At 42.8% G+C, this 288,358-nt stretch overlaps 7 protein-coding genes, 3 long non-coding RNA genes and 1 other non-coding gene across 14 annotated transcripts; 4 read left to right on the forward strand and 7 right to left on the reverse strand.

The window, feature by feature from the left end:
• Nucleotides 1–12,019: 12,019 nt before the first annotated feature.
• Nucleotides 12,020–82,283, reverse strand: Cpe (carboxypeptidase E). The gene is made up of 9 exons (XM_070016522.1): nucleotides 81,874–82,283; nucleotides 30,319–30,515; nucleotides 27,880–28,047; nucleotides 24,757–24,874; nucleotides 22,524–22,706; nucleotides 19,911–20,050; nucleotides 16,989–17,088; nucleotides 13,996–14,114; nucleotides 12,020–12,806 (listed from the first exon to the last, which is right to left on the reverse strand). Exons 1-9 carry the CDS (start codon nucleotides 82,175–82,177, stop codon nucleotides 12,708–12,710), a joined length of 1,428 nt encoding a protein of 475 aa, XP_069872623.1. The 5' UTR covers nucleotides 82,178–82,283; the 3' UTR covers nucleotides 12,020–12,707.
• Nucleotides 82,284–91,249: 8,966 nt separating this feature from the next.
• Nucleotides 91,250–104,491, reverse strand: Msmo1 (methylsterol monooxygenase 1). The gene is made up of 6 exons (XM_070016524.1): nucleotides 104,407–104,491; nucleotides 98,958–99,242; nucleotides 97,302–97,450; nucleotides 95,952–96,078; nucleotides 94,059–94,213; nucleotides 91,250–92,331 (listed from the first exon to the last, which is right to left on the reverse strand). The coding sequence occupies exons 2-6, from the start codon at nucleotides 99,210–99,212 to the stop codon at nucleotides 92,139–92,141; spliced, it is 879 nt and encodes a 292-aa protein (XP_069872625.1). The 5' UTR covers nucleotides 99,213–99,242; nucleotides 104,407–104,491; the 3' UTR covers nucleotides 91,250–92,138.
• Nucleotides 104,492–104,712: 221 nt separating this feature from the next.
• Nucleotides 104,713–119,221, forward strand: LOC138823309 (uncharacterized). The gene is made up of 3 exons (XR_011370782.1): nucleotides 104,713–104,789; nucleotides 105,073–105,311; nucleotides 119,135–119,221. It is a non-coding gene; the product is annotated as an uncharacterized lncRNA (long non-coding RNA).
• Klhl2 (kelch like family member 2) lies at nucleotides 108,469–187,787 on the reverse strand. 2 transcript variants are annotated; one of them, XM_070016525.1, is made up of 15 exons: nucleotides 187,770–187,787; nucleotides 172,730–172,855; nucleotides 163,835–163,941; nucleotides 159,477–159,598; nucleotides 139,999–140,161; nucleotides 132,871–132,980; nucleotides 129,939–130,055; nucleotides 128,616–128,765; nucleotides 122,727–122,844; nucleotides 119,742–119,939; nucleotides 119,205–119,306; nucleotides 117,896–118,024; nucleotides 117,133–117,273; nucleotides 111,200–111,343; nucleotides 108,469–109,593 (listed from the first exon to the last, which is right to left on the reverse strand). In XM_070016525.1, the coding sequence occupies exons 2-15, from the start codon at nucleotides 172,765–172,767 to the stop codon at nucleotides 109,565–109,567; spliced, it is 1,668 nt and encodes a 555-aa protein (XP_069872626.1). In that variant the 5' UTR covers nucleotides 172,768–172,855; nucleotides 187,770–187,787; the 3' UTR covers nucleotides 108,469–109,564. The 2 variants fall into 2 exon arrangements, with proteins under 2 accessions (XP_069872626.1, XP_069872627.1); XM_070016526.1 differs by lacking the exon at nucleotides 187,770–187,787 and adding an exon at nucleotides 187,148–187,460.
• On the reverse strand, nucleotides 111,642–114,867 carry LOC138823311 (uncharacterized). The gene is made up of 2 exons (XR_011370785.1): nucleotides 112,610–114,867; nucleotides 111,642–111,675 (listed from the first exon to the last, which is right to left on the reverse strand). It is a non-coding gene; the product is annotated as an uncharacterized lncRNA (long non-coding RNA).
• On the forward strand, nucleotides 186,424–225,193 carry LOC138823310 (uncharacterized). 2 transcript variants are annotated; one of them, XR_011370784.1, is made up of 5 exons: nucleotides 186,424–186,777; nucleotides 207,522–207,637; nucleotides 217,550–217,660; nucleotides 222,811–222,884; nucleotides 223,602–225,193. It is a non-coding gene; the product is annotated as an uncharacterized lncRNA (long non-coding RNA). The 2 variants fall into 2 exon arrangements; XR_011370783.1 differs by lacking the exon at nucleotides 207,522–207,637.
• Nucleotides 221,237–221,345, reverse strand: LOC138823455 (U6 spliceosomal RNA). Its single transcript, XR_011370814.1, has one exon. It is a non-coding gene; the product is annotated as a U6 spliceosomal RNA (small nuclear RNA).
• A 17,182-nt stretch (nucleotides 225,194–242,375) lies between the features above and the next one.
• Nucleotides 242,376–257,792, forward strand: Tmem192 (transmembrane protein 192). 2 transcript variants are annotated; one of them, XM_070016527.1, is made up of 6 exons: nucleotides 242,376–242,503; nucleotides 244,754–244,900; nucleotides 247,240–247,507; nucleotides 254,532–254,666; nucleotides 256,555–256,657; nucleotides 257,517–257,792. In XM_070016527.1, the coding sequence occupies exons 1-6, from the start codon at nucleotides 242,477–242,479 to the stop codon at nucleotides 257,644–257,646; spliced, it is 810 nt and encodes a 269-aa protein (XP_069872628.1). In that variant the 5' UTR covers nucleotides 242,376–242,476; the 3' UTR covers nucleotides 257,647–257,792. The 2 variants fall into 2 exon arrangements, with proteins under 2 accessions (XP_069872628.1, XP_069872629.1); XM_070016528.1 differs by lacking the exon at nucleotides 244,754–244,900.
• Nucleotides 257,793–262,301: 4,509 nt separating this feature from the next.
• Nucleotides 262,302–263,708, reverse strand: LOC138822969 (tripartite motif-containing protein 75-like). The gene has a single exon (XM_070015917.1). It carries the CDS (start codon nucleotides 263,706–263,708, stop codon nucleotides 262,302–262,304), a length of 1,407 nt encoding a protein of 468 aa, XP_069872018.1.
• Nucleotides 263,709–271,956: 8,248 nt separating this feature from the next.
• On the reverse strand, nucleotides 271,957–273,345 carry LOC138822970 (tripartite motif-containing protein 75-like). The gene has a single exon (XM_070015918.1). The coding sequence runs from the start codon at nucleotides 273,343–273,345 to the stop codon at nucleotides 271,957–271,959; it is 1,389 nt and encodes a 462-aa protein (XP_069872019.1).
• A 9,898-nt stretch (nucleotides 273,346–283,243) lies between these two features.
• LOC138823052 (tripartite motif-containing protein 60-like) lies at nucleotides 283,244–286,446 on the forward strand. The gene is made up of 2 exons (XM_070015995.1): nucleotides 283,244–283,320; nucleotides 284,090–286,446. Exon 2 carries the CDS (start codon nucleotides 284,268–284,270, stop codon nucleotides 285,678–285,680), a length of 1,413 nt encoding a protein of 470 aa, XP_069872096.1. The 5' UTR covers nucleotides 283,244–283,320; nucleotides 284,090–284,267; the 3' UTR covers nucleotides 285,681–286,446.
• Nucleotides 286,447–288,358: the final 1,912 nt, after the last annotated feature.

Genomic DNA, 288,358 nt, shown 5'->3' on the forward strand with positions numbered 1-288,358 from the left:
GTCAACCTGTCGGAAATTTCATCTGCTCACTGAAGAGCCGGGGAGGAAAAATGGGGATTTGAAACAGAGCTTTTTGTCTGTCACTGAAAGAGGCAGGCCCAGACTTTATTTCTAAACAAACTGCTGCTGTGTTTGGAGTTTTATCTGCGCAGGGTCTGGGGAAAAACAGAGAACTGGGTGAGGAAATAGTTAAAAAAAAAAAAAAAAAAAAAAAAGGTTTAGGTTCAGGTGGGCTTGATGGAAACCAGTCAGTGGAGCTAGCACAGACTGTGATGAGCAACCGCAGAGCCCCAGAGCCCCAGCTGGGGACAATGGAGGACCTGGAAAGGTAGCAGCAGGCAGAGAACCATCTAAAAGGCATAGAAGGTTGAGAAGAAGGCTAGAGCAGCCCACTGCGCCAGTGCAGAGATAGCCAAGGAATAAAGCACGATCGCACACTCTTCCCAACCTCCAACCCCTTGCCGAGGCCTTCAGCTGGCAGCAGCCTTTCAAACATCTGAAGACAGCTGGGAGCCCATGGCTCACATCTGTCATCCTGGCTACTCAGGAGGCTGAGATCTGAAGATCCAAGTTCAAAGGCAGCCTGGGCAGAAAAACCCATGAGACTCTTCTCTCCAATTAACCAGCAAACAGCTGGTAGTAGAGCCGTGGCTCAAGTGGAAGAGCATTCGCAGCCTTGAGTGAAAAAAAGCTAAGGGAATTCTTTGATGAACAGTTCTTGAACCTTGGGAGTTAGGAAGAGACGAGTTATCTTACTTGTGATGTGTTTCTTGCTTCGGTATGTTCTATTTGTCAAAGCTGTCCAAAAAAGTATGGGGTAGCTTGCAGATAAAATGTTTGCTGGTATGCTGTGGGAAATTGAAGTTTGAAAACTATTAAATGAATCATTAAAAAGCAATAATAATACTTTTTTAATCTAAGGGACAGCACAAGGTCCTGGGTTCAAACTCTAGTACTTCACACACACACACACACACACACACACACACACACACACACACACACACACACACACACACACACAATGATATGAGAATTGAAGAAGCTCTGTGGACCATGGCATGAAAAAGAGATTTGGACTTGGAAATACAAACAAGAAATAAAAATCAACACAATGATCCATTACACGTTCCGTGTTATACAGACATATGCCATGTGTTGTTCATTCTTTCATTGTCTTCTAAATTTTCTAGCCATCTAGGTCTGACCACCCACCCTAAGGAACTTGAGAACATTAGTTTTAAAGAAATATCTATCTTGACTGTATACTGACCAGTCCTTGAGATCTACACCATTTAATAAGTTACTAAAGATTTTTAAAGTCTTTCTTGTTCAAAAGTTGTGCATGTGCTTTACGCCAGTACCTCACACCTATAATCCCAGCTGCTAAGGAGAGTTTTGTAATCACCTGATTCTGTGAGATCTCTGGGGAAAATAAATTGCTCGTCTTGGGCAAAAACTCTAAAACCAACTCAAAATCCACTTTCACCAAAATGGATGGGAATGGAACTTATCACAAAATGGAAGTCTTATTTGCCTTGAAATTACCAAATATCACTACCAAGACAGACAGGCTTCTGTGCTCTATTTCCTTATTTTGTGAAGAAAAAGAAAAACTATCTCAATCCTTTCTTTGGTTTTTCTCTTGGTTTGGCCAGAACAATTCTAGATTTTTCACTACCCAACTATGTGTCTGAGAAATGTTTGTGTTATTTTATACAAATTCAGCTGGTTGTATGGTTCTATAAACATATTTAAGAGTGTTTGGTTTTTCAGAAGTCTTTTTGAAAGGCACAAGACTGGTTTCACTAAGTACGAACTTGTTCAAGAAAAAGACCTTTTTCTTGTAAAATCTGAAACTGGAACTCAAACTCAGTATCTGACACTTTCGCTCTTTGGCTGGTGCTCTACCAACTGAACCATGCTTCCAACCTCATTGGAAAAGACCTTGATTGATTTGGGGGATTTTAGGGAACAACCACTTAGGTAAGGAAAGTATCTTTTTGTATGTGGGCTACCAAACAAAACCTATGAGAAATACAAAATCTTCTCAAAAGATCACACAGTGCGTGATCGGTGGAGGCTGGATTTGAACCCAATCCTGCCTCACCACAAAACCCCCATGCCCTTCCCAGAACTCATCCCTACTACCAGTCAGGGATTGGCTGTTGGCACTTTAATCTCCATTGGTCAGCGTAGGGAGTGTCCCCAGTTGCATACCTGACGCTCTTGTGGCTGAAACCTGATCAACAGCCAGCACCTGCCTCTAACATCTCTAATCCTAGCAGTTTAGGAAACAATTCTGAACCCTCAACACCCTGGCCCTTGTCTCCATTCCACACTGGGCTTCTTGCAGCGCCGTCCCCCCAGGTGGCGCTGGTCCTAGAACTGAGAGGACACAGGGGCCTGGGGGAGAAAAATGTCTCCTGTTGTCTCCAAAGGACATTGCAAGAAAACCACCCCAAGCCCAACCCAGACAGGATGGGAAAGCACAGGACAACGTTTGTTTTCTTTCCCTCCTGCTCTCGGATAGCCCCACCTTTCATGATTTCTTCTAGGCCTTGGGTTAGAGCCAAGCCTGGTTTTCCTGACAAGTTCCATAATACTTCCTTTCACCCACACTGTACTTCCTGGCTTAAAGAATGCCAACAGAACTGAGACATCCTTCACATTTGCTGAGCACTTACTAAGAGCAGTCAGTATGCTGAATACTTCCCATGGGGTCATCAAATATGCCCATCCAGAAGGAGGGAGAAAATAAGAGTGAACAGAAGAAGAGTGGACAGAAGTCCTCTGACTTTAGCAAAACCGTGGGGGCCTGTGTCTGTATGGGCATCATGCACAATTTAGCTACTGGCTACCCAGCATCTTCTGGCCTACCTTTTTGGCTCCTACACAATAGTCTTTCAAGAAGAGGGGAAAAAAAATCAAAACAGACTTGCAAAGCCAGGACAAATTTTGACATTCAAAAAATATCATTAGCCCACATAAATGATAATATTTTGAAACTAAAAGGTTGCATGATCCAGTCTCTCTACCATGCGGAATATTTGTGGTTGTGTATTACCACGAAACAGACAGAGGCAGGCTCTCTCTCATTGCTTGCTTGGATGTGTTACATACTGGCTTCCATCTTTGAGCAAAACAACCCACTGCAAGAAAAAGAAAATGAATATCAGGGAAATTTTCTTCCCAAGCAATTCAACACAAGCTTGCCCTAATATAATCTTGACTGTTTCATCATTTCTTGGTCCACTTCAATATATGAAGAGATATATCATCCTGATCTTATGTGTTGAGGTAGTGTTTTCCCATAGACCCATTCATTCTTAACGCTATTCTGGTATATAAGTAGGAAAAGTGTTTCAGACACCTTCTAAGCTATGGGGAGAAATTTAAAGATGGCTTAATCCAACTTTTCTAAGAATCTGGCTTTCTTAGAGGATTCTTAAAAAATAAAAAGAAGTCTGGTGTTGGTGCCTAATTCCTGTAATCCGAGCCACTCAGGAGACAGAGCTGAGTGTCACAGTATGAAGCCAGCCAAGGCAGATCAATTGAAGAGATTCTTATCTCCAATTAACCAGCAAAAAAATGGAAATGAAGCTGTGCTGTGTCTCAAATTGTAGAGGCCCAGTCAAGCATGAAAAGGCCAAACAAGAGTATAAGGCCTTGGGTTCCAGCCACAAAAAATAAAAGTAGATAGATAGATTACATGCATACATACATACACACATGCATACATAGATATTAGCTAGATGATACATAGATGATAGATAGATAGATAGATAGATAGATAGATAGATAGATAGATAGATAGATAGATAGATGATAAGTATTTTTAAATGAGAAGGAGCAAGTCAATTTAAGTCTATTTTCTTCCCTCCTTTCTCTTACTCCTGGACAGAAGCCTCTGAGGATTCTGTTACCAACCCCAGCCCTATAGATATACTTGTTGATGAAGAAGTGCTGTTTGTTCCTAGGCATAGCAGGAAGTTGATCTTATAGACCTAAATACAGATGAGACATATCTCCCACATCAACCAATCCAGTTGTTCTGGTCTTTTGAGGAACCTCCATACCATCTTCCATAATAGCTGCACAATTTACATTTTCTCCAACAGAGTATAAGAATTTCTCTTTCTCCATCTCCTCCCAGTATTTGTTGGTCAAGGAGCTTGAACTTGGGGCCCGGGTGCTGTTCCTGAGCTCTATTGGTCAAGGCTGGTATTCTACCACTTTGAGACACAGCTCCACTTGCAGTTTTCTGGTATTTAGTTGGAGATAAAGGGTCTCACAGGCTTTCCTGCCCAGGCTGGCTTTGAACTGCTGTCCTCAGATCTCAGCTTCCTAAGTAGCTAGGATTACAGATGAGCGCCATTGGTGCCTGGCTTAGCATTTGTTTTTGGTTTTTGTCTTTTTTATTATTATTATTTTAACAATTGTAATTGGGATGAAATTTTGGTGGGGTTTTGGTTGGCATTTTCCTCATGACTAATTATGTTGCCCGTTTTTTATCTGTTTTTGCTATTTGTATGTGTTTATTCAAATCATTCGTGAATAGTTGATTGGATTATTGGGGAGTTTATGTTGAGGTATTTGAGTCGTTCCTTATTTTGGATATAATATCTTATCAGATCAGTACTTTGCAACTACTTTCTCTCATTTTGAGGATTGTGTCTTCACTGCGGATTGTTGGGGGGAGGAGGATTGTTTTTTTGTTTGTTTTGTTTTTTGCTGGGCAGATACCTCATACGAACATCCCAGTTGATAGAATTCCACTTGTCTATTGCCTGTGCCTCTGAGGCCCTGTCCAAATACTTATTGTCCATACCCATGTCTTAAAGTGTCTCTCTAATCGTTTCATAGCTACAAGTCTTAAGTTAGAACTCTGATCCTTACAGGAGTGAGGGGGAGGGGCCACACCCCCTTCAACTTGACGAAGAACACATGTGTGCTGATGCAGAGCTGGGGATGCTAACGCAGCTATCCCTTCCTCGCTTTAATTCCATGTGTCAGAACACCTCTAGCTATTTAATTCACAAGGCAGTGGGGGGACAGGGAGAGGTTTCAAACAAACAATACTGTACCACCCACAGCTTTAATCACCCCTAATCAGAACCCAGACCCCACAGCTGCAGATCATGGAGCCAGAAAAGCCATAGCAACCTATTTATGAGCCCTGGTTAAACTCATAGCTATTTCTTGACATCTTGAGCAGCAGGGATTACAGAGAGGTACCTTCATGCCCCCAATGCAGCTTTTCACAATAGAGGGTAGACATTAATTTCACAAAATTTGAAGTATCAATTCAGTATGCCTTGAGCTTGCTAGATGGGTACTGGAGCATCACGCCACTGGTTTTAGCTTTTTCATTTTGGAGCTGACTCCAGCAACATTTTTGTTTTGGTGCAGGTTGGTCCTGGATTTGAACTCAGGGCCTGAGTGCTGTCCCTGAGCTTTTGGGGTTTTTTGCTCAAGGCTAGCAATCTACCACTTGAGCTACTTCCAATTTGTTGAAGAGTCTTAAAGGTTAATTGAAGGGCCTCAAACTTTCCTTTCCCACTCTGGCTTTGAACCTTGATCCTCAGATCTCCACCTTCTGCATAGCTGGGATTACAGGTGTGAGCTACCACCACCCAACTCCAGCAAACTTTCCTGCCCAGGATGACCTCGAACCACCATCCTCCAGGCATCAACACTTTTGAGCCGCTAATATTACAGGCCCAAGCCACCAGCACCTGGCTGGTTGTATTTTTTGAATTCATCATTCTAGTCTTCATATGAAATCATTAACAACCAAACAGTAATGAGAAGAACAAAATACAGTCGTTATTTTTAATGATTTAAATAAATAATAATTATTCCAATACAACTGTGGTTGATGCTAAATCATTACTGAGGATTTCCCTGGTGCCTGGACAAAAGCATCCTGACCTCCTCCTCTCTCCTCGGCTCCACCCAAGGGCACTAGCAGACCCAATTCAAGCAAGGCCCCGAGAGGCTCCATGTTCTCCACAGAGACATTCAGACAGCCAGGACTTCAGAGCCCAAACCTCCACCATCCCTATTCTGAGCAGTAGGCTGACTTCACCTAGATGCATGGTCCCAGCTGTGGGTCTTTAACTGGTTTCTACAAGGCCCCGTTTTTTTAAGTACCAAGTCCTTTAATGTACTTTGTAATACCAGCACTAGAAATAAAATAGGATACGCAAGTAACAATGAGCAAATCTTTGGGTCCTAATTTGGTAGCAGTTGCTTGGTTGTTCGTTTTGAGACAGGGGGTCTTACATGTGACCTAGGCTGACCTTGAACTCAATGTCATCAAGCATCAGCCTCCCACATGCTGGGATTACAGGTCTGTGCCACCATGCCCAGCTAGTAATTGCATTTTGTATATGCTAGGCAGTTTTTTAAGAGCTCTGTGTATATTAATGTACATAATACACCCACCAAGGGACCATCCTTTCCAGCCTTCCCTCAGGACTGGTCAGCAGCCAGAACTTCCATCCCCTCTGCATCCGTGCTAATAGCTACCTCTCCTTCTTTATTCCCAAGCCCTGTCTGCAACTGTTTTCCCCCTGACTTTGGGACCTTTGCTACTTCCTTTTGCACACTCCCCATCCCTTGCCTATACCCTGTGTTTAAAACCACTGATGCACAGGGCATTTTGCAATGACTTAAATTAATCATTTAATACTCTGCTGTGTGTGGTCGGTCCCAACTATAGCTTTAAAACAGACAGAACTTCAACTAGTACAGCTTGCAAATAGGCAGCTTCCTGGGAAATCCCTCTCCTCACCCCTCCCAACCCCGGGAAATCCCTCCCCTCAGCAGGAAGGAGGAAAGAGAGAGGACAGGTGTGGTGCAAGGCCTTTCTCTCGCCCAGCTTCACGGTAAGGTACTGACTGCATCATGGGAAATTCTAACATCAGAATCCAGACAAAGTATAACATCTGTGCCAGGAAATGTGGCCCACCTAGCTGGAGTCTTAGTCATAAGAGGCTACAAAACAAGAGTGGATGGCACATGGTTATGTGAGCCATGTTTTAAATCCTCTTATTTTAGAAAGGGTAGTAAGTATTCTCCCCGAAAACCCACAGCATAGTGAGGAGCAACTGTGAAGCAGTCAACCGAGTGTAAAACAGGCACATTGAATCAAGAAGGATGAAGCTATTTCTAGGTCATGCTAAAAGAGAATAAAAAATGGAGCCAGAATGGGCTCAAGGTCCAAGAGACAGGGCTTTTACTCTTGCTCTGCCATCTATCAGCTGTCAGTGAGGTGAGTGAGGGTCTAAGCTCTGAAGCAAACACAGCTTCATGTGTTGCATAAGAATCCAGCACCGCTTGCTACCCTACAGTGTGGCAGTGGGGCCTGGGAAGCGCATTCCAATGGAGTGAGGCCCATGTGCCCCACACACGCTCCTCCTCTGTCATGGTGAAGGTTAGGCCAAGGCGACAATGACAGTGGTGGAGCTGGCTGAGAGCACCACACCACGTGCTGTTCAAAAGCCTAGTCCCGAACACGAAGTGAGCACACAGTAATTCAGTAAATGGTCAGAAGGGAAGGGGGTGGGGGAGTGAATAGAATACTACCATAGCTTGAATCTAAAGGAACTATAGAATCCTGCCAAACTTCCATCCTTGTGACTCTTGGCATCATGAAAAAAAAGGCTAATAACTGTCACCAAGGTGGTTCTTCTCTTCTGAACCGTCATTACAGACCATGTTCAACATCAGCTCCGGTCACACTCATAGCCCTTAGTTAAGACAAGTCTTCGGTTTGTTTTTAAATACACTGATTCTTAGGGAGCTTTGCAATGCCCCCCAAACCATCACATATACTACTAGAGTCACATATACTACTCAATTCATAGTTGAGTTGATTCATCTAGATGGAAGGAAAAGGAAAGAAGGAAGGAAGAAAGGAAGGAAGGGAGGGAAGGAAGTAAACAAGAGGAAAATTAAGAAAGGCTAAAGGAAAAGGCAACAAAAAGAATTAGAGCAGTTATATGTACCTAGGGTGATGTTTATTTAAAAATAACAAAACCAGGATGTGGTATATTTATAAGGTGAGAAATCAAAGCCTGAGTTGATATTATCTTGACATTTTTTGAGGCAGAAACTCCAAACGCCATCCAGTCATAACCACAGAAGACAATGCTCCTGAGAATTGGGGAGAGAGAAATTGAGTCATTCATTTGGAACAGACAACAGTTTCTTTAACCTTCTACCACACCAAAATCATGGAAAGATTTCAGGGGTTGTCTGGGTAAATAAAATGTGAATATGAAAGTTCAGAGGTCCCTTTCTGCAAATACTCTTTATCTTTGTTCATGTGAAGAACTGGAAATCAAAATATGAGTTAAGTAAGGCGCCAGAGCCATGCGCCTGGTTTTCATTGTCAATGAGGAAATAAAGCAAAAGATGAGATGTGCTGCTTAATTCAAATCCAAGCTTTTCCCTCTCTGAAGTTCGTTACCTGGGCAATTTCACTGATCCAGCTGTTCCAGCCCCCTTCTGTGAACTCTCCAAGTTCACATCCTCACTGCCCATGCTTGCTCTCTCCCCTTCAGCTAAAAATAAACTCGTGTGTGTGTGTGTGTGTGTGTGTGTGTGTGTGTGTGTGTGTGTGTGTCGGGTGGGGGTGGGGGGAGATAACTGGAGCTTGAATTTAGAGCCTTGCACTCTTACTTAGCTTTTTTGGCCATAGTTCTCTAACACTTGAGCCATACCTCCATTTCTACCTTTTTGGTCCCTAATTGGAGTTACAAATGTCACAGACATTTCTGCCTTGCTAGCTTGCAATGACGATCCTCAGATCTCAAACTCCTAAGTAGCTAGGCTAGTGTGAGCCACTGGCCCTGGACCCAAGCCAAAACTCTTCTTTACTTTTTTAAAATATAATTGTATTGTTACTATTAGTGTGTTGCATAGAGGGGTTACTGTTTCACAAGTCAGGTAATGAGTACATTTTTTTTTTCACAACGTCACCCCTTCCTTCGATTTCTCCCAGTTTCCTCCTCCTGTCCCTGCCTACAAGTTGCATATTTATTTTCCACATGGTGTCAACCTAGTACCATGGCTGCCTTTGTTCCCTCCATTCAAACCAAAATTCTCAATCCAGAGTTTTTACCGAATTCATATGAAAGAGCAATGTGATATGCTTTCAGAACACACACACACACACACACACACACACACACACACACACACACACACACACACACACACACACACACACACACACACACACACACACACACACACACCATACCACTTTGGGCTACAGTAAAAAAAAAAAAAAGGACAGAATTCAAATGACAGAAGTGTTGATCTCACTTCACTTTAGCCAAAAGAAAGGAAAGAAAGAAAGAAAGAAAAGGAAGAAAGAAAGAAAGAAAGAAAGAAAGAAAGAAAGAAAGAAAGAAAGAAAGAAAGAAAGGAAGGAAGGAAGGAAGGAAGGAAGGAAGGAAGGAAGGAAGGAAGGAAGGAAGGAGGAAGGAAGGAGGAAGGAAGAGAACACCACATCTAAATAGGTATTAGGAATTCAACATAAAATAGCCATTTTTTCCATTCCTGGGTCAGAATAAGTTGGAAAATAAGTCCAGAACAACCTCGGTTACCTATAATGTTTTGTCAATAACACCTTCACTGCCAGGGTCCTCACTCCGGTTTTCCAGTATAACTTTGTTCCTCTTTTTCCATATATACCACTTGGGGGTTCTTTTTTTTTTCTGGTCAGTCCTGGGGCTTGAACTCTGGGCATGGGCACTGTCCCTGAGCTCTTCAGCTCAAGGCTAGCACTCTACCACTTGAGCCACAGCACCACTTCTGGTTTTCTGGTGGTAATTGGAGATAAGAGTCTCATGGGGGCTGGGAAGGTGGCTCAGTGGTAGAGCGCTTGCCTTGCATGCCTGAGGCCCTGGGTTCGATTCCTCAGCACCACATAAATAAAAAGGAAAAAAGCCGGAAGTGGCGCTGTGGCTCAAGTGGTAGAGCGCTATCCTTGAGCTGAAGAGCTGAAGGACAGTACCCAGGCCCAGAGTTCAGGCCCCACAACCGGACCCAAAAAAAAAAAAAAAAAAGTCTCATGGACTTTCCTGCCCTGGCTGGCTTTGAACCACCATCTTCAGATCTCAGCCTCCTGAGTAGCTAGGATTACAGGAGTGAGCCACCAGCACCCGGCTGGGAGTTGTTTCTTTCTAGAACAAGTCATCCTGTCATCTATAAACCACTAGGAAGCAAAACTCTGACACTCCTTAGAACTCAGTCCTGACTCTACTTTTCTTCTCACTCTGTGGGTTTCTTCTAAGTGAAGAGGCTGATGTGTTCCTATGGCTTAAAGATCATCTATATGGAGGTGACTCAACTCCCTAGTTTAGTGTGGCCGGCTCTGGTTATATCTGTTGTCCTGATATAATTTTTCCAGTAGGCCACACACCAGAGCCCCGGTGGTCAAGTCAGAAACACATCAACGTTGCCCACCACTTGCTCCTCATTCACATCAATTTCTCATGAAGACCTGACAATTCCACCTTTGAAAGGCATCACAAGCTCACCCACTTCTGGCCTTTCCTGCCACAACCTGACCCGAGTCACCTGCCTTTGGATCCCTCTGCTTCCCTCTGATTGAATCCCTGTCTGGTCCTTACTCTTTCCTCTACACGGCAGCCAGAAAGATCTTAGAAACATGAAATTAGACTGTGCCGCTTCTCTTGTCAAAAACATGTGTCCATGTTCCTAAATCCGTCTAGTTTTTCCCTATCTACTTGGCGGCTTCATTCCCCCCTCCCATTTCTCCACTCCACACACATTTTCGCCCACGTCCTCAACAAGTTCTTTTGTATTCCAGTGGGTTCGTACTCACTCACCATTCCTCCCACATAGCAGAGACTGTGGGATGCTTGGCGCAGTCTACTTGCTCCTCAGCTATCTAGATGCACTGCTAGACCACATTTCCCAGACTCCCTTGCAGTTACTGTGATGACAGAATACATCTCTACATAAAGGGATGTGGACAGAAGTAATGTTTACACCCCCAGGCCTGCTGATTAAAAAAAAAAAAAAGACATCAGCTGGTCACCGGTGGCTTACACTTGTAATCCTAGCTGCTCAGGAGGCAGAGATCTGAGAATTGTGGTTTGAAGCTAGTCTGGGCAGGAAAGTCTGTGAGACTCTTATCTCCAATGAACTACTCAAAAAAGCTGGAAATGGTGTTGTGGCTCAAGTGGTTGAGCACTAGCCTTGAGCAAAAGAAGCTCAGGGACAGCACCCAGGCTCAAAGTTCAAGTCCCAGGACTGGAAAAAAAAAAACATATAAATTAAATTAAATTAAAATTTCTTTAAAAATAACGTTCCCATTGGCTACATTACAAATGACCACCAATGCAGCATTGATGGATGTATATGAGAGAGAGATCTTCTATCAGAAGATGCTCCTGCTGAGTGGAGAAAATCCATTTCCTGTTTTCTGCCCAGAACAAGTACCTAAGCAAGAAGTAGACTTCTGATATATTTAAGTCACTAGACATTTTGGAGTCTGTTATGACAATGATAGTATTATTTAAAAAAAACTGTAGCAAGAACATTGAGCATACTACAGTCACTACCAGCACCACATATTTGTGTATATCACACACACACACACACACACACACACACACACACACACACACACACACACACACACACACACAGCTCATACTCAGTCACTCTGCAATGCCCCTACATGTTCATATTTTAGGTCTGGGTTTCAGTGTATTGGAGGCCAATCCCTCCTCCCCTCATCTGGTCTACTCTTAAGTTGTTCTGTTTTTTTTTTTCTCTCCATACTCTCTATTCTTTCATTTTACGCATCACAATGTATAATCACATACTAATTTATATATAAATTTGTTTAAAGTCTGTGTCCACAAGATATGACCCATATGATCCATGGAATCAGAATCTTCACCCACCATAATCAACAAAACCATCGTTCTTTGACCAAACACCACAGAGAATTAAAATGTACACCATGTATATTTTTTAACCTTTATTAATTCAGAATGCAGTTCTAGGCCAATCTACCAAGGAAGCCCTACACTCTGAAGGAGTATTAACAGGCTAAATAGTAATGACAATATTGCCCTTATAATTACAAGCACGAAGTCAACTTCCTTTCTTTTCATAACATCTCGTTACACGTGGACATTGTCTTCCCATCAGAAATGCAGTAACAGGAACATGCTTACACAGCTCATCAGCACAAGAGACAAATGGCAATTGATACTCCACTATTTAATTCTTGCAGGAGAGCGCTCACAACTCCAAGCTGGATCTGTTGATTTTATCAATGGCATTCATTATGCAGCATTGACCCAAGTGACATGAAAAGAGCTTCACTATTTCATTGTGAAAACTAGAATGACTCAAAAAGTTCGGTATTGTAAATAACACCCGGAATAGTGCATAAAGTTGCCAGAACTACTTAGGATTTTTCTACAGTCCTCTGTGTAGGAAAATGAATGCTCTGCAGAAGAATAAAATAGATCCGTTTCTTATATTTCTACCTAAGAGTCTATTTAAGTACTGCTGATTAATATTTAACGATTAAAAAATAAATCAATGTTAAATATGAACTGCACAAAATCTAAAATAAAGTGGCCACATTACATCATACTACATGAGATAGATGAGAGGTGAAAAGAAGCTAATTAGAAGCTTCTTTAAAAATTTAGAGTTTCTGACATCATTTTCCACCATTCCATCAACTCTTCTTTCTCCTCTTCTTTCCTTTCTGAAAACGACTCCAGTTCAAAATCAACCTGAAGGAGAAAATTGATAACATTGCTATCAAACTGTATATAAAATTTAAAAATAAGTTTTATAGGTGATGTAATGAGCTCAATCCAGACTACCTTGATTGAATTAAAATCGCTTTTTTAAAAATTTCTCGCAAATATAAACAAAATATACATGCACAGGAAAATATCAAAAGCCATCATATCTGAATGTGGTTTGAACTAATAATAGCTTTAAAGACAGATAAGAGTTCTACAAAATCTGCTGCCCTGGCCTCTTTCCTCTCATGAAAAGGTATAACTTATAATTCCATTTCTTTTTTATTGGGGGGGGGTGATAATCCAGGACTTAAACTCAGGGCCTCATATGTTTGCTTAGCTTTTTTCGCTCAAGGCTGGCACTCTACCACTTGGGCCATAGCTCCACCTCTGGCTTTTGACCAGTAAACCAAATTAATTGCAACACGATCCTTAGATCTCAGCCTCCTGAACAGCTGAGACTAAGATGTGAGCCACCAGCACCCAGCTTATAATTCCTTTTCTGCCTCTGAGTGTCTGGTGAGGTCTTCCTGTCAGCCTTGAGCTCTTGAGCTGAGGGAGAACACAGGGGAGCCTGGTGCCCCAATCCACAGACTCTGCTTTCCAGAGCAGAGTTCAAGGAGTCTGGCAGAAATCTAAACCACCCTCTGCTGCTTCACCCAGCGTCTTCATCATGTCTCCGGAGAATCCACACACGCCTGCCACAGAGCTGACCCTATGCGTCCCGCTCCTGACCCTCCTCAGACCCCATTCGATGGAGTGAAAGGCTCCTGGCTTCAGCCGCCTGGACCCCTGGTTGTTTTGGAAGGTGATCATTCTTGCCTGGGGCTAGGTCAGGCTAGAAAGACAGAAGAACAAAATAGCTGCCCCTTCTACCTCCTGTCCTTGGAGCTACTTGTCTCCCATCTTCATTTGCTCACATTGAATTCTGGATTTTAATACCCACACCGCCTGAATTAAATCACCCTAATGAGACCCTGGATGGATTTCAGGGAAGCCACTTACAGCTAGGCCTTGGGTTTCTATCTAAGTGTGGATATTGACAGAACTCTGGGTTAAGGTTATTAGGATGATCACATCAAAGTCATTTAAATATGCTTGGACAATGGTAAGTGCTGAGTTAGCATTAGTTTAATTATGATGATAATCCTTAGCTATCATGATGATCACTTACCCCAACCGCAGGGCTGTAAGGAACTGCCACTTTTTTTGTGGTTGCTAGATAGCCTGGAGCCGAGGCTGTAAGTTTATAGTTTCCAGGTACAAGCAATCTCCAGTAATCACCATCCTTGGCTGTAAGATAACAGTAACAGAACTTCACCCCACAGGCAGACACAATATATGAAATGTCTGATTATGTCATCTAAGGAACATCCACTATACTAGCTGTGAAGGGTGCACGGAGTAAATTGGTTTCCCTGGCTGTAATCTCGGAAGGCTCTGGGCCTGCACTTGCCAAGGACTAGCATTTAGCCAGTTCCACATATCAGCGACCTTGAGTCTTGTATGATGTTGCTACGTTAGGTCGCACTGCCTGTAGCCTTGAGCCTAGATGCGCACACGCGCGGGCACAGCCCTGGGTGGCCGTCCTTGGCCAGATGCCACTATAGAGAGAATACTGATGGACAGTGCGCTGCCACTGGAGGAGGCGGTGTGAGAAAGCCGCTGCTCAGAGACAGAATGCAGGGGACAGAACGATGGACAGGACGTGACCCTGTGCACAGAATGCAGCGGTGCGGCTGTGCAGTCTCTGAGTCTATGCTGGGACGGGCCAGGGCACGGCGTTACACTCTGCTGCTGTTGTCCGTGCCATGGATGAGTCTGTAGATGGGGAGCTTTGGCTACACGTGCCCTCCATCCCCACCAATGTGCGGCATCTCTCTATGGCCTACCTGAGAGGAGAAATTGAGGCACAAGTTCAGTCAGCTCTCTGTCTTTGAGTCTCCACTTTTAAAGTGTGTATGTAGGAAAAATAATCCAATGACATTCTATGAAAAAAGACTGTGGAGCTTTCTCTCCAGACCTCATTTCTTAGAGCTATTTGATAGAAATTAATGCTAAACCTGCTAGAACCATAGATCATCTAATCATGCCAGGGACATACACAGGTAAAAAGATGCATTGAGCCCCTACGTAGCGGGTTCAAAACACCTGGGTATTCTCATCAGGTGAAGATCCGATGGTGTAAAAATCAAGATCATTGTCTCACAAAGACTTCTAAAGACCCAGAATACATGGGTCCAAGGTACCTTCTAGAAGCTGTATCTTCAATGAGTTTTCCAGGGAATTCTTCAGCAGAGCTGTGATTCAACCTTTCTCCTCCCCTCCCCCCACCCTCTTACCCGCTCACGCTCATCCACTTTGCTTCCTGTGTCCTCACACACTGACAGCCACCCGCCTTGGATAATGTCCAAGGATAATGTCTGAATGGGAACGGGGCCGTGCTCTGACAGCAAGGATGTCCTAGCGGACGCACCACGCGCTTTCTCCCATCTTTCCTGATGCCGCCTCCTCCTCCTCCTCCTCCTCCTTCCTCACCACTCCACTCTCACGCAGTTCTGCAAAGTCTATTCCACTGAAAGCACAAGCCCTTCCTCCCCCTCCAGCTAGCACTGCATGTACTTTCTGTGCGTCACAGAAAGCCTTCTGGAAAGATCTGTCAAGATTCTCTACCCCATAGCTATCTTCCTACCCGCCCCCCCCATCCCTTGGACTCCAACTGGGCTCCTACTGCTCACTCTCCACCATGCTACCGAATCTGAGGATTAACTCACAAGGTTACCTTGTATTGCTCCCTCCCCTGAAAACACCCCCAGCCTTCCCGAACAGCACACCTCATTTCCTTCCTTCCGTTGCTATTTCATTCTCCTTTTCCTTGTTTTTTTGGACCAGTTCTGAGCCTTTTACTCAAGAGTTTCACATTCTCATTCTCACTCAAGACCGGAGCTCTACCACTTGAGCCCCACCTCCATACTAGTTCCTTTACTTTTATTATCCGAGACCAGAACTTGATCTCAGTATCTGACACTTGCTCTCCTTCATTGCTGGCACTGTAAAACCTGAGCCACAGCTCCAACCCCAGGTTAGTCCCTTCTTGTTACCTCTGTATTAGTTTTCCTTTTTGCCCTCAGAAAGTTGGAGCGTCCTAGAGCACAGGCCTTGGATTTCATTCCTTTCTACCTAGTTATTCCTTAGCTTTGATTTCCCTTAACTTTTCACATCATGGAATACAAAGGACAGCTGATTTATATGGCACATAGGACCAACAGAGAATAGGTTTCCTGTGGCAGAAGGGAGAAAAACCCCCTGCCCTTCCCTGTGAAGGAAATACTGTCTTGACATAGATTCTGGAACACCAGCTGGAAGACATGCTGGAGCTCAGGGAGATTTGATAAATACTTGTTGGACAAATGAATGAATGAAACATTAGAAAACAACTGGTAAAAGGTTTTCTTTTTTTAAGCTACAAATATGGTAGTCAGGAAAGAAATAATGACATGGAGCATTAGCATTTCAGAAAATAAATTTAAGGGGTAATTAACTATAAGGTCTAGAAATACTGTAAAAAAAAGTTTCTGGCTAGGAAAACATTGCTGTTGTTATTAATGGTGAAAGATGTCCCGAAGAGACTGTGAAGCTGAAATGAGCTGCAGAGATGTTTAACAGCAGTAAAGACATCCTATTCTCCAAAATGAGAAAAATGAATATTGGTCCTTTAAGTCTAAAAAGAACTAACCATCATAACTTTGATCTCATAGTATCCAGATTCCTCTGAATAATGGAGAAGTAACAACAACTTCTAGATAGATAGATAGATAGATAGATAGATAGATAGATAGATAGATAGATAGATAGATAGACAGACAGACAGACAGAACAAAATGTATAAGAATTCCAAGTCATGTAGTTGAATACAGGGAATTCGGCCTGTGCCTGAACAACTACAAAGCACCACCTGCAGCTGTAGCCATGGGAAAGGGCGCCACCTGCTGTCCTCCTGCTCCACATGCAGCAGCCACCCTGACCTCCTCCCACAAACCAAACTTAACTTAAATCAAAGCTGAGTTGGAGACAGGGCCAAAGGATAGGAGGCTTTGGGCTTAGAAGAATATAGGAAATACAACTGTTATGATGGTTCACAGCTGTGCTTGTGTCTAGAACACCCACCCGAGGTGACGTCATGGTCTATTCCTTCCACTGAGATGGTTGCATTGGCAATCGGGTTACCTTGAAGGTCGCGGACGAACCCTTTCACTCCTCGATGTATCTGCGAAAGGCAAGAACAACCAAGACATCTGTATCTAAAATGGCTGAAAATGTTTTCGGTCAAGTGACTCCTTATTTCATAGCAAGAAGCCACACATCCCCCATCCTGTGCGCAAATGAACAACGAAATGATGGCAAACTCTTTCCTCAGCCTTTTTCTCACATGGACAAATGAGAAGGGGCCTTCTGACCACGCATGCCCTGTCTTGAGTCCATGACAAGAGCCTGAAGTTCTTTCTGAACGACAATAATAATCCCACCACAGTCCTGTTTCTATCCAGGTGGACCAGATGCACGCCCACCACCACAGACAGAACAAACACTCTCCTCTCCCTCTGACAGCACCAATTTGTGTTTGCCTTTGGTTCTTACGGAATTTGTTCTCAAGAACAAAGAGGCAACTTCAGCAACAGCCGAACCTGTTTTTGAACTGTTGCTCAGGGTCCTGATTTTACTGGCATCAGCTATAGTCCATCTTTTAGACAGCTCGTACAAGCCTTTCTCTGTCTTCTGAAGGCCCCTGGCTACAATCATGGCCCCTTCTGTGACTTCTCATTGCTCCTACAGTTAACCATCTGCCTTCTTTTCCCAAGCACTGGGATTAACAGGTGTGCCACCACACCCAGCTAACTTTTGTTTACAAAACGTAAAGCAATGTGTTAAAGAAGCATTCTCTGATCTCTACGGTGCCAATGGGATTCCATTTTACTTCCGCTACCTGAAAGCACAGTGAACTTTGCTCTTGGAAGACCTCTCTACACAGAGCCCTCCTCGGAGGAGGAGACACTGCATGAGCTCTCGCACCGAGGTTGGGCCAGGGTGAAGGTGGCCAGTTATGCTAAGACTTTGCTCAGGAAGAATGTTGTTTGCGTAACAGGAACCACAGTCTGAAACCTGCTGTGGAGCTGAGCTCAGGCACTGGGGTACTTGTCCCACAGCCGCACCCAGTGGTGAGGGTCACATGAATATCTGACATATGGAAACTCCATCCTAAGCCATTCTACTCATCTTAAGAAACAAGAATTGGGGGCTAGGAAGGTGGCTCAGTGGTAGAGCGCTTGCCTTGCATGGATGAGGCCCTGGGTTCGATTCCCCAGCACCACATAAGCAAAAAAAAAAAAAAAAAAGAAAAGAAACAAGAATTGGTTTTACGTGTCTGTATTAAAAGGTGCTGCTATGTATGTAGATAGCTAAGTGTTTAATAGCATTTATTCATAACAAATTAATTTAACAAATTAGTCTTGACCTGTCTGTGGCACATAAATCAACATCACTCCACCACTTTAGTATAAATAGTCAGGTACAAGTCCTCCAGGTAAGGAATGTGTCATTTGTGTGCACACGTGCACACACAGACACACACACACACACACACACACACACACACACATGTGCGTGCATGCGTGCACACACCAGTATTGGGATTTCAACTCATTGCTCAAGGCTCGCACTCTACCATTTGATCCTCAGCTCTACTTCATGATTTGGATTTGTCTGACCAAGCTGGCTTAAACCTTGATCCTCAGAGCTCAGCCTCCTAAGTGGCCAGGATTACAGGAGTTACTGACATTCTGAAAGAAATGGAGTCTTCAGGTCAGCTCACCACCACTGTCCTGGTACCAATCTACATGCTGTACAGGGATGGAGGTGGCAGGGCCCGCCAGTCTGTGTGGGTCTAGTACTTTCTTTTGACAGATTGTCAGGTCTTAACATCCTTGCTTAGCATTATTGTTACTATATTGTGTGTGTGTGTGTGTGTGTGTGTGTGTGTGTGTGTGTGTGTGTGTGTAATATTATTTTCCCCTACTAGAATGGATACATGAATGACTCTCGTAGAGATCCAGAGTGATCAGTGTCTCAGAACCTTTACCTTCACTTCACAGATGATGGTGGTGATGATGCGGCTCAGTGGGTGATCACTGGCCTAGCATACACAAGGCCCTGAGTTCAATCCCCAGCACAAGAAAAAAAAAAAAGATGGGAATAGGTGATAACTTCCTTCAAACTGAGGGTTGGATGCATAATTAATGCACAGAGGTACATGCATGGGAAACGGTGAAGAGCCCCATCCATCTTAGCTGTCATTATTGTAGCACCTGGGATTCCACCGAGGGTAGGAGGAGTCCAGTGAAATACATGGGCCATGCAATTTCCCATGCATATACTCAGGGGCTGGTCCTATACTCATGTGACCTTGCCTTATACTTCATACCCTAGTTACCCTGTTTACTGCCTGGGACACCTCTCAGACTTAAGAGGGTCTGAGCATCTCCCTCGCATAACATTATTATTATATAGATATTATACTACATATTATATTGCATTGCTTAGCATTATTATATTATGTATTATGTTATATATTATTCTATATACTATATAATGTTATATTATGTAATACAATATTTACATAATATATTAATATATTTTATAAGAGAGTATATACTACATGTTAATATTATGATTATGTTATAATATATTATATACTATGCTGTATTATATATAACACATATTACAACATAAAATATATTATAAATATATAATTATATAATATAGGATATTAACATATTGTATATTAATATAGTGCATATTACTTATATATTAACACATCATATATTAATATATTTCATATATGTATGTATGTGTGAAACAAGATCTGCCTCACTTCTGCACAACTCCACAATGTGGTCAGTGAATAGTCCCGACCCATGAACTACCACAAATGAAAGCCTAAAAGAACCACTGCAAGGACTCCTCTGGGAGATTCCGCACAGATTCAGCTGCTCCTGTAGCCATCATTTGCTGCCAGGCGGGCGCTGTGCTGACCTGCTCAAGGTAGCTGATGAGGGAGTTCTTGTTGTCCTCCCAGTAGCTCTTCAGAGTCTCTTCAGGAGGGAACTTTTCGCAGCTGAGCTCCACGGTGATCTCAAAGCAGTTGCTGCTGAGGTAATTGAAGTCTTGCATTCCTGCCAAAGCACCCAGTGGAGAGCCATGAATGCCTAGGGTCACCAAGACTCCACTGGAGCCATTCTGACAAACTGAAAGCTTAAAAGACACAGCATTGCCAAGAGCCTAGGGAGATCGCCTACCACGTGGGGACTGGAAAAGATACTGGGGAGATCATTACCACAAAAGCACAAACTCTCTCAGGGTTTTATGCAGCCACTTAGCTTAATGCACTGCTGATACAGGATGCATGCAAAAGTGGGTGCCATCCACTGCTTCCAAAAGACAAGGTGAAAAGCTCCATGCTCTGGCCTATTACAGAGATAAATGCACATCCCTCTAAGCCTGCTTTGCCATCTGGGAAGAAGTTAGAGTCACCTGGCATTATATTGTATATTAGTTCAATAATCACTGAGTACCTACCACGTGCAGGATATAATCATTAAAACGTGGTGGCTCACACCTGTAATCCTACCTACTGAGGCTGAGATCTAAGGATCACAATTCTAAGTCAGCCTGGGCAGGAAAGTACATGAGACTCTTATCTCCAATTAACCACAAGAAGCTGTGGCTCAAATGGTAGAGCACTAGCCTTGAGCACAAAAGCTCAGGGACAGAGCCCAGGCCCACAGTTCAAGCCCCAAGATCACACAAAAAAAGCTTTAAATTGCACCGAGGAGTCGATTCTGCATCTGAACCAACTTGAACCTGAACCTGATTCACATCAGTAGAGGGTGCTGTTGTAATATTCTAACCATCAGTGTTTTACTAAGGTAGATTATTACTTCATATTGTATAGACTATAGGTAGTTAATCTCCAATTAACTACCCCCCCAAAAAATAGCTGGAAGTGAAGCTGTGGCACAAATGGTAGAGCACTAGCCTGGAGCAGGGACAGTGCTGAGTTCAAGCCCCAGAATGGCACCAAAGTAGGATAGATAGAATAGAAAGATGTTTAGATGGGTAGACAGTAAGAGAAAGAGAGAGAAGGAGGGAGAGAGAGATAAATAGATGATTAGATGAATAGATGATTGGATGGATAGATAGATAGATAGATAGATAGATAGATAGATAGATAGATAGATAGATAGATAGATAGATAGATAGATAGATGCTATGTGGAGAGAGCAGTCTTCACTGGGGAGGAAGTGGTTTTCTCCCGCTTCTGTTCTGCACATGGCTGTCAGCCTTCAAACACCTTACAGGGTCAATGGAGGAAGTCAGACTCCTTCACAGTAACTTGCACAGGTCTGTGGGCCTGCACTTCCCAAGAACTGTGGTTCAGCTGGCTCAGCGTATTCAGGTAACCTTGACTCATGTATGCATGCGCTACCTCTGTAGCCTTGAGGCCAGTACTTAGCCAGATGCTACTTTCACCTCTAGGGGATTGGGCGCCATGGGCTGGTGAACAGAGCAGTGCTGAGCTGGGCTGGGCTGGGCGGGGCTGGGCTGGGCTGGGCTGCTGCTGCTATTGCTGCTGCTGCGTCTGTAAGTAAAGCTGGCCACCATTTGTACCGTGCCTGACATTTTGTTTGGCCTGTCCAAACCAGTGCCCAAATCACCAGCCACACAACAACCCACCTGATTAGTACATATTACTGTTGTCCACATTAAAGAGTCCCCTCTTCCACTATTTAAAAACATAATAAAAAGGTGTGTGCCAACATACGGGTATAACATATACTGTCTGCTAAAACATTCATTTGTCTATGATAAAAGTAGCATTAACTTTAATCAAGGTGCTACCTTATTGCCCGTTGCCTGAGCTTGACACAGAGGGTAATTAACAATATTCAATTTATTTTCCCAAGAAACTTCTACAGTTTTCTGTATGTCTTGAATTAACATCTCAATTGTGTGTCGGTGTGTGTGTGTATGTGTGAGTGTGTGTGTGTGTGTGTGTGTGTGTGTGTGTGTGTGTGTGTGTGTGTCCCTGTGTGTGTGCCAGTCCCTGGGCTTGAACTCAGGCCTGGGCTCTGTCCTTGAACTGTTTTGCTCAACACTAGTGCTCTACTCCTTGAACAACAGCTCTACTTTGGCTTTTGGGGGCAGTTAATAAAAAGATAGGAGTCTCATGGACATACCTGCCCAGGCTGGCTTTGAATTGTGAGTCTCAGATCTCAGCCTCCTGAGTAGCTAGGATGACAAGGCGTGAACCACCAGCACCCAGCACGTCTCGATTATTTTTTAAATCAGTAAAAGTGAAATTACATGTTATATTTACGCATGAAGAAAATTAACTTTAAGAGAGTTAAGAACGAATAAGAGACAGTGAGTTTTATCAGAGTACATGATACACATATATGGAAATATCCTATTGAATTTCTTCACTAACTTATGCTAACAAACTATGCTTTTCACATAATGGTAATGAAAAATGAAAAGGAGCTTACATGGAAGAACTGAAGATTTGGCCTACTTCATGATGGATTAAGATTCTCTAGGTGAAAATCCAATGATAATGCTAAGGAAACCACCAGGATGGAAACTCACCACCAGGTACGCTGTACCAAGCACCACCATTGGTTGTCCCGTCGATAAAGCTACTGTCATCGTCATTCTTGCGACAGGGCTGCCGATTGGGGTCAGACATGGCAGGGTTGAAGGAAGAGTACGCACGAGCCAGGCTTTGGAAGATGGCATCGTCAGGACAGGAGCTGTATTCATGAGCACTGCCTAAGAGACAAGACCAGAGACTGAAGGCCAGAGACCAAAGAGCACAGTGAGTGTTCTGAAGAGGGACTGGGTGCTGAGCATTGCTCATCTTGGTTTTGGTTTTCTTACTAGGCAAAAGGGCTGAAGTTTAAGTACAAAACAACTGCACTATGGGTTCCCTAATTTGTGGTAACTTGAATGCGCCTATAAATCTGCAAGTAAACACACTGGATGGTAAAAGACAAAAAAAATTTACACTTGGACATCATGAATGATGCAGGACTCTAGACATTCGCACAGTGAGACCAAGGGAGGATATTTTTAGGAGATGACCACAAAAGCTCAATATCTATGGGCACAGGATCATAAAATACGATGTTTGTTAAAATGAACTCTAAGAAATGGAAACAAGTGGGTTTTTGTTAGTTTGCTTTTGTGTTTCTTTTTTTTTCTCCTTTGTTGCAGTTTTTTATTTCTGTACCTTTTGTCTTGTTTGTAAGTTTATCTGTTTGGGGGAGGGGAAGGGGAACACAGAAATGGTAGAACAAAGGTGAACAAATGCAGCAGTATACTCATTAGACACTATGTTGAAAATGAACTAGACAACTCGTGGCGGGGGGGGGGGGGGGGGGGGGGGGGGGGCGGGGATCAGGAGGGAAAAAAAAAACCTGGGAGAAAATGAGGGAAGAGGCGACATTTCAAAAAGAAATGTATCGGGGCTGGGAAGGTGGCTCAGTGGTAGAGCGCTTGCCTTGCATGCCTGAAGCCCGCACCACATAAGCAAAAAGAAAAAAGCTGGAAATGGCGCTGTGGCTCAAGTAGTAGAGCGCAAGCGTTGAGCTGGAGAGCTGAGGGACAGCACCCAGGCCCAGAGTTCAGGCCCCACGACCAGACCCAAAAAAAAAGACTTGGGCCAGGTGAAGTAGTGCACACCTATAGCCCCAGCTACTTGGGAGGCAGAGATAAGAGGATTGTGATTCAAGATCAGCAAGAACAAAAAGTTAATGAGGTGCCATCTTAGCAAATAAGCTGGGAATGGTGGTTCATATTTCAAATCTGAGGAACATGGGAAGGATAATAATGGTCTCAGACTGGCCCAGGCCAAAAAAGAAAAAGCATTGGACTCAATCTGAATAACTAAAAAACTCAAAAGGTCTGAAGGCATAGATCAAGTGGTACAACATTTGCCTAGCAAGAATGAGGACCTGAGTTCAAATCCCAGTACCCACTCCTCAAAACAGAATAAAGTAGTTTGTGCACTAGTACCTCCCACTTGTAACACAAGCTACACAGGAAACGGAGATCTGAGGATTTGGGTTTGAAGACAGTCGAGAGAGGAAAATCAGTAAGACTTATCTCCAATTAACCACCAAAATAAGCCAGAAGTAGAACTGTAGCACAAATGGTAGAGCACTAGCCTTGAGTAAAAAAAATGCTCAGGGACAGTGCCCAAGTCCTGAGTTCAAGCACCAGGACCAATTTTTAAAAAAAGAAGAAGAAAATTCATTTAAATTTAAAATGCACCTGTACCAATCCTATAGCCCTACACTATGAACCACCCTCACAATTATTTAGCATTCTATTTTAGAAGTTTTTTCTCTATAAAAGTAAATTATTTGTATTATATTTTTATACTTATTACATTATTATGTATTTTATTAAATTTTATTTGTATTACAATTCATGTACAATAAAAATATTCATATATAACTATTGTAATTATACATATTTATGTATTATAAAATATTCATGTAAATAATTATTGTGATTATTCATGCAGTATAAAGTATTCCCGGCCTAAAACTTTCCCAGCTATTGATAAACCACAAAAATCTCAAAGTGTACTTAGCAATGTAATTTAACCAGGCTCTCTTCAAATCCCGAGGTTTCTGATATGACAGTGATCATCCTGTGTTGACAAAGCGCTTCCTCTTCCAAGGTCAGAGAACAGATGAAAAAGAGGAAAATTCCTAGCGCAACAAAACCGACACTCTCGCTCAAGCCTGCTTTGCCTAAAGCGTAGCTCCGACTAGCTAGAGAAAACCAGATGCCACCAGGAACAAATACCCACCGCTGCGAGTCTCATCATACGGGTAATTGGCCACCAGGTCTCCTCCATGGAGATTGGCAGAAAGCACAAAGGGAATGTCCATAATCCAGTGAATCACAGCCTTGGTTTCAGGAGCAAGCTGTAGTAAAGATTGCAGATTGAAAGGATTGTCAATTGGATAATCACTGCTTGATCCTTTGATAGAAAAGATATAGAAAAGGTGCTTTTTTTTAAAAAAAAAAAAAAAAAGGAGAAATTGTTCATAATTCAAACATTTTGTGGTTGTTTTGGTAAGAGTAGCCTCCCCATGTCTGTAGGTCTGTCTATCTTTCTCAAACTTAATAAAAAAAAGTTTCAATCATGTTTCCTTAAAAGTTCAACTTTGGTGGGACGCTACTTTTTCTCTTTTGTAGCTTGAAAATAAACATGCAGGTGACTTACAAATACCAACTTAGCTGTCATAGCTCACACATCTTTTCAAATAATAGTTACAGGTAAGATACAGAGGAAAGAGACCACAGAACAAGAAATGTCTTCCCTGGTGATCCATGTCTGTGGCAAGTTTTTATTTCCAATTTTTCCATTGTCTTTCAGAAGTTTCAGCCACTGTCCTTATAAAAGAAATTCAACCGGGTCTCTTTCAGAGTACCTAATGAAAAATAATCTTGGAATGGTCATCTTCAATGTTAAAACAAAGACCAAACGTTTCAAGAATTCATGGGAAGTCTCTGGAATGAGTTGTGGTCCTCTGTATCTTGGAAACAAAACAAGAGAGGGAAGAAATGCCTACCGAAGAATTCCTCTCAAGCCAAGACCTTGATAGTTTTCTGAGAGGGGATTATAACAGCCACTAGGAAGACTCTCAAAGTCTATATACCTCTGCTGAGAAGCAATGCTTTCACTGGAGACGTGTTCTATACTGTTTCTGGGGACCAAAAGTACATAACATCTCTAGAGTTTGCCTGATTTCAAGCCAAAATATATAATATATATATTATATAATATATATAATATATAGACTACACAGAGAAAGCAACATGGAAAGAAAGGAAAGACCATTCTGACCATTTGAACAGCAAGTCCTAGGAAGACAAAAATGATTAGAAAATGTTACCTTTGGAGCAAAAAGGAATGATAAGAATGTATGAGTCAGCCGGGTGCCGGTGACTCACACCCGTAATGCTAGCTACTCAGGAGGCTGAAATCTGAGGATCATAGTTCAAAACCAGCCCAGGCAGGAGACTCTTATCGCCAATTAACCACCAGAAAACTGGAGGTGGCGCTGTGGCTCAAGCGGTAGAGCGCTCGCCTTGAGCTGAAGGAACAGCGCCCAAGCCCAGAGTTCAAGCCCCATAAGGGACCAATAAATGAATAAATAAATAAATATATGAGTAACCATAGCCAGCTTAAGGACTGAAAGAAGCCCTAGCTCCCATGAACAGAGCAACATTCAAATAACTCAGAACTATAATAACAAGGAGGAACAGTACATTCTGGGCTCTCACTTAAGAAAGGTACTAAGGACAGACAGAAAGGGAAAGACCAGGCCGAAAGGGAGAGGCCATGCCCAGTGGAGACAACACCCTTTTTCTCTTCCTGAAGACCTTGCGTGGGCCTGCTCCCCCTGGACAGGACTTCATATAGCACCAGGAAGCCCTCCCAGCTGAGAGTCCCAGTTGGGGGTTAAATCAACCTCCATAGACTCCTTTCCTGGTGCCTTATTCTCACTTTCAAACAAACTTCGTCTCTGCTCCCATTTCCCCGCACCAGAACTCTGTATTTGGTGGAGAAAAGGAACCCAAGGCCCCTAGGTGCCATCAATACCTGACATAGTCGACCTGGCAGGGCAGAGCTGCGCAGACGGACAGAGAAGGAGCTGAACGCTGGGGTGCGCGGGCATCCCCCACCCCTGGCCTCCTCCAGGGCTCCCTGTCCTCTCAAGTAACTAAAAGCAGTCATAGGCTGAAGGCACACCAGATGTTCAGTGTCCCTCTCTCCCCGAAGTACCTAACACAGAGTACTGAGATGTGCTGAAACAGCAGTAATAGTTTTGGGTCCTAACCTCCAGGGCCTTTGTATGTTTTATCTCCCTGCATTCTTGTAAGTACCCTGCAAAGCTGCCATTGATCTCCATATCCAAGTGAAGAGGCTGAGCACACGGATGTGAAATAACCTCCCAATGGAACAAGATTTGATCTAAGGTGGCCATATCTAGCATCGCTATGCTTAGCCATCACACCACGCTGCCAAACTGAATGGTCACTTTATCCTCTGAGTACTGGAGAACCAGTAAGAACTTTCAGCAAAACAGCAAAGACTTGTGTGTGAAGGAGACCAATAGGACACTGCACCAGTCAGAGAAGGAGACTTGGTGTCTCCAAGAAAGGCATAGGATGAGTTTACAGAGTTTACAGAAGATGGGAGGTATCACAGGGGCCAAATCCCTGAGATGTTGGAACTGACTCCTGGGGTGAGTGGTTGGGTGGGTAACAGAAAAGGATAACTCAAAGCCTTTAATGACTAGACAAATGAAACAAGAGTGGACAGGTGGAGTTTCCAGTCCCAGGCCCCACAAAGAAGGGGACCTGAGTAAAAGTAAAACAGGAAAATCAAACTTCTAGAAGGTCTAGAATGAGGAGATCATGGCTGAGAAAACTTGTGTTATGTCTGATATTCAAAGTTCAGGAGAGATAGAAACCAGGAAATAAGATAAAGGACAAAGGCCAGGACAGAACACGAAGGGAAAGAAACTGAGCGGCAGAAGAGAGGTGGAAGATTGTGGAGTTTTGTGAAGAAAGTGAAGGCAGAGAAAGTTCTGGAAAAAAAGATGACAAATTCCAACGCAGTGCAATGCTACAGGAAACTGATCACATGAGCTGATAAAGGATGCTGAGAGGAACCTGGTGACTTTCTCCAACCCACAGGCGGATTCTCCCTTCCTGTGCCCATCCCTAACTCCAACTCCCCAGCCCCACCCGGTCCTAAGGAGCAAAGGCTGCTCTCCAAGCCCAGCTCCTCCAGCCCGAGCTGGAATCCGCCCAGGTAATTGCCTTATGGGCTGTTACACCTGCTTCTTTGTGGTGCAAGCTACCAGGACGCACTCCCTTAGACGATGCTCCAACCCAGCTGCACACGTTCCTCTACCTTTGTGTTTTGGTCCACAATCTTCTTCAGATTTTTCAACAGATGATTATTGGGTCCTCCTTCTTTCTCATTAACATAAACAATTCTATCCAGATCTGGAAAGTTCCGGTTCAGATCTATGCCCTGGACATTGCTTCGACCCACAAACCAGTCCTTGAGCTCACCAGGCTAAAAAACAAATCAGTTATTTGTTATGATTGTCACTATCTCTATGTAAGGTCACCATTAATGCCTTGAAAAATAATTTTAACAGATCATTCCCATAATGATATTTCACTATTTTACTGATTAAAAACATGAAGACAGTAGGTTTAAAGCGTTTGTATCTTGAAAATACTTTCAATGAACAGTATTTTATGCATTCGCATTTAAAATATCTCTCAGATTGCAAAAAAGTCAATATATATTCATTTAGGAATAGGTTATTTAACTAAAATATTCACTGTCTCTAGATTATTTAATCCTTACTTAACATCTAAAAGTAAATATTATTATCCCTTTCCATTTATAGATGAACAAACTGTCCAGACTGTTAAGAGGCTTTGTGTGCTATACAGCCCATCAGGCCGGGATTCAAATCCTGGTCTTCTGTTTTAGTTGAAAGATTCCCTAGGAAAGCTGAAGCCCTCAGTTCAAACCCCAGTTCCACAACTTCAAAAGAAAACAAAGAGATTTGAAACTTAAAATGAACTTGGCATTTTTATGCATTAAATGTATCTCATAATCTTCATTGGAAAATATGAAGATTACATTTTTAAAATCTAGAAAAAGGAATTCTGAATGTTTTCACCAAAGGAAAATGATAACTCATTAAGACAATGGATAAATTTACTGATTCAATGTTATGTGTGTTGCTGGGGATATGGCTCAAGGGGCAGAGCACTTGCCTCCCATGTGTGAGGCCCTGGGTTCAATCCCCAGACTGGAGAATATAAGGGGAAGGAAGGAAGAAACCATTGTATCCCATAAAGATGTGTAATTCTTATGACTTTATGTATCAGTAAATATATATATGTGTGTGTGTGTGTGTATATATATATATATATATATATATATATATATATATATATATATAATGTAGCGGAGTGCCGGTGGATCACGCCTGTAATGCTAACTACTCAGGAGGCTGAGATCTGAGGATCGAGGTTCAAAGCCAGCCTGGGCAGGAAAGTCCATGAAGACTCTTATCTACGATTAACCACCAGAAAACCAGAAGTGGCACTGTGTCTCAAGTGGTAGAGCACTAGCCTTGGGCTGAAGTGCTCAGGGACAACTCAAGCCCAGAGTTCAAGCCGCATCACAGACAAAACATAAAATTAAATAATGAAATATATATATATATATATATATATATATATCCTGTAGACCAAAAGACTTTGTATTCTTTAATCTAAACCTTTCATTTAGACTGAAGGTATGCCTTAATGGATAAAGTGCTTGCTTAGCAAGCACAAGACGCAGAGTTCAAACCCCAGTACCACCAGAAATAAATAACCTTAAATTCTTCCTTAATAGAACAGTCTAAAAAAAAAATCAATGAATTTCCATGCTATTCAGCTTTACTTTATAAGTTGTCTTATTTTGCTATTAAATTATACCAAATCTCTGAGGTAAATTAAATTACCATATTTTCTAAATCATGTGAGCTTATATACCTCAGACTATTATGAGAGAAAAAACTTAATATGACAGAAAATTGAAACAATAAATTGTTCTCCCATTTACCCTTGTAAACATGACTTTAAAATATTGAATAATTCAACTTTATATCTTACTAGAATTTTTCTCTCATGGTTTTTTGAAATCCTATTACTTATTTTAAAAAGTTCTCTATCTTGGTTCCTTACAATGTCAAACTTACAGGGCTTTGGTCCTATGAATAAAAAATTACTATTTCAGACTGAAAATTATTTCAGATTGCAAATAATAGCAAAAGCTATCCAATTCCAGCCTAATAAATAGAATATACAAGATTATTTTTAGTTCAGAGATGTAGTTATTTCTTTTCTTTTTTTTTTTTTTTAAATTTATAAAACCAATCATTAAACAATGGTCTGGCCATGAGTCATTCTTCCTTATATTCAGTAGAGGGCGCTACAGCTCCAAATAATCCAGATACAACAGGGTATCAGGGCATGGCAGTATTTTCTGTACTTGAAGAGTATGATTTTTTAAGGAAATTTGCCTAGTGACAAATGTGGATCAATAAATGACATTTACTTAATACTACAAACCAAGCATTATTAAAAGTATTAACTAATAAACCTCCACTGAAGAAATGTTCATCCCTTACAGTCAATATTGAATAATGAGCATTATCTCTCTCTTAAAAGCTTTGTGTGAAGGCGTTGCGTTCGATGGATGTCTGTAAGATAAACGTAAGTACTATCATCCAAAACAATGAAGAAAGCGTGTCCAGTTCAACCTGCCCATACTCACCTGGGAGGCCGCCTTCTCAAAACCATCGGGGTTCAGGGAAGGCATGATGTGAATTCGGGTGTTGTGGATCAGGTTGACAATGGTCTCATTCCCCTTCTGGTATTCATTGCACAGGTACTGGGCCAAGAAAATGAGCAGCTCCCGTCCAACCGCCTCATTACCATGCATATTCCCAATGTACTTGAATTCAGGCTCCCCTAAAAGAACAAATACCAAACAAAAGGCGAATGGCACATGGGCCCAATACATTGTATATCCACTCACTGAAATGTACCTGGAACATTCAAATTCTCCAAACCCCTGTCCTAGCTGCCTGTCCTTCTCGTCCTTTCCCACCTGCAGGTCATCCGCTACCAACTGAAACGTGCCACACAAACCTTCTATCATCCTTCTACCTCCACCCCCCACGCACCCCCATGAGCCTGGAATGACAGGTAGATACCACCACACACTGTCGCTTCGCATGTTGGCTTATTTAACCTTACCTAACATCCAAGAGCTAAGTATTATCATCCCTCTCCACTTATGCATGAACAAATTATTTAGGCTGTTAAGAGGCTTTGTGCATTACACAGCCCAGGAGGCCAAGATTCAAATCCTGATCTTCTGTTTTAGTTACAAGACTCCCTAGGATGGATGAAGCCCTCAGCTCAAACCCCAGTACCACAAAAATAAGTCTATAGCCTCTCTCAACATCCCCAGACCATAAGGATTCAAGAAGAGCTAGATCGCAGGGCTTCAAGCCCTGGCGCCAACCTTAAGTAATCTGTGGCTCTGTTTCCTCACCTAAAAGATAGACATAGCCACGGGTTCTACCTCATAAGAAAGGTGATCCTAGCAAACAACGAAATGCTTAGAATAGTACCTAGTCAGAAACTGCTGCTCTGTATTTCTTACATTTTTTGTTGTTATTATGGGGCTTGAACTCAGGGCCTGGGAGCTATCCTGTACTCTTTTGCTCAAGGCTAGCGCTCTACCACTTTGAACCACAGCTCCACTTCCAGTTTTCCGGTGGTTAACTAGACATAAGAATCTCATAGGAACTCTTCTGCCTGGGCTGGCTTTGAACATCAACCTCAGATCTCAGCCTCCTGAGTAGCAAGGATTGCAGGTGTGAGCCACAATTATTTTTAATATTATTATTATGTCACACTTATCACTGGCACGTATGGCCTAATTTTCTCTTTACAGGAAACTTTCAGCAAAATGGGCAAGTCAGGCATCTTTATTCCGTGTGATGGCAGGCACACACTGTACCCAAAGAGGCTAAGCGGTGCTGGACGGCTCAGCACCTGTCCAGTTCTGCTCATCTCCAACGCATCCTGGGAAGAGCTGGGAACCCAGAACATGGCAGATGAGTGATCTTCCTTAATCCTGTGCTGCTCCCCTCTGCTTTCATCCATCCCAACTTTCCCCTTGCAAAAAGAGCCTCCATTTATAAAAATCACTAAGGCTGCTCCTCTTACAATGAGAAGGTTGGGATTTATTTTTCCCTGGAAATAGGTCATTTAAAATATTCTTTGCATGAGACGGCTGTGTCTGGCTGAGGTTGACTGCGTCCTGGTGTGCCCTCTTCGCTTCAGGGAGGCTAATCTTAATCTAAGGATCAAGTGCGAGCAGGGTCAGGGCTATTTATAGCCAGTCTCTTCTCAAGTCTAACCCCACGGGGGACCGGAAGGCCTGGCGTGAGAAGGTATGAGAAATGTTCCCCTTGATTCTGGTTTAAAAAAAACTAAACACTGGAAGATCGTTCTTCCTTTCTGTGAAACAAATCCACTTATGTACCTCACTGGGTATATCTGTTTGACTGAGGTGCAGAGGAAATTACATTACAGAGAGACCGACAGATGGACAGAAGGACAGACGAAAAATAAGCATCCGGAAGCTGCCTTATACAGTTGTTTTCGGATAGCACCCAGGAGGCATTCAGGTCTTTACCTCCAACACTTTCTTCAAGCTTCTAGTCATTCAAAAGTCATCTAGACACGCCCACAGCCCCCCCACACACACACACGAGTCAGAAGAGTAACACACCAAATTTTTGAAGTATTTCTCTAGCTATCAATTTTTAGTCGTTTAAAATAGCAGTAACCAACTCATAGCCATGCATCCAAATTCGGCCCAGGCACTTTGACCAGTGTTTGCTTACTTGCTTAGCTTGCTCACTAGGCTGCTGCACTACCACCATCACGACGTTTCCAGCCTACTAGAGTGTTTTTGCTCATTGGTTTGTTGCCATAATGAGGCTTGAACTCAGGGCCTGGGCACTATGCCTGAACTTCTTTTGCTATACTGCTATATACGGCTATACTGCTCTACCACTTGAGCCACAGCACCACTTCTGGCTTTTCCTGAGCAGTTTTAATGGAGAGAGTCTCACGGACTTGTCCGCCTCGGCTGGCTTTGAACCGTGATCCTCAGATCTCAGCTGCTGAACAGCTGGGGTTACAGGCGTGGGTCACTGGCACCCCACGCGCCATGCTCCATTAAGCCTGTGGAAGAGAGCTACACTTTTTAAATATAACATATGTTAGGCCTCCATATGTGACCTAAGGACCCAGGAATCCAAGAGCAAGTACGTCCACATTCCTACATGCAAGGAAAAAGGAGTCCGGAGGACGCAGACGTGCACGTGAACTGGGTCTGGAGTGAGGTGAGGGTAAAGGAATGCTGGCCACATCCCCATCCAGCTTCACGTTCTGAACCTCCTGCTCCTCCCGCCTATCTGGCCTCTTCCCAGCCCCAATCCCTCCTGCCGCCAGACTTATCTTTTTAAACACAATTCTCACTCTATCATCCCTGCTTAGAACCCATAAAGAACTGGTTGGGGTTTTTTCATAGATAACACAGAGGAAATTCTCTGCTGTCCAGCCATGCCTCCACGGGTCATTCTTTTCCTTCTGTCCTAGAGTCACAGGGCCACGGGGCTCTCAGACTGTTCACTGCTACACACACACACACACACACAGTGATTTGAGTCTAGGTCCAGTTCCCTTGTTTTGAAAACCTGTTTGAAAATGTACCTTAAAGAGAAGACGAGAATCCAGTGTAGGAGAGTGAAGGAAGAGGTGGGTGGGGGAAGATGGGCATGTTGAAAGGGGTGACCCTGATCAAGATATATTGTCCTCATAAATTCTTTTAAATGGTGACTCCTTTGTACAACTACTTAAATAACAAAAGGGGGGAAGTATACATTAAGTGATGTATGTATTTGATTACCACCCCAAGCTGCACGTTCTACTAATCTTGAAATACTACCTATTTTAGTTCTACATGCTGGTGGTTTGTGCCTTCAGTCCTAGCTATTCAGGAGGCTAAGATCGGAGAATCACTTTGTGAGACTCAGCAAAAAGCCAGAAGTGGAAGTATGGCTCAAGTGGTAAAGCACCAGCCTTGAGCAAAACAACCAATGAAGAGCATGAAGCCCCGACACTGGCCCCCCCCCCCCCACACACACAAACACACACACGAATATTAGCCATGCCCAACACAGAGATAAGGATGTAGCTGGGTACTATAAGTAACATTCAGATACATTTCAGTCCATTTGTGGATAAATGATCACTGAACGCTCTGGAATCTGAACCCACACTTCTGAGCTGCAGGTACTGTGGCAGTGCCTGACAAGGCTTTCTAGAACACTGAAAGGAACAGATGAGCAGCCAAAGAGGCCTTGAGGCGGCCTGTATAGAAAACCTGGACGCTTTGGTGGCCTGATTCTGTGGGAATCCCCAGGCAGGGAGAGGAACCTTCCTTTGAGAGGGAAGGCCTGGGAGCAGCTCAGCTCCTGAAGGAAGATTAATCTCCATGGCCACGCACAGCTCCTCCAAGGCTATTTTTGATGTTGCCACCAAAACAATGGATTTGGAACAGACTTGGCCTTCAGAATCTTTCAATCAAACGCAGAGATGAAACTGAGGGCTGGGTTTTTGAATGGCCTTCTCTGGGTCTATTCACCTTCCTTTCCCCCCACCCCACCCCCATTTGTTTTGAGAGGTTTGTTTTTCTTCTCTTTTTAAAGAGCAGAATGACTGTTTTTCATCCTCGTTCAATTTTCTTTACGGGGTTGAAACACACAGGCTGGCAAATGGGTGACGTCCGCCTTCCGCTTTGCCGTGTTTACCCAGAAGAGCAAAGCCCAGGTGACGCAGGCCCACGGCAGCCAGATGTGTCACCGCTGGCCCATGCCCCGGGGAGCTGGGCCTGCACTCGGCTCTCTCCTAGCAACAACATGCCAAGGGCAGCTGGGAGGCTGGTGTCTGCATTGGTCTTTGTTCACTTGTCATCACGCCTCCTCTTGAGTTCCTGCTTATCAACCACACCAGCACCGATTGTCTGGAGAACACTCAGGAAGCACAGATTTCCCCTCTGGGCCCCTCTCTCTCTACCACCACCACCCCCATTTTATGTAACTTCAGTATTCCTAGTACATCGCATGACGTACAACCATCAAGCATGGGATTTTATTAAGAGGCAATCACTTCACAAACTACGTCAGGCCTGGTTGGATCTGCTTTGCCACCTTTTGCCACCTGTCCAGAGAATAATGTTCCCAGCTTTACAGCCGAGATAATCTGTTTCCAAAAGAAACTCCAACTATCTCTTTTCCTCTTGTTTATTTCACCTCAGTTTGTTTGCTTTTGATTCAGAGGTTGCAAACATAGAATTTCATTCTGCTCTGTTTTTTTTTTTCAAACAGAGTCTTGCAATTTAATCATTACCCTGGAGATCCTCCTCAGGACTGGGATTAAAGACATGTGCCACCGGGCCTGGCAAGGTTCACAATTTTAATGAGGGCAGGAATAACTATGTAAATTCCAAAGTGAAGCAGGCAAATGATTTTAAAGTTCGTAGCTGAAACCCTTATGAATTTTGTTGAAAGTATGTATTGATAAGGTATGAAATAAATATATCAGTTAAAAAAAAAACTGCCTGAGAAATAAAATGTTAATATTTTACAACGCAAAACCTCATACCTATTTTAGGATTGGCCTGTGGGTAGCATTTGATGCAGAAGATTAAGTTATCAATGTTTCCATATAATAGAAGAAACTTACACCTTAAAGTGGATATGAGAGAACTTAAAACTAAAGTTCAGAGGCACAGTAGGTCAGACCTAAAAAAAATGACCAAGAAAGGAAAATTAAATGTTTTATACATTTGGTGTTAGGGCTGGGAAGGTGGCTCAGTGGTAGAGTACTTGCTTTGCATGCATGAGGCCCTGGGTTTGATTCCTCAGCACTACATAAGCAGAAAAAGCCGGAAGTGGCCCTGTGGCTCAAGTGGTAGAGTGCTAGCCTTGAGCTGAAGAGCTGAGGGACAGCACTTAGGCCCAGAGTTCAAGACCCATGACTGACAGTCCTGGGGCTTGAACTCAGGGCCTGGGCACTGTCCCCGAGCTTTTTTGCTCAAAGCTATTTTTTTAAGCCACAGCTCTACTTTCAGCTTTTTGTTTTGTTTTGGTTTTGGTTTTTGCCAGTCCTGGGGCTGGAAGTCAGGGACTTTGTATTCAAGTCTAGCACCCTACCATCTGAACCACAGCACCACTTCCAGCTTTTTTTGAGTAGTTTATTGGATAGGAGTCTCACGAACTTTTCTGCCTAGACTGGCTTGGAACCATGATTCTCAGATCTCGGCCTCCTGAGTAGCTACAATTACAGGTGTGAGCCACTGGTGCCCAGCTTACTTTCAGCTTTTTGACAGTTAACTGGAGAAAAAGAGTCTCACAGACTTTCCTTCCTGGGCTGGCTCCAAACCCTATTCTTCAGATGGCAGCCTCCTGACTAGCTAGGATTACAGGCATGAGCCACCAGTACCCAGCTACAGATTCTATTTTTCATGTTAAATATTTTGATTTAATATTAAGCAAAAACAAATACTCTTATTTTTATATATGGTTTAAATGCTTTGGGTCCACTGTTGATTGGAAGGTTGACCAGCAGGCTGAACGCAAGTTGTGCATATGCAGAACCTGCAACTATAAGGACTAACTTACCGAGGACAAAACTCAAGAGTAAACTGATCATCTCACTATAAATATCCTGGCTACAGGTAGTATTTGACTAAGTACGTAACCATGAATAGACCAATAAATGGCTGGAGAGGCAATGGGTCACTGAGCTGATGATCTTCAGGAACTGCTAAGTACACAAGTAGAAACATCTTTGGAACAGATGGGCCCTTTAATCAATGATCTTTCTCCCTTGGTGGCAAACCTGGAGTAAAGACCTCTGAGCTGCTAATTGTTCTCACTCATTAGACATTCTACCTATTACAGCCCATAAATCATGGCTTGCAGAAGCAGAAGCCCTGCAACTTTCCTAGCACTTGTCAACAAGAGCGTCACTAATTGGCTCATTATTTTTTTCAGCACATTGTAGCAGTCCACAATGCAGAGCCTGTTCCTCAGGCAAAAGTAACTCTTCAGGGTTCAAACAATGGAAGAAATGGGGATGGGTATAAAAATAGATTGCTCTTTCATAGAACAAAGGAGGGCAAATATGAAGAAGGAAAAGAAGTAAATCAAAAAAAAAGCAGAAGAGCAAAAGATGCTTGCCAAAGCAATGACAGAATACAGAAGCACCATATTCTCTCCTCTTGCTGCTTTAAAAAAAAATTGCACACTAGGGCTAGGAACTTGGCTCAGTGGTAGAGTGCTTGCCTCGCAAGCATGAGGCCCTGGGTTCAATTCCTCAGCACCACATAAGCAGAAAAAAAGCCAGAAGTGGTGCTGTGGCTCAGTGGTAGAGCGCTAGCCTTGAGCTAAAGAGCTGAGGGACAGTGCCCAGAGTTCAGGCCCCATAACTGTCAAAAAACAAAAAAAAATTGCACACTTTAGTAGTACAGGGGTTTCATTGTGGTAATTCCATAAATACATACACTGTGGTTTGAGCAAGTTCAACCCCTTTGTTTTCTCTTGCTGCTTACTCCTTCAGAATCATGTAAGGAAACACAGCCACAATATGACATCCTAAGAGTAAAGTCCTCATCGTACTTTGTAACAAGCAGTCAAATAGAAGACATTATATAACTACTCTGCTGACATACATTACAGAATTATTCTGCAAATGTTAAGACTGTATTAAAGATTAATAGACTTACACTCTCTTAAATATGGCATCTAGAATGTTTCTGGTAAGATCCCAAATGAACCAAGAGAGGTGAACAAAAGACCAAAAGATGTTTCCTGCTTCAGAGGTTATAAAATAATGTCAGGGTTCTAATATTAACAGAAATGTCTTCATTCTCTTATGGAAAAGTTGAGCACCTTTGCAAAAGTATGCCAGAAATGTGTTAAAAATACAAAATTCTCATACACAGTGGTATGAGCTGGTAAATATCAAATACAGAGCTGTAACCTGGAGTGTTGCCTATTTCTATGGCGTAAACAATCTCATACTGGCCAGTTGGAAAGCTACCAGGCCCATCAATTTCCTGCAAATTAAAATCTTCATTTGCAAGGCTGAGGCTTTTCTGGTAGAGTTGGAATCTTACAGACTTTTCTTCCTTGGCTGGCCTTGAACCAAGATCATCTAGTTCTCAGCCTTGCAAGTAGTTATGATTAACAGGTATGAGCCACTTGTGCTTGGTTTCCTAATTTTGATATACAGATTTTATATGATGAATGCAATGGAGCATCTCAGATAGAGGCCTGAGGCCAGCCTGGATTCTCTAAAGGAAGTTGATCTCATCCCTTCTCCTAGCAGGTGTGTTTTTCTTGAGTGATCCGAGAGGTATGTTTTATTCAGTCACCCTGGTTTGTCCTGGTTTTCTGTGTCTGAGGGCTGGGACTTGGCCTCAGAGGCAAAAATGGGAGGATTTGGGGCTGAGGAGTGGCAAGGTGAGACTAGCTTTTGAAAGTGGAGCTGGGTGAACGGGGGACAGGGAGGAGGTTGCTACAGCATGGGAGAGTGAACACAAGTCTGAACCAAGCTGTTGGGATAGACCCTAATACAATTCAGAAATGTTCTCCAGAAGCATCTGGGTGCAGTGAAGGGAGAGAGGCTGAGAACTGACCAGAAGGGGAGAGTCTAGGAGAGAAAATAGGAAGTGGATGGACTTGCCAATGGGATGGACCAAGGAGAAATGTTTATTGGATGAATATTCTCACAGGGGCTATAGAAAGAGGGGTCACAAGTCAACCAAGAGCTGTGAATACAACTAGTCTGGCCAGAGCAGGTTAAACCACCTCTGGGATGTGTTCTGCCCCCAAGCTTTCAGCAGTGACACACCCTGGCTCCTTGCGTGATTATCAACACTAAGCGTGCTCTGCTCCTTGTCTATCACCTTGATCTAGAATAAATAAACAAGTAAATAAACAAAAACTGCAATTGCAACCCAATATAAGCCTACTCTGACATATTACAGCAGTTGAAGAGTCTTGGAAAAAGAAGGCAGGAAGACTGTGAGTTCAAGGTCAGCCTGAGCTATCCAGAAAGATCCAATCTCCAAAAAGAATTTTTTTTTAAGTGCAATGCAGAAAAATATGAATGGGGCTGGTTATCTCAAAGGATTCTGACTCAGACTTTGCTTACTCTGTCATTGACATTTATTGTTATGATCTGTACATCTATTTTTGAATATAACTTTATGAGGAGTTGATTTCGTAGTGTGAGCTAACAAGTGAAGGCAGCAGAGTCAAGTTTCTGAAGGTCAAAAGCTCTTCACGATTTTGAAGGCTGGTACGTGGGGAAGGACATGGTTTGTTGTGCAAAATTCCAGAGGGCAAACAGAGAATCAGTAATTAGGTGGTTTGAAGAAAGAACACAGAGCAGAGCTGAAGAACAAATCTTCTTTCAGCTAGAGCCATTAAAGGGCAGAGGACTGCTAAGAGGTCATTAATTCCATACAGGCAGAAAGGTATCTAAGAAACACATCATGGCAGAGAATGGCATAAGTGAGCTCTTTAGTCTGCTAAAAAGAAGCCTGTATCTCCCAGGTGACAAATTATTGGGTTTTGTTTTTTAAGCTTCTGGAAAATAGCCCCACACAAATTAAGGGTCTCATTAAATGTTAGTTGATACTGTTGACAGAGAGAGTGGACAGCAGCATAGTGAACTAAGACATGGCAATTATGGACTCAATCGACAAACACAAGTCTGTTTCCACTCATCATCTCTTTATGCCTATGAACGAACAGCTCATGCACTGGAAGGTAAATAGAGAAAAGGATGAGTAAAAGCAGTGTCATCACAACCTGTGTGGGTGGAAAACGTCAAAGTATTCTAACAGACCTGTTTAAATGGAGGAGGAAATTTTCCATCTTATAATAAGCAGAGAAAGAGGAAGCAGACTACCTAAAACCAAATCAACATTGTAAAAAAATTATGGAAGCTATTTCACCTCAAAAGATCCTTGGAACATTCTTTTTTTTATTCTCTCAGCAAAAAAAAAGATGACTTAGAAGTCAAATTGATTGATCAAAATATTTTTGCAAGGTTATTTTTCAACATTGTAACTAAAGACTGGCAGTGCTGAACACACAATGGTTTCAAAAACAATGGGCAATGTAATAAAAACCTTCCTTAAAAAAAAGTAAAAGGCTGGGTATTGGTGGCTCATAGTGTAATCCTAGCTACTCAGGAGACTGAGACATGAGGATCACAGATGGAAGCCAGCCCAGGCAGAAAAGTCCAAATCCATGAGACTCTCAACACTATTTAATCACACACACACACACACACACACACACACACACACACACACACACACACACACACACACACACACACACACACACACACACACACACAGCCAGAAGTGGGACTGTGGCTCAAATGGTAAAGCACTAGCCTCAAGCAAACAAAGGTAAGGAGCAGCCCCCAGACCCTGAGTTCAAGCCCAAGGATTGGTTCCTTCTGTAAACTGAGGACTACAGAAAGCTCGTGGCGGCTGGAGTGAAGTCCTCTGCTGGGATTGGTCTACTCTGGGAATCCCTTCAGATCATCCCACAGCAGATCAGGCAGGAAATATCCTCTTTTGTTCAAAGTTCAGAATGAAGACTGGGCTGGTGAACGGCACTCTTGGTCAGAATCCTTCATAAAGTGTCCTACACATACATTCTCAATGGCCATACTTCAGGTCTGAGAGGGGACGTGAGCATCAGTATTCTGTAGTGCAGAGGCGATCATGATGCCGCCAGGAGGGAGAAGGGATGACTGGGAGGTAGTCACTGGGAAAGTGCAGTCGTGGCAGAGGTGACAAGGACAGCAGACCAATGGCCACTGGGGACCACTGGGATTCGGGCTGGGCGCTGTGAACTTTCCAGGAAATGTGATTTGCAAAGCTATGGATTTTCCCCTCTCACTTTTGCAAAGAAGAATTTGAAAACGATACAAAGACTTTTCCGTATTAAAGGAAACTTGCCCTGCACATTTATAAAGGAGAAGCAAGTAACAGAGACTTCACATCCACCATGAATATTAACATACATTGATTACCCAGGCTTGCAGGGGGAAGGAGAAAAGGAGGAGAGAGGGAGGGAAAAGAGGGAGGAAGAGAGAAAAAGAAGACAAAGGACAGAAAAGAAGAAAGGAAAGTTCTTTTCTTCCAGAGTTGGAAATGGGACTTCTAAATAATATTCTTTTAGTGAACACTTCTTCTGTTGAGTTGTTGAGGATATTAAATAAGAAAATATACACAGGACACTCCATACATGTCCAACAAGTAGTCAGTGGTGGATAAATGGTAACAATGACAATACCTCACATTGACAGTGGTGTGGACAGCTTCCCCTACTGGTGACATATAAAAACTCCCAATGAGAACATCAGAAGCCCCTGGGATCTTTCAAAGAGCTTCACTACCTAACCTAAGTGGACTTGGAAAAATCAGTGAACCCTTCCAGGAGTGCTGATGAAAATGCCAGCCCCACCCACACCAACCCCACATGGCAGGCTTATGCGTATAGGTGAATCATGGGAAAATCCTCCAGTTCTGCAGACTGGTAGGGAGAGAGTCTACTCCCCGAGACTGCTACTCTCTGCTCATGGGACAGCAGGCTACTGGTCTGGAGGCCATTTGAGATCTCCGAAACCAAAGGTTGAGGGGGGAGATGGGGAAGAAGAGAAAAAAGAACAAGAGAAATGGGCTGGCTTTTAAATAAATAATGTGCACACACAACATGCATGCGCACGTGCACACACACACACTCACACACACTCACACCTGAAAACTTTAGTGCTCTTTCTTATCAACTAGCCAGAGCATCTAACACCCCCCCCCAAAAAAAAACATATGAACTATGCAGCATGGCTGCTACATGCAAATGTTAAATGAAAAAAAAAATCTGCCTAGGCACATCAAATCTGGTTAGATGCAGGGAGATAAGAGAATATTATAGAGCCTTCTGAAATAACCCTATCACACACACTCCAGAACTCTCCAGATTACAGGAGTATTTTGCTCTCCTCGGTTTTAAATTTTAATGCTTAAGTTATAAATACATGCTAGAAATAATGATGCACAGTTTTACATTTTTAATGTACTGGTGAATAAATTATAAACGGAACTAGATCCTTACAAAAAGAGGCACTATCATATTTTGTGCCTGGTCCTGTCAGTAAAGTACTTTCAAGATTTTTACTGATGACATCTACACTAATTTCACCTCTCACTCAATCTCATTTGTTCTCTGCTATTTTATTAATTCTTTAGGGACTAAGACAAAAACCTTTAGAGATTTTTTTGGGGGGAGGGGCAGTGAAGAGGAGCATGTAGTAAACTGAATGTCAAAAATCTCATACATGTTTAAAAAAATAAGATTCACCCTGTACCCAACAAAGACTTGAAATTTCCAATGTTATAATCCTTTCCACTGCTTTACATCAGCATTTTGCCTGCACCTTCTCCCAAAGATACTTTGATGTTAAATTAATGAAATAATCTACAAACATTCTCAAGTAAAAAGGATACTGAAACATGTTGCTAAATAAAATAGAACCCATTGACTTCGATAAAAAGGATAAATACTAAATTTAATAATCTTCCATTTTATGTCTCTGAAACAAATAGTTCAACAAGCACAAACAAATGATGTTTGTATAGATATACACAAGTGTCAGGGTTTAAAAGTCTGTTAACCTGTATGTATGTCATCATACACTCCTTTAAAGTGACGGTATAATCATTATGACATTGGCATTGTCACTATGACATTGGTCAATCCAGTCAAAAGTAAATTATTTTCCTGGACCTAGAGTCTCAGTGTTGCTATAATAATGGCCCAATGTACATAGCACTGAGGCAGGAACTATTTCCTGTGTATCAATTCATTCTCTCTCTCTCTCTCTCTCTCTCTCTCTCTCTCTCTCTCTCTCTCTCTCTCTCTCTCTCTCTCTCTCTCTCTATCTCTCTCTTTACTCTTTCTTGATTAGGAACTATTTTCATCTGTATTTTACTGATAGGAAAATCAAGGAGGCTCAGGATTTAACTAGCTATATTATAGTTTACAGATGGCCATATCAGAATTCAGTGACCTACAATCTTGCCCCTTAGTCAAAGAACTTGACTATGTTATTATTACTTAGCACCATTATTCAAGTTTTAAGCACCTGCCTCTTCTATCCCGACTCTCTCTGATTAGATTCTAATTTATACATATGTAGTAATGCTCTGGGTGGTTCATTGAAATTCAATCTATTACACTGCATATATTTTCCCAAAGGTACAAAATCTCTCCCTACATTAAGGATGTTACCCATGTATTTGTCATAGTCTTGCAAATGTTTTCACTTTTTTAGGGGGGAGGGGTGATTTTTGGGCTTGAACTCAGGACCTGGGCACTATCCCTGAGCTCTTTTGCTCAGGGCTAGTGCTCTACCACTTTGAATGACAGCTCCACTTCCCGTTTTTTTTTTTAGTAGTTAATTGGAAATAAGAGTTTTACCAGGGCGGCTGCGAATGTGGCTTAGTGGTAGAATGCTTGTTTAGTGTGCATGAAGTCCTGGGTTAGATTCCTCAGTACCATATAAACAGAAAAAAAAAAAGCCAGAAGTGATGGAGTGGTTCAAGTGGTAGAGTGCCAGCCTTGAGCAAAAGAAGCTCAGGGACTGTGCTTAGGCCCTAAGTTCATGCCCAAGAATTGGCAATAAATAAATAAATAAACAAATAAAAGTTTCACCAGGACTTTTCTGCCTGGCCTGGCTTTGAACTGTGATCCTCGGATCTTAGCCTCCTGAGTAGTTAGGATTACAGGAGTGAGCCACCAGCACCTGGCTTATCATTCTTACATCATTCGTATTACATCATTCATTTATAGAAATTCTAAACGTGACATGAATAAAACGATAGAATGAATAAAGTGGAAGAATTACCATTTTCCTGATTTTAAAGGCCTCTTGTGAATTCAATTTCCATTTTTTTACACAATGTCCACAAAGTACCCTTTCTTCACATAGGAGCCACACCTTGTGTGTTGTCTATTCCTGAGTATAAAATTGTGAAAAGAACATTTTTCCACTTCTATATCTAACTTGCTATCACTACTATTTTTAAAAGCTGCTAAATTTTTTGTCACTTCTTTCATCTTTTCAAATCCAAAGAAAACACCAAAATCAGCCCAAAGAAGGTAGGAGTAGAGACTTTTTAAAGCTAATGACAAAATCTGATGTTTAGGAAGGTAAAAATGAAGAATAAAGCTTAGCACTGGTGGCTCACACCTGTAATCCGAGCTACTTAGAAGGCTGAGCTATGAGGATCGCGTATCAAAGCCAGCCCAGGCAGGAAAGTCCATGTGAGACTCTTATCTTCTATTAACCACCAAAGTACTTTTTCAATAAAAAATAATTAAAAAAAAAAAAAGTCAGTGGAGCCGGGCGCTGGTGGCTCACGCCTGTAATCCTAGCTACTCAGGAGGCTGAGATCTGAGGATCGCGGTTCAAAGCCAGCCCGGGCAAGAAAGACCGTGAGACTCCTATCTCCAATAAACCACCAGAAAACCGGAAGTGGCGCTGTAGCTCAAGTGGTAGAGCGCTCGCCTTGAGCTGAAGAGCTGAGGGACAACGCCCAGGCCCAGAGTTCAAGCCCCACAACCGACAAAAAAAAAAAAAAGTCAGTGGCTCAAGTCTATGTGAGACTCTTCTATTAACCACCAAAGTATTTTTTAATAAAAAAGAATAAAAAGCCAGTGGCTCAAGCCTTAAGCAAAAAAGCTCAGGGACAGTGCCCTAAGTTCAAACCCAGAACCACCACAAAAGAAGAGGCAGGATAGTGTGGGGTACATAAAAGATAAATAACACCAATAAAATAAAAGTGACAATAATTAGAGTAGCTTCTTTCATGAGTTTAAAAAGAAGAGACAGAAGATAGTTTACAATAGGAACTAGAAGCTAGAAAATAAGATTATATATCCTATATTTAAAAATAATGAAGTAGGCCCGGCGCTGGTGGCTCACACCTGTAATCCTAGCTACTCAGGAGGCTGAGATCTGAGGATCTCGGTTCAAAACCAGCCTGGGCAGGAGAGACTGAGAGACTCCTCTCTCCAATAAACCACCAGAAAACCGGAAGTGGCGCTGTAGCTCAAGTGGTAGAGCGCTCGCCTTGAGCTGAGGGACAACGCCCAGGCCCAGAGTTCAAGTCCCACGACCGACCAAAAAATAAAAATAAAAAATAATGAAGTAACCGAAGAATCCAGTTTACAGTTAGTTCTTGTTACTACATTCTGTAATCCATGTGATGAACTCTGTCCTAATCCGGGACAGATTCCTCTGCTCCCCAGCAATCTCTTTCCCCTGATAAAACTAGGGGATAGCAAGAGAGATAGCAAGAGAGAGGAAATAGTTGGGTAGCAGGAACTCTGAGGATGTTGGAGTTGATAATCATTACAAAGAATGGAAGCTAGTGGCACCAATGGCTGTACTCATCTCCCCAACTTGCCCATCATCACCTCCAGTGCTACACTTCTTCTAATTAGTTTCAAGCCCAACTTTCTTGCCAATTTGAGATGGCCTAATATGTCTTACAGTGCAAGCAAGCTCTGCAGTCAGACAAGTCGGATTCCTATCTGTGTTCCATTATTTATTAGCTGGGAAGCCATGAACTAATTCTGAAGGTTGAGAGGTCCAAGACCAAGGCACTTCCAGACTTGTGTTTGATGAAGGCCCTCTTCTGGTTCACGTGCCACACTGCCTCCACCTTCTCCCAGCCGCAGCCTCACCCGGTGGTAGGAGCAAGGCCCGCAGCGCCATGATCCGAACGCTTCCCAGAGGCTGAGCCTCCTCATTCTGTCACCCTGGACACTGGCTTTTCTCTACAAATGGAGAAAACAAATACCCATACCACAGCAAAGCCTTAACCCACAGCATGTCAAAATGTGGCTACCTTTTTTGAGATGAGGACTTCAAATGGGGTGATAAAAGTTAAAAGCAGAATAATAAGATTGGTTAAAAAAATTCCAGTCTGCAAAAGGGAAGACTGAACACAAAATGTGTGTACACGTGCCATGGATGCATGTGTACACACACAAGGCCACGTCAGGCCTCCTGTGAGCCAACAGGAGGTGTCTCAAGTGGAACAAACCCGGCTATAACCCTCCCATCTTCAGCTGGAAGTTTCCAGACCCCTGAGCAGGAGAAAAGTGGGTTAAGAGTTTCTGGGGGTAAGCCATCCAGTCGGTGGTATTTTGTTATGACAGGCCTTACAAACCCATAGTTGAGTGCAATAATCTACTGGAAGAACTTAGAACAGTGGCTGCCATTTAATAAATGCCCAACAATATTACCTGTTTAGTCATGACTCTAGATAGAGTAAGGAAGAGGAAGAGGGGAATGAAGGAAAAGAAGACATCTCCAAGGTCTATCAATTTCTCTTTTTGCATGACTCCCAGGAAATCTTCAAATGGTGTCCTAACTCCAAGAAAGGACTGTTTATAGGGAAGACTATCTGGTCTTTGCTTTTACATACTTATTTGCCAAAGCATTTATTGAGTGTCTACTATATGCCAAGGGATTCTCCTAGACCTCCAGTGACTAGCACAGAATCAGAAATAAAGATACACCAGCCTGACTCAACAGGATTTTCACCAGAGCCTAGAAAGTGTTATATGCAAGGTTTGCCTGATTCTCAGAACTTTCTGCAAGGCTATCAGCGTCCTATATCCCAAGGCAGAGCCAGCTGACTACTTGGAGTGTGGCTAATGCAACAGGAGAACGGGATTTTGTAATTCCAAAGAATTTTACCTTAAACTCAAGTAGCGGTGTGTGGCTACCACACTAAACAGCACACTGAACACCTGTGTTTATGCTTTGGTTGATATAATCTGGGAGATGCATTTTAGCATTTTTGGTACGAACTCCCTTCCGTTGGGTTTATTCCACCTCAGGATGACAGGTTTGACATTTTCAGAGGGAAAAATCTGGAAGTAATGCCACGGACATGCTAGCATAAGTGACGATTCTATTTTCATATAAAACACTCCTTGTTTTGCTGCTGCAGGAAGACATGTTCCTTAGGGGGAAAGAGTCTGCCAAACCAAAAACTGACTTAAATAATAAGAATTTACAAAATGGCTGCTTTTTGTTTTTTACTGGAATGCTTTCTTCCTCCCTTCCCAGCAGAAAGTGATGCTCAGCCATGATTAGAAGGATTTATGAAAGTCACTCTGAATTAATCTACATTCACAGTCTCGAGCAGCAGCAACAGAATCAAAGCAAAGCGATAGTTGTTTTTGGTTTAGCCAAAATGCCTATCTGTTCTCAATCATACTATTCCTCAAGCTAAGGATTGAAGTTGAGCCCCAAATTTATAATGGTGTCAAAGCCAAAAGAAAACAAAATGTAAAAGATACACAAAGAGAAGCCCAGAATGTGATTAAATATGGCGAGTGACTGAAACTAAGATCCTCTGGGAAACGTCCTCCCTTAAGAGCTGTAATTACTGGTTCTAGTGTGCAATTTGGAAATAAAGTTAGTATGTCTGTGGTCCTGCCTTACTCAGACCCCTAAGTCCAAACTCCACGTTTGTCTGCACCACCAAAGGGAGGCTTCAAAGGCATATTCAAATGAGGTTTCCCTGCTGCGTGCTGACTCATCACCACAAGAACACTAGGTGCATTTTGGTTAAAGGCTTCTTGCAATCAGAAGCATGTGAAAAACCTTAGTGCGAGTGGCTCATACGAGTAATCCTAGCTACTGAGGAAGCTGAGAGCTGAGAATCGTGGTTCAAAGTCAGCCAGAGAAGAAAAGTCCATGAAACTCTTTATCTCTAATTAACCAACAAAATGCTGGGAATGGAGCTATGCCTCAAGTGGTAGAATGAACCTTGGCCTCGAGTTCAAGCCTCAGCACCAGCACATATACACACACATACACAGACCAAAACTAAACACAAAACAGAAAACCAAGTGCATCTGTCCAACTTTCCCAGCAGGTAAAAATAAAGAAGGAAGGAAATGTTGGTGTGGAAATTTTGTAGGAAGTTACGTAATTGCAAATAATTACGTTAGACAAATGATCGTGTGAGTTAAGGCGTCAAAAAATCTAAAAAACAAACAAAACAGCCTGAAAAGTGGGGAAGGAAATTTCACAAACAAGTACACGCATTTTGTTGATTCATCGGGTTAATGAGCTGATCCCGGAGTCCCACTTTCAATCATCTCCGCCATCTTCCTTCATCCAGACACCCCAACATTCTTCCATTTCTGTGGATGTCAGAGCCTCCCTGGTCTAATCAGATTGCTACCCTAAACCATTCAGACCAGCAGCCGGTGTCAATAGGGATTGTCTCTCGTCACTAACGGTATCCATCCTTTATCATTAGCCTCTCTGAAGCTTTTGAGTAAGAAATGAGATATTAGATGTGTTTGAAACCAAAGGCAGCCTTTACAGTGACATGAGTCACATTCAAAAAAAGAATCTCTTCGGCAGACTTCTGCTGCAACATATTGTTCCTCTTATGTGGCTAACTTGGCGCCAGAGAACGCAGATGGCTCTACTGTGGATAATTTATTTCTAACAATTTAAGTAGGAAATCAATTTCCTGTTTACATAAATCGGAATGATAAACAACAAAGCCATAGTCCTGTTACCCTTCCCTCCATCTTATCCATTTTCTTTGTTGTTTTTGTGGGTTTTGGGGTTTTTTTGTTTGTTTTGTTTTTTGTTTTTTTGTCTTACCAAAGTTTAAAGTTGGCTCATTCCCAAGCTACCTTTGGGGAATTACTTAGAACAAGTTTGTAAGTCATAACTATTTTTGTTTTGTTGGATTGATTCGAGAATTGGGTGGTCATCTTCCTTCTCCTCTTCTTCCTTCTTATTTTTCTTTTCTTGTTCACATGACATTACAGCCTCCCAAAGTATCTTCAATGAGTTTGGCAAGTGAGGTGTTGGTCATTATTTCTTTTCTATATTAGAATCAGAAGGACCATGTTCTCCAAAGGTTTGTGTTTCTTTCTCACTGTAAATCAGACAACTCTGAAAACAATACTCTTAAATCACTAGGACAAAAGATGGCAAGGGAAAGAAGACCACTGAAGATTTTACAGAGCACAGTGAACATCTCTAGCATGGCAGTGGCTGGTAGAGAGATACATATGGTAGAAAGGCAACAATACATCTGTCTCCTTTGCTCTTAACACCTCTCCCCCCAATAAACCACCACCAAAATGCAACAACAAAGACTTTCAGGATAATGAAGATGCTAGAGGAGGAAAGATGTTTGGGGAAGACAAAGGCATAGTTTAAGAACTTAACAATAAAATAAAAATGTGAAGACCATTACAAAAGGTGCTGGTTGGCAGAGAGATGTGCTTTAGTTTTCGAGATCATTGTATCTAATAAATAAATACATATATACACATACATAATAATGTGAGATTTGTGATGCTACCTTCATGCACTGGGATTGTGGGAAGAAAGCCAGACAGCCAATCTCAGAACAGATTGTGAGATCTGAATGGCTTTCTAGAGGAGGTAACATCTGAAATGTGAGTTAGGAGTTTCTGGATGGATGGGAAACAAGGTATCTAGGCAGAAGTAATGGAATGAGCACATATGGAGATGAAGCAGAGCTGCAAATGATTTAACATGCTTGAGGGTGAAACAAAAAAAGGGTAGAGGGGTGGATCAGTCAATTGGTTTGGTTTTGTTTTAGTTATTTTTTTATTTTATTGTAAAGGTGCTGTATGGAGGGGTTAACTTACATACATAAGGTAATGAGTCCATTTCTTGTTTTTTAAATTATTTTTATTGTTGGTTATTTTTGAGGGAGGGTCTAGTGTGTTCAACCATGGCTCGTGGGCAAACACTACATCTCTATTTTCCCCTTGAGTTTCCAACTTACTATGGTTGCTCTCCTATCAACCCTCTCCTTAAAATATAGACCGATGTTTATTTACCTAGCAAATACTAAATTCCTATCACTCAAGGCAGTGGAGCAGGTGTGGAGTTCAAGAGGTGAAAATTCAAGCATTTTCACTGACCCTGCGAGATTATAGTTCACCAAGGAACTAGAGAGTAAACAAGCACTCCAATATTAAACTAAAATGGAGATTCACTGTAAGAGACATAAAAAGTACGGGTATAGCAGAAAGAAGCTAATGGGTTTGGAAGGACAGGGAAAGTGACATTTCAGTCGAGAACAGAGGGTGAGTGGGAGCCAGAGTCAAGTCTTCAAGGGAGTGAGAAACAGCTTGTGTAAAGGTCCCAAGTCAGCAAGGAACTTCTGACGATCTGAATGAAACAAGGCCAACAGGACAGAGGCAAACAGGACAAGAAGGAAGGGCTGAGATTAAGAGTAAGTCGTCACTAGTGCAGTCCCTGAAGCAGCTGTGCCGTATGTACTTAATCGACTTTAAGCAGAGGTCTGACAAGTTCCATTTTCATTCAAGTCCCTAGCTACAAACTACTGTGCTAGCACCAATCCCAGCAGGGCCCATTTTGAGAAAATAAAGTTTTCCTGGACCACAGCTTCACGGGCCTGCTTGTTTATGTATCCAATACAGCTCCTTTCCCCTACCAGAGAGAGTTGAGTAGTTACAACAGTATGATTGGCAAAGCTAAAGATACTTCTTGTCTAGGCCTGGATGAAAAGGTTTTCTGGGCTGGGTATGTAGCTCAGGGGGAGAGTCCTTGCCCAGCATGCACAAGACCCTGGCTTCAATCCTCAGCGCTGTATGGCCGCATGAAAAAAAGGTCTGCCCATTTCCAGTTTGGAGAATGAATTCGAGGGTCAAACAGGTAACAAGGAAAAGTCAGAATGAAGCGTGAAAATCCTACAGGATGTGCTTTGGGGCTGGACTAGAATGGCTGGTGGGATCCATGGAGTGAAAGAAGACCTAGGTGAGGAAAATTCACAAGTAGAACTGACAAGGCTTGGCGATGGCGGGGCGTGAGGCATGCGTCCGTGAATAACTCCCAAGTTTCTGGAAAGAACAGCTGGGGGGTGGGGGTGGAAAGCACTTACAACAGTGGAATGAACATGTTTATTGCGATAGATTAGAAACTGGCCCTGAATGTGGACATAAAGAAGAATAATCCATCTGGAGCATATTAGAAGAGGGGAGGTGACAACATTTACATTCTTTTCCATTCTTATCCACAATTACCCGGCTGGGAAGGTTTTACTTGCACACCAACCAGCACACAGCTGTGCTCACAGAGCCCACGCGAAGGAGACTGAGCCACCACGTCCCTCTGCCAACCAGCACCTTTTGCCAGTCGTCATTGCATTTTCCTTTTGTTGTTCTTCTTCCTGTTCTGGCTAATTTTTGTTGTTGTTGTTAGTCAGTCACGGTGCTTGAACTCTGGGCCTGGGCGCCGTCGCTCAGCTCTTCAGCTCAAGGCAAGCACTCTACCACTTGAGCCACAGCACCACTTCTAGTTTTCTAGTGGTTTATTGGAGATAAGAGTCTCATGGACTTTCCTGCCCCGTCTAGTTTGAACAGCGATCCTCAGATCTCAGCCTTATGTGTAGCTAGGATTACAGGTGTGAGCCACAGGCACCTGGCTTAAATTCTTGTTTTTGTTTTTGTTTTTGTCAGTTGTGGGGCCTGAACTCTGGGTCTGGGCACTGTCCCTCAGCTCTTCAGCTCAAGGCTAGCACTCACCACTTGAGCCACAGCTCCACTTCTGGCTTTTTCTGCTTATGTGGTGCTGAGGAATCGAACCCAGGGCCTCATGCATGCAAGGCAAGCGCTCTACCACTGAGCCACCTTCCCAGGCCCCTGGCTTAAATTCTTAAACTATGTCTCTGTCATCCCCCAACTTTTTTCCCTCAAGGACCATCCTGTTATCCTGAGTTCATTATCGCATTTGGTGGTGGTTTCTTGGAGGGACGGGCGTTAAGAGCAAAAAAGGTTTGGTTGCTTTTTCTACCATATTTGTCTCTCTCCTGCCACAAATAGGGATGTTCACTTTATTCTGTAAAATCTTCAGTGTTCTCTTTCCCGTCAGATCTTTCATCACATTTAACCATTCAAATTACTGGCTGTTATATTTATTACATATATCTATATATATGCATACATCCCCATTTGAACACACATGCATACATTTATGAGTGCACACACACATTATATGTATTTGTAGTTAGCCATGTTGGTCTGAACTCAAAGCCTCTGTCAGCAAGCATCTACCACTTGAACCATGCCTCCACCCCTTTTTGCTTTAGTTTATCCTTTAGATGGGGACTCCCATTTTTGCCTGGGGCCAGCCTTGAATATTGATCCTCCCATTTTCATCTCTCTTCTAACTGGAATTACAGGTGTTCACTACCACACACACACACACACACACACACACACACACCCTTCTCACCATTTACTATATTTAATACCTTCCTACTCAAGCAAAAAATATCTGCTCAGGTTTCACATCCCTGCTAGGAATTTTAAGTCCCTTTGGTAGTTAATTTCTTTTACTACCATTTTGCAATGTTTATAGGAAAAACTGAAATATTTTTATTTCATACCTTCTAAGGTGTAGTGAGCAAGCTGCTTGCATGTCATGGTGGAGAAAGCATGGTCTGCATAGGAACACTTCCCCTATTGGTCAAGTTCTTGGGGAATGGAACAGCTGCTTTATAGAAAACTACAGCCATTACAACCGGAGTACTGTGGAAAACTACCTGGGGCCTAATGCCCTAAATATACTTTCTTCCCACTCTCTCCCTCTCCCCTCTTATGCAGACAGATAGTCCATTCTGGTCATCCTTTTCTGGAATGATAATTTCATAGTATTAAACATATCGATAATCCCTAGGTGAACTGCTATGGAATGCTGAGGCTAACTCAAGTGGTGTAAAGTGGGTGTGGCTAGTGGAAAGCAGAGTCATCCTACTAGGGCAGGAATGGACACACACGGAAGGAAGCCACAGCACAGTTCCTGAAGGTTTGTAAAACATGGCTTACAGGGCTGGGAAGGTGGCTTAGTGGTAGAGTGCTTGCCTTGCATGCATGAGGCCCTGCATAAGCAGAAACAGCTGGAAGTGGCGCTGTGGCTCAAGTGGTAGAGCACTAGCCTTAAGCTGAAGAGCTGAGGGACAGAGCCCAAGCTCAGAGTTCAGGCCCCACAACCAACAAAAATAAATAAATAAATAAAATAATAAATATATATGGGAGGGTTAATTCCCAAAAACATTGTAGATTCTTACCCAATGCCTGTATCCATATTTTTGTTTTACTTTAGAAATGGTACTCCACAACGTGATTGAGTCAATTACACTACATCCATAAAATGAACTCTATTGCAACCATTTGAGTATCCTAAAATAGCTACAGAAAATGATTGTGAAAAGGGTTATGGTACCTTATGAAGGCCGGGGCAAACTGTAACATATGCACTCCCATGCATAGAAAAAGGACAAAAAGGTAGTTGCCAAAGGTATGCTGTGGTTAGTTATCCCTTTCTGAGTTGCTCTCAAATGTTTGTGTTTCTTTTACAATTAGAAATGGCCAACTTTAGACAAATACATACGATTTTTACCTTGTCCTTACTTCCAAAAGAATTTACAGGGAGTTTACACAATTCTGTATTACATAAAATGGAGCACTGAGATTGAAAATAAAACCAAAAGATATACATGCAATGTGTACATCCATCACCTGGGATTCTTATTAAAACAGAGTTTCCAATTTGGAAAGACTGGTCTGTGGGCCATGAGCCTGCATTTCTATGGTCTAGGTGTTGGCCACACAGCTGGGAGGTGGGTGGGCTGGAGAACCATACATTAAACAGCAAGAAAAGAAACAGTGAGTAGATGTGATAAGAGTTTGTGAGATGACTTAATCATTGTACTCCAACCCTGGGTTTAGTATCTCCTGTTTAAGCTGAGTAAACCACTCTACATAACAAAAATCAAACCTTAACTGTAATTCAATTTAAAAAAAAAAAAGAATTTTTCCAATACCTAACCTTCTAACTTAAAAAAAAAAAAAACCCAGAAAGGAAACTTGTCCATATCTTTTTGGAAGGGACAGTATTTATAGATCTGAGCCACTAAAAATAGAGCCTTTAAATTCTTGGATTGAAAGGCATTCCCCTAAGAGAATATTTTTCAGTGTGGGAAAATGATCAGTTACTTTGTTTTGGCAAAGACTCTAGATCCTAGCTTCCGAGGGTCTGTCAGCTCCAAAACACAGAGAACAACACGGAAAAGTTTGTCTTCAAAGTGTTCAAATAATTCATTCAGACACCAATAGGTACCACAATAAGTTCTAACAGGCATCTCCATGGGTACCACCACTGGGACTGGGCTCCCACTCTCTTTGGTGAAAGACTGCTACTACGTGTGGTTGAGGAATTCGTATTAGTACCTACCTCCAGTAGCATCTCTATTTAAAAAATAAAACTAATCAAAATCCATCCACTTAAAAACAAGGAATTCACATGAAGCAAACACACAAAACATAATGGCTCATTACATGGTTAGGGAAATTTCAGCACATTTTGAAACATCAAATTTTACATATATATTTGTAAATATATAGGTTTATATATAAATATTTATAAATCATTCTCCAGTAGCTCTATAATAAAACTGGAAATTAATAAAGCTTTTTTTTTGGAAAAGAGGCATACAATTGAAAATTTTGAAAGCTTATCTTCAAAAAAAAAGAGACAGAAGAAAAAAATAGGAGACAACAGCTTATAAAAATCAACAATGATGTTGAGTAGCAAAGCTTTTAGGACTGGTCAAAAGGCATACTCAGAGATATTATTGTAGCATTATTTTATTTTTGTTTGAACACTTAAAGCAAACAACTATTTCTTTAAAATTCAAGTTATAATTATAATAAATGCTAAAAAAACAGACGCAAAACAATGCTTGAATGCATTTCAAAACTCCTTATTTAAAATAGTAAGGATGAAATGAAACATCACTTTTCAAAATGATTTCAGGAAAAAAATTCAAAACCCATCCTGTGGATATTAATCACTGTGCCAAGAAATAAAGCTTTCTCAACCCAAGTTAAGTTCTTTATTCTTAATTCCTTTTAGTCATTTAATTGACTTCAAAGTACCCCTTTTACTTCAAAACATCTCCAGTCTTTTCTTATGTTAATATGTACTTTGCCCGCAGAAGAAGGGTATTGAGCAAGATTTCCCAAGCTTATTTACCCTTTTAGTATTCCCAGGAGAGCAGCTTGCAAAATACTGAAGTAGACAAACCTCTTGCAAAATTCTTCCAGGAAAAAAAAAAAAGAAAGAATTAAGTTGGAAACAATAAAATGGAAATAATAATGAATAGAAGAAAGTACATTAGAGTAGCATGTTATGCATAACTCTAGAGATCTAGGAAAATACTGGCCATCCAGATCTGAGCTTCTGAGTATCAAGCTCGTTCCCTCCATTAAGCTATGATAATAAGTTTTTTAAAAAAGTTGTTTTGGGTGTTTTTTGGAGCCAGTACTGGGGCTTGAACTCAGGGCCTGGGAGCTTAGCTGTCTCTTAACATTTTAGTTCAAGGCTGGTATACCACCACTTAAGCCGTAACTCCACTTCCCACCTTTTGGTGGATACTGAGAGATGAGTCTAGTAGAGTTATCTGCCTAGGGCTGGCTTCAAATCACAATCCTCAGATCTCAGCCTCTTGAGTAGCTAGGATTATAGGTGTGAGCTGTGGTGCCCTGCAATACTTTTTCTACTCTGCCCTCTGGATGAAAGAGGGTCGTGAGCATTGCTCCCAGCCTTTTTCCTTTATTGTCTTGGGCTTAAAAAACAAAACTTACACTTAAGTAAGTGTGGTTAGAAGTCACAGAGATAAATAGCAAAAGGAGGTAAGCTAACGCATGCAGCTGCTCTACTCCTAAAGAAGGAGAGTATGGACCATCTCATATTTCTATTTTCAACCACATAGCAACGGGGCTTTGGTGGGCTGGCAACTGAAAAGACCCAAGCTTTCTTCATTTCTCACATCAGATGCTGCCGCACCAATGGAGTAAGTCATCCTCAAGCAAAACCTCAGCCAAGAAAACTAGATTATTTGCTTCAAGAGCTACAATGATCAAGTCTAAATGTTTCACATTTATTTTTAAACATTTATAATAATTTTTCAGGTACCCTTACCATTTCCAATTACTGCTATGATTTTTCTTAACCTCCAAGTTAAATTTCTACACCTTAATGTTCAACATTGTTATCTACTGTTTTCTTTTTTTTTAATGTCTGCATTAGTACACATTAATAACATGACAGAGGTCCACTGTAATTTACCATGGATGTATAGAGTGTACTTTGAACAAGCTCACCTCCTCCATTATAGAGTGTGTGTGTGTGTGTGTGTGTGTGTGTGTGTGTGTGTGTGTGTGTGTGGCCGCAGTCCTGGCACCATTGTTGACCACTGTGATCATACACACACATCACCCAAGATATGTGCAATGTATTCCAATCTTCTTGAACCCCAATCTTCTTCTCCTCCAGTCCCCCTAACACACTGATCTCCCTTTTACATTCATGTTCCATCATCATCTTCATCATCATCATCATCACCATCATCACCACCATCATCAATCATTTTAGGTCCAGATTCTATACATGAATGAAAACATGCAATGGTTGGCTTTTTGAGATTGATTTATCTTGCTTAATATTATGATCTCTAGTTCCATCAGTGTTCTGGCAAATGACTAGTTTAATTTTTCTATACAACTGAATATTACATATTTGCACTTATGTTTTACATATGTATATATAATTTTCTTCACTCATCAGTTGTTGGATATACAAGCTGATTTCATAGCTTGACCACTCGGAAGAGAGCTGCAATAAACATGTGTGTGCCCATATCTCTCTTCTACACTAAGTTACACTCCAGATATATATGCCCAAGCGTGGTGTAGCAGAACCATAAGGTAAAATCTCTCTAAGGAAAGTAGATTGAAGATGCCTAGCACATTCTTTCAGTTAAAAAACTACCATTACTGCCTTAGCAACCTATCATCAATCTTAGGAGAATGCATTCTTCCATCAAAAATGTGAAAGAAATGCATTTGATACAAATCCAGTTACTCTTTTTTCTCCCCCACAATTGCAAGAGATCAAATTGCTTTTATGTAAAAACAAAACAATTTTTATCATGTTGATCACAATCACTAAGCAATCAAGATTTGCATTCCAATAGAATGATCCATCCCCCGTTTCCATTTCCTTGACACAAACGTTCTTAGTATGCCATTGCTGTCCTATCTCTGTTTCCTGAAATACTAGAAAAGAATTTAAATTTTCTCAAACCTAAACTACAGATGGATAATTTCACAGCAATGATTTTTTAACACAATCACCCCTCACTGAACACTTCCTGTCACCATCTGCCTCTTGTAAGGCCAACCAGGATTTCTTGGCTTATTTTCCCCCCAGTCTGTTGTCTGGCATTTCCCTCACCAACTTCTGGCCCTCTGTAATTTTGGATAGTTGCTCCAATTGGAGCCACTCTCTGCTCACCCACTCTTGTGTGTCCTAATTTTTCCCGTGGGTTTCAAATGTCAATCAGCCAAGTACATTCTCATTCACAGGAAGTGTGTCTGCCTCACCACTGGTTGATATTTGGGTTTCAAAACAATACATGTATTGAGTTCTTGAACTTAGGATTCTAAATGACTACCTGCATGGGTCTTGCTTGTTTTAAAGACATATGACAAGAAATTTTCAGACTCTTCAAACTTTATTCCACCATGAATGTAATAGCTGCACATGAATTTGCCCCTTGAAATCCTTAATTTATACTTAGTGAAATGCCTCTTACATAGAACAATAGTAACAAAAAGCCAGGTTTTGTTAATACTGAACAGAAAATTAGTTCTCAATTCTCTCATCTGCGATGAACTGGTTATTAGGTCCCCAACATGTTCTGAGCACTAATCCAGAGAGCTGGAAGGAAAAAAAACGGATGAGGTCAAGTGCTAGTGACTGACACAGATCTCAGGATGCTGAGATCTGAGGATCACAGTTCAAAGCTAACTCAAGCAGACAAATCCAAGAGACTCTTATCTCCAAATAATAAGTCATATGAGAGAGAAAGAGAGAGAGAGAGAGAGAGAGAGAGAGAGAGAGAGAGAGAGAGAGAGAGAGAGAGAGAGAGAGAGAAGGATGAGGACAAGGACAAGGAATAACAATGATGACAATGAGAGAAAGAAAAAAATAAGAAGCTTTAATAAAAAGAACTGGATTAAGACCCTAGATACTTTTGAATGAGAAAAATAGTAAGGCTTCACATTTATACTTCTATGGTCAACTTAATTTAGTATTCTTCTCTACATAGATCTCTCTGAGTTGAAAAAAAGCAATCATTACCATCAATAAAATAACCATAGAAGCATGCACTGATAATAAATATTTGTAGGATAAATGAATGACCATCTCTCAGTCCCTCATTTGCTAGTTTTATAATGCTAAAGTTAATCCCTCTGAGCCTGTTTTCCCTGTCTGTAATGGAAGTACACTTCCTATTTTGTACATGTATTATTAAGGGAAATAATATCCATGATAGCCAGGTTCACAGAAATTGATCAACAGTGGATAAACATCTCTAATTTACATGTCATGTAATAATACCAAGCAAACACAGTTAACTGAGTCCAAAGAAGTTTATATGAGTTTGACTTCTAGAAAACAAGAGAGAGAGGGGGGAAGAAGGAAGGAAGGAAGGAAGGAAGGAAGAAAGGAAGGGAGGGAGGGAGGGAGGGAAAAAAGAAAGAAAAAGAGAAGAGAGAAACAAAGGAGGGAGGAGAGAAAGGAAGGAAGTAAAAAGGAAGAGAAAAAGAAAAAGGAAAGGAAGAAAAAGAGAAAGAAAGAAAGAAAGAAAGAAAGAAAGAAAGAAAGAAAGAAAGAAAGAAAGAAAGAAAGAAAGAAAGAAAGAAAGAAAGGAAGGAAGGAAGGAAGGAAGAGAGGGATGGGAGAGGGGAGGGGAGGAGAGAAGATGGAAGGGGATGGGTAGGAGGGGAACAGCCCAAACTAAGGAAAATTGGAATATCTACCAATTTTGAAAAACATCAACACAACTACTACCTTATAATCCAATCCACTCACCCTTTCCTCTACAACCTACTCAATTTCATATTCTTTCCCAGACTGCGAAAATGGTTCTCCCCCTCCCCTCCCCTTCAGTTCCCTCTCCCTCTCCCTCTCTCTCCCTCCCTCCAACCCCTCCTTCTCTCTCTCTCTCTCTCTCTCTCTCTCTCTCTCTCTCTCTCTCTCTCTCTCTCTCTCTCTCTCTCTCTCTCTCTCTCTCTCTCTCTCTCTACCTCTATTTCTCTCCTTCCTGGGGCCATTGGTACCTTTGCCTCTTTGTGAGGAAGCTTCCTACTTTTTTAAGTAAACCAAATCCCAGTACTGGAAGCTTGTGATAAAGGATGACTCCCAGGTAGTGAAAGGTGGCCAAGTGTCAGGATTCTGGCTCCTCTTTCTGGTATTTCCATTCGCTCATTGAAACAATCATCTAGAGATGATTACTGAGAGCCCACTGTGTGCCAGGCGCTGTCCAAGGTGCTGATAACAGGAAGAGACAGGCAAGCTCCCAGGCACTGCAGAGTTGATGATCTAACCAGATAAACAACTGCGAAAACAGGATACAGAACAGAGGGGACATAGCCAGGACTAGAGGTCATATGAGGGACAAATATGACCCTGGTCTCCCTGTCAGGAGGACAAAACACCTACAGTAAACTCTAGTGGGTGAAATAAAACATGAGCTGATGACCATGATGGAGAAGATTCTCTGGTGAAGACGGAGGAAGCAACACTTGCACAGGCTGAGTCTGGGCTGTGAAGTGAAGTGTCATTGAAGAGTCTCAGTCAGTTATCTACTGCATTTTCTCTTGCTGGTTTTTCTACTGTGACCTCAAAGCCCCGGTGCCCTTTTGTATGAGTGTGTTACCTTGTCACGAGGAACACTATTGGAAATATAAAATAGTATGTGTGCCCCCACCCCAACCCCACCACAAGAAGTAGAGTTAAGGGAAGTCATGCGCTCACCTCCACCTAGCCCAACAGCGGATAGTGGGCAGACTCAAAGTCAGCGCTTAGCTACACCGTCTCCACATACCTTAAGTACTCATCATTATTCCTTGTTCCAAACATACTTTAAAAGGAAGAGACAATATATAATGTGTGCATGGTGGTGATAGCTTTTCTGAATAATACTGCTTTCAGCTTACTGTACTGATTCCAAAAGACAAAAAAAAAAAAACATACTGAAGCAGGGTTGATGGTCCATGAGTGCTCACATGCTGAAATCCCACTGCCAGGAGGCTGAGGCAGAAGGATGTCAGGTTCAAAGCTCAAAGAACTGGAGGGGGGAAGGTCAGTGTGCAGCTAGAAAACCTGCCTGCGGGCCACTGGTCTCACTCCTGTCATCCTAGCTGCTCAGATGACTGAGATCTGAGCATTGTATTTGAAGACAGTCCAGGCAGAAAGGTCTGCGAGTCTTATCTCGCATCATTCAAGACCCAGTACTGGCAAAGGAAGAGAAAGAAAAGATAAAGAAAACCTTCCTGGCAAGACAGAAGCCCTGAGTTTGAATCCAAGTGCTGCCTAATAATAATTATTATTACTTATTATTTATTAAATTTACTCCTTATATAGCAGTAGTTTCAAAACATGATAACTTCCCCAGAGAACAGCAATAGCTCCTATAGAGTGACTGGAAGAAGACACCCATCTGCAGGCCCACCCTGAGAGGACAGGCAGATGAACTCAGTTTCCATGGAAACCTGACAGAGCTTTCTCCAAAGGCTTTTCCATCCATCAGAAGGTCAATGGCCCAAAGATATTTTCAGGATTGACACAAGTAGCATTTTCACTAATTTTATCTATTTATAATTTATGAGCAGCAAGGCTAAGGATAAAATAAATTAATAATTCAAAACCACTGTTTCCTTCAAACGTATTCATCTGGAATTAATTTATAATGAGATACTTATAAGCAGACTCATTCTTCTGGTATTGAATATATTTACACACACACACACACACACACACACACACACACACACACACACACACACAAGCTGGTTTCCTGCTCTGCTAATCCACCACTTTGCAAAGCCAGTGGAGTTCACTTGGAATGCAAATATATGCTTTAAAAATAACCAGCTGTTCCTGCAGTCATGTGAAATGCTACTTTTCAAGCTCAATTTTAATTCCAAGTGCATTCTTCTCTTTCCAAATACACATATATGTACATCTATGTGTGTGTGTAAACATACATGTATGTGTATTCAAATTTTCTTTTGACTGTGTAGAATAGCTGATATTTGCCAAACTCCCTAAATGGTAGAAACAGGTAGAAGACAGGTAGCTGACAAAGGAATATTTTTCTGTTAGCATACACAAATTACACAAGATTTCTTGACTGTATCATTGCTTAATTTTCTTGCCTAAAATTACCTATTCTTAGAAGCATTACACTTTGTTTTTCAAATAAGCATGTCTTTCTTTAATGTGTGTACAAATAAATTATATAAACTCGCTTCCCTAGAGTAGGTCGCGCTGTTTTGCTGTAAGATTCTAAAAAATTGAGGCCTTCGATTTTACTTGTCATTAAAACAAAGATTTCTTTGGAATAAAATAAATGTTATCCAAATATACAGAACTCTTTTCAAGATACAGTTGATTTAACAGACTGAGATTTTCTTCAAATATTAAGAGTAATTTTTAACAACTTTAAAGGTTGATATGTGAATTACATAAGCTTTAGAAATTCTAAATCCTTCAGGGATTTCATCTTTTTGCTATCATATTGCAGGAGAAAAACATACAAATCTTTAAAACACACACACACACACACACACACACACATATAAGATTTTCCCTAGTATTTTATAAGCAAGCTCAGGAAATACTTCAAACTGAACTTCTCCCTTTTCCATATTAAAACAGAATATTTCTCAAAGGCCATTAATAATTTAAACTTGAACAAAATCACAAATATACATGAATGGAAGGTCACCCGGCTCTTTCCTCATGTTCAGAAAGACCTCTGCCTAAGGACTAACAAAAAGATAAAGAGCCACCCAATCTCCAGGTATCTCCAAGCTCCAAAAAGGATGAAAAGAAAAGCTATGAATAACAAACACCCATGGGCTGGGAAGGTGGCTCAGTGGTAGAGTGCTTGCCTTGCATGCATGAGGCCCTGGGTTCAATTCCTAAGTACCACATAAGCAGAAAAAGCTGGAAGTGGCACTGTGGCACTGTGGCTCAAGTGGTAAGAGTGCTAGCCTTGAGCTGAAGAGCTGAGGGACAGTGCCCAGGCCCAGAATTCAGGCCCGTGACTGAGAAAAAAAAAAAAAAAAAGACCGAATAACAAACACCCTCTTGGACCCTTCCTCTTCTACATCCCCACGCCTTATTTTTTCATGCCTATATCATCACACTTTGCCAGTGCCATAATTCTCTCTTTGCATATCCATTTCCCACACAGAAGTTTCCAAGGCATCGGCAACCCCTGCTTTTATTTGAGAAAACAACCTCATTCACTTGCTGGTTTCAAAGGTGGGCAATGATCAAGCTAAGTGCTCTGATCTCCCCCCACCCCAAACTGTCCATTACACAGTGTCTGTGGAGAGTGGATCCCTCATCATGGATACCAAAATCCTTTACATAAAGAAGCTGTTCCACTATACAGCTCTCCCCTTGGGCATAAAGAACAATGCTTTTGAAAGTCATACTAACTCAGCCAAGAGTAGCCACTCAGTCATCACTGACTAATCAAAATAGTTTACCATTGAGGCCAAAATAATGGTGTCCTTGTGGACAAAAGTTCTTTTTTTGTGTGTGCTATAAAATGAGTTTTATTTGTGGTCACAAGAATGCGTAAACATTCTCTCTACATCTGAATACTTTAAGAAAAAATTATACAAGAGGAGTGTGGACTTGGTGGTCACAGGAGATGAGAAATTTCAGTTGGCCAAAAGGAGTAAGTTTAGAATTCTCTGGTATGTCATGGTGGACAAAAGGTCTTTCATGAAATCAGGAACTGGCTTCATTCTCCTGATGGAATCTAAGCCACTGGTCTCCCACTTGCTTCCCCATGTTGCTCTTCTCCCCATCCTTCCCAGTAAAATAAAAGAAAAGAAAATAAAGCCAGATGCCAATAGCACTCGCCTGTAATTCTAGCTACTCAGGAGGCTGAGATGTGAGGATGGAGGTTCAAAGCCAGCTTGCACAGTAAAGTCTATGAGATGCTTATCTCCAGTAAACTGCCAAAAAGCTGGAAGTGGAGCTGTGGCTCAAACGGTAAGAGCACTATCCTTGAGCACAAAAGTTCAGAGACAGGGCATAGGCCCTGAGGTTCAAGCTCTAGCACCAGCATAAAATATGTTTTAAATAAAATCACCCCTTCTGGGCTATGGTGGCTCACACCTATAATCCTAGCTACTCAGGAGGCTGAAATCAAAGTCTACGAGACTCATCTCCAATTAACCACCAGAAAACTAGAAGTGGTGCTGTGGCTCAAGTGGTAGAGTGCTCACCTTGAGCTGAAGAGCTGAGGGACAGCACCCAGGTCCAGAGTTCAAGCCCCACAACAAAAGAAAAGAAAGGAAGGAAGAAGGAAAGAAAGAAAGAGAGAGAGAAAAAGAGAGAAAGAAAGAAGGAAAGAAAGAAAAAAAGAAAGAAAGAAAGAAAGAAAGAAGAGAGAGAGAAGGAGGGAGGGAGGGAGGGAAGGAAGGAAGGAAGGAAGGAAGGAAGGAAGGAAGGAAGGAAGGAAGGAAGGAAGGAAGGAAGGAAGGAATCACTCCTACCATCACAGTATTAGGCACACTTTTGTTTTGAGTTTTTATTGTATTCATTATTTGATAAGATAAATAGAATCTGTTTGACGTTTGCCCTACATCCCCACAAGTGTCTAGATGCCCATGAGAAAAGCCCCTCAAACATAGCACAAGATTTCCAAGTGAGCCATGAAGAATTGGAGCCACCATACCCCCGGAAGAAGGGAAAGCTAATTTCCAGCTTCAGTCAATGGAGAGTAGAAAGGGGAATACACAATTAACTAATCAAAGCCACTCTTGGCCAATCACTTAGCACTTTATGTGGTTCTGATTAACCAACTGTATATAATGAAGAGTGCACCTACCAGATGGCTGACCATGACCTCTGCAGAATGAGATAAACTAAATTAAACAAGAATCAGGAAAGGGGTAAGGAAATAAGAGCAGGAAGAAGGAGAGGAGAGAGAGGGCTAAAGAAGGACATGGAAGGAGATTTGAAAGATAATATGAACAAAGAAAGTCCATTTAAAAAAAACAAATAAGTACTCACAGTCCATCTCATGTTGCTAAAAACTCCATTTCCAACAACACATTTGTTTTCGTAATTCTTTTCCACCAAGGAGAAAGGAAGGGGAAAGCATTCTTTTTGGACAAGAAACAGAGGCCCACTCTCAGAAACAATGAGCCAGATTTATATCTTAAGAATTACTGGGAAATAATCACTCCTCTATTTCCTTTAGGGTTAGAAAGACACTCAATGTCCTCTGAGAAGCATTCTCTCTGGCCTTGGATTTGTCTATCTGTGCAGCAGGAAATTACCACCTTGAAACGTAGCTTTCTGGAGTTTACTTTGCCCTCTAGCCTCTGAACCCAAATCACCCATGGAAAGGAAGGAAATCCTAAAGTACACACACACACACACACACACACACATACACACACACACACACATACATACACACACACACACACACACACACACACTCCTCCCCCCCCCCCCCCCGTCCCCTTTCCCTTCCTTCCTAATCCTAGGAGGACTAGTTCCATCTGTGAAAAGAAAAAATTAAACTTTGGAGGAGATGTTCTCATTTTCTAACCTAGGGTTTCAGTTAAATCATTAAAATAGCTCCTAATAAATTACTCTTTACCCAACTTTTGGGTCTCTGCTTTCTTTAATAACAACAAATTTACAAAATGTCTGCTCTTAAATCAAATGCTAATGAATTTCTATTTTCTGGATGATGAGATTCCAAACACATAGCAGAAATCAGTGGCTATGAACAGCGGGGTGTTTGGCAGCTGAGTCGCTTCAGTTCTACACTCTCCAGCAGTGGTGTGACTTCTTCACAGGCTAGAAATAGGCCCAATAATAATCAATTTGTAACTATGCTTTTAACTTTTTAAACTTTTATAAACTGGGCTTGTTCTGCTGGATTGCTGATAAAGTAAATGACTGAGACTGACCTAGTAAGATCTCTTATTAAGGAAGGGGGAAAGAGGCCTGGTGTGTTTGACAGATAAAAATGACTCCATAAAATAAAATAAAATTTAAAAAAAAATGACTCCAAAAAGAGAATCAACTGCTACACAATCCTGAGAATCTGTAAATTCCATTTATACTGAGCCTGTAAGGAAGTTTTATGGAAATCAACCATAAAAGTCCTGAGTGGAAGGGAAGAACAAAGAAACTTTATAAAACAAGCAAACTGCCAGGTACCAGTGGTCATGCCTAAAATCCTAGCTACTCAGGAGACTGAGATCTGAGGATAGATGTCTAAAGCCAGCCCAGGCAGGAAAATCAGTGATTTTTTTTAAAATCTCCAATAGACCACCAAAAAGCCAGAAAGGAAGCTGTGGCTTATAGACAGAATGTCATTCTTGAAAGAAAAAGCTAAAGGGCAGAGCCCAGGCCCAGAGTCCAAGCCTCGGGACCAGCTCCAAAGCAAAAAGGTGAATTAAGGCTGGTACTTCCCATTTGTTCAAAGAAGAGATCACCACTATATTCCATAGCTTCTTATTTGGCTTTTTCCATTCACACCTGTTGTTCTGCTATTTAAACCATTCCTCTACTTCTGGCTTTTTGCTGGTTAATTCAAGATACGAGTCTCATTGATTTGTCTGCCTCATCTGGAGTTTCTTTTTGAGGTAATGAAAAAATGTTCCAAAATGATACTGATCATGACAAAATTCTGTAAATATACTTTTTAAAAAATCAATTTTATCCTCTGTATGAGGATATCAACTCTATCTCAGTAAAGCTTTCTTAAGTAGTAACAGAAAAGGTTTTCTGACATAAAAAAGAAAAAGAGGTAATTTTTAAGTTAGAGCACGAGAACAACAAACCTCTGAAATCTCAGAAAACCGCTGTGAATTCAGCTCAGTCATAGTCTCCTGGATTATAATGAATGAAAGGAGATAAAACTGAGAATGCAGTTCAAAACATGAATAGCAAGATGTTGATGTTAGCAAGCCAGAAAACACATTCTCCGTGGCATGTGTTGCAATTTCAATTTAGTTCAACTATTAAACCATTGTTTGTGGCAGGATTTGAGAGCCAGACTCTAATGTTACCTATTTCAACTTGCTTATTTTAAAAAAACTGATTTCTCTAACATTTTTCCTGCCACTCCACCTTCCTCATATCCAGATATCTGTTCTTATTTAATGTAACCTCAACAATTGTCTTCTGGCATATGGCATTCAAAACTCAACAATGAGATTTTTTTATTTGAAATTTCTTAAATTATCTTCTTTTATATTTTGCGGACATAAACTTTTGTTGTATTGCCAGGTGGTGGTGATTCTTTTGTAATATCCCCCCATTCTAAACCAGTACCTTTCAGCATTTTTTTTTCAAAATCTTGCTCAAATAGTCCTATAGAACATAAAAGAATCAACTAGTGATCAAAATATTCCTCATAATCACTGAGAACTTTCCACGGACTCCCAGTCTTTTTAAAACCTGAACTCAAGTTTGGAGTGCTTGCATTTCAGTTCAGGACCAATTTGGCCCTGTGTTAGATTTTTTTCAAAAAAGAAAGAAAAGAAAGAAAGAAAGAAAGAAAGAAAGAAAGAAAGAAAGAAAGAAAGAAAGAAAGAAAGAAAGAAAGAAAGAAAGAAAGAAAGAAAGAAAGAAAGAAAGAAAGAAAGAGAAAGAAAGAAAGAAAGAAAGAAAGAAAGAAAGAAAGAAAGAAAGAAAGAAAGAAAGAAAAAGAAAGAAAGAAAGAAAGAAAGAAAGAAAGAAAGAAAGAAAGAAAGAAAGAAGGAAGGAAGGAAGGAAGGAAGGAGAAAAAAGAGAAAGAGAAAGAGAGAGAGAGAGAGGAAGGGAAGAAGGAAGGCAGGCAGAGCAGGAAGGTGGACCAAGAGTCTAGCATTTCACATTCCAGTGTTCAAAATAATCATCTTATTCCAAAGGAAAAAAATCATACAAACATTTTTTAAAACCTAAGATAAGGTAGAGTTTTCCCCTTTCCATTTTTCATCTAGCCAAATTTCCAAGGTCGTCATATTGACTCTTTCCAACAGAGAATAAATCTTTTGGTGATACAGTTGAAGTCTATATTTTAGTTCACATGGCATCATGTAACAGGCCAGAGCTATCTGAAACACAAATATCCTTAAAATGTGAATTCTGTACATCACAGAGAATAATACACAGGTTACAAATGGGACCAGTCATCTGAAGAAGTTGGGTGTCAATGGCCCACACTTATAATCTAGCTAACTCAGGAGGCTGAGACCTGAGGATCACTGTTCCACCCGGGGCAAGAAAGGCCCAAGAGACTCTTATCTCCAATTAACCATCAAAAATTAGAAGTGGAGCTGTGGCTCAAGTGGTAGAGTGCCTGCCTTAAGTGGTAAAAGCTAAGGGACAAAATTGAGTTTAAGACTCAATACTGGTGTGCACACATGCGCGTGCACACGTGCTCGCGCACACACGCACAATCTGTTTCTAACACCTTAGTGAATAGGTGCTAGCATTCTCTATCAACACTGTACCTTTACACACAGATAATGCCAGATGGTCTCCTCAATTAAAAAAAAAAAAAACAGTAGGAAGCAACATATAAATGCAAGAAGCCAGTGTAGACTGTTAACCAATGAAATCATTCCCCAGTTGCTAAGCTATTCCCTCACCATAGCAACCCCTACTTCAGAAAAAAAAAAAAAAAAAGGATTCAAGACAAATGAACAGCCCATCTTAAAATTTTAGATCACTCACTTTGTGATAATCAGATACTTTAACTGAAATAACTGCCAAGTTGTTGTTGTTTTTCTGACCTCAAATCAAGGTAATCTTGAAATGCCATTTTTGTGTTTATGGACACTCAGTTTCTTTCTTTCTGCTGTCCTACATGAACATACTTTATTGCTATTACAGGGTAATAGTACCAAGTGCAAAGTCAAATGTTAATGTCTTAGAAGTTTTCCCTAGTAATACTCTTCTTTAGTTTTGATTTGATTTGGATTGTTTTGTTTTCTGATTTTTTGTTTGTTTTTAAGAAAGGGTCTCACTGTGTAGTTCAATTTCATAATCCTCCCTCCTGCTCAGCCTCCTAAGTATTGGAATCATCGGAGACTTGCGCAAATCATTTTTCACCAGAAATAATATGGCAATCAGAAATTAGGAGAAAACTAGGAGAGAGTGACGAAAGAGAAATGTACATATTACCTGACTTATGAAAACTATAATCCTTCTGTATATCATATTTTTAATAACAATAAAAAATTTAAGTTATGTCTGGGCATCAGTGGCTCATAGCTATAATCCTAGCTGAGATCTGAGAATTATAGTTCAAAGCCAGCCCAGATAAGACAGTTCATGAAACTTTTCTCAATGAACCACCAAAGTAGTTCAAACCCCAATACTAACATCAAAAAGAGAAGGAATGGAAGAGAAGAGAAGGTGTTATATGAAGTGTCTTCGCGGCCTTATTCGTCCCTTCTGCTCATGTGCGATGCCCCCTTTCACACTGACTAGAAACATTTTGCTTGCTCAGTTCCTGATGCTAAATTGATAGCAGAATTTACCATCTAACCATTTCTCATAGGACAAAAACATTCACCCGTATGTATTTCACATATACTCCTAAATCTTTACAATGATGCATGCTACTCTTTGCTGTACAGCTCAGGAGAGTCTTTGTCCCAACTACAGTTCTTATATACTTTTTAAAGTATATATTATATATGTATTATATATTATATAATACATATATACCATATACATATATAACATATATGTTATATACATATACATATATATTATATAATACATATATAATATATAAAATATATTATATTATATCATATATATTATTTGTATTATATATTATATACATTATATATTTTTTTCCTTTTGTGCCAGTCCTAGGGATTGAACTCAGGGCCAGGGTGCTGTCCCTGATCAAGGCAGGCATTCTACCACTTGAGCCAGAGCTCTGCTTCTGGCTTTTTGGTGGTTAAATTGAAGTTAAGAGTCTCACAGACTTTCCTGCATGGGCCGGCTTTGACCCTCAATCCTCAATATCTCAGCCTCTTGAGTAGGTAAGAGTACAGGTCTTAGTGACCAGCACTTGACCCACATTTCTACACACACACACACACACACACACAATTATATATATGTATATATATATATATATATATATATATATATATATTATCCTTAAGTAGTTGTACAATGGAGTTGCCATTCAACAAGGCAGTTTATGAATGCAATGAATCTTGATCAATGTCACCCCCTTATTCAATCTCTCATCCCTCCTAATCCTATATTTTCCCTCAATATTCTTAATTTTATAGGATGTGTGTTGAATTTTATGACTGCATTCTCCCCATCTTTTCTCTCTACGTTCCTCTCCACCTGACCCCATGGGACCCCCTTTCAAGTACTGGCTTCCTGGTGTTCTTTTTGATAGACTGTGAGAATTGCACCCTTTGAGTTCTCCCCTGAATCTACCATGTTTAGATCAATACATTTGTATACAGCTGCACACCACCCCAAAGTGTTTCCTTATATGTTTATGAACTAATTCTAGTCTCCACATGGGAGAGGAAGCATGCATCCTTGGTCTTTCTGGGCCTGATTTATTTCACGTACCATCATTTTGTTCCAGGTTCCTTCCATTTCTTGGCAAAAAAGTCAATTCCTAAATTGTGATATACTGGGTTGGGAAGTTGGCTCAGTGGTAGAGCGCTTGCCTTGCATGCCTGAGGCCCTGGGTTCAATTCCTCAGCACCACATAAGCAAAAAGAAAAAAGCCGGAAGTGGCGCTGTGGCTCAAGCGGTAGAGCGCTAGCCTTGAGCTGAAGAGCTGAGGGACAGCACCTAGGCCCAGAGTTCAGGCCCCACAACCGGACCCAAAACAAACAAAAAAAAAAAACCCTAAATTGTGATATACTAATAATTGTGACGTCATTTATTATGTCTCAAAAAAAAAAAACCAGCCACACAGAAAGACACAACCCGTGGGCAGCTTGTTGGTTTGGAAAACATTCTCAACAAATATGTGATTTTCCTTAGTACAAATAACTTTTTGACGCAGTAACATTTAGTGCAGACACATGAATGGGTCAACACGGGGACTGTTTTCTCAAAGGAAATCTCACCCAATTTGGAGTTATTTACTTTCTCTGCTCTAACCTCCAGCAACACAGCATGTGATTCATTCTGCCTGGTGCACACCAACTAGAAGCCAGGACACCTCCTCTTCCCCCGCCCCTCAAGGCCACGCTCAGTGCTCAGCTCTCCTGGGACCAGGGCTCTAGTTAAGAATACAGTCAGGAAACTTCACTACAAAAACACTGCAATGGGAAAAGCCTGGCTGATATTCTTCTCCCAGATGTGTGTGATATTACACATACACACACACACACACACACACACACACACACACACACGCACCAGTACTGGGACTTGAACTGAGGGCTTCACACTCTACCTTTGCTTTTTTTGCTCAAGACTATCTACCACTTCAGCTTACTGCTGTTTCATTAGCAATAAAAGTCGCTCAGACCTGTCTGCCTGGGCTGGCTTCAAACCATGATCCTCAGATCTCAGCCTCCTGAGTAGCTAGGATGACAGGTGTGAGCCACTGGCGCCCAGCCTGATCCTTTTGAATAGATCTTCAGAATTTTATTATGCCTGGGATGAATGTCTTTCCTCAGACACTCTTTCCATGAATAATCTTTTTTTTTAATTATATTTTATTTGTGAACATACTGTACAGAGGGGTTACAATTACATGGGCAAGATAATGCATACATTTCTTACCAAGCATTGCAGCCTCCTCCTTTGTTTACCCTTCTTTAGGTTTGATGAAGCCTTTAGTCTCCCTGTTTGGTTTTGGTTGCTTCGTTTTGTTTTGGTGCTGGTGATGGAAGCCATGCCAAACACAATATATGGAGTGTATTGTCACTAAACTAGGACCTCAGTTTCTACCAGGGCACAAGATTCGATATCTCGTTCCATCTCCCAAAGTCAACCGTTTCACAAAAATGATGGAACCCAGTAGGCTGCTGGTATTTTCATCATCTCTGTTAACGCCAAAACTTCCCCTTGTCACATCACTCTCTGACCTACTGCCTTTCTCTCTCTCAATGTCTCTCTCTCTCCCTCCCTCCCTCCCTCCCTCTCTCTCTCTCTGACTGAACATGTCCCTCTCCTTTTTATTTAATTTCACTTATTCCTCCACCCTAGAGGCCCAGCCCTCTGAAGACTTCATCAGAGCAGTCTTCCAACAAAAGCTTGTTTCTTCCTAGAGAGTGGATTTTACTGCCAAGAAAAATACCATTTTCTGCCTGAGTTTATAGTATGCCGGAGTGATTTATTTCCATCCCCCTTCCCCCTTTCCTTCCCCCTGTCTGTCCAGCTCCAGCACACTCATAACCATTTACAGTGCCCAGGTCAGGCAGCGAATTGAAAACACACGGCTAAGTTCCAGCCCAGCAAACTCTCTTACAAGGCAAGTTCACACAAACAGACACAACTATACGAAATGAAATAGCGGTGTTTGTTCTCCATCTGTATACATTCTTAGTTCAACTGTACATCAGGAAATAAGTTCCAGGCTTCACAACCTTGAAGAGATTGTTTAATCTCTCTCTGAAGCTCAGTGTAATCATCTGTAAACATCTGAGTGTACCTTCCAGCTAGGGGGAAAAAAAATCTGTAATTCTAATGGTTCACAATTCCATGGGATGCTAATGAAGATCGAGCTCAACATTAAGAGTAATTCAAAATAAATTCACCCTGATCAGAAACCTGTAATTGGAAAAAATTAAGTTAAATATTAAATATTTCTGCATAGTACATTTCACTGCCAAAACCCTCTGACAAACTACATGCTCATTATTCAAGTGTTAGAGAAATGCAGCTCAATGAATGTTCTAGAACAGATGCCAATTCAGGGAGCCCAGCTGCAGCTGAATTCTCCTTTAGGAGCTCATCTATGCCATTTTTTTCTATGTTGTTTGAACTATTGCTTCCATTTTGGTTTAATTTGGTTTTGAGACAGGGTCTTGCTCTCTTGCCCAGGCTGGACTTGAACTCATAGATTCAACCAATCTTCCTGATTCAGCCTTCAGAGTATCTGGGCCTATGCCCAACCCCAGCATACGTTTTAATTGCATAGTTCAAACACAGTACTAATTGAACTATATTGAACTACTAAAGCAAAGCTATCTAACATCTTTCACTTCTGGACTTAGTAAAAAGTGTTGAATAGTAGTCACCCAGGGAATAACATTGGTAATCAATTGTTTTGTTATAATAAAATATACCATACACCTACTATACTATGCTTATAATTGCATAATTCTAGAATACTGATCAATTTAATATGGCATACATTTTATCCCAAAGAACTTTATTATCCTGAGGGGAAAAGACCTCAAAGACAATGGCTCCAAAACTATCTTTTCTAACAAGATGAAACTCTCGTGTTAACAGAATGAAGTTATTGTGTACAATAGGTACTGAAGTTACACTGGACTCGGTGAAGAAAAATACACAAGCAATGAACAATTGTGTGTGTGTGTGCACGCGCGCGCGTGCGCGCGCATGCATGTGTGTACATGGGGGGGGGGGAGAGTGTCCTGGGACTTGAATTCAGAGCCTGTCCCTGAGCTTTTTTGCTCAAGGCTGGCACTTGAGCTGCAGTTCCACTTCCAGCTTTTTGGTTGTTCACTGGAAATAAGAGTCCTGTGGACTTCTCTGCTTGGGCTGGCTTAAAACCATAATCCTCAGATCTCAGCCTCTTGAATAGCTAAGATTGCAGGCATGAGCCACCAGAGGCCCCACTTTAGCTAGCAAAGAATGAGGTTTTTCTGTCCTAGTTTCAAGATTTCCTTCATCTTTCAAATACTACTCTAATTTAACTAGCAAAGAATGAAGTTCTCTGTCCTACTTTCAAGATTTCCTTCATCTTTTAAATACTACTTAATTTCCATTTCCTTCTGAAAGACCTTGACGATCTCTCTCCCCCTTTCTCAAGTCCTTGTAAAATAAATTTTAATACCATCATACTACTTACTAAAAAGAAACACTGTTACTTGTTGCTATCATTTGCAATATATGTTCCATTTTCTGAGTGTCACTCCTACAGTAGGCACTTCACTATTATAGTTACATAAGCCCATTTGAGCTATAAATTAAGAACACATTAAGAAATGAAAGGGACAGTGCGTTGCTAAGTTACTCCTGCTACCCAAGAATGTAATTTTCAAATGGGAACAGGTTTGAGAGCATTTCTATCTAATATTTCAAAATGTCTGGTGAATGAACGTCTTTATTATTTCTTAGTGATCTGCTCGCATTTGGGTGATTTATAGCTACAAGCTGTGAGTGGAGCCTTGTGATAATAAAACATTTTTACCCTGGTCTAAAAACTGACACCTCATGGAAAATGTGGCATGGTATAAAATAAGAGTCTGTTTGGCCTGCTGGAAATGTTGCTGGAGGAATGAATGTTCTCCTTACAACACTGTCTTTATAGAGTCCATAAACTCATTACATTTGTCCAGTGATTTGCTGAGGAAAAATACCCTTTTATGCATTCATTTAAGAAGTGGAGCTATGGCTCAAGTGGTAAAGTGCTCAGGGACAGCACCTAGGCCCCAGGACCAGCATCAAACAAAAACACAAAAACACCATCACATAGTTCATGGATTTAACTGCTAGAGCAAAGCCTACAGCTGTCCTCAGCCCACAATCTACCAACGCAGATGTGAGTGAGTAAATTTAATACAAGCTCTTAATATCTCTAGCTCAGTCCGTACTTCTCAGTAGATAGCAAATTAGAAACTGTAGTGAGTTTGAGATATACAGTGAAACTGAAAATAACTGGTGAAAATATCCATCTCTATTAATCCAGATGCTTGGCTGGACAGTGGAACACTGGAACTGAAGATCCATTGTGTTACTCTGAAAAGAACTTTACAAGCAACATGGAACTCAGAGACTATTCTAATATGAAGAAAGCTAATCTGGGAAGGCTTATGCACTCTTTCTCGACATTAGCACACAGCAGGAGGCATTTTGTCAGGTATTTTGCACATGTTCAACACTTCCAAAGTTTTTTTTTTACAGATCATGCACTTGCAAACAAGATGTAGCAAAATATGGTAAATGCAGGGGAGAATTCCAGCGGTGCATCTTGCTTACAATATAACTAACAACTAACTTAAAATCTTACAAAATGAAAACCAGGAAGCTGGTATTGAGGCGTGCGGGGAGGGGGGAGCTCACGAAGAGGGGGATAGACAAAAGCAGAGAGTAAGTGTGGGAGAACACAATCACAATGCTCAGTGAACACGTGTGATCCTGGAACTAGGAAGATGGAGGGGATCAGTGGGGTTGGGAGAGTTGGTGAGAATGATGAATGGTGACACTGATCAAAAGGCATTACACTCACAAACTGATGTGCAGAATTGAAATCCCTTTGTACTTAAAGATTTTAAAAAGTTATTTCTTATTTTAAAAAAAAGAAGCAGCAGGGGCTGGATTGAGGCCCTGGGTTCGATTCCTCAGCACCACACAAGCAGAAAAAGCCACAAGTGGCACTGTGGCTCAAGTGGTAGAGCGCTAGCCTTGAGCTGAAGAGCTGAGGGACAGCGCCCAGGCCCAGAGTTCAGGCCCCACGACCTAAAAAAAAAAAAAAAAAAAAAAAAGCAGCAGCAAAAATTCTCTCAAAAGAAAAAGACTTCTCCCTCCCAATTTAAGAAAAAAAAGCTGTTGGCCATTACATGCAGAAACTAGTGTTACATGTATGCCCCGTGGCATGACTTGTATGATTCACAGAAAGATGTAACTTATTTTGATTTTTAAAAAATCAATATTCATCTTACTGAGGTTACAAATTTTAAATTCAAAATCCTAATTGTTCTTGGAGCAGTTAAGTCTCATTCACAAATCTTAATCTACTTACAAACCTAGTAGATTCTATACTCACTGTAAACTGACATATGCAATTCAATTGATTACATTATTTTAAAACATTTCCACCTAGACATGGTAGCAGATGCCTGTAATCTTAGCACTCAGGTAGATGCAGAAAGAGCCTAAATTTGAAGCCAGCCTAGACTACATAGGGAGATCAAGACAAGCCTGCAGTACATAATGAAGTTGTTTCAAACAAACTAAGGCCTTGAGGATGTAGCTTAGTGTAGAGCACTTACCTTGAATGTGCAAATCCATGGGTTTGGTCCCCAGTACCACATAACTACCCCCCCCCATACATACACACACACTGTCCTAAATTTAAATCATTTATATTAAATGTGTGAGCTCACCCATTTATTATTTTAGTAGCATTCTAATGTTTATTTACCAGATAAATACAGAAAATTTAGTTTATAAATAACTACAAGTCAGCCCAACCTTCTTGTACTTTTGGTATGTTGGGCTAAGAAAGGGGAGAGAAAATGAGTTTCCAGAGAGAAGGAAACCCCAGCACAAGCAATGATCTTGTGACTCAGTTAACAAGCACAAGTCTGAAGCCTCCTTTCACAACTCTGATTTCTGTCAGAAGTAAATGGAGGAGTGCGAAGGAGATACACAGAAGTCACTGGGATGGTTTATGGAGCTGGTAACTTTCTGTCCCTGCTTGATAAAGATCGTATAGACTTAGCCAAAGTCTGATTGTAAGACTCAGTGTTCCTGCTCAACTCCATTCAACTTGTTAAAAAGTAAGCCCTTGGAAAAACAAATATATTATCTGTCTTCCCTAGGGTGTAACTATTCTTAAAATGCTTACTAAACTATCATTTCTGAGCATTTTTGTGACAAGATCTTTGAAAAGGAAGGAAACTGTGTGTTCCTTGTGCATTCTTTGTTCTGCACCGCTGGGGATTGAACCTGCCCTGCCTGGCTGACATGCGGCCACTGGATCCTATTCCCAGCCCCTCAGTTTTCTTCCACAAAATCAAACTACCTGCATCGAGTTCCTATAAAGATAAATGTCATCTAAATCTCTGTGGGGGATAGATACAGAAATGCTATTAGCTCAAGACCAAACTGGAGAATATCTACAGAGAGGGCTAGGAAAAATGCTTGATGGGAAATGTATGTGCACACATCCAGTGGGTTTTGAACCAAGTTTATCAGACAAAAAATAAAACCTCCCAATGACCATTCAGACCACTTTTCTTTCTTAATACCCACAGCAAAGGATGCAGCCAAAAGGAGAAAGAAAAGAAAATCTGGGGCCACATTAATTAGTATTCAATAGTCTCTCCAAACCTTCCTTGGAGCACAAAAGTTCAATAATAGTGAGTTCAAGTCCCAGAACCAGCAAAAAAAGAAAAAAAAAGATGTCTTCTGCATTCACAATCATCTTGCCATCATCAAAAGCTAAACAAAGTCTTCATATGTACATGGTATTTCAGTGTGTGTGTGTGTGTGTCTGTGTGTGTCTGTGTGTGTGTGTATTCTCTCTCTCTCTCTCTCTCTCTCTCTCTCTCTCTCTCTATATATATATATATATATATATATATATATATATCTTTCTAGCATTATTAACTATATACCAATACAATATCATCTACCTATAGTTCAGGTGCATTCTTCAAAAAGTGAGTTTGACTTTTTAAAAACTGCATTTAACAAGCTACCTTCTCTTTGTGTGAGCTCTGTAAGGGTCCTATCCATTTTGCCAAGTGAATGCGGTTTCTACAAGTATGTGGACTTTATTCCCATCCTGCTGACAGAGAACTAGGCTGGCATTTACAGTGTTGCCGCCATGACTTTCCTCCAGAAAACTTCTGCACTGAACAATGTGACAATTTGGGGCAAATGAAACTATTGCACTAGGACCAATGTTCTCTAATGCCAGGCATCCACCCAACGCAGCACCTAAAACACAAAAAGGGGCCTCTCACATTTCCACCAGTTCTGCTTATAGTTATTATCTTTATGTTTGCTCTTTCAAGGGTATGATTGGGAAATCCAAAGCAAGAAAGAAAAATAGCATCCTTTCTCAGATGGTGATAGTCATTTTCATACAGGAGCATGCCTGATTCTGTAATCTCAAACTGGAAGCCAATCTGGGCTACATAGCAAGTTCAAATCCAGTGTGAGCTATATAATACCAAAGGCTGATGATGGGACTCTTATCTAAGCATGCCCAAGACCCCAGACTCCATCCACAGCAAGAAGGAAGGGAAGGAGGAAGGAAGGGAAGAAGGGAGGAGAGGGAGGAGAGGGAGGAGAGGGGAGGTAGGAAAGGGAAAGAGGAAGGGGGGAGGGAAAATGGAAGAAAGGAGCAAGGGAGAAAGGAAAGAGGGAATGAAGGAGGGAAGAAAGAAAAAGTGAGAGAAGGAAGGGAAGGGAGAGGAAGGGAAAGGAAGAGAGAAGAGGAGAGAGGGAGCAGAAAGGAAAAGAAAAGAGGGAAGGAGGGAGGGGAAAGGAGAAAGGGAGGAACTGAAGGAAGGAGAAAAAGGTCAGGCAGGCAGGTAGAGGGAGGGGTTTCCAAGATTTTTACTTCTGCCAAGACTAAAAGAAAACTTAGCAAGAATCTAAGCAATGCCATCATAAATTCTTTAGGAAAACAAGTCACATTGCCCAGAGCAATGTTGGCTTTGACCTAGATTCATTTAGTCACCTGAAAGAACAAGCCATAAAGATATTCTCAAATAGCACTAAACATTTCACTCCCATTGAGTGAAATAACATATAATGTCAAACTGAAGAAAAGCAGGAATGTCCCACATCTTTTAAATCAATGAAGCACAATCACTTGTAGAGATGGAGAAACTCTTCAGAGCTGTCTTAGAGGCCTGAGCCGTCCTAGAAGAGGACTGCAGATCTCCTATGAAGATGGGCCAAGCCCTCCTCCCAACACACACACACACACACACACACACACACACACACACACACACACACACACACACACACACACACACACACACACACACACACACACACACACACTGCTCTCCGTGAATGCAAAGCCATCAAAACATCTCTCACCACAGCAACTGAAGTGGCTGTACACTGACCTGTCTTCATAGCAACTAGACACACACAACTCCATGAAATTCTTTTCTATACAAAGCATCCCTGGGAGAGACCTGTATTGAAAGTCATTTCCTTTCACAGATGGGGAAGAGGTAAAGAGATATCCAGAGCATGAATCCACCAACCAATGGAAGGGTTGGGATGCTCTGGTCTCCTATTGCAATCTGTCTGATCAAAGTTATTTCTGCTGTGCCTCATTGTTGCAAAATCACACTCTCATTTCAGTAAACATATCATAAACCATACATTACCTATCACTAAGCTAGTTGTTTATAGGCAACAAAAAAGTAAGGGGGATATTTCCCCCCCCTCCTGATAAACTTTCTGTAGGAGGATCTCTGCAAGGAAATTGCCAAATGAATCCTGAAAGAATATGATAAAAAGTGAACAATTGGCTACTGCTAGATTTCTCCAGAAAGGAGTTCCAAGAGAGAGAAAAAGCTATTTCTTTAAAGGAAGGAATGCCCCATGAAAGAAGATTGGACAATCCATACTAGGCATATCTAACTTAGGAGACTTGAAGGGGATATTAGCTTATCAATGAGTCTGGTCAACTTTACAAGATATTAGCCTGTGGACCCTTGGTTTCCTAATATCTATCAAACCATGCTAAATCAACATTCTGTTGCATATTCTTTGGGGCAAACTGGATTAAAATGTCATCCTTTGTGGAACAGCTTAGTATTTCCTAATGTATTTCTCACAGGAAGTGAACATGAAAATCAGGACTCCGTCCCTTATGTAAACCATTGAGGGCGTTGCTGACCCTCCTCGGAAGCCAACGTTAGAGGCCAGTTGCCTCTCTCATATCTTCCATCACGCAATCACTAGTCAAAGAAAAGCATACCTTTTGTCCAATGCTGTGTTGACTCCTTCAGTCTAAAATTAGCTCTTGACCATGTGTGGTTTGATCTAGTTTCTTCTCCAGAAGCTACCATCCACCCTCACAAACAGAAAGGTGCTACCTGGGTGTAATCAGTCCATATTAATACATACTAATCTGTCAGGAACCTGCATCAGACAAAGAATCTAGCCACTATTTCTCTTTTTTCCAAGTTGGACAGAAACCTTAAGCAGCAGTATCTCACATGTAGTCACAGTGTTTGGCAAATGCTTACTGGCATTCATACACTTTCAATTTTTACAGATTTGAGAGGAATAGGTCCAAAATAATCATTCCAGAGAAAAATCCATGCTCTTAAGAATGGGTTTAAGATAACATTTCATCTTAATTCTTATGCCCTTCCCAATGCAATTCTGAGCTAGACATAAAAGAATTCGGGTTTTAAACAAATGAATCTTGACTCTTGTTAATGGTTTAGGAATTTGCACTCCCTCATTTAGCCATAAATTAGTAGAGGTTTCTTTTCTTGTATTTCAGCTAGTAAAAAATCAAGTTGATTCCTACGGTACCATCACAGAATATCTATTCCTCACAAATTAATTTGAGATTTCCTTTCCTTTGTTGATGAACTCAAATGTTGACTATCTGAGGAGAATCATTTTCAAGAGACAAGTTTGTTCCAAACAAACTTGTAAAAAAAAAAATCACTTCTTTCAGATCAGAAAGAGGTAGGGTATCAACACCCATCTATAAAGTGCTAATCTAACCAAGACATCTTCCTTAAAGCTTAGCACTCAAGGAGAGATCATTACATTAGAGGCTTTCTACTCTAACAGAATCCTTGGAAATTAGCTTTTTTTCTAAAACTTTCTATAAAGTTAGTTCATCAGGGGCTGGGATAGAGGTGGAGCACCTGACTAACATTAATTTGTACAAGTACTATCAAACTTACATACTATTCATACCTCCACATTTACTAGCAGTCTGAATGCATCTAGCTTCCCTATCTGCTCATGAAAGGTGCTGGAGGGGGAAAATGAACTAAGCAGTTTTTGTAGTGTTGGTTCTTAAGAGTATATTTTCCTTTCTAAAATATAGTCTCTATTAGCAATACCTGAACCTCAAACTGCCTTATTTATCAAGGAATTGTAAAGTACAAGTTGTCATTTCTGGGTTTATCTTTGTAATATGGATTAAATGTATGCATATAAACATTTTTTAAATATTTATTGTTACTGTGTTGCCCAGTTATTAACGGATCCATTTTCCCCATAATATCTGTTGAACCTTTTTCTATAATGTATATCTAGGCCTGCTGGTACCCTATCTCTACTGGGTGCTTCAGGCACCCAACTGCAGAGGGCTAGCCAGCAGTCTATGAGAGATCCACAAACCTTGTTGACCTCTCCATGTCACATTCTCAAACCAAAGGCTCCGTGGTTTTCATTCTCAAAACCTTGTTCCATAATTACTCCTGTAATCCCAGCTTACACAGGAGACTGAGATCTAAGGATCATGGATTGATGCCAAAATGGGCAGACAAATCCAGGAGACTCTCGCTTCCAATTGATCTGCAAAAGCTAGAACTGGAGGCATGGTTCAAGAGGTAAGGCACCAGCTGGGAGCTAGTAGCCCTGAGTTCAAGTCTCAGTACAAGCACGTGTGCACACACATCTGGGATCTGAGGACATGACTGGGTAGCAGCAGCTTGCCTGTCTTGACATAGCCTGGATCCATTCTCAGCACAAGGAAAACAAGAAAGGAAACGGAGAAAAGACACATAAGAAGAGCTATTATTCTAGCCTTACATGGAAAACTTCCAGCTTATTTTTCTTGCTTTCTTTGCCTTGAAACAACTGGGCATTGGATGCTGATATTTCTACCCAAAATAACGGTTAGCAGAAGCTTTACCTTTATCAGGCCTGTCCTTTACTAAGACCGGAACCATCGCCCCTGGACTCCCGCCCGCCCCCCAACAAAGGCCCTAAGCGCACCTCACAGAATCTCCTCCTTAGTGCTTAGTGAACCCACTCACGTCCGTGCTAGACGGGGAAGAAGGAAGATGGGCTTGTGGGAACATCGTTTGGCATCAAACCCGGCCATCCCGAAACACATGGGGGAACCCTTTTCCTTGGAAAGGCCCGCGTGCGGTTTCAGCGTGGGAACGCGGGTGGGGGGGACGCGGGGAGGAGGCGGCCGGGCCGGCCCGCAGCGCCCTCCGGGTTCCCAACCATCCACGCGCATGCGCGCGCATATACATACATACATACATACATACATACATACATACATACACACACACACGCGCGCGCGCGCGCGCGCACACGCACAGGTAGAGGTGGGTTCTCCGAGCCCACAGGGCCCCACATATTGATTGTTCGGAAATTAGAAAAAATGCTGAACGTGCCTCCTTGGTTTCCTGCCGCACCTCATCTCTCCGGTCTGCAGGGAAGGCCGACCGCCCTCCCCCCCCCTCCCGCCCCTGTCACACGCGCGCGCACACACACCGGTGCGGGACACTGCAGCGCCCGTGCGCGCCCCCGCCTTCCCGGGCTCCCCTCCGGCCCGGCGCCACCCCTCCCAAGGGCGGCGCGGGGGCTGGGGTGGGCAGGGGGCACGCGCTAGGTTGGGGTCTCCCCCTTTTCCGGCCCCCTTCCCCCTGCTACCCGACGCCCCTTGCACGCACGCACACACACACACACACACACACACACTGGCCCCAACACTGCGCCCCCTCCGTGGCGCTTCCAGGCTGGTGGGGATGGGGAAGGGAGGGGAGAGAAGAGGAGGGGAAGGGAAGGGAGGGGAGTGATCGGAGGGGAGGGATGGGGAGGGAGTGGTAGGACGGGAGAGATGGAGAGGGGAGGGCAGAGGAAAGGTGGGGAGGGAGGGCAGGGGACCCGGTAGGGGGTGATCGGACTGGAGGGATGGGGAGGGAAGGGTGGGCAGGGATCGGATGGGAAGATGGAGAGGGGAAGGCAGGGGAAGGGCGGGGAGGGAGGGCAGGGGCGGGGGGCGCAGGATGGCGAGGGGTGTCGGCGCCCTTACCAGGCTCGTGGACCCCGGGGTGGTCGGACAGCTCGAGGACCAGGAGCTCGCGGCCCTCGAAGCTGCGCCCCACCGTGTAGATGCGGCTGACGGCGGTGCACTGCAGCCACACGGCCACGAGCGCCTCGCGCAGCTCGGGGTAGCGGTGGTACTCGAACGAGAGGCCGTCCTCCTTCTGCAGCCGCCGGCGCCGCCGCGCGCCCGCCGCCGCTCCGGGCTCCTGGGCCGCGGCCCCGACCAGCCACCCGCAGGCCGCCAGGGCCGCGCACAGCGCCAGCAGCGCCCGGCCTCCGCGCGCGCCCATCGCCGCGTCCGGGCCTCCCCGCGACCGCCGGGCCTCTTTTTGTCCGTCCCCGGGGCTCCGGGCTGCGCAGCGGCCTCCGCTCGCCTCGGCGTCCCCGGCGGAATGGATGTCAGCGGCGCGCGGGGGCCGCGCTCAGGACCCAGCCGGGGCGCAGCGGCTGTGCGCGCGGCTCCACGCGCCGCCCCGCCCGGGCAGCGGCCGCACCAACCACGGCGCGAGGGGGGCGGGCGGCGGGGCGGGCGCGCGGGGGAGAGAGGGGGCGCGGGCGGCGGCGGGCTCCGATCCCGGGCGGCGATGCAGGTGACACGGACAGCTCGGGGCCCGCGGCTCCGGAACCAGGCTGTCAGGCACAGGAACCCTGACCCGTGACACCGCGGGCGCACAAAAATAACCAGCTGGGTGCGTAAATCCTTGGCTGGTGGAGCCTTTTAAAGTAACATCTGATCCAAGGCCACCGGGGATTGCATCTGGAGGCGACCAAGAAGTGGAGAATGTTCTAGAAATGGGAAAACAAGCCTGTAGAAAGGAAATCTTCGCAGCGATGTTCTCTCTCTCTCTCTCTCTCTCTCTCTCTCTCTCTCTCTCTCTCTCTCTCTCTCTCTCTCTCTCTCTCTCTCTCTCTCTCTCTCTCTCTCTCTCTCTCATGCACCCCCTCCATCCCTAGCCCAAACACACACCCGAGGCTTGGGGTTCATTTGCATTAAGGTCTGGCTAGAAATCCGAAGCTTGTGAGCTTCGATTTAGACATGGAACACAAATGCTGTCTTATTGTATTTATACCCATTACTGGACCTGGGGCGAGGGGGGGAGGGGTGGACACTGGCAGTGTCGACAGGAACCTTCTTCACCTGGGAGAATTACACAACTCCTCTGGCGTGTTGCACCAAGGATTTATTTATGTTAAGATTAAATCTCCTAAAAAAAAAAAAAAGATGAAATCTCCTTATAGATTCCTCTCACAGTGCTATTGTAAATACATAAAAATTATTTACAACTTTCAATGTTCAGCCTTAGGCAGGATATAGATATATAGGTAAAACTTGGAGTAACATCTGGAGCAGCTGTTACTCTAGAAAGGTGAAGAGCAGCACATGAGTAAGTAAATAAGTAACCCACTGGGTATTGCAACCAAGAAGAAAAATTGGGCAGCACCTTGGTAATTTTTCATGTTCTTTAGACATTTTTTTCCTTAAGCTTTCTCCTTTCCCACCTGTCTCATAATGCACTTTCATTAAATAAAAATGCTTATGTAAATGATGTTATTGAATCAAAAAATAGGAACATGAAACCAAGTGTGGTGGAACATGACTGTAATCCCAGCACTCAGGAGGTTTGCAGGGAAGGCTACCCAAGTTCAAGGTCAGTTTAGACTGGGGAATGGACCCCATCTCAAGAAAGTAATAAGTAAATCAGGACGTGGTTGGTAAGTACTACTGAAAGGCTGAGCTTCAAGTCTGTCTACATTCCTCAGATCAGCCTAAAGCTTCTGCTTTGTACCCAGCTGCACTGTGCTCCTTGTTCATGCAGGAAGAACCAACATTAGCCCATATTTTTTCTACTCTGACCTGCCTCTGATCTGTTTGGTCTGCAAGTTTGAAACCAGAGTTATAATTATACTTCTAAAATCATACCCCCTTGTGCAAGCTTGGAAACCAAAGGGAAGAAAAATAGAGTAGCTAAAACCAATGACTTCAAAAGTGCAAGTTTAAGATTTGCATGTTGGCCATTTAAAGCAACCACACTCATTTGTGGCTAGGTGGGGTACACTGAGGAGTAACTACACACACACACACACACACACACACACACACACACACCATACTTCCACCAAAATTCTCTGTTGGGCCTGAGCTGTGTGTCTCCTTAAACCAGGGCTTTAATTTTTCTTATCTTTTATCTTCAAAATGTCAATTTTATGGATTGCAGGGTTTACTTCATTTCTGTTTTTTTTAACCACCATTTTTAATAGGTAAGATTAAAACCCAAGTTTTAATTTAAAAAATTAATGAACCAGGAGTGAGTGGCTAGTGCCTGTAATCCTAGCTACTCAGGAGACTGAGATCTGAGGACAGCAGTTTGAAACCAGCCCAGACAGGAGACTCTTATCTACAAGAAACTACCCCCAAAAGGCCAAAGTGGCACTGTTGCTCAAAGTTGCAGAGTGCTAGCCTTAAGCAAAAAAGCTCAGGGATAGCTCACAGGCCCTGAGTTCAAGCTCCAAAACTGACCAAAGACAGAGAGAAAGGGGGGGGGCATGTAAAAGGAGCTCTATCTTAAATGTTTGTTTCCCTAACCTATAAAATACAAATTCTAGATTAAATTATTCATCCTCTAATTTATTCTCTTAATTCTTTCTCTGTTGCACTTGGAAGGAACAGAATCCTTTGGGAAATTTATAAAATGTGTAGGTTTTTCACACATCAACAATTCATCAGATCTAAAGTGAGTTTCTGGTATTAACAAGATTCTAGGGGTTAACAAGAAAATTGGCCATTTGTGTTTTTTTTAATATTTGGTTCTCAAAGATACTTGTGAGAAGTAATGACCCATCTCTTTCAAATCTAAAATGCTAGGATGCTGGAAATTTTCCTTTTTTTGGAATAAATTCCTACACATCTGCTGGGTGGTAGTGCTTGCTCATACATACAGGGCCTCGGATCAAAGGAACTTGACTCAAACTTAGTCTTCCCATTGCTGGGCTATTTTAGGTGTAGACCCAACTGTCCCCACTTTACTAGAGCATGTATTACTTGCTTGTGGCTTCACAGACAATTATGCAGTTATCCATTTTGATTGCTGGATAAAGATCTTGTAGTCTGCTGTGTTTGTGTATCCGTGGTTAAACGCAGAACACAGGCCCCACTTTAAACAACTAGATGCACATGAAAGAAATAGAAGAGATGGCTTCTTCTTTTTAACATCACTTCTGGACCTTTCTAAAGACATATGTAAGTTCCCACAAACTCTGTTAGATTTACCTCCATAATCATCAATCCAGAAACTAACTCTACCCCCAAACACAGTGAACACATTGACCCATATCCAACAATTGCATGAATGTTGGTAGATAGCTAACAGTTCTCTGGTGATTAAAAAAAAAAAAAGGAGAGGGGCCTTCATTCAGAGAGCTTGCTGGTTTACAGTGTGAACAATCCCAAGGATGATTTCAAATTACCATCACTGAACACAGAGATATACAATAGCATGCCATGCAGTGATGCACGGTGAAGGCATAAATATTTTTCTCCTCCCTTTAAAAAGATGGGGCTTAATTTCCTGCCCTCTAACTGTAGGTGCCTCACTCTGGAGAAATGATGGAATGGAGACTGGGTGTCAAGCTCAGTCTTAAAGTGATCATTCCACAGATGCAAAATCCTAAGTTTGATTTTTAACATTCACTATAAGGAAGAGAACACGCACAGAGAGACTTAGAGACACAAGGTTATATGTTATAGAAATAAGACTATAGCTTCCTTCTTCCTGGTTCTTTCATCCTTTCTCTACCTTTCTCTCACTTTTCAGAGGGATGTGTGTGTGTGTGTGTGTGTGTGTGTGTGTGTGTGCATGAGTGCATGCTGGTACTTGGGCTTGAACTCGGTGCCTAGAGCTTTTTCTACTCAAGGCTCCACCACTTGAGCCACACCTCCACTTCCAACTTTTTCCTGGTTAATAGAAGTCTCACGGACTTTTCTGCCTGGGCTGGCTTCCAACCATGATTTCCAGATCTCAGGCTCCTGAGTAGCTCAGACTGCAGGAGTGAATGACCAGCACAATCACGACAGCTGACATCCCCGCGACTGGACATGTATCAGATGAATTGGAATTCCCAGATCAAAATGACAACTACACTCACACAGTTACTGCAGCACTATTTGAAATCGCCAAGATTGGAATGAACCCCACTGTGCATTATAAGATTAATGAATAAAGAAAATGTAGTATTCATACATGATGGAATATAATTAATCCATTAAAAAACAGTGGATGGGGCTGGTAATGTGGCTTAGTGGTGGAGTGCTTGCCTAGCATGCATGAAGCCCTGGGTTCAGTTCCTCAGTACCACACAGCCAGAAAAAGCTGGAAGTGGCGCTGTGGCTCAAGTGGTAGAGTGCTAGCCTTGAGCAAAAGTTCAAGGGCAGTGCCCAGGCCCTAAATTCAAGCCCCAGGACTGGCAAAATAAATAAAAATAAATAAATAAATTCTGTCATGTGCAAAAGCATGAAATTGGAAGACAATATTTTTTGTTGCTTTTGTTTTGATTTTTGGTGCCTCTTTCAGTATCTGGTATGTTCTCTCTCTCTCTCTCTCTCTCTCTCTCTCTCTCTCTCTCTCTCTCTCTCTCTCTCTCTCTCTCTCTCTCTCTCTCTCTCTCTCTCTCTCTCTCTCTCTCTGGAGTTGTTTGCTTTGCTGGGATGACTCTGTCCCATTCATTTCTCAATAAGCTTTAGTTGTCATTCTCATCTCACATACACATTACCTTCTCGGGGAAGCTTCCCAGACAGCCCCCACTACATAAGAAATAGCCTGCTGCTATGTGTTCCCAAAGCAACTTATGCCTCTCTCCTCTTTTAATAAGTACTAACTTAATTAGCCACAACTCTCTTACACCACACATTGTGTCAAGGCAGAAATATCATCTCTCACGCCCCCTAGTGTAGCTAGGTAGAATTTGATACAAAATGAAAAGTATTCATTGACTAAATGAATATTTAACTATTGAAATTTGTGAAGAGATAAAGCTATTCCCTCAATTGGAATCTGTTTCTCTGCCATTTAAATTACTCCAACAATCCCCAGGGGCTGGGTATATAGCTTTGTGGTAGCTAAACTGAATTCAAAAGGTGGTGGGGAGGAAGGAAGGGAGGAAGGGAGGAAGGAAGGAAGGAAGGAAGGAAGGAAGGAAGGAAGGAAGGAAGGAAGGAAGGAAGGAAGGAAGGAAGGGAGAGAGGGAGGGAGGGAGGGAAGGAGGGAGGGAGGGAAGGAAGGAGGGAGGGAGGGAGGGAGGGACCGAAGGAAGGAAGGAGGGAAGGAAGGAAAGGAAGGGAGGGAGGGAGGGGGGAAGGAAGGGAAAGGGGGGGAGGACAGGAAGGAAGGGAAAGGGAGGGGAGGAAGGACAACTCTATCCCAGCTAAGGCCAAGAAATGTGCTGTGACATCCCTCATGTACTCCTTATTTCTGGAAAAGAACCTCCTTCTCCTCACAGCTCTTGGCCAGAATCAGGTGGTAACCACTGCCAAGTTCTCAGTCTTGGACTGTTCAGGCTGTAACAATTAAAGCTGCCAGAGCAGCAGGCGCGGCGCCACACTCCTGGGGATATATCTTAATAGTGGTTCTCACGACACGGTTGCCATCCTTTTGCTTGTCTTCACTGCTGAGTGAACACTTGCAAGAACACTTACTCAACGTTCCTGGTCTCACAGCCTTTCCTATCTGGGCTGCCTTGGAATATCAGTCCTGAAATCTCAGCCTCCTGCGTAGCTAGGATTACAGGTGTGAGCTACAAGTGTCCAATTTCAATTTCTTTTTAAAATATGAAATGACTTCATTTTAGCAGGGCTTGATCCTGTAATCCCAGCATATCTATAATCCTTGAAGAATTATATAGTGAGATCAGTCTGAAAAATAAAGGCAAAAAAAGTCCCCTGGATAAAGTAACAATCACCTAGACCACTTAATTCCAGTTATCTTACTCTCTCAAACCACTATAGAAAAAATAACTTTCATTTTAGATATGTTATAAGAGATGCTAGACAGACAGAAAGGGGTTAAAGACATGTTTACAAACATGTTTTTAAAAGTAAGATATGATTCATTCAGACTAAAATTGGGAAGACGAATAAAAATTGTGAACATAATTTTGTTTTTTTGTCAGTCATGGGGCTTGAACTCTGGGCCGGGTGCTGTCCCTCAGCTCTTCAGCTCAAGGCTAGCGCTCTACCACTTGAACCACAGCGCCACTTCTGGTTTTCTGACTAGTTTGAATGGACTTTCCTACCCAAGCTGGCTTTGAATTGTGATTCTCAGATCTCAGTCTCCTGAGTAGCTAGGATTATAGGCGTGAGCCACCAACGCCTGGCTTGAACAAAATTTTAATGTAAACTTTCCAGTTGAGCTGAAAATAAGATGGACCATGCCGGGCGCCGGTGGCTCACGCCTGTAATCCTAGCTACTCAGGAGGCTGAGATCTGAGAATCGCGGTTCAAAGCCAGCCCGGGCAGGAAAGACCGTGAGACTCCTATCTCCAATAAACCACCAGAAAACCGGAAGTGGTGCTGTAGCTCAAGTGGTAGAGCGCTCGCCTTGAGCTGAAGAGCTGAGGGACAGCGCCCAGGCCCAGAGTTCAAGTCCTACTACCGACCAAAAAAAAAAAAAAAGATGGACCAAGTATTTATCTCTAAACAAAACTACTAAATTATCTGTTATGAACTAACAGATAGCTTAGTTAAATGTGCAATTGATACTTGAATCAAATTATAAGGCATTTGAATATCTACCCATCACATTTTATATGAAACGTTTTCAAAAGCTATATGTATAAAAATTATGTCCACAGTGAAATAATAGCACACAACAAAAAGGCTCTGCGTGGCTTATTTTCTTGGACTAAATTCATTTGTACATTTTGAAGTAATTAAAAAAACTAAGCCTCAGCTGCTTTCCTTACTTTTTGTTGCTTTGTTTCTATTTTTTTTTAATTGTATTTTATTTTATTTGAGAACATACTGTACAGGGGGGCTACAATTACATGGGCAGGATAATGCATACATTTCTTACCAAGCATTGCAGCCTCCTCCTTTGTTTACCCTTCACTTCCCTTCCCGACCTCCCCCCTCCCTGCTTTGTTTCTATTATGAGTTGGGCACTCTGCTAAGATATCTTTTTTTAAGTTAATTGTGTTTAATTCTTAAAACCTTTTTTTTTTTGGTCAGTTGTGGGGCTTGAACTCTGGGCCTGAGCGCTGTCTCTCAGCTCTTCAGCTCAAGGTGAGCGCTCTACCACCTGAGCCGCAGTGCCACTTCTGATTTTTCTGGTGGTTTATTGGAGGTAAGTTGCATGGACTTTCCTGCCTGGGCTGGCTTTGAACTGTAATCCTCAGATCTTAGCTTCCTAAGTAGCTAGGATTATGAGTGTGAGCCACTGGCACCCAGCTAATTCTGAAAATCCACAATAATGTAGTTCCCACATCCTTTGGGAGCTATGGCTCCAGGCAAAATATTGTCCCCAGTGGACAAACAGCTGCTAGGTGCTGTTTCTCCTCAATGCTTTCAGTATGTTTTTCTACATTCAGAATACAAACTACTACAGTAATTTAGCATATTCAGTATCTTCTAATATATTCATAAGGTGTGCCCACATTGCTGCAATCTAATTTTATTTATCAATTTTGTGTGTGTGTGTACCAGTACTGGGGCTTGAACTCAGGGACTGGGATACAGTCCTTTAACTTTTTCACTCGAGGCTGGCTCTCTACTTTTGGTTCCCCATTTCCTCATCTATGCAATAAGGACTCAACCCTTAAGGAGTTTGTGAGGGATATGATGTTCATGTATGTGGCACAAAGAAAAGTTAGCTGTGAATGCTCAACCTCTCTAGCCATAAAAAAAATGCAAATCAAAACAACATTGAGGAACCTTACTGCATTGTTGGTGGGAGTGTAAACTTGATCAACCACTTTGGAAAGTAGTATGGAGGTTCAAGACTCCACATAGAGCTCCCCTATGACACAGCAATCCCACTTTTGGGCACTTACCCAAATGATCACAAACAAGACCACACTAAAGCTACCAGCACCACTATGTTTATCGCAGCATTATTTACCATAGCTAAGATATGGAACCAACCCAGATGCCCCTCAGTGGATGAATGGATCAAGAAAATGTGGTATATATACACAATGGAATTCTATGCCTCCATCAGAAAGAATGACATTGTCCCATTTGTTAGGAAATGGAAAGACTTGGAAGTAAGCCAGGCCCAAAGAAACATAGGTCCCATGGTTTCCCTTATTTGTAATAACTAGTATATTTCTGAGACAAGCAGAAAAGGTCAGATAAGTTGATGTTGGGTAAAATGAACCCCAAGTATTCAAATGTTTTTTCTTTCTTGTGATTGTTTCTAACATATTTATAAGATTTCTTTGTTGCTTTGTATGTCCCTCCCCCACAATATAACCCCTGCTTTCACTGTATTTGATGTTGGTATAATTTGTGGAGGGGAAGGGTTACAGGTGGACCCATTGCAACAATGAGATGTATAAGTCATTATGTCAAAAAACTTTACAACTTTGGCGGGGGAGGGGGGGAGGATATGAGGGGGGCAGGATATAGGAATAGGAAGGGGAAACAAAGGAGGAAGCAACAATGCTTGATAAGAAATGTACTCATTATCTTGCCCATGTAATTGTAACTCCTCTGTATGGTATTTTCAGAAGAAAGAAAGAAGGAAGGAAGGAAGGAAGGAAGGAAGGAAGGAAGGAAGGAAGGAAAGAAAGAAAGAAAGAAAGAAAGAAAGAAAGAAAGAAAGAAAGAAAGAAAGAAAGAAAGAAAGAAAGAAAAGTTAACTGTGACTCAAAACTCCCTGTATTTCTTCAAGGATCCGGTGCTCACCTGGGCCTGTCATTCTTGTCTTTCTTCCCAAGGTCTTCTTCTTCTTTCAGATGAGAGAAATCACTTCCGCTCTCCAGCATATACCACTTCAGATTGCTACCTCTCCATCCAAAGATCCAATGGGCAGCTGAACTGCCACTCCCACCCTAAGATGCTATTACAAACATTGACTTTCGCCAGGTCCACTGGCTCACAACTAATCATTCTTCTATCTGGAAAACATTCAAAGACGTATCTTCTATCTTCACTGGCTCAATGAAATGTCCCAAAACATAACCCTGATGGCTGGGTGTGATGGTGAGGCCTGAAATCCCCTTTCTCAAGAGGCGGCTGGGAATCTACAGTGGGAAGACAGTCTAGGCTCCAAGGTTATGATCTGGTCTCAAACAAAACTAAAAGCAAACTTTGATAACCACACAATGAGATCACCATCAGAATAACAAAGGAAGCATTAAAATCAGAATCATTCCTTTTATAGAATAATTTAATGACCTGCATTTTTCCTTATAAGAATAAAACATGACAAGCTTACATTTCAAAACTGGAAATCAGATAGACAAAAATCACATTTATTTCAAGAGCTCAAAGTGCAAATACAGGACACCAGTTCACAAATGCTCAAGTTCTAGCTCTAAGTTTTAATGAAAACCTGATATACAAAAATGAAAGGGTAAATAGCAGAAAAGCACCTAATTACAAAAAAAAAAAAATCAAGTCTGAAAAACTTTTAGACTAAAATACTACATTTTTATTAAGTCAGAAATCTTGAATTTGTAGATGCCAGTGGTGTACCTGAAAATGACTCTCCAGAGAGGGTCGTCCCAACTTGCATTCGGTCAGCTCCAGACACGAGTGGAAGGTTTTGGTATTGGTGATTCCTGACCTCATAGCTCCAATCACCCACTGAATTGGCTGATGGGGTTTAATTCATGATATTTTTGTTTTAGGCAAATTGTAAAAATGTTTAAGGCCAAATAAAAGGCCAATGTAATTACTGCCAGTTTTCCAAAATGACCAGTACATACATATCTAGAAGATTTAAGGACTAATGCCAATCTCAGGCCTCTGGCAGTACTGGGGAAAAGACAGATAAATACTTTTTCCATTGCTTCAAACCTTTTGTAAGGTTAGAAGCACGGCCTTTAAGACTCCCTCACGAAAACCGTACTTATACGGACTCCTACACATACAGACCTCGTAGAAGTAGGAAAGGTCCCAGGAAGACAATTGAAGGTGGTTAATGTTACCTATCACTTAGCAGCCAAGACATATGCTGATTTCTGCTCTCCAGAAGCGCTGTTAGCTACTAGCTTCAATTCAGGGGAATGTGTGTCTTTGGGAAGGCCTGAGAAGAGTTATTCCATCTTCTTCCTAGACTTCATCTTTTCATTATAGGCGTTATACTGAGCGTCAGTTCCGAAGATGGAATCCCACCAGGTAAACGTGGATGCATAATTTCCGATGAAGTTCATATGGTGGAAATCGTGGTGCCGGGAGCCCGTGTAGAACGGGATGAGGTGGAGTGGGTTGAGGGGAATATCATAGCCACTGCAAGATTGTCAAAGTGATGAAGATTACTGAACCGGGGAACAGATCAATGCATCTCAGCTAATTGGCATTTTAATTCACAGTCATGTGCTCACTAACTAGTTCAAGTAATGTTCCACCATGCCTGCCTAACTTCATTTATTTCTGACATGGTTATGAAAGGTCTTATGAAAAAAGGTGAATGTTCCACAAACCACTCTAAGAAAATTGTGCTTAGAAACCTAAAACAATCTATGCAAATGGAACATCAGGAAATGAAAGAGAGGGGGCTAAGTAATAAATCCTGAGATAGACTATCAAGAATCACTTTTGTTTTAGAGGAGCTATTCTACGACAATCTAGAACACTTGTAAATTCCATAACACAACTTACATGTTTCAGGAAAAGGTATGTAAAATTAGCACCAAGTCTGAAAATGAATTTCTGCTTAAGAATCATTGGGAAGTTATCGTACCAAACCAATTAAAATACCATTGTGCCTTACATAGCTGGGAAATACACATCATTTAAAAGAATCCCATTGCCGGGCACTGGTGGCTCATGCCTGTAATCCTAGCTACTCAGGAGGCTGAGATCTGAGGATCATGGTTCAAAGCCAGCCTGGGCAGGAAAGTCTGTGAGACTCTTATCTCCAATAAACTACTAGAAAACCGGAAGTGGCGCTGTGGCTCCAGTGGTAGAGCGCTCGCCTTGGGCTGAAGAGCTCAGGGACAGCGCCCAAGCCCAGAGTTCAAGCCCCACGACCAACAAAATAAATAAATAAATAAAAGAATCCCACTGAAGAGTACTCCTTTGAGATCTAAATTTGGACTTAGAACTTGAATTTTTTGCATTCCTGAGTATACTTCAGTTCAAGCCAAATTGCAGTAAAAACAATTTTGTAACAATGAAAAATTAAGAGTATTGAGACATTCAATATAATATAAACAATTTACAAGTTGTCTTCCAATCAACAGAAAGATTGCCTATGATAAGTGCTTTTATTCGTGCTAGACAATACAGACTAGAAATACTATTATTTTGTGAGAGCTGAAGGCTTCAATGTATTTTCAAATTAAGAGTTAGGTTCAGCCAGACACTGGTAACTCATGACTGTAGAGCACAAGCCTTGAACTCAAAAGCTCAGGGACAGCACCCAGATCTCAAGCCCCAGACTAGAACACAATAACAACAACAACAAAAAAAAACAAACTGGAAGTGGCACTGTGGTAGAGCACTAGCCTTGAGCAAAAAGAGTTCAGGGACAGCACTCAGGCCGAGTTCAAGCCCTATGATCAACAACAACAACAACAAAAATCCATTATTTGACTTTTTCTGTAATGATTATCTCCTATTCTCTTAAAAATAGCAATGTGAAAAAGGTTAACTTTTCCTAGTAGTCTACTTAGAAATACAAATAATCTTGCCGGGCGCCGGTGGCTCACGCCTGTAATCCTAGCTACTCAGGAGGCTGAGATCTGAGAATCGCGGTTCAAAGCCAGCCCGGGCAGGAAAGACCGTGAGACTCCTATCTCCAATAAACCACTAGAAAACTGGAAGTGGCGCTGTAGCTCAAGTGGTAGAGCGCTCGCCTTGAGCTGAAGAGCTGAGGGACAGCGCCCAAGCCCAGAGTTCAAGCCCCATGACCGACAAAAAAAAAAAAAAAAAAAGAAATACAAATAATCTTGTAACTATGAAAATAAAGATATTTAACGATACCTCCCACCCAAACAGAAATTAAAACTCACCTGTGCACATCAATGGTTTCTATCAAGCGAACGGTTACCCATGCCCACAGGAGAATCACATGATCGCACAGCAGCACAATCCCAATGAAGAAGCCAGTTCCCAGAATCAGCGTTTCCAGAGGGTGTGCGTACTCAGCTTCCATGCCAAAGGGAGCCTAAAGCAGAGCAAAGCAGTCCTCAGCACACTGCTGGGGTTATGGTCACCTTGCTGGGTTACCCTCACGCCCAACCGTGTGCCATGACATGTTTCCATGTTGCAGCCAAGGTATTTTCCAGATGCGCTTGTATTTACTCCATAGACTTTGAGTAAGGGAGACTCCACACATTTACTTATCCTATTTTACAGCTTTACAAAATTATTTGCATTGGCAATGTTATCTAGTCATATGTATGTAGTAGTTTTCAATAAATGTATCTCTTGAACAAAAAAAAGTCTATGGATATAAAGGATATCTTTAGTGTTTTAGAAGGTGGTAAGTAATTGACATGAATGTTCATTTTCTTTATTTATGTTTGTGGTTTGTATGTCAAGAGATCCTTGATTGTTACATGCTCAGTAAGTTGTGCCTCTTTATACATGGTTGTTTCCTGAGACTCTACTTATCCACTGTCATCTACTGTCTGAAAATTTAAATGGAAATTCCAGAAACAATCCATATGGTGTAATTCTGGGTAATGTAATAAAATATGATCTGTCCTCCCAGGGTGTGAACATGGCTTGTACAATGTATCCACACCTTATACACTAACCAGGCCATTAGTTATTTAGCAGATTATCACAGTGATGACTGGGGCGCTCAGGAGCTATCCCCTGGCATACGGACAGAATTGAGCTGGGTGCTGGTGGCTCATGCCTGTAGTCCTGGCTTCTCAGGAGGCTTGAGATTTGAGGATCACAGTTCAAAGTCAGGCTAGGCAGGAAAGTCTATGAGACTCTTTTTTTGTTGTTGTTTTTTTCTTTTGGGTCCGGTCGTGGGGCCTGAACTCTGGGCCTGGGCACTGTCCCTCAGCTCTTCAACTCAAGGCTAGCGCTCTACCACTTGAGCCACAGGGCCACTTCCAAGTCTATGAGACTCTTATCTCCAATTAACCACCAGAAAACCAGCTGTGGCATTGCAGCTCAAAGTGATAAGAGTGCTCCCCTTAAGCTGAAGAGCTGAGGGGCAGCGCCCAGGCCCAGGCCCAGAGTTCAAGGCCCAGGACTGACAAAAAAAAAAAAGTGGTAAGAGCACCAGTGTTGAACAAAAGAGCTGAGGGATAGTGAGTAGGACCTGAGTTCAAGCCACACAGCTGACCAACCAAAATAAAAAAGAAGGGAATCAAGATCAGAACACATTGGCATAGCCAGTTTTACAACATCAAAGCAGTTCTGATTTCCAAAACAACTAAAATTGTTTTTTAAAAGAAGTCTGTTTGTATGAAGAGTTTGCTTTGGTGATAAAACTATGCTAAAAATCATTTTAGGATCTCATTTCAGTGACTCTAACACTGAGACCTAGAGCCACCACCAATCTGCCAATAGAGCACTCTGGCCAAAGAATGAGTCAGTGTGAATTATTCCCTGTGATATTTTTCTCTGTGGTGTCAACTTATCTTCAAATTTAGATAATGGGAGCGGGTACCAGTGGCTCACATCTGTAACCCTAACTACTCAGGAGGCTGAGATCTGAGGATCACAATTCGAAACCAGCCTGGGGAAGAAAAGTCTGTGTGAGACTCTTATCTCCAATTAACCACTCAAAAACTGGATGCTGTGTGGCTGAAGTGGTAGAGCACTAGCCTTGAACACAAAGAGGTTCAGGGATAGTGCCCAGGCCCTGAGTTCAAGCCCCACAACTGACCAAAATCCCATTTCAGTAGTAGAAGTCTGAAATACAATCCTCATTCACATACCTGAAATTCATGATGAACCTTATGAATGTATTTGTATATCTTTTTGTGATGTAGGAGCCTGTGTAGGAAGTAATGCCAAGTATCTTCAATGACTGCACAGCCGAAGCACCTTGCCAAGATCATATACCTATAAGGGAAGGCAGCAAGCATTCATTAAGTAATCTAGACTCTGCACAGCAATGCTGGAGATGTTACAGAATCAATTACCTACGTATCAGCTTAACCTGATACATTTATCAACAAAAATTCTCAAAATACAGATATGGCCATAGGATAGAACCTGACATGAGGGGATACAGACCATTATTTTGTTTTACCAAAACCCATACACATAAACTCATAGTTAAGGGGGGAAAAAAACGCTTCCAAGACAATAATTATAGAAAACAGCCTAGGTGCCCCTCAAATCCAGAGCTTTATACAAAGCTATACAGCCCTTGCATATAGCCCAACACATCTTATGCAACGTTCTACGTGTCTATGTGTGTGCCAGCATGGGGGTTGAACTCAGGCCCTTTAGTTCATACTGAGCTTCCTAGTTTTGTCCACTCAGAGCTATGGAGATAAAGAGTCGCCTGGATTTATCTGTTCAGGCTGACTTTGAATTGTGATATGCACCTCTCAGCACAAGCCACCAGCACCCAGCAAGATACGAGATTTTTTTTTTTCTTTTAAAAATAACTTCAATCTGTAGCTGGTTGAATATGGGTATAGAATTCAAGGATACGGAAGGACAATTGCATCTGTACATTGGATATCTATATTCAGTTTTGCAGGGATACAATTTTATCAACCAACTATTGTCTTATAGCTTTTATTCATTTTCACCTTAAATGTCATGCTTTTTTTTCTTACACCAAGTACATATATCTATAGGCAATCATAGAAAGGTTGTTATGGAAATTTCTGAAGACACACTTTAGTAAAACAGTGCGCTGAAATCCGGAAAATAATGAGGACATTTTAAGTTCTCACGGTGGCTTCCAAACTTTGCAATAAACACGAACCAAATGCAGAAAATACACATTAAAAATAACTAAAATTGCCAGGCACGGGGAGGGGAGGGGGAGGGGGGTAAGGGGTGCTCATGTCTATCTTCCTACTCAGAAAGCTGAGCTCTGAGGATCACAGTTTGAAACCAGCCTGGACAGGAAAGCCTATACAACTCTTACAAAAGGCAGAAGTGGAGCCATGGTTCAAGTGGTAGAGCTCCAGACTTGAAAAAAAAAACAAAACAAAACCTCAGGGAGTGCCCAGAACAACCTTTGTTCAAGCCCCAGGATTGGCACAAAACGAATAAACAAAATCATGACTGATTATAAAAGTCAAGTCAAATTGTTCTCAACATACCATCTTGGCATTTCTTGCCAACCATAAGGAATGTTGAAATATTCTGTAAAATAATAGGTTCCACAAATCAGGGGCAGCTGGATACAGAAGTGGTTAAAGACAAGTACTTTAAAGCATTTCCATTGGCCTTTCAATGTTTCTGGTTTATCCTACAAAGAAAAATAATATTCAACATTAGTCTCTGTTATCATCTACAGTTTGGCTGGACAACTGTACGGGAACACTGACTTTTTCTCCAGTATCTCTAACAGACCTTAATTCTGTGTTATGCTGATTTGATGTTATGGTCAGGCTAAGGTTTAGACGTACAGAATCTTCCCTTCTAAATTCTTGACAGCACCTTTTCGGACAGGGGAAGAGACAGCTGGCTCACCAACCCAGCTAGGACTCAAAAACAACCAAAGCTTTTCACAACAGGTTTCCGGTCTCTGCTGCCTAAGGACCACTCACTGTCCTCAAGCTTCAAAGTGATTATGTGTCTCTAAGACTACAGGTGAGGGTCCCGGACTTTGGCGTGGTTACACACCAGCTAAGCTTCACTACCCAGACCCATCAATACTTCCAGCAGTTGGTGGCACCATTACAAGAAATCAGTATATATTGTTCACGTTCACTGGTAGAATTATGAAGCTTCTGAGCTGGAGGGCCTTTTGCTTTTGCTCTAGTCAGCCTGACCTACATAGCAAGACACTTGAGTCAGAAAAACAAATCCGTGGGCTGGGAATGTGGCTCAGTGGTAGAGTGCTTGCCTCGCATGCATGAAGCCCTGGGTTCAATTCCTCAGCACCACATAAGCAGAAAAAGCTGGAAGTGGCGCTGTGGCTCAAGTGGTAGAGTGCTAAGAAGCTCAGGGACATTGCCCAGACCCTGAGTTCAGGTCCCCAGGACCAGCAAAAACAAAAAAACAAAAAACAAATCCGTAATACTTGGAAGGTAGAGATCAGGAAGTTAACAATGTCACAACATACTTCATTAGTCAACAGTTGACCATTCCAGCATCTTAAAGTAACCACCACATGTGTGAGAGAGATAAACAGAATCCTCACTAGTCCTGGCCAAAGTCTTTGCATATGAATCTTATTAGTATTCACTCAGGTTTGTTGGGACATTAACGATGGGGAGAATGGCAAGATAATACCCACAAACCCCCACATTTTTCACTTCTAGCTAGTTTTTCTTTATGTATGTGAGGGTAGGGGTGTGTGTGTGCAAGCTGAGGATGGACCCCAGGGCCTCACACATGTGCACACATTCTACCATGAATTCAATTCAAATCCATAAACACATGTTAGACAAACACATCCTCTTCAAGTTCAAGAAACAGTTCTCAAGACATTATCAATAATGGTCTAAGGCCGTGTTGTCCAGCACAGCACAAACGAACACACAGCTACTAACCACGTTTATGAGATGGGCTAAGATCAGCACAAAATACACTGAATCCAAAGACTTCACCGTTTAGATACACTGGGTTCAATAAAACCACTTTTGAAAGAATTCCATTTCTTTCTTACTTGGGGAAAAATATTCTATTTTAAAATTTATTTCTATTGATTGGATAATATTAATTTCAAGGGTCCCAAAACCAAGCTACATTGCCTTTAACAATATTCAACAACATTACTTAGAATCAATTTCAAATCTATCAAGACTCACCTTTTGAATTTTATATTTTTTCATAAAAGGTAAAAATTGAAATAAAAATCCAGGCAAAGAGAACAAAAAATAAAGGGCTTCATGAACTATCAGGGACCCCCACGTGGCGATCTGGAACTTGGTGTAGTTATCCAGCATGTAATTCCATGCATTTTTAAAGGGAGCTTGCAGAGGATTCTCGGGCAACAGTGAATCCACGTACTCCACCGCCAAAGCCGCAGAGCCAAAGACTGCAACACTGGCATTCACTGCCATGCTTCAAGTCTCCAAGGGAGCCTTACGGTTCTGCAAGAGCAAGCAGACACATAAGCCAAGCCAGGTAACTCTAAGGAACAGTTCTTTAAAGAATTTTTCTATTGTAAAGGTGATGATGCACAGAGGATTACAGTTACACAAGTCAGGCATAGAGAACACTTCTTTACAAGCAGTCTCACCTTTTCCCTCTTTTTCTCCCAGTTTTTTCCCTCCTGACCCTCCTCTCCCCCAAGTTATATAGTTCATTTCCAACATAGCATGTCTGAGTATCAGTGCTGAGTACCATCCTCTGTGCTGCCCTTTCCCCTCCCCAAATCAGATAAACATATACAAGACAAAGGGTACAGGGAGAAAAAAAAAAACAGTAACAGAAGCGAATAAACTAAAGAAAAAAGGAAAGAAGAAAAAAAATCACAAACAGTACAATTAAAAAAAAACACCATCTCATGGGCTGGGAAGGTGGCTCAGTGGTAGAGCGCTTGCCTTGCATGCCTGAGGCCCTGGGTTCGATTCCTCAGCACCACATAAGCAAAAAGAAAAAAGCCGGAAGTGGTGCTGTGGCTCAAGTGGTAGAGCGCTAGCCTTGAGCTGAAGAGCTGAGGGACAGCGCCCAGGCCCAGAGTTCAGGCCCCATGACCAGACCAAAAACAAACAAACAAAAAAAAACAACCATCTTGTTTCCATTTCTTGAAGTTCATTGAAGTTCTTGAAGCATCCTTTTATATGATCATATGCACATAGCTATTGAGCCTTCGTGGTCCTCTCCTAAGAATATCCTCCTTTGGTCTGACTATGTAAATGTTTAGAGTCCTGCTTAATTTATCACGTCAAGTGTAATTTTTTTTTTTGTCGGTGGTGGAGCTTGAACTCTGGGCCTGAGAGCTGTCCCTCAGCTCTTCAGCTCAAGGCTAGCACTCTACCACTTGAGCCATAGCACCACTAAGTGTAATTGTTTGTAAAGAACAGTTTCAAAATACATCCTCAGTTAGCTTTTAAGAATTACAAACTAGTGCCAATTTCTCAGTTGCTAAATACATGATTGACAGAAAAGTTTGTTGAATGCCGTCACCACCTTCACATAGCCTAGGCTGCCCAGTGACACCCTATCTCAAAAATCAAGTAAGCATTTAAGAGAGAAAAGGTTAAAAAGAAAGTAACTTCCTGAAAATGTTCACTGCTGTATCTTTTTTTTTTTTTTTTTTCCGGTCGTGGGGCCTGAACTCTGGGCCTGGGTGCTGTCCCTCAGCTCTTCAGCTCAAGGCTAGAGCTCTACCACTTGAGCCACAGCACACTTCCTGCTTTTTCTGTTTATCTGGTGCTGAGGAATTGAACCCAGGGCTTCATGCATGCAAGGCAAGCACTCTACTACTGAGCCACCTTCCCAGCCCCTGTACCTAATTTATGAATTAACAATGATCCATTTGAGTCAGACACAGGTGGCTCACACCATCTAGCACACAAGGAGACAGTGTGCCAAGAAAAAAAAAATCTGAATATTCCTTTCCAGAGAAAAACTTTCCTATCCCAGCACTAGGGAGGCTGAGGAAGGAGGATTAGGAGTTTGAGGCCAGTCTGGGTTACACAGTGAGACCCTGTCTCAAAAGAAAAAAACAAAAAGAAAGTCTCTTAATCTCTAACCACTGTTGAGTCAAGATGGCAAATCCTCATCTCACTAACCCACCAACTTCTTGGCCATCAAGTGCCAATTCCTGCCAAATACTGGCAGCTCACACCTGTACTAGCTACTCAGAAGGCTAATCTGAACATTGCCATTGAAGTAAATTTAGTCAGGAAAGTTGATGAGACTCTTATCTCCAATAAACTACCAAAAAAAAAGCTGGAAGCTAGCTGGTAAAGCGCTAGCCTGGAGCACAAATGCTCAATGACAGTGCCCAGGTCCTGAGTTCAAGCTCCAGGACCAACAAAGAAAAGGGGTGACTCCTCCCTTATGTCCTCACCCACACTAATTGGCCTTCAAAGTTGCAAAACCTGACAACTGCTCCAATTTTCATTTTTCTTGAGATTATCACAAATTTGGCAATGTTGACTCACACCTAACAGTCACGTATCCTGGAGCAAATTATATAACCCAAGTGGCAGTTCTATAAACAGGAATTCCTCCATCTAAAGTACAAGACATCACAGGTGGCTCACACCTGTAATCCTAGCAACTCAGTAGGCCGAGATCTGAGAACTATGTTTCAAAGCCAGCCTTGGCAAGAAAGTCTGTGAGACTCACCTCCAATAAACTAGCAAAATGCCAAGTGTGGCAAATAAGCCAAGAGAAGGCCCCGAGTTCAAGCTCCAGGAATGGTAAAATAAATTAAAAAGTAAAATCAAAATAAAGGAGTACTCCCTGAGCACTATTTCCCGAGCTTTTTTCTTGTTTTTTTTTTTTTTTTTTTTGTCGGTCGTGGGGCTTGAACTCTGGGCCTGGGCGCTGTCCCTCAGCTCTTCAGCTCAAGGTGAGCGCTCTACCACTTGAGCTACAGCGCCACTTCCGGTTTTCTGGTGGTTTATTGGAGATAGGAGTCTCACGGTCTTTCCTGCCTGGGCTGGCTTTGAACCGCGATCCTCAGATCTCAGCCTCCTGAGTAGCTAGGATTACAGGCGTGAGCCACCAGCGCCCAGCCCCGAGCTTTTTTCTTAAGGCTAGCACTCTACCACTTGAACCACAGCTCCACTTCCAGCTTTTTTGGTCGTTAATTGGAGATAAAGGGTCTCACTGACTTTCTTGTCCGGGCTAGCTTCAAACTGCGATCCTCAGATCTCAGCTTTTTGAGTAGCTAGGATTAGAGGTGTGAGCCACCAGTGTGTGGCCTCTGAAGAGTATGCTATAGAGCTGTCTCCATCTTCTCTTCGCCCACATATATATTTTTTTGGGGGGGTGGGGCCAGTCATGGGGCTTGAACTCTGGGCCTGGGCGCTGTCCCTCAGCTTTTCAGCTCAAGGCAAGGACTCTACCACTTGAGCCACAGCACCACTTCCCATTTTCTATGGTTTATTAGAGATAAGTGTCTCATGGACTTTCCTACCCAGGATGGCTTTGAACAGTGATCCTCAGAGTAGCTAGGATTACAGGTGTGAGCCACCAGCGCCTGGCTATAGTTCTTTTCTAGAACTGCAATCTGTTTTCCTTCCCACCACCCAGCTGCAGTTACTCTCATTGAAACTCAACAGATGTTTTTGCATCTGTCTTGGGTCCTGGGAATTAACTAAAAGCCCTCCAACTTTTTATCTGTGCCCCCTGCTCTGAGCTATTCTCTGCTGTGGTCCCTTTGCAACCACCTTGTCTGCAGAATAAAAGAGAAGATTCAGTGATAACCATTTTGTGTGGCTGGCAAACCATCCCTCAAGCAAGTAATGCCTTCCTGTCATGTTAAATCAAACAGCCCCAAACTCAGGACCATCTTGTTCCTGTTCTGCTCCAGTAATAAAATTACTAACTTCTCAAAACTCAACCAAGCCACACAGCTCTGACCAGGGACTGTTTTAACCACAATACCTTTCCCACTCCCTGTCCTCAATTCTCCCTATTTAACCTAAGGCCAAAGACAACGAAAGATGTACTAGTGCTGTCTTCCCATCATCATTTTGTGATTTTTTTTTTGAGATTTCTCTTTATTTAGCATACAGGGGAACGTGGCTGGACCTAACTTGGAACTCCTGGATTTAGAGCCCAGGGTTTAAAGACCAAAACCACTAAGGATCACCTAAATGCCAAACCCAGCAAACATTACTCCTTCCTCTCTCTCTCCTTGTTATTATCTTCCCTTCTCTTCCTTTCTTCCACACTCCTTAGCTTAATACAAGGAAGGATTTCTACACATTGTACATAACCAATATTCTTTAGAGTCCATTTTACCCAAACCATCTCGAAGACTTGATACTTCTCTCCTTGATATTCCTTTTTGGTTCCTGGACATTATAAATATGACTTCTGTCACTAGTTACTACTCTCTACTCCTCAAGTAGCTGTTCTAACCCCGACTTCCCCAAACAGAAAAGGTAGTGAGGAACACAGACATAACCAAACCACCATTCTATGATGAGACAAGAATTATAGAGATCATACGAGGACTCCAGGGCGCAGAGGAGCAGAGAAATTGTCGAGAAACGTGCTAACTACACAGGAGCTCTGAAACCTGGAGCCTGAGGGTACCATGATCAGATTACAACAGTCACTGGGGAGTTACAGGAGATGTTGTGACCCAGGTAGCACTAGATCAAAGACTAAACCAGGAAGACTTGCCAACTGAATCTGGAAAGTTTTCAAGGGACACTTTCCCTTACTCCCTTCTAACTATTGTACATGACCTACTTCCTGTTTTAAAGTAAGCGGACGGCCAGCTTGCTTCCACTCAGGTTCTTGCTGGGTGATGGTGGTGGCTCAGGCCTGTAATCCTTGCTACTCAGGAGGGTGAGATCTGAGGATCACAGTTCAAAACCAGCCCTGGCAGGAAAGTCCATGAGACTCTTACCTCCAATGAAAACATCACTGTGGCTCAAGTGGTAGAGAGCTTGAACCAGAGTTCAAGCTTCGGGCCTGGCTCCGGCACACACACACACACACACACACGCACACGCACACACACACACACACACACGCACGCACACGCTTCCAGAGTGTTCAACACTGACCCTCTCCGCCCAGTACAGACCAGGCCCAACTTCAACCCACACCCGGGGCGTTCCAGCGAGCGCGTCCTCCAGGCCCGTCCCGAATACTCCCGCAGCCCACCCGCGTCGCCATGCCCGACACCGTCCCCGCTCCCCGGAGGAAAGTCTCGCGGCTCTCCCTGCGGGCGGAGACGCCCAGGGCTGGGGAACCGATGCACCTGCCTCCAAGACCCACCTCCCCGGCAGTAAAACAGTCAGTCCAGGGCCAAGGGTCCGACTCCCGTCCCCGATCCGCGATGCCCCAGAGGCCCGGCCAGGCCTCCCTCACCCCGCGTCCCCCGCCCGCCATCCTTCCAGGTCCAGGCTCCCAGCAATCCCGCGCGGGCTAAGCAACTCCTACTCTTCCCTCAGGAACCCCGGCCCCATCCCCGGAGCAGGCAGCAGTAACACGCCTCCTCCCCTCCCCCGCCCCGGCAGGGCCAACCCGAGACCCACCACTGAGTGGGACGGCCGAGACTTCCAAGCAGTCTGCAACCTCCGCCGGCCGGCTTCCCCGCGCCCCACGTCCACTCACCTGCACGGCCGCGAAGCCACCTCACCCACGGTCACCCACCACGAGCAGGTGCTGCCGCCTCAGACCCTACTTACCCCGGACCGGGGGTGGAGCCTAGAGGGCACGGCCGGTTCGTTTTTCCGTTATTGGCCAGCCTTGTCTCCAGCCCCGCCCTCTGGACTCGGTGATTGGTCAGCACCATACCGGCAGCGTGTGACTCACGTTAACTAATCCCTGGCGGTGCCAGCGATTGGTTCCGCGGATGGAGTGAGCATAGTGAGACCCTGGAATCCGACCAATGGTCGGCGCCGTCGCACATCTGGAGGAGGGGACACCGCGAGCGCGCGTGACGGCGCGAGGGGGCTGGACGGACACCGCCTCGGGCTTCACCCCGCGTCGCCTAGGTAACCGCGGTCCTCACCCCCACGGAGGCCGGGACCCACCGGGTCTTTGATGAATCCTCCTAATGGAAGATGGATTTCAGAGGCCAGGCGAATTCTGGCGGGAGAGAACCGCGAGCGCGCAGGCCCGGCACCGAGGCGGGACGCGCGTGCGCGGTGGCCCCAGGCCCGCTCCGCACCCTCTCGGGGCGTGCACGGGTGTGCTCCTCCCGTGGGTGAGAGCATCGCGAGTGGATCGCAGCCTTTGATACCATCTCTAAAGAGATGTTTTTAATTGCATTGTTAGGCAAATGAAGCCGGCAGCCGAGGAAACGAGCGCCGCGGGTGTTCAGTCCCCGACTGCAGGCCGCCCGGGCCAAGCCCGCACTGGATGTGGGGGTGCACCGCCCAGGACGAGTCCTCCAGACCCCCTCATCCCCAGCACGACGTCGGTGGCGGGCCAAGGCAAGGATGTGAAAGCCCAACCTTTCACCCCCATCGAGGACTCTGCTTGACTACCTCAGCTCTCACTTCCTGATGGCACAGGTGACTCACGGTGCTGAAGGCCGATTTCCTCCACCCCCACCCCCCACCCCCGCCCCAAGCCTGCTGTCCTATCAAATGTGCACCAGGAAGAACTTGGCGGGGGGGGGGGGGGGGGAAACACCTGGTGGCTCACACCTGTAAACCTAGCTACCCAGGAGGCTGAATAAGGATCACGACTTGAAGTCAGCTTAGGAAGAAAAATCGGCGAGACATCTCCAATTAACTACCACCAAAAAGCTACAAATGGAGCTGCGGCTCAAGTTGGTAGAGTTCCAGCTTTGAGCTGAAAAGCTAAGGGACAGTGCCCAGGTCCTTAGTTCAAGCCCTAGTACCAACACTGTGCACACACACACACAAAATGAACATACATCGTGATCAGACTTACTAGGCTTAGCCATTTACTAGTAGTATCTGATACGTGAGTGTTCCTTGTAAGTTAAGGGTGTAGCTTCACAGTACAGCACTTGCCTACCATCCCTAGCAACTCTCTCACACACACATATACATCTGCTCAACCTGCTCAGTGCATGTTGGTTACTATTGCTCATTTAGAATTCTACCGTGATTGTATTTTCTAAATCAAAGCAGAAGTCTGTGTGGAAGGGTCCCATACCCTGAAGATGTGGAGCTGGATGGGAATGCAGGCAGAGGTCCTCCACGTTTACAGCAGTGAAGAACTGGTAGGCTCAGGAAACAGCAACACTGTAACTTAGAGGGCTCTGTCTTTCAATCACATTTCACAAGCAGTATTTTTCCCCTTGTCTCTTGATAACTTTGTAAGAGGTATAACACTACTGTTGTCATTTTAGTGGTGACAAAATAGGGTAAAGGGTTGACTAATACACTGAAGAAGCCACAGCTAACAACTAGTACTCAAGAGCAGAACACAGATGACTTTCCCAATACTGCAGTTTTTCCTTCTTTTAAACTGTTCAAAACGCAGGATTAATTTCCCAGCACCTTTGTGTGTGTGTGTGTGTGTGTGTGTGTGTGTGTGTGTGTGTGTGTGTGTGTGTGTGTGTGTGTGTGTGTGTGTGTGTGCCAGGACTGAGGCTTGAACCCAGGCCTTGGTACTGTCCCTTAGCTTGTAGATTATTTGGAGATAAGTCATATATCTCATATCTGTGTGGGCTAACTTCAAGCCAGGACTCAGATCTCCACCTAAGTAGCTAGCATTAGGGCCTAATATGCCACTGGCACTCAGCTAGAACCCCAGAATCTTGAGGGTTAAGTTTTCCCATGTAGACTTCTCTCCAGAACAAAGAATTAGCAGTCATGAAAGTCAGTAAGAGGCAATTTTCTTAGGACAAATCTTGAACAAGACAGTGTTCCTGCTATGCAGCTGAGATCACGAATATCAAGGGCCTCCATAGTAACACAACGCATGGTGATAAATACTGGGAATTGTACACCAGAGGCATATGGAACAGGAAAGAATGGGAGCTCTTGCAGCACACACGTCAGGTACCTGACCCCAGATTCAAGCAAAGGAAGGCAGCAGGGATCCAGCCTTGAGCCCTGCTTCTATCTGTTTTCTTGACAAATACTCTTTGCTGCAACATACGATCTCTTTTTAATACAATAAGAAAATTAGCTGCCACAAAAACATAAGATGTTTCAAACTTGACCAACTGCCATAGGGTTAGGAAGATTATATGTCCAAAGCATGTAAAATCAAAGTTATGTGTCCGGCTATTGACAAGCCTTGGCAAAGCACGGCATGGCTATTTCTGCTTCAAGGAGAGAAAGACGTGTGTTTGATATGTCAAGTAGTTCAGATTTTGTTACCCTAGACTGAAATTTTATTTCAAGAAAATCTTTTTAGATACATCTTGATAAGGTTGTTTTTCCTGGAAAATTAAGTGTTTATAAGTGTGAAATGAAATACACTTGGTCTTGACCCAATACCCCCCAGAATTTCCTGCCTAACAGGAGTGTCCTATTTCTCACTGAGCCTCCTTTGATCAGAGGAGTTCATGCTAATAATTTGGACTGGGGTCCTTGCCATCCTCAGAAAGACCAAGTGCATATGGATCTGAGGTTAGAACTCTGAGAGCCACCCAGAAACTTCAGGGAAGTGGGAGACTCCAAAGGCAAGCTCTATGAAAATTCCAGAGTAAGACAAGATAACCTTCTGGCTTGTAAGCATATGAAGGTGGTGGAAAGGTGGCGTGAAATTAAAACCAGAGAGGATGGGCACGGAATCAAGAGTGGTACCCATCGGTCACAAGTACCAATGGCTTTAATACCCCGCCCAGCCAAGTACAAATGAGCCAGTGGTACACATCTGCAAATGGCATCTGCAGTGTAGGCAAGCTTGGTGAGGCTGAGCCCACAATCCAAGGGATCTGATACTCTCCAGGGAGGTTCCCAGCAAGACAGCTCCAGAACCAAGTCCACACACACCTAGTCCTGAAAGTGCTGTGTGTTATGAAAATACAGCATGGCCAAGGAGAGATGAGGACCTCACGTTCCAACAATAGCTGAGAGAACTCCAATGAAGTGACCTATTTCATAATGGAGGTGACCTATTCCAAACTGACCAGCCAATCTGTTAACAATGGATTTGTGGTGCAGCCACATGAATGGGAAATTCGTATTTCAAATGAAGTTGGGTTTTCATTTATAATGAAAAAGTCAACTGTGTGACATGGTTCTGTTTCAATTTGAACAATCTATATTAAAATGTTAGCATACATTTTTTTATTTTCAGGATTTCTTCTTTTTTTTTTTTTTTTTTTGTTGGTCCTGGAGCCTGTACTCTGGGGCCTGGGCACTGTCCTTCAGCTCTTCAGCTCAAGGCTAGCGCTCTACCGCTTGAGCCACAGCACCACTTCCAGCTTTTTTTGTTTTTGCTTATGTGGTGCTGAGGAATTAAACCCATGGCCTCATGTTTGCTAGGCAAGCACTCTACCACTGAGCCACCTCCTCATCCTAGCATGCATTTCTTAACTCATGATCATCAACTGTTTTGTGAACAACTCATGCTAACCATTTAAATCCCTCTCCTGAGGAACGCCACATCTCATTGATTATTAAGACAAGAAACTCAATCAATAGATTTGTGAAGTTAGGCAATGCACACTTAACACAAGAACAAAAATATTCAACAGGCAGCTTTCTGAATAGTAAGCTAACTAGAAAAGAATAAAGAACATTGTGGAACAAATAATATACAAACTTTTATTCAAAGAGAATTCAAGAAAGACATGTTTTGGTCATCTTTAAAGTGAGATTTGTTGATCTCAGAAAAACTGTATCTGATCGGCATATGGCTACTCACAGAAAGCTCTCATCTGTTAATAGCAGCTAAAATTATACACACAGAAAAATTCTTAAGACCATGCAAATTCAGTTAAATTCCATACATTCATTATATTCATCAAAAACCTGCAGGTATGTTCATGCCAAAGTGTTACTTTAAGAAAATAAACATAAAAACACACATCAAAACATGACCAAGAATAAAGTAAAGAAAATAATAAATAAGCATAATTTATATTTTATTTTAAAAAGTTTGGCATCACACATATTCAAGTGTGTTACACCAGATCCATTCCTCAGAAGTGGCATGTTAAAGTGTTAAGCATTGTTAAATATCAAAAAATACAACTCTGTTTTACAATGTGGTACTGGCATAATTCAAAGTACTGTGCCGATTATAAATAGTATAATCAAGTTTCAAACATGTTTTCAACATATTTAAAGGAAAGCATATAGACACACATTTATATGCACACAATTTATTATATTCATGTAATCAAAGATATTTAGAAAAGCAAACAGTTTTATCCCTCCACTGCTTCATATACTTACGTTGATTCTCAGTATCTGTTCAAAGATTTTTCAGTTCCAGGGTATGCAGATTTTCAGGAGAGGGAATAAAGGTAAAACTCAATTTTACAAGAACACACATTAGCTTTATTCTCCTTCACAAAAGAATCCATAGTCTTTCAGAGCTGATAAGGAATGGTCTTTATGAAAGCGACTGTTGGCTAAAGACTACAGAGTCAGTACTGCAGTCCAGATTTCTTATGAAAATTCAGTCAGCTGCTGCTCCTTGCAGAAAAAGCCTACACGGTGCTTCTGCCAAAATTAATCTTCAGGATCCGAGGCCTCTAAAGGCAGACGATCATAGCTTCTGCTGAGACTCAAAGTGCAGCGACAAGTGGAGAAGTGCTAGATTCTCAGTCACTTCAGAAATACTTGAAGCCTGCTTCTCATGTATAAATGTGCCAAAATGTCCTTCAGGTTCATAATGGTTTATCAATAACTGTGACCCCTGAAAAGGAGAAGAAATTAAATAGGCATCACAGGTAGCATTCTGCACCTATGAGAAAATACTGAATTCTGTATTACTAAAGCTGTAGGGGCTGAGCACACCCTCCTTCTTGGGAATCGCTGCCTTACGGTCATACAAGAGCACTAGCACTGATGTCTATGTGATCTCTGCTTAGTTCTGAACCACGTCTACATCAACTGTTTAATCCAGGCTCGTCTTTTGCTCTTTGTAGTTACTATTTGGAGAAAGTAGTTTTATTCACAAAATACTAAGGTTCACCTAATAACGAGGCAGAAAAAATGGTGGAGTGGGGATAATGGCTATGTTCATTGCCTTGATTGTGACAATGGTTTCATGGATAATGTATATGCTCAAAGTATAAAACTGGGCTGGTAACAATGGCTCTTGTCTGTAATCCTAGACACCCAGGAAGCTGATATCAGGAGAAATGGGTTCAAGGCTAGCCTGGGCAAAAAGCTCATGATACTTCATATTAACCAACAGCTAGGCAGAGTGCGGTACCGCTGTCATCCCAGCTACACAAGAAGGTGAAGTGGGGGTAGAGGGAATCACAGTTTCAGGCCAGCCATAGCAAAAAGTTTGTGAAACTCCATTTTAATGGAGGAAACCTGGGCATGGTAGCATATGCCAGTCATCCCAGCTACGGCAAAAAAAAAAGTACAAAACAACATGAATGCAGTCCCTGTACTGGGCAAGTCACACAGTAAAATCCCACCTAAAAACAACCAAAAAGGCTGGAGGAGTGACTCCGCTGTATAGTACCTGTGTAGCAAGCATGAGTACCTGGAGTTCAAACCACAGCACTGACAAAAACAACTTCACCCAAAATTGAGTTATGTTATTCAGATTCTACTATGTGTAGTTCTTCTATGAACTATTGTTTTGGATAATACATAAACAAGGAGGACTTATTAATATAAACTTTTTTTTTGGGGGGGGGGGAATCGGTCGTGGAGCTTGAACCCAGTTCCTGAGTTCTTTTACTCGAGGTTAGCACTCTTCCACTTTGAGCCACTGTACCACTTCCTAGTATAAACTTCTTTTTCCACTGTTGGATCAGTTTTGTTAAACATTCTAACACTGTAAATATCGGATTATATGCAGCATGCAGTTTTAAAGACTGGCTGTTATGTAACTAAAGATTATTTCTCTTATTAAGAGGAGCATACCAAAAATTATGTAATTCAAACCAACACTATGCTTCAGGAAGAAAACTCATGCTGATCCTGTATCAGGGGCATTCCCCAGCCAGGAAGGATGCAGGTCACACTTGCTGGCTCCTTGAGTTGTTCAACTCTTGCCACACAGTGAATTCCTTTCACTGCACACAGATTTGAATCTACAGATAATAATTTATTACTCAATTCTATACTGCAAAGATTTGGGATTTTAACTAATAAACAACTGTGTAATGACAAGTTAATACTAAAGCTTGATTTCAGGATCTACACAGCAAATGTAGATTAAAAATATGCTGTAGGAAAGGACTTCCTTCTTGTAACAAAAGAACCTGTCAACAGTCACGAGGTCTCTGCTGCATGGTGAGAGAAGCATGGGGAACGGGAGCCGTGGGCGGCGTTATCACCTGCGTAACTTCTCCCCGTGCTCATACAGGATGACACAACCGTCCACTTATCCGTGGTTGGGTTGTAATATTCTACTGACGCCAGGTTACAGGAGCCGTCGTCCCCTCCAACAACATATAACAGACCATTCACGGCACAAACTCCTTGAAAAGAATTACACGGAGAGAAAAGTTATTTCAAACCTTTGGGTGACTATGAAAAGGCTGCGCATGCTTGCTGAGGTGATGCAGGGAGATTTCTTTCCTTGAAAAAGGAAACAGAGATGAAGGATATGTAAAGAATCATTTCATTTAATCTTACTTTATAGGTTAGGACCTATGCTCATCTCTTTTTTATTTAAAAATCAAAGTAGTAACTCCACCAAAGCCAGCTTCTTAGGGAAAATGAAAAGAAAAAATATGTATTAATAGAAGGTAAACATTATTAATTTTTTTTTTTGGGGGGGGGGTCCGGTCGTGGGGCTTGAACTCTGGGCCTGGGCGCTGTCCCTCAGCTCTTCAGCTCAAGGCTAGTGCTCTACTACTTGAACCACAGCACCACTTCTGGCTTTTTTCTTTTTGCTTATGTGGTGCTGAGGAATCGAACCCAGGGCCTCTGGCATGCAAGGCAAGCGCTCTACCACTGAGCCACCTTCCCAGCCTGGTAAACTTTTTTTTTTTAATTTTTATTTTAGACTAGTTATTTCGTTTCTTTAGAAAGAGAAAACAGTCAGGCACAGGTGGCTCACACCATAATATACAGACCACAGTGGGGAGGGAAGACAGGGAGATTTATTTGCTAGAAAAACTCATTTGCTTTCGCAAAAGTTAAAAACCTTCTAGAAGAGCTGAGGGACAGTGCCCATGCCTAGTATTCAAGCCCCATGACTGACAAAAAAAAAAACCTTCTGGAGTAATCACCATTAAAATTTTGCTCTACTTTGGTTAACTGTTCCATGCATATATACCTAAGAATTTCCAGCTTTAACCCCAAGACAGCAGATAATACCACAATGTTTCTTAGTGCTCACACCCCTCCTGACAACATTTCCTCCAGTTAATAAATATCTATCTCATGCATTTAATATTCTAATTTATACTTTTACTGATGGATAGTTAGTTGTTTTCAGATTTTTTTCTTCTTGTCAATGGCAGTAAGAATCCCACTTCATACTCATTTGATTGAGCATTTGGTAATTGTTTCTTAATATAAATATTTAGAAAGAAAGCTGCTGGATCAAAAGGTAAACATCTCGGGGCCAGGAAGGTGGCTCAGTGGTAGAATGCTTGTCTCACATGCATGAGGCCCTGGGGTCGATTCCTCAGCACCACATAAGCAGAAAAAAAGCTCAAAGGAGTGCAATGGCTCAAGTGGTAGAGCGAACTGGAGTTGAGGGGCAGCGCCCAGGCCCAGAGTTCCGACCCCACGGCCAACAACAACAAAAAGTAAACATCTGGGTGAGAATCACAGCACACCCCTATCATCCTAATGCTCAGGTTGGTGAGGCAGGAGGATTATAAATTCTAGGCTGGTCTGGTCAATATGGTGGGACTGTCAGAAAACAAAAAACAAACCAACAAAAAAACCACTTTAGCCTTCTAAAACCAAAAGCACCTTCTAACTAGCTCCTTGTTTCAAAATCTTTTCTGTTGTTGTTTAAAGTGTATTTAGTGTCCTAATAAAACTTCCTGTAGGGGCTGGTACTGGGGGCAGAGCCAGCAGGAGCATGTTGCTCACACCTCTCTAGTCTGGGGATGTCTTGCTCACCTATATGAAGAGATGCTTGCAGATTTTTAATGTAAAATAACAGCAGTTAGAGTCTACTCTAACTGGACCGTCTCGATTGCTTCCAGAAAGCACCAACCTTGTCCTGTCTCTCACCAAGGGGCAAACATTGTTGCCATAGGGGACACACAACTGCAAAGGAACAAAATGGCTGGCAAGAGGCAATGGGCCGAGATCACCTAAAAAGCTTGCCCACTCACACCTATGAGGAACGCGCAGATTAAAGAACACGCCACTACAAAGGATATCAACTCTACTAATCCACGAATTCTTCACATTAGGTTCTTTTTGGCAGACAGAAATCAAGTCACTTCGACAAAAGGACACACCTTCCAGCATGTTTTATGCTTCCAGGCTGTGGGTTTATTTTATCACAATCAAAAATGTCTAGAGAACCTATTAACCAGGATGTTAAAGATAATATGGCCACTTGCCATCTAATTCAACTTTTTGCTCCACTCTTGATGTCACAATTTTCCATTTTACTTCCACTTTTTTTACTTTTTTTTTGGGTGCGCTTCTGTGCTCTACCACCTGAGCCATAACTCCATGTCTAGTTTTGCTGGTGGTTAGAGATGATAGTTTCATTGACTTTACTGCCAGGCTGGCTTCTAAGTGCAATCCTTGGATCTCAGCTTTTTGAGTAGCCAAGATTATAAGTGTCCCAGTTCATTTTTGTTTTCCATTGCTTGTCTGGTTTTCAGACAGTTTTGATATGTAGCCCAGGCTGGTAACAAGAACTCACAGTCCTCCTGCCTTAGTCTGCTGAGTATTGAGAGTACAGAACCACGACACCATACCCAGTTCTTCTTTTTCTCTACTCTTTTTATTTTTTTGGTTATCACAGGGCTTGAACTCAGAACCTGGACACTATCCTATCCCTAAGCTCTTTTGCTCAAGGCTAGCGCTTTATCATTTTTGAGCCATAGCACCACCACTTTGCGTTTTCTGGTGGCTACTTGGAGATAAGAGTCTCAAGGACTTTTCTGCCCGGGCTGGCTTTGAATTGCTATCCCCAGATCTCAGCCTCCTAAGTAGGTAGGATCACAGGCATGAGCTACCAGCACCAACCCTGAATACAGTTTTTTAAAGTTCTGTATTTTAAAACTTCATGTCTTCATCTCATAGTTAGTAAAATTGCTGGGCTTTTGATAATCTGGCCTATGTATGTGTGAAAAACATTTCTTGTGAACGCAGAGTATAGCTATATCACTAACATGTTCACAGTATTAGCAAATACTATTTTAAATTAAGTTTATGAATGCTAGTGGCTAGTGAGCCACCAGTGCTGGGCTTTCTTCTACTCTTGGTGTCTTAGGTCACTATATGAAATCTGAAAACGTCTGATATCTGACTTGTAAGTTGAGAATTCAAATATACACACTGTTCCTCTCTCTTCCCATCTAACCCTGAAAGCACTTCCCCTTCCACTTTTCCAGCTGAGTCATTCTCTCCCAATTCAGGTGCTTGGATCAAGTTCTTGCCCCAAGGCAATAGATCTTAATATAAGTTTGTTTCAGATTATCAGGAAAGAGTGGGCTACTTTTAAAATATTAGCACTGAGCTTATGTAAAAGTGTATTCAGCGGGGCACTGGTAGCTCCCGCCTGTAATACTAGCTATTCAAGAGGCTGAAATCTGAGGATCACGGGTTCAGCCCCGGCAGGAAAGTCTGTGAGACTCTTATCTCCAATCAACTACAAAACAACAACAACAACAACCCCCCAGGCCCAGAGTTCAAGCCCCATGACTGACAAAAACAAAACAAAACAAAAAATGTATTCAACTAGATTATGTTGTGTCTTGTAAATAATTCAATTCTATTATTTACATGTAAAATAAACATACTTAAATTAACTGAGAAGGAAAAACGCAGCAAGGACTAAGATTTCAAACTTCCCTCCTCCTTTCCTGACAATTACCACATAAAGTTTGATAAACTATTGTCCAAACCAAAGTCTGTAATAACTTTTGAACAGACTCAAGACAAGTCTCTATGTTTGGGCAGTGGAGGAGGGCTGAGTCTTTATAGAAGCCATACTATCCCCCATACATTTTTCCCAATGTAGGTTAATAGCAGCTTTCTGTGCACAAAATATCTTCTAAATCTGCTGGCTAAAATTTTGAAATACGCTAATTTTCACTTGAAATACAGTAAAAATATATACAAAAACATATGATTATTCCACTCTTTAGGAAAATAATAATGAAAGTTTCTATTGCTAATAACCCTAATCCTTTCCAATCCTGGAAGGCAAGTATATACATATATCAACATTATCTTTTTTAGTTGTTTTTTGTTTTGTGGTGCTGGAGATTCAATCAAGGGGTTCACACATATTATACAGCTCTACCACTCATCTTCCTTACTCCTCTCTATGGTTTTCTATTTCAATATGTACCAAAGTCAAGCATTCAGTCTAAGGGCCAGAATTAGTGGCCTTACTTCAATTTTAGATGTATGCAAAATACAAATGATTGGATAATATGCAATGTCAAATGGTTATTATGAATTTGCTCTGTTGCTGACAGTCCTTGCATATATTTGGTCTATCCTTGGTGGTCACATTTAAAGAGTATTATGAAAATTAGCAAGAGCACTGAGGCAGGGGTATCTTCTTGAAATACAACCCAATGGTGTATGGTAAGATTTTTTTTTGGGGGGGGGGGTTCGTTTTCCTGTGTGTGGGTGTTTTTATCCCCCCCTCCCGACCAGTACTGGGACTTGAATTTGGGGACTTCTGCACTCGGCTCTCCCTCCTCCCCACATTCTACCACTGGCATTCTACCACTTGAACCACAACTCCATTGGGGGGGTTTTTGCCGGTTAATTGGAGATGTCTTTTGGAATTGTCTGACCAGACAAATTCAAGTTGGCTTCAAACCTCAACCCTGAGATCTCAGCCTCCTCAGTAGCTGGGATTCTAAGTGTGAACCACCAGCACCCTGATTTACTTTTTATAGTTATTATACAGTGTATTTCTTCTACCAAAAGAAACACTGTAAAACAGTATGACATGTTACTCAGGCAGCAGACTCAACCATCTTCTATTGTGCTTATTTAAAAAAAAAAATCAGAAAGTCACCTGGAGTGAATGACCTACAACAAAAAACATGCCTGTTACTAAGCAACGCATGACTGTGGCTGGCTCTCTAACCTTATCTGTGTTCTCAAAATTAGTTATTGTTACAGCTTCCTCCCCGTCCCCCATTTTCTGGAAATCTAGAACTGTATGAAGTTTGGGTTATATCTTCACATTTCCCCTTCCAAGTCAGAGAATCAACTAGCTTTTCTATCTGGTACAAATATGTGCTCAACTAGCCACACTGCCTGAGATCCTGGCTTTCTACTGTATGATATGTGGTTGACACTCAAAAATGTTTGTGGATGGACTGGGCAAAAGTATGTGTGCCTCTAATTCCAGCTACCTGGGAGGGAGAGACAGGAGGATCAGGCCAGCCTTGACAAAGGTAATGAGACTTTATCTCAAAAATAAGCTGGGTATGGTGACACATGTGTGTAATCTCAGCTAGTCAAGACACAGGGGTAGGATGATTAAGGTCCAAAGCCAAGCTTGGCAAAAAAAAAGACCCTTCCTTAAAAAAAAAAAAAAAAGACTAAAAGCAAAATAATTGGGGAATGCGGCTCAAGTGGTAGAAAGCTTACCCAGTAATCCCTAGTACTATTTTTTTAAAGTTTGTAGTAAAAATGTAAGTATCAGATAAGAAGAGCTCTACCCTTAACCAATTAGTCTTTAAATTCATCACCAAAAAGTAGCTGCTAGCAGAAGCCACAAGCTAACTAAAGTGTCACTACAATGTGCTATGTTTTATAGTCTTGTCTAATGGTGATAAAATAGACAGATCAAATCCAGACACTGTGTTAAGCTGGCTTTTTCCCCCTTCCTCTCTCTCTCCCTTTTTCCCTCTCTCCTTGTTATATATTTGGCAGTGCTATAAGGCCTTGTGCATTCTAGTCAAGTACTCTATCACTAAGCTATATTCCCAGCCCTAAATACTGACTTTTGTAGGATTATTATATAAATGCCCCCTTTAAAGAGCTCAAAGTCTATCAGAAAGCCTGGATCAGCAAAAGAATGGAATACATAGTATACTAGTAAAACTACTTCTAAAATTCAATGTTTTGTCATTTTAAACCAGACAAATACCTGCATTTCTTCGGCACATGTTCATGTCTGCAACTTGTCTCCATGTATTTGTGGCAGGATCATATACTTCAACACTTTTTCGTACTAAAGGGCCATCATGACCTCCTACCGCATATAATAAGTTGTTTAACACACCAACACCTAGAAAACACAACCAATCAAACTATAGGAGTACAATAGGGACAAGAAATTTATAACATATCAGAGTTTATCTAAATGTTTTGTATTTACACCTATGAATCTCAGTAAGAACTATTTTTTTTTTTGGCCGGTCATGGGGCTTGAACTCTGGGCCTGGGTGCTGTCCCTCAGCTCTTCAGTCAAGGCTAGCACTCTACCACTTGAGCCACAGTGACACTTCCGGTTTTCTGACTGGCTTATTGGAAATAAGAGTCTCACACTTTCCCTGCCTGAGCTGGCTTTGAATTGTGATCCTCAGATCTCAGCCTCCTGAGTAGCTAGGATTATAGGTGTGAGCCACCAGCCCAGCCAAGAACTGTTTTTCTAAAAAAACGAACAGAAATAAGTCAAAAAATAAAGATAATATGTAGTAAAACAGAAGTCTGCAAAAGCTCTTTAATCCTTTTGAAAACAACTCCCTAAGAAAAGTAATTGGTCTATTACCACTACCTACACAAGAAGACATTAGTAGGGCCACTGAACTCAGCATGTTTTCAGGTAACAGAGAGAGATATCTATGAATCATTTCACCTGTTGTTTTCCACCATCCCCTGCTTCAGCCACCACCTGGGGTCCCATTTACCTGCTCCGCTGCGCCTAGTGCCCATTTCCGCTATGTAGGTCCACTCGTTTGCTGTAGCATTATAGCATTCTACTGTGCTAAGACACTGACGTGAAGCTCCATCATAACCCCCCACAGCATAGAGCAAACCTAAACAAATGTTTAAAATGTAAAATTATAATGTATAATTAATTATAGCCTTGCCTAGCAGTGAAAAGTGTACTGATCAAATCCCATGAACATGGACAGGGTGTATAAGATAATGCTTGTTTTATATATTCATAAGTAATCTAACTGACAGGACACAAAGAGTATACTCACTATATCCTTAGAAAATATTAGTTGTAAAGGGGACAACTTCCTAGAAAACCATTAAAAATACCACAGTAATCTTAGTAAGTAGACTAGGGTAATTATTTTGAGATAAAAACCCATGAAGTATTAACAAATACTATACCATCATGGGCAGCACTGAAAATTGATCTGCTACTGTCTGACTTCATTTATATGAAACCAGAAGAGAATAAGCTGTGTAGTGACAGGAAGTAAAGACATAGTTGTCAGGTCTGGGGAAGATAAGATGTGCAGCTACAAAAAGTATTGGGTGGTTTGGAGGGGCCAGGAAAGTGTTCTAAAATGAGTTGTAATGTTGGATGCACACTGAATTGTATATGTTAAATGGGCAAACTGTATTTGAACTATATCTCAATGAAACTACATTCCGCCCCACCCCCCAGATCCAGAGAATTATACTCAGAGAAAAAGAATGGCAACCTACAATTTTGCCTACACTACTAGTATGTTTTTTAAGAAAACCACACCCCTACGGCTTTCTTTATGTTCTATTAGTAAACAAAGTAAAATATAAATAAGTTAACTGCAGCAATCCATCCCTTAAATGTTAAACAGCCCTTCTGCACATACAAAACTGCTATGTGCCCCTTGGTTTATTTCTACAACAACTATATGAAGATCAGCTGACAGGGCTGGGGGTTCTATCTATACCACAACGGTACAGTGCTTCTCAAATACTCATGGGGCCCCGGGTTCAATCCCCAAAACCACAAAAACAAACAAGAACCCACAAAAGGCCAGTTGGTAGACTGATACAGGATGCTTATATGTGCATACACACAAACAGGGTATACAGCGGAAACACTGGACTCTGCATAAGTTAATTTTTGTAAATGAGCTGATTTCAAAAGAGATTTCATTTCCATAGTAATAATTACTTTTCCTTGTGCTTGCCCACTGATAAAGGATTGGAAGAAGCACTCTCCAGAACAAGCAGCCCTCTACCTAGAAACATCAACCTGGAAGAAGCGCCTACCTCCAACGACACCCACGCCCACACTGCTCCTCCTTGTGTTCATTGGAGCTACATGAAACCACTCATTAGATTTTATGTTGTATGCTTCCACAGATGATAAACCTACAATAAATAAAGCATAATACCTTTTGTTTCTCCTCCAAAGACAGTTCCTTTATATAAACACAATTAAGGAAGACTACATCATGTGTTTTACTTTAGGCTAAAATTAAGGGAAGACAATGGTGAAATCTAAACACGTGAATCACATGATAGCCAGGAACTGATTTTCTAGAGGCTTCTACCTTAGATGTTATTTTTAAGCTTTTTTTAGCTTGACAGCTAACAAATACTGATGTATAAGACAGAAATTAAGCAAAAAGTTTTTGTAATGTAAACTTTTATCATTTAAAGACATTCTTTATGCAATTTAAAAGATCTTTTAAATACAGTACCTGCTAAAACATTCAAATAGGTCCTAATTTTGCCTCAATATATTCGGTGTGGTTTACTATGGTAATAGAAACAGCAGTGTAGGAAAGATGAAAAGGAAATTACCTGTGCTCCCGTCAAAGCCCCCCACTGCATATAACAGTCCATTTAGCACAGCAGCTCCCAAAGTGCTTCTCCGGTCTCGCATGTTAGCAACACTGGTCCACTGGTCTTTCACAGGGTCGTAGGAATCCACAGTGCGAACTCTTAATGAGCCATTAAAGCCACCAACAGCAAAAACCAGTCCTGCCATATACACCATCCCTGCAGAAAATGCACCATTTGATGATGACTATGCAACCTCATCACTACCACAATCTGAAGATACTTGCAGCTATGACTGGAACATATTACTGGAAGTGTCCTGACTAAAATAGATCCTAAACATACTAGTCATTTGCAAGAATATATAATTCCAAATGCACAATGATACATGTATAGGGAATTTGCTGAAGTACTGTTTATAGTAATGTAACATTAAAAGTAGTTTTGATTTTGGGTCTTATTTTTTTTGGTGGGGGGGGAGGTGGTCCTGGGACTTGAACTCCAGGCCTGGACACTGTCCTAAGCCTTTACCACCTGAGCCACAGCATCGCTCCCAGCTTTTTTTTTTTTTTTTTTTTTTTTGTCGGTCGTGGGGCTTGAACTCTGGGCCTGGGCGCTGTCGCTCAGCTCTTCAGCTCAAGGCAGGCACTCTACCACTTGAGCTACAGCGCCACTTCTGGTTTTCTGGTGGTTTATTGGAGATAGGAGTCTCACGGTCTCTCCTGCCCGGGCTGGCTTTGAACCGCGATCCTCAGATCTCAGCCTCCTGAGTAGCTAGGATTACAGGCGTGAGCCACCAGCGCCCGGCGCTCCCAGCTTTTTATGAGTAGTTTATTGGAGATGCATGGACTTTTCTGCCCAGGCTGGCCTCAAACCACAATCCTCAGATCTCAGCCTCTTGAGTAGGTAGGATTACAGGCGTGAGTCACCAGCTCCTGGCTTAAAAGTAGTTTTAATGTTCAATTGCCAACTAAAGGGCTAGGGATGGAATTCAGTAGTAGAGTATCTGCCTATCAGATAGGAAGCCAAGCGCCTCAAAAACAAAAACTAGCTGTGTGTAGTGGCTCAAATCTGTAATCCTCATTGTAAGGGAGAGACCAGAGGACTATAAAGACCAGCACCCCCCCCCCAAAAAAAAATGAGGGAGGAAAGATAAACAAATGCAATCCTAATATTCAATATATATTATATAATAACTGAACTATAAAACTTGAGGGTAGGGATGGGAGGGAGAAATGGAGAACGATGGAAGAGTTGACAGTGATCAAAATGTTTTGTACTTAACTGACTTATGGAATTGTAAACTCTTTGTCCAACTACTTAATAATTTTTTAATGAATACTAACTTTGAAACAAAGTACCACTTATGATGTCATCATTATTATGATTAAAGTATCTATAAAGGACCCAGATGCCTTTAATCCTAGCTACTCAGGAGGCTGAGATCTGAGGACAGCAGTTTTAAACCAGCCAGGACAAGAAAGTCTGTGAGACTCTTATCTCCAATTATCCACCAGAAAACCAGAAGTGGAGCTGTGACTCAAAGTGTAGAGCACTAGCCATTAGTGAAAAAGCTCAGGGACAGCCCAGGCCCTGATTTCTAGCCCCATGATTAACAATAACAACAACAAAAAATCTGTAAGAAAAAAAAAGAAAGTATTGATGAAAGAAACTATTAATAATCTAAATAAAAGGAAATCGATATTTTATTACATATAAAGCATATCTTAAAGATTAAAAAGTTTGAGACTCCCACTTGACCAATGATTAGTGTGGTAGCTTGCATCTTTAATCTCAGCTACAAGCCTGTTATGTCAGCTATACGCTTTTCATCTCAGCTACTGGGTAAAGCACAAAGGCTGGGTACAGTGGTAGCACCTTCCATCCCTGGGAGGCAAGGAAGCACAAAGAGGAAGATCACAATCCAGGTCAGCCTAAGCATAAAGCAGGACCCTTTATCAAAAATAACCAGCACAAAGGGACTTGTAGAGTAGCTCAGGTGGTAGAATTCCTACCTAGCAAGTATAAGGCTCTGAGTTCAAACCTCTTTCCCACACCTCCCTCTTCCCCCAAACCCCCACAAACAACAGAAACCTAGAATAGTACATCTAAAACAATATAAAGTAGTAGCTAACAATTTTGTGATGTTAGGAATCAAATGCAGAGCCTCATACATGCTAGGCCAATGTTATAACAGAAGCCTCAGACAGCTGGCCACTTTATCTCTTTTTACTTTGGTTATTTTTTAGATACAGTCTTCTACTTTCTTTTCCCTAGTTGGCACAGAACTGCAATCTCCTACCTTCATCCCCCACGTTGCTGGATTGCAAGCATATACTAAGTACTAGCTTGTTCTTTGGGATGGAATCTTACTAACATTTTGGCACTTGCTGGCTTTGAACTTTAACCCATCCACATGGTTAGTAGTCCAACAACTCTACCAGGTCACTGACAGGCTTGGTTTCTACACAACTCTTAAAGATGAAGTAACTCTAGGTATACTGCTATGTAACAATCTTCCAAGATACACTGTAGAAGTTCTACTATTATAGAAGCAATCAGTTCTATTTAGAACTCAGCTCATTACTGGAGACAGAACACTTAAGAGATCTAAGTTTTGGTCCCAGGAAAGCACCTGCACTGGCTTCTTATGATATAGTTTTACTAAATATGGTCAACAAATACTTGCAAAACATGTCTGGGTAAAAGAACTGTGGCTTACAGCTGAGTGAGACTTCTAGAACTAGGGTCTCAAAGCTAAAGATGTCCTCTGTTGATATTTCAGTTGAGGTAGCTAAGCTTCTGCAGCTTAGAGGATCAGAGGGCTATCCCCTCCACCATCAGTGTCTTCAGTGAGCTTTTGGAGACCCTGAATCACTGTTTGACCATGGCTTTCTCAATTAAAGCCTTTGTAACAGACATTTTCCCAAGGAACAAAGTTGAGACCTGAGAAAGATACGTTCAAAGACTGGCAGTAGAGAACAGGCCAGAATGCACTGTGCTTACCTGCCCTACACCTCCTGGAAGGCAGCTCTGCCACCTGATGCCATCGTTCCTCTTTAAAGTCATAGCATTCCACACTTCGGATAGCCTTTGGGGCTTGGCCCCCAACCACCACCATCAACTAGAAGGGCAGAAATGTAAGCACTTGAACCAATAACCATTACATATTCAGAGACTTAATAATGCCCTACAAAGACATCAGTGTGGGGTGTTAGGATGAAGATGGCAGGGTGAGCTAGGGGAGAAAAACCACCTAACCAACGTGTAATAAACATCCACAAGGGGGCACATGTTAGAACTGTGATTCTATAATCTAGCACACTTAAGTCAAAAATAAGGATTTCAGAAACTCAGTTTCTGATCCTTCAAGCAAAAGCAGTCTTTAAGCCAAAAAACAGCAGGCAGTTGGCACCGGCAAGGCTGCAGTGTGTCAGGGGGCTTGCTGGTAATCAGATCTGGGTCTGCTGATGACCAGGCATTAGGCCCCCTATGGTCCAGGAAAACAGAGAAATGAAATTTGTATTACCAGGTAAGTGAGGTGGAAAGGACACTAACAGTAAAAGAAAAATGGAAAAAATAGAAAGAACAAGTAGACAAGAGCACAGATTTCTGGCTGTCAAGGAGGAAACCACCCTTGATGCCCCACAAATAAAACCAGGAAGACAAAGAATGGAGAAGCTATAAATGAATAAATGCACTGCTGAGAATAAATCAGATCTATTGATGTCTTGAATTCAATTCAATAACTCTTTACTAAGTGCCTATCATCTGCATCTGTCCAGAACTGTGGTAGCTAGGTATTATACACAAGAAAATTAAGACATGGTTACTATCTGCCAACAGCTTACAGACCCCAGTGAGAAAATCAGAACGAAGAAGTAGTATGCAATTACATGTGATCCAAAAGCTATTTGATTGCTACATACTAACTGCTATTATTTATCAGATAATGGAAAGGTGCAATAATTCAGTGAAAGCTTCCTGAAATGAGTGAAACTAGTTTTGAGAGACGGATGGAATTTAGAGACCAATATGCTGTCTTGTTGTAAGCCTCCACAGGCACATTCTAACAACAGTGAAAATATACCTATCAAGTCAAGAAAGCACTTAATAATGTCTTCCATGGATAACTATAAAGAATGGTGAAGACTTTGGGGGAAAAAAAAGGTGAGATGATGACAGAAAGGACAGATATTAAAAAGAAACAAAAAATCAAAACAAATAGAATATGAAGTAACTCATACATTCCAATATGGAAGGTCTGCAACCTTGACTAAGGAATGACCTACCTGCATTTAGAACTATAGCAAGATGGGTACAAAGAAAACAATACTCTTGAACCAGGATCAAGTCTCAAGTTTCCAAAAAGAAGCTCATGTTTAATACTTGAACAACAAAGAATCTTAGAGATCCAAAATAAAATAGAACAGAGACCAACCATAGAATTTATTGTAGGTTTGTCATTCTTCTAGTGCTGACTTCAGACAAATAAAATGAAGAGTTAACAAAGAAAATCCTAATGTCCTTGCTTTTCTAGAACCAAAAAGGAGGGGGTGGGAATGTTAAACCTCAAAATTAGTATATATGCACCAAAATCAACCTTGTATGCTGAAAACCTAAAAACTCTACTTACTAGTTACAATATATTATAGCAGTTAAAGATTTATTTTTAAAAAACTGCATAAAAGAACGTATTTTAAATCCTTGATAGGTAACACTGACTTACAGATTATATGATTATCTCAAGCTCTGAAGCTCAAGATTTCTATGCAACAGATCAAAATAAGAATGGAAGAGAAAATGTATTATTCCAAAAGCAACATGTAACCTTTACTCCTCCCAGAAAGAAAAAAATGCAGTGGGAAATTTGGGCTTTAGAAACCAGCAACAGAGGAGACAAGGAGAATGTAGAGTAGCAGGACAAGAAAGCAGGCTAAGAGATAAAGGAGCTGAGCTAAAAAACTAATTTGCAGTATGCAAGAGTTGTTACATGCTGATAGAAATACTACACTACTTATGCAATGAGGGAATAAAATCCTACACAAGCAAAAGTTATATCTAACACTGGTGGAGACAAGAAGCAAGGAGTTAAGTGAATTCAAGTGATCATCTTGAAACGTAGGTCAATTAAACGATGCAGTATTAGTTTAAAATTTCTCCTACAAAATCAAGTTTCCTGGAGTTGGAGGCGTGGCGCAGGTGGTAGATTGCCAACCAATGAATGAAAATGTCAGATATCCAGTTCAAGTCTTGGTCTTAAAAAAAAACAAAAAACAAACTCAAGTTTCCTAATGTGTGTATGTGTTTACATGGGCTTGAATTCAGAGGTTCATCCTCTCACTCAGCTTTGGCAGTCAGGGCTGGCACTCTAGCATTTAAGCTATATTTGCACTTCCAGCTTTTTACTGGTTGGAGACAACAGTCTTGGATTTGTCTGCCTGGGCTGGCTTTGAACCAATACTCTCAGCATCCTGAGTAGCTAAGATTGTAGGTGTAAGCCACTGGTGCACCTAGCAAACATCCTAACCTAACTTTTCAAGTCAAAATCTCAATATATACACAAAAATATGTGTTTCTAAACAAGACAACATTTGTAAATTTGTATTTATTTTTATTTTTTTGCTAGTCTTGGAGTTTGAACTCAGTCAGGGCCTGGGCACTGTCCCCAAGCCTCTCTGTGCTCGAAGTTAGCACTCTACCACTTGAGCCACAGCACCACTTCTGGCTTCACCACTTGAGCCACAGCGCCACTTCTGGCTTCTTCTGTTTATGTGGTACTGAGGAATTGAACCCAGGGCTTCATGCATGATAGGCAAGTACTCTACCACTAAGCCACATTCCTAGCCTAGCATTTGTAAAATTTTTTAAAATGCAGATTCCAGAAAATTGGTTAACCAAATACACTAGCAAAACCTAGATAGTTTCTCATGATTTCCAAATGGCTTACTAATGTCTGAAAATGAATGCAAAATTATACAGGTAATAAGTTCATAAAATGAGAATCTAGTATTAAAAGAACTAAGTTACTGTCATGGCAGAAATATTACCATATCTTACAAGAATCTCTTCAGTACTATAATCATTGCATTCATCATGAATGCAATAAAATTCATAACTGCTATAAAATACATATGCATAAGAAACAGACCTCTACTTTGTTCTCACTTAGTTGTTTGGAATTAATCCTGAATATAGCGACTCTAAAATAATAAAATGGTGCTGTTAAAAAGCTTCCAACACAAGCACCTCTTCAAAAATGTGTGTGGACCAGGTGCGGGTGGCTCACATCTATAATCCTAGCTACTCAGCAGACTGAGATCTGAGGATCACAGTTCAAAGTCTGCCCAGGCAGGAAAGTCTGTGAGACTCATCTCCAATTAACCACCAGAAAAAAATGGAAGTGGCCCTGTGGCTCAAAGTGGCAGAATGCTAGCCTTGATCAAAAAGAACTCAGGGACACTATTCAGACCCCAAGTTCAAGCCCCATAACTGATCAAAAAAAAAAAGAAATATATATGTGTGTGTGTGGACTTATAAACATCAAGAAGAGATCATGAAAGTAGATTATGCAAAAATCAAAGCCATAGTGTTGCTCACTGCGAAGTGTTGCTTCTTGCTATGCATGTCTTCTGCCCCTCCTCCCTAGCCACCTCAAGGAAGCAGGATAGAAGAGAAGTCTCATGGATCTATGTATGTATCACAAAATCCAACTTAAGGAACTGAGAAATCCAAAAGCGTAACATCTTTGGATGGGGTGCATTACACTAGAAAAGTCTAGAAACACTGTAAACTAAACAGACGACCACAGCTTTACCAAATAGAAAATACTTTGAAAATGTTTTCCCAAGTGCTCTCCAGATTAACCAAAGTAATGTGTTTAAAACTTCTACATACTAGAGGAGAGAATTCATTTTCACCCTAAAGGTCTCGCTGTAGCATATCTAAAGATGCCAAAAGAAGAACTATACAAGTTAGCAGGGTTTTTGTTTTTTTTGTTTTTTTTTTTACAAATATGAAATGTTTTTACAAGTATTCAGTATATAAACTGGAAAAAAATTTAGCAAGACTAGCATGAAAAGAAATGGTAACTCTACATTGATGGCCAAGAGTTTGACACTACAAATTGATCTCTGTAAGAAAAAAAAACTGACACCAAACAAGATGGACAAAATAAGAAGTAATGAAAACTTATAAATATGGCTATTTTTAGAAGCAGGTAAAGGAGTATTTGGAAAACATGACATTGAAAATCAGCAGACCTGCTAGCATGCACACTAAGGTTCAGGGAACTAGCTGGTGTACTTACTGAGCCACTTACAATTATTTTTGAAAAATCTTGCAGAACTGAGGAGAGATCAGAACATTTTAAAAAGGCAAATACCAACTTTCAAAATAGAGCAGGTAGTGAATGCCTTGTAACTATCTTTTGTTCTGCGGCAATAATTCTTAGTAAAAACTTAGAGTATTTTGGGCAAAGCACTGTAACTTCTAAGGGGTAATAAAATAATGAGTAACATGCAGAACAGTTTTTTTTTAATTCATGCCATTTTTTTAATCCATTTCACCTGACCAAATGTTACATGTCACATTACTCATTTTTTAATCAGATACTAGACACAATTATGTAGACAGAAGATTTCTCCAAATGGGCTGTGTCTTGGGGTAGATATTTTTACTGAGATGTCACCGAGGATTTTATTGGTGTGTTTTGATTTGCTTCCTTGTCTGAAATAAGGTGTTGCTGTGTAATCTAGGCTGTTCTGGAACCTGAGATCCTACTGCCTTGGCCTGCAAGTGTTGGGATTATTGTTGTATGCCATCATACCAAACTTATAGTCTATTTTAAGTTAAAATGATAAGAAAAGCAAATAACTAACAATGGCAAAAACTGCAGTTAGCTCTAATTTGAGAACTAATGTTAACCCTGGGCTAAAAAACAACAAACAACACCAATTTAGATGTGAAGCAATTAAACACGTGGACTCTGGAAATAAAAGGTGGGAGAACAGCAAATAAATGCACTGAGGTGAATGAATATCAAGACATACTTGAGTGGAAAAGATAAAATAAAACTAAAGGTGATATAAGGATAACGAATTCTTCTTAATCTAGCATTGCTCCAAACATATGAGTTAAAAGGAAAGGCATTAAAAAAAAAAAAAAAGCTTAACACTATGGATCATTCTGTTTAGACTACACACAAAGTGGAACTTTAAGAGTTGGTCTATAAGATGCAAACAGAGTAGACAGAATTGCAAACAGGGGGACAGAAATGGTGGGTTATATTGTAAGAAAAATTAAATGAGTAAATCATGAATGACCACAATTAAAAACATGGAGAACTTATGCACAAGACAATGTGTACACTGGAGCTATGGGAAGACATCTGGAAAATCTAAGCTGGATGGCTACATATGAAATGTGGGAAACCATCAAACAGTATTGGTGGATAGGAAACAGAGGAACTGAAGATGCTATCTTATCCTTAAATCTAATATGTAAGTCTATGAAACTACCAAGTTTTCAGATACATGACTACCTTGTTTACAGAGAAATCTTTCTAACAATCTGACTTCCCTCTTCTGACTATAGCTACTGCTTTCTACTATACCTAGAGCTTTAAAATTCAGAAGGGGAAAAACAAAACAAAATAGGTAATTTCCACTCCAAAAAGTGATATCATGCAGTATATAAAAATTAAATAACAATTCCCACCCTTAACCCATAAAATCAGTGAGAGGGACGGAATCAAACACTCTACAGTGCATTCTTAAGCATATTTTCTCTTGCAAACTACAACAATGAAACATGGGAAGTCAGATGATCAAAAATATTATCAGCTCACTGTAAGCCTCCAGAGAAGTTCTAACAAGTACGAACAATAGATCCTACTTTGGGAAGGTTCATGGGTGTCCTCAGTCGAGTTCGGACGCTTTTCATTAATATCCGCTGTTCTGTTGGTAGCAAATGATACTTCATAGCTTCAATGAGGTAATCTTTGCAAGCACTGCTATTCTTGACCAAAGTTTCCTCTTCAACCCTCTGCAAGAAAAGAGCAGACACATATCATGAGGGGCAGCTATTTCATGATAAAACTTCCAAAGAAACACAAGTTAAAAAAAAAAAAAAAGGGAAAAAAAGCAATAACTATCCTCTCTAGATCAGTCTCTGTATCTCTGCTCAAGTATCTGGTATACAGAGAAAAACAAGTAAGTAACAAAGACAGCTGCAATGAAAGTTATACACTCTTCAATGTCAGCTAAAGAAAATGATGAACTCTTTACATGGTTATATTCATCTTGGCCTGATCTTTAAACATCAAGTCAAATAGATTTTTAAAAAGAAAAAAAATTAGGTGACAAGTTTTTCAAACAGGTTCAGCAGTATTAATAAGTTAATGATACTTTTTACAAACACAAGAGGTCAAATGAAATATCTGGAAAAAAACGTAAAAACAAAACAAAAATCCTCAGAAACATCACAAATAAATTTTGTCCTGGCTATGCGTAAAATCCTATACAGGACAGGGGTTTTGGGTTCTTTATTTTAATACCAGATAACCAAAATAGATCACATCAGATAACAAGGCTTCAGGGAACCCAAAATACACAGATCCAATCTTTTAATAAAGAAATGTGTCTTTGGATGGTTTCAGTTACAAAAATAATGTTGTATGTTCCTAAAAGGATCGATAGTTTAAAAAAGGAAAGAAAAATTTAAATACTTCAGGGACTAGTAAGAATCTTTTAGTCTTATTTATTTCAAATAACCTGTTTTCCTTCAGCTTAGAAACAAAGAAACCACATACATGTCACTGTGAAATTATGAAGTAGGATTAAATAGTATTTGGGTCATATCTCGAAATTCCATTCCTGCTGGGGAATCAGAAGAGGCTATCAAAAGAAAAGAGCAAAGAAGATGTAAAGCAGTAATACTGAGCCACAGGCACATTTATTCACATGTTCTTAAATTACGACCTCAAAAAGCTCTACTCTACTTGTTTATCCAAACCAGAGCTGTTCTAAGAACAGGGAATGGTCTAAAAAAGGCAGCAGCTACCAAGATGGCATGCGCCTTTACTGTCCTCTTTCCTGTATTTCAGGGAACTTTATTCTGGAGTTCTTATCACTGTGGGGGCGGGAGGGATGGGACTAGTCATCATTAGGTCAATGATACGACACTACGCATACTCGTAAGTTTTGCATGTGCATGTACCTGAACTAAATACTCCCGGGGAAGCAAAGGTAACCGCACGTGTTCCATCAGCCGAGCCATAAACTCCTGCCTCACATCCTTGTCATGGTTCACCCAAGCTATGACAGCTTCAAACACCTTGGGAAAATATGGAGAAAGGAAGACTTGTACATACAAGGCATGTATATAAAATACTTTATTAGCATTCAGTAGGTCATTTCCACACATACATGAAATGTATCCCAATCAAACTCATTTGATACACATAATATTTGCATTTTATATACAACACTTGCAAAGACATCCGAGTTTATCCATGGTTCAAATTTTTTTTCAAAATCCTGATGTGTGATGAATGAACACATTCTTTCCACTTTTTTCTTTCGCCTTTTAATATATGGAATTTAGCAAGTACTTAAAAAGTACTCTTTGGTATTTACTAAGCATTTTATGAGGCATATTATCTAGGCTTCCTTGTCTTGAGGAGCAGCTATGATATGGTGACACATATCATATTTCACTAGTTGTAAGCTTACCAAATTAAGTTCTACTTACATAGATTTGAACCTCAAGTTCCTTTAGAACAAAGTACCCAAAATAAGTAAAGCAATATTATCCTGCAATGAAAATCACGTGCCACTAGAAGTAACTTTTACCTTTTTGGGGGGTTTATACCCAAATGTCAGACCACAGAATTATAAACCCCAGGGCTAATAGAATAGGTTGATACCACTCAGACATATAATAGAATATACAATATCATGTTTTGAACTTTTTTACAAACTAAACAGGAAAAGCATACTATTCAAATGTACTTCTAAAACTAATAAGCTAATATGGAGACAGTGTTTTCCTATATAATCTCCTCTAGAATGATGAGTGAACTATCTGAGATTATCAGGTAACTGTAGAAAAATGTATGACCATATGCAAATGTTTGAATACTAGAAAATAGGTTATTTTGATATAATAAAAGAGCAGTATACATTACAATGAACATCCTTCTCAAATTCACTGTCAACAGTATTTACTAAGTATTTCTATGTGTGAGGTGCTAGAAATAAAGAGAACAAGGTAGTTTATTTTCTGCTAATTCTATCTACAGCTTCTCAGTTTTCTCTTCTCCCTGGCCCTGCTTCTACCTTCCCTCACCACATTGTCTGGCCTACTGACATGACTTCAATATCCTCCTACCAGACCCTCACTCTATTTTAGGCTCCTTATAACCACCATGCTATGGAAATTCAAGCAAGTTACAGAAAAGAAAGAGAAAAGAAAGGGATATGGAACCCCTCACCCCCAAAAGGAAGACAAGTGTACTCTAGGCACACAAGATACCACATAAAGAAGAAATGAAGCCTCTTGTCTACAGCTGCAGTAGAACCATGCAGGTATCTGCAGACATTTGGACCACCAGGCTGACACCTCAGACATTGGAGGTGTCCCTGTTGTGCCTTATATGAAATATAATAGACATAATAAGATGGCTACTGCTTATGCCACATTTGGGGAGGCTTGTCAGGCAGCAGCAATAAAGCAAAATGGCCTTCGTGATATTTCTTTAATGCAGGTCTCATGGTATTTTCTCTTGATAAAACCCCTGAGAGACTCTTCATCACTACAATAAAGTTAATGTTCTTTAACATAGCCAAGAAAATATGCCATCTTCTTATTTCATTTCCTATCACCCTCCTAAACGTATTCTAAACTCCAACTGAAATAAACTGCAATTATGAAATTATTCTGTTCATGCCTGTTTGTATTTGTATATTCTATTCCATCCCCCTGGAATGTTCTTCTCATTCCCACCTATCCCTATTTCTCTGGCAAACTCAAACATGCCATTCTTGTTTTCTTTTTGGTATGGTATTTGGAATTGAGAATGAATGAAGGCCCTGTACTTGCTAGGCAAGTGCTCTGTGACAGAGATACATCTCCAGCTCCAAACCAAGCTGAATGCTAATCCTCATTCCCATCCCAAGAAAAATCAAATGTTCCATTAATATCCTGACAGCATTTATTTACTCCACTAGTTGCCTTATCAGTCTATACGTAAAGAAAACGATTTCATTTCACACATTGGACTGAAAATCAGTGTCAATGGCAGACACTCAGTATGTGTCTATTAAATGAGAACAGTAATACAATCCTCTGTATTTGTAGCATGCTAAGGTTATACACATCAGTTTTAAACGTCTTCTCCTATTGCAGGAGTATGATGTAAGTATGTCTTTTTATCCCACGTGGGATGACTGTCCTGAGAGAGAAGAATGCTTCTAACTTTAAATGCAAAATACATGAAAAGAAAAACTCCTTCCATTTCCTTTAAGCATGTTTTCAGAAGCTTTTCTGCCTCAACTCCCATGTGCCAACCAACCACAAGCCCCCCAAGGAAAAGAAACAAAGAATGGCTCACTAAAAGAAGAAGCTTCTCTCCAGCTATATGAAAGGTGCTGCATCCAGAGGAAGGGAGGAGGGAGGGAGAGCAGGAAGATGTGCTGGTAAGGATGAGGTTTAAGTTGCAGGAAACCAAACTCAAGGAAGGAGACAATCAAGGGTGTTCAATCAAAAACTAGCCGAAACTCTGTCCCTGGGAAATTTCTTTCAATTCAAACCGTGGTAAAATCACTTTAGTAGAAATACGGAGTTTGGACCACAATCCTTACAGTTATATGGCTGCACAAAGACACATTTTCCCCAAAAGGTAGTTATTTTAGATAGCTTAATGTGTTCAAGCTATTGCTGTGATATCAAGAACAAAATTCTAATGTCCAATCATTTAGGGAAGCTTCTAAGAAGTGATTTGCATAGTGAAGTCAACAACTTCTATATCAAAGATTATTGGCTATCACTCCTCACCTACAGTAACAAATTTATTAAATAAAAAGAAATAAAGACAGGAAACTTTCTTATACTGGGTCACTATACATCAGGAAAAGAAAAATATACATACCTTCTCTTCTGAGGAAATGGTAAGCTTGTCACTTGAGATTAAGCTGCACACTTGTTCGATGCCAAGGTTGAGAAATTCTTCACTAACTACAACATCTGCAAAATGTTGCTCTGTTTGAGAATTAAAAGGGAAAGTTATTAACAAAGATGTTAACATTTCACACCATGTTTCTACTGTGGTTTTTTTTTCCCCTAGTTTTTTAAGTCAGGGTCTCATTATTTAGCCCAGACTGCCTAGAACTCACAATGTCACCCAGGCTGGGCTTCAACTGGACAATCCTCCTGCTTCAGCCTCCCGAGTGCTAGGATTACCACTTGCCCTGTTGTGCTTGGTTTTTTTTTTTTTAAATTTTATTTTATTTGTGAACATACTGTACAGAGGGGTTACAATTACATGGGCAGGATAATGCATACATTTCTTACCAAGCATTGCAGCCTCCTCCTTTGTTTACCCTCCACACCGTTGTGCTTGGTTTAAGAAATGTTTCTTAACCTAACCCAAGAGTGGAAAAACCCAACCGCACTTCCTGTGGGTAAGAACTAACCTCGACAAACCCAGAGATCCTTCAGGAAGTAATCTTGCTGGATTTGGGGTTTGGTTTGTTTTTGTGGCAGTCTTGGGAGTTTGAACTCAAGGACTTACGCTTGCTGGGCAGATCACTACATGCCCAGCTGTACTCTGTTTGCAATGCAGTGGAACAGCAGCCCAGCTAAGAAGGCTGCCCTGATGGAAACTCACTTTAGTGGAATCACCCCTGCTCTATATGGCACGTTTTAGAGACCAAATAGCCCTTCCATGGTGAGGACACTATCAGTACTAAAATGTGTACAACTGGGCTTGTAAGCGTGGTTCAGGTGGCAGGGTACCTGCCAATTAGTGTAAACACTGAGTCCTGATCTCAGATTAAAAAAATATGTATAACTTTTGGATCACATAATTCATAAAAGTATATGGTGTCACATAACCACATACTTGAATGTGTTACATAAAACATTAGAAGCCCATAGAACATCACAAAGTAGGGAAGAAAATTCTGCTTTATGTGAAAACCATACAAATGATTTTTCTTTCTTGCGATTGTTTCTAACATATTTATAAGATGATTTCTTTGTTGCTTTGTATGTCCCTCCCTCACGGTATAACCCCTGTCTTCACTGTATTCGATGCTGGTATAATTGGGGAGGGGAAGGGGAAAAAACAAATTGTTTAAATAGGGATCAAGGTGGACCCATTGCAACAATGAGATGTACAAGACGTTATGTTGAAAAATGAACTTTACAACTTTGGTGCGGGGGGGGGGGCAGTGCCGTGGGGAGATGAGAAGGGATGGTAAGGGTAAACAAAGGAACAAAGGAGGAGGCAACAATGCTTGATAAGAAATCATGGCTAACATGCAGAAAACTAAAAGTGGACCCCAGCCTATCACCATGCACCAACATCAACTCAAAATGGATTAAAGACCTTAACATTAAACCTGAATCTCTGAAACTACTGCAGGACAGAGTAGGAGAGACACTTGAACTAATAGGCACAGGAAGGAACTTCCTGAACAGAGTCCCAGGGTCACAACAAATTGGAGAGAGACTCGACAAATGGGACTACCTTAAAATAAAAAGCTTCTGCACAGATAAAGCTATCGCAACCAAGCTAGAAAGACAACCAACTAATTGGGAAAAAATATTTACCAGCAATATATCAGACAAGGGGTTAACATCCTGTATATACAGGGAACTCAAGAAACTAATCCCTCCCAAACCCAACACACCAATTACTAAATGGGCAAGGGAACTAAAGAGGGACTTCTCAAATGAAGAAATAAAAATGGCAAAGAAACACATGAGGAAATGTTCATCATCCCTGGTGGTGAAGGAAATGCAAATAAAGACAACCCTGAGATACCACCTTACCCCAGTCAGAATGTCCCACATCCACAAATCAGCCAACGACAAATGCTGGAGGGGATGTGGAGAACGAGGAACGCTATTACACTGCTGGTGGGAATGTACACTCATACAACCACTTTGGAAAGCAGTCTGGAGGGTCCTTAGAAAGCTAAAGATTGACCTCCCTTACGACCCAGTCATACCACTTCTAGGCATCTACCCTGAACAACAGGAACCAATATACAAGGACACGTGCACCTCCATGTTTATTGCAGCACTGTTCGCAATAGCTAGGATATGGAAACAACCTAGATGCCCCACCACAGATGAATGGATCCAAAAATTGTGGTATCTATACACAATGGAATATTATGCAGCCATTAGAAATGACAAAATAATGGCATTTGCAGGGAAATGGATGGAGCTAGAAGGAATCATGTTGAGCGAGGTAAGCCAAGAACGAAGAGACAAACAGTACATGGTTTCCCTGATAAGTGGATGTTGAATCCAAAATGTTAGGTGATATGACAAAACTAACAGGACTTAAGAAACAAAGAACTCCCACTCATCTGGTTGAACCACTACTAAATATCCCCATGCTGCTGATCACATATATGGTATATAACATATGAGCACCGTTATATATTACAGACTGTGATAGACAATTTGCTCCAGGAAAGTTAGAATGAACTTGTGACTTTAAATCAGCATCATTATTCCACAATACTGTGAATTTCCGGAAATTAAGTAATCACTTAATCACAATCAAAAAAAAAAAAAAGAACCTTGGGGAAGGGAGGGAGGGAGGGGATGGTAGGGGGAAAACAATGGAGGGGGTAACAATGTTCAAGAGGAAGTGTACTCATTACCTCACTCATGTAACTGTAACCCTCTGTATAGTATCTTTACAATAAAAAAATTAAAAAAAAAAATCATGGCTAGGAAGGTAGCTCAGTGGTAGAGTGCTTGACTTGCATGCATAAGGCCCTGGGTTCGATTCCTCAGCACCACATAAGCAGAAAAAGCTGAAAGTGGCACTGTGGCTCAAGTGGTAGGAGCTGAAGAGCTGAGGAACAGTGCCCAGGCACAGAGTTCAGGCCCCATGACCGGACCCCCCCCCAAAAAAAAAGGAGATATACTCATAACCTTGCTTATGTAATTGTAACCCCTCTGTACAGTATTTTCACAATTAAAACATATTTTAAATGTTGGCCAACTAAATACATAACCAACAGCTTTAAGAAAAAATGCTGGCTTATTATACAGATGATTCTGAATTCTAAAAAGTACTTTATTTGGAGATAAAAATTATATAGCTGTATATCTCAACTCCTTCCCTGAAACTAGTAAAATGAGTAATTCTTAAAAACAAAACTCTTTCCTTGATATCCCAAGTATGTCCACTCTTCCAAAAGATGGGGAAAACTCTATTAATACAGTTATTTTAAAACTTACAAAGAGCCAAGCACCAGTGTCTCATGTCTATAATCCTAGCTACTAAGAAGGCTAGGATCTAAGATTCAAGCTTTGAATCTAGTCTGGGCAGGAAAGAGCATGAATTTCTTATTGCCAATTAGCCCCCAAAAGCCAGAAGTAGAGCTATAGCTCAAGTGACAGAGCTCTAGCCTTGGGCAAAGAATAGTGCCCAGGCCTTGAGTTCAAGATCATGTACTGGCACCAAAAACAAAAACAGAAATACACAAAAAAGAAGAAATCATTTACAAAAATAGCCTTTCCTATAAACGTATCTCTAACTCATAAAGGATAGGCTTTGTAATCAGACACCAGATATTTGAATTCAATTTCTGCCACATGTTAGCTTATCCAACATTGATCAAGTATGTAATTTCTCTAAAGCTTAGCTTCCACATCAGTAGAAGATAATAAAAGTATCTTAGATAATAAGATTGCTTTAACAGGAAGCAGGAAGTGGAGCTGTGGCTCAAGTAGTAAAGTGCTAGCTTTGAGTAGCGCCCAGGCCTGCAGTTCAAGCCACAGGACCAGCACACACAAAAAAAGCTTCAAGACTGCTGTAAGGAGGGGAATGTGGTATAATTTGGGAAGGGGAAGGAAAAAAATGAATTGTTTAAATAGGGATACAGGTGGACCCATTATAACAATTTGATGTACAAGACTTTATGTCAAAAAACGAACTTTACAACTTTGGTGGAGGGGAGAGGAGAGGTCAGGGATGGTAAGGGGAAACAAAGGAGGCAACAATGCCTGATAAGAAATGTACTCATTACCTTGCTCATGTAATTGTAACCCCTCTGTATGGTATTTTCACAATAAAAAAACATTAATAATAAAAAAAAAGGGAGGGAATGATCTAATGACTTAAAAAGCACACAGAATTCTATCTGGTAAAGAATATGAACTAAACAATTCAGTGCTATTACATTCATAGGATATAGTAAAACCTGGCAGCTACTACTCAAGGCAATATGTTATAAAAACAGAACATTCACGAAAATACAAGGCTGAAGAGTAGGTAAGACACCTCAGAGTTTTCAGTCTGTTTCCCTTGCTCACATCTAGGCTCACATCTAGAATCTTGCTTTACTTACCACCTCTAGCTCTGTTGCCAACTCAACTATCGCTTCCAGTCCTTTTGCCCACATATTGCCAAATTCACTGCTTACAACACACAGCTTCATCTTGACATTGGTAATTTCCCATTAGTACTTTACCACTGAATATAGCTTAAGTAGCTATAGACACGTAATGTCAGTCACTTTCCCTGAGCAAATTGTAGTAGTATCTGCAATGGGGCATACTTTCTAGACATATAGACTGTGCTACTGATATGTGCTATACATTATACATATACACGGCATATATAATATGTCATCTGCATATAAATTCTTCTGTATGTGTATGTATATGTATAAGAATTTCCCTTTTCTGGGCTGGGAAGGTGGCTCAGTGGTAGAGCGCTTGCCTTGCATGCATGAGGCCCTGGGTTCAGTTCCCCAGCACCACATAAGCAAAAACAAAAACGCCAGAAGTGGCTCTGTGGCTCAAGTGGTAGAGCGCTAGCCTGGAGCTGAAGAGCTGAGGGACAGCGCCCAGGCCCAGAGTTCAGGCCCCACGACAGGACCAAAAAAAAAAAAAAAATTTTCCCTTTTCTCTCTAAATCACTTGAACTTTTCTCTTTGCTTCTCTCTAACAAATAAAATAAACTTATTAGCAAATGAAAGATAATCCCCAGGATTTGTCACACTGAGTGAACAACTTGTCAGGTCTCTTATCCTAAAACAACTCCAGTGAAATCACTAAGTGTAAAATCTTATTCTTATTCTGTTTTGTATCCTGTAATAAGGTACATAGTACCATTTTTATTTGATTTCTAAATGCCACAATGTCTCCACAATCTCTAGGTCCCACCTAAGGTAAAATCCCATCAGAGGGAAGAGAAAGCAACTGCATGAATAACAATGATGTCTAAGAGGTACAAGCACCCCACCCTTCACAAATATAGAGTGCTCTTGGGAAAATAAATATATGCATGACTGTCATTTCCTAACTATTATAATGAAGTGTTAGGCAAGGTAACTGATAAGCTTCCTACTTGTGCTAACAATCTGTGATTCTGTTTCTCAATACTATGAATCTCTAGGGGGGAACAATCACATGTACAGCTACACTAGTTCAATTTTAACACAGGCAGTATGGGTGAAACCTGCAAACAGCTAACTCATCTCACCCAGAAAAACTGTCAACAAAGCAAAGACGACATGCTGGTAACTAAGGCATAAATGAAGAGCACAAAACAGAAAAATGATTAATGCCTTTAAGAAGTATCATCCAAGTCAGCCTGAATTTAGTTAAGAGGTGCTATAGCACCCTTTACATAGCACCCAAGGAGAGGGGTTTCTGTATCAGTCAATGAACACGGAAATAAACCTGGACTAATCAGTTTCTATTCTTTAGTATGCATATCACATTGGAAAGGCTGGCAATACTATTAAAGCCACTCATTCAACATAAGTTGCTGTCAAAAGAGCAGTATTCAAAACAGATACTCAGGGCTGGGAAGGTGGCTCAGTGGTAGAACGCTTGCCTTGCATGCATGAGGCCCTGGGTTCGATTCCAGCACCACATAAGCAGGAAAAAAAAGCCAGAAGTGGCGCTGTGGCTCAAGTGGTAGAGCGCTAGCCTTGAGCTGAAGAGCTGAGGGACAGCGCCCAGGCCCAGAGTTCAGGCCCCAGGACCGGACCCAAAAACAAAACAAAACAAAATCAAAACAGATACTCACCCCAAGCAACCATTGCTAGTCTAAATAATAGAAGGGTAAACAAATAAAGGAAACATTTTTGCAGAAAATATTTTAAGGATAACTATTATAGTGAATAAGATACAGTCTGAATACACTTAATTCAAATGTGTTTTTACTAAGACTGGACTATTTTAAACAGGGGTCTAGACATATTGAGACTCCTTGTTACCTTCTACCATAGGGGTTTGGGCACCCCTAGCCTGTTGAGTTGTAAATAGCCAAGCAGAGATACAAATCCTCTGCAACTGCGACAGTTTAAGTTGACACAGGAAAGTCCCTAAGGTCCCAACAGCAGATTGTAACTGCCACCAGGCTTGTCTTCCAGAAAGATGATAAAAGACAAAACAAAACCTGGAAACCTCCAATATATAGTTTTAATGTTTAAAAACTCACACACAATCCTCAGCAACCTTTAGGAACTCACAACAACCTCTTCCCCACAGTGGTGGAGCCATGGGGCCTGCAGAGCAGCACTGGCTTCCCCACCAGGCCAGACACAACAGCCGGGCGTGGAAACCCTGAGGACAGGGTTGCCCACCGATGGGACCTCCTGGACCTCCTTTCCTACTCCACTGCAAAACATCTACATTGTACTGCTCTGGAGATTTTCAAGCTCTGAACTATTCTCATGGATGCCATAAAAGGTGTAAAGAATATATATATGTAAAGACATGAACACTTTCTCACACACCTATTCATTAGACAATCAGAAAGAAAAATACATAGAAAGTCAGTATTTACAACAACAACAAAAAAAACTAGCTAATCTATTATTCAGTCCCAACACCAACTTACAAATGCTTTTAAGTTCTGTATTTCATGAGTATGTTTCAATTTTGCAGTGCTACTATTCTAAGATTTTAAATGTATTGTGATAAAGATCAGATACAGATCAGGATGTACCTTCCCCATGTGACGGAAGAATTGTACCCAAAGACAATAGTGAATAAGATCTTCTCCACTTGCCTGCGTAGGTGTTGGCTTTGTTCAGAAGGTCTGAGCATGCGTGCATGTCAGCGAAAGCCCGGATTCCTAAGCAGTTGACAGGGTGAAGCTGGGATTCTAGAAATTCACAGCAAGTCTTCTTCACATCCTGTAATTGTAACAGACCAGCTGCTGGGAGAAGTACCTGCAACATACAAGTGAATCTGCTTAGGTAGCTGGCTGGGAAAATACTGTCTACTTACCTCTTCTCCTGGAGTACAAGAGGTCTACAGCTATGACCCACACTAAACCCAAATATCCTATAGGAAACAAATGGAACAAACATTTGCGGGAAAAGATGATGACTCTTCATACTCTCCGTGGAATGTTTTAAGGGTGGTCTCTTCACAAGAACAAAAAAAAAAAACTATCAGAGCTGGGCACTGGTGGCTTACACCTTTAATCCTAGCTACTCAGAAGGCTGAGATCTGAAGATCACAGTTTAAATCCAGCCCCAAGAAGGAAAGTCCATGAGACCCTTATCTACAATTAGCCACCTCAAAACTGGTAGTAGAGCTGTGGCTCAAAGTGGTAGAGCACTAGCCTTGAGTGAAAAAGCGCAGGGACAGAGCCCTGGCTGTGAGTTCAAGCACCATGACTGACTTAAAAAAAAAAAAAAGTATCAGATCATATTACTACTGGTTCATTTGCTAAGTATGAGTTGCTATGTTCCTTTGAATTTTAACACCACAAATTAGGATGCTAGAGGGTGCTATGGTTCAACAGAAATGGATTTGCTTCCTTGCTGCAGGGTGTTTGTCTGGTAGAAGGTCTATCCTCCCACTATCTGACTAATGCCACAAACTGCTTCCTTAAGGCAGAACAAGTCTAAATTCAACAGGGGTCTCTAACTACCTGCACTATCTCTAGAGTGCGATATATGTACTAAAAAGGAACACATAAAAGGTAAATACTTAATATCTTTAAATCTATATGAGTAACTCTAAGCAATTTTATATTATAATTATAGGTTATTCTATAGGATTTAACTAGTTTTGTCATAAATACTACATCCAATATCCTTTTCAACTAGGCCTATAAGTTTAGTATGATCTCTGCGATGGTACCATCCTCATTACTTACTTTCATCCAATTAGGGAGGAAAACCTCATTTACAAAGTTATTGAATAGGTGCTACTTTTTATAAATAAAGGCCAAAAAAATCAACTATTAGAAAAGCCAATTTTAGAAAAGATTACATCAGCATAAAAAACAATTTTGCAAATTCCTTTAGGACTTATTTTCTATATACCATCTTGCAGCACAAAAAGAATAATTATGTAACATAATAGTTTATGAGTATCTTTTAGAATTGTCCCAAATCTGTATAAGATCTAAATTGAAAGAAGAAAGAGAGGACTACTAGATGTCCATGTGGCTCATGCCTGTAACCCAAGCTGCTCAGGAGGCTGAGATCTTCGGATCCAGGTTCCAAGCAAGTCCAAGCAGGAAAGTCCATGAGACTGTTATCTTCAATTAACCACCAAAAAGGCAGAAGTAGAACTGTGGTTTAAGTGGTAAATGCTAACCATGAGCAAAAAGTTCAAGGACAGTACCCAGTTCCGGTGTCAGTCCTGGGGCCTGAAAGCATAGAAGCTTTCATTCTGAAATTCAGAGGATGTATATGTGTGTGTGTATATATATATATATATATATATATATATATGTACACACACACACACACACACATATATCTGTATGTGTGTGTGTGTGTGTGTGTGTGTGTGTGTGTGTGTGTGGTGTACACATTATACACAACAGTATAGTCTTTAATTAGACTTTTTATGCTTTAGTACAACTCTATCATTCTCTGAAAAAAAAAAAGGAAACAGCATCTAGAGATAATAATGTCTTTTCCTTCTGAATGTTAAGTAAAACAAAGTGTAAATAATGTAGTTACAGCCAAACCTTTTGCATAATATGTATGTTATGAGAATGAATCTCTATGGAAGGCTTTAATTTGCTGATAATTTTTGGATTGGAAGCTTCCCTGTGCTGGTATAATTGTGCTCCGAAGCAACGTAAAAGCATATTCCAATATGCTTAACAGTGCAGCCATTTAATTCAGCAAACATACACAGTCCAGAAAGTGGTCTTCAGCGTAATATTCATCCTGTGAAATTTCCACAAGCAGTAACAATCACCCATCTAATCAGCATTTTCCCATAGACAACCCAGAACTGTTGAATAATATTCAAAGTACTTGAGAGCCCAGAAACACAGGGAGGAAAAAGTGACTGCACAGAAACAGGTCTGCTATACGAAGCTGGTGGGAGTGCATACTGATCAATGTTCATGAAGACAGCTTGCTTACTTCAATCAAAATCTACAAATGCACATATATTCTGAGTCAGCAATTAACTTATCAAGTCCAGATCTACCTTATCAGGATATGAAAATTCAATAAAATTATAAAATCACAGACCTAGAACATACCTAAGTCCTCAAGGGTAGAATATAAAAGTAATTTTAGGTTGGGTGTGGTGGCTTATACCTATGATATGAATTACTTGGAGGACAGAGATGAGAAGAATGGAGGTTTGAAATATGAGTGTGTGAGTGTGAGTGTGTGTGATGTCATCTCAACCAATAAAAGCTTAGAGTGGTGGTCCACACCTCATCCTAGCTACATGGAAGGCATGAATAGGAAGATCATGATTCAGGCTGGCACATGAAAAGCCCTATTCAAAAGATGCCTAAACTCCTTAGTGATGACAAATGTGCCATATGAGTATGAGACTTCCCTACTACTAGGAAACTATGGGTAATGTGTACATAAGGGATTCTCAATACCAATTTTGCAGCTTCTCTGTAGATCTTAAAACTATACTGGAATAAAATGTATATTTAAATTTTAAAAAATGCCTAAAGCAAAAAGGACCTAAAGCAAAAGGGACTGAGGGAGGGCAAAGGGGAAAGTATCTGCCTAGCAAATATAAGGCCCAAAGTTCAAGTCTTAGTTCAGGAAAAAAAAAAAATAGTTTTAAGCTATTTCTATTGTGAGGCTAGAAATTTTACATATAATTTCTTTTTTTTCTTTTCTTTTTTTTGGGGGGGGGGATGGGAGGGTCAGTAGTGGGGCTTGAATTTTGGGCCTGGGTGCTATCCCTCAGCTCTTCAGCTCAAGGCGAGTACTCTACCACTTGAGCCACAGCACCACTTCCGGTTTACTGGAGATAAGAATCTCACAGACTTTCTTGCCCCAGCTGGCTTTGAACCATGATCCTCAGATCTCAGCCTCCTGAGTAGCTAGGATTACAGGTGTGAGCCACCGGTGCCCAGCTTTTTACATATAATTTCTTACAAATGGCAGTAATGAGTCAAATGTTTCTAGGCTTGGTAAAGATTAATCATAAATATGAACTGAATATATAACAAGTTTATTAGCATTTTTCTTTTGTCAATAAAGCCTTTAAAACTGCCTCACTTCTGTGATGTAATTTTACTAGGACTGAACTGTAAGAGCTCATAATTATGCAATTAATTATATATATCTTCAAGAATAAATACTAATTGTCTCAACCTGCTAACATCACACATAGTAACAGGAAAGCAGCTAGGGCCACACCAACTTCCTCGCTTACTTTATGCATTAAATAAACAGAATGAAATGTTCACCATTTCAGATGAACCAAATATTCCATCCAAACCCCTCACAGGCTGCCTGGGAGCTGTATGAATAGGGATCAAATGATGCCTCTTGATTCGTCTGATAAAGAAACCCAATTCAAGAGACATTAATCACATTTCCAAGTCATATATCCACTCATAAAAAGTGGAGATACAATCAAACCAGCCACCCCTTTGGTCTATTATTCTAATTTCTTCACTAATCTCTAGGTAAACAAGGACAGTGCTTGCATAATTTCTAATTCTCCATTGTTCTCCTTTTCATCAGGTTAATAAAAACAATCACCATTTCAACAATACATTCTCACAGTCTGCTACTTAGTGAGTAATTGCTGGCTTAGGCACAGCCTAAGCACTTGTCAGCCAACAATACTTCATTATCCCCATGATACACAAGTGAATACAGAGGTTTGAGTAAGCTGGGTAACCTGCCTAAGGTTATGTACCTGGCCTGACCAGAGATTAAGCCTACTATGTGAGCAACATTGATTACTTCAGACAATACACAGACATCCTTGTGTTCAAAGGCTAAAAATATAAATGAATAGAAATATATTTTAATAGTTACCTTCCATTTTTATATAGTAATATAAAAATATATGGAAAAATAAGTATATTCAATAATATAGGCATTGTTTCATAAGAAATTTCTGTGAGCAGAAATTCAGTGTAGAGAAAAATATTAAGCATTTCAATTTATTCACATCCTGACAGTGCCACACAAATGATTGAAATCTGGAAATCTCTGATCTATGAGATCAGATTTTAAACATCACTAAAAAAGAAGATCATACAACTGTCACCCCATGGCTTATTTTCGACTAAAACAGATAAACTGTGTCATCAGTAATAAAATAGAAACCACCAACCAACATTACTCTTATTGTGCTTTTCTTTTTTTTGGGGGGGGGGGGGGTCGTGGGGCCTGAACTCTAGGCCTGGGCGCTATCCCTCAGCTCTTCAGCTCAAGGCTAGCGCTCTACCACTTGAGCCACAGCGCCACTTCCGGCTTTTTTCTTTTTGCTTATGTGGTGCTGAGGAATCGAACCCAGGACCTCTTGCATGCAAGGCAAGCGCTCTACCACTGAGCCACCTTCCCAGCGCCTTATTGTGCTTTTCTAAAACTACGTTGAACATTGATGCTAATTAAATAAACCTAGTTTAAAATACTATCATTCTGTAAAACAGAATTTGTTTTCATCTTTACAGATATGTTGATTTTCAACACATTCAGACAAATTAAAGGCTACATACTATATGCAGAAGATGCTTTCAGTAATAAACAAGTAGAGGGGACCACTGATTAGTAAAGACAAGCAGAATGCCAGACAAGGAAGACACACCAGCCAAACAATCAGCATCTGTGTGACACCCTTACACCAGCTGCACGTTTTAAAGTAAAATGCTTTCATCCTACTCCGTGTTGTTTGACAAGCCAAATTACACATAAGATGTTTCTCTTCTGGTTGGCTATTAGGATCTGTAGTTTATTTTCAACTTGGCACTTACTCCAGGAGTAGAAATCATTTATATAGGAAGTCTTTTAAATCCTGAGTCATTATCAATTGTTTATTAAAAAGAGATCAAGAGATCTAGCTGCTCCATACATAATACTTCCAGATGTCTAAGAAAACATGCAAATGTGAAACTCATCACTCCTTCACTGTTAACTTCATTTTAAGTGTATTGCTGAGAAGTGGATTTTTATCAGTCATTTTACATTTATATCAGAAGAATATGTTTATTTAAAGTGTCAGGAATGAACTGAAAACAAACAAGGAAGAAAACTGTCCAAAGGGAAGGGAATGTTTTTTTTGTCAGTTGTGGGGCTTTAACTCAGGGCCTGAGCACTGTTCCTGAGCCTCTTTGTGCTCAAGGCTCTACCCACTTGAGTCACAGTACCACTTCGGGGTTTTTGAGTGGTTAATTGGAGATAAGAGTCTCATGAGGACTTTTCAGTCTGGGCTGGCTTTGAACTGCAATCCTCAGATCTCAGCCTCCTATTGAATACCTAGGGTTACAGGTGGGAGCCACTGGTGCCCAGCTATGCTTTTTTTTTTTTGGGGGGGGGTGGGTTCGGTCATGGGGCTTGAACTCTGGGCTTTGGCACTGTCCACAGCGCCACTTCCAGCTATTTCTGCTTATGTGGTGCTAAGGAATCGAACCCAGGGCCTCATGTATGCAAGGCAAGCATTCTACCACTGAGCCACCTTCCCAGCCCCTATGCTATTTTTTTTTTAGTGGGGGGGAGGGTTCAGTCGTGGGGCCTAAACTCTGGGCCTAAGTGCTGTCCCTTAGCTCTTCAGCTCAAAGCTAGCACTCTACCACTTGAGCCACAGCACCACTTCCAGCTTTTTTTCCCCCTGCTTATGTGGTGCTGAGGAATCGAACCCAGGGCCTCATGCACGCAAGGCAAGCACTCTACCACTGAGCCACCTTCCCAGCCCCATATGCTATTATTTTTAACCCAAGGTTTCTCTTTAAACTGCAGCTCCTTTCACCATGGCTCAAATTGATAAGACAACATCTACCTTGCAGCAGAGTTGTTGGAAAAATTGAATAAGCTATACAATCATCTAACCGTGATTAGGTCCATGGCTCCTAACCATGTGAGCATCAACAGTTCTAACTCAAGACTTTTTTCTTGGACTGAATTAAACACTCAATCCCAGGACAATGGAATATTAAGACTATTTCTCTTCCCTCACAATATCCTGTTCCATATCACTAATATTAAGGTAGCTTTCTCTTTAAATATTCCAAATATTAAGATGTAATCAGGTAACTTACAAAAGCAACATAATAAAGCAGCATAATAAAGGTAAGAAAACAACCTCATGCTTCATTAATTATCAAATATAAATAGGGCTGGGAATGTGGCTTAGTAGAATGCTTGCTTACCATGTATGAAGCTGTAGGTTCGATTCCTCAGTACCTCATAAACAGAATAAGCCAGGATGCTAAGCCTCAAGTATAGAGTGCTAGTCTAGCAAAAGAAACTCAGGAACAGTGTCCAGGCCCTGAGTTCAATCCCCAGGACTGGAAAATAATAAATTTTTAATAATATATAGTATAAATATATGTAATTAGAATAAGAAAGCAGTTTATGACTACTGAAACAATAATTTTTATAAATAATATACATTCAGGTCAAGATTTGGTCATTGTTGATCTCCAGCACTTTTTTCTGGATGGTGGTATTGGTGGGGGTATGTATGTTAAAATATGACAAATCAAACACTTAAAATATAGACTATGTAAAGTACAGCACACTGAAGAAAAAACTTAAAACCCACACTAAGGGCTGTAGATGAGCTTAGTGGTAAAACACTTGCCTAGCACTCATGAGGACACACACACACACACACACACACACACACACACACACACACACACACACACACACACACACACACACACACACACACACACACACACACACACACACACACACACACACACACACACACACACACACACACACACACACGGACCCCGGTTCAAGACCTGCAAAACACACACACACACACACAATCTCTCTCTCTCTCTCTCTCTCTCTCTCTCTCTCTCTCTCTCTCTCTCTCTCTCTCTCTCTCTCTCTCTCTCTCTCTCTCTCTCTCTCCACTGGCAATATGTTCAAGAGTTTGAGGCCAGCCTGGATTATATAGCAAAATACTATGTCATACTATCTCAAAAAACAAACAAAAATCTCCACCCTACTCAGACATTAACCAGAAATCAATTGATTTTTGTGTGTATGTGTGTTGGTACCAAGACTTGAACTCAGAATCTACTTTTTCTTTCACAAGGCTGGCACTCTATCACTTAAGCCACATCTCCAATTCTAGCCTTTTGATGGTTAACTTAAAGTAAGAGTCTCATAAACTTTCCTGCCCAGGATGGCTTCAAACCTCAACCCTTAGATCTCAGTCCCCTAAGTAGCTAGGATAACAGGCATGAGCCACTTTTTGTGGATCTTTAATTCCCATGTTATGTAATACTAAAATAAGCCCTTTAAAATAAATCAATTTCAGGGCTGGGAAGGTAGTAGTAGAGCGCTTGCCTTGCATGCATGAAGCCCTGGATTCGATTCCTCAGCATCACATAAGCAGAAAAAAAAAAGCCAGAAGTGGCGCTGTGGCTCAAGTGGTGGAGTTATGGCCTTGAGCTGAAGAGCTGAGGGACAGTGCCCAGACCCAGAGTTCAGGCCCCATGACCAGACACCCCCCCAAAAAATTAATAATATAATAATAATAAAATAAAATAAATCAATTTCATTTATAAGCCCTGAAACTGTCATAATAAAGCACATTAAAAAGTTATTAAAAAGTAAACTATTAAATAGTTTTTAAAATGGAAAAATAAAGAATACAAAATGAAAAACACATAATAAAAAGTTAAGCCCAATATGGTAGCACTTAATGTAGCACATGAATACAATCTCAGTTGCTCAGAAGGACATAGCAAGAGGACCACAAATTCAAAAAAGAAAACAAAAATATTCACTAATACTGTGAACAGGTTAGTGATACAGTTATACTCATTTTCACAGGAAACAGTTTTCACATATTGTGGCTATCTGAGTAAAGGCAAAACTGTATATAAACCAGATTATCAAAAGCCTAGCAATTTTACTAGACTAACTCTGTGATGAAGACATGAAGTTTCAAGATATAGAACTTTTAAAAAAACTGTATCCAGGCCTGGTACTGGTGGCTCAAGCCTGTGATCCTAGTTACTCTGGAGGTTCAGATCTGGGGATGGCAGTTCAAAGCCAGCCCAGGCAGGAAAGTCCTTAAGACTCTTATCTCCAATTAACCCTCAGAAAACCAAATGTAGCACTTTAGCTCAAAGTGGTAAAACACTAGCCTGAGCAAAAGAGCTCAAGGTCAGCATATCCAAGCCCTAAGTTCAAGGACTTTCCTACCTGGGCTCTTCAAACTATGATCTCAGAGCTCTTTCTCATGAGAAGCTAGGATTAAGTCAGCCATACCCAGCATTAAGATAAATAGGTTGTTTTGTTTTGCCAGTCCTGTTTGAACTCAGGGTCTGGGCACTGCCCCTGAGCTACTTTTGCTCAAGGCTAGCACTCTACCACTTGAACCACAGCACTACGTCTTGATTTTTCTGTTTATATGGTACTGAAGAATCAAACCCAGGGCTTCATGCATGCTAGGCAAGCACTCTACCATTAAACCACATTCCCAGCCCAGATAAATGCTTCTATATACCACAGATGAATCTCAAAATGAGCCTATCTTCAAAAATCATATATTTTAAGGATACAAATCTAACAGATCACTTAATTACTACACTACTCAAGTACCTACCTTTGTCTCAAACAAGTGCTTAAACTCTTCAAGTCTGATACTCACATCACTTTATAAGACGATATTGTCATAAGGACCCTATGTTTCCTACTAAGTAGCTGACCATAACTGACTTCCACACTAAATTTTAAAAACAAAGCTTAAAAAAAATCTTTTCTAGGGCTGGGAAGTTGCCTCAGTGGTAGAGCGCTTGCCTTGCATGCATGAGGCCCTGGGTTCAATACCTCAGCACCACATAAGCAAAAAGAAAAAAGCTGGAAGTGGCACTGTGGCTCAAGTGGTAGAGCGCTAGCCTTGAGCTGAAGAGCTGAGGGACAGCGCCCAGGCCCAGAGTTCAGGCCCCACGACCGGACCCAAAAAAAAAAATATTTTTTCTATACTCGAATATGGAGTAAAATATAAATGAAATGGTCTAACTAGGAAACAGATGTTCTAGTTAGTCAAACATTCTTTTATTAAAGTTATGATTTCCAGCTAAGGGATGGCTCAGTGGGTAGAGCATCTGCCTTGCAAGGAGTACTGAAGCAAACTTCAGTTCTAGAAAACTAAATAAACTAAAATTATGATGCCCAAATTCAGATTTCAAAGATAGTAAGATACTGCCAAGCAAGCATGAAGCCCTGAAATCAAACCAAATGCACACATAAATAAGCTATTTATATTTATATTTTATTTTCTATTTATTATATAAATATGAAATTTTTGTATTTATATGTTGTAGGGCAAATGAACATCAAAACCAAAGTGTAAATAGCTTAAATGTTTGCTTTTGTATAATAAACTTAGGTACCCACTATTCTGGTATTGGGACAAAACACCAAGTTAAAATATTTTAGGGCATTACAGTATCAGATATATTCACTAAAATGACAGAATTTCCCAATGATGTATCATTAACAACCACTAATTAAGAAAGTTTGGTTAAAGAGATTTTCATGTGTGTATGTGTTTTTTTTTCCTCAAGATCTAACCTGTGTTTTCTAAGCACACCATCTGTGAAATGATTTTGCTCCCAAATGCCTTACTCTATATCTCATAAGTAAAGGAGAACACAAATGGAAAAGCAATAGCCATTCACAGACTCCACTGGGAAAAATATCACTTTTTCTTCAGCCACTACATGTCAAACCAATGGAACAAGTTGTTATAAATCAAAGATATGGTATAGTAACACAACTGACCCAGAATGCCATCTCCACATTCATTGACTGGAGAGAACATTACAGAATTTGTTTTATGTACTTAAAATTTTGTTTTATAACCGGGTGCTGGTGGCTCATGCCTGTAATCCTAGCTACTCAGGAGGCTTGAGATCTGAGGATCATGCTTCAAAGCCAGCCAGGGCAGAAAAAGCCCGTGAGACTATTATCTCCAATTAACCACCAGAAAACCAAAAGTGGCACTGTGGGTCAAGTGGCAGAGCACTTGAAAAAAAAAAGAATTTATGTTCTTGACTCAAAATAAAAAGAGTAAGGGAAAAGCCAAAGGACCCACTTCTTCCTAGTATTCCAATCTTACTGAGGTTTTTTTCTTGTGGTCAAGTTTCTTTTTCTTTTTTTTTTTTTCCCCACTTTTTTTTGGCCAGTCCTGGGGCCTGATCTTGGCCTGTGCAGTGTCCCTGAGATTTTGTGCTCAAGGCTAGCGCTCTACCACTTGAGCCACAGCTGTACTTCCAACTTTTTTTTTCTTGTTTTGTGGTTAATTGGAGATAAGAGTCTCATGGACTTTTCTGCCAGGCTGGCTACAAACTACGATCCTCCGATTCCATTTCTTATTTCCTCCTAATATTCATGAGCCTTTTAATATTTTTGTAAGTTTTAATTGGCTCATACTAGCACTTCTATGATGTAACAAAGCATTATTAGCTTAATTTAATAGCTGGCAAACAGAAAGGTTAACGTCCTAGTCAAGGATATGCTTAAGGGGCTGGGAAGGTGGTAGAGTGCTCAGTGATAGAGTGCTTGCCTTGCAAGCCTGAGGCCCTGGGTTCAATTCCTCAGCACCACATAAGCAAAAAGAAAAAAGCTGGAAGTGGTGCTGTGGCTCAAGTGGTAGAGCACTAGCCTTGAGCTGAAGAGCTAAGGGATAGCGCCCAGGCCCAGAGTTCAGGCCCCACGACTGGACCCCCCCCAAAAAAAAGATATGCTTAAAATCAATGGTAAATTCAAGAGTTGATCTCATAATTCTAATATGATAATTAGTCAGGGTCTACTGGCATGAATCTTTGTAGCAGAGGACCAGTCGAAGTGCTTACTATTATTTTCTAAATTGTTCAACAGCAATTTAAATATGCAACACTATGCACTTGATTTAAATGATTTTATCCTAAGAGACCATAGTAGATGTTTTTGTTCATCTTGAAGATAAGCATCACTCAACTGTTAACTCTTCTTATTCTTGGGCAACTTTTAACTATATTATCTCACCAAGATGACCAAAAAGCAACACTGGAGGAGCAGATCCAGAACACAATAACTCAAAACATAATCGAGGCATTGGAGATACACAGCACTTGTTTTGACTACATGAGGCCAAAAATGTAATCCTTAGCACTACAAATTTTTTTTAATCCAAGTTTAATCAAGTGTACGATTATAACCTCTTTCAGAACACTGTTGTTTGTAGTGTGCTTGTGTGTGTGTTTTGTTTTTGGTGACAGTCCTAGGGCTTTATCTCAGGGCCTGGGCACTGTCCTTGCTTTTTTGCTCAAGGCTTGCACTCTACCACTGGAGCCACAGCTTCTCTTCCAGAGCTCCACTTTTGAAATTCACTGGTGGTAAGGGTTTCACAGATTTTCCTGCTTGTCTCCTAAGTAGCTAGTATTACAGGCATGAGCGACTAATGCCAAATAATACTGTTCTTAATATAAAATACCAGGCCTCTGCTCTCTGATTGAGAATCACCATATCAATGAGCCACTACAACTAGAAGAGCTGGCTACATCCTCATGTGCTTGGGAGCAAAACCAGACAACTACTGGATGGTTAAAAAGGAAAGAAGGCGGGGGGGCGGAGAGGGGAGGCAGTGGTGTATCTGAAGGACAACTTTTTTTTTGGTCAGTCCTGGGGCTTGAACTCTGGTCCTGGGTGCTGTCCCTCAGCAATTCAGCTCAAGGTGAGGGCTCTACTATTTGAGCCACAGCACCATTTGAAGTTTTCTGGTGGTTAATTGGAGATTAAGAGTCTCACAGACTTTCCTGCTGGGGCTGGCTTTAAACTGTGATCCTCAGATCTCAGCAGCCTCCCGAGAAGCTAGAATTACAAACATGAGCCACTGGCACCCAGCTGAAGAACAACTATTTGTCAGAATTTTTTCCACCCTAACATCATGTTATATGGAGAGATACAGGACTTCATGGTTCAAAATCACTTGAAATAGTTTTTTTCGCTAATTGTTCAGTAGGGTTCTCCCTCTCGCCCTTCTGAGCTAAGCACCTTCCCAATGAATGCACAGTCACTCGATGATCCTCTGATTACAACAAAATCTGCCATCTAGGTACCTAATTCCAGAATAATGCACACAAGAAAATAAACCTGTGTGTACGTGTGTAGCAAAAAAAAAAAATGTGTTTCACATTTCGAGACCATGTGGCTATTCATTTCTACACAATGCCAACTCACATGCCAACTTGGACTAGTTGGAGCTATTTCTCAGGAGTCTGATCACTGCTAAAGGAGCTGACAAAGTAGTTTCTAGACCTTCATACTAGATAGGAAAGCCAACAGGATACAAATCCCAATCAAAGTGTACATTCTATATTAGGCTTTCTACCTTGCTCATTTTTTCTAGCACAGAGCCAAGTGGTTGGCAGATATGCCCATCAATGTCTGTTTAACTGATAGAGTAACTTCCTTATATATCCATTTTTAAAACAATATCCACTGGATTAATGTCAATGTGTATGTATACAACAGAATAGAAATATACAGCACAAGGTCTCTTACCATCCTCTACTTAACCTACGTACCTGATTAACAACTCTTCTCATGCCTTCAGTTACATATACTCTGTAATGTGCTTGCACGCTTGTGTTCCTCCAGCTGAACTACAGTTTACCAGCTCACAGGTTTGATCTGTTTATGACAACTATGCTTGTTATTGAAATTACACAGTTTAAATAATTATGTAGCAGCCAATGAAAAGTGAATGTAAATTCTTTCTTTGAAAATTATGTTGATTGCTTTAGTGAGACTAGATCATTTGTGACTGCAAAAAAAATTTCAAAAAAGACGTGGGAGGAATTAAAGAGAAATTATATAATTCAAAAAAGCCTCTGCACCAAGATTCCTTGTCAAGAAATTCACTTTAAAAAAAGGAAGACTGAAAGATTAAGGCTGATAAATTTCTATAGTGGGGTTTGTTCAAGAAAGAATATATGGGTGGGGCTAGGATGTAGCACAGTGGCGAAGCGGCTTACTCAATCTAAGCTGAGGTGGATTTGATCCTCAGTACGGAGAAAGAAAAGACAAGAGAATACAGTTAAAAAAGAAAAAAGAGGGGCTAGGAAGGTGGCTCAGTGGTAGAGCGCTTGCCTTGCATGCATGAGGCCCTGGGTTTGATTCCTCAGCACCACATAAGCAAAAAGAAAAAAGCCGGAAGTGGTGCTGTGGCTCAAGTGGTAGAGCGCTAGCCTTGAGCTGAAGAGCTGAGGGACAGCGCCCAGGCCCAGAGTTCAGGCCCCATGACCGGACCCAAAAAAAAAAACCAAACAAAAAGAAAAAAGAAAATATGAGTGTCTAATCCACTGGTCATACTTAGTTTTAGAGCAAAAGACTGATATATAATTGTACATTTATATCTCTCATATTGAAATAGACAGGATACACATGAATTCCTCTTTGATGACTTCTCCAGAATAATAGTCTTGTTGGGATAACTTAACCAAAACTTTTCTCAACCATGCCAACAAGCCAAGCACCATGTAAGCCCCTTTGCCCTTCATGAAGGAATGCCAAGAGTAAAATGCCACAGAACACACTTTTAGCACTTCAAAAACAACCTTCCCTATACAAATAAAATGGACCCACTACATTTTGTTCCCTAGTGTACTGAGATTCTGCTAAATACTGTTTATTACCAATAATTGATTTTAAGTATCTCTTGAAAAACTCATTAAAATTCTGTCCCATCTGTAAAGAAATATTTCTTTCTCAAGTAATTCCTTTTTATGCAACACCTAAATTTCATGAACTGATTAAAACTCATTCACTCTAAATTCTCAAATGTTTCTTAAATCCTTCTGATGTGCTCAAAATTCCAATACAGACTGAACCTTCTGATGAACATTCATGAATTGAGAAATAAATGCATTACCAGTAGTGGCACTGTTTATTAATATGAATTTAGAAATTCATGTTATTAATAAATTCACTGTTTATTAACATTCTTAGCTTTGTTTCTCATGCTTACATCAAGTGAAACGCTTACCTATTTTATGCAAGCCAAAAAAAATACTTAAAGATCAGAGACCAAAATAACAAAACTGCAAATCTAGCAATGAGGTAAACGCTGTAAAAGAAAATTATGATTAAATAAAATTTTAGGGGTTGGAGGCATAGTTCAGGTGATAGACTGTAATGTAAAGCATCAGATAGGAGATGGAGTCTCAGTCTTAGACAAAAAAATTAATATGCTTCTTTAATCCAATAATTCTTTAAAGTTTTTCTACAGGGAATGATGCTTTTGAATGTATAAAATCTCTTTGTGTTACCAGTTAAGACTAACCTAATAGCTGCTGTGTCATATTAAACAAATTCTTTAATCTTTTCCCAACCTGTTTTTTCAATGGTAAAATAAGCTAATATCTGTATTACATTACATGGTGGTGCAAATACCAAATTATGTGTGTATAGATACAATGGCTAGCACACAGTTGGAGGTCTACCCATTGGAAAGTGTTTTTAATACATATTCATACACACATATATAGTCACATTTTTACATATAAAGCCAAGTACTATAATTGAGTCTCTGAGCATTCTAGAGACTGAGGCAGGAGAATTCTGACTTTGAGGACAGCCTGGGCTGGGCCACTGCCTTTACAAACGAATTTCCAAAAGAAAACCAATCTTTGATTTTTATCTTGCGGGGAGGGAGCAATGTCTTGCCACACAGTTCAGGGTGCCTGGAACTCACCATCACACTCTGTCTCCCAAGTATTCTTAGCAATGAGGAAAGACAGACAAGGTTCAATGATTCTCTGAAGTGTGTCAAACTTTGTATGTAGGTGCTTCTATTCCCTATCCTTCGGTAAGGGAATGACATTCTCAAAAGGATGGATGGCCATTTATTGTCTCTATTCCCCAGATCTAAAAAGTGTATCAAGTTTGCTTCAGAAAAAAAAATTTTGAAATAGCTCTTTGGCTTATGCAATAGAAATTAATTTACAAATTACTCATGCTCATTCTGACGCAAGTTAACAACACCTTCACCTCAAAAAGTAATGACATGCTCTACATTCTTGAAATAAGGAAACTAGATGGTATCATGAGAAGAAACCAACTAGGAATCGGGGGAAGCAGAGCTAATTCTATTCTGTCCAACCAAATTGAAGACAGCTGGATCTCAGCACACTGTGGTGCTATGCTCTTACGTGGAAACCCACTGTCCCAAAGACACTCACTACCCTAACCCTGAAATTCCCCACTAAAACAGAAACTGACAAAAGGGAGGTCACCTAGCAAAAGTTTTGATTCATTTTACCAAGACTGTAAAGGCATAGGTACACACTAAGAATAATGCCAATGTCAAGTGGTGACTACTTAAAATGTCAGCTTAATATTAATAAGAACAATGAACACTTCTATTGAACTGTTCCTATCCTTAAGGTATGCAGATAGCGCTGTCTAATATTTAGGCTGGGCATGGTGATTCATACTTGTAATCCAAACGCTTGGGAGGCTGAGATTAGGAGGTTCTTTTGCAGGCCCAGGCAAAAGTTCAAAAGCCCTCCATCTCAACAAATAAAAAGCTGGGCACAGTGGCAGGTACCTGTTATTCCAGCTACACAGGAAGTATAAATAGGAGGATCACGGTCCAGGCCAGCCCAAGCAAAAGCAAAACCTATTCAAAAAATGACAAAAGCAAAAAGGGCCGGAAGCATGGATCCAGTGGTAGAATGCCTGTCTAACAAGTGCAAAGGCTTCTGAGGGAGAGGGAAAGAGGGAGGAAGGAAAGAAGGGAGGGATGGAAGGAGGGAGGGAGGGAAGAGGGAGGGAGGGAAGAGGGAGGGAGGGAGGTGGAGGGTAGGGAGAGAGGGAGAGAGGGAGGGGGAGAGAGGGAGAAAGGGGGAGAGAGAGAGAGAGAGAGAGAGAGAGAGAGAAGGATGGGGGGAAGGAGGGAAGGAGAGAGAAGGAGGGAGGGAGGGAGAGAAGGAGGGAGGAAGAGGAGGGGAGGAAAGTTGGCTTGACAAAGTACCAATAAAAATAAAGAAACCAAAAGAAAAAGCATTGTACTTATTATGCAAAGTATATTTTTGAGTTTATTGAAAAATACCTGCTGGAAACAAGAGGTTTATTTTAACTGTCTCACCCTCCCTGCCCAACTGCCTTTTCCAAAACAAGTTATTTGGGACCTGGACTGTAAAATATGGCTTTATATACAGGGATACCCTTGTGCTAGAGACATTCTTCCCCTACTGAAAGTACTATACAAAAGTTGAGAACAGGCAAGTGTTAGGATGTTCCTATCAGAGCAAAGTAATGTACAGAAAAGGCATTTATCATAGCAGGAGAAGTTCTGAAGGGCTGTGACTAGTATTTCAGGACTAGATCCCAAAGTTATGAAAAGCAACATGAGGACTGGGAATGTGGCTTAGTGGTAGCGTGTTTGCCTAGCATGCTTGAAGCACTGGGTTCAATTCCTCAGTGCCACATAAACAGAAAAAGCCAGAAGTGTCGCTGTGGCTCAAGCGGCTAAGCACTAGCCTTGAGCAAAAGAAGCCCAGCGCAGTGCCCAGGCCCTGAGTTCAAGTCTCAGGAGAAGAGAAGAGAAGAAACATGAAAGGTGCTCTATTCCTAACAGGCCTGTGTTCTGACTGTGTTCACTGCCCAAAACAGATGTCAGGCCACACACACACAGTTCAGTCTCATAGGCCTGAATCATCTCAACAAAGTCCCCCCATATGACCAATTACACACATCAGTAATTCACTAGATGAAAGAAATCAGTAATTTATTTGATGATGGTAGGTATAATCGAATGTCAATGAGGCTAATGCACTAAAATTAATTTTTTTCAAGTGTAGCAGAAAGGAAACCAAGATCAAGTTTTTGTTGGAAAGAACACCCTAGAATCCTGCAATTAGTTTAAGTAGACAGAGAGGTCCAGAATGAGATGGCGATGTCAATACCATTATTTCACTTCTCCCATGTAAACCGTGTTCATTTGGCAGATGATTAATACAATATTTTATTTTATTTTATATATAATCCCAATTGACCAGGGTTTTTCAAGCGCTTTACCTCACAAACAAAATTTCCAGGCAAAGTGTGAAAGAGCAGCTTGGGGGAAGGGGGGCTGGGAATGTGACTTAGTGGGAGAGCGCTCTTGCCTAGCATGCATGAAGCCCTGGGTTCAATTCCTCAGTACCACATAAACAGAAAAAGCTGGAAGTGGCACTGTGGCTCAAGTGGTAGAGTGCTAGCCTTGAGCAAAAGAAGCTCACAGACAGTGGCCCCAGGAGTGGCAATAAAAATTAAAAATTAAAAGGGCTGGGAAGGTGGCTCAGTGGTAGAGCACTTGCCTTGCATGCCTGAGGTCCTGGGTTCAATTCCCCAGCACCACATAAGCAAAAAGAAAAAAGCCGGAAGTGGCGCTGTGGCTCAAGTGGTAGAGCGCTAGCCTTGAGCTGAAGACTGAGGGACAGTGCCCAGGTCCAGAGTTCAGGCCCCATGACCGGACCCAAAAAAAAAAAAAAAAAAAAGGTAAAAATACTTCTCATATACATACAGGATAATACCCCAAAGAATAAGCAAAACCTACAAGTACTGACATATCAGAAAAACCTCAGATTCTTCATTCAGAGAAAAGAGCAAGTTGGTGAATAAGTATAGAATAAACATACTTATAAAGCAACGTGTGAGTATGCAATACAATGTTGACATGTGTATTAGAAGTGGTCTGAATGGGTTCATCCCAAGCAGATAAGAAAGCTACAAAGCAGGGCTGGGAAGGTGGCTCAGTGGTAGAGCGCTTGCCTTGTATGTATGAGGCCCTGGGTTTGATTCCTCAGCACCACATAAGCAAAAAGAAAAAAGCTGGAAGTGGCGCTGTGGCTCAAGTGGTAGAGTGCTAGCCTTGAGCTGAAGAGCTGAGAGACAGTGCCCAGGCCCAGAGTTCAGGCCCCCCCCCCCAAAAAATAAACAACATAAAAAGAAAGCTACAAAGCAATAAATGGGGAAAGTTATAACAAAGCTATAAATGGGGAAGGCAAGTGGATCAAGGTGTGGGAGATGGGACAGATTCAAAAAGGAAGGGGATGCCAGCTGCCAGTGGCTCACATTTGTAATCCCAGCTACTCAGGAAGCTAGGATCTGAGGATCACAGGCTCGAAGATAAGTTCATGAGACTACAATCTCCAACTAGCAAAAAGCCAGAAGGGAGGTATAGCTCAAGTGATAGAGCTCCAGTGCTAAGGGAAAGCATTCTGGCCCTGTGTTTGAGCCCCAGTACAAGCACCAAAACAAAAAAAAGAGGAAAGATGGAAGTTTAAGACTTTTACTCTTTATTCAACATCTATCTGTATAACTTAAACATTTATGCAAATATATAAATATAAAACATTTTCTCTTTATAGAAAATAAGAAAATTAAAATGTCAAATTTTGCTTAAGTCCAAAATTACTTAAGGAAGATACTGAAATAGTAAAAGAGCTAAAGACTGTTGGCAGTCAAAAACACTGCAGACTTCATCCTTCAAAGGAATAAAGAAAACTTGTAGGCAGCACCAGTGATTATAAACGAATATGACAGTGTTGTCATGAAAAAGCAATCATCATTCAGAGAATGAAAGGGTTTGTATCTTAGAGACTGAAGGATATAAAAGATATTAAAATCAGAAACACTATTATAAAAGATATAATCAGTCCAAATGTCCTGTAAAAACAGTTTCAATAAGGAATCCTATTACTGTGGAACAAAATTGTATGCTGTGTGGGCATCTTACTTTTATTTGAAAAACTGGAGAGTAAAAAGATCTAAATAGTGTGAGGCAGCTAGGTGTCAGAGGTTTACCTTTGTAATCCTAGCTACTCAGGAGGCTGAGGTCTGAGGATTGAAGTTTGAAGCCAGCCTGGACAGGAAAAGTCTAGGAGACTCTTATCTCCAATTACCCAGCAAAAAGGCAAAAACCAAAAAGAAAAATGACTCTGGGATGCTAGCCTTGAAGAAAAAAAAAAAAAAAGCTCAAAGATAACAGCCAAAAACTGAGTTCAAGCCTCTAAACTGGCACACACACACACACACACACAAAAAAAAAAAAAAAGTGATGTATTTCTCTTACCTGTACATTTTCTTCTGTAACCTGAATTTCTGCGGTGTAAACATAATCAATTAGCATCCTCAGAGTCCATCCATCTACCTCTTTTATTCGAACTCGCTTTGCTCGGCTCTCACTCATCTCACCTAAAACACAAAGAGTCCATCACATTATAGCAAGATACTGCTATGGAAATCCCACTTAAATCCATACCAACATAGACCAATGCATCGCATCACCACTCACTGTAGGCAGATAACATGATCAGCCATTTCTTGCAGACCTAAAACACTCTCCTAGCTCTTCCAAAAGCTTAGTTGATCAAATATTTTTACTTTTGTGCCTAAAGAGCACATCATAGCAATAAACATGCTATGCGTCTGTATGAACTCCAGTACCTGCAGTTGTAGAATCTGTGCCTGATGCTGTTCATGCTTTCTGAGCTGTTGTTTTCTGTATGGCTTTCTAGTCATGCCTGGAACAGTGATAACACCACCATCTTTGGCTAATGGCAATGAGCATGTGCTGAACAGGACTCAGTTGGTTAGTACTGTTCATTCACAAAGCACACTAATGCTAGCCAGGGACCTGCATGGCTTCTGCCAGGAGCAGAGGCTCAGTGGTAAGCAGGCAGTCACAACCCTCAAGCAGGAAACGAGAAAACAAATTGCCTAAGAAGCTGAAGTTAGTCAATGTCAAAGCATATGACTGATCTTCTGGTTCAAAGTCAGTTCCTGCCTGTCCTGCAGTAACTTCAGCCTGAATTCATTTTCAAGCCACCTCTTCTTACTACTATTAGGTATCATTTTGCATGGGTGGTTGACAAAGAGTACAGGATCTGTTTCCTAATACACATAAGGGAGAAAGTAGAGAAGGAGATGCAGAAAGGAGAAAAAATAGTCCTTTAAGCCAAGGAGTTGGGGAAAACAGGAAGGAGCCTTAGGCATATATGAGTGGACAACATTAAAGACTAAAATAGGAGACAAACTATTGAATGATGGGGAAAGAAAACCTCACTTTAAAAAAAACGTCCAAGAGGGGCTGGGAAGGCGGCTCAGTGGTAGAGCGCTTGCCTTGCAAGCCTGAGGCCCTGGGTTCGATTCCTCAGCACCACATAAGCAAAAAAGAAAAAACCTGGAAGTGGCACTGTGGCTCATGTGGTAGAGCACTAGCCTTGAGCTGAAGAGCTGAGGGACAGTGCCCAGGCCCAGAGTTCAGGCCCCATGACCGGACCCAAAAAAAAAAAAAAAAAAAAAATCCAAGAAGCCGGCATCGGTGGCTCATGCCTGCAATTCTAACTAGTCAGGTGGCTAAGATCTGAGGATCGTGGTTCAAAGCCAGCCCAGGCAGGAAAGTCTGTGAGACTCTTATCTGCAATAAACCACACACACACACAAAAAAAAATGGAAGTGGAGCTCTAGCTCAAGTAGTAGAGTGCTAGCCTTGAGCTGAAGAGCTAAGGGACAGTGCCCAGACCGAGTTCAAGCCCCACAACCCAAAAAAAAAAGTCCAAGAAAGATACTATGTGCCATGGAACACTTGTAGCAAAAAGGTCTAGTTCTACTACATTTTGTACTAGATACAGTTGATTAGCTCATGCAAATCTACCGTCATAATCAACTTGACCTAGCTGTCTGCATCTAAGTTTGTCAGCTGCTTGGGGGCAGGAATGAAGTCTTTCTTAGTACTATATCCCACAAAGCTTAAGATAGAGTAAGCAAATAAATACTAGTTAGGTGAATAGCTAGATAAATGAAATATAAAAGAGTGACAATTTAAAACTTAGTAGCAGTATTGTAGGTGAACCAGGAGTTAGCAGAGCCATGTCTGAATAAAAGATCTGCCATCCACTGTTAAAAAATAAAATGTACCTAAAGTAGAGGGGAGAAAAAAACAACTTAGTAACACGGTAAAACTAAGTGTTCTATCTATGACGGATTTCATCAAGAAACATTTATTAAACAACCACTCCTCTATATTCTAGACTGAACTAAATAAACTTTTTTTTTCCGGTCATGGGGCTTGAGCTCTGAGCCTGGGCGCTGTCCTTGTGCTCTTCATCTCAAGGGGAGTGCTCTCCCACTTGAGCCACAGTGCCACTTCCAGTTTTCTAGTGGTTTATTAGAGCTAAAAGTCTCATGGACTTTATGCCCCAGCTGGCTTTGAACCAAGATTCTCAGATCTCAGCCTCCTGAGTAGCTAGGATTACAGGCGTGAGCCACCAGCGTCCGGCTAAAGATTTTCTTGATAGCAAATTTTGTACCATCTCTACTTTGAGAAAAGAAATAAAGTACTCCATACAGTAAAAGCTTAAATATTTATACACATATATATATACACACATATGTATATATGCATATATATATACATACACACACACATACGTGTGTGTGTGTGTGTGTGTGTGTGTGTGTGAGAGAGAGAGAGAGAGAGAGACTCTTAAAACACTTCCATTGCAGAGACTTTTAACCAGGACTACTGAGGTCCTATTTAGAAAAAGAGGGGAGAGACTGGGAATGTGGCTTAGTGGTAGAGTGCTTGCCTAACATGCATGGAGCCATGGGTTCGATTCCTCAGTACCACATAAACAGAAAAAGGCAGAAATATCACTATGGCTCAAGTGGTAGAGTACTAGCCTTGAGCAAAAGAAGCTCAGGGACAATGCCTAGTCCCTGAGTTTAAGCTCCACGACTGGCCAAAAAAAAAAAAAAAAAAAAAGGTAATCATCTGGGCACTACTGGTAGTCCTAGCTACTCAGGAAGCTGAGATCTGAGAATAATGGCTGGAAGCCACAGTAGGGATAAGAGACTCTTATCTTCATTAAATTATCCAAAAAAAAAAAGCTGGAAATGGAACTGTGGCTCAAGTGGTAGAGTGCCAGCCTTGAGCAAAAGAAGCTCAGGGACAGCTCCCAGACCCTGAGGAATTAAAAATCCCAGGGCTGGCACACACACAAAAAAGTAACAAGCCAGGTGCTAGTGGGTCATGCCTGTAACTAGCTACTCATGAGGCTGGTATCTGAGCATCATAGTTCAAAGCTAGCCTGGACAGAAAAGTCCTTGAGACTCTTCTCTCCAATTATCCACCAAAAAGCCAAAGTGGAGATGTGGCTCAAGTAATAGAACACTAGCCTTGAGCAAAAAAGCTCAGGGACAGCACCCTGGCCCTGGGTTCAAACCCCAGGACAGACACACACAGACACACACAGATACAAAGTAACCTTATCCATTCAAAACACAATAAATCAAAAGTAAATAGGTTTAAGAAAACAAACCCTAGGACCAATTCCATTGAAAGAATTCTATGACTCTAATTTCCATTATTGTGTACCAATAAAAAAGTTTGGAGTGGGGAAAGGGAGGGAATCTTAAAAATAGAGAAGCCTGGATTACTCTGAGACCTTAAGAAACTAATTACCAATTAATAGCTACATCTAATAAGCAAATTTTATTTCAGTACTTTTCAAGTTCTACTTGTCATCTGGTGCACAGGCAATTTCAGTGGGACGAGGTGACCCAGCAGTCTTTGTCTAAGGTTTTAACCTCCCAGTTCTACAGCTAAGCCAAGACAAACAGGTACGTTAGCCTTAACTTAAACCGTTTTAGACTGATGTAGGAAAGCTTCTTTCTTGGAAAGGTTTTCTAGCTCCTAAAAATGAAAGAAAACAGAGACAGGCAATCCTCCTACCTCAAGAGAGTCTATATTACAGGGAGAACCAGCTTAAGATGCTGCTTTTACCAAGGGTGGCAGGGTAAACAGACACAGCACCAAGGTTCCTGAGGAAATTTTCCAGTTGCAAATCCAATGGTGTTGGGTGCCCCCCTACTTTCTTACAGTTTAAACCAGTTTTAATGGCATTTCTATTAAATACATCTAATATTTTCTCTTCATACAAAACAGTCTATTTCATTTTCTTCAAAGCAGCTACTAATATCAGAGTTCTCTTTTCTGCATGAGTTTGATGACTTTCTAAACCTCCACTGCTCAGCTAGCATCTTGAGAAGGATTTATCTTCATAATCTCCAAAGCCTAGAACTTCATCTAGCAAGTGGAACATGCTCAGTAAGTATCTCTTGATAAATGAAATAACCCTTAGACAAGTACAACTATGCAACAAATTTCAAAACTATACTTTTTTTTCGGTCAATTGTGGGACTTGAACTCTGGGCCTAGGCACTGTCCCTCAGCTCTTCAGCCCAAGGCTGAAAATAACAAGAAAGCAAACTTAATGTTTATAAATATAAATGAATATAAACTAGATGTTTACTTATTTCAATGATGACAAAGATAATGAGTAGGAATTGTAAATGAAGCGAGTGCATTTTCTTGTAGTTCTCATCTGGGTAATTTAAAAGAAATCTCACAACTAAAACGTTTCATACCTGTAAACATGGCGTGAAAATAAGGACTACAGGCAGCCAGCACCACTCGGTGAGCAGAGATTTCCATGTCTTCTGCCACAATTGTGACATCACACAGCAAATTTTGGCTATTCAGAAAATAGAAAGATGTAAATAATTCCAATAATAAATGCTTCAAAATCCTTTCCAAATTATTAGAATAAAGCCTACTTTACTAAAGACTAACTGGAGAGACAGCCATCCTCTAGAACAAGGCTCTAAACACGAGAAAGAGAAGATGGTTGTAATCAGGGCCAATGGCCTGGTCCCTTCACTCACAATCTTGCGTTGGATTAGCACAGAAATCTTTCCAAACATTCACTGATTTCCCAATGTAAAGAAGATACTGGTAGCAAACCATCAATGGACTATGAATAGGTAACCTGAATATGAACAAGATGGTGAAAAGTGGCAGATGGCAGTCTGACATATAAAGTTTAAGAAAAAATAAAACATACGTACAAAACTAAATTAAGTCAAATACTCCCCCTCCAAAATTAAGAAAGATGCTCAAAATAACCCTAGATCATCAGGCAAACATTACACTCGAGGCTGCTTAAAAGCCATTTGGACATTTGAAGTTTAACTTAGGACAATTTACCAATATAAAATACCTTATTCCTTTGTGGAGGGGAAGGGGAAAAAACAAATCATTTAAATAGGGATACAGGTGGACCCACTGCAACAATGAGATGTACAAGTCGTTAGGTTGAAAATGAACTTTACAACTTTGGTGGAGGGGTGGATTGGGGGGCGGAGGGGGGGGAGGATGGGAAGGGACGGGAAGGGGAAACAAAGGAGGAGGCTACAATGCTTGATAAGAAATGTACTCATTATCTTGCCCATGTAATTGTAACCCCTCTGTACAGTATTTTCACAATAGAAATAAAATAAAATAAAAAAAATTTCAAAACAAATACCTTATTCCTCAGAGCCAAAGTACAACACCACTTACCAAATTAAAAACCATTTTATTACCTTAAAACAACCGATATTCAGCCATCATAATTATACCTTTAAAACACCCATTTTAAGTGTCTTAAAATCATGTAGAGACACTGGATACCAATGGCTCACCCTTCTAATTCTAGCTAGTTGGGAGGCTAAGATCTGAGGATCGTGATTTGAAGCCAGCCCAAGTAGAAAGTCCCTTAGACTCTTATCTCCAACTAACCACCAAAAGAGCCAAAAGTAGAGCTATGGCTCAAGTGTAGAGCTAAACTAGGCTTGAGCAAAAAAACTCAGAGACCATGCTGGGCGCTGGTAGCTCACCCCTGTAATCCTAGCTGTTCAGGAGGCTGAGATCTGAGGATCGCTGTTCAAAAGCCAGTCTAGGCAAAAAAGTCCATGAGACTCTTATCGCCAATAAGCCACTCAGGAAAATGGAAGTAGCACTGTGGCTCAAATGGTAGAGTACTCGCTTTGGGTTGAAGAGCTGAGGGACAGCACTCAGGCCCAGAGTTCAAGTCCCTGGACCAGGTGGCGGAAAACAAAACAAAACAAAACCAGCTCAGAGACCATGCTCATGGTAAAGCCCCAGGACCGGCACCAAAGAAAATTTAATAATTAATTAATTAAAAATAAACATAGTGAACATTTTTTATTTGGTATACATGGTACTAGATTAAACTCTCTGGGCAATTAAGAAAGTCACAAAAATCTTGTTAGCAAAGTAAGTTGCTGACACTCCAGAACAAGTACAAAAAGTTCTCAAAGCTCCGCTCCAAACCCGCCTTACTGGTAGTCACATCATGAATGACTGGATGAGTGCGGCACATGCAAACACCCTCTCCGTACTCCCAATACTTTCTGTATCTGTAGAGAGTAATAAGTTACACTCGGCCCCTTCCTCGATTATTTGGTCTATTTCCTATTAGGGTAGCCTGCTAAATCTTTAAAATCCTAGTTGCTCACAAGCAAATATTTTCACAGGAGCTTAACCAAGTCTTTGAAGTTTCCACTTCCCATACTGCTTACAGACTCATTCCTGTGGGGCTCACACGGAAATCTTTGGAGAGTCTAATAGCATCTCTTCTTCCCCTAGCCTAGGAGAAACCTGGAAAAAAGGCCCACCCCAGCACTGGAGAGGACTGCATCCCAGAGCTTCGCGACTGATGAGTTTGCTGTGCCATTTAAGCTGAAGTGTGGCTCATAGGTGGTACTGATTTAAGAGCTCACGAAGCTGTCTGAGGCATCAGGCAGGTTCCCTGTTAGAGTCATAAAAAGACAATGTCTGTCATTAAGTTGGAATTCCTCTAGATCGTGTGGAGAGCTGACAACATCTAATATCAAGGCTGAGAGGGGGAAAAAAAAAGCCACTCTGCTTTCTATCAATTCCAAAACCAAAGTGAGAAGAGACTGTGCTGTCTGGGGGAAGATGTTTACTTGCATGTTGCTTTTTAGTTTGCCTCTACCCCGGGATCAGGTAGGTATTATTACTACTTTGATTCCCACTGGGGAAATCAAGACTAAAGACAAACATCCCAGGGCTGGGATGGCAGAGCAGCCTGCTGTGTAAGGCCCCTGGGTTTGATCCTTAACTTGCAAATAAAAATGAACAACCTGTCCACGGTCTTCACAGGTGCTGAAACCAGGATTCAAATCCAGTCTGGCTCTAGAACCTTTATCCGTAACACAAAACTGGGTACTTTTAACATTCTAGTATTCTCTCCACAGAATATATAGGGGGAAAAAAAAATCAAAGGAGAGCATCTAAGTCTTACTGCAGATACTGACTGAAGCTAAGTTCTGTAAGTAATAGGTGGATCAAAAAGGAAGAGGAAAATCCCAAACAGAAAGAACAGGGTGGGCTGTTGTGTGAAGAACAAGAAGAGCAGGGAGAAAGAAAGGTATGAGTGAAAGAGAGGAGGAACACAAAGCGGGATGAGTAGTTACACAGTCTAGGAAGGTATCCAGGGTTTTCTACAGGCACCAGGATATCTAGATAGAATTCAAACATACCTCAAGTGCATCCCCGTATCTATTTTCCTTTTGTCAATAAGCCTTCCTACTGCTCTAATTTCAAGATGGGTCTTAAGTGGTATTACATTGAATGCCTAAAAAAATTATATTATATTCAGCTTCAATTTACAATTACTCATCGATCCAAACCTTCTAGCATAACACCTGCTGGCAGACACATAATGAGCCTGGCCTAACTGACTTATTAGCTGACGTCAGTAACTAATGAGATTAAAACATTACCAAAATATAATGAAGCAACACCTGGGTTGGGTCACAGTAAGTCTAAGGACCACATCACAAGTCAAGGGCATACTTCATTTCGGTGTTTGATTTTCTGTCCGTTTCCAGCAATAACACACTTTAAGACAGCACTCAAATATAACAGATGACCAACCTTTTTACCATTGTGTGTCACTGAGTGTGCTGTGTGAACAAATAAGTGTGCAAATCAAATCTGACCCTGACCTCTTTCTAAATGTGCATTCTTACCAGAAGTTGAATGACTCTGGCTACCAATTAAAGCCTGGCAATAAGAACAAGAGAAATATATTTTAGCAATCCGAACCCACAGTCTTCTACAGTGAATCTGTGCTCATGTTTACATTGTTTGAAATCTAATGAGGGAATGGACTGTAAAAAGAAAGCGTCTTCAAAATAACCAAATTACAGTTGATATTCACAAAAACGCATTTATTCATTCCTCAGAACATGTCAACTAGATACCAAGTACTATGTCAGCTTACAAAAAAAAAGCCATCAAGATGATCTCCTTGGCCACAAGTGGTTTACATGTGAGTGGGGAAGACACACAAGGAAACAGGTGACTGTAAGATGAATCCATGACTGAAACAATGAGGAAGTACAGGGTTTCAGAAACACAAAGGTGAACCTAGGTCCAACCTATGGACCTTCAGAAAGGAAGTAGCTTCTAAGCTCCAATCTAAAAAGAACAGGAATTATATTAGAGAGGGGGAAGAGAGGGAAAGAAGGAGAGGGAGGGAGGAAGGAAGAAGGAAGGAGTAAGAGAGAAAAGAAGAAAGCAGGTAGGCAGGCACTCCATCTCTTAAATAAAATAGTCATAAAATGTGGTCCTTCTCAGGACACACAGCACTTTGAAATGATGAACTTGAACTATATCAAGACATCTTGGTTTTCTGATATAAAATGTATGAACTACTAAGAGTAGAAAAACCTAGCACTGCTTTTAAAATATAGTGCCTGTCTTCTTTAAAATGTGCCACCAGGCTCTGAGATATCAAAAATAATTAGTCGTCACATCAGAGAACTGATTTGTGACTTGAAGCGGGGGTGGTAAGGAAATTTCATGGCAGCTGCCCCACCAGGGTGGAGGAATGAGCTGTCAGCGAGAACCCTGGCTGAACACATCCCAGAGCGAGGAAAGTGCTGAGAGTCAGCACCCCGGAACAGTACAAGGCACCCAGAGCACAACCTTCAAAAACAGGAGGGAAGAGATCAGAAGCCTAGGAAACTAAAAGGTGATCAGGAGGCAGAGGGTGAGCCAGTGGGAGCCACTGGCTCTGGCTGTAGAGAAGAGAGGTGGTGGGGTAAGGAGGTAAGCTGTTTTAAAGGCTAAAATCTTCCTGACTGTTGATTGAGTCATATTTAATTAAATTTCCCACCGCTGACGGTGTCAGTTAATAGACAAGGCAGATGTACTCTGTCTAAAAAGTCAATAATATCACAGAGCAAGAGAACTTCCTAACACATGTGGCTGCCATCTTCCTTCCAAAAATCATGATGGAGGGTAGCACCTGTGAATTTCTGAGGCTGTTAAGCACAGGCAAAGCACATGCTGGGTTAGTAAGACTTAACCACCGCACCATGAGTCCAGAAAACTAGCACAGCCTCCTAGGGAGCCTCATAACTGCTGAGATTTTCAAAACAAGCAGGAAGAGGTGACAGTCAACTTGGGAAGTGACACTACCACAGTCAATGGATTAAGGGGGGCGTTTAACCTATACAGGATTCTGGAACAGAGTACTTCTCATTGGTCTAAAACAGAATCAAGGCAGAAGAATGAGTGTGAAAAAGGACAGGAAAGACGCCAGCAAAGCAAGCTGCTAAGGATCTGGAGAGATGGCTCCAGACTTTCAGACTTGCAAGAAGACCTGGTCACAGCCAGGAGGAAAAGATGGTTATTTAGAAATAAAGTAGAAAAAGATATCAAAGATACAAGAAAGATGGTGGTCAAGGCAAAGTAGCGAGATAAGGGAGGTGGAGGGTTCTGGGCAGGTAAGCAAGCGTAGAAAATGCACAGTATTTATAAAGAAGCTCCTCACTACATTTCTGACGAAAGAAATCATGAGCAGATACTCAACTCATTGAGAGGCTTAGGGACAGAGCTGAGTCCCTGAGTTCAAGCCTCAGGGAACACACACACACACACACACACTTTATACCCTCTGTAATTTCCTAGCAGTCCTTTAAAAATAGTGGTATAAAGCTACGAAGACAAAGTCAGATTCACTTCAATTCAGTCCATCATTTCATTTACTTGCCATCTCAGTATGAACAACCAGAAAGTATCAACTCAAATGCTTCCTTGATGTACAACACAAAATCTAATCCTAGCAGTAGCAGGGTTGATGATACACACAATCCTGGGGGAAAACAATGAGCATTTCTTTAAGAGAGACCTTCAACCTCTTCTGTTTAACTATCTTCTGCATTGTAACAACTGCTGTTCACACTCGGCAGCTAACTGGGGATTATGTAAGACACAGGTGAACACTAGAATATTGTAAGACATAGAATGTAACACTAGAATGTAAGTGAATCACGAGTTATTCTTACAGAACACTTTCAATTCTAACTTAAGGAACAAAACTACATTCTTTCTAAATAAAATCAGTAAGTTGTCCCTCACTAATATTTATAAGAAATTCACTTTTTACCTCACTGTAACTGTCGTGTTACAAAGTCATATTACGATTTATGCATATAATGCAAGACAATTAAGTCAGACTAATTAACATATCAAGTACCTATCATTTCTTTACTTATTATATAGCATCAGCTAGTTGTACAATTGAAATTTTTAAACATCAAATAGATCCTTAAACCCTAGAAAACAGAAGTTTTTTACTTTTTAAACTTGTTTTAAAACAAATGCTTCTTTTTTGATAAGTTTCTCTCTTAGTCCTCTAAAAAACTTGTTTATTTAGGGCTGGGGGTAGACATTTATACCTGTAATTATTTGGGAGGCAAAGGAGGGAGGATTATTTTTGAGGCCAGCTTCGTCAAATGTTAATTAGCAAGACCCTTTCTCAAAGAAAGTACACACATGTACTCCCAGATACATGGGAATCATAAGTAGGAGGTCTAAGGTCTAAAGCCAGCCCAAATGAAGTTATCTGAAAAACAACTAAAAGCCAAAAGGTATGGAGGTATGGAGGTATGGAGATAAGAAAAGGAAAGGAAAGGAAAAGAAAGGAAAAGGGGGGAAGGAGGGAAAGAGGGAGGAAAAGAGGGAGGGAGGGAGAGAAAGAGAAAAAGAAAGAGAGGGGGAGGGAGGAAGAGAGGGAGGGAAACAGAAAGAGGAAGGCAGGGAGGCAGGGAGGGGGAGAGAAAGGAGGGAGGGAGGGAGGGATCAATCTATAAGGATCTATACATTTGTTTTGACATTAGTGTTTCCTAAAAAAAAACTTTCCCCCACCTAAGTTTGAGAGAAGAAAAGAGCTGCATTTCCTGCCAGACAGGATGCTGACCTACAGCCTTCCATCTCTAGCTCTGACAAGTTGCTTCCTCAACATTCCAAGTCTTAACCACACTATTCCTTTCTCAAAAACTTTCCATGCTGTGGAAAGGAAGGGGAGGCATTGTCCAAAAAGAAATGTACTCGTTAGCTGACTTATGAAATGGTAACCCCCTTGTACAATACCTTAATACTAACAATCAAACTGTATTAAAAAAAAAAAAACTTCCCATGAATTCCACTGCCCAGTGGAACCTGAATTCCAGTTTCAAGTTCATCACACTACTCTGTCTGCCACAATTCTGTCCTCTTACTTGCTAACCTTTTCTAAATGGTCCCCAGCAGTTCTTGGCTTATGTTACTCAGCAGTTAGATCAGGCCATCCCCCACTAGGTGCAGTTAAACTGGGAAAGGTCTCCACTGTCTGATCCCTGAACGAATCTCACTGTATTACCCATCAGGCCCCAGAGAAGCCCATTTCAGTGGCCACTGAGGATTCTCCTGTGATCTTCCTTTTCAGTACCTACATTCTGCTCAACAGTGACTACTCCACCCTCTTCTCCATTGTCTCCACAGCTGCCTAGATACAAAAAGGATGCTGGGCAAGTCTGACACTGTTCTTGGATCCCAGACAACCTTTCAAGCATGCAAGCTGATTCCAAAGGAGAACCAGCTGCTCACAGACAGTGAATAAAATTACAGATAACAAGTGACTGCAACATTTTTAAGCTAAACAACTTTCCATTATTCCAGCTCAGACTGGGCTGAAATAGAGTTATGGTTCTAGAGCTTCTTGATTCAAAATATAATTTGGTTAGACGAACAGTAAGATGTCCTGGTCTTTGTCTACAAGAGAATTTTAACTCTAACTTAACCTCACATAATTCCTGGCCTTCCACCCATATTCCCGCAACCACACCTTATACCAACTACAACTGAAAGTGACTTCAATGCTATCAGCCACCAGCACTTTATGGTTAGAACCCAAGAGCAAAGCAATGAGAACAAAGAACTTCTCCCTTCCCACAAGGCAGGAAACCACTCCAGCTAACCTTTCCTGGCAACAGGAAGTTGATGCAAGGACAGGAAATAATGCTGACTTTCAGCTGTACAAAGAATAGGCTTCTTCAGATTTTTTTTTATTACACAAATTGGCTACAAAGGAAAAGAAGAAGATATTTTAAAAAAAAGGTTCTCATGAACCAAAGACGGTTTCTTTTTGAAACATTATTGGGAACTGGATGTCACTGACTCACCTCTGTAAACCTAGCTACTCAGGAGGCTGAGATCTAAGGATTCCAGTTCAAAGCCAGCCCTGGAAAGTCTGTGAGACTGTTATCTCCAATCAACAAATGAAAGTCCGTGAAACTTTTATCTCCAATTAACAAACAAAAAGGTAAAGGTGGAGCTGTAGCTTAAGTAAAAGAGCAACAACCTTGAGCAAAAAAAAAGCTAAGGGACAGTGCCCAGGTCCTGAGTTCAAGTCCTACAACCAACAAACAAAAAAAAGGTGTCATAAAAAATATACTTGCATTTTAATTTTCTAATTATTCAAATCAGCTATTTTTTTTTCTTGAGGCAGTATCTCACAATATAGCGCAAAGCTCGCCTAAACCTCCTGAGTGTTGTGATTATAGGCAAGCACCACCAAGCCCAGTATATTGTAATGGCTCTTAACATATATAAGAATTACTTATGCATCACATAGATTACATCCCAAACTGACTGAAACTACCACCACCACCACCAAAAAGAGAGTTACAATCTTCCTTCCATATTCTTTGTGACAGTAAATTAGAAGCCTATAGCAATGCTATCTAAAGAAAATAAAATGCCTACTCACAATTAGTCTACTTAACATCAAATGTCTAATACAATTAACATGTAATCAATATTTATTTTGCAATCTTTCTTTGCACTGAGTCTTAGAAAGCCACTATATATTTTCCACTTCTAGAACGTCTCAATTCAGTTTAGGTCCAAGTTGACTAGAGGCTACCATATTGGACAAGAGAAATATTATTCCATCTATACTTCCGTAAATTATTATACACTCTTTCTTCATATCAAAAAAAAAAATCCTGCAGGAATTTTCTCCATATCAAACAAAGGAACACCAGGGAAGGGACTTATATTTGCTACAAACTGAAAACTAAAAGGAAAAGACCAACAGTTATATATAGTTAGTGTGCTGATACCTTCTTAATTCGTTCATGACTTTAAAAGCTTTCTTCATGTGCCAAGGATTCACTGTCACTGGGCAGTGTTTTTCAGTATTATCATCTTTTGAATCGAGTGGCTTCGGATGACCCTGCTTTGTGCATCTGTACATAAAAGGAAAGAACAAAAACAGAAAAAGATCTTATTAAAGATAATTTCGCTCTGGCTTGTCAAGCTACAAGAGATAAATTAACTGCCTCCCTCCCCTGCTCGCTTGGAGGAAGTCTCGCTTGAAAGGATAGCCCCATGGAAGATTAAGACACAATTCACAATTCTGATGGTCATTATGGTTTAAAAAAAAGGGGGAAGGAGTAATTACCCTCCCTGGCATCAAAGTTCTGTCAAAGAAGAACGCAGAAAACACAGTAAAAGAGGTTTAACAGAGAGCTCCAAACAAAAATGCTAGAAAATGATCTCTGTTGGAAATAAACTCGCTTTACAATTTGCTACAGTATTTAGGGGGAAGAAAAAAGGTAAGAGCAGGATCATATCTTACACAGACTTCAGACATTTAAAATCCAATTTAAATTTTGCTCTCTAGCTGCAAGATACTTAACCCATATTTTGGACCTACACTAATAAGAGATATGTTTTTCAAATAGCAGCCACTGACATAATAGTACACGTTCACTATAATCTTCACAAGTCTGTATGCCAACTGCCATTACTGACTCCATTTAACTGATGAAGAGACTGAGGAAAGTAAGTTTGGGTAATTTGGTAAGTGGTAAAGGTGGGTAAGAAAGAATATAACAAACCTGACTTGCCATTCATGTTTCATGATATTTCCCAAATGAAACAAAAGGTACTTAATTTCATGCTTAAATTTACCACTTTTAAGAGCACAAGTAGTCTTAGTAGTGTTCTAAGATCTAGGGACTAATGTTAATCAACAATGGGATTCGGGCAGAGAATTAACTACAAATTAGTAGGCACAAGAGAAAATTCTGAAGTAATGGCTACCCAACTCTGGAATTTTAATTTAAAAAATCTTGATTGTGCAATTATAATGGACAGATTTTTATGGTTTAAATTATTTCTCAGAAAATTATTTCAAAGAATCAGAGTACCATACTTGTGCTAGGTGCTGGTGGCTCACACCTATACTACTCAGGAGGCTGAGATCAGAGGACTGAGGTTTGAAGCCAGCCTGAACTATCTCCAATGAACCACTCCCCAGCTGTGTCTCACGTGTGGTACAACACTAGCCCTGAGCACACAAACCCAGAGACGGTGACCAGACAGGTACAAAAAAAGTATGCTAGCAAGTAAACATGTATTGCTTACATTTCCTTTCTTTAAAATACCATCTTGTCCTTTGATACTTCAGTCAGTAATGTTTTAGTGTCAATCATTTACCAAGGATTGTTTTTAATGCACTTGGAATCTATTTTCCCCTTCACTGGGTGCCGGTGGCTCATGACTGCAGTCCTAGCTACTCAGGAGGCTGAGATCTGAGGACTGTGGTTTAAAGCCAGCCCAGGCAGAAAACTCTCTTCAACTAACCAGCAAAAAAACTGAAGTGGAAGACTGCCAGCCTTGAGCAAAACAGCCAAGCAAGAACATGAGGTCCTGAGTTCAAACCCCTCATGCCATCACAGAGGAGGAGGAGGAGGAAGAAGGAGGAGGAGGAGGAGGAAGGAGGAGGAAGGAGGAGAAGGAGGAGGAGGAGGAGGAGGAGGAGGAGGAGGAGGAGGAGGAGGAGGAGGAGGAGGAGGAGGAGGAGGAGGAGGAGGAGGAGGAGGAGGAGGAGGAGGAGGAGGAGGCGGCGGCATCAGTTCTACTTGGAAATTTTTTAGAAGTCTACCAAATGACTCGCCACAAGACACTGTATCCAAATGGAAAGCACTGCAGAAGTGAAAGGAGACACTCTAGGTAGGACCTGAGGGGATGTGTGGGAACTGAGTTAAGAAAATCGAGAAGCTTTCCGGGTGCCGCTGGCTCAGGCCTGTAATCCTTAGCTACTCAGGAGGCTGAGATCTGAGGATCACAGTTCAAAGGCATCCCACGCAGGAAAGTCCATGAAACTCTTATCTCAAAAAAAAAAAAACACCAGAAAACTGGAAGTGGCTCGGTAGCTCAAGTGGTAGAGCGCTCGCCTTGAGCTGAAGAGCTGAGGGACAGCGCCCAGGCCCAGAGTTCAAGCCCCACGACCGACAAAAAAACAAAAACAAAAACAAAAAAAGTTGAGAAACCAAACAGCAAACCCACACTAGAAGGGGGCTGGAGAAACACTTCACAACGGAAAGACCACTATGCTCCTTCACACTGTAAAGGAAACAGTAGGAAAGCCGGGAAAAGGATATGAAGCCCACACAAACTTTCTGTCCCTGTAACACTGTGTGCCGACACAGACAACAAGATAATATTTACCCATTTCCCCTATACTTTAATAACGCATAGATCCAAACAGAGGAAAACATCACACTGCCAACCAGAAAAATTATCCCAGGAGATGTTCTCAATGTTCAAGCGAAAGCAAGTCTTCCTGAAGAAGAATATTGTTATTTCAGGGGCCAAGTTTCCATATTTGCTTAAGAAATTAAAAGACTAAAACTCGCAGCGTTACAGCATTAACTATACAGCAGCTGCCGTCCAGCGGTTGATGTCTATACGTGTGGGTTCTCTAAAAGCTATTCTCAGCTTTTTTTTTTATTCAAAGATCTAAAAGAGTAAGTAAGAAATTAACAGTGAGTTTCCTTTCTAAGTGTTCCTTGTACACTTACAAATACAGCACCCCTGCTGCATAGGGCTATTTTCAACCCTAATGCCCTTTCCTTAATTCTCATTTCGTATGTGGCTTTGTGCTAGCTGTCTCACCCAGCAGAGCTGATTAACGGAAAATAATGCATCATTCTAAAACTATAGACGTGAAAAATGTACATATGGGAGGAGCACACAGCTAAGTGTGAGGCAAAGGCTTGCCCTAAGTTACACTTTCCTCCGCTTCCTGGCTGAAACACAGGAGCCTTTTCCAGAAAAGCTTCCATTTCTGAGAACTGCCTTCTAAAAGTTATCAAGAGGAACTGGGCGTGGGTGGCTCACGCTTGTAATCCAAGCTACTTTGGAGGCTGAGATCTGAGGATCAAAGTTTGAAGCCAACCCAGGCAGGGAAGTCTGAGACTCTGATCTCCAATTAATCACCAAAAAAAAAAAGCTGGAAGTGGAACTGTGGCTCTAGTGGTAGAGTACAAGCCTTGAACACAAAAGCTCAGGAACAGCTCCCAGGATCCTGAGCTCAAGCTCCAAGACTGGCACTCAAAAGGAGACACTTTTTCAAGTTGTTGGTACCTTAGCAGTCTTTCCCCAAGTCTCACTCTACAACTAGTCCTATTTGAGCAGAGTGGAGATTCCAAGGACTTGGATTCCAGTTTACAGCTACACTTGTAAGACATAATCAAAAGAAATGTTTTTTCCTCCAATTACTGACTTGAACAAATTCTCAGCTGTGGAAAAGTCTGGCTTCTCCGAGAAGATGACTGGGTCCTATTAAGACCACCACACTGTTGGCAGTAACTAAAATTCTAAGGAAGAAAATAAATGTGAACAGGGTTGTTTTCTTCAAATGGTTGAGATTTTGTAACAAAGCAGAAGTTTTAAATCTAGTGCAACAATTCCCCCGACACTAGGGTTTGGCCCCGGGGATTTCTCAGCTTGCTTGCTCACCACTAGCTCTCTACCACTTCAGCCACTTTTTCTGGTTAACTGGAAATAGTATCTAGAGGACTTTTCTGCCAGGCTGGCTTCAAACCTGGGATTCTTAGATCTCAGCCTCTCGAGAAACTAGGATTTTAAGTGTGAGCCACCTGCGCCTCGCTGGTGGACATCTTAGAAACGACGAATCATTTCTTAGTTACTAGATATTTATTAGTTACTTTGGAACAGTGATTTCCAATAAGGAGGATCAGTAAACGCCAAATAAACCCAAGCAAATTTTTTCACCTTATGCATAAACATGAAATCAGCCAAGCTCTTTTCAGAACTATTTTCAGAGCTATGTATCTCAGAACAATAGCATCTCCCAGGGTAAGAGTGAGAGCAGCTCGGCACGATTAGAAACAACAACAGGTGATGTCATACACCCCACCCCACCACCCGCTCACCTCCCACCCCAAGGCAATCATCCCAGATTGAGAAAGAGCACTTTTGAAAACACGGGCTGCTCCTATTTTTAGGGTTTCCCCGATAGAAACAATTCAAGCAGATGCTATTGCTGCAAAAGTAACAGAGGACTAAAGACACTATCACATTCAGAACATAAATACTTGGCCCCTAGGTGGCCACCAGCTCTACTCTCTGCTGGCTGCATTCACCTCAGAAACTGCAAGACTCCCCTGCATGTAATGACTCACCTACCATTACTCACAGTCTCTGCCAAGTTCACATCAGCAGCTGTTGTTTTCAAAGTCACCATCCATGCTGTACTGCTTTGAAAGTTTCCCATTACTTTCTTTCTCCTCTTTTTTTCTGCTCTTTCCAACTCCTGAATTCTGAAGCTGGCACCTTCACGAACATTCTCCCATACACAAATCCAGGATGTCCAAAGTGAAGATGTAACTATAACTCATACCTCAACTAATAATTGTCATCCTACCATTTTCCAACAAAATGTTCTCACATCCTTCACCCCCACCCTACTAACCAACATACTGCTCAGAGACTGTGAAAGAGTGGATTTGAATTGGGGATGTGGTTCAAGTGGGAGAGGGACTGCCCAGCAGGCTGCATTCAAACCCAAGTACTACCAAAAACAAAGATGAAAGTTTTTCCCAAGAAATACATTTTGGGTTGTAGTTTCCGTGTCTGCAATTACCTAAAGGCAAAAAGACATATGGCAAATTTTACATATATGAATTTAAACTTTTATTAGGCATGGGGCCAATGGATGAACTGTAATCTACAAATTTATGGCCAAATTATCAAATAATGATGGCTTTTTTAAAAACTGCTAACATGTCATATAGACGCAGAATTTGGGTTAGGCTGAGGATGCAGGCCAGTGGTAGAGCACACGCTAGATGGGTTGAGTTGCCTGAGTTTCATCCCTAACTGCACAAAAAAAAGAAAGAAAGAAAAAAGATCTTCTGTTATGCTTTCAGTACATAGACCCTTAGAATGGACTATGAGGTATTATATGAGATACACACGTCCTATGTTGTGTCAAGTCACAGAATGCCAAGATAGTATCATAATGACACCAAATACGTAAGTTACAGTTTTGTTTTGTTTTTTTGTTAGTTGTGGTGCTTGAACTCGGGGCCTGGGTGCTGTCCCTCAACTCTTCAGCTCAAGGTGAGCACTCTACCACGTGAGCCACAGCACCCCTTCTGGTTTTCTGGTGGTTAATTGGAGATAAGAGTCTCACAGACTTTCCTGCCCAGTCTGGCTTTGAACCTCAATCTTCAGATCTCAGCTTCCTGAGTAGTAAGGACTACAGGCATGAGCCACCAACACGCAGTTACAGTGTCTATATTGTTAAAGTTATATTTCTGATTTCCCACAGGTGGAAAAGAAACATCTAGAAAAGGAAGAAAAGCCCAAATTTTATTAAAACAGGTTAGCAGCTAAAAAAGCAGGGCCCTGAGTCTCTGGGCACAAAGGAAAGCTATCATCTCCTTTTTCTCCCCGGGGACTATATGGCTTTGTGTTGAGGGAGCTGAAGCACAGGCAGGAGGAGGTGGCTGGCATGTCTGAGGTGGAGAGGTTGATGGAAGTTGGAACATAATTGTGCTCTGATCTGAAGAACAATAGAGCTGTAAAAAGCCCTGCTTCAGTTCAACTCAGCTCTCTCCCTCTTTCCCTCCCACCTACATGACAAACAGTACAATCAGGCACTTTTTGTCCCTGACAGTGACTATATTACCAGGAAAAGGACTGTGGCAGAAGCATTATCTTATGCAAGATCAATCTTTTAGAGACTATTTCGTAAACAATTAACAAAATACTGTCAGTGGGCGAGGTAAGCCAAGAGCAAAGAGACAAACGGTACATGGTCTCCCTGATAAGTGGATGCTAAATCCAAAATGTCAGGTGATACGACAAAACCAACAGGACTTAAGAAACAAAGAACTCCCACTCATCTGGTCGAACCACTACTAAATATCCCCATGCTGCTGATCACATGTATGGTGTATAACATGTGAACACCGTTATATGTTATAGACTGTGATAGACAATTTGCTTCAGGAAAGTTAGAATGAACTTGTGACTTTAAATGAGCATCATTATTCCACAATACTGTGAAATTCGGGAAATTATGTAATCACTTAATCACAACCAAAAAAAAAAAAACCTCGGGGAAGGTAGGGAGGGAAGGGATGGTAGGGGGAAAACAATGGAGGGGGTAACAATGTTCAATAGGAAGTATACTCATTACCTCACTCATGTAACTGTAACCCTCTGTATAGTATCTTTACAATAAAAAAAAAAATACTGTCAGTGGGATGCTTGTGAGAAGCTAAAGTAGAGACAAATATCTCCATGTCTCTTACCATATTTCTGTTTTTCTGTTGTCACTTTTCACAGTACCATCATCATTTGGTTGGTTAAAAAAGAGCAGCAAAGACACGAGCGCCGGTGGCTCATGCTTGTAATTCTAGCTAAGAAGGAGGCTGAGATCTGAGGACCACAGTTCAAAGCCAGCCTGAGCAAGTCTATGAGACTCTTATCTCCAATTAACCACCAGGAAACTGGAAGTGGCACTGTGGCTCAAAGTGGTAGAGCGCTAGGTTTGAGCAAAAGAGCTCAGGGACAGAGCCTAGGCCGTGAGTTCAAGCCTCAGAACCAACAAAAAAAATAATAGTAATAATTAATAATTATAATTAATAAGCAATACACCCCAGTGATTCAGTTGATGGGCCATATATTCTAGCAACTGACAGAAAAGGCACTAGAAGAGGAGCATAATCAGGTGAAAGACCTCAGCAACAGTCCTGCCTATGCCAAATATTAAGCAAAGGAACTTGGATTAGTCACTTATCCTCCAATAGTTTAGACTGCTGACTTATAAAAATTTATTCCATGAATATACCTCATGTAAACTGTAACATTAAATATAATATGCCCTCACCTATTTATCTTAGGGAGCTGCATAAGCATTAAATACCATAGGGCAGCCAGGTGTAATACATCTGGAGCCGGGCGCTGGTGGCTCACACCTGTTATCCTATCTACTCAGGAGGCTGAGATCTGAGGATCATGGTTCAAAGCCAGACTGGGCAGGAAAGTCCATGAGACCCTTATCTCCAATAAACCACTCTAAAACCGAAAGTGGCGCTGTGGCTCAAGCAGTAGAGCATTCGCCTTGAGCTGAAAAGCGCAGGGACTGCACCCAAGCCTAGAGTTCAAGCCCCACGACCAAAAAAAAAAATCTGTAATCCCGGCTACTCAGGAGGATTGAGGTTCAAGGGAAAAAGTGCTAAGATTCCCATCTCAATTAGTAAGTCAGGTATAGTGGCAAGCCCCCTGGAGGTTCTAGGTAGGAGGATCTCTGTTTGAGGTTGGCTCTAGGCAAAAAAAGGAGACCCTCTCTGAGAAATAACTAAATCAGATAAGGGCTAGAGATGTTCATCTGTCTAGCAAGTTCATGACCCTGAGTTCAAGCTCCAGTACTGTCCAAAAAAGCAAACCACAACAAAACAGCACACAGAAAAGCATACAAAGAAGACAAATGTTGAGGTTAGGAACTAAACTGAAAATGGAGATGTGTTTTCATTTATTTTTATTGGCCTCAATTTTAATTGCAGCACTCAAAGTTACTAGTAATTTGCAAAATGGCCATAAGCTATTAAGAAATCATATATGTAAGTGCTGCCTAGATGCCTACTGCAAGTACCAAACACTGGGAAGCATGCAGGTAGACTGAACCCAAGATCCTTCTCCAGTTTTCCATCTAGCCCTAAGGAATGGCACAAGTCAGTTCGGGGATGCAAGATTTCAGACTAATCATCAGATGATCAGTTCTATAGTAACACAGCAACAGGTCTGACTTTGTGAGGGGCTGTACCTGGGGGCCCTGGTGGCCACCCAATTGTTTTAAAGGTGGTCAGGAGTATGAAAGCAATAGGAAAAAGCTGGAAATTTCTAGCTTATGATAAAGCAGAGTTCAGCCTAGGAGGTTAAAGGATATCATGACCTTGGATATGAAAAGAGAAGGTCAACATGATAGACAGCTGCCAGGGCTGTCTAGCTGAGCATCTTGGTTTGAGGAAGTCATTTCACATGACTGCAATGTTAGGTTAAAATAAGTAGATTGAACACTGGGGAGACAGCACACAGAATTCACAGTGCAAGCCCACCATGAAATCCATTCATGAAAATGGAGTCAGTTAGATGACACTTAAGACTCTACAGATACTGGGGACTAATAGATGTGGAAGACAAAGAATGAGAGAGAAGGTAAATGTGTTTCAATGTGTATCAAGGACCAGAAGAATGGTTACCCACCTGTTCCGTGGAAAGGTTTATAAGAGAGAACCAGTTCGTGAACAAAGATTATGAACTCGTTTTAGAAACACTGCGTTTTACTTAGAACCTCAAAATTCCAGACCTATGCAGACTTGAGTGTCGACATAAGACACAGATAAAGCCATAATAGTGGATTAACAGTGGACTCACAAACTTGGCCAAAGCCTCAGCTACTGCCCGTGAACATAGAAGCTATATACAGAAGATAGAAAGTGGTCAAGAGGGCGAGATTGGAGGCCCTGTTTTCCAATATTTATTAGCCTGGGAAAGTAACTTAACCTGTATTTCCTCAGCCGAAACATAGCATTAATGAGATATACAGTATAAGACTGTGGATAAGATTATAATTAGTAAAGTATGTAAATTACATTCCGAAACCCAAAACCGAAAAGAGGAAATCATGTGGTATTATGGAAAGCAAAGCCCTATTTTTCAAGGCAGCATCAGTGAAAGAAATACTTCAGTAAATGTCAATCCAAAATGTCAGCAAGTGGATATAACACACAGAAAGTCTAGACACACTGACTAGAGCCTTATCTCAGTTGGGAAAGAATGCAGTGCCCTTCCACTTCCTGTCCCCTCTACCTGGAATACTGCTTCTCTCCAGAGTCTGCTCAATGAGCAGCTCATCGAAGACATCCTGACCCAATCAGAACTCGTGCTTGCTCCCCCTCCTCATTCTCTACCACCGCCAATAGTATATGTTTGTTTGCCATTAGTTTCAACCATAAAGGGAAAAAAAGACTTAGATTCTGACTGCAACCAACAAATAGGAATAAAAAACCTAAACTGCCTCATCATGAGCAGTAAATACATTTGGAACTTGATAGGATTCAACAGAAAAGGACCCGAGCCAGGTATGCTGGCACATGTTGGTAATCCCAGCTGTGAGGACGTGAGAATTCAAAGTCAGAATAAGTTAATGGCCAATATGCCTAGAACTGTCTTTAAAAACAAACAAAAAGTAAAAACCATAGAAACCTGAAAGACGATTTCTCTTTTCTAAACCAAGTGGAAAGACTATAAGAAAAGCCATACGGAAACACCACAAAGAAACTCCTGTGGACAATATGCTAATTAAAAAGCTAACTCTTAAAGAATATAAAGCCCAATGGTTTTCACAGACACCTCTAGTGCTGCTTCATTACAGCCTCATGACTAAACAGACTGTCATCCTCAGAAAAGAACACTTAGATTTACTGAATGGCTATCACTACGTACATTACAGAATATAAATAAAAAAACAGGGGTCTGGGGCTTTTTGGTTGGGAGCAGTGATTTCCCAGACTGAGATATTTTTAAGACTATGACACAAATGCTACCTATTTCCAAAACCCACTTTTCTAGTTCCCAAATGCACCTTCAAATTATCCCCACAGAGAACACTTTGTTCAGCACAACTCACTCAACTGTTCTTCTTCGTTCACAACTGAAATGGGGGCCATTCCTGCTCTAAATATTTTAAACATCTTTGCCTACCACTGGGGAGATTCACCTCTGATGTGAGAGATACTCATCCTATTTTTAGGACTAATGGAACAAAACTAAGAGCACATGCTAGTGCTCTTTGTAAAAAAGACAAATGAACACCGGAGTAATCAAAAGATTCCAGATTCGTAGTAATTCAATCTTATAAAGTACAGGAAAGCCATCTGGTCCAGTGGACTGCAAATCTCAAGCTTCAATAATTTTTTACTTTCAAAACTAGGCTAATGCAACAGGTGTTCTTAAAACACTTATCCAATTGAAGGACAGTCCCTTAATCAGTATGTCCTTCCCTGTATATAAGGAAGGGCATCAAAATGCCCTTTCATAAAAATAAAATAAAATAAAGTGGTAGCCAGGTACTGGTGGCTCATGTCTGTAATCCTATCTTCAGCGATCTGAGGATGGAAGTTTGAAGACAGCCTGGGCAGGAAAGTCCTTGAGACTCTTATCCCCAATGAACCACCAGAAAACAGAAGTGGCGCTGTGGCTCAAGTGGTAGAACACTAGCCTTGAGCAAAAAAGCTCAGGGACAGTGAGTGCTCAGACCCTGAGTTCAAGACCCCCACAAATAATAAAAATTTTGAAAAAGTGGTAGCAGTTGGTAATTATTTTGGAGGAGGGTTTTTATTTTTATTTTTTTGTCAGTTGTGGGGCTTGAACTCTGGGCCTGGGTGCTGTCCCTCAGCTCTTCAGCTCAAGAATAGCGCCCTACTACTTGAGCCACAGCTCCACTTACGGCTTTTTTCTGAGGAATCGAACGCAGGGCCTCATGCATGTGAGGCAAGCACTCTACCATTGAGCCACCTTCCCAGCCAAATTCCCTTCTTTTTTTTTTTTTGAGACAGGATCTATCTCACTATCTAGTCAAAGTTAGGTTTAACCTCTGGATTCTCATGATCTCATCATCCCAAGTGCCACTATACCTCACTCAGCAATTTCTAATCAATAATTATTTTACTTAGCTAAACAAGAAACTTAGCAATTCTACACTAGACTTCTATTTTAAATTAAACCAAAAAAGGGGGAGGGATTCAAAACTCCTGCTCTAATATATATATAACCAATCTGCTGTTGCCTAAATTAGAGCATGGTCAACAAGTTGTCTGCCTATGTTTGAACACCTCTGATGACAAGAATCCAGTGATGCGGAATCACTAAAACATGTCAACTTGGTTGTGTGACAGAAAACCAAAAGCAAAGCCTGAAGAAAGCAAGCCGATCTGGGAAAAAGGAGCCAGGAGGAAATCAGGGCCAAGACAGTCGGTGAGGGGAGGCCTAAGGGGTGCCTGGAGTCCTGAGCCTCAAAGTCTCATTTCAAACTAGTAACTATAAAAACCCATGCAAGAAACTATAAAAACTAGAATCTTTGCATACAACATTCCTGAGGTCAGAATTGCTCAGCTTCGCTTCCTGTTACATGCGTTGGTTTACTACCTGGAATTCCTTCACAAGTCTACACCTAATTTTTAGCTGCACACCTTTCAGGTTGGATCAGAAGCAAGTATCACCTGGCCTTAATAGTCTACAGACCCCAAGATGCACCCAAATCTAAATGCCACAAATACTCAAGGATGAGAAAGCAACATAAAGAACATAAAGTCGAGTGACAACCTGAGAACCATAAAATTTAGAGACAGGAGAAGATAAGGCAGGGAACAGAGAAGGAGGTCAATGGGGTCATCATGAAGGTGATGAGCATAGGACACAGATGCCTGATGCCCCTCCAAGACTATGTACTCAAAAAGAAGCCTGAGCAAAAGCACCACAGGGTGCCAGGCAAAGATAGGCCTTCAATATTTGCATACTGAATGAATAAACCACACACACACACACACACACACACACACACACACACACACACACACACACACACACACACACACACACACACACACACACACACGGAGACAATTCTGGATCTCTGCTTTCAACTGTATCATCCAAGGCACTTTTAAGTCCAGGATAAAAAAAATTTCTAACTTTAGAGCTCAGCTGAAAATCTAACCTTGTGAAAGGCCGTACTTCGTACTTCCCACACGCATCAGTCCTAGCCCAGCTCCAGCAAGGAGGCCCAGCCTCCCTCCCAAGACACTATCTGTATTTCTCAATTCTAGTATCCTTGGGTCCAGGCTGAATGGAAGTCAATGGGAGTGGAGGCAAAGAGATGGGGACATGGGAAAGAAAAAAAAAATGTATCTTTTTATTGTTGTGGCTGTCATGAGGTTTGAACTCAGGGCTTTGTGCTTGCAAGGGAGGTGTTCTGCAACTTGAACTATGCCTCCAGTCCTTTTTGTTTTAGGCTGTTTTTCAGAGAGGGTCTAACTTTTTGTCTGGCTGGCCTGAGATCCTCGTACCTATGCCTTCCCAGAGTAGCTGGGATCATAGGCATACATTACCTCGCCCAATTTATTTCTTAAGATGAAGTCTCACTTTTTGCTAGGCTTGGCCTTGAGCTTCAGCCCTCCTGATGAACACCTCCTGAGTAACTAGGATTCAGGGTACCACGCTGGGAGGAGGGGAGAGAAGGGGCAGGGGAACAACTATTTCTGCTCTACAAAAAAAGAAATAACACTATACCAAATTCTGGAATTAGGGTTACTTCTGGATCTGCCAAACGAAAATAAAACCTATTGGTATTTTTTGTTAAAATGATACAAACAGTGAAAATGTCTCTGAGACTTTAGCCAGCCATGATTGAAAGGCATTTCAACAACACCGGCATTCCAGATTTTCCCTTGCATCTCAGCTTCTCATTGTTCTAAAGCGGTTGGTGGAGTCTCAATACTGAACAATTGTGCTGGATATCAAAATTAGGCTTTAGGCGCTCAGCCCTATATTCAGTCTACCAATACTAGCATGTACACAACTATTTGGGGGGGGGTTCCCCCCAATTTAAATCATCCTGTCTCGACTCCCTCCTTTCAGAACCTGCTCTTTTCCCCACCCTTCATTCTAACTGCTTTTTCAGAGCCTCTTGTTCCCTCCTTTAGTTGGCTCTGGCGCTAATGTAAAAAGGGGCTGCAGAGAACTGATACAAAACGCACGCAGCTTTGGTGCACATAACATGTATGACAACACGCGTGTGATCCCAACGGACAAGCACATCCTGTCCTGATGTCTCTCAGCCCGGACAGAAAGAACCCTCATGTGCTGGCGCTGTGCTCAGCAGCTGAGGCTGATGATCCACCACCGTGTGTGTTTGCAGGGGTTCTGGAGTCTTCTCCAACCTGCCGGAGAGCACGCCTGCCACCCCAGCGAACCTCACAGCACAGCACAGCACCATCAAGCATCTCTGAGCCTTCGCTTTCTGTATCAGCCCAGGAGAGGGCAAAAGATGACTTTTGTCACTGCCTCCTCTGATCTCCATGACCTGTTCCATTCAAGCAGGAAATTCCCTAATGTACTTTTAGAAACTAGTTCCAGAATCCTACTCGTTCTCCCAAAAGGATTCAACATCCCCCCCCCCAAAATGTGATTTTTTGTTTGTTTGTTTTCATGGCCAACCCATTATTCCCCTCTTAGCTGGAATCCTGCCGACCAGCCAGACGAGGCCGGCAGCACCCGCACGCCGCCGGGGAGGGAAGCTGGCCCCGCGTCGGTGGGAAATGCTGGGGGAAGGTGGGGGGGGGGGGGGGGCTCCGGGAATCGGCCGGGCCTGAGCAGGTCCACGGCGATCTCAAAGTCCATCGCGGGGCTCCCGCTCCGGGTCAAGCCTCAACTAAGGAAAAGCTGATGGAAATGGAAAATTTCAAAACTCCTGGGCCTTTTCCGGTCGCCTCCGACCCAGCTGCCTCTTACAAAGAAACGCAAAAGCCCCGCCGAAGGAGAGGCGCGCAGAACCACGCACCCCCGGCGTTTCCAGCTGGTAATGATCTCCAGAAAGTAGTTTCATTGCAGGCGACGGCTTGGCACTTGGGCATCAAGAGGAGGAGAGGGAAACAAGAGCAACCCCGCAAGAGCCACCTGTGTCTGGCCGGCCGACCCGCTTCTCGCCGGCCCCCGGGTACCCGGGTCACGACGTCCGGATTTCTGGATTTGAAAACCAGGATCGGGGTTTTTCCTCCAGGGCCAGGTAAAGGTCACCCGCCCCGAGAGCCGCCGCTCCTCCCCGGCAGCCGGGAAAGCCGGGCGGCCGGGCAGCGCCCGAGACCGTGAGCCCCCGCGGGGCGCCCGGTTCTCCCGCTGCGGGTCCCGCCGCGACCCGAGCCGGCGGCCGGCCCCCGGGACGGGCCCCGGACCAGCACCCGCCTCCGCTCCCTCCTCCCCTCCTCCCGAACCTTCCATCCGCCCGGGGAGGGCCAGTCCCGGCCGGCCGGCTGCGGGCTGAGTTCCGTCCCCGTCCGCCTCGGGAATGAGGGCCCCCGCGCCTCGTCACGCCCCGCATCCCCCGGGTCCGCGCTCGCTCCGCCGCAGCGCGACCCAGCCCGGCGCGCCTCACTCACGCGGGAGGCAGCGGCGCGGTCTCCATTGTGGCTCCTCTCGGGCTTCAGAACGCAGGCACCGACCGCCGCCGCCAGCACCATTCCAGCCGCGGACGCCGGCACCGCCCGCCCGCCGCGCCGCGTTCCATCCGCCCCGGAGCGGCCGCCGCGCTCGCCTCACCGCGCGCCACCACCTGCGGCGGCGGCGGCCCCCGCGGCCATGGCCCCCGCTCGGCCCCGCGCGCTCCGTCCGTCCGTCCGTCAGCCCGCGCGGCTCCCGCGCCCGAGTGCGGCGCCCCCGGGGGCGTCGGCGACGGCGGCGTCCGGACGGGCGATGCGGGCGGAGCGCGCGCGCGGGCGGCCCGGCCACTTCCGGGTTCGGCCCCGGCCCGCGCCGCCGCGGTGACGGGACGGCGATGCGGCCTCCCGCGGTGGCGAGGACGCCGCCTCCCTCCGCCCCCCCCCGGCGCCGCCCCTTCCTCCGCCCGCCGCCGCCGCCGCCTCCGAGGCCGCCGCTCCGGCCGCGCGCCGTGTGGAGGCGGGCGGGCCGGGGGCCGCGCGCGCCCTTGGGTCCCCGGGACCCCGCGAGCTGGAGCCCCGGACGCCCCGGAGCCCCGCGTGATGACGCGCGCTGAGCACTTACTGCTCGGGTTCCCGGGCGTGGCGCCCTCCTCCTCCTCTTCCCCGGACCTCAGCATCCTTCTTCTGCCCCCGGGAGGTGGGCTGGGGCGCCATCACCCCCCCCCCTGCCGCTCCCGATGGCGAAGCCGAGGCGGAGGAGACACGGGCACGTGCCTGTCCGGCGTCCCGGGCCCCCCCGCGAGACATCGGGGGCCCCGCGGACCCCGTCCACTCCCGGCCTGGGAGAGGCAGGGCCGGGGGAGTGGGAGCCGAGCCGGGGCTCTGTGCTGGGAGCTGCCCGTCCAGACGCCGGAGGGGGTGGGGGGGAGTGGGGTGAGGAAAGACCGAGAAGGAAATCAGGGCTGAGCAAGAGAGGAGACATCCAGGAAGGCCTCTCAAAGATGTCAGCCAAACAAAGATGGAATAATGGGAGCCTTGACTAATGCACAGAATGCCCCAGGGCCAGAGCAGAGCTGGGCACCAGTGGCTCACGCCTGTAATCCTGGCTACTCGGGAGATCTGAGGATGGTGGTTCGAATCCAGCCTGTGCAGGAAGGTCTATAAGACTCTAATCTCCAGTGATTCACCACCAAAAAGTCAGCAGTGGAGCTGCGGTTCAGGTGGCAGAGCACTAGCCCTGAGCACAAAAGCTAAAGGCTGTGCCCAGACCCTGAGCTCAAGTCCCAGATACCCTCCTTTCCCTCTCCCCACCCCACCCCCCAAAAAGCAGCTCAGTCTCCTAAGCAAGAACCTGGCCTGCACATTGAGAATGTGTGTGACTGGGACTTCTCCAGGTATGCCCTGGGACATGGGAATTCACCAGTCCTACCCCCAACCCCTGGCCTCCGGAGCCACAGGTGCAGCCAGCAAGCCCCCACCCCCACCCCACGTGGTAATGGACTAAGGTTTGTTTTGTTGGTCATGGGGCTTGAACTCAGGGCCTGGGCACTGTCCTTTTCACTCAAGGCTAGTGCTCTACCACTTTGAGCCACAGCTCTCCTTTCAGTTTTCTGGTGGTTAATTGGAGATAAGAGTCTCATGGATTTCCTGCCCAGGCTGGCTTCGAACCGCAAACCTCAGATCACCAGTGCCGACTGTCCAGTAAGGTGTGAGACACTGCCCCCAGCTCCCCCCACCTCCCCCCAGCAGCTGAGGCAGAGCCAGGGAAGAAGCAGCCTTGGGAGCTGAGGGGGGAATAGCCATGGATCACATAGGCCTTGTAAACTGTCATAAAATATTTGTTTTTTTTACCAAGATTAAAGGCAAATGGAAAGTTGTGAGCAATTTGATCTGATCGTTAAGAGAGTCTATTTTTAAATACATCAAAATATGGGGCATGGAGGAGGATCAAGTAGATGAATAAAGATTGGCAAAATGTTGATCTCTGAGGTTCAGTGAGGGATAAATGGAGATGGTCTCCTCATTGTGTTTAGGTATTTGTTAAAGGCTCATTAAGTTACTGTAACAATGATTTGCTGCATGGGTACTATTCATAAGAAAACAAGACAGCAAGCGAAGAAATTAGCTTGAGTAAGATGAGAAATAAAGATGGGACTAGACCAGCATTGGAGTAATGGAGAGAAGTGGTCAGATCTTGAATCAGTTTAGAGGACACACACACCAGGGAATCGCTGATAGATTCCGAGTAAAAGAAGGAGTGATCGTGAGGGTTTTGATCTGAGCTCTGGGAGCAATAGCTAAGATTAGGGATATTGAGAAAGAATAAATGGAGGGGAAGTATTTGAACTCTGATTCACATATGGTAAAAAAAAAAAAAAAATGAGATCACTGTTAAACATCCAGATGAAGATAAGGTGTAGACAATTAGGTAAGTGTCTAGGGTTGACATCTATTTGGAGGGGGTCACAAGTAGACAGTATATAATGTCATTGGGTTGGTTGATATCAGCTAGATAATGTGGCTAGAGAAAAAAGAGGATCAAGAAGTAAGCTGTGGGGCACCCACCATTCAGAAAATGAGGTGAAACCAGAAATGGTGGGCACCTTCACATTTGCTGCTTTAATTTTGTCATAATTTTCAGCTTAAGGGATCCAAGTCTTTCTGGCATGAATTTTTCACTCACACATCCATGTGTAGGATTCACAGTTGAAATGGGAAGGAATTTTTCTTTTTTACTGATAGGCAGTTCAATCTTGCTTAAGGTTAAATGTCAGATACAAGCTCTAGTGTCCTTATAGGGTGTCTCTAAGTAGGTTTGAAGATGGCCCGTTCCTCTCCCATATCTCTACCCTGAATCCTGTTTCCTCCAGACAAGAGGAAAAGTTAAACCCTGAAATCTAGATCCAACTTGAATTTAATCAGATATCTCTTGTAAGGCTCTTGAAACCTGCCTTGGTTGTTTGGTGCAAAGACTGACAGGTCACACTTTCCGTCTTCATCTCTAGGCAGAGCAAGTAACTTCACAAAGCTGGTTCTCAGCCAGATTCAGCCTCCACACTTAACACTGCCTCCCTATGCACAAGAAAAAGTAGAAAAAGTAAACCAAATGCTCGATGGGATGAACACAAACCCTATGAAGATAACTTGCTAATGTTTCCCTCTTTTGTCAGCTTCCATTTTAGCAGCAGAGACTCAAGCCCACCATGATATTCTAGTTTCCCTTTCTCCATTTTTTTGGAGGGGAAAAGAGGTGAAAGGAGGACAATATGGAGTATGGAACCCAGGACCTCTAGCTTGCAAGACGAGTGGTCTCAAGTGCCACTCCACTACTGAGTTAGAATCCTAGTGTGTCCGTGTGTGTGTGTGTGTGTGTGTGTGTGTGTATTGCTATAGATGGAACCCAGGGCTTTGAACATACCAGGTATGCACTCTGCCAATAAGCTATACCTCAGCTCTTGATCTTTTTTTTTGGGGGGGGGGGGTCCAGTTGTGGGGCCTGAACTCTGGGCCTGGGCGCTGTCCCTCAGCTCTTCAGCTCAAGGCTAGCGCTCTACCACTTGAGCCACAACGCCACTTCTGGCTTTTTTCTTTTTGCTTATATGGTGCTGAGGAATCGAACCCAGGGCCTCAGGCATGCAAGGCAAGCGCTCTACCACTGAGCCACCTTCCCAGCCCCAGCTCTTGATCTTTTGAGACAGTGTCTTACTATGTAGCTCAGGCTTGCCGAGAACTAACTGTATAGTCCACGATGGTCTTGAACTTGGGTTTTTTCCTGCCTCAGTTTCCCAAGTGCACAGATCACAGATGTGAAGCACCATGCCCAGCGCCTGACCATTCTGTGCATTAAACTCTTTACCCCTGACAGAAGGATGAGATCTTACAGATATCTTTTCCTTTCTTTTGCATGATACTCTACTATGAGAGTCCCCCAAATCCAAGCTGTGAGACCCGAAAAGATTGGGAGGATGGAAAGCCTCCTCCCAACATGAGCTCTCAGAAAGCTGAGAGTTTGCTGAAAAGGTCGATCAGTCCTGGCTTGATGGGAATTCAGATTTCTATCCTGGGTGTAGGCTAAGTCCACCCCAAACTTCCTGGGATCTTAGAGATAGACAAAAATCTATGCAAATTGTAAGTTGTTATTTACTGTTTACACCTGCTTCTTAAGATAAAGAAGTTGTTTATTACTTGAGTAAGATTATACTGTATGATTGGTATTTGTGACTTCAAGGATATTGTGATCTCCCCTTCTGCCCGTATACCCCTGTACCCTGCTCAATAAATACCTTGTAAAATGGACCACCTGAAGCTGATGGAAGACCTCTGATACTCCAAACCTCCATTCCATGCTCTGGTATCTGTTACTGCCTTGTCACCAGTCGCTGTGGGTTGCTACTTGAGCCACACCTCCATTTCCAGCTACTTGGAGGTTGATTGAAGATAAGACTCACAGACTTTCCTGCTCCAGCTGGCTTCAGATCTCAGTCCCCTGAGTAGCTAGGATTATAGGTGTGAGCCTCCGGTGCCAGGCAGATGTTCAGGTCCTTGAAAAAGTAGCAGTAGCAAAAATTGCTTAGACTGAACTGAAATTGGATTTTGACATAGAACTAATGTGATGACAGGACATAGCAGGCACAAGCATTTCATAGCAAGAACCTGGGGCCTGAGAATCACTCCTACTCCCCCCCCCATTTCCCCCCCAAAAATAGACAACTTCATGAAAGAATTTTAAACTGTTAGATCCTACATTTGAAATTCCTTCCAATGTGAAGATATCAGAACAAGTAGATACAGTGAAGCTAGGTGTGATGCATGCCTGCAATCCCAGTAATCAGGAAGTGAGGTAGGGCGATCTGGTCTAGCCAAAGGCCTGTATTCCCAGCTACTAAGGAGGCTGAGGCAAGAGGATTGACTAAGCCCAGGAGTTCAAATCAGCCTGGGAAAGTGAGATATTGTCCAGGAAAGGAGAGAAGAGGAAAGAAAGGAAAAGAAAAGAAGGGAAGGAGAAGAGGAAAAGAAAATCTAAAAAAAAAAAAAAGTCACCTTTCTGTCTTACATTTAGCCTAAAGTACATTATTTAAATTGCTTGCTTAATTTTAAATTGGGACACTTCATTCGGAAGCAGCTTATTGTACATACTATATTATGAAGCATTTCAAAATACTCTTGGGAGAGTTTGCTGCTGAATATTAAGGTACATATTGTTAGTTTTTAAAGTAAGGTCTTCTTCTGGGCTGGGAAGGTGGCTCAGTGGTAGAGCACTTGCCTTGCATGCCAGAGGCCCTAGGTTCGATTCCCCAGCACCACATAAGCAAAAGGAAAAAAGCTGGAAGTGGCGCTATGGCTCAAGTGGTAGAGCGCTAGCCTTGAGCTGAAGAGCTGAGGGACAGCGCTCAGGCCCAGAGGTCAGGCCCCAAGACCGGACCCAAAAAAAATAATAATAAAGTTAGTTCTTCTAATCTAGACCAACAGAAAAAAATCACTATTTGAAAGGTACTTTTGTTTCCCTGAGTTCAAATTACTCTGCAGATATTTGCTTTTTTTTTTTTTTTTGGTAGACTTTGAAATACCAACATTTCATCTCTCAGACCATACCTGTCCCTCATCCTCTTCCTCAAGGACCCAAAGAAATGAAAGAGGGCTAGGAAGGTGGCTCAGTGGTAGAGCGCTTGCCTTGCATGCCTGAGGCCCTGGGTTCGATTCCTCAGCACCACATAAGCAAAAAGAAAAAAAAAGCCGGAAGTGGCACTGTGGCTCAAGTGGTAGAGTGCTAGCCTTGAGCTGAAGAGCTGAGGGACAGTACCCAGGCCCAGAGTTCAGGCCCCACAACCGGACCCCCCCCCCAAAAAAAAGAAAAAAAGTAAAAAAAAAAAAAAAAAAAAAAAAAGCAAAGAAATGAAAGAAAAGTTGTTTGCTGTGAATTTTTAATTGAAAAAAAATCTATTTGACTTGGTATAGGTAGTATCCAAAAATAGGTTTCACACTAAGGTATGTCAGGTAAGCAGTTTCTCTGGGCTTTTAATTTTAGGAAAAGTAAAGGAAATTTACTTAATCTATTTTTAGTAGTTCGTAGTTATATGGTATCTACTTATAGGGTCTTGTGACATAATACCTCATTATAGAATTATCTAGGACTAAACATCTTTCTACACAGCAGTGCAAAGGGGAAGAAAAGTCAAGGAAAAATTCTTGATAAATTATGCAAAGTGTTATTAGTGTGTCATTCATCTCAATTATGCATACGCATGAACACACGAAAACTTCCTCCCACAGTCTCTGCCAATCAAAGGCTGTTAATATAGACGACCTAAGCAAGTTGTTTTGGCATTCTCATTTTCCTCTCTCTCTTTCCTGTTGGGATTTATACATCTTTCACCTCTAACCCTCACCATCTGCAGCTCTTCAGAATCCTTTCACCACCCCTATGAAAACTTAGGTATGATCTGATACCAATTTAAGGAGTCATTTGTGAGATACCCTTTGCTGTAAATGGCTTTGAAACGTGATACCAACTTCATATTGGTATTATTAATGTTATTATTTTGTCAGTCCTAGGGCTTGAACTCAGAGCCTGGACACCATCCCTGTGTGTGTGTGTGTGTGTGTGTGTGTGTGTGTGTGTGTGTGTGTGTGTGTGTGTGTGTGTGTGTGTGTGTGTGTGTGTGTGTGTGCTTGAATTCAGGGCTTGTGTATGCATGCTTGAATTCAGGGCCTGTGCACTATTTCTGAGCTGCTACACTCAAGGCTTGCTGCATGATACCATTGAGCCATAGCTCCACTTCCAGCTTTTTTTTTTTTTTTGAGGGGGGGCCTTTGGGGTTAATTGCAGATAAGAATCTCACAGACTTTCCTGCCAGGGCTGATTTCAAAACCAAATCCTTAGATCTCAGCCTCCTGAATAGCTAGGACTGTATGTGTCAACCTTCATTGCCCAGCTAGGTATTGGTATTATTTTTAAATAACATCTTCATTCTGGAAGGCCTCTTCTCTTTACTCTTAGAATGTAATCCAATATAATGTGTTTTAATCACAAAATTATCGATCACAAGTTGTGATCTTGAAATGCTATTGTCGTGCATAGAGTTATTACTGGTAACACTGAAAGGAAGGCTTTACTTTGCTGAAGAACAAGGCTGAGTATAGAGCATGAAAAATATTCTTCCTGAACTCTAGACCTTTTTAGACCAATCCCCCAGGAGTCTGTGTTACTTATTCATAGTGTTCATATGCTAATGTAAAATAGATAAGCCTTGAATGTCCACAGATCCTCAAATTTGAGCTCAGCTCAAATCTTGGAATTATTATTTTCTTTTTCTTTCTTTCTTTTTTTTTTTTGCAAGTAAGGATCCTTGGCCAAGAAATTCCTTCTGATTCTTCATCTGGTACCAGTGAGTTTCTGGATTTAGGGAATCATGTTTAATGCAAGCTGTAAGTGGTTGGTGAATTCCTGAGTCATCTATATTTCTTCATTTTCCTTGTTAAGAGCTTGGTAATAATCCAACCCAAGAAGCAGAATTGACTCCAGGCTGCATATGTATGAGAACTGTTCCTCATTGAACTGAAAATGAACCTGAGCTGCCATTTTGGAAGTCCTTGTTAAAAGCCAACTAAAATTAAATCATGAGAGGGAAAAAATAGTTCTAGTCATACTTTCTGAGGCAAACTGATTCAAGCTAATCTTAATTATATTATACTTAGCTATATTGACTCTTGTCTATGCTAGAAGGGAAAATACTGGCTACTCTATTTTAAGTTATAACTATTATCCCATAAAACATACCTCTTGATCTCCTTAAATACTTATTCTGATTTATCATATCTGATAGTCTATGTACTTATCTATTCACTTATCCATTGTCCTTTCCTCTGGAATGTAAGCTCCATGCCGACATGGGCTTTAATCTGTTGGCCACAGTCCTATCCCAGGGCGTCTAGGATAGTTACTGTCTCAAATGAACTGATTCTAAAACATTTGCCTCCTGTAGCAAGCATCACAATGCCAATTTATGCGATGTGTGTTTTAACTGTATCTATAAACTTGGGTTTATTTATATTCTTTTTGGGGGGGTTCCTGGGGATGGAACCCAGGCCATTACACTTGCTAGGCAAGTACTTTGCCATTGAGCTACATTCCAGCCATATACTTTCGAAAGCACATAAACCGTGCTGCCCAGAACTGAGGAAAGCACAGAGAAATTTTCTTCTGTGGCAGTCATTGGATCAGGCAACATTGCAGGAATGCCTGTGGGAGGGGGAGTGAGGAAAAGGATGACGCTGACGGCAAGGATTCTGTCTTTAAGATACTGTAACTCACAGCCGACACAAAAAGCCAGTGCAACAGATTCAATAAAACAGCTGAAAGCATGCAAGATAACGAAGTCCTCACAAATAAATACTGACTTTGGTATCCAGGAAAAGGAATAGCACAGAATGAGAAAGAAAATATGTTCTGTTGACAGTAAAAAGGGATTTTTAGAGAAATGATTCCAAGAATGAAATATTAAGAATATGTTCAGGGTGGGTATCAGTGGCTCATACTTGTAATCTTAGCTACTCAGGAGGCTGAGATCTGACGATCTGATTTTGAAGTCAGCCCTAGTAGAGAAATCCATGAGATTCTTCTTCAATTAAGTACAGAAAAAGCTGGATGTGAAGCTGTGGATTCACTTTTGCCTAGAGCAAAAAGGAGCTGGGGGCAGCATGCAGGCCCAGAGTTCAAGCCCCAGGACAGACAAAAAAAAAAAAAAAAAAAAGAATATGTTCAAGTCAGATGTTGAGTGGATTGCAGGCTTTGTATGGAGCAAACGATGGTTAATGGAGGGATGTATGTGTGTGTATGCATGTGTACAGGTGTTTGTCCTGGTAGAATCAACATAGTACTGTAAAAACTTTTAATCTGACATGAGTATACAAAACAATTAGCAAACAGGAGAAACTGGAAGCACTCCTACAGAATTCCTGTAAGAGATAAGAACAGCTTGAAGTGGTGTGGTGTAAATAGAAAAGCCAGACCCATTGACAGAAATTGGATTAAATCCAACTCAATGACTAATCGGTTAGAGTGAGCAAAGAGGATAAAGCATCCAACATAGTGACTTATTTATTTATTTATTTATTTATTTGTGGGTTGTGGGGCTTGAACTCTGGGCCTGGGGCCTTTCCCTGTGCTCTTCAGCTCAAGGCAAGCATTCTACCACTTGAGCCATAGAGCCACTTCTGGCTACCTAGTGGTTTTTTGGAGCTAAGATTCTCACAGTGGTGTTTCCTGCCCAGATTGGCTTTGAACTGTGATCTTCAGATCTCAGCCTCCTGAGTAGCTAGGATTACAGGCGTGAGCCACTGGGCGCCCAGCACCAATTTTATCTTTTTTTAATTAAGAAAGTCCCATGGGGTAGATGATATGTTTGGTTTCAAGCTTGAACAGTTTATAGTCAGCACGAAATATTCCATCAGAATATACACCAGGTAGGTATAGATAAGTCAGGACAAAGACTCCTGGTACAAAGATTCAATTGCTCTTCTAAAGTTACTGGGCCTGACAAAGTTGATCATGGAAACTTCTGTAGTGAGCTATCTTGTGAAACACACATACACAAACACATTTCTACATTTCTCTGCATAGGATGACATCCCCACTCTTGCTTTCTTAATTGTTCATTTTTTCTAATTAAGCAAATACTACATGGCTACATTCTTACACTAAAACACTCAAACCATCACATGAAAATTCCCATTAACCTTTCCCTGAATCTTCCCAGCAGAGGTAACAGGTTTTTTTTTTCAAACACTTTACCATGCCTGTTGTATACTCAGGCAATATGTCTGTCTTTGTTTCAGGTAAATGGAATCATGCTGTATGGTACCTTCAGCCATTAGCAGCTGCCAGGGAAATCTTCCTGCCAATTTGCTTGTAGCTGTGGGAAACCTAGGCAGGAAGAACTCAGCTGCCTGGTGCTAATACATCCAGGATTTACATTCCAGGGATGATTATGAACATCAGAAGGTTGACTAATGCATTAGGCTAAATAATACACTGCTGGGTGAACATTTTCAATTGCATCTGCATACCATAGACAACTTCTCCTCCAAACACACCTATCTACTCCAGTTCCCCAGTGAAGACCAGGGCTTTGTTATATTTTACATCGCCAGAAATACTTAATACTTCCAGGTTCTCTATTTTTTCCATATCTTTTCTTCCAGCTTGAACTGTTTACTTTTCCCATGATTGTTTTTTATTTCACCTACTTTTTCTAAGAAGAGTTGGGAGGCCTGAGTTATGGTGGATAGCATTCCTGTATGTTGGTCAAAGATGCAGAAATTGCGTTCTTGTGTTTTTAGTTCCTGGTGAAATCTTCCTAAAACCATAGTAATTTTATGCCTACTTATAATAATGATTTACTTTAAAGCGTGTTTAAATATTGCAAAAACATGCTTTTTATTTAGCACAATCCATTTTTAAAGTTCTCACTGTGGGCAGCTATATAGATTCATAATTACAGTTTATTTGAATGTGTGATATTTTTGGAACACCAAAGTACCATACTTTGGGGAGGTGGAATGAAAATAATTTATGTATTTTTAAATAAGCTAAGTTCTTTCATTTTTAGTGTCGAGGATAATTTTAAAATTCATTGGTTCTGTTTTATATTATAAGCCATGAATAAAAGTATTCTTATACAATGAAACTCTGATATCATCTATGATACTGAGTATCATACCAATATTTTTACAAGTAGAAATGTCTTTCATAGGACATGCTAAAATTATTTATTGTTCATTAATAACTAATTACAATCACATTAATCACCTTCTTAGACAAGTAGAGTTGAAGTCATCTTGCAGAGTCAACTAGTCCATTCACCAAGTTTCAAATAGAAATGTGACTTTTTGTTATGTTTCATTTGGGGTTGTGTGTGTGTGTGTCTGTGTGTCTGTGTGTCTGTGTGTGTCTGTGTCTGTGTATGCATACTCTTAACTTTTTCACTCAAGGTTGATGCTCCAACCACTTGGGCAACACCTCCATATCCAGGAAATAAGACTTTTTGTTGTTGTTGGTCATGAGGCTTGAACCCAGTACTTGCGTGCTATCTCAGAGATCTTTTGCTCAAGGCTAACAATCTATCTCTTTAAACCACAGCTCCACTTCTAGTTTCCTGGTGGTTAATTGGAGATAAGAATCTTACAGACTCCCCTGATGTGGCTAGGTTTGAACCACAATCCTCACTCTCAGCCTCCTGTAGCTAGGATTATAGGTATAAGCCACCAGTACCTGGCTGATTTTTTTAATATATAATTCCGTTGCTATTATTAAGGTATTATGCAGAAGATATACTACTTTCTAAATCAAGTTATGACTTTAAAAAAATCAAGCCAGGCATGGGTGACTTAGTCCTTTAGTCCTACCTACTCAAGAGGCTCAGATTTGAGGATTTCAGTTTGAAGCCAGCCTAGACAGGAAAGTCTGTGAAACTCTTACCTCCCATTAACCATTAGAAAGTCCAGAAGTGGAGTTGTGGCTCAGGTGGTAGAGTTCAAGTACCAGGACCTACACACACACACTCAGAGAGAGAGAGAGACAGACAGAGACAGAGAGAGACAGAGACAGAGACAGAGATTCAAAAACTATCCTGGGCTCAAAACTTTCTCCAATAACTCACTGCAGAATTTCACAATCCTCTTCCAGATTCAGTACTTAGCACTGTGTTTGCTGTGGAGGCAGATTAAAAAAAAAAATTAAGAAACCTGCCAGGAACAGCCTGCCCACCCCAAGGAAATTTTAGGTATATATCTAAAATCACAGAGGAATGTGATTCATGTGTGAAAAAATAAGTTGGGGTAGGATTATCCAGCCATATTTTGTGGAAGAATTAGGCTTTGAGGTGGACGTGGGGCATGTAAAGAATTAGATTAGTAGAGAAGACAGAAAGCAAGTTCTCACATAGAGAAGGAAAGAACAGTGTTGGGCCTACCAGAAAGGATGAGCTCCCCACCCAACTCCGGAGTTGAAGGTACCAGGTGAGATTGGATGGCTAAGAAATTTCCTCAAGAATCCCCTGAAGTTTGGATGGTTTGAAGTAGATCAAAGAGCGGGCACAGGTGTCTTATACCTGTATTCCTAACTACCCAGAGGGCTGGAGTCTGAGGATCACGGTTCAAAGTCAGTCTAGGAAGATTCTTATCTTCAATTAACCAGCAAAAAACTGCACGTGGAGCTGTGGATTAAATGGTACAGAACCCATCTTGAGTGAAAAGCTAAGGAACAGTACCCAGGCCATGAGTTCAAGCCCTAGTACCAACTTTTTTTTCCCCCAAGTTGATCTAGTAAGCTAGAAACCACTAAAGTTTTGGAACAAGGAAATAACATAATAACATATTCAATCATTACTTAAGTGAAGTTGATCTAGCTGTAGTGGACAGACCCAGTTGGAATTTCAGAGAGTGATTTGTTTTGTTTCAATTTTAATTACCCATCATCATCATCATCATCATCATCATCATCATCATCATCATCATCATCAACCTCATCATATTTTGCAGTGCTAGATATCAAACCCAGGGTCTTGGGCATGGTAAGCAGGTGCTTTATCATTGAGATAAATCCTCATCACTTTGACAAGTAAGAGCATGGATAAAGCATTCATTACATGTGCACCAGACTTTTCTTTATAAAACAGACATAGCTCGTGACACATTGATTCTACTTCTAGGAATTTGTTCTAGAGAAATAATTAGAGCTATACATGAATCAGCTACCAGAATGTACAGTACAGCATATTATGTAACAATAAATCAGAGACCCAAATTGACCAATAAGCGGTGAGTTAAATATTTATTATCATATAAATGTTATTATACCATCACCACATAGTAGTTGACTATGAGCCCATTGTATCAAAAATGTAAGAATACTTAATGTCAGTAAAAGATGTCATTGTTTAAAGGGAAAATCAAGATACAAGATACTATATAGTGTGATCCTATATATGTAAAAGGAAAGTGTGTATCTGTGCATTTGTGGGAGCATCTCTGTGTAGAATTATCAAGTTGAAGATATATGACACATCTTAAATGGATAAGAAATGTGATTTTTATATCTCATTTCCCTTTTTTTTTTGTCTGTCGTGGGGCTTGAACTCTGGGCTTGGGCGCTGTCCCTGTGCTCTTCAGCTCAAGTAGAGTGCTATCGGTTTATTGGATATAAGAGTCTCACAAACTTTCCTGCCCGGGCTGGCTTTGAACCCTGATCCTCAGATCTCAGCCTCCTGAGTAGCTAGGATTACAGGCGTGAGCCAACGGCGCCCGGCTTCATTTCCCTTTTACATGTGTGTTTACTGGCATGAATCTTTTCTTACCCCAAGATGAAATGATGAACAGGTCCATGACACTCAGGTAATAAAAAAAAAAATCCTGCCGGGCGCTGGTGGCTCACGCCTATAATCCTAGCTACTCAGGAGGCTGAGATCTGAGAATCTCAGTTCAAAGCCAGCCCGGGCAGGAAAGACCATGAGACTCCTATCTCCAATAAACCACTAGAAAACCAGAAATGGCACTGTAGCTCAAGTGGTAGAGCGCTCGCCTTGAGCTGAAGAGCTGAGGAACAGCATCCAGGCCCAGAGTTCAAGCCCCATGACCGACAAAAAAAAAAAAAAATCCTCCAGGCAATTTTAATTCTAGCAGAGCATGGAGATACATGCCTGTAATTCTAGCACTCAAGAGACTGAGATGAGGAAATCATGGGTTTGAGGCTAGGCTGAGTTATATAGTGAGATCCTATTTCAATTAAAAAAAAAAAAGAGAAACAAAAAAGAGAGCATATATAGATATATATGTATATATATGTACACATACATACATATATAGATATATATGTTTCTAATGTGCCATGATTTAGTCTTAAGTAGTAGTTAATTCCAAATATAACTTTTGGGGGTGGTGGGATCCTGTCCTGGGGCCTGAACTCTGGGCCTGGGCACTGTCCCTCAGCTCTTCAGCTCAAGGCTAGCGCTCTACCACTTGAGCCACAGCACCACTTCCTGCTTTTTTCTTTTTTGCTTATGTGGTGCTGAGGAATTGAACCCAGGGCCTCATACATGCAAGGCAAGTGCTCTACCACTGAGCCACCTTCCCAGCCCCCCAAATATAACTTTTTGTTCATGTGTATCCTCTCTCTGATTTTTTACGTACTTCAGCCTAAATCTTAATTGTAGAAAAAGTAGAGAAGAGTGTGAGCTCCCCCAACAATACTCTTTACACTTAGGATCACTAAACAGAAAATTTGAATTCTAGAAACCTACCTTCCCTCCCTCCCCGCCTCAATCCTTAGGATCTGTAAACTCCTCACTCCAATTTGTCATTACCTGTGTGACAAATGGAGCTAGTCATATTCCAGCTTCAACTTAACTGGAACCATCAAATGAATTTGTTTAGGGAATTTTTAAAAAGTGGTTTGGCAGTACATCATGAATCTAACCCGCAGGACGAGGGACTCAATGACCAGATACTTTTAGGAGCCAAATGAGTGATGGAAGTGATGAAATTGGGCCAGTTAACAGATGATCTTGAGGTTGGGGAGACAGCCACAGTGTGAATGGCGAAGGCTGGGGAACCAGAGATGGAAAATGCCTGCAAGCAAGAGGAGGCCACGTCTCTTTCCAGCTCAGCTCCCACGGCCACATGCAAATATAGGCCATGTTGCTAGAGCCTCTTCTGATAATTAAGGGAAGCCAGAATTTCTGATCTTTTATTTAAAAAATTCCTAATTTTCTAATGTTGATCATTGATTTACATATCAAGCACTGTGTAGACCAACAATGTGTGGTAAAAACTAACAACAAAGATGGACACTGGTGGCTCATGCCTATAATCCTAGCTCCTCAGGAGGCTGAAATCTGAGGATAGTAGTTGAAAGTCAGCCTTGTCAAGAAAGTCCATGGGACTCTTATCTCCAATTAACTAGCCAAAGTGGTAAGACACCAGCCTTGAGTGAAAAAGCTAAGGGGAGAGAAGTACCCAGGCCTGGAGTTCAAGTCCCAATACCGGCACAAACAAACAAACAAAAAGGAGGAAAAGGAGGAGGAGAAGGAAAAAAAGCTAAAGGAATAGATATGAGGATAATAGGATAGGGGAATGGCTTAAATGGTAGAGTGCCCATGTAGTGAAAATGAGGCCTTGATTTCAAATGCCAGTATTGCCACCACCCCGCCCCCCAAAAAGGGATAGATAGAAGAGAGTCTAATGAGAGCTGAGCTAAATAAAAACACGATCTTTGTTTTTGGTGTCCTACTGGATCTCCTGTGATGAGACTCCACTTGTCCAGGTGAAATGGGTAAATCAGACATTGGACTAGGAGTACCAGAAGCATGGCACCTAACTCAGGGCAGCGTTGCCGGAAGAGACTTCCTTCAGTTGTGACTTTTATCTTTCATTCTACAAAACATCTACGGAGTGTTTACTATAGAATATACTGGCAAACAAAGCAAAGGTCTTCACGGCTTGTGAAACTTCTATTTTAGTGAAGAGTACAAACATTGGACATAATAAATTAGAAAACCATGTAGCAGATTTAAACAAACACACACAAGGAGTGCTGGTCAATTTGCCATCCAACAAGGATATAACCCTTAGTCAATCAAACATGATTGTAGCTGGGCATGGTGACACACATCTGTAATCCTAGGTACCCAAGAGACTGACACAGAAGGATTTGCTTGAGCCAAGGACTTCAAAGTAACTCTGGGCAACATAAGGAGAGCCTGTCTCAAACAAATAGGAAAGGGGAAAAAAAATCCACAAATGTAGGTGTTGCTGAGCAGGCTATTCTAGATCATCTAAGTGTGGCTGAGTCATGGTTTGGAAGACTTCACAAGTAGAACTGAGGCTTCCCTGAAAACCAAGCAATCCTGCCTAGGGATTACATCTGAGGCTGAGGCTGGGAATCTGGGCATGCCACTTCTCACAGCCTGCGCAGTGGATTGTGGTCCCGTCCAATCAGCCTCTCACAGTCTCATAAACCATTTCCTTGCTGGGTGTGTGTATGTATGTGTGACAGAGGTGGAAGTAGAAACAAGGTAGGAGACTGTGGGAGAGCAATGTGCAGTCAAGTTGTGACATTAAAACCAGCCTCGGTTTCATTGAGAAGCAAGATTTCAACAGAGAAATGAGAGATTTCATCTTTATATGTCTTGTGGACCTTTGGAAAGACTGGATTTTTTTTAATATTTGAAAGAGTTAGAAATGATATTGTAACAAACAAACAAAACATTGCAAACCAGGCACTGGTGGCTCATGCCTGTAATCTTAGCTACTCATCAGGCTGAGATCTGAGGGTCACAGTTTGAAGCCAGCCTGGGCAGAAAGTCCATGAGACTCTTCTCTCCAATTAACACCCCCCCCCAAAAAAAAAAGCCAAAAGTGCTACATTGAGCATAGAATCTCAGGAACAGTGCCCAGGACCTAAGTGCAATGTTCAGGGGACACACACACACACACACACACACACACACACACACACACACACACACACACACACACTTGCAATTTTATTCTTTCCTGGTGATATAATCTGACAAGTTTTATTTCCATTGACAATGACTACCGTGTTGAAAACAGCATGTATGGGATGGATTGTAAGAACACAGACCAGGAAGTGTGACAGGGCATTGGAAGAATCCTAGAGACATTGTGCTAGTGACGCAGAATGGAAGTGTTTCACGCAGACCTCACTCAGTATGGACACATCTGACTGGTTGGCTCCCATGCACTATTAGTTGTCAGATAATTGGAATGTCCTTGCTTGAGGGACATAGAGGACGTGAGCAGTCAGTGGATGAAGAAGCCATACTCAAAGGCTGGAAAACTACCAAGGCTCAGCCCATTCAGGAGTTGCCAAGATGATGCTATGGCTCAAACGAAGGATAAATATCAAATAACTACAGGCATTCCATGTTCCAGACACTTCCCTAAATATTTTCCGTGTGCCATATAAAAATGCATTTGTCATTGTATGTATCAGATGACTATTTGCTACATAACAAGCAAGCCAAATTTAATAGCTGTCTCACTATATATTTGCCCGAGTCTGTGGGTGGCAGCTTGCAATTCAATTCTGCTCCCTATGATGGCGCTCGTGAGTTTGTAGTCACTTGGCCGGTCCTCTGGGGGGCTGGCTAGGCCCCCACAGTTATATGTCTAGTGGTTGACTGGGGACAGGTGCCTCCCCCCCTCCCCGCCCCTCTAACCTGCAGGCTAAATAAACTATAGATTTCTTCAGGGGTGGGCTGGGCCCCCCAAAGTAGTCAAGGCATAACATCAAGTACATGCTTGTGCCAAACCTTTGCTTGCACCACTGGCCAAAGGGCACACAGTGAAGCCCCAAACCAACGTGGCAAGGGGTATCACAGGAACTCAGGCTCAGCAGGATTTGTGTTTGTCCTTACTGCACTGGGGCACCACGCTCTTCCTCCAAACTGTGTGATAAAAGTATCCCTCACATCTCCATTTTTAGCCAGGCATGGTGGGTGTGTACCTGTAGTGTCCGCGACCAGGGAGGCTGAAGCACGAGAACCCAAAAGTTTAAGGCCAGCCTGCGCCAACAATAGTGAGACCCAGTCATATTTGGGGTGGAGAGGGAAAGAATTCCTTATTTTGCAGATGAAAAACCCTAGGCAGCAGTGGATGGCGGACTTGTGGGTTGGGGATCCTGAAAAAAAAAAAAAAAGAAGAAGAGAGAAAAGCTTGAGGCAGAGAAAAAAAAAAAAAAGGAGAAAGAAAGAAATCCAAGTCATGGGCTGAGAGAAAACCCTGTATCTAAGTGTGAAGCAGCCAGAGCCAGAAATAGAAGTCGGCATCTCAGAAGTCAGCCTGCAAAGAGGTGGAGAGGAAGGCGTGGATGCTCAGCGGCTAGACATTGATGCTGCATCTTTGGGATGAGGTGCACCTAAAAACTGATAATCTATTTTTGGAGACATTAGTCTGGAATTGTGGCCATCATAACAGAAACCCAATTCAGTTTTCCTCCTTTTTGGTAAGAGTGCGGGTGTATGAAAAATCCCAGAATAGTGAATGTACTTAAATAACAGCAAGTGCTTTGAACAGCCTCTGAGTATATTTATAGATATCAAGCACACGAAATACGCCCACATCAAACACCCTCTCCCCAGGAATCTTGGATTTATGAAGGATAATACAAGGTGTACGGTTAGCAGTCTGTGCCACACACAGGGTACCTGGACAGAATCGTTTAAAAAAAAAAAAAATCTGTTAGTGTACCTGGCCAGTAGTTTACCAAATAAAGTATTAGGGGAATTGATTTGAATGGAAGATTTTTGCTGTTGTGATTGTTTTCAGACCTTGGCACTGATGCCATCTGAATCTCTCAAGGTCAAGATGGAGTTTGCTATGACCTGGTGAGTGGATTGTTGCCAGGGTGGCATTATCTATATTCCCAGACAGTTCTTTATCATGGATTATTTTTTATAATGTGTGTGTGCCAGTCCTGGGGCTTGACCTCAGTGCCTGGTCTTTTGTGTTCAAGGCTGGCGCTCTACCACTTGGGCCACAGCTCCACTTTGGGCATTTTGAGGGTGGTTAATTGGAGATAAGAGTCTAATCCTCAGATCTCAGCCTCTTGAGTAGCTAGGATTATAGGCATGAGCCACAGATGCCTGGCTTCCTTAGCTCTTTTTTTTATTATAAAATGTATTGCTTTTTTTTTTTTTTTTTTTTTTTTTTTAAATTGTATTTTATTTTATTTGAGAACATACTGTACAGAGGGGCTACAATTACATGGGCAGAATAATGCATACATTTCTTACCAAGCATTGCAGCCTCCTCCTTTGTTTACCCTTCACTTCCCTTCCCTGCCTCCCCCCTCCCCCCATGTATTGCTTTTTTGATCAAGAAAATCATTTGATTTTATTTTACTCATCAATCATTTATGCATTCATTTGAGACAGGGCATTTCTACGTAGCCAAGGCTAACCTTAATCCGCCTGCCTCAGCCTCTTGAATGCTGATACTACCAGTATGTCCCACCACACCTGGCTAAGAAAACTTTATCTTAAAATTGGGTAATAGCTAGACACCCGTATCTCATTCTTGAAATCCTAGCTACTCAAGAGGCTGAGTAGCTAGGATTGTGGTTCAAAGTCTGCCCAAGCAAGAAAATCAACAAGACACCTATCTCCAATTAACCACCAAAAAGCCAGAAGTGAAGCTGTGGCTCAAGTGGTAGAGCACTAGCCTTGAGCAAATATACTTGAGACAGAGTGCCCAGGCTCTGAGTTCAAGTGCCAGGACTAGCACAACACACACACACACACACACACACACACACACACACACACAAAATGGGCAATCGACTTTCTAGACACAGCTGCCTGGCTGTGGGTGTGCAAGAGAGAGTCCATGAAGAAGAACAGGAAGGCAGATACCTCCCAAGCAGCGGGGCGGGGGGGGGGGGGGACGGAGGGAATCCTGCTGCTCCCCACACACCCACAATGTGGAAATTAAAACCTTACACGGTGGGATTATTAAATGACAACTAATAGCTTATTATTCTAAGCAGTCATCTCATAGGGATTCTGAAGGGCTTTGCAATTCCTCATTTTTATAGACATGAGGAAAGACAGCATTTATACCCGAACACCACTTGTTCAATCAAAACAAAACACACAAAAAAGCAGGGGAGTTATTGTGGAAGCCTGGCCGAGAACAGACAGTACGAAGGCCGGCCGGCAGCTGCTCCTTCACAGCTTGCAAAGTGCACAGAACAGAAGAGATTGGCAGATACGGAAAAACTCATATGAGACATGACACGGCCACGTGGTTGCCTTCCTTATACAATGTATGCCTCAAATGTCTTTTCTTTTTTTCTCTTTTTGTGCCAGTCCTGGGGCTTGAACTCACAGCCTGGGCACTGTTCCCGAGCTTCGTTTGCTCAAGGCCAGCACTCAACCACAATGGAGCCACTGCTCCACTTGAAGCTTTTTCTGGTATTTAATTGGAGATTAAGAGTCTCACAGACTTTCCTGCCTGGGCTGGCTTTGAACCATGATCCTCAGATCTCAGCCTCCGGAGTAGCTAAGGAATACAGGTGTGCGCCACTAGCACCTTGCTTGGATTTTGCTTTTTACTTCTCATCTTGCATATCTGATTTCCCAAGAGTAGAAGCACGCACGAACAATCATGTTATCTGTTGGGACAGAATCAGAGACTTCTCAGGGTTTCTAAATTCACAAGTGCTCACCAGCAAGAGAAAACATCTTTTTCTGAACTATTAATTCCTTCTTTAGGTACAAATCATCTTTCTCTTTTTTTTTTTTTTTTTTTTCTGTCGGCATTGGGCCTGAACTCTGGCCTGGACACTGTCCCTCAGCTCTTCAGCTCTTCAGCTCAAGGCTAGCACTCTACCACTTGAGCCACAGAGCCACTTCCAGCTTTTTCTGCTTATGTGCTGCTGAGGAATTGAACCCAGGGCCTCATGTATGCAAGGTAAGCACTCTACCACTGAGCCACCTTCCCAGCCCTATCTTTCCTTTTTTTTTTTTTTTTTTTTAACATAATCTCATAGTAACATTGCTTTGTTTGCAATAGCAAATGTTTCCAATCCATCTTCCCTTACATACAGATTCCACATCTGGCTAGTTTGTCTGGTTCTGGGACAGTAATCCACACTTCTCTAACCACATTGAGATTGTGTACGTGGCCAGCCAGGTGGTCACTCAAAGGCAAAGAGACAGCAGCTCAGGTTGCTGCCTTCTGTTTTTCCACCACGGATCCCTAGAATTCTTTTCTCTCTGCATTTGGAATCATAGCACAGAGGGAAGGGAAAATGCTCCGAGGGAAAACCTTCAATAATCTCCTGCCTGCATTCATAGCAACAGGGAGAAATAAAACAAGTTAGATTTATGAAAGTCATCTGGTGAAACAGAGAAAGGATGAGGCCAGGAAACACTTCTTCCATTTGTCTTCCCCTTGCAGAAGATGGCTGTTCCCTACCTTCACAGGGAAGGGCCCTGCCCTCCAATGTGTTTCTCTCCCTCCCTCACTTAAGCAGGTATGTGTCCCGAGGACCACCCAGGACAACAGGAAAAACAAAATAAAACTTGCCATTTTAAATTTGGACAGGGTTAGTAAGACACATGTCCATTTAAAAAATAATTGTTTTCTAAATCTCTTGTTTGGGTACCAGTGGCTTGCACCTGTCATCCTATACCTACTGAGGAGGCAGAGATAAAGGAGGATCATGGTTTGAGGCTAGCAAACTATTCAGGAGTCCTCCATCTCAGTCAGTATCTGGGTGTGGTGGCATCTGCCTGTCATCCCCGCTATGGAGGGAAGCATAAGGAGGAAGACTATGATCCAGGCTGGTTTGGGCAAAAATTTGAGGTGCTGTCTCAAAAATCACCAGAGTAAAAAATGTTGGAGGCCTTGAGCAAAGTACCTGCCTAGCAAGCATGAAATCCTAACTTCAAATGTCAGTATGGCCAAAAGTAACAACAGCAGCAGCAATAATATCTCTTGGGAATCATTTACTTTATGTCCACAAATTATTGTGGTCAGACCCATAGTCCTGTTAGTTGACTGAAGACTACATGAATTAGATATATACACAGAGATGAGCAAAATAAAAATATGAAGTATTGTGTAGAGGCCCTGGGTTCGATTCCTCAGCACATAAACAGAAAAAGCTGAAAGTAGCACTATGGCTAGCCTTGAGCTGAAGAGCTCAGGGACAGGGTCCAGGCCTAGAGTTCAAGCCCCATGACCTACATATATATCTATATATCTATCTATATAGAGAGATATATATGCCAGTTCTAAGTTCAAATTCAGGGTCTGAATTCAGGCTCTGAGTCCCTTAGAGGAACGTTGGTTAATACTTGCCTAGAAGATGCATGTTATTATTTTTTTTCACCTTTCTCTGTTTCCTGCTGTACACGCCTGTCACCTGACAATGCTGTCACCGTGGACATAAGTGTATTTGCCAGCTGCAGCCATGCTGCTACACAGACATGGTCTATGGTTTCGTGGCTGTGACATTCCTCATGCGCAGGGAGTTCTGGGAAGCCGATCGAGCCTGGATTTGCTTCTCCCTTTCAACCTTAGCAGGCTGAATGTAGGTTGTTCTTGCTATTGCTTCCAAATGTTGTTTTGGACTATTACCTATCCGCACCGGTTTATCTTGCTTACATGGGAAACGATACAGATAAATATTCACTTAGGAAAATCAACAACAATAACAAAAGAAACTGACCATATTTTCCAGAACCCCGCTTAATGTTAAAATAAATGTCCTAGAAATAGCTAAAATCAAAGCATAAGGAAGTACCATCTGGACTCCCCACACACACACAAAGCTTGACTACATGACATAATTACCTTTCCTGTGACATAGAAGTAAGAACAAAGATATTAGTGGAGGTAGAGGGGTGAGGTTGACCCAGATCCTTTGTGTAAAGTATACATTGTACATGTGTGTGGATATGTCACAGGCAAAACCCCTTGTACCACCAATGTGTGGTAGTAAGAATCCTTTTATGTCCATACTAGGCTTGAATTTGGAGCTTGGACACTCTCCCTTAGCTTCTCAATCAAGGCTGGCCCTCAATCACTTGAGCTACAGCTCTACTTCTGGCTTTTTTGGTGGTCATTAATAAGAGATTAGAGTCTCATAGACTTTCCTTCCTGGATAGGCTTTGAACCATGATCCTCAGATATCAGCCTCCTGAGTTGCTCTGATTACAGGCATGAACCACTGGTACCAAGCCCTTTTTTTCTTTATAAACTTAAAAATCGAGATTTTTTTTTGGGGGGGGGGTCAGTCGTGGGCTTGAACTCTGGGCCTGAGCACCATCCCTCAGCTTTTTTGCTCAAGGCTAGCATTCTACCACTTTGAACCACAGCTCTACTTCCAGTTATTGGAGATAAGTATCTCACAGACTTGCCTGCCCAGACTGGCTTTGATCTACGATCATCAAATCTCAGACTCCTGAGTAGCTAGGATTAGAGGCATGAGTCACCAGTGCCTTACAAGAATATTTTTCTTAATTGATTCTCAGTACCAGAACTCCCTGGTCCTCTCCCTCTCCTCGGCCTCACCTCCTCTTTGAACTCTTCCTCTTCTCCTTCTTCCTCCATCTTTCTCCATCTTTCCCTTCTCTTTCCCTTCCTCCCCCTTCTCTTATGACCAAATCTTGCCTTTGAAATTCACTTTCCTAGTCACCTGTAACCCAACCATACCCCTAAGCTTTTGCAATAGTCATTTGGCCCAGACCATGTTTATCTGTTTCAACTCTGAAAGGAAGTGCCAACTCTCTCAACTTAGCTCGGCCTTTAATCAAGCTAATCAAGTCACAAATGAAGCCATCCAGATTCACAGCTTGCTCATGAACTACACAAGTATGGGATGGAGGAGGAACTGGCACAGAACACTGGGTACGGCGAGATCCTTCGCGTCCCTAGCCACCTCTCCAACCAAGAAATTGTTCTTAAGCTTGAAGCTAAATGACCAGTCTTTTCCACTCTCCTGCCTTTGCAATAATCTTCATTGTGTTGGTGATTCTCCATCTTTTTTTTAATTCAATCTTTCACACCCAGGGTTGTTTTTTTTTTCCCCTCCAGAACTTTACTTTCTACTTCTTTGTTACATAAGTCAAAATGCTTCTTGTGAAATAAAACTGGAAATATTGAATTTGTTTTGCTGCTGCCTCCCACTTTGAAAATCACCAGTCTATTTGTGCTGCCTGTTGGAGCTTGCTTAGCAAGTCAGCCACAATTGGGAGAAAAATTCCAACGCACAAGCCATTACTGTTGTAGACATTCCAGACTGCATCAGACCAAGAGTGTGAGCTATAAAATAGGGATTTAGAAGTGAAATGAACCCCAAGAGAGGGACACAAGCGGTTTTTTTTTCTTTGTCACTGTTGTTTTTAATGTATGTTTTTAATTTAATCTATGTGATTTTTTGGTTTCTCTTGTATGTTCTTCTCCCATGGTATAACCCCTGTTTTCACTGTATTTGATTCCGGTGCCCTGCATCTTGTATATACATTTTTCTAATTTGGAGAGGGGAAGGGAAATAACAAAATGCTGAAACAAGGATACAGGTTGATGCCTTGTAACAATGAGATATACAAGACACTAGGTTGAAAATAAACTTTACAACTTTGGGGGAGGGAGGAGTTGGGGAGGTGGGGAGGGAAGGGATGGTAGGGGAGAAACAAAGGAGGGGGTAACAATGCTCCATAGGAAATGTACTCATTACCTTACTCATGTAACCGTAGCCCCTCTCTGTACAGTATCTTTACAATAAAAAAATTAAAGAAGGGGCTGGGAAGGTGGCTCAGTGGTAGAGCACTTGCCTTGCATACATGAGGCCCTGGGTTCGATTCCTCAGCCCCACATAAGCAAAAAGTAAAAAGCCGGAAGTGGTGCTGTGGCTCAGGTGGTAGAGCGCTAGCCTTGAGCTGAAAAAGCTGAGGGACAGTGTCCAGGCCCAGAGTTCAGTCCCCACGACCGGACCAAAACAAAACAAAACAAAAAAAAACATTAAAGAATAGGAACTTAGCTGGTCCCAGGGGTGAAAATGATCATAGTTCTAGGAAGTTCTACAGCTGGTACTAGAATCTTACAATAATGAACTTAGATTTTGCTACTAATTAAAAAAAAGTAGCTACAATAATCCTTGTGCTTCCAACTGTGAGAAGAAGTGAGAAAAGTTTGACTAGTCTAAACAAGTTTTCTATCTTTAATCCGCTTTCCAAAATAAGGGTCCTGTGTTGCATTTTTCTACTGAATAAGACTGTACATGTTATTGAAAAAAATGAGACCCAGAAGTTAATGACTGACTAATGGATAAGCCCGGAAAACTTAGAGCAATGTGGTAAATTTGCCTCTTCCTCTTCTTTTTCCTCCTCCTTTCCCCCCTATTTCTTCTCTCTTCTTTCTAAAGCTGAAGGGTTTTTGTTCTGACCTTCACTAAACAAAGAACCATCCATGAATGTATAACACTGAAAAACTGAAAACATAAAAGTTTCCGTGCTCTTTGTATTTGGAGGAGTTATAAGTTTGCCTTTTTCATTCAATAGACAATAAACATACCCACAACATGTTTTCCTTTTAGCTAAAAAAAGGACTATAAATATTATCTCATTAACCCTTACTGCCCCCTTGTGGAGTGTGTATCAATATATATCTCTCAGCTAGGAGCTGATGGCCCAAGCCTGTAATCCTAGCTACTCAGGAAGCTGAGATCTGAGGATCACGGTTCAAAACCAGCCCAGGCAAGAAAGTCCATGAGACACTTATCTCCAGTTAACCACCAGAAAACTGGAAGTGGCTCTGTGACTTAAAGTGGTAGAGTGCTAGCTTTAAGCGGAAGAGCTCAGGGACAGTGCCTAGGCCCCCAGTTCAAGCCCCACTGCGGGGAGGGGTCGGGGGGAGGGAAACCTTCTCTCTCTTGTCTCTGTCTCCACACAATCCACTGTCCCAGGTGGAAATAGAACTATCATAGGGTTTGAGGTTTCTCATTTAAGACAAACTATTCTTCAGAGGGTCTCTGTTGGAATCATTACACAGGGGGAAAACGACTAAGTGATTACATAGGAAAAAGTTTAAGACATAGGAAGCTTGAACTCACTGTTTGTTGTATTGTGCCTGAGAGACACGAGTGCAGAATAGATTCAGGCTGGGAAGGGCAGACTCTGTCTGTCTGTTCTAAATCACTCCCGTTCCCTCCAGAACTTAATGCCTGATACAGTCCACTTTCAGTCCCCATTTTATGGCCAAAAATATGTGTCTAGCAATGATGTTCAATGTGCTTGGCCTTGCTGTACAACTAAATTTGGGCTCTAAGTATAAATGTGAGTCTCTCTCATGGAGTTAAACATAACTTGGCAAAGACATTTTTCCTGGGCTTGCTATACACTAGTTTGTCTATGTGTGTGTGCACACATGCGTGTGTGTGCCAGTACTAGGGCCTGAACTCAGGGCCTGGGCACTGCCTCTTAGCTTTTTCACTCAAGGGTGTGACTCTACCACTTGTACCATAGCTCCACTTCTGGCTTTTTGGTGGTGAACTGGCGATAAGCGTCTGGAAGTGGAGTTGTAGCTCAAAGTGGAAGAGTGCTAGCCTTGAGTGAAAAAGCTCAAGGATAGCACACAGGCTCTGAGTTCAAGCCCCATAACCAACCAAAAAACTTCAAAAATTATCCCAAGAGTCTCATGGAGTTTCCTGCCCCCCTCCCCGCCCCGCCCAGGCTGGCTTTGAACAGCGACCCTCAGATCTCAGCCTATTGAGTAGCTAGGATTACAGGTGTGAGCCACCAGCACCCAGCAAAACTTTTTCTCTTCAAAAGTTTGTTGCTGCCTAGCTAGTGTTCTGTTGAGGCACAATGAATATCAAGTTCTGGCTAAGAACCAGGTACTGGCTGGGCAGGAAGAAGGATGGAAAGTAAGCTAAAAGCAAACAAGCACTTGATCGGCACAAAGACAGGTATCTGTATGGCTCATTTCGTGGAGCTAAATTAGTCTTGTTCCAAACCCAGATAAGGATGATTCAAGAGAGAACAAACAAATTCTAGGATCATTTTACTTATGAACCCTAATAAAATATTAGCTATCTGAATCTGTGTAATTAAAAAGCAATATATTGTCATCAGATTGCCATTACCTTTTTTGTGTGTGTGTGGGGGGGGGGGGGGGGGGTCCGGTCGTGGGGCCTGAACTCTGGGCCTGGGCACTGTCCCTCAGCTCTTCAGCTCAAGGCTAGCGCTCTACCACTTGAGCCACAGCGCCACTTCTGGCTTTTTTCTTTTTGCTTATGTGGTGCTGATGAATCGAACTCAGGGCCTCAGGCATGCATGGCGAGCGCTCTACCATTGAGCCACCTTCCCAGCCCCGCCATTACCTTTTGAAGCAGGAAGAATTCACATCAGAAAAAAAAAAAAAGTGTGATTAGTAGCATTAATGGACCAAAGAAAAATAATTATACAATTATCTAAATCAATAAATTGCAAAAAGGATCTGGAAATGTTTCACAGCTGCTGATGGCCCTGGTGCTGATGACATCCTTAATGGTCATATGCAAATCTGCAGCAAATATTTGGTGGCGGCATTGCCTTTATGTATGCTCACACCTGTAATCCTAGCTGCTCAGGAGGCTGAGATCAGAGGATCATGGTTCAAATGCAGCCCAGGCAGAAAGTCCATGATAGTCTGATCTCTAATTAGCCAGCAAAAAGCTGAAAGTGGAGCTGTGGCTCAAGTTGTAGAGTGCCAGTCTAGAGCAAAGAAATAACTAAATGAGAACTCAACGTCCTGCGTAGTCACACACACACACACACACACACACACACACACACACACACACACACACGAATGCCTACTTGTATTTCTGTTTAACATAGTCTTTGTGGCGTCCTGCCTAGACAGCATAAATAGAAGCACAAAAATTAAGATGTGTAAGTACTGGAAAGGAAGAGTCTAAGCCGCCATTATTGTATATAATACAAATAGAAAGTAAATGACAAAATCATTATTGGAAGTTTTAGCACTGCTATTAGTTTTAAATTGATACCCTTTGGTTACTAGACATATAATTCATTCATTTTTTTAAATAAAAATTCTTTATATTAGAGAAAACAATACTTCAAAAATAATTTTTAAAATGAGGCTGAAACTGAACACTGGTGGCTCACACCTGTAATCCTAGCTATTCAGAAAGCTGAAATCTGAGGATCATGGTTCAAAGCAGCCCTAGCAAAAAAGTCTGTGAGACTCTTTTATTTATTTATTTATTTTTTGTCGGTCGTGGGGCTTGAACTCTGGGCCTGGGTGCTGTCCCTCAGCTCTTCAGCTCAAGGCTAGCGCTCTACCACTTGAGCTACAGCGTCACTTCCGGTTTTCTGGTGGTTTATTGGAGATAGGAGTCTCACGGTCTCTCCTGCCTGGGCTGGCTTTGAACCGCGATCCTCAGATCTCAGCCTCCTGAGTAGCTAGGATTACAGGCGTGAGCCACCAGCGCCCGGCTGAGACTCTTATCTCCAATTAACCACCAGAAAACTGCAAGTGGCACTGTGGCTCAAAGGGGTAGAGCGCTAGTCTTGAGCAGAAGAGCTTGGAGACAGTGTCCAGGCCTTAAGTTCAAGCCCCACAACCACCACCACCAACAACAAAATAATAATAATTAAATTAAAATTAAATAAATAAAAATAAAAGTTAGACTGGGTATGGTGGTACCTGCCTGTAATCTCAGCCTTGGGAACAATGAGGTCAGCTTGAGCTACATAGTAAGACCCTGTCTCATAAACAAAAAGAGGGGACCAGGAAAGGGATAATGAATGATGGAGGGGGTAAGGTTGATTGAGATACTATATATATATACATATATATATATATATATAAGTAGAAATGTTGCAGTGACCCTCTTCCCCTGCAAAACTAATGTCGCTAATAAAAATTAGAGAAAACTTTAAAAAAATCAGGATATCATTCACAACTATAATAAATCTGTGAGGCATATGAGAATTAAGTTAACAAAGAGCACACAAGGCATAGTACAAACTTGTAAGTGTTCTATTTGTACCTAATAATGAATGTAGAAAATAATTACAATAAATGGAGATAAATGCTTGGTTGTGACAATGTAATTTTATACATATAAAAATTTTCCCTAAATAAACATTTAAGGCAACTTCGATGGAAATTTCAGTTGCATTTTTTAATGAGAAAGTAAAACTTTTACTAATATTTACACGAAAGCATAAAGATCCAATAAATGGAACCCCATCCTCTATTGAAAACAAAAATTACAGATGTTAAAAAATGAATCCACTTAAAAACATAATGTTTGGTGCATTAACATGATATAAATCCTTGGTCAAGTGCTGGTGGCTCACACTTGTAATCCTGGCTACTCAGAAGGCTGAGATCTGAAGATGGAGGTTCACAGTCAGCACTGACAGGAAAGCCTGTGAGACTCTTATCTCCAGCCAACCACCCAAAAGCCCAAAGTAGGGCTGTGGCCCAAGAGGTAGAGTGTTAGCCTGAGCAAAAAAGCTCAAGTACAGTACCCAGGCCCTGCAGGCAAGCCCCAGGACCAGTGCGCACGCGCGTACACACACACACACACACACACACACACACACACACACACACACACACACACACACACACACACACACACACACACACACACCAATTACATGCCTAGAGTCCCACTTTCCTGGCTTTCAAAACCAGATGAATTATTTATGTAATAATTAAATACAGAAAAACATCCATTGAGTTTAGTTGTTAGAATAGCACAAAAGGAAACACATCCTAATGTTCAGTTCCTTTGTCCTGCCTACAAACATTGCCTACGCACATTGAAAATGTAACTATATGGATCTTGGCTGGTTTCAGGATATTGTTCAATTCAGGAATCCTCTCTCTAAATAAACTACACTGAGTTTTTAAAAATCCTAATTAAGTGAAGGAGAGGATGAATAAGTGTCTCGATTTCTTAATTTTTTTACTTTATTATTTATTTTCCAGACCTGGGGCTTAAACTCAGGGTCTAGGAGCTATCCCTTAGCTTTATTTGCTTGAGGCTGAAGTTCTACCACTTGAGTGACAGTTCCACCAGCTTTTTGGCAGTTAATTAGAGATAAGTGTCTCATGAACTTTCCTGCCTGAGCTGGCTTCAAATCTCGATCTTCAGATCTCAGTTTCCTAAGTAGCTAGGATTACAAGTGTAAACCACTTGGCACCCTGCTAGGTATTTTTAGTTTCCTTAAGAGGTTATTGGAATTTATATATGCATACATGATTTAGGTATGTTTATGAAAGTGACCACTTTTTATCTGCAGACCAACATACATTTGGTATCAGAAGAATAGCAATTTAGGTGTGTTCTGTTTCAGGGTTAATGCACTACAGTTTTATTCAACCTGTTCATGAGTTTAATTGCCTTCCGTTATTATTTTTTATGCAAAAAATTTAGCCAGAGACAAGTGAATCAAAGCAATTGCATATAGCCTGCTTTCCTCCAAATGAGAACAGGTCTAGCCAAGTTCCAATGGCTCACGTCTATCATTCTAGCTACTCAGGAGGCTGAGATCTGAGGATTGCCATCTGAAGCCAGGCAGGCAGAAAAATCTGTGAAACTGATCTCCAATTATCCAGCAAAAGGGTGAAGTGGAGGCGTGGTTTAAGTGGTAGAACTTTGAGCAAAGGTAAAGGGCAGTGTTGTGAGTTCAACCCCCAGTATTGGCACAAAATAACAATTTAACAATTTTTTTTCAAAAAAGGGAACCAAGAATTTGTTTATCTGCTGTTAATAATTTATAACTGTCTATTGATCCCAATTATCATGGTGTGCTGGCTGCGCAGATTGATTTTGTGGTTTTCTTTCTGAAGGAGGTTCATCTGGACCCACATATGGTGGAAGAAATTCCAGAATGCTTGGGCTGAACATCAAAAAAGAAAAAAAAATAATTTGTAAGAATTCAAAAGCTTAAAAACATCATGGTAAGTAGGACACAGGCTAACTAATAATCTTTACTGCTTTCCTTCCTGCTCCCCACGCTATCTGCAGTCCTCTCCTCAGGCTGGCCTCTCTACCCACCTAACATCAGGTACCCTTCAACGCATCTTTGCTTCCTTTTGTGTGCCACTACTGGGGCTTGAAATCAGGGCCTCAAATTCCCACTTGGCTTTTTCTGCTCAAGACTAGTGCTCTACCACTTGAGCCACACCTCCACTTCCAACTTTTTCTAGTTAATTGGAGCTACATCTACTGGATTTGTCTGCCTTGGCTGACTTTGAACTGGTTTCCTCAGATCTCAGCCTCTTCGGGAGCTAGGATTACAAGGGAGAGGTCACCAGCCATCTGTAGCATCTATTTTTGAGTTTTTTTTTTTTTAAAAAAAAGTTCCAAGCCAGGCGCCTGTGGCTCACGCCTGTTATCCTAGCTACTCAGGAGGCTGAGATCTGAGGATCGCGGTTCAAAGCCAGCCCGGGCAGGAAAGACCATGAGACTCCTATCTCCAATAAACCACTAGAAAACCAGAAGTGGCGCTGTAGCTCAAGTGGTAGATTGCTCGCCTTGAGCTGAAGAGCCGAGGGACAGCGCCCAGGCCCAGAGTTCAAGCCCCATGACTGACAAAAAAACAAAACAAAACAAACAAACAACAAAAAAAAGTTCCAACTTGATCTTTTTTTTTTTTTTTCCTTTCTCAAGATACAGGTTCAGACACCTTTGGAAAGCTTGTGTTCTTTTTAACAGAGAACAATATGGGAGAAAAACAAAACAAAACTGGACACTGAAGTGGATGAGATTGTTTTATACCACGGTTAGAAGGAAACCAAATAACATCAGAAAAGATGCTACTCAAATGACTGTGGCCAGAACCACAGTAATTGTAGTAACTGAAGTAATTTGGAGTGCGCCTGAGACCTTTATTTTCAATTAGCCACCCAGAAATTCAGAAGGAGAGCTGTGGCTCAAGTGGTAGAGCACCAGCTTTGAGTAAAAAAAGCTAAGGGACAGTGCCCAGGCCCTGAGTTCCAGCCCCAGTGCACAAAAATCCATCTATAAATCAACCAAAAATTATTTGCTTAAAAAGAGCAAAGAATTCATGTTAATCTTCTCCACTTATGTCTGCTTAAATTCCTTTTGTCTTGTTCTATTAATGGAACTTATTTTTCCACTTTGGTTAATTTTAATATGTCATATTGCATATTACTACATTGAACCACATCTCTTAATAAATCTTTTAAATCTCTTACTTTTTATGTTGTTCCCCAAGACCTTATATTTTCAGATCACTCCCTTCCTTCCTTCCTTCCTTCCTTCCTTCCTTCCTTCCTTCCTTCCTTCCTTCCTTCCTTCCTTCCTCCCTCCCTCCCTCTTTCTTCCTTCCTTCTTTCCTTCTTTTCAGGAGGCTGAAATCTGAGGATTACCATTCAAAACCAGTTCCTGCAGTCTGTGAGACTTTTATCTCCAATTAACAACCAAAAAGCTCAGGGGCTGGGAAGGTGGCTCAGTGGTAGAGCGCTTGCCTTGCATGCCTGAGGCCCTGGTTCGATTCCTCAGCACCACATAAGCAAAAAGAAAAAAGCCGGAAGTGGCGCTGTGGCTCAAGTGGTAGAGTGCTAGCCTTGAGCTGAAAAGCTGAGGGACAGCGCCCAGGCCCAGAGTTCAGGCCCCATGACCGGACCCAAAAAACAAAAAAAACAAAAAACAAAAAAAACAACCAAAAAGCTCAATTGGTTACAATATCAACCTTGAGCAAAAAAACTTGAAGCCCTGACTTCAAGCCCCAATATCAGCCTCCATCCCCCCAAAAAGGTTGAAAAAAGTAGCGTGTACATCACAGATCTGCTGTGTAGTAGATAGAAAACAAATAAAGGAACCAGGCACTGGTGGTTCATTCCTATAATCCTATCTACTCAGGAGGCTGAGATTTGAGGATCAAGATCCAAAGCCAGCCCTGGGAAGGCAAGTCTGTGAGACTCTTATCTCTAATAAACTACTCAGAAAAAGCCAGAAGTGGTGCTGTAGTAGACTGCTAGCCTTAAGTAAAAGAAGCTCAGGAACAGCACCCAGGTCCTGAGTTCAAGCCCCAGGACTGGCACCAAAAACAAAAAAAAAAGAAAAGAAAAGAAAAAGAAAGAAAGAAAGAAAGAAAGAGAGAGAGAGAGAGAGAGAGAAAGAAACAAAGAAAGAAAGAAAGAAAGAAAGAAAGAAAGAAAGAAAGAAAGAAAGAAAGAAAGAAAGAAAGAAAGAAAAAGCAAATGAAAGATCTGAATCAAACCTCGGCCATGGTGGTTTCCTCTCAGAGGGAATTGGGAGCTGACCAAGAGCCCCCTTCTCTAAACTTCTGTATTGTCTGAAGCATTTCCAATGGTTATCGATGTAGCATTTGCATAATTTTAAAAACAGAGGAAAGGGAGAAGAAAAACAGGGAACTGCTGTAAAATCAACAACATTTTTGACAGATGGTCTAACAGAACTATCCGAGGGGAGAAAACAAAGCCCACAGCATTAGGAAAATAACAGAGAAAAAAATATCAGTTAATTTAGAAAATACTAAGGAAAGGAAGGGAGAGGCAAGAAAAAAAATCTAAGTAATTAAAATAAAAAAAAATGACAAGCAGAGATCAGAAAGACGTTGAGAACTGTTCTCTGTGACCATAACCTATTAGAGCTGTGATTTAGGAAGATCATTTTGTCAAAACTGGAGCATCACGAATCTCTTACAGCTCTATTTTGGAGCGGCTGAGAGGCATCGTTACACTTCAACCCCCAAGAGGAAATCATCAGGAGCCAACAGAGATTTAAATATCCTCCGAGACAAGTGTTTTGCTTGCCAAGTTTTAGGGAGCCAGGATTCACTTATGATGAACCAAGAATGCTGAGCAGAGAATGGATTCTCAAGATGAAGGCAGAGACCAAAGTGGTATCTGCAAGTCAGATTTTTATTTACATTTGACCTTTTTTTTTGGGGGGGGGAGGGTCCGGTCGTGGGGTCTGAACTCTGGGCCTGGGTGCTGTCCCTCAGCTCTTCAGCTCAAGGCTAGCGCTCTACCACTTGAGCCACAGCGCCACTTCCGACTTTTTTCTTTTTTCTTATGTGGTGCTGAGGAATCAAACCCAGGGCCTCATGCATGCAAGGCAAGCGCTCTACCACTGAGCCACCTTCCCAGCCTGAGCTTATTTTTTTTTTATATCATTGTATTGTTATTTCTAAGTAGTTATACATAGGGGTTACAATTCTATGAGCTGGGTAATGAGTACATTTCTATTTGAACATTGTTACCTCCTCCTTCATTTCTCCTACTTTTTCCCCTCCTGACTCCCTTCACTCTCAAAACGTAAAGTTCATTTCCAACATAGTGTCTAGTATCACTTGTAAATTGGTCCACTCTTTGTCCCACTGTTTCTGTATTTCCCCTCCCTTCTCCAAATCAGATAAACTTACATGCAAGACAAAAAGGACAGAAATAAAAACCAGTGATTAAAAAGGCATAAGCAAAGGGAAAACAGAAAGAAAAAAGAAATAACTGCAAAAAGTACAATAAAGAAAACACTTGTTTCCATTTAAAAATATGGAATTCTTCATGAATTCACGCGTCATGCTTGTTCAGGGGACATGCTAATCTTCTCTGCATCATTTCAATTTTAGTATATATGCTGCTGAAGTGAACAGCAGACCTTTATTTTCAATTAGCCACCAAGAAAGTCAGAAGGAGAGCTGTGGCTCAAGTGGTAGAGCACCAGCCTTGAGTGGAAAAGCTAAGGGACAGTGCCCAGGCTCTGAGTTCCAGGCCCAGTACCTGCACAAAAATCCATCAAGCAACCAACCAATCAATCGCATATCTACCAGCAGCTCTCTAGATATTAAGCTGTCCGTATTTAGGAGCTTACCTTAGCCTCACACATTCCCTAGTAGCTCATAAAACTCTTTCTCACACACAATCTTTGCTGGTTGTCATCACAAGCCTGAGCTTGATACTTGGTCTTAATATATGAGCTGAAGAAACAAAGTTCCATGGAGCAGAGCCACAGTTTCCACAATGAAGACCATAGCAGAGGCAAATCTGTGCCTCTGACTCACGTGTTCCCTGCCATATTAATTGTCTAGGCAGAGATAGATTGTATATTTCATCTTTCCCTGAATATGGTGTAAGTAGATAGTTTGGACAGAACAGATCTAGGGTAGATAGTATTATAAAGTAAACTTTAAGAAGCATATCAAAGCTAGACAATAGTGGATCATGCTTATGATCCTAGCTACTCACAAGGCTGAGAGCTGAGGATCATTGTTCAAAGCTAGCCTGGACAGAAAAATCTACAACACTCTTATTTCCAATTAACCACCAAATAGCTGGAAGTAGAGCTGTGACTCAAATGGTAGAGCAAACAAGGGCCCTGAGTTCAAACTCCAGGACTGGCACTGAAAGGAAAAAATTTTATAAAAGGAAGGAAGGAAGCAAGCAAGCAAGCTGGGAACCAATGGCTCATGCCTATAATCCTACCTACTCAGGAGACTGAGATCTGAGGATTGTGGTTCAAAGCCAGCCTGGGCAGGGAAGAGACTCTTATCTCCAATTAATCACCAGAAAACTGGAAGTAGAGCTGTGCCTCAAAGTGGTGGAGCACTAGCTTTGAGCAAAATTGCTCAGGGACAGTGCCCAGGCCCTGAGTTCAAGCCCCACAACTGACAAAAAAAGAAAAAAGGAAAAAAGCATCAAAGCCTACATCTAAGATATACCCCGCAGTTAAAGAATAGAAGACCTGGGTTTGTAGTTCAGTGCTAGAATGTTTGCCTAGTAAGCATGAGGCCCTGGGTTCAATCCCCAGCCCTTGGTGATTGAGGGAAAACGTTAATGAAGAAGCTAAAACAAAAGAAGTAGAACGAGAAAATAGTGTCTCAGATCTCCTGCTGAGACAAGGTGGGAGTGCTGCCTATAATCCCCGCACTCGGGAGGCTGAGGCAGGAGGATCTGCAGTTGGAGGCCATACACAATAAATACTGGAGTGATAGTAATGTCTGTATCATTTAAAACAGTTGAGAGTATTTCATTGTATTGTTAAGCCTTCATTTACTTAGTTATTTAAGTCACCTCAAAGATGATATTTCAATTTTTTTTCCCCTTTGGGTTATTTGGTATAGGGTTTCATTGTGTCTCCAGGTAACCTCAAATCTGCTCTCTTCCTGCCTGAGCCTCTTACACGCTAGGATCACAGGTGTGTATTACTAATGTTTGACTTGACATTTGATAATGAAACAATGTCACAACAAATATCCTTATGCATGTGTTTCTTTTATTGTGATAAATATCTTTTTAAAAAAATTGGAAGTGGGGGCTGGGAAGGTGGCTCAGTGGTAGAGCGCCTGCCTTGCATGAGCAAGGCCCTGGGTTCGATTCCTCAGCACCACATAAGCAAAAAGAAAAAAAGCTGGAAGTGGCACTGTGGCTCAAGTGGTAGAGCGCTAGCCTTGAGCTGAAGAGCTGAGGGACAGTGCCCAGGCCCAGAGTTCAGGCCCCACAACCAGACACCCCCCCCCAAAAAAAAATTGAAAGTGGTAGAGCTCTGGCCTTGAGCTGAAGAGCTAAAGGACAGCACCCAGGCCCAGAGTTCAAGCCCCACAATTGACACTCAATCAATCAATCAAAAATTTTTAAAATTAGGGGCTGGGAAGGTGGCTCAGTGGTAGATCGCTTGCCTTGCATGCCTGAGGCCCTGGGTTCGATTCCTCAGCACCACATAAGCAAAACAAGAAAAAAGCCGGAAATGGCGCTGTGGCGCAAGTGGTAGAGCGCTAGCCTTGAGCTGAAGAGCTGAGGGACAGCGCCCAGGCCCAGAGTTCAGACCCCACAACCGGACCCAAAAAACAAAAACAAAAAAAAATTTTTTTAATTAAAAAAATTGACATATGAACTCTTGAATTTGTTGTGCCAGGTCGCAGGACCCCCACCAAGAAGACCACCGAGAGGCAGACTTTCCAGCTGTTTTAAGGTTTTCAGACTTTCCAGCTGTTTTAAGGTTTTATGTAGACGGGCTGCGGCTTGGGCCCATCCTACACTCCGACACCGAGGAGCCTAGGAGGAGAGCCCCGAGCTACAGATTTGCAGGGCTATAAAGGCTCACAACCAACCAGGTGTTTGGAGCACCACCTGTTGCTCTGCTAGACAGAATTTGCTGATCTTAAACAAGCAACAAGTGGTCACTGCCTCAAGACTAACCCTTCAGAATTTACATCTAGAAAGTTAGTGCCAATCTCCCCGCCCCGCTTATTCGCAGAACCTGAGCACCCATTTCAACACTTGCGCGTCAATAATGAATAATAATCCATTTGTTAACAGGCAGATTGCTGACAATACCAATGGGTTTTGCTTTATTATTATTTTTTACGAGTTTAATGACTAATGAGATTGTATAATTTTAAGGTTTTATTTTATTTTACTTTTTGGCTATCTGCTTTTTGGAGAATACGGTGTGAATCCTTTTGAGGCCGAACAGCAGCAAACACCAGAGCCTATTTTTAAGGATTGCTACATCCTCAGACCTGCGGCTTCCCGAGTAGAGAGCTTTGTTCTGTATCCTTCCCACCCATGCTGGTATGGAAGCATTGGGCTTCCTCTCCTCAGACCTCTTCATTATTTAAAGGATGGGATGGAAAACTAGCGGATACCTGAGATGTCAGGAACAGAGCCTCTGTTATCTCTTCCTGGGAGATAATTTCTAGTCCTTCCTCACAGTTCATCCGAAGGCTGCCCTGAGTACACCACAGATTATGTATTTTCCTACTAGATATGAAAATGTTCCTTTGCTTCAAACTTGCAAGAATACACTAGATATGAAGTGTTAACTGGAAGTAATTTTCAAACAAGGCAGTCAGTGTACTTCTTTTCCTTGCTAGTGGCTAAGAGAGAAAACTAAGAATCGCAAACTGTAACAACTTTGTTTAGATGGATGAGACTTTGAAGATGGCAGGGATGTGCACAGCTCGACTCCCAGCCTGCAGCACATAAATGCTCAATAAAGCAACAATAACTTTAAAGATTAAAAAAAAATGCTGAAGTAGAAAACCTTTCCATTGCTCACTTTCTCTTCTGGGACTTCTTTCCTGCTTCTTGTGGGTGAAGTGTACATAAATGATCAGGGATGGAGTGATCTGCTCCAAACAACTGCCCTGAAATGAGCCACCCCAGTCCTTGCAGATGGAAAAGTCTTTCCATTCTTTTTTTTTTTTTTTGGTCCGGTCGTGGGGCCTGAACTCTGGGCCTGGGCGATGTCCCTCAGCTCTTCAGCTCAAGGCTAGTGCCCTACCACTTGAGCCACAGCGCCACTTCTGGCTTTTTTCTTTTTGCTTATGTGGTGCTGAGGAATTGAACCCAGGGCCTCAGGCATGCAAGGCAAGCGCTCTACCACTGAGCCAACTTCCCAGCCCCTGGAAAAGTCTTTCCTAGGTAGCTGGATGACCTGAAGGCAAAGAAAAAATTGGACACTTGCCTAGTATGTGTAAAGCCCAAGGTTCAGTCCCTGGGACCAGGGAGAGATAGTCAGATAGTCAGACAGTCAGACAGACAGACAGACAGTCAGACAGACAGACGGGGAGGAAGGAAGGGAGGAAGGGAGGGAGGGAGGGAGGAAGGGAAGGAGGGAGGGAGGGAAAGACAAGGGAAGGAAAGGGAAGGGAAGGGAAGGGAAGGAAAGGGAAGGGAAGGGAAAGGAAGGGAAGGGGAGAAAGAAAGGAAGAAAGGAAGAAAGAAGATATTTAGCAGCCACTTGTTTTCTTTGATCACATGGCTGTTGAAACAAAAAGAAAAGCATAGTCATCAAGTAGAAAGAAGGTAGCAAATAAATTGTAGAAGATACTTCCTTTCTTCATGACGGTGTTGCAGGCTTGAGTTCTCCATCTCTTCTCTCCTCTCTTTTTCCCTTCTTTTCTTTTTTTTTTTTTGGGAGGGGTAGGTGGGGGGGGGGCTTGAACTCAGGGCCTGGGCCCTGTCCATAAGCTTTTGTGTTCAAGGTTATGACTTGAGCCATAGCTCCACCTCCAGCTTTTGGGTGGTTAATCGGAGGTTAATCAGTGTCTCACTGTTTGTTTGTTTGTTTTTTGCCCAGGCTGGCTTCGATCTTGGATCCTGAGATCTCAGCCTTCTCAGTAGCTAGAATCACAGGCATGAGCCACAGGCCCCCAGCCTCTCCTGTCTTCTATCTATCAATCTCTCCTCCCTCTCTTCTCTTCCTGTGTCCCCTTCCTTCTCCTGCCTTCTTTTCTCTTCCTCTCTCTTCCTGTCCTTCCCCTTCTCCTCTTCTTCCCTTTTTCTTTCCCTTTCTTCCATTCTATTTTTCTCCCTTGCTCCCTTGCTCCCTCTCTCTCTTCCCTTTTTCCCTCCACTCATCCATCCCTCTTACTGCTAGCTAGAATTCATGTTCACTTCTTGAATTCTAAATAACACAAGCACTCAAACCCCTTTTTCTACCATCCTCAGTGAAAATAATGCACTTATTATTTCAAACTGGAAAAGGTCATATTCTCTCTCATCCTGACCTTTGCCCATCTGCTTTCTTTTCTTCAGCAGAATAAAATACTTGCAAACCATTTACTACTAAAGGATTATATTAACTTTAAATCTGAGCAGTTCAATTAATAAATATAGTCATTTAATTGTAGGAAAATGTTATTATATGATTTCCTTGGGTATTCTTAGTGTCCAAAAAGAATTCTAAAGCTGGGTACCATAGCTCACGCCTGTAATCCCAGCTGATAAGAAGGCTAAGACCTGAGGATCTCGGTTCAAAGCCAGCACGGGAAGCAAAGTCCGTGAGACTCTTACCTCCAATAAACCACCAGAAAACCAGAAGTGGTGCTGTGGCTCAAGTGGTAGCACATACACCTTGAGCTGAAGAGCTGAGAGATAGCGCCCGACCACGCCCAGGCCCAGAGTTCAAGTCCCATGACTGACCGGAAAAAAAAAAAAAAAAAAAGAATTCTAAGACAGGAGGGGGCTCTAGGAGAAGCAAAGACACTGTATGAAAGGAAATGCACTCATCATCTGACTCGCACAATTGTATTCCCTCTGTCCATCACCTTTGTAATAACAATAAAGTAAGTAATTTTTTTGAGCCACAGCGCCACTTCCGGCTTTTTTTTCTGCTTATGTGGCGCTGAGGAATCGAACCCAGGGCCTCATGCATGCAAGGCAAGCACTCTACCACTGAGCCACCTTCCCAGCCTAGTAAATAATTTTTTTAAAGTTCTAAATCTTCTAGAGGATATTCCAATCTATTTGTCACAACTCAACGTAGTGAGCAGGTTTTCAAACAATTGAAAGATTTGTTTATTAAAACTCCTACCCTCGGGGCTGGGAATGTAGCTCAGTGGTAGAGTGCTTGCCTAGCATGCTTGAAGCCCTGGGTTCAATTCCTCAGTACCACATATACAGAAAAAGCCAGTAGTGGTGTTGTGGTTCAAGTGGTAGAGTGCTAGCCTTGAAGAAGCTCAGGGACAGTGCCCAGGCCCTGAGTTCAAGCCCCAGGACTGGAAAAAAAAAGTTTAATAAATAAATAAACAAATAAATAAAAGGAACCCCAGGAAATGAAAACAAGAGGGTTTTTTTCTTTCGTTGCTGTTTTTTTTTTTTTAAATAAAAACCTTTTATTTTTTTTAAAGATACTGCACAGAGCGGTTACAGTTACATTAGCAAGGTACTGAGTACATTTGTTGTTGGGCATTGTTATCTCTCCTTTGTTGTTTTCCCACTATCCCTTCCCTCCTCTACCTCCACCACTACCCCTGCTCCAAAGTTGTAAGGTTCATTTCCAACATAGTGTCTTGTGAGTATCATTATTGCAATGGGTCATCCTGTGTCCTTGTTTCAACATTTTGTTATTCCCCTTCCCTTCCCCAAATTAGACAAATGTATATACAAGATGAAAGGTGCAAAATCAAACATAGTGACAAAAGATATGCCAAGGATGAAGAACACACAGAGAAAAACAAAAGACAAAGAAAAACAATCACATGAACATTAAAAACAACTACTACAAAGGAAAACCTCCTGTGTCCATATCTTGGGGTTCAATTCACTTAGCATCATCTTACATGGTCATATGTACATAGCTTTTGAGCTTTTGTGCTCATCTGATAAGATTATCCTAGACATATACTAGTTATTGCAAATAAGAGAAACCATGGGACATATTTCTTTGGGTCTGGCTTACTTCATTTAAGATGATTTTTTTCAAGTCTTTCCATTTCCTAACAAATGGGGTGGTATCATTCTTTCTGATAGAAGCATAGAATCATATATATATATATATATATATATATATATATATATATATATATATTCACTTTTTTTTTTTGGTCGGTCATGGGGCTTGAACTCTGGACTTGGGTGCTGTCCCTGTGCTCTTCAGCTCAAGGTGAGCGCTCTACTGCTTGAGCCACAGTGCCACTTCTGGTTTTCTAGTGGTTTATTGGAGATAAGTGTCTCATGGACTTTCCTGCCCGGGCTGGCTTTGAACCGGGGTCCTCAGATCTCAGCCTCCTGAGTAGCTAGCATTACAAGTGTGAGCCATCAGCACCCAGCTAGTCACATTTTCTTGATCCATTCATCTACTGAGGGGCATCTGGACTGGCTTTGAATCACAATCCTCAAATCTTAGCCTCCTAGTAGGGATTACAGGCGTGAGCCTCTGGCACCCAGCTAGCTTGCTTCTTCCAAACAGATGTTGCAAGAGCTCCTGCCATATGCATAGAAAGTTTCTGCTTGCATCATACTTGCTGATATGCCATTGGCCAAAGTAAATCACATATCAAAGAGTCTGTGAGAAAGGATTACACTAGAGATGTGTGGTTCACTGAAATAAGGTCTATCATAATCTCTTGAGCACCTTTCCTACATTCTCCTCTACTTAAAGGTTCTTTATTCATCACCTCTTACATCCTCCAACTTTTATTTCCTGTGTATTCTTATCAGTGTGTAGGTGACTTACATATATTTCTTCTTTTTTATTTTTAAATATTTTATTGCTATTATAAAGGTGATGTACATAAGGGTTTTAGTTGTCTTTCTTCTCAAAATAACAACTGTCAAGGGCTGGTGGCTTACGCCTGTAATCCTAGCTACTCGGGAGGTTCTCCGTTCAAAGCCAGCCCCAGCAGGAAAGTTTGTAAGACTCTTATCTCTCCTTAACCACTGGAAAATTAGAAGTAGAACTATGGCTCAAATGGATAGAGCACTAGCCTTGAGCAAAAAGAACTCAGAGACAGCTCCCAGGCCCTTAGTTCAAGCCCCACAACTGACCAAAAAAAACAAACCAAAACAAAACAAAAATATAAAAAAAGAAAAACAAACTCTACTCCAGTAAACATTTTCTCTCTCTCTCTCTCTCTGTTCTCCTTTACAACCAACTTTATGTTGTTGAGGCTGCTAATTTTATTCAAAGCTATTTTGGGTTAAGTGGATACAGTGTCATATTTTTATTACTATTTTAAAGGCAATAATATTGACAAATATTATTGACACAAAAAATTACACTTTTGAAGCCGGGTGCCATAGGCTTACACCTATAACCCTAGCTACTCAGGAGGCTGAGATCTGAGGATCATGGTTCAAAGCCAGCCCATGCAGGAAAGTCCACGAGACTCTTATCTCCAATTAATCACCAAAAAGCCAAAAGTGGAGCTGTGGCTCAAGTGGTAGAGTGCTAGCCTTGAGCTGAAGAGCTGAGGGACAGCGCCCAGGCCAGAGTTCAAGGCCCATGACCGACAAAAAAAAAAAAAAATACACTTTTGAAATTCAGAAAAAGGATACTGGTACATATTTTTCTATGTCAGCAAAACAAAATTTGAGTTCTTTAGTCAGATGATAGACTTCAAACGAATATCAATGAGCTGGGTTTTCTTCCTTCTCTACACGTAACATATTTGAAATAGCATCGGAGTGATAACCTTTGTAGAAGTCCAATGTGGCACAAGGCCCTGAGTTCAAGCCCCAGTATCAACACAAATGTGATGCCATGGCCAACTTTTTCAATGACTGTCCGTGCATCTCCATCTTGTAATTCTGTTGCTTTAAGGACAGGATGCTCCCTCCCACACAACTACACAGGAAGGTTTGGTCAAAGTCATTCACACTTTCTGGTTGCCAAACACAACAGAGATTCTTCTAGATTCTAAATTCCAAATTCCCAGGCATATGCCATGCGTCAGACCCAAAGCTGAAGGCAGTGCCACCTTTCTCTAGACCATTCTTCTAGCCCTTCACCGGTGGCTCATGCCTGTAACCCTAACTACTCAAGGAAGCTGAGATCTGAGGATCACGGTTCAAAGCCAGCCGGGGCAGGAAAGTCTGTGAGACTCTTAATCTCCAATAAACCACCAGAAAACTGGAAGTGGTGCTGTGGCTCAAGTGGTAGGGCGTTGGCCTTGAGCTGAAGAGCTGAGGGACAGCGCCCAGGCCCAAAGTTCAAGCCCCACGACCAAACACACACACACACACACACACACACACACACACACACACACACCATTCTTTTTGTGATCCTTCGTGACTAATAGCCACCCAGTTTCCTTTTCTTTCTTTCTTTTTTCAACCCCTCACCCATCCAACAACAGCATAGCACCCACCCTCTCTCCTTTGGATGTCTGCCATCGGTGCTCTGACTTCCTGGAGATTCGATCCCATTCCCCCATGAACACACAAGACCCGCCTGGGAAATCTAGGAAGCGCTTTCTATACTGACTACGTCCACTTGTTTTAAAACCTTCTGTGAGTCGCCATTACCGGCAGGGTGAAGGGTCAGCTCTGACCTTGGGTGACAGAAAGCTATCTCCTACATGGCGTTTGCCTCTTCTCAACCTTTCTCCCTAACCTCCGCCATCACTCCTTTCCTCTCTGCTGCCCCTCGAGTTGTTCAGCATCCCCCCCCACACCCCCCAGCAGACACAGACTCTGCTTCAGAGTTGTACTACCTGCTGGTTTTGCCACTCAGATGTGTGACCTGGAACGATTTCCAGATGCTCTATGTCTAGCTGCAAGGTCAGAATCGTAACAGTACGGATTTTGGAGCGTTGTGAGAATGAACTGTGATAATGGATCCATACTGCCTGGAATATAATAAATGCTTCATGAATATTTATCATTATGACTCTCTAGCTATGTTACTGGTTTCGTTCTTTCCCTCCTTTGGAGACTGGAACATGCTTTTTCCCTCTCCCCTCTCCCGACTACAAGATTCCTTTCCACACCTCTGTGTTTTTCTGTTAAGGGTTCCACACTAAATAGTCATCACTTTCTTTTCTTTCTTCCTTCCTACCTTCCTTCCTACCTTTCTTCCTTCCCTCCCTTCTTACATCCCTCCCTCCCTCCCTCTCTCTCTCTTTCTCTTTCTCTCTCTCTTTCTCTTTCTCTCTCTCTCTTTCTTTCTTTCTTTCTTTCTTTCTTTCTTTCTTTCTTTCTTTCTTTCTTTCTTTCTTTCTTTCTTTCTTTCTTTCTTTCTTTCTTTCTTTCTTGGGGTAGGACTTGAACTCAGGGCCTGGGCACTGTCCCTGAGCTCTTTTTGCTCAGCCTACCACTTTGAGCCTCAGCACCACTTCCGGTTTTCTGGTGGTTAATTGGAGGTTAAGAGTCTCATGGCCTTTCCTGCCCAGGCTTTGAAGTATGATCCTCAGATCTCAGCCTCCTAAGTAGCTAGGCTTACAGGCCTGAGCCACCAGCGTCCAGCTCTTGTTTATTTCTTTGGACCTCTCCTCGATTGGATGTTATATGGAAACAAGGGCCAGCTCTTTCTATTATGCTCCTAGGTTTCTTGTTATGCTATGAGGCTCTCCCTGTGATGGAATGAATCATGTCTCTCCAAAATTCACAGATTGAATTCACAGTCCTTAACAGCTCATTGTGTAGCTGTACTTGAAGGTAAGGTCCTGCTGGAAGGCACTGGAATTATCATCAGGTCTTCACAGTGGTCCCTAATCCAACAACCTAGATAACAAAAGAAAATGTGCCAGGCACTAGTGGCTCCTGCCTATAATTCTATCTACTCAGGAGGCTGAGAGCTGAGGATTGTGGCTCGAAGCCAGCCCAGGCCTGCAAGTCTGTGAGACTCTTATCTCCAATTAAAAAGCCAGAAGCAGTGCTGTGTCTTTAGTGCTAATCTTGAACAAAAGGAGCTCAGGAATAGCACTCAGGCCCAGAGTTCAAACCTCAGCAGAAGAAGGAAAAGGAAAGAAGAAGGCAGAAGATGGAGGAGAAGGAGCAGGAGGCAGATGAGGCAGAGAAGGAGAGGGAGAAAGAGAAAGAAGGTGGCGGGGTGGGGGGAGGATGGGAAGGGATGGGAAGGGGAAACAAAGGAGGAGGCTACAATGCTTGATAAGAAATGTACTCATTATCTTGCTCATGTAATTGTAACCCCTCTGTACAGTATTTTCACAATAAAGAAATAAAAAAAAGAAAGAGAAAGAAGGAGAAGGAGAAGGAGAAGGAGGAGGAAGAGGAAAAGGAGGAGGAGGAAGAGGAGGAGGGGAGGAAGAGGAGGAGGGGAGGAAGAGGAGAAGAGAAGGAGGAGGAAGAAAGGGAGGGAGGGAGGAAGGCAGGAAGGAGGGAGGGAAGGAAAGAAGGAGAGAAACGCTGGTTTGGAGACATGGCTCAGTTGGCAGAGTGCTAGCCAGGTTAAGTCCCAGTCTGGGGCCAAAAAGAGAGAGAGAACATTTGGCCCAACCATTGAGGAGGCGGAGATTGAGAGAATCTCCAGTGAGGCCATTCAGGCAAATAGCAAGACAGTGAGTGGTGGCGTGCAATGACCATCCACGTTATCCAAAAGGCCGTAGGTAGGAGGCCCGCAGACCAAGGGCAGTGCCAGGCAAAAACCTGAAACCTACCTAAAAAAACAGTCCAAAGCAAGAAAGGACTGGAGCCCTGGCTTGAGTAGTAGAACATCTGACCAGCAAGCAAAGGGCCCAAGTTTAAACAGCGTATCCCAAAAGAAAAGAGAGAAACTCTTAGAAACATTTACATACACAAGGGGAGATAGAAAGATGGCCACAGCAACTCAAGCTGACTAAGGAGAACTCAACTCTGCCATGACCTGGGTCTCAGACATTGAGCCTGCAGCACTTAAGGAACATACATTCCTATTGTTTAAATACTCATGGGCTGGAAAGGTGGCTTAGTGGTAGAGTACTTGCCTAGCAGGCAGGAAGCCCTGGGTTCGATTCCTCAGTGCCACATAAACACAAAAAGCCAGAAGGGGTGCTGTGGCTCAAGTGGTAGAGTGCTACACTTGAGAAAAGAAGTTCAAGGACAGTGCCCAGGCTCTGTGTTCAAGCCCCAGGACTGGCATAAAATAAAGAAAATCAAACAATAAAATAAACACTCAGCCTATCTAGTATTTTGTATGACAATCATTCCTAGACTAAAACACTAACACACTCAAATCTCACTAGCACGAGGCCCTGCAAACAAGAGGAGCTCAAGAAATATTTGTTCCATGAAATAAAATCATCCCATATTCTTCCAACCCTATGAGAAAACCTCTCAAAGCAATCCCTGGCTGAGAACACTGCAGAAATGTGAAATCCAAAACTAAGTCTAAATATAAACACACCATGTTTCAAATCCTCGCAAAATCATTTTCCTCTCCTCCTCCTTTTAGAAACAGATGGCAGGAAATCTTAAAAGTCGCTTCATAAATAGATGGAGCACATGAGAACATGTACAATAGCCATAGTCCAAACAACTTTTGCTCCTGATGTATCTCATCAGTTGCTATTTAGTAAGGATTGGAAAAGGCCATTGGAATGGCTAAGAACATCTATAACTAGACATCAGATATCCCCAAGTCTGTCAAGGCGCCAAATTTAGCAGGAAAATAGTGGGAGAAAAGGAAATCTTCTAATAATCAGTCAGATTCCCTGGAGGAAACAATTTTTATTCCATCCGTAACCATCTGGTAATAGACGACAGCCAGCCTGAAACCAAGCCATGGGAAATGACTCCTGCATTGTGATTCCAGCAGAACGTTCACATGCAAAGGGCATTTGCAAAAAATAAAAAAATAAAAATAAAAAATGCAATGCCCTAAAATTTGCCCCCGATTTAAACATAACATATGCTGGAAAAGATTAGTAGAATGAGCTGAAACTTAAAAAGTCTCAATGAAACAATTTAATGTTGCTCCCCATATAGTTTAGTGAAATTCTTTTTTAAAAATATTTCATGGTTCTACTCCAAGAACAGAAAACTCAAAGGCATAATTTTATTTTTCCTGGCAGTGCTGGGTTTTCAAATCAGCCTGTCATCCCAAGCTATATGGGATGCTGAGGATGGGAAGATTGCTGGTCCAGGCAGGAAAATCCACAAGACTCCATCTCCACAGAAGGGAAGCTGAATGCGGTGGTGTGAGCCTTTGGTTTTCAGCAACTATTGGAAGCCTTAAAAAGCCAATCAGAGTCCAGGAATGTGTTCAGGAAGTGAAACCCTATCTCAAAAATATGGGGCTCTATCAAGAAACTAACCCTCCAAACCTAATTAACCTAATCACTAACCCCTCCCAAACCTAATTAACCAATCACTAACCCCTCCCAAACATAATTAACCACTCACTAACCCCTCCCAAACATAATTAACCACTCACTAAATGGGCACGGGAGCTAAGGAGAGACTTCTCAGAAGAAGAGGTGAGAATGGCAAAGGAAGACATGAGGAAATGCTCATCATCCCTGGCCATAAAGGAAACGCAAATCAAAGCAACTTGGCGATTTCATCTCACCCTAGTTAGATGGGCCAACATTGTGAATGCAAACAACAGCTCATATTGGTGGGGATGTGGGAAAAAGGAAGGAACCCTATTGCGCTGTTGGTAGGAATGTGAACTAGTACACCCACTCTGGAGAGCAGGTCCTCAAAAACTTAGACATAGATCTTCCCTATAACCCAACTACCCCACTCCTGGGCATCTACCCTGAAGATCATGAGCTAGGACATGATAAAGACACCTGTACGTCCAGATGCCCCACAATAGATGAGTGGATTCCAAAAAAAACTGCGGTAGCTATACACAACAGAATTTTGCATAGCCATTAGAAAGAATAAAATAATGTCATTTGCAGGGAACTGGATAGACCTAGAACAAATCATGTGAAATGAGGTGAGCCAAGTTCAGAGAAACAAAGGTCACATGTTTTCTCTCATATGCAGGAAGCTAGATCTAAAATACCCTGGGACATGAGAAATTATACAGGAGTCTAGATACTCACACACAGTGAGACCAAAGGATGATACTTTTTTTTTTTTTTTGCCAGTCCTGGGGCTTCAACTCAGAGCCTGGGGCACTGTCCCTGAGCTCCTTTTTGCTCAAGGCTAGCACTCTACCACTTGAACCACGGCACCACTTCCAGTTTTTTCTGTTTATATGGTACTGAGGAATTGAACTCAGGGCTTCATGCATGTTAAGCAAGCACTCTACCACTGAGCTATATTCCCAGCCCCAGAGGATGATACTCTTAGGAGAGAAACACAAAGGGGCAGTGCCTGTGTGCCTTTTCATACTTTTATAAAATTATATATATATATATATATATATATATATATATATATAAACAAACTCCCAAGATATAGAAACAAGAAATCTCTTTGATCATTCTGTCTTCTTTGCATTAGATATGGTGTATTCAAGTATATATCTTCCGAAGGGTTGGGGAAGGATACAGAACTTGAGGGGAAAAGGGTGAGAATGTGCAGCGGTGGCGCTCACGAGACACTGATGAAAGTGGACTATACAACTGGAGGGTGGTGCTGGGAGGGAGGGGTGGGAGAGAATGAGAGGACAGAGGACACTGGATGAGAGGAAATGTACTCATTCCCTGACTCATGTAAATGTAACCCCTCTGTACATCACCTCCATAATAACAATGAAGTAACTTAATAAATGTTTCTTTAAAAATACGGGGCTTTCGCTGGACTCTGGTGGCTCACAGCTAGCTAGCTCACATCCTAGCTACTCGGGAGTCTGAGATTTGAGGATTGCTGTTCAAACCCAGCTTGGGCAGGAAAGTTTGAGAGATTCTTATCTCTGATTAGCCACCAAAAAGCAGGAAGTAGAGCTGTGGATCAAGTGGTAGAGTGCTAGTCTTTACCAAATAGCTCAGGGACAGTGTCTAAGTCCTGAGTTCAAGCCATAAACACATGCGAAAAACGTGTGTGTGTGTGTGTGTGTGTGTGTGTGTGTGTGTGTGTGTGTGTGTGTACACACAACATATGGGTTGGAGTCATGGCTTAGAACACACACACACACACACACACACACACACACACACAAAGAGTGAATGTACAAAATAAATGTCTATGCAAAACAATTTTATTCAAGTCCTTTTTAAAAAAACATCTTCCTAGTACTGCGGTTTCAACTCGGGGCCTAGAGCATAACAGCTCTACCACTTGACTAACACCTCCAGCCCTTTTTGTTTTATTCTTCAGACAGTCTCATAGAATGAAAAGAGTATACAGGTATAAAGCAACAGCTTAATGTACACTGGTCTTAGTAACCATGGCAACCATAACGATGATTTTGACAGCTGGAAACACATTAGTTGAAATCTCATTTTCTTTTCTCTTTTTGAGAGAGTCACTATATTTCCCATGCTGACAAAATTGACCCCTCAAAAGGAGAAATCCTTGGTTCAGTGCATACATGCTGTCTGTCCGTCCCTGTCCGTCTCCTTCCCACGCCACCCCCACAATGCTACAAGCTCACTAATTACCCACATGAAGGAGGTCTGATGAGAACTAACAAGGAGAAGGCTCACACTCCGCTCAAGCAGGATTCTGGAGCTCACGCCTGTAATTCAAACTACTTAGGAGGCTGAGATCTAAGGATCACAGTTCAAAGCCAGCCTGGGCAGGAACATTGGTGACATTCTTCTCTCCAACCAGCCAGTTAAAAACCCAGAAGTGGAAGTATGCCCAAGTGCCAGTCTTGAGAGAAAACACCAAGTGGAAACACAAAGCCCTGAGTTCAAGCCCCAGTACCAGTGCAAAATAACAAAACAAAGATGAACTTTGACCTGGAATGGTACTCATCCTCATGTCCGCCTGCACCTGGTCCCACAGGGAAAACCAATTTTGGTTTAATCAGGCTAGGATAGACTACTTTGATGAAGAGTTCCTTTTTGCCACGGTAATCCGTGACAGTCTAGATGTAATCCCTTGTAGTCTAGATGTTTCTCCCCTTCCCCGATGAGCTTTTCTTAGGTGAGCAGGAATACAGTACTTCCATGCTGAGAGCTATTCTTTTATAATTTTATTTCTTTTTATTTCTTTATTGTTTGTGTATGTGGTACTGAGGAATCGAACCCAGGTCCTCATGCATGCTAGGCAAACCCTCTACCACTGAGCCACATCTTCAGTCTCTAAGAGCTGTTCTTGAGATGGGAAGTCATTCTTCCATAACCTTCCTGTCACTCATTCCCTGTTGGCTGCTCCTGAAGATGCACCTGACTCTGGTGCCAGGGTGGTTATTGGGTTTGTCCTCTCTCTCTCTCTCTCTCTCTCTCTCTCTCTCTCTCTCTCTCTCTCTCTCTCTCTCTCTCTCTCTCTCTCTCTCTCTCTCTCGTCTTGCCTGAAATCTTCCATTGAGTACAACAATCATATGCTGACCTTCAGGTAACAAAGCCATCTGCCTGCCTGCTGAGCACCTAGGACTACGTTGTTCAGAGTTAAGTGAGGCAGGCAGCCTTAGAGACAGAGTAATGTATCTTCAAAGACTCCTTTCCTTCCATTTCAGCCAAAACCTTTATCCTGGGTAAAGGAGGGAAGGGAGAGGGGAAAACAAGGTGGAGCTGAGCTTGTCCAGAAGTATTACCATCTTCCATTTTAACCTTTGAAACTTTCCTCCATGACCTTAAACTAAGTGTGCCCTGGACCCACCTCCACTCTAGTTTCCTTTCTTGAGTGATGGCCTTGAACTGAGCATGCCCAGTCATGTACATCTTAAACAGGGGAATTAAGTTGCCCTTCAAGGGTTTTCCTATAGGAATATGTATGGACCCCCTAAATGAGATCTACACACTTCGTTTTGGAAATAACTCTTGTGTTCTTACCTGCTGCAGGTAATAAAACTTTCTCCATTATTTCACCTTCTGGTCGTGCCTGATGGCTTTGTCCTCACCAAGAGAAGGAACCCATTGTGCTGGATGACACCGCACTGCTGAAATCTTATGAAAATGCTGTCTGGGTATTTAGGTATATGTCAGCCTCCTGGCATAAAGCCTCACATCCTGAGTGCTATTCAAATAATAGCTCGCCTCCCTTCTTTGGTATTCACTAAAAGCCCTTTTTTGAAACATATCACTAGAAGGGAACATGAACATCTGTCTCCGAGCACCTAGCCAGAAGCACTAAATATTTATTTCATTTGATGAGAAAAAAAGACTAGGCAGCTTCCATGTAACTAACAGAAGAACGGCGTCACCTCGTGGCCAACTTGAGAACTGCACCTCTGAAGGCAGGTGTGGTCTGGACAAATTGGGAATTCATCAGTTTGGATAGGCTGAGGTTGGCCATTCACTTCTTTTTGAGAAGGGAACCGAGTGTCCAGAGCCTGCTCAAGCAACCATTTGCTAAACCCTTATTCTTCTGCCAGAAGAAACACTTCCTTTGTTTCCAAGAAGGAAGAAGACAAGTGGAGGAGAGGGAAAGGGCTGAGCCAGTAGAACAAAGGCCCAACACTCTTTCCCTCAGGCCTGGGGAAACTATGGAGTCCACAGAAGTCTGGTTTCTTGTAGAAAAAGTGAAGACCAGAGCGAGAGGACCGAAGCTAACAAGTGGATTCCAGCCATGGGAGTTCCACGGCCACACGTACCCAAAGCCTTCACTTTCTCCAGGACTGCAGGGACATTTGACTTTCTCACTGTGTGGACAGATTTTAAGTTTCTTTCATTTTCTTCTTCCCTCCCTGGCTTGAGATGCTGGAGACTGGAGCCCCTTGCACCTGCTAACAAGTGCTCTACCACCAAGCTACAGCCCTCAACCTTGACTTTCATTGATTGATGGATGGGTGGATGGATTGTGTAGCTAGTGGGGGCCGCAAGTTCTCACTTGGCTTTTTGCTGCTCAAGGCTAAAACTCTATCACTTGAGGCCACACTGCCATTTGGGGCTTTTTGTTGGTTAATTGGAGATCAGGCTCATGGGCTTTTCTGCTCCAGCTGGCTTCAGACTGGGATGGTCAGATCTCAGCCTCCCAAATAGCTAGGATTATAAGCATGAGCCACCGGCATCTGGCGTTATATAAACTCATTTATTTATTTATTTATGTCATTGTGCCAGTAGTGGGGCTTGAACTCGGGACCTCGTGTTCTTGCTTCTTTTCAAGCAGTAAGCTGGGGCAGTGAAGTAGGTAAGGATGACTGTCAGAGTCCTATTCTGTCCTACTTTGTGGTGGCAACACCTTGGGGCAAGTTAAAACTATTTAAAGAGCTCCTGTAAAGAAAGCATTTAGGGCATGTGTGTAAGGTCTACGTTTCACATATAATAAGACTCTAAAAGTCTCTTTCATGCGACTTCATTCATACTTGTCAATGATCAGGCACTTAGAGTAACTGCTTTGGCTAAAAAGGACCAACAACTTACTTCAGTCCCTAAGTTCTCTGAAAGAAGGGGTTTCCCTGGCTCTAATCTAGGAGGGCTCAGGGCTTGCATTTCCCAAGTACTGGTATTCAGCAGGTTCCACATGCCGGGGTGACCTTGAGTCTTTTTCCACAGCCTGTAGCCTTGAGCTGGCTGAACACACATGGCCTGTGTGGCTACCCTTGGCCAGATGCCACTTTTGTCTATAGCAAGGAAGGGTACAAGCAGGCCCCACAAGAAAACAGAATGTGACCCTTTGCACAGAACGAAGCTGGTGCCTGTGGACAGCCTGTGAATCTGTGCCGGGGTGAGCAGTGAACAGTGTGTGTTATGCTATGGGGTGCGGCTGCTACTGAGCCTCTGAGCAGGAGGGCTTTTGAATCATAAAATCATGACTGACCATCCATTCCCACCTTGCCTAGCATCTTTTCCTGTGGGCTTCCTGAGTCCAAAGAGAACTGAGACTCTTTAAGAATCACCAAGGCCACACCTGGCGCTGGCATTGTCGAATGATTATGTGCACCTCTCTAGCCTCTGCCCCAATTCATCCATATGAGTCTAAAGTTAATGAAGTGCTCACTTTGCCTCTTTCCATGTTAATACATCTATTTTCTCGGATCCTAAGAAAAAAAGATGGCTGGGTACCAGTAGCTCACACCTCCAATCTTAGCTATTCAGGAGGCTGAGATCTGAGGATAGCAGTTGAAAGCCAGCCCAGGCAGGATTCTGAGATTCTTATCTACCATTTAACCATCAGAAAGCTGGAAGTGTAGTTCAAGTAGTAGACTTTCAGCCTTGAGTGAAAAAGCTTAGGGACAGTACCCAGGCGCTGAGTTCAAGCCCTAGTGCCAGCACAAAAATAATAAAATGAAAAGTGGGTTCCTGGAATCCTTGTCTTCATCTTCACAGCCAACTCACGGCGAGGAATCACAGATCACTTCTAAGAAGCTGTTGGCTTCTTGACCTTCTTGCTTCTAGATCCAGAACTCTATTACTGACCAAAGGATAGGCCTTCAAATTCCAGGCATCTGTCAAAAAGCATGGAAGCAGCATTATGAGGCCTGTCATAACTCGTAAGCAGAGGGATGAGAATTGTCTCTCCATCTTGGGGAGAAATGAATTGAGGTATGATTAGGTGATTTGCCAAAACATCACAGTGGATTTAGCACTGGTGCCACCTGGGCCTCTGCCAAAGAAAATCATCTCATCAGAGAGATTGAGCAGAGTGCTTTTCACCTGCTGTGATCCTGCTGAACTTAATCAAAAAGCATTTATTAAATACTTAATTACACACAGTGCAGTGCTGCGTGCCCACAAAGAGAAGTGGGTGCACCTGGCCCCTCCTTCCCAGCAGTTTATCATAGAGAGAAGTGGGAGAGGGAGGGGAGGGAGAAGGAAGGAAGCCAAGAATTTCAATAGTTCCTTCTGTGTGTGCCAATCTCATGTAAGGAGATCTCTCTCTCTCTCTCTCTCTCTCTCTCTCTCTCTCTCTCTCTCTCTCTCTCTCTCTCTCTCTCCCTCTCCCTCTCCCTCTCCCTCTCTGTCCATATAGATAGATAGATAGATATAAAACAATGTATACATGTATTAAAATATATGTTTTGACAAAATAAATGCAGTGACTGGGGACCAATGGCTCACACCTATAATCCTAGTGACTCAGGAGGCTGAGATTTGAAGATCAACATTTCAAAAGGTTCAAAGCCAGCCGGGGCAGGAAAGTCTCTGAGACTCTATCTCCAATTAAATGCCCCAAAGCCAGAAGTAGAGCTGTGTGGCCCAAGTAGTAGAGCACTAACCTTGAGCAAGAAAGCTCAGGGACGGCAATTAGGCTCAGAGTTCAAGCCCCAGAATCGGCACAAAAAAAGAAAGAGAAAAAAGAAAATGTAAATGCTGTGTTTGAACTTTGACAGCATTGTGGTGGGTGAAACAAACAAACCGCAACAGAAAAAGAATTGTGAGTTGGGCAGAGTGTCACATGCCTTTGATTCCAGCTATTCAGGAGGCTGAATTCCTGAAACCAGGAATCCAAAAGTTTAGCTTGGGTCAGCACTGGGAAACCCTACCTCTTAAAAAAATATATTGAGGGTTGGGAAGGTGGCTCAGTGGTAGAGTGCTTGTCTTGCATACATGAGGCCCTGGGTTCGATTCCTCAGCACCACATAAGCAGAAAAAAAAGCCGGAAGTGGCGCTGTGGCTCAAGTGGTAGAGCGCTAGCCTTGAGCTGAAGAGCTGAGGCACAGCGTTCAGGCCCAGAGTTCAGGCCCTACGACCGGACCCAATATATATATATATATATATATATATATATATATATATATATATATATATATATATATATATATATTGATAGACACTTATACACAGAGCAAATGTGGCATCATATGAAATAATGTAATAAGATCTATAGTAAATCAATGCAAGAGATAGGGGAAGTTCTTTGTAACTAGTCTTTTGACATTTCTTTAGGCTTGACAGATTTCAAGATCAAAGGTTAAGGGGGGACGCCTGTGGACTCGCGTTCTTGAGAAATCATTCATAGAATGTTAGGATGGTGAGCCTGTAAGATCACGTGGAGCCTTATGCAACCTTGTTGCTTTGGTTTGTTGGCACCGGTCTGGGGTCAGATGGCCCAACACGGCCTCAAAATTTTCTCTAGAGGCTCTGCCTGAGCTTAAAACAAACACACACACAAAGCACCCTAAAGCCCAGGCTGCACCGTGGGGTTCCCGCTGGGGAAGCCTGCAGACCTGTCACCGACAGTGGGGTCTGCAGCTCCGACCCTCTGGTGCCGGGCAGCACGTTCACTTCTGGATCCATCGAAACACCGAGCTTTTGCCCGTAAACAAGAACAAAAAAAAAACTAAGCTAATGCTTTAAGCAGAAGCAAAACAACGCCTTGCTGGAAGGCATCTTCGCAGCGCCGGGGCAGCCGCAACCCCGCACACACCCGGGAACCGCGGAGCCCCAGGCCTCGGTCATCCGCTGGCACACGCCCCCCTCATCACCTGGACCAATCACCAGTGAGGGGGCGGCACCCGTCCGGCCGTGGGCGTGGCCGGCGGCGCGGTGGGCGTGGCCGGCGCGGGGCGGGCGGGTCTCCGAAGGTGGCAACTTTCCGGGGGCCCCCGGTGCTCGGGCGCTGCGGGGAGGCCGGGCCTGGCCTGGCCGGGGCTCGATCGCCCAGCGTCGGGAAATGGCGGCAGGAAGCCGGATGGAGGACGTGAGTGTCCTGGGGCGGCGTGCGTCTGTCCCCGGGATTCCCTTCTTCCGGCGCTGGGGCGCGCGGGGCGGGGCGCTGGGGGCCGCTCCCAGCGCGGGCGGCCGGGCCGGGGCCGGCTCCGCGGGCCCGGGCCTGCGCCCTCCCCGGGAGAGGGCGGGTGGGCTTCCGGGGACGCAGGTTGGGTGGGTCTCGGCGCACGTGCGACGCGCGTCGCGGCGCCCGGATGTGGGAGGCTCACGTGACGCCTGTGCCGCCCGGTAACCTCTCCTCCCCGGGTCTCCGGGGTTCCCCGGCTTCGCGGCCGGCGGGGCGCGGGCGGGACGCCGGCGTCCACAGCCGCGATCGGAGCGGCGTGTCCAGATGAGACCGGTTCCGTGCACACGCTGATCTGCGTGTGTGTGTGACCCATTTTGCGTGCAGACCGTGCAGATTGACAGCATAACGGGGGTCTTGGCGCCCGTGTCTGCAGGCAGCTGCTGGAGGAAGCCCGGGTTTGGGCAGCGGTGGGCTTAGGGGGGGCCACCACCGCTGCTCCCCCCAAAGTTCTTACCCTCGAGACCTGCGAAGTTGACAGTGACCCCCCAAAAGCAAGGTCTCAGTCCTGGGTGAGACTCTTGTGCCTGGAGTGACGGGAGTTGAGTGCTTCCTTCCTTGCGGGGCGCCCGGGGCGCAGACCTGGCATCCCAGCTACCCAGGAGGCCGAGAGCTGAGGATCGCAGTTGCGGGCCTGGCGCCTCATCTCCACCGAACAAGCCACAGTGGAGCTGTGGTTCAAGTGGTAGAACGCTAGACTTTGGGGGGTTAGAGGGAGGGCAGCACCCCAGGCCCTGAGTTCAAGCTCCAGGACCAGCATGCATGCAAGAGTTGTGTATGTGTGCGCGCGCGCTCTCGCACATTCTATCACACACACATATATAAAATTTAAAAACTTTTAAGTAACTGAGACAGTAGATGGGTTCGTTTGTTGCACTGTGGAGCCTCTTTTTCTATCTGTATGTACTCCATCGTATTTTTAAAGAATTGCACCCGGTAGGGTGGGGCACACCTGCATTCTCAGTCCTGGAGAGGTGAAGACTGGACAGTGCTAATTTATGCTTGAAGTCAGTCTGGGTTACACAGTGAGACCTTGTCTCAGAAACAAACAAAAATGCATTTTTTTTCCTAATCATTTTAATTCTTGTTGTGTTTATCGATATCATATATGGTAGTTGTTTAGAGAAGGGGATTTTCTTTTCTTTTCTTTTTTTGGGTCCGGTCGTGGGGCCTGAACTCTGGGCCTGGGAGTGGTCCCTCAGTTCTTCAGCTCAAGGCTAGCGCTCACTTCCAGCTTTTTCTGCTTATGTGGTGCTGAGGTATCAAACCCAGGGCCTCATTTCACGCAGGGCAAGCACTCTGCCAGTGAGCCACCTTCCCAGCCCTAGAAGGGGATTTTCTTAAAACTGACTTTGTGTCCTTAAGTTGGACAGTGTTTTGTTTTTAGTTTTTGTTTTCTCAGTGTGGAACCCAGGACCTTGTTTGTTCTGGGAAACCATCTGCCACTAATCTTTACCCCAGTCTCTTTTTTGTTGTTTTTGTTTGGAACACCGTTTACAATATAGTCTACACTGGCCTGGAACTTGCTAGATAGCCCAAGTTTGCCTCAGGCAGGGGGATTGCAGGTAAGGGTGACACCACCACACCTGGCCCAACAAAGGTGTTTTGTTTTGTTTTTGGCTTGCTTATTTGTTTTGGCAACACTAGGGTTTGAGCTCAGCACCTTCTGCTTGCTAGGCTGGGTGGCTCTTATCACTTGAGCCACACACTGCAGCAATTTTTTTGCTCTAGTGATTTTTCATAGTAGCTTTTATGTTTTGGGAAGTGGAGGTGTAGCTCAAGTGGTAGGGCAACAGCCTGGAAAAAGCCAACCAAGAGTGTGAGCCAGAGTTCAAGCCCCAGTACCAGCACACACCAGAAAAAGTTACTGAGTTCCTGTGTATTTCCCAGGATGGCCGTTAGATCGCTGTCTTCCTGCCTGTGTAACTTAAAAGTACAGGTGTTTTCCAGGAAGTCTAGCTTATTGGTTGAGAAAGGGACCTCGCTAACTTTTTGTCTTGGGTGGCCTCCAATTGTGATCTTGGGAATCACCTCCCATTGAGCTGGGATTGCAGGCATGTGCTGCAGTGGTTATAGCAGCTTTATAGTTTGGTAGATTTGTCCTTGGGAACGTGATTCAGAAAGTAATGACTATAGTGGCAATTTCTTGGCCCTCAGGGTTCCGTGGACATCATCCAGAGTGCAGAGGACGAGCCCCTCCTGGGGGCCCAGCTTCCCCCGCAGCACTCCCTGCAGGCTCACTTCAGACCCAGGTTCCATCCGGTCCCCACGGTCCTCATAGCAAGTCTTCTCTTGGTTTTACATGTGAGTTGGCTGGGGAAGGGGAAGCCGCAGGGCTGAGGTTCGTAAAAGTATCTGAACGCCTCACAGGGCAGTGCTTCTGGCTTCTTGGTGGTTAGAGATAAAAAGTCTTCCGGAGGGCTGGGAAGGTGGCTCAACGGTAGAGCGCTTGCCTTGCATGCGTGAGCCCCTAGGTTCAATTCCTCAGCACCCCATAAGCAAAAAGAAAAAAGCCGGAAGTGGCACTGTGGCTCAGGTGGTAGAGCTCTAGCCTTGAGCTGAAGAGCTGAGGGATAGCGCCCAGGCCCAGAGTTCAGGTCCACGACTGGACCCCCCCCCCCCAAAAAAAAAAAAAGGTCTTACAGACTTTCCTTCTTGGGCTGGCTTCAAACCAGATGCTCTGAGTAACTAGAATTGCAGGCATGAGCCATCAGTACCCCTTGGATTTCAGTTAATTTATTGTTTGTTTAACCGCTTTTAGTCAAAACTACATGCAGCAGAGTCAAAAGGCTTTGTGTTCAAAGCCAAGCTGGGCTATATAAGAGAAATCCTGTCTCAAAAAATATAAATAACGAAAATAAAAGGGTGGGAAATGTAGATCAAATGGCATAGTGCTTACCTAGCATACATGAGCTCAGTCCCCAGTACAAAAAAGAACATTTTTTACATGCTTCTTTTTATAGAAATAGATCCTTGCTGGTACCAGTGGCTCACGCCTGTAATCCTAGCTACTCAGGAGGCTGAGATCTGAGGACCACAGTTCAAGCCAGCCCAGGCAGGAAAGTCCCTGAGACTCTTATCTCCAATTTACCACCAGAAAACTGGAAGTGGCGCTGTGGCTCAAGTGGTAGAGTGCTAGCCTGGAGCTGAAGAGTTCGGGGACAGCACTCAGGCCCAGAGTTCAAGCCCCACAACCCCCCCTCCCCCCCCCAACAAATGGATTCTTTGGATTCAGTGTGCACTTCCCATTGTAGAGAATATGTTAGCTTTTCAACATTTCACATTGTGGTAATATGAATCCTGAGTCTCCACAAATCACCTTGATAGATCAGACATGTATACTATCTCATTCTGTGTAAATCTTCTCAGGTTGGAAGCTTAGCCATGAATGCCCTGCCAGCTAAGCTTTTCTTTATAGCTCCCTGTGTCAGATGAGCAGATACAGAGAGGTTAGCACATATACAAAGGGCCTTCACCACTTTAAGAAAATCCTTCCTTCGGGGGATCTAGGCATGGTAGGAGGATGTACTATTGCTGAACTACACTGCTGGCTGCCATGTTGATTACTGTGTAGTTGTGATTTTGTTGTTGGTGGTGGTTGTAGGGCTTGAACTCTGGGCTTGGGTGCTGCCTCTCAGCTCTTCAGCTCAAGGCTAGTGCTCTGCCACTTGAGCCACAGCACTCCTTCTGGTTTTTTGGTGGTTTATTGAAGATAAGAATCTCCCAGACTTTCTTCCCCAGGCTGGCTTGAACCATGATCCTCAGATCTCAGCCTCCTGAGTAGCTAGGATTACAGGCGTGAGCCACTAGAGCTCGCTGGGTTGTGGATTTTTTAACAGTGGTAAAAGGGTAGCTAAGCTCACATATAAAAAGAGACTACTGCCAGGCCCTGGTGGCAGTGGTTTGAAGCCAGCCCAGGCAAAGTCTGTGCAACTCTTATCTCCACACAAAAAACGCAAAAAGTGGAGTTGGAGCTCTGGTGGTAGAGCACTAGCCTTGAGCAAAGTGCTTAGGGTCAGCACCCAGCCCCGAATTGAAGCATTAAGACTGGCACAATAAAAAGAGGGTAGAGTGCTGGGAACTGGTTTCTCATGCCTGTAATTCTAGCTACTCAGGAGTGTGAGATCCAGACTTTTCTGAAGCAGAAAAGCCCTTGGGAATAACAAGTCGTAAGCTGGGCTGGAGGCATGGCTCAAGCCAGCTGGGTGAGCAAGCAAGCCATTGCAAGTGTGAGGTCCTGAGTTCAAGCCCCAGTACTGCCAAATATATGTATGTCTGTGTGCATATATGTTATATATTAGTGATAGATTGTAATATATTACTTACATATTATGTTATACATAATAAACTTATCTTTATTATGTGTTACTTATATACTGTATATTACTGTAGCATACTGTATGTTACTTATACATAGTATATATGCTATGTATATATAATGTATATATACTATATAATACAGTATATAATAGATTTCTATATTACATATTACTTATATAGCATATATACTGCATATACCATATATATTATATGTTTATATAATATGTATTACATACAGGCTAGCATAAGTCATAGGTATGAGTTTTCTGATTATTTTTCCCCAGTTTTACATATTGATCATCTGCTGCTTTCCTTTCTGACAGGTTGTGTTCGTGACTTTAGCGTTTTTAACAGGTGTGCTTTGTACCCTCAACCATCCAAACGATGATGACAAGTGCCCGGGAAATTACACAAACCCACTGAAAGTTCAGACGGTCATAATCCTGGGGAAAGTGATCCTGTGGATTCTGCACATGCTCCTCGAGCGCTACATCCAGTGTCACCACAGCAAAGCGAGAAAGCAAGGCTATAACCAGCTATACCGATCCACCCGGCATCTCAAAGGCCTCGCCTTCACGATCCACTCCACGGGTAAGCCTCATCGCATGTCAGCTCTGTGGCTTGTGTGGGAAAAGTGACAGCAGGAAGGCCCTGTGAAGCCCCCCAGGTCTGGTGTAGCTCTGAGCCCAGCTTACAGGAAGCAGAGGCCAGTGGATTGTAAGTTTGAAGCCACCCTAGGCTATGTATGGAGACCCTGTCTCAGAATGAACACACACACATGAAAGTTGATTTTATAGTCTGTATTCTCAATCTCATTTTTGTGAGAGTGATGGGTAGTGGCCACTGTCTTGAAGCTTTTCCTGTCTGTACAATCTTTATTTTCCTTTGAAGTTTGTATTTGTCATAGACACAGTGTCAGGGTTTCCTTCGTTATCAGTGGGCTGACCGTGCTCAAGGCAATAAAAGCGTGACTGTGGTTTGACATGTCTGAGGATGAGATCGGGGCTTCTTCTTTGGACTAGATCCAGTGCTTTTCTTGCTGTAAGAGGCAGTGATGGAAAGTTCGTAGGAAGAAGATATCCAAAATGGGAAACTTGGAAAATGCATGGGCTTGGGCACCCTTGTAGCTCAGGCCTGTAATCATTGCTACTCAGAAAGCTGAGATCTAGGACACTATATTGAAAATGAATGTTACACTGTCGGGGGAAGGGGAGGGATAAGTTGGGGAGGTGGGGAGGGAAGTGATTTTAGGGGGAAAATAAAGGAGGAGGTAACAATGCTCCCTATGAAATGTATTCATTACCCTACTCATGTAACTAACCCCTCTGTACAACATTTTTACAATTAAAAACAAAAAAATCTGAGATCTAAGGATTACCATTTGAAGCCAGCCCAGTCAGGAAGTCAGTGAGACACTTTATTTCCAATTAACCACCAAAAGGCCAGAAGTGGAGGTGTAGCTCAAGTGTTAAGAGTTCCAGGCTTAAACAGAAAAGCGAGAGTATGAGGCACCAGTAGGGGCAAAACAAAACAAAAGCTACATCCTTGGGTTGTAATTAATGAAGGCTAGGGTAGAAAGAGGCGTACAGGGGGCTGGGAAGGTGGCTCAGTGGTAGAGTGCTTGCCTTGCATGCCTGAGGCCCTGGGTTCGATTCCTCAGCACCACATAAGCAAAAAGAAAAAAGCCGGAAGTGGCGCTGTGGCTCAAGTGGTAGAGCGCTAGCCTTGAGCTGAAGAGCTGAGGGACAGCGCCCAGGCCGAGTTAAGGCCCACAACCGGACCCAAAAAAAAAAAAAGAAAAAAGAAAGAGGCGTACAGGGCTTAGAAAGAACAAGGCCTGCTTTTCTTTACTGTTGAGACATTAGAAAGGCTTAACTGAATTAAACTGAACTTTAGGATCTTAGTGCCAAAGTTAGCTATTCAGACCCTGTTAGCCAGGTGCTGGTGGCTCACACCTGTAATCCTAGCTACTCAGAAGGCTGAGATCTGAGAATCACAGTTCAAAGCCAGCCTGGGCATGAAAGTCCATGAGACTCTTATCTCCAATTAATCACCAGAAAACTAGAAGTGGCACTGCGCCTCAAAGTGGTAAAGCACCAGCCTTGAGCAAAAAAGCTCAAGGACTGTGCCCAGGCCCTGAGTTTAAGCCTCACAACCAACAACAATAACAAAAGCCCCTCTTGGTGGGTGCCAGTGACTCTTGCCTGTAATCCTAGCTACTCAGGAGGCTGAGATCTGAGGATCATACTTCAAAGCCTGGGCAGGCAACAAAGATGACTGAGGCCCTGTCTCCAATTAACCACTAAAAGAGCTGGAAGTGGAGGTGTGGCTTAAGGGGCATGTTTATACACATATCCTAGAACTTGAACTCAGGGCCTGGGCATTGCCCATGGGCTTTTTCTCGTTTTTGCTCAAGGTTAGCACTCTCCCAGTATATCTCCACCTTCACTTCCAGTTTTTCAGTGGTTAATTAAATGTAAGAGTCTTGACTTTGCTGGCCCAACTGGTTTTGAACCGTGATCCTCCGATCTCAGCCTTCTGAGTAGCTAGGATTACAGGCATGAGCCACCAGCACCTGGCTTAGTGTAGCACTCTATATTGGCCAAAAGATGTCACCATCACAAAAAAAAACAAAAGCAGAACTTTTACTACTAAAAGACCTAAATGACCAAAATAATAATAATAATACTCAGTTTCTCACATGACATTCTGGAAATCATTTTTTTTTTTTTTTGTTTTATGCTAGTAGAGGGGTTTGGACTCAGGACCTGAGAGCTGTCCCTTTTTCACGAAAGGCTGGCACTCCATACTTGAGCCATAACCACCTCCAGCTTTTTGGTGGTCAGTAGGAGATAGAGTCTCAGGTACTTTCCTGCCTGGGCTAGCTTTGAGCCTAAATCCTCAGATTTCAGCCTTTTGAGTAGCTAGGCATGAGCCTCTGGCACCAGCTTAAATTCTTAAACATAATATCCTTCACGATCTGTTGTAACAGTTGAACATAGATAATACATATCACAGATCACCATGTCACTTTCCTGTTGCTCTGTAAGGACTCAGAAAATCAAATGGTTTAGGGCAGGAGCTTCAGTTCTTTCAATTTTCTCCCCTCCACCCCCTTCACCCCCCTCTCTCTTTTTGTCCATTGTAGAGCTTGAACTCAGGGCCTGGACACTGTCCCTGAGGCTCTTTGTGCTCAAGGCTAGTGCTCTATCACTTGAGCTTCAGCACCACTTCCAGTTTTTGAGTGGTTAATTGGAGCTAAGAGTCTCACAGGGACTTTTCTGCCTGGGCTGGCTTTGAACCAGGATCCTTAGATCTCAGCCTCCTGAGTAGCTAGTATTATAGGTGTGAGCCCCTGGCACCAGGCTGCTGCTTCTTCCTATTTTTTTTTTTTTTGAGACAATTGCTCATTTTTAACTTAGGCTGACCCTAAAGTTAGTTTTCTTCTGCCTCTCTTTATGAAATACTGGGATTCCAGGCTTGTGCTACCACACTGCTTCAGGTATGGATGGCAAAGTTTAAAGTGCATCTTATATGAACGAGGCTGTAACTTTCATGTCTGAGAACTCACACCCCTGCTCTATCCACTGGTGACTGGCCCCTGGAGTTGCTCAGTGTCGTGGAAATCCTCTACCAATTACTGCCTTTCCATGCAGGGGTTTTATCTGCTTTTTTTTTTTTTTTTTAAGATCTTGCTGTGTAGTTCAGGCTGGCCTTGAATTTTCTTTTCTGTGATGTGCAGAGGGGTTAGCTACATAAGTTAGGTAAAGAGTACATTTCGTTTTGGCCAATGTCACCCCTTCCCTCATTGGTCTTGAACTTTGGATCTTCCTGACTCTGCCAACTGCTGGGCTTACAGAATGTGCCACCACGATAAACTTTGTTTTCTTTTGTTTGCAATGCTTTGGGTGAAAACCGAGACCTTGGGTTTGCTAGGAAAAGTTCTCTACCTTCAACCCTGTAGTTACTTTCAGTGGTTCATTTAAGAATGGCATTGTGATTCAAATCATACTTTATATCAAGAAGTAGAAAACCTGGGTAAGAGTAACTCAAGCCTATAATCCTGGCTTTTTAGGAAGTTGAGATCTGAGGATTGTGATTTGGAGCTACAGGGCAGACAAACCTCTTTTATTTTTGTTGTTGTCGGTCATGGGGCTTGAACTCCTGGCCTGTCACTGTCCCCTGAGCTCTTTTGCTCAAGGCTAATGCTCTACCACTTGGAGCCACAGGGCCACTTTTCTGCTGGCTAATTAGAGATAAGAGTCTCACAGGGCTGGGAAGGTAGCTCAGTGATTGAGCGCTTGCCTTGCATGCCTGAGGCCCTGGGTTCGATTCCTCAGCACCACATAAGTAAAAAGAAAAAAGCCAGAAGTGACGCTGTGGCCCAAGTGGTAGAGCGCTCACCTTGAGCTGAAGAGCTGAGGCACAGCACCAAGGCCCAGAGTTCAAGCCCCACAACCTATTAAAAGAAAAAGAAAACAAAAAAACAAAAAAATACTCAAGGTTCAGTTCTGGTCCCAATAAATAATAAATATATGCTTTGCTGAGTTTGGATGGGGTAGCTGACGCAGAATGGCAAATTGGAGGCCACCCTGCTCTACCCTTCCGCACACTTTCTCACACACAAACACACACACAGCACAAGCCTTGTGTTGATCACTGAAGTGAATTGGCTTGGTTCCCCTTGACACCCCCACCTGCCCCCACCTTATCCCTGCAGTACCCCCAGGCCTATTTCTGTCATTAGCATAATGAGCTAAAGTGGCTCTGGGAAGTCTAGGCTACCCCACCCCACTGATGTCTTTGGGTTCATTACAGATTTGCTCTAGGAGTCTGGGCGGGCCTGGGTGGAAGCTTCAGTCTAGTTGGCTTTTGGTTGCTCCACCCTTTTGGTGACCTGAAAGCTCTCTGATCTTATTGTTCTAGAATTCTTACGGAACTTAAATTAAGTCCTGGGGCCCACCTCCTACCCTCAGGCTATACAAGGGCAGGGTGAGTCTCAGAATCTACATAAACTCTGCTGTGCTGGGAAGGGCTTGTTAGAAATAACAAAACAATTCAATCATCTTAGAAATTCTGAGGGTTTTAGGGACTTTATAACTTGGCCAGTTCTAACAAAAGATGTTCCCTCCCTCCAGTCACTCAGGAAATTACTGGGGTTTGGGAGCTCTGAGCCAGAAAACAATCAAGTATACACCAAGTGTTGGCCAACTAGGTTTTTTTTTTTTTTTTTGCCAGTCCTAGGGCTTGAACTCAGGGCTTGGGCACTGTCCCTGAGCTTCTTTTGCTCAAGACTAGCATTCTACCACTTGAGCCACACCACCAATTCCAGCCTTTTCTGTTCACATGGTACTGAGGAATCGAACCCAGGGCTTCATGCATGCTAGGCAAGCACTCTACTACTAGGTCACATTCCCAGCCCCCAACTGAGATTTTTGTTTGTTTCTACAGTTCTGTTGAAAACAATTCCTCAAACCCCCATGCTCAAAATCCAGGAGTTCCAAGTTAAGTCTAGCCACAAGTCTCCTATGCCAAATAGGGGGACATGGTGAAGGGCAGATAAAGGAGATTTATAACACAACAGCCATGGAAAAGCAGCATTTCAGTATCTCTTCAGAGGTGACTTCAGGTTAAATAAGGAGAATGGGGGTAGCAGGTGGGGAGAAAGGTATGCATAAACAGCACGAGCCACCGGTGTGGCCTGGTTGGCCTTTATCTCAGTCTTTGTCCTTGAGGGAGTTCTGGAAAAGTTACTTTGTTCCTGGAACTGAAGGGGAAGCAAGGTGGTCTCTGGGTTTGAGGACTGCTTCATTTAAAATTATAAGAAAGTTTTGCTTGTTTGAGGGGCAGTTTCCCTTCCACACAATAGTTATCTGAATTGTGTACATGCACGTACACACGCGCACACACACACACACACACACACACACACACACACACACACACACACACACGCCCTAATAATAGGGCTTGAACTCGGCCCAGGCACATTTTCTTAGCTTTTTTTATTTTATATATTTTATTGTGAAAATACCGTACAGGACTGGGAAGGTGGCTCAGTGGTAGAGCGTTTGCCTTGCATGCCAGAGGCCCTGGGTTTGATTCCTCAGCACCATGTAAGCAGAAAAAAAAGCCGGAAGTGGCGCTGTGGCTCAAGTGGTAGAGCGCTAGCCTTGAGCTGAATTGCTGAGGGACAGCGCCCAGGCCCAGAGTTCAGGCCCCACGACCGGACCCCAAAAAAATTTTAAAAAAAGAAAAGAAAAGAAAATACCGTACAGAGGGGTTACAATTAAGGTAATGAGTATATTTCTTATCAAGCATTGTTGCCTCCTCCTTTGTTTCCCCTATCATCCCTTCTCCCCCACCCCCAAAGTTGTAAAGTTCGTTTTTTGACATAACGTTTTGTACATCTCATTGTTGCAATGGGTTCACCTGTATCCCTATTTAAACGATTTGTTTTTTCCCTTCCCCTCCACAAATTATACCAACATCAAATACAGTGAAAGCAGGAGTTATACCTCTGTAGCTGCTGGTGCTTTACCTCTTGAGCTTTTCTGTGTGGTTAATTGGAGCTAGGAGTCTTAGGGACTTTCCACTGGAGTTGACTTCACACCTCTGTCCTCCTCGTGGGCTGAAAGCACGGCCCCACCCTCTATCATTGTATAAACTATTTTTTTTGGGGGGGGGGGGTCGGGTCGTGGGGCCTGAACTCTGGGCCTGGGCACTGTCCCTCAGCTCTTCAGTTCAAGGCTAGCGCTCTACCACTTGAGCCACAGCGCCACTTCCGGCTTTTTTCTTTTTGCTTATGTGGTGCTGAGGAATCGAACCTAGGGCTTCATGCATGCAAGGCAAGCGCTCTACCACTGAGCCACCTTCCCAGCCCCATGTATAAACTATTAACAGAAAAGGCCTAGGGCTCTTTTCTTCTGGAACACACCCACAGCAGGACCACAGTGGCCAGTGGTCTCTGTGCTGGCCTCTGACTCTTAAGGCCTTAGACGTGGTGCAGCCTTCCATGGGCTGCAGTCTCCTTCAGCCATTCCAGGTCACTGGCCAAAAAGCCAGCAGTTTTTTCCATCTTTTTTTTTTTCCTTAGTCAGTCCTGGGGCTTGAACTTGGGGCCTGGGCACTGCCCTTGAGCAGTCTACCATTTGAGCCACAGCGCCACTTCCGGCTTTTTCTGTTTATGTGGTGCTGAGGAATTGAACTCAGGGCTTCATGCATGCTAGGCAGGCGCTCTACTACTATGCCACGTTCCCAGCCTGTTTTCCATCTTTTCCATCCTTCTGTCTGTTCAGGAACCCATTTGGGATCTTGTACGGACGTGGATTCTGACCTTCAGCTCACCCTCTGCTCCAGCCTCTTGGTGAGGTCAGTGTCTGCTTGCATCACACCACGCGAGCGTGTCTTTGCTTTTAATAGCAGCTATGGCAAAGCTTATTTTCCATAGCCCATCATCCATTGATGTTGATGTTGAGTGCTTACAGAATGTGCTGGAACTTCTCAGGGATCACTAAAGACATGGCGGTGGCACCAGCAGCATGTAGGCCTCCTGTGGATTTTCTGGAAGCATCTGTAGTTTCTGTGGCCTCTAATGCGGGTGTTTCCTCCGTAGGGAACACGGCCCTCCTCCTCATCCTGGGCCTGCAGCACTCCTTCCCCGAGTTCAGCTGGCTGTTCCTTCTCCTCATCCTCACCACCCTGGGCCTGGAGCTCCTCTGCTCGTTCACCTGGCTGCTCCTGTATGCAGGTGAGCATTACAGCTAGGCTGGGGTAGTTGTGTTGGGTGTCGGTTTTGCATACATCAGTTGTATGAGGGGAAGGGTTCGTTGTGAAAGCGCTTTCCAGTCACCTGCACACCTCTCTGTCGCTCTCCCCCGGAGAAGAACTTCAGCAAGGTTCATGGGTCTGTTTTCAGGTATGAAAGCAAATGGTTTGGACCAGATTCAGCCTCACTCACTGTCTCCCATAGTCCATGCTCATGTGGCCATTAGAAAACTTCCCTTCCTCTCAGCTTGAAGTAGAGCCCACAACTTTAGTCATCAGTAAGTTCCCCTTCTTAGCTGAGAACCTGTTTAGCACCTGTCTTTCCTTTTTGGCCACATCTATACTTCCCTAATTTCAAAGCATCAACAGGATTGCAACCACCACCCGTGAGTCTCTTTTCTGAATTGGTATCGCAAGTAAGTTGTTAGTAGTTGTACTAAGGTGTTTCAGTTTAACGAGTCAGATTATGACTACAGTGCGTCTTGAGTCAGAAGTTCTTGTCAACGGAAGGGAAGCTTTTTGAGTGTGTATGGGGTTAGGGGTAGAGGATGGGGTTAGGGGTAGAGGGAAGAGCAGCCACAAATTTGCTTTCTCAAAAGCAAAGTAAGTTTGGTTTAAGGTTAAAACCACAGCTAGCTAGGTGGGCACTAGTATCTCACCTCTAATCCTAGCTATTCAGGAGGCTGAAATCTGAGAATCTGGCCTGGGTTTGAAGCCAGCCCTCACAGGCAACTCCAGGTACCCTAATCCCCAATTAACCATTAAAAAAAAAAAAAAAGGAAGTGGAGCTCTGGCTCAAGTGGCAGAGTACCAAACTTGATTAAACAAGCCAAACAAGAGCATAAGGCCCTGAGTTCAAGTCCCAGTGTCAGCATGCATGCATGATGCATAAGTAAAATGAAAAACACACAGCTGGGTCTTAGAAGTGCATGCTGGTAATTGCAGCACTATAATAGAGGCTGAGGCAGGAAGATTGTGAGTTCAGAGAAAGCCTGTGGTTTAGGGAAGAGGAGATGGCTGGAAACACCCACCCTGAGCTGCACCAGCAGCCTCACTTCACTGGTTCTTCCAGGGCCTTGAACACAACGAATCGCCCCATCCTGAGAATGCATACTGTGATTTCCTCTGCTCTGTAACTCACTTTCCTGGTTTCTTACCTGGCTGTCTCAGCTGCCCTGCTTTACATAGTAGCTTGCAGATGTTTGCTCATTCAATGAATGGATCATGAGAACTTATCCCCCATGGAAGAAACCACTTATCCAACACTATGTAGTTACGATTCCATAATCTGTGCAATGCCTAGAGGAGGCACATGTGGAGAGACTGTCCCAAAGCAGTGTCAACAGCAGAGCTCTGAAGTCATGACTGATTGGGAGCCTGGCTAAGGCTGCCCTTGGTCATCTGTAAGAGAGGTAGGAGTAAAATACCACCCACTCCACGGGGTGGTTATGAAAGCTGAATGAACTCATCCACCTATAGCAGCTAAAGTGTCTTTTAGTAAGTGCCCAATAAACCCCAGTGATGAGTGTCATTGCATAATGTCAGCCTCTGTATTCCCCTCTTACTGATGGCTGAGTAGACTTCCAAATGACCAGCTACACTTAGGAGCTCACCTATGTATTGACAGTACAATGCAACCCATGCATGTTAACTTATTAGCATACATTAGCCGTACAAAGGAGTTTTACTGTGACATTTCCACCCATGAATAGTGTGCCACGATCAAACTCAACTTCCATCACTCCCCCGCACTCCCGTCTATTGACTTTCTTAGAAAGAACAGCCAAGTATTCCAGTTATTTTATTCTAAATAATTGGAATAAACATAGATATTTTTCAGAATTACTCTGATATTGATTTTGTTCTTTTAGTGAAAATTGGAAGATTTAATAGAGCTAAACCACAACCTGATGTTCTTGAAGAAGAAAAAATCTATGCTTACCCTAGCAGTATTCCTTCAGAGACGGGATTCAGGTAAGGTGTGAGTTGGGAACAAGAAGATGCGAGAAAGAATTAGAATCTCAGCTGTGAGGTGTAATGACAATCTCACCTTTCATCCCAGCTACTCGTGAGGCCAAAGGAAGAGGCTTCCAAGTCGAGGCTAGTCTGGGTCTGGAAAACTTAGCAAGACTTTGTTCCAAAATAAATTTTAAAAAGTTTTAAAGGCTGGCATGAGAATGCAGCTCAGTGGATATATACACAAGGCCTTGAACTCCATCCCTAATATTTCAAAGGGGGAGAAAAAAGATAGCTATAAGCCAAGTGCTGATGGCTCATGCTTACAGTCCTAGCTACTCAGGAGGCTAAGATCTGATGACCCAGGCCAGATGGGAAAATCCATGAGACTCTTACCTCCAATAAACTACAAAACAAAACCCAGAAGTGGCCAAGAAAGAGGTCGTGGCTCATGCCTGTCATCCTAGCTATTTAGGAGGCTAGATATAAGGATCCTGGTTCAAAGTCAGCCTAGGCAGGAAAGTCCACGAGACTTTATCTCTAACCACCAAAAAGCTGGAAATGGAGTTGGGCTCAAGTGGTAAAGCCCCAGTCTTGATTTAAAAAAAAAAAAAAAGCTTAGGGACAGCACACAGACTCTTGAGTTAAAGCCCCAGGACTGGCACATGTACATTTTTGCACTCACACACACAAAGAGTAGAAATCACTACCTACTCTCATGATTCAGAAGAATGTCACTGTGTCACTTTGGAAAATTGCCTTTCTATAACATCAAACACGTCCTGTGCTATGCTAAGAGCTGGTGCACTCCCAAACACCACCACACCACCGAGCGGTAATGGATTCATGTAACCTGTTTATTTCTTGATTGTTGCAGGACTGTTTCAAGCTTAGAAGAAATTGTTGAAAAGCAAGGAGACATCATCCTGTGCCTGAAGCGGCACAATGCACTGTTGAGTAAGCGGCTGCTGGCACTCACTTGTCCGGACCTAGGCACGCAGGCGTGACCGCTGTCCTAATGAGAGTCCCTTCAGACCACCCCCTAGCCAGCCCCCGATGGGAGTCGGAAGTCACAGCCTCTGCTGAGCAACAGTTTCCTGTCTGGGTTGGAAGCCTGGATTTGGTTCTTACCTGTGTGGCTGTTTGGTAGATGGGGGGGGGGGGGGGAGGGGGGGAGTCATTTGGAAGGTCTTAGGTACTAGCCTTGAGAACTTGAGGAAAATGTCTGTTTTCTACATTTTGAAATAATTTAACTTCTTGGCTTTTCCTGGGATCAGAGGTACATTTGAAGAACTCTGTAATAATTTGGATCTTCATAAAGGAAGTTTAATGTGATAATCTATTTAAACAGAGCTTTAAACTAACATATTCCGGGCCATCTCTGGTAGCTCACACTGTAACCCTGTCTACTCAGAGGTTGAGATCTGAAATGAAGGCAGCCTGGGCAGGAAAGTTCCTGAGTGCTTATTGCCAATTAATCACCTAAAAGATGGAACTGGACGTGTGGTGCAAGTGGTTGAATACTAGCCTTTAGTTAGAGCACCCTGGCCCTGAGTTCAGACCCTAACACTGGCATACACACAAATTTGTTCACTTTATTTTTACCTTCAAGAAGTTACTATGTATTTCAGTATTAATTATACCCTTACTGAATCAATAAGTTTAGTTGTAAGGATAGAACCTTCTTTGGCTTAAAATCTTATTTAAATAGGGTGAGAAATGCTCATTTTAGTGTTGGGTTGCACTTTAAAATGCTAACAGAATAAAATGTCCTATCAACTCAACATGTAGATGGTAAACATCTGATTTCTATGTGTGGTATTTGGGGTTGGAGCCAAGGTTTGCAGATGGTTAGGCAAGTGCTTTACCATTAAGTGTCATCCTCAGCTCAGATGTTTTAATACTTCCGGTGTTGAGGCCTAGCTGGTCTCAAACTTACTTTGTAAGCTGAGCTGGCTTCTAACACTCAGTTCTTCTGCCTCCATTTCTCAAGTGCTGGGATTGCATATAGATGTGCACAGCCATGCCCAGTCATATCAAATTCTTAAGGTTAGAAATAAGTGTTTGGGGGGGGTGGGAAGCTGGCTCAGTGGTAGAGTGTTTGCCTTGTATGCATGAAGCCCTGGGTTCCATTTCTCAGCACTACATAAGCAGAAAAAGCCAGAATTGGTGGTGTGGCTTAAGTGGCAGAGTGCTAGCCTTGAGCTGAAGAGCTGAGGGACAGCACCCAGGCCCAGAGTTCAGGCCCCACGACCAACAAAAAAAAGAAAGAAAAAGAACAGAAGTGTTTGGGACTCTCTTTCCCCTGGCTGGCTTTGAACCAACATCTTAGCCCCCTGAGTAGCTAGGATTAAAGGTGTAAACCACCAGCTCCTAGCTTCACTATTACCACGTTTCTAAACTCAACAATGAACATTTCCAACAATAAATGAAACTAGGTATCAGAAATGACAGGAAAATGAACAATTGAAATATGAGGTATTCTATTTACTATGGGTGCAAAATTACATGCAGCTTGTATTCTAAAGAGGAAGCAGATTTCTGGGCTGTCCCTGAGTGGGTAATTGCAGTTAGGCTAAGCTGCAGTGTCAGTGCTGGGGCAGGGGGGAGTAGGCTTTTTTAGGTAGTCTGGCTTAGTTAGTGACTAAAGCAAAGTAACTACAAATGCCTTAGGCACTGTGTGTCTGTGAAACAGGTGTGAGGTGGGGGTGGCGGGGCATGCTGGAGAGGTTGGCAGAGACGATCCTGGAGCCCTGGACACTGCCCAGGGACCTGCTTGGACTTGTTGGTAATGGGGTCTGCTGAAAGGTTTTGAGCAGAAGTGAGGACACAGTCTTAAATATGGAGGAAAGCTGGATGTGGTAGTGTAGGTCTGTAGTCCTAGCTTATGGGTGACTGAGGAGTATTACAAGTTCAAGGCCAGCCTAGGGCCTATAAGACTCCAGGTCCAAAATACAGGAAGAAGTGGCACTATGGCTGAAAGTGGTAGAGTGGGAGCCTTGAACAAAAGAGCTTGGGGACAGTGCCCAGGTCCCAAGTTCAAGCCCTGTGACCAACCAAAAAATTATATATGTATGTATGTATATATGAAGAAAAGATGGTGGCAGGAAGACATGGCAAGTACATAACATATGTGTATATGTAAAGACGTGTGTATGATGCATAACATCAAAACTGAAAAATATCAAGAAAACTGATGGGGTCGGAAACGTGGCTCAGTTAGTAGAATTCTAGCCAATGAGTACAAGCTCAGGTACCGAGTTCAAGTCCCTGTCTGGGACCAAAAACACCGACTTGGAACCTCACTGCCAAGGAACTATACAAAGCTATGGTACTGTGGGCCCACACCCTTAACTCTGAACACTGATGGTCTCCGTAATCCTAGTCTGTCTGACAGCTGTGTCATTGCGACTACATTTCTTTAAGAACTAATAAAGTTGGATCTTTTTATAGATCATTTCTGATGTGCACTCTTGCTTCATTTGCTCCTGAAATATCTTTTTTTTTTTTTTTCTGGTACCAGGCTTTGAACCCAGGGCCTCTGGCCCTCGCTTGGCTTCCCTGTGCATATAGTGGAGCACCAGCTCTGCTACATAAGCCATGCCTCCAGGCTCCTCTTGAGGACTTTTCTGCTGTTGTGGCTTTCATCCTCCATCCTCCAGGTCTCAGCCTTCTGGATACCAAGGATTATAGAAAGAGAACAAAAATACTGCTCTGGAACCTCACTGTGGTCGCAGTGTGAAGCAAGCACAGTCCTCAATAGCTTCTGTGGGAAACACTTGTTTAGAGCTTTTCAGACATGAAAGCCTGGATTCTGAGCACTGGTGAGGCCACGGGTGCTCCACAGCACGAGCCGCATCTCTCCAGGAGTACACCTCACGTCTTTGTTGAATCAAATTCTTAACAATCCTAATTTCCAGTCTCCCCAAGGCAGGGTTTCCATATCCTGTACTAGACACTGGTGGTGATTAGGGGAGGGTTGGGGGAAGGGGCTGCTCTCCGTGCTTGAGGATGCTGATCAGCACCCCAGTGTATGCTTATGTCTCCATAAGCATACATTTAACCCTTAGTTGGGAGCTGACTGCATACCAGAGGATTCTAGATGCCAGAATCCAGACAGAAAAGGTTAACTGAGGAAATGAGTGGACAATTCTTATAAATTCAGTTATTCTGCAAATCAGACCTTTTAGTGAACTCTTATGGTAATATAACATGGAAAAAAAAACCCTCACTGGGATGGCTTTTAATCCCAGCACTCATGAGGTGGAGTTCCCCCTGTGGAATCTTCCACACTGGGTTCTTGACCCTGCCCTTGTCCATACTGTGTCATTTCCATGTCTGCTTTAGTACCGTATTCCTCAAAGCTGACTGACTCCACCACTGCAAAGTGAGTAGAGACAAACTCAGACAGCTCAGAGCCTACCTCTCAATTCTAGCTTCCCTCAATGTTCAGGTTTTCCCCGCTGTTGAAGTCCTGAACGGAGGGGCCAGTTCTAAGACCATTGCCCAATGTGCATTGGTGGCTCAGGCCTGTATCCTGGCCGCTCAGAAGGCCCCTCGGGAGTTCTGAAAGTTTTTACACCAAAAAACAAGTCAACCTGGTCAGAAACATCTGAGACTCATCTCCAGTTAACCACCCAGAAGTGGAACTGTGGTAAGTGGTGGAATGCCAGCCTTGGGTGGAAAAGTTAAATGACTGTTCTCAGGCCCCACTGACAGCAGTTAAAGCCCCAATACCAGCACCAACCCCCCCCCCACACACACAATTTCGGCCAGGTAGGTAGTGCATACCTGTAACCCAGTTGAGAGACTTGAGTCACGGGATTGTTGTGCTACATCTACCGTTAGAAGGAAGTGAGGGCTGAGGATGTGGCTCAGTGGTAGAACACCTGCAGAAGACCCTAGGTTTGGGACAATTGTTGATGAGCTGTTGTTCCTGAGATTACAGAGCATCTAAAATATCTTCAAATAATCATTTCAAAATGAGGAGGGATACATTCAAGAGTCAAATTCCACATCCCACCCTTCATCATTAGTTTTATACATTAAGCTAAAAAAACCAACCATTCCATACAGTACCCAACTGCACAGACATATAAAACCATGGCAACAACTTTAATGAGAAATGGGTACCAAAGATAACTCTCAATAGAATAAAGACATATTTGATAATATATAGCCAATTAAAGTTTCAGGAGATTAAACTTAAGTTGATGGAAAACATATTTATAATATAATCAATTTTATTTATAATTTGAGTGAAATGAAATCAAAAGAAACAGGGAGCCAGGCCATGGTGGCCCTGTCTGTAATCTTGGCTACTCAGGAGGCTGAGATCTGAGGGCCAGACAGAGGTTCTCCAATTACACACACACACACACACACACACACACACACACACACACACACACACACACACACACACACACACACACACACACACACACACACACACACACACACACACACACACACACACACACACACACAGCCAGAAGTGGACCTTCAGCTCAAATCGTAGAGTACCACCAGTCTTGAAACCCCCCCCCCAAAAAAAAACTAAAGGGGACAGTGCCCAGGCTCTGAGTTCAAGGCCCCAATTCTAGCACCAAAAATAAAAATAAAAAACCAGAAAACAAAAACCAGTCCATGCAGAGAGCATTCACTGCAAGCAACCTGCTGCGGCGGTGATACTGAGAGGTTCTGAAGTAGGTCCCATATAGAAATAGGGCTTCAGAGGTTCCGTGAAAGTCCCCCTGAACGTGCAGATGTGAGATTTCTCGGGCATGTTATAGAAGGAGAGCTCCCCTAGCTCATAGTCCAGGAAGATGCCTATGCGTCTGGCCACAACATCTATCAGAGGTTTGGGAACAGCTCCGGGAGCCTCATAGCCGTCATTCTGCAACAGCATTCTCCAGCACCCCTGGGGGTTGGATGTCTGCTTAGCTTTTGGGGACATAGAGGCCTTGCAGACTCCAATACCCCACTCAGCCTTATCCCCTACTTGAACCTCCCAGAAATGCCTCCCTGAGCCAATCTCCAGAGCCCCCAGAACCACAGTGTTGGCTTTAAACCTCCTTGGAGAATTAGACACCTGTTGTTTCTTCTTTAAAAAGCTCACACATTTCTTATCCTTGGAGACAATCAAATTCGGATGCGCCGTCTCAGGGTCTAGAACGAGGTCCACCTTAAATTTCCTGATGAGCTTTTGCAGGGCAGAGTACTGGGGAGAAAAAGTGCAGGTGTACGGCCTCAAATGACTGGAAAAGATGGGCGGGCTAACCTCACTGTCCAAATCCCTGTGGAAATGTTTCACTTCGGCCAGAAATTCCACTTCGGGAAGCAGCATCTGCTCTTCGCCCTTGTGCAGCAGACTGCGGAGTCTGGAACCATAGTTGGTGAAGGCCTCTATGTTTTCCTGGAGTTTCTGTCCTAGCTCCTTTTCCTCTTCTTCCAACCTAGACAGAGCTGCCTGCTGCTCCTGCTCTAAGTAGCGCTTCAGATGTTCAAACTCAGAGGCGAATTGCTTTCTCTGGTTTTCCAGGATCTCTTGGAGTTCCAGATGTTTCTTGTGCTGGGTCTGTAGTAGTTTTCGGGCGTGGTCCAGCTGCTGCTTCAGGGGCTGGATATAGGAGAAGAGCTTCTCCCTGTGAGTAGAGGCCGCCTGGGCGATGGGCCTCACCGTGTGGCGATGGTGGTTGGGGGGCCTTACGCACACAGGACACAGGAGCTCCAAATCCTTCTCGCAGAAGAGGGTGAGGGCCTGGTTGTGCTTCTCACACAGGGGGCTCTCTTCCAGCCTCTTCCTCTTGCTGCTGCCCACGTGGAGCTGCTGGGCGATTTTGATCATCCTCCCCAGCTGGAGATTGCTTCTGTAGTGGCCCTCTTGGTTCAGGTGGCGGCACACGGGACAGGGGAACATCTCCTGCAGATTTTCCCAGGACTGCTGGATGCAGGCACGACAGAAGTTGTGTCCACATTCAATGGTGACCGGGTCTTTCAGGTCTTCCAAACAGATGGGACACTTGGATTCAGCCTGAAATCTGGCCAAGGCTGCTGTCACCGCCATTGGGAGCAGGGAATGAAGGGTGCCCACAGGCGATCTGCTTCAGAAGTTTGGTTCTCAGTTCTCTCTGGAGGGACAACCGGATCACACTCAGATCTCACTGTCTGAGACAGGAAGGGTTTCACTGCAGTCCTGGTTTCCCACAACGGTCACTCTAAGAAGGCTTTAGCCCGGCTCTGGTGGCTCACGACCTTAATACTAGCTACTCAGGAGGCTGAGACCTGAGGATCGCAGTTCAAAGCCAGCCTGGGCAGGAAAGTCCATGAGAGTCTTATCTCCAATTAACCACCAGAAAACCGGAAGTAGTGCTGTGGCTCAAGTGGTAGAGTGCTCTGGCCTTGAGCTGAAGAGCTGAGGGACAGCGCCCAGGCCCAGAGTCCAAGCCCCACAACCGACCAAAGAAAGAAAGAAAGAAAGAAAAAAAGGCTTTCTGAAGTCTTCACTCTTCAGTTCCAGAAGCCAGCAAGAGTCCCTCCTGTGGGCCAGCAGCGGTCAGTCACAGCTCCTCCAGCCTCACACTTGCTGTGGGTGAGAAATTTCTTAGGAAAGAAATCCTTACAAATCCCACCTGCCATTCCCACACCACTTCACACCCAGTCCCTACAATAGGTGTGTGTGTGTGTGTGTGTTGGAACAGGGACTTGAACTCAGGACCTGAGTGCTATCCTTTAGCTTGTGTTGAAGGCTGGTGCTCTATCCCTTGAGCCACACCTCCACTTCCAACTCTTTGGTGGTTAATTGGAAATGAAAGTCTCACAGACTTCTTTGCCCAGGCTGGCTCTCTACCACAATCCTCAGATTCAGCCTCCTGAGTAGCTAGGATAACAGAGTAGCTAGGATGGTAGATAGATAAGGCAAGAGGCATCCAAGCCCCTTGGCACATCTAGATAACAATGACCCAACTGTGGCTGAGGAAAAGAAGTAGTCCAGAGACACACAGACCACAAGCTACAATGGAACCTTGGTTATCTATGCAACTGGTAGGAATTTACTATACAGCCCAAATTCCTTTGGGGGTTGGAATTGTTTAGGTGTGCAAAGGATCCAACCCAGGAACTCCTGCAGGCTCAGCAGGCATTCTAGCAACAATTACATTCCTAGTCAAGAGCCCAAACTCTTGCAATCAATTAATTAATGATGAGCACTGAGAACTTTCATCCTTCCAAACTACAGAACTTAAGGGAGGTGAGAATGATTAGAAGGGTGAGAGTGAATGGAATATATTGTAAACCTGTGTGGAAATGTAATCATGAAATCACCCTGATTGTGGTTTAAGCCAGCCCAGGCATGTAAATCTGAAACTCTTATTTCCAGTTAACAAGTTAAAGCTGAGGTATGGCTCCAATAGTACAGAAACACCCTTGAGCAAGAAAGCCAAGTGAAGAACCCTGAGTTCAAGCCCCAGTACCAGCACGCGCGCGCGCGCACACACACACACACACACACACACACACACACACACACACACGCACACACGCACACACACGCACACACACGCACACACACGCACACACACACGCACACAGAGTAAGGAAAGGAAAAAAAGAAAAGGAGGAAAGAGACGGGTACTGGTGGCTCACACCTGTAATCCTACTCAAGAGGCTGAGATCTGAGGATCGTGATTCAAAACCAGGAAAGTCTGGGCAGGAAAGTCTGTGAGACTCTTTCATTAACAACCAGAAAGCTGGAAGTGGTACTGTGGCTCAAATGATAGAGCTGAAGAGCTTAGGGACAGGGCCCAGGCCCAGAGTTCAAGCCCCATGTCTGGAAAAAAAAGGGGTGAGTTGGAGGCTTGGCTCAGTTGGTAGAGCATCAATGAGCTGAAGCATCAGGTACTGGAGTTCCAGTCCTCAAAGAAAAGGAAAGGAAAGGAAAAAAAGGTGAGGTTTGGGGCATGGTGGCTCATTAGCTAGCTACTCAGGAAGCTGAGATCTGAGGATTGCAGTTCAAAGTCAACCCCAGGCAAGAAAGTCCTTGAGACTCTGCCAATAAACAACAAAAAAGATAGAAGTGGAGCTGTGGCTTAAGTGGTAGAGCACTAGCCTTAAGCAAAAGAAGCTCAGGGACCACACCCAGGCTCTGATTTCAAATCCTAGGACTGACACAAATAAAAGTGGGGGTGGAGTTTTTGCTTCTAAGCAAAGAACTCCTAAACAGAATATACTTCCATTGTAGAAAAGGGAGCACTGAGCAACAGGAGAACAGGAAGGATGCTTCAGTACCATCAATGGTCAAGAATTGGAAACTTAGGTTGTCCCTGGTTCTTATAATTAATGAAAAACTGCTAACACATGTTTTGAATGCTAGAATGTAGATATCCCAACATCACAGAAAGGAACAAGCTCCTCTTTAAGAAGTAAGGCTTTAGTTTCCACAGAGAATGGAATGTTAAAGTTTTTTTTTTTTGGGGGGGGAATCCGGTCGTGGGGCCTGAACTCTGGGCCTGGGCGCTGTCCCTCAGCTCTTCAGCTCAAGGCTAGTGCTCTACCACTTTGAGCCACAGTGCCACTTCCGGCTTTTTTCTTTTTGCTTATGTGATGCTGAGGAATCCAACCCAGGGCCTCATGCATGCAAGGCAAGCGCTCTACCACTGAGCCACCTTCCCTGGAATGTGAAAGTTTTTGTCTTGCCCTTGTTAAAAAAAAAAAAAAAGCTAAAATATCACAGCATCAATCCCTACACACACCTAGCTTAAAACATTCAAAGCCTGTGTCCAGACATTGTCTTCAGCACTGGTTTGAACTTTTTTTTTGAAATACTGGTCTTCTAAACCAGCTGAGGAATTTAACTCCACGGTATGCATATACCAGACATCCTAGGCAAGGCAGACCAAATAGATTTCAAAGATGCCAACGTCAAGTGTATTGATAGAAGACAGTGCACTTCATATATTGTGGCACAAACTGCAAGTGAGGAAGTTCATTGCAGTAACTGTGCTTCTGTGCTTAGCATGCACCTAGATGTGAGTTGGCACTTAGACACTTGAGACACTTCAGCCTTTCAGATTGTGAACTGGAGATTAGAATATCACAGATTTCCTGGGAAGGCTGGCTTTGAACTTTGACCTTCAGATTTCAGCCTCTGGGGAGTAATTAACATAACTTGGCTATCCAGTCTGACTTTATCTCCACCTCCCTAGCATTGAGATTTATGGGCATGTGTCACAGTGTCTGATGTAATTGTCTACTATTTAATATCTTTTGGGGGAGAACACTTCCAAAGCCAATAATATTAACAATGCATGTGGACTGGGAATGTGGCTTAGTGGTAGAGTGCTTGCCTAACACGCAAGGAGTCCTGGGTTTGATTCCTCAGCACCACATAAACAGAAAAATCTGGAAGTGGTGCTGTGACTCAAGTGGTAGAGCACTAGCCTTGAGTACAGAGAGACTCAGAGACAGTGCTCAGGCTGAGTTAAATCCTCAGGACTGGCAGAAAGAAAGAAAGAACGAATGAAAGAGAGAGAGAAAGAAAGAGGGGGGAGAGAGAGGGAGGGGAGGGAGGGAGGCAAGCACATAGCTCAGCAACAGTGGCTCAGCCTATAATCCTAGCTACTTACTTAGGAGACTGAGATCTAAGGATAGAGGTTTGAAGCCAGCCAGAGCAGACAAATCACCAATTAACTAACACAAAGCAGAAGGTGTGGCTGAAATAGCAGACTACCAGCCTTGAGCCAAAAAGTACCGGGCAGAGCCGGGGCTCTCTCCTGCGTTAAGAAATGCCTGGCGCAAGCGCACGAACAGTTCAGCGCTCTCTAAGGGGGTGGTCGGGGTCACCTGGGGTGGCTCCTAGCCTCTGGGCCTCAGTCGTCCTCGTGAAAGAGCAGACTGAGCAGCTTCCTAATTCAGAATCCCATCCCCAACAGCTACAACAGCTTGAGGCAAGGGGCTCAGGCCAGGAGCGCCCATCTGAGGATGGAGGTTCTAGACCAGCTCAAGCAGGAAGGTCTTTCGTAAATCCAGACTGGAGGATGCGGCTCCAGGGGTGAAGCGCCCCCCCCCCCCCCCCGAGATCGCCCAAGCCAGATTCTGGCTGGAGACTCAATTCATCTCTGACCACCCCCGCCACCGACGCATTGTATTCGTGAACTGCCTTGTTGCCAGGCAGCTCCTCTGAACAACTACTTACAGATACCTTAAAGAAAAAGGGGCTCATCGGGGTGCCGCACCCCACCTCGGAACACAAACCACCCCTCACTTCCACACCCGAGGTCTCCCCACCAACCAGCGCTACTGGGAAAAACCAGGAGCCCTAACCCGCTTTGAATGTCCTTGGCATTCACCCCGCAGCCTAGACCTGGAGCAGGCAGGGGGGAGCCCCAGATTGCAGCCCCCCTGCTTACCCAGCCCAGCCCCACTTACCTCCGCAGGCCGCCAGGCAGGTCGCCACCAGGCTCAGCGTGCCACTCCCGGGAACTCACCTTTAAGGGTCAATTGCTGGGCTGAGGGCCCCACCCAGAGGGGTGGGGGGGCGGGGCCGGGCGGGGTGGGACGGGGCCGGGCGGGGTGGGGCGGGGCCAGAAAGGTAACCAGCAGAGGCCTTGGTCTTGTATTCTTTCTTTTTGGCCCATGAAGTTTCCAGGCCTGGTCCTTGCTACCCTCCGCCTACGCGCCTTGGTGTCAACTTAAGAATTTTGGAAAACCCGGAGCTGGTGGCTCACGCCTGTCATCCTAGCTACTCAGGAGGCTGGGATCTGAGGACCACGGTTCAAAGCCAGCCCAGGCAGGAATGTCGTGGAGACTCTTCAATTAACCAGAAGTGGCTCTGTGGCTCAAATGGTAGAGCACCGACCTTGAGCTGAAGAGCTGAGGGACAGAGCCCAGGCCTAAAGTTCAGGCCTCACGACAAACAGAAAGACAGAAAAGGAAGGAAGAAAGAATGAATTTTGGGGTTTTGGTCATATGAAGCAGTGTGTATTTGCCTTGTACAAAATGGTGTGCGCGTCGGTCCCAGGGCTTGAATTCAGGTCCTGGCATCTGTCCCTTTGAGTTTTCCCTCAAGGCTGGCACTCTACCACTTGAGCTACAGCCCCACTTCTGGCTTTTTGCTGGTTAGATGGAAATAAGAGTCTCACAAACTTTCCTATTCAGACTAGCTTCCAGCCGGGATTCTACGATGTCAGCCTCCTGAGTGAGCCACGGGCACCCGGGCTGCTTTTTTTGTTTTTTTTGTCGGTCGTGGGGCCTGAACTCTGGGCCTGAACGCTGTCCCTCAGCTCTTCAGCTCAAGGCGAGCGCTCTACCACTTGAGCTACAGCACCACTTTCCTTTGTCTGGTGGTTTATTGGAGATAAGAGTTTCACGGACTTTCCTGCCCGGGCTGGCTTTGAACTGCGATCCTCAGATCTCAGCCTCCCGAGTAGCTAGGATTACAGGTGTGGGCCACCAGTGCCCGGCTTAAAAGATTTTCTTAACAGGCTTTATCAAATGGTCAGTCCTTCCATTTGTAACCATTTGTCAATTTGTATTTCCTTACCTATAGCCTCCAGGTGTACCCCCCCCCCCTCTCTCCTCTTTTTCTCCTGATTGAAACTCATTTTGTGTTAAGCATGACCTCTACCTCTGAACTACCTACCTCCAGTCCCAATAGTCTTATTTAGTTAACTAATTTATTATGCCGGTCCTGGGGCTTAAACTTAGGGTCTGGACACTATCCCTGAGCTTTTTTTTTTTTTTTTTTTTTGGGTCCAGTTGTGGGGCCTGAACTCTGGGCCTGGGCGCTGTCCCACAGCTCTTCAGCTCAAGGCTAGCACTCTACCACTTGAGCCACAGCGCCACTTCCGGCTTTTTTTCCCCTGCTTATGTGGTGCTGAGGAATCGAACCCAGGGCCTCGAGCATGCAAGGCAAGTGCTCTACCACTGAGCCACCTTCCCAGCCCTCCCTGAGCTTTTTTGCTCAAGGCTTCTATGCTACCATTTGAGCCACAGCTCTACAGTTTTCTAGTGGTGAATTGAAGAGTTTAACAGACTTTCCTGCCTGGGCTGGCTTTGAACCAAGATCCTCAGATCTCAGCCTACTGAATAGCTAGCTAGGATTACAGGCATGAGTTACTGGTGCCTGGCTCTCGTTTACGACCTTATACTCTTAAGCTGTACACTTCCAAAGCTGGAAGCCTCCTCCTAAGCACTCTTTAAACCATATACGTGTGTTAATCGCTTTTTTTTTTCTTCTCTCACTGGGATTCCCCTCCCCCACCCCGCCACTAACAGTCTTCTGTTTCTATTAGTCTACTTCGGGCATATACTTGCATTTACAGACAGCATCTCCAGATTGCCAAATCCTAAAGAGAAATTGGATTTTTAAAATTTTGTTTCCTGAGATCTGATTATCACAGTTGGAAGCCAATCTAGTCAGGACAGTCTGTGAGACTCTTATCTCCAATGAACTACCCAAAAGCCAAAGTGGAGCTATGGCTCAAGTGGTAGAGCAATAAGTTTGAACAAAATAAAGCTCACAGCACCAGGCTCTAAGTTCAAGCCCTAGGACTGGCATAGAAAAAAAAAAATGCTTATTTGTTTAGTTACACCAAAAAGACACATTTGTATATATCAATGTTAAACCCACTCAGTCTCCGACCCTAGAAAAAAATCTGTTAACAAGATAATGAGACAGTTGGGTGCCAGTGGCTCAGGCCTGTAATCCTACCTACTCAAGGGACTGAGATCTGAGCACAGCTTGGATTGGAAACTCCAAGAGACTAATTTCCAATTCACCACCTAAATGGTCAAAGTAGAGCTGTAGTGCAAGTAGTAGAGCCCTAGCCAGGGGCAAAAAAGCTCAGGGACAGACCCCAGATGAGTTCCAACCTCAGGACCAGCACACATACATGCATATACACACAAAAAGTCAATGAAACAATACAATGCTTTTTCCTATATTTCATCTAAATAAATTAAATTAAATTAATGATGAATTAAATAAATGATAAATAATGTTAATTATTTAATAATAGCAGTTGGGAATTTAGCTCAGTGAAGGAGCACTTATCAAGTACGGGCTAGGCCCTGAGACTGCTCCTCAGCTCAAAGAAAAATAGGATGGAATCGAGGTAATAAAATATAAAAAAATGCCACAAAGATGCCAGACACTGGTGGCTCAAGCCTATAATCCTAGCTACTCAGGAGGCTGAGATCTGAGGATCACAGTTCAAAGTCAGCCCGGGCAGGAAAGTCAGTGGACTCTTATCTCCAATAAACCACTAGAAAACCAGAAGTGGAACTGTGGCTCAAGCAGTAGAGCACTCGCCTTGAGCTGAATGAGCCCAGGAACAGCGCCCAGGCCCGGAGTTCAAGCCCCACTACAGACAAAAAAATAAATAAGTAAAAAAGAAAATACAAAAAGTCTTTAAAAGATAGATAGTACTTTAAAAATATTTATTTAAACAATAGGTACAATTTACAAGACAGTTGTATGTAATCACCATTGTATGTTAATTATTCTACATTCAATATATGTACATTTAATATATGTAATATTATATAACCATGAACAATTCACAAAGGGCAGAAATTAATAGTTGTCTAATCCTGTTAAGTAGGTATTTTATTTCAGTTTCCAGTTTGTGAATGAGCTTTCTGTTTCAAGTTATATTGCACTTAGTAGAATCTTAGCTGCTCAGGTTGGGATCTGAGGTTCCAGGCTCAAACCAGAAGATGTAGAAAGGTTTGTGAGACTCTTTTTTTGTTTTATTTTGTTTTTTTGGGTCCCGTCGTGGGGCCTGTACTCTGGGCCTGGGCGCTGTCCCTCAGCTCTTCAGCTCAAGGTTAGCACTCTACCACTTGAGCCACAGTGCCACTTCTGGCTTTTTTCTTTTTGCTTATGTGGTGATGAGGAATGGAACCCAGGGCCTCAGGCATGCAAGGCAAGTGCTCTACCACTGAGCCACCTTCCCAGCCCAGGTTTGTGAGACTCTTATCTCCAATTAAGCACTAAAAGGTCAGAAGTGGAAGCTGGGCTGCCAGCTGGGCACCAGAGAATTGTGTTTATAATCCTATCTGCTCAGGAGGTGAGACCTGAGGTTCACCAATTGAAGCCAGCCTGGGCAGGAGAGTCTGTGAGACTTATATCTCCAATAAACTACTCAGAAAAAGCCAAAAGTGGCACTGTGGTTCAGGTGGTAGAGTGCTAGCCTTGAACACAGAGAGGCTCAAGCACGATGCAAAGGCTCCAAGTTCAAGTCCCACAATTGACAAAAATAAAAAGAACAACATTCCTAGACTTTTATCAAAACGAATCCTCCATCATCTGCCTCTCAGCAGAGAGTAAGAGGCTTTGAATCAAACCCAACAGAGAAAAAAGGTCTCAGCACTTGAGAAAACTCATCCACAAAAGTGTGGATGAGAGAGTTGTCCTTTAAATTGTAAAAGGAAACCTCACCCAATTCATAATCCAGATAAATGCCAACCCTCCGGGGCTTCTCTGCCAGGCAAAGATGGAGGAGAGTGGCATTTCGAGCCACATAGTAGCCATTGCAAAGCTGAACTGCCCAGCATTTGTTCAGTCCTGACTGTGGCCACATTGCATCAGGGCAAAGGTAGTCCTTACAAACCCCTACTGTCCACGCATCCTTGTCCTCCACCTGTACCTCCCAGAAATGGCGGCCCGAAGTGAATCTTGCAGTCCCCAGGATGGTGGGATAATCCATGACATGCATTGGATACAGAGGCTCGGTTGGCTCTGTCTGCATAAACGCCACACTCTTCTTATCCTTGGACACCCACAGATTAGGATGTGCTGTTTGGGGATCCAGGGTCACTTCCACTCGAAAATTCTTCCTGATTCTCTGCAGGGCTGAAAGCTGCAGAGCAATGGCACAGGTGTCTTTCCTAAAGCTGAGTGTGTGCAGGTCTGGGGGCGCCAGGCTTTCACACTTGCTCAAAATGCTCTTGATGTTTGTCAGTAGTTTCATTTCTGTCATCTTGCTTTTCTCTGCTATCTCTCTGCATAGAACTTCCACATGGTAAGCGTGGTTGTTAAACGCCATCTCATTTGCCTCCAGCTGCTGCTGAATGTGCTCCTGTTGTTTCTGTACCTTGGCCAGGAATGCATTATGCTTCTGTTCCACAAACATCTTCAAGTAAGTAGATTCGGTGGATAGTTGCTGTCTCTGGTCTTCCAGTTCCTTTCCCAGGCACACGCGTTTCTTGTACTGGGCGGCTAGTGCCTGCTGAGCATGCAACACGTGGTCATTCAGAGAGGTGATGTGAGTCTTGAGCTTTAGCCTGTGGTCAGCAGCGGCCTCCTTGATGGGCCTCACACAGTGGCCCTGATGCTCAGGGTTCTGGGAGCAGCGCTGACACAGCAGCTGCAGGTCATCCTCGCAGAAATGGACCAGGACCTGCCAGTGCTGCTCACACAAGGGTTTCTCCTCCAGCCTCCTTTCCTTGCTTGGGCCTGTCAGGAGCTGCTGGGTCATTTCAATCATCCTTTCCAATTGGTGGTTGCTCCAGAAATGCCCCTCCATGCACCGGTGACGGCACACTGGACAGGACAGTACCTCCATCTGTGCCCAGCACTGCCGGATGCAAAGGCGACAGAAGTTGTGTCCACAGTCAATGGTGACTGGGTCACTCAGTTTGCCCAGACAGACAGGGCACTTGCTTTCCACCTGAAACTCAGCCAAGGCTGCTTGCATGGCCATTGGGCGGGAAGCAAGGTCTATGTATTCTGAGGGCTTCTTCTTCAGGGTATAGGCTGTTCCAAGTCACGTGACCCAAGGGTAGCTTCGATGTCCTTCACAGCTCCTGCCCTCAGTGACAGAAGTTGGTGACAGGATTGGTTGTAGAATGAGCTGCCAAAAGCAGACAACTGCAAGCCAGTCCAGGAGGTTTGATGGTCAGCAGTTAATAATGGACACCACTTAATGTCTCCTTGTTTCTGCTAATAAGGAAAGATGCATTCATTAAAAACTCTTCTTCAGCCGGGTATCAGTGGCTGTCATCCTAGCTACTCAGGAGGCTGAGATCTGAGGATCCTGGTTCAAAACCAGGCCAAACAGGAAACTCCATAAAACTCTTATCTCTGATTAAGCAGCAAAAATGCTGGAAATAGAGTTGGTTCTAGGGGGAGAGCACTAGCTTTTAACAAAAAATAGTTCAGGAAAAGAGACTTGGCAAATGGGATTTCCTCAAACTGATAATTTCTCTTTTTTTTAATTTTTTTATTGTGAAAATACTGTACAGAGGGGTTACAATTACATGGGCAAGATCATGAGTACATTTCTTATCAAGCATTGTAGCCTCCTCCTTTGTTTCCCCTTCCCATCCCTTTCCCATCCTCCCCCTCCCGCCCCCCCCCACCCAATGAAACTGATAATTTCTGTACAGCAAAGGACATAGTTACTAAGCTAGAAAGACAGTCAACAGAATGGGAGATCTTTACTAGCCATACATGGGACAAAGGCCTAACATCCAAAGGAGCTCAAGAAACTAACCTCTCCCAAAGCAAATAAACCAATCACTAAATGGGTCCAGGAGACTGCTCAGAATAGGTAAGAATGATGGCAAAGAAACACACAAAGGAATGCTCAACATCTCTTAATGTCACAGTGAAAACGCTAATCAAAAACAACTCTGAGATGGACCATCATTGGGAATTCCAACAACAACAAATGGTTGGCAGGGATGTGGGGAAAAGGAACCCTATTGCACTGTTGGTGGGAATGTAAAGTAGTACAATCACTGTGGACAGCACTGTGGAGATTTCTTAAAAACCTAAACAGAGATGTTCCCTAGGACCCAGCCATACCACTCCTGGGCATCTACCCATAACATCACAAGGCAGATACCATAAAGAAACTTGTGTATCCATGTTCATTGCTGCACTATTGACAATAGCCAAGATCCACTCTTACAACACAAGAGTGGTGTCAAAAACAACACAACAGAATTTTACATAGCCATTAGAAAAAATTAATTTGCAGGGAACTGGATGGACCTAGCACAAATCATGTTAAATGAGGTAAGTCAAGCTCACGGAGACAAATGGTACAAGTTTTCTCTCATACACTGGCTAAAAACATCAGACATGCTAAATTATACAGGACTCTAAGCATCCACACAGAGAGAGCAAAGGAACATATTTGTAGGAGCGGAACACAAAGGCACCATGCTTCTGTGCCTCTAATCACATATAATAATCTTTACCAAAATGAAATGAAGCCAAGGCTGGTGGCTCACACCTTAATCCTAGCTACTCGGGTGGCTGAGATCTGAGATCTGTGATTCAAAACCAGCAACAGCAGGAAAATCTGTGAAACTTATCTCCAATTAACTACCAGAAAACTCGAAGTGGCATTGTGGATCAAATGGTAGAGTGCTTGCCCTGTCCTAAAATGCTCAGGGACAGCACCCAGGCCCAGACTTCAAGCCCATCCTAGCTTACCTTTCTGCTTCCCTGGAGCAGGGGTGCTCAGAAGCTCCGGCAGATGAGATTCCCACAACTGACTTTCAAGCCAGCTGAGTGGTGGGCCAAGGCCCTAATATACCTGGACCAGAGGCCAAGCCCGCAAGGGTGTTCCGGGTGGGGCAGAGGCATGGAGAGAAGTAATTGGCTGGAAAAATGCTTGAGTTCTGATCTGGCCAAATTGGCCACACCCATTGTAGATAAGCAGGCCATTTATGCTTTTGTGTTTAATCCTTTCAAGACTTAAAAAAATGTTTTTTTTTGGGGGGGGGATGGGAAGGGGAAACAAAGGAGGAGGCTACAATGCTTGATAAGAAATGTACTCATTATCTTGCCCATGTAATTGTAACCCCTCTGTACAGTATTTTCACAATAAAAAAATTAAAATTAAAAAAATTTTTAAATTAATTTTTTTGCCAGTTCTGGGGCTTGAATTCAGGTCCTGGGCACTGTCCCTAGGCTTCTTTTGCTCAAGGCTAACACTTTACCACTTGAGTCCCAGTGCTACTTCTGGCTTTTTTCTGTGTTTGTGGTACTGAGCAATGGAACCCAGGGCTATATGCATGCTAGGCAAGTGCTCTACCACTAAGCCACCATCCTAGTCAAGGGATGAATGGATTATTTTCTTGAGCTCCTCACATATATTGTACATTAGACCTTTGACATATGTATTTCTGGTAAAGATCTTCTCCCAGTCTGCTGGGTGTCTTCTTAGTTTAACTATGTCCTTTGCTGTGCAGAAACTTTTTAGTTTAATGCATTCTTTTTTTTTTGTCAGTTGTGGGGCCTGAACTCTGGGCCTGGGCGCTGTCCCTGAGCTCTTCAGCTCAAGGAGAGGGATCTACTGCTTGAGTCACGAGGCCAGTTCTGGTTTTCTAGTGGTTTACTGGAGATAAGAGTCTCATGGACTTTTCTGCCTGAGCTGGCTTTGAACTGTGATCCTCAGATCTCAGTCTTTTGAGTAGCTAGGATTACAGGCATGAGCCATGGGTGCCTGACTTAGTTTAATGCATATTCATTGGTCAAGTTAATCTCCTTCCTGCTCTTCCCTTTGGACTCTTCTAAAACTTTCTGTCTATGTCTATAAGTTCTAGTGTCTTTCCTATTCCCTCTTGATGTAACTTCAAGGTTCCAGGTCTTTCTTTTGTTTTCATTTTTTGTTAAATGGAGACAAAGTTAGCTACGGAGCCCAAGGTAGCCTGCACACTGCCGCCTCCTGCCTCAGCCTCCCCAGTGCTGGGATCATAGGTGTAAGCCATGGCACTCAGTGCTGTGCCATTGGCAAGTCTCAGGTCCCTAGGCTGAGGTTGTGTGCCTGGAACAGTTCCACTCCTGAAGGGTGAAATGAAGCTGAGCCCGAAGACCCACGGGGCACTGGACAGGAGCTAGTAACAGATCTAGTCCTGACAAGCAGCTGACTGAGATCACCACAGCCCAGCAGAGCTACGCTGGCCATTGTAAGGTTACTTTTTCACAGTGAAACGGGCTTTTCCATGTCCAAGTCCTTCCCTTCCATTTCTATAGAGATGGATAACAGTGACCAAGGAACATAAAAGAATACTCTTTTGTTTTTTTTGCCATCCTGGGGCTTAAACTAACATCCTGAGCACTGTTCCTGATGCTTCTTTTTTTTTTTTTTTTCAAGGCTATCACTCTACCACTTGAGCCACACTGCCACTTCTAGTTTTTTCTGTTTATGTGGTGTTGAGGAATTGAACCCAGGGCCTTGTACATGCTTGGCAAGCACTCTATCACTATGCCACATTCCCAACCCAAAAGAAGACTTTTTTTTTTCTTTTTCGCCATTCCTGGGGCTTTGACTTTGGGACTTGGGACTGTCTCTGAGCTTTTTCTGCTCAAGGCTAGCACTCTACCACTTGAGCCACAGCACCACTTCTGGATTTTTGTGTTCATGTGGTACTGAGGAATCAAACCCAGGGCTTCAAGCATACAAAGCAAGCACTCTACCACTAAGCCACATTCCCAGCCCAAGAACTCTTAAATAGCAAAAAATGGTAAGCCATACATGTTTAGTTTTTAAATATAAGTCTTTCAGTGCAACATAACAATGTAAGAAGCAGGGTATGATAGCCGGGCACTGTGGCTCATGACTGCAATACTACCCGCTCAGGAAGCTGAGGAGAGTGACTGGAAGCCAGCTCAGGCAGGAAAGTCTATGAGCATCTGATCTCCAATTAACCAGCAAATAGTTGGAAGTGGAGCTGTGACTCAAGTGGTAGAGTGCTAGCCTTTAGCAAAAATGTTTAAAACAGCTGGGTACTTAAAATCAGCTGGTAGCTTAAAATCTTAGCTACTCAGGAGGCTGAGATCTGCAAAGCTAGCCCGGGCAGGAAAGCCCAGGAAAATCTTATCTCCAATAAACCACTCAGAAAACTGGAAGTGGTGCTGTGCCTCAAGAAGTAGAGCACTAGCCTTGAGCTGAAGAGCTGAGGGACAGCGCCCAGAGTTCAGGCCCCATAGCTGACCAAAACAAAACAAAACAAAAGCTTAGAACAGACCCCATGCCCTGAGTTCAAGTCCCAAGACTCATCCATTACCCCCCCCATAAAACCCTGTATATTTTGTTTTCAACCCATAAATACTAATTGTCTATATTCAAAGGATATTCTTTAATAGACATTTCAACACATATACGGTATTCAATGAGTAATGATCAGATCAATCTAACACTCAAATCCATCATTTATCACTTGTTTTTGGTGTATGCTGTGGCTTGAATTTAGGTCCTTGTGCTCTTATTTCTTTTATTATTTTATTTATTTATTTTGTCAGTCATAGGGCTTGAACTCTGGGCCTGGGGGCTGTCCCTGAGCTTTTCAGCTCAAGGCTAGAGCTGTACCACTTCCAGTTTTCTGAGTGGTTTATTGGAGATAAGAGTCTCTCAGACTTTTTTGACTGAGCTGGCTTTGAACTGTGATCCTCATAACTCAGCCTCCTGTGTAGCTAGGATTACAGGAGTAAGCCACTAGTGTTCAGCTTATTTATTTATTTTTTTGTATGAGTTCTGGGGCTTACCTGGGTGCTGTCCCTGAGCTTTTTTTTTTTTGCTCAAGGCTAGCACTCTACTCCTTGATCCACAGCTCTACCTCTGGCTTTTTAGCTGGTTCACTGGAAATAGAATTCACTCAGATTTGACTGCCCAGTCTGGCTTTGAACCTCATTTCTCTCTGATGTCAGTTTCCTGAGCAGCTAGAATTATAAGCATTTCCCACCAAGGCATCAGATTTTTACTATTTCTTTGTGCTGGGAAAGTGCAAAATCCTCTCTTCGAGAAGGAAATACCAGCTCTCACTGAGTGCTGTGTGGAATAGAAGTTAGAAGCCAGCATGAGCTTTCAGAGAAAATTCTAGTCCAGTCTATGCTATAGGGTGAGAACCTAACTCATTCAAGATCATAGCAATAATAATCCTCTCCAATAGCTATTGAGGTCAATCACAGTTGTTAGCCCACTGTAGAACTGAATATTAGAAGCCATTCCTTCTATCCAAGTGCACCTTTGTACTCATTAACCATTTTTTCTCCATTCTTCTCTCCCACTCATAATATATTCTGAAAATAGTAAAAATAAGTTTTTGGTGATTCAGGAGTTAAGACAAACAGCAGTACTATTACTTCAGCCTTGAATGGGTTTTTTTGAGGTTCTTGAATTCAGCACCTGGATGCTATCCCCTGAGTTCTTTTTGCTCAAGGCTAGCACTCTACCACTTTGAGTCACAGTGCCACTTCTGGTTCCTGAGTGGTTAATTGGAATAAGAGTCTCTGGGGGTCTTTTCTACTTGGGCTGTCTTCTAGCAAAGATCCTCAGATCTCAGCTTCCTAAGTAGCTAGGATGACAGGCATGACCCTCCAGTGCCTGGTAGCCTTGAAGAATTTACCCCCAAGTTTTCTGATAAAATCAACTTAAAATGTCACTTGGGAAGGAGATTTGGGTAAGCCTAAATTGGTTAGGATTGGATAAACCAGCCCATCTCACAGACTACATTACCCAGCATCTTCCGGGGGCCATCTTGTGCCCTGAGAGTGTGAAAGATTTTTACCTCTCCCTTTCTAGGAATTACAAACTTCATTTTGCATTTCAAAGAGCTAATCGGTCCTCTTGTATTTCAATTGTCTCCACTCTTGTTTCTACTCTTTCTCTCTGGACATTAAGACCTGGACTTTGATCCCTTTGGAGCTCTCCATTTCATTGTCTTTTAGGAGTAAGATGGGTTTGTGACTGTAATGTTAACTACTCGGGAGGCTGAGACATGAGGATCCCAGTTAGTAGGCAGTCTGGAAGAGAAGTCCAGGATACTCTTCTCCCATTAACCAGTAAAACAGCTGGAAGTAGAGTGTGGTTCAAGTGGAAGAGCACTAGTCTTGAGCACTAAAGCTCAAGGACAGCACTTAGGCCCTTGAGTTCAAGCTCCAGGACCAGTACCAAAGAGAGAGGAGGAAGGAAGGGGACGGGGAGAGGGAGAAAGGGGGGGGTGAGAGAGAGAGAGAGAGAGAGAGAGAGAGAGAGAGAGAGAGAGAGAGAGAGAGAGAGAGAGAGAGAGAGAGAGAGAGAGAGAGAGAGAATGAGAGAGAGACACACACAGAGAGAGAGAGAGCCTTTCCAACCAATTACTCTCAAAAGTTACTCATAGGAGTAAAAACACACACACACACACAAACAAAAAACAGCAGGAATGTGAGAGCCAGCCTAAGGAGTGAGAATTTCCATTAGGAGACTGGTCTGAGCTTAAGGAGTGAGAATTTCCATTAGGAGACTGGTCTGAGCCTAAGGAGTGAGAATTTCCATTAGGAGACTGGTCTGAGCCACACACTGTAAACCCTGCGGGGTGAGGGTAGTGCGTTGAGAGGGGAGTCGACCATCCAGATGCACTGTACTTCGGACTGACATGTTGAATTGAAAGACCTTTGTACAACTATTCATAAACAATAAATGATAGATATATGCGAATTTATGTATAGATGCGTGAATATCTCACGCACAGGTTCCACCCCTGAGCTTTCCCCCTGGCCCCTGACAACAGGATTCTGATGATCAGGTAAGAACAAGGTCCTGGGCTGGAACGTGGCTTAGTGATCGAGTGCTACTGGGTTCGATTTCTCAGCACCACAAATGCAGAAAAAGTGTGGCTCAAGTGGTAGAATGCTAGCCTTGAGCAAGAGAAGCGCAGGGATAGCGCCCAGGCCCTGAGTCCAAGCCCCAGGACCTGTTAAAAACAAACAAACAAACAAACAAACAAAGAAACAAATCAAGGTCCTTCCTCATCTCCAGAGACAGGAGCCACCAGCGTTTCTAGGCCTGACTTCCCAAGCTCTCCAGCACTCAGGCTTACGGGGCATGCGCGCGTGTGCCCCGCCCACTTCCGAGAGCCTGTCAATCACCGCGCGAGCCGAAGCCTCGCGTCCCGTGGGCGCGCGCGCGGTTCTGGCTCCTGAGTCCCCGCCCCTGCCAGGTGCGCTAGCGGCGCTGCCCGCTGAGTCGCAGCCCTGGCCGCTGCTCGACCTGCGCCAGGTAAGCCGGGAGGACGTCGGGAGGGACCTGGAGGTGGGTCGCCCTAAGCAGAGGCTTCGGTGCCGAGCCCTTGGGGCGGCGGACTGCGCACCCCCGGATCGCTAGGGCGAGGGGGGAGGTTTCGGGGCACCCCGACGCTGCCAGCACCCCGACCGCGGACTTCCAGCCGTCCTGCTGTTGGAGCGCTTCCCGCTCCCCCGAAGGGGGACCGTGCCCAGGGCCGTGATGCGCTGCTGCCGTCGATGGCCCCCGGGACGCAGCAGGGTGCAGTCCAAGACCGAGTTTCCAGACAGAGAGGAGGGAAAGGCAACCGCCAAGAGAAAATCTAAAGGACTCCCCGGTTCCGCCAGTGGCGGTCAAGATGGTGGGCTTTGTGAGTGGGCCGTCTGGAAGGATCTGGGGACGGGCCGGGGCAGCTTAGTTAAGGGGGTTGGCGCATCGATCGCACGCACGAGGCCCCGGGGTCTCCCTGGGCTGGTGGTGGGAGGAACAGTAGCTTGGGGAGGTCTATCATCCTGCTAGGCCAGCCCCACCCTGGTACACGGGATCCTGCCCTGGCCCTCTGGGCTGTCTTGGATGGAGTTGGTACTTAAGGGCTCACGACTGAGCAGGTGTGAATCCGGTTACGTTTCTCATCTCAAGCTACAGTTTGCATCTGGACAGCAAGGAGTCTACCCCAGGTTTCTTCTATTAGCTTAAGAGTTACCCAGCTCCAGCTGGGAAGGTGGCTCAGTGGTAGAGCTTAAGAGTTACCCAGCTCCAGCTGGGAAGGTGGCTCAGTGGTAGAGCTTAAGAGTTACCCAGCTCCAGCTTGGAAGGTGGCTCAGTGGTAGAGCGCTTGCCGATGCTCCACATGCCACTGTGACTCTAGTGGTAGTGGTAGCCTTGAGCAAAAGCAGCTCAGGGACAGCGCCCAGGCCCTGAGTTCAAGCCCCAGGACTGGCCGAAAAAAAAAAAAAAAGAAAGTTACCCAGGTCCTTCCAGCCTGTGCGATGCATCATCAGCCACAAGAAGAGCAATAGGTAATACAGGTCTGAGACCATACACCTTAGGCTCTACTCACTGGACTTTAACTAAAGCACAAGGAAACGAGCAAAAGCCAAAGTTGGGTCTGTAGTTTGATTATGTATGTGGAGAGGGGAAATGAGACTCTTGTTCAATTGCTGCTGTCCAGTAAATCTTGTTTTTCTTTGGGATAATGTGAAGCTGTTTCAAGGTTGAAATTTAGGAAGTGATGGACTCAGTTTGTGTTTAGAAAATCTGCAGAGTTGGAGACTTGGTGGATGGGCGGAATGTGTTCTGTGTGGAGACACTGGGTGAAGTGAAAGGATCAGCCTTAATGAGTGCTATAAACAGAAGATCCAATCATGACCTGAACTCAGCCTCAGCCTGGGTCCATGGGGGCCCTGGTGGTTTTTTTTTTTTTTTTTTTTTTTTTAACTTAGCTGAAAAGTATTTAAGAAAGAGGAGGGGAACTCAAGTGGATTCAATTGACTAAGTAAAGGCAAGGCCTTAAGCCCTGAACTCAAACCCGGGTATCTCCCCTCCTCCTTGCAAAAACAAAAACAAAGAGAATCTAGAACCAGGCAGACATTAGTATGTGGACATGACATTCATTTCCTGATTTGGATAGATGGGCCAGGGGAATTTGAGTATGTGGGAAAGGGAAGGCCTGTTGGGCCCTGAAATCTGTGTGGGAATTCTTACTTTGTGTGTGTGTATGTATGTTTATGCACGCATGCGCGCACTAGCTTTGTGCCATTTCTGGGCTTGAACTCAGGACCTTACCCTTTACCCTCCTGAGCTTTCTTGCTCATAGCTGAAAGCCAGTCATTTTTTGTCACCCTCTCTGAGTAGCTAGGGTTACAGGTGTGAGTCCCTCGCACCTGTTTTATTTTATTTATTTTTTTTTTGGGGGGGAGGGTCCGGTCATGGGGCCTGAACTCTGGGCCTGGGCACTGTCCCTCAGCTCTTCAGCTCAAGGCTAGCACTCTACCACTTGAGCCACAGCGCCACTTCCGGCTTTTTTCTTTTTGCTTATGTGGTGCTGAGGAATCGAACCCAGGGCCTCATGCATGCAAGGCAAGCGCTCTTCCACTGAGCCCACTTCCCAGCCCTCATTCATCCTTTCAAAATTAAAACTTTTTGTTCTGTGCTTGCCCTGGGGCTTGCTCTCAGGGCCTGAGGCTATCACTGATATTTTTGCTCACGGCTAGCACTCTGTCACTTGAGCCACTGCTGCTCTTTGAGCTTTTTGGGGGATAAGAGTTGTAAGAACTTTCCTACCTAGGCTGGCTTTAAACTAAGATGGTCAGATCTCAGCCTCCTGAGCAGCTAGGATTACAGACATGAGCCACCAGTGCCAGGCTTAAATCTTTTTATTACAGTACTGGTTCTTGAACTCAGGGCTGGGTCACAGTCCTTTAGCTTTTTTGCCCAAGGCTGGTGGTCTGTCACTTGAACCACAGCTCCACTCCCAGGTTTGGGGTGGTTCAATGGGGACTTAACAGGCACTAACCGCCAGTACTTCACTTACACATAGTTTCCGTGACTCACTTAAATATCACAGGACTCTACAGAAAATGTTACTTGCTGTTGTGATTTATTTCAGCGCAAAAACTGGAGAGGGCAAAGCAGAGAGATCACTGAGTGGAGTGACTGGGAACCTGCTTGGTTCTTCAAGTGGTAAGTTGTGACCTGGAGCGAAATGTTCCCCGAGCTGAGAGTCCATGTGTATCACCACCTCCCCTAAACCCAAAAATCAATTTAACTAAATACATACAGAGTTGAAATTGCAAATATAAATAAAGGCCACGGATTCTGGTCTCCTTTTCAGATTTCTCACTTTTAGCTGGGTGCTGTGGGCTCATCCAGTAAATCCTGGGTACTTGGCAGTCTGAGATCTGAGAATCCACATACCCAGGTTCAAAGCCAGCCTGTGGAAGGAAGTCCTTTAGGTTTTTTCCCCCCCCCCCCAAGACTGGTGCTCTACCAATTGGCCACAACTTGATTCTGAGCTTTATGGTATTATTTGGAGATATGAGTCTCATACACTTTCCTTCCTGGGTTGGCTTGTAACCTCAATGCTCACATCTCAGCCACTTGAATAGCTAGAATTATGGGCATGAGCCACCAGTGCCAAGCTTGTCTTCTAAGCTTTTTTTTTGCCAATCATGGGGCCTGGGCGCTGTCCCTCAGCTCTTCAGCTCAAGGCTAGCCCTCTACCACTTGAGCCATGGCGCCACTTCTGGCTTTTTCTGCTTATGTGGTGCTGAGGAATCGAACCCAGGGCCTCATGCATGCAAGACAAGCACTCTAACACTGAGCCACCTTCCCCGCCCCACAAGCTTATTTTTACCCAGTAGCTTTGCCTGATGATTCTTCTGAACCCACTGTAATATTGTTGTTTCGAGTCTAGGAGGTTGTGACACAACTAGTCTTTCCTCATTCACAGGCTTGAGGAGATGTGTGACTCACTGCTTTGAAGACCCTCATCGCCCTTCAGTTCAGATGAGCTCGGGGTGACAGAGCTACAAGCCTTGAATCCTTCAGGACATGCCAGGCTAGTGACAGCCACTTCTCCCTGGCTGTGGAGCTCCAGGAGCCCAGCCACCCCCATCCCTGGCTGCCCCATGGAGGTTAGGTCCGGGCTGGCGCATTTGCAGGAGGAAAGCTGCTGCCCCATTTGTCTGGATTACTTCAAAGACCCCGTGACCATCGACTGTGGGCACAACTTCTGCTTTGACTGCCTGCATATGTGCTGGAAGGATCTCCACAGCGGACCTGCTGACCACTTTCCCTGCCCGGTGTGCCGATTTCACTTTGCCCGCATCCACTTCAAGAGGAACCCCCAGCTCCGGAATTTGGCTGAAATTGCCAAGCAACTCCAGGTCCGAAAGAGCAAGAGGCAGCAGAGGCTGGAGGAACGCCCCATGTGCCAGAAGCACAACCAGTTCTTGACCTTTTTCTGTTCGAGGGACATGCAGGTGTTATGTGCGCTGTGCAGTTTCTCGGCAGAACACCAATCACACTACGTTTGCTCTGTGAAGACAATTGCCTCTTATCACCGGGGGCTGGTAAAAGAGTCCTTGAGTAACTTGCAGAGCAATGCAGAGCGCGCAGACAAGGTGGTCGCCCTGCAAGGCACGAGATGCAAGGAGCTGAGAGCCCAGGTGGAGCTCCGCACGGATGAAATCAATTCCGAGTTTGAGCAAGTCAGGTGGTTTTTCCAGGTTCAGCAAGAGGCTCTCCTTAAGCAGATGCGGGAGGAAGAGTCAAGCATTTTAACAGAGCTTCAGAAACATCTGGTAACGCTTTCCAGCCAGGTTTCCACTCTGTTGCATCTACTGAAAGAAGTCAAGGACAAGCAAGCAAGTTCCGACCTGGAGCTGCTGACAGATGTGAAGAGTCTCCACGACAGGTTGCACAATAGGAAAAGTCCTGAGCTCGTCTCTTTCCAGTTACAAGAATATGCTTTCAGGCTCCCTCCACAGTACTCTAGTTTGGATCCGATTATCAAGAAGTTTCACATCCAGGTGTCTTTGGATCCCAACACGGCTCACCCCTCCTACCTTGTTGTTTCTGAGGACAGAAAAATGGTGTGGTATTCCCAAGGAAGAGAGCACAGCTCCAGGGAGCTCTGTGCTGCTGTTCTGGGTTTAGAGAAATTTGTTTCTGGCCGCCATTACTGGGAGGTGGAGGTGGGAAACAAAGCCAGGTGGGCCTTGGGTGTGTGCCAAAACCGCCTTCCTAGGAACTGGAGCAATCACACTGCAGTTCACAAGGGTGTCTGGGCAGTGGGGTTATGTACGGAGGAGGAGGGCTATGTAGCATTTGGTCCCAGGAAAACCCACATCGTGACAAGAGTCAGACCCAGTAAGGTTGGCATTTTTTTGGACTATGAATTAGGTGAGGTTTTCTTTTACAATATGACTGATAAGTCTCTTCTCTATAGTTTTACTGATTCCTTTACTAATCCCATCTGCTCTTTTTTCTGTCCTGGAGTAGATCCTGAACCTCTAAAAATTGCTCCACTATCTAGATGATGTAAAACAAGTTAAGGCTAGTTTAGACAGTCAATTTCATCCTATTTCTAGAGCCTTTGATTTTTTTTTTTTTTTTTTTGTCTTGGGGCTTGAACTCTGGGCCTGGGTGCTATCCCTCAGCTCTTCAGCTCAAGGCAAGTGTTCTACCACAAGTACCCCATAGCACCACTATCTATAAAACCCCTCTGTATTTTATATATGTATATATATATATATGTGTATTATATATATATAATACAGAGGGGTTACAGTTACATGAGTAGGGTAATGAGTACATTTCCTATTGAACATTGTTACCTCCTTTGTTTTTCCCTACCATCCCTTCGCTCCCCACCTCTCCAACTCTTCCTTCTCCCCCCTAGGATAAAATTAATCCCAAGATTGGAGATAGAGGGATGAGGACAGAATTGGTCTTTCCTACTATGTTACTCAGTGATTTCAGAGTTGTAATAATTCATCCTTCTGTGTATAAATGAAATTTGCATCTTTGTGTATTTTTGACTGTCATGATAATTATTTAAGAAGTTCTTCTGGGGGCTGGGAAGGTGGCTCAGAGGTAAAGTGCTTGCCTTGCATGCCAGAGGCCCTGGGTTCAATTCCTCAGCACCACATAAGCAAAAAGCAAAAAGCAAAAAAAAAAAAAAAAAAAAAAAAGTTCTTCTGGGATAAGAGGTGGTGGTGAGGGGTTGAGGTTGATTGGGATACATTTTAAATGCATAAACGTGTCAAAGAGCCCCCCGCATCCCTTGTACAACTGATGTGGCTAATAAAGAGACACAGCTCTTTGTCGTCATTTGCCTCAGTCACATGCTCCTGGGACCACAATTTTCTCCATCAGGGAAGAATCAACAGAGCCAAGGGCAATGGAATGGAATTGGAAAGTGCTAAGCATGAATGTGGTGTGTGTGTGTGTGTGTATGTGTGTGTGTGTGTGTGTATGCCATACTCAAGGCTTGAACTCAGGGCTTAGGTATTGTCCATGAGCTTCTTTTGCTCAAAGCTAGCACTCTATCCCTTAAACTACAATGCCCCTTCTGGCCTTTTCTGTTTAGGTGGTACTGAGGAATTGAACCCAGGGCTTTGTGTCTGCCAAGCAAGCACTCTACCACTAAACCACATTCCCAGCCCAAAGGATGAAGGGCTTCTGATCTGGTCTGGGTTTTTTCATTGCAGTGGGGCTGAGAATAAAGACCAGGACTTTCTTTGTTTCTTTGTGCACGCAAGCTAGTGTACTGTACCATTGAGCTAAACAACCTCACACATTTCTCTTTCTTTCTCTTTCTTTCTTCTTTCCTTCCTTTATTCCTTCCTTTCTTTTTTTCTTACTTTCTCTTTTTTTTTCTCTTTCTTTCTTTCTTTTTCTGTCTCTCTCTTTTATTTTTTTTTTTTTTCTGGTCCTGGGCTAGAGCTCAGGGCCCAGGCTCTGTTCCTAAGCTCATTTTAGAAAAGGTTACCACTGCCGGGCGCTGGTGGCTCACGCCTGTAATCCTAGCTACTCAGGAGGCTGAGATCTGAGGATCCCAGTTCAAAGCCAGCCCGGGCAGGAGAGACCTTGAGACTCCTATCTCCAATAAACCACCAGAAAACCGGAAGTGGCACTGTACTCAAGTGGTAGAGCGCTCGCCTTGAGCTGAAGAGCTGAGGGACAGTGCCCAGGCCCAGAGTTCAAGCCCCACGACCAAACAAAAAAAAGAAAAGGTTACCACTCTACCACTTGAGCTACAGCAGCACTTTAGGCTTTTTCTGTTACTGATTGGAGTTAGTCTTAAGGATAGCTGGGCATACGTGGCTCACACCTGTAATCCTAGCTACTTGGAGGCTGAGATCTGAGGATTGCAGTTCAAAGCTAGCCTGGTCAGAAAAGTCTGTGGGACTCTTATCTCCAATTAACCACCAGAAAACCTGAAGTGGTGCTGTGGTTGAAGTGGTAGAGTCCTGGCCTTGAGCTGAAGAGTTCAGGGACAGTGCCCAGACTCAGAGTTCACTCCCCAAGCCTGAGAAAAAAAGGGGAGTGAGTGGGCTGGGAAGGTGGCTCAGCTGTAGAGTGCTTGCCTTGCATGCATGAGGCCCTGGGTTCGATTCCTCAGCACCACATAAGCAGAAAAAGCTGGAAGTGGCGCTATGGCTCTAGTAGAGTGCTAGCCTTGAGCTGCATGGCTGAGGGACAGCGCCCATGTCCAGAATTCAGGCCCCATGAGAGACAAAAAAACAACAACAAAAGAGCATCTCAAGGACTTTCTGTCCCGGCTGACTTCAGGCTGATTCCAACAGTGATCCTCAGACCTCTGCATCCTGAGCAGCTAGGGTTTCAGGTTAGTCCACTCATCAGCACCCAGAGGCTATTTGTTTTGTTTTATTTTTTGGTCGGTCATGTGACATCAACTCTGGGCCTGGGCTCTGTCCCTCAGCTCTTCCTCTCAGGATGAGCCCTGTATCACTTGACCCACAGGGCCACTTCCTGTTTTCTGCTGGTATATTGGAGAAAAGAGTGTCATGGACTTCGCTGCCCCAACTGGCTTTTTTTTTTTTTAATTTTTTTTTTTTTAATTTAGTCTTATTTTATTTGTGAACATACTGTACAGAGCCCAACTGGCTTTGAACCGATCCTCAGATCTCAGCTTCCGAAGTAGCTAGGATTACAGGCCTGAGCCACCGATGCCTCTTTTCTTTCCTTTTCA

The sequence above is a fragment of the Dipodomys merriami genome, unplaced genomic scaffold, assembly GCF_024711535.1.
Source record: "Dipodomys merriami isolate MVZ:Mamm:240054 unplaced genomic scaffold, mDipMer1.0.p SCAF_12, whole genome shotgun sequence".
NCBI classification, from domain to species: domain Eukaryota; kingdom Metazoa; phylum Chordata; class Mammalia; order Rodentia; family Heteromyidae; genus Dipodomys; species Dipodomys merriami.

Coding starts and splice junctions, on each gene's coding strand:
- Cpe (XM_070016522.1), bottom strand. CDS start 82,177: ATGGGCGCGCGCGGAGGCCGGGCGCTGCTGGCGCTGTGCGCGGCCCTG. Junction 28,048..30,318: donor TTGAGAAGGCGGCCTCCCAG/GTGAGTATGGGC, acceptor TTTGTTTTTTAG/CCTGGTGAGCTCAAGGACTG. Junction 22,707..24,756: donor GTATGATGAGACTCGCAGCG/GTGGGTATTTGT, acceptor CTTGTCTCTTAG/GCAGTGCTCATGAATACAGC.
- LOC138823052 (XM_070015995.1), top strand. CDS start 284,268: ATGGAGGTTAGGTCCGGGCTGGCGCATTTGCAGGAGGAAAGCTGCTGC.
- LOC138822969 (XM_070015917.1), bottom strand. CDS start 263,708: ATGGCGGTGACAGCAGCCTTGGCCAGATTTCAGGCTGAATCCAAGTGT.
- Klhl2 (XM_070016526.1), bottom strand. CDS start 187,173: ATGGAGACCGCGCCGCTGCCTCCCGC. Junction 140,162..159,476: donor TTACAGAAGAAAATGTACAG/GTAAGAGAAATA, acceptor TGTATGTTGCAG/GTACTTCTCCCAGCAGCTGG. Junction 111,344..117,132: donor CATGTGCCGAAGAAATGCAG/GTATTTGTCTGG, acceptor ATTCTTTTCAAG/GAGTTTGTGCCGTGAATGGT.
- Msmo1 (XM_070016524.1), bottom strand. CDS start 99,212: ATGGCAGTGAATGCCAGTGTTGCAGTCTTTGGCTCTGCGGCTTTGGCG. Junction 97,451..98,957: donor AAAAATATAAAATTCAAAAG/GTGAGTCTTGAT, acceptor TTTTCTTTGTAG/GATAAACCAGAAACATTGAA. Junction 94,214..95,951: donor AGGTTCATCATGAATTTCAG/GTATGTGAATGA, acceptor GCTCTGCTTTAG/GCTCCCTTTGGCATGGAAGC.
- Tmem192 (XM_070016527.1), top strand. CDS start 242,477: ATGGCGGCAGGAAGCCGGATGGAGGAC. Junction 247,508..254,531: donor CTTCACGATCCACTCCACGG/GTAAGCCTCATC, acceptor TTTCCTCCGTAG/GGAACACGGCCCTCCTCCTC. Junction 256,658..257,516: donor CCTTCAGAGACGGGATTCAG/GTAAGGTGTGAG, acceptor TGATTGTTGCAG/GACTGTTTCAAGCTTAGAAG.
- LOC138822970 (XM_070015918.1), bottom strand. CDS start 273,345: ATGGCCATGCAAGCAGCCTTGGCTGAGTTTCAGGTGGAAAGCAAGTGC.